Source organism: Lontra canadensis, unplaced genomic scaffold (assembly GCF_010015895.1).
Source record: "Lontra canadensis isolate GAN:19392208 unplaced genomic scaffold, GSC_riverotter_1.0 scaffold68, whole genome shotgun sequence".
Classification (NCBI taxonomy): domain Eukaryota; kingdom Metazoa; phylum Chordata; class Mammalia; order Carnivora; family Mustelidae; genus Lontra; species Lontra canadensis.
The window spans coordinates 6,008,011-6,296,368 of record NW_022631062.1 but is presented as its reverse complement, the minus strand read 5'-3'; the positions used below and the strand labels follow the sequence as shown (position 1 = coordinate 6,296,368).

At 47.8% G+C, this 288,358-nt stretch overlaps 1 protein-coding gene across 1 annotated transcript; it reads right to left on the bottom strand.

Moving 5' to 3' along the window:
* Positions 1–54,253: 54,253 nt before the first annotated feature.
* On the bottom strand, positions 54,254–224,399 carry ANOS1 (anosmin 1). The gene is made up of 14 exons (XM_032880226.1): positions 224,118–224,399; positions 190,547–190,594; positions 125,992–126,054; positions 107,174–107,396; positions 98,700–98,884; positions 96,532–96,661; positions 86,448–86,653; positions 83,777–83,921; positions 75,806–75,952; positions 60,283–60,377; positions 57,846–58,017; positions 56,732–56,952; positions 55,334–55,475; positions 54,254–54,356 (listed from the first exon to the last, which is right to left on the bottom strand). Exons 1-14 carry the CDS (start codon positions 224,322–224,324, stop codon positions 54,298–54,300), a joined length of 2,043 nt encoding a protein of 680 aa, XP_032736117.1. The 5' UTR covers positions 224,325–224,399; the 3' UTR covers positions 54,254–54,297.
* Between the last annotated feature and the right edge of the window lie 63,959 nt (positions 224,400–288,358).

Below are 288,358 nucleotides of genomic sequence, written 5' to 3'. Positions count from 1 at the left end.
TGACCTCTTGCCTGCACACCACTTGAACTCCATGTCTAAAAATTTCCAGCTTGTAGACAGGCACTGGTGTGGATGGTATCCTCTGTGAGTCAGGTCAAGGCCAGGGGGCAAGAGCTCTTGTCTTTCTCGATCTGGGGCACCTCAGTCAGCCACTGAGGCAAAGAGAGCAGGATTTGCCTGATTGGTGGGTGCGGTGGAAATCAGGGCCCACCCCCAAGCTGGGTGGGCTATCTAGTGGGCGGGGGTTGCTGTGCACTGTCGGGGAAAGAGGAGATAAGCGTCGTGATGACCACAGCGCTAAAGTTACTTAGCGCATAATGCATAATGTTTAATTTGGCATTTTTGAGAAGCCGGTTACGGAATTTGAGAAAATAACAGTTTATGCATTTGAAACTCTTGAATGAAGTCAGCACGCACCTTTCATCTCCCTAGAAATCTTCAGGAGATTACGATAGTCGATCTGGTTTGGCTTATTATTTGGATTAGAATTATAAGTATTATTTAATATAAAGTAAAAGTTCTTGTTTATATGTACAAACTAAAATTTCATTTTGTGGAATCCCATTGAACTCAACCATTAAATTATTAGATATGCCTCTCTAGAATAAAAAAAAATCTTATAATGGAGATGCAAGTAATTAGAATGCATCTTTAACACCTTCAAATACTAGTGTACAACCTTCAAATAATGTAAGAAGCTCACAAAGGTGCACTTATCCACTGTGTCTGGTCCTATTTTCTTTTAAGATTTTATTTTTACTTGAGAGAGAGAGAGAGCGCGCGCGCACAAGCAGGGGGAGCGGCAGGCAGAGGGAGAAACAGGCTTTCTGCTTAGCAAGGAGCCCGGTGCAGGACTCGATCCCAGGACCCTGGGATCATGACCTGAGCCAAAGGCAGACACTTAACCAACTAAGCCCCCCCCGCCCCCGCTGCCCCTATTTTTGCTTTATTTAAATGGACAAACAACTAATTTGCTCGAAACAGCTGATTTTTTTTTTCTAGCATTCTATGCACACACTCTTAAAAATAGCATTAAGGGAATGTGTGTCATAGGTTTGTATTGCCAATATTGGCAGTGAAGACTTTCACATCTTAATGGCAATTTTCTCTTCTGGAAGTCACGTTCAATAGGGTCAATCTGAGGCAAACATCAGACTCTTTTTGTCTCCATTAAGTAACGCAGAATCGGCTGGGGGACCGTTGACCTGTTTGTGTGTGAGAGGAAAGGGTGCGTGTAATCTGGTTGTTTGGTTCTTCTACTTTTTTATGTAGCTTTTATCTCATGGGGAGCACTGACATTGCAGGAGTAATGTGTGAAATTTATTTAAAGTCACAAATGAATTCCATACTGAACAGAAAGTCTTTGTCTTGGTTTTATTTGCCTTGCGTTGTCATGGTAAAATCTCCCCTATTATCAAAGGTAAAAGATAAATTTACAAATGGCAATTTGTAAATTATGAAACATTAAATCTTCAAAGACACGAGATGAAAAATCAAACTACGAACAGGAGAGGCTGGTTGATTGTGAAACCACATGACCAATCCTGGGCACACAGAAATCCTCTATTTCTCCCAGGGAAGAAAGCGAGATGAAAAACACCCGTACCATGTCCAGTACCAGTCACGATGCCTGCCTGTCTGCAAATGCATTCCTCGGAATGCAGAATGGAACGTGGTTTCATTCCAGGTTGACTTTGCAGTGTGCTTAAGAGCACGTGCTAAGGAGGGTGCTGGTTAGTAACCAGTTATAAGCGGCCTGGGCTGCGGGAACCGGTGCCACGGGCCGGGACCAGGGGCTCCCCAATGCCTGAGCCCAAGGCGGCCTCCCTGCTGATCCAGGCTGGGACCGAGCCTGGCTGTGGTGTCCTCTCTCAGAGCGCCTAGCCACCGCCAGTCTCTCTACAGCTTTAGAATTCCCACAAGACCATGCGACACCCAGCTGCGCCTCAACGGAATTCAACCAGCAATGCATGACATTAATGAAAGTGAACGCAAAGGATAATGAGCTGAATTCTGGAAAAGTTCACCTTTGTGAGCAGCTGATATGACGTGAGTGGTGACAAGCCAGTACCAACAGTACCGGAAAGGCAGAAAAGCACGTGGACTTTGGCGGAACCGTGCACTCTTGATTGAGTCACGTTGACGGAGCATCCATGGTGTGGCAGACAAGGATGGGTGCTGTGGGGTAGTAGAGGTGCAGAACACACGCTCCCCGGCAGGTGAGGGAAGCAGACACGAGGGTGTGCGGTCACTGACGTGCAGTTTTCTGCAGCCTTTTCTTAACGCCTTCGCAGGTGACGCATTAGAGTCCTCATCTCCTGGACGAAGGTTGGGTTCACGATAACACAGTAGCTCTCATTCCATTATCTTAAGAGAATGTGTGTGCCAGTGCTGCAATTACTTATGTGCAAACTGTCTTCGTTATCCTAAACTGGAAGGCGTGCCTCTGATCTTTCAGGAGAGGTTCTAACTCACAGCATCTACGCTTGGTGACAAAGGGACATCTCTGGCATGTAATTATGTAAAGATTGACAAGAAAAAGGAGCACAGACATCTTATTCTCAGAACCGTGTCCTTAATCTCACCATGTCTGAAAGCAACATCATCATTTCAAATAAAAAACAATCGTTTGCAGAACATAAATTTCACGTCGTTCTGATAATAACTGTTCAGAAGTATTTACTCATTGCTCTGTGTCTATGATTGTTCGTCTGTCCTGCTCTACGTTAGTCTGTCTTTGATCTACTCGTGTTATAGTCCACAAAAGTAAGCCTCCTTCAGAGACACTATTCAGAATGATTTCTCCTGCTTAGTGTAACGCTAATTCTAGGATGTTAACATGGAGGTCGCTGGAGGCCAGCGCTTCTCAAACTTTGATGGGCCCGAAAAGTACCTGGGATCTTGTCAGGATGCACGTACTGATTCAGCAGGACTGGGTGGGAGCCTGGGAACTTGCATTTCCCTCCGTCTCCCAGTGATGTTCACACACTGGTCCGTGGGCCACGCTTGGGGCAAGTAATCTAAACTGTGTCTGACCCATTTTGCTTACACCATCTCAGAACTGGTCCTGGTGACTTTCCCTGGAACGCTCAGTCACATGACCCTTTGCACCACGGATAAGACCACCGTCAGGAGATGCACGAGTCCCATTTCTTGCACAAATTTGTCGTGAAGGGGTTTCTTAATTGGATACAGCATGGGCAACTTGGGATGATTTGCCTTGCGTCGTCATGACCTTTGTGTCTGCCACGACAGAATCATCTATCGGAAATTAACGCTGTTCCTGGAAATGCATTGGGTTGTTTTGTTATTTGTTTTGTGTAATGATTGCTAAATGCTAATCAGGGAAGAAGACGGGCACAAATTATTCGCATCCAATTAAATGCGGACACAGTGATCATAGTGAATGACCTCCATGACAGACTTATTTTTCTTGACAATTATAGCGATAGCAATCGTGATACTACCTACGACTTATTGAACGCGTGCTGCGTGTGTTTGCTGCGTAATGACGTCAGATCCTACCCGCGACTTTAAAAGTGGGGTGTTATTTGATCCCTGCTTTTGCTGCAAGGAAGCTAATTTCTGAGACATCAGCTTGTTTCTTCTTTATGTCACTCATAGCGAGTTAAAAGCGGACACCGAGATTGAGGGACGTACAGGTTCTTTTTGTCTCTGTACGTGGCTACAGTTTAGCTCCGCACCCTGCGTCACACCGACCCCAAGGCCGGCTCTCCCTGAAGGTGAATGGGCCAGTGCATTTCTCTGTCTTTTGAACTCCTTTGTCTCAGAAGGGTCTTCACTTCCAGAAGGTCACCTGCTCTTTTCAGCTGAGTATTTCGGGGCCCCTCGGCCCCTCACACGTCTGGGGTTCCAAAGGTCCCCTGGATATGTGGATATGACTCAGATGAGTGCCTCTGTCCCTCTTTGTTATTGTCCACCCTTTGGAGGAACGGATTGCCTCTTGCAAGAGGTTCAGGCGGGGGAAGGACACGTAAACCTGTCTTGACGTTTCGCCTGCTTTTTGATACGAGGCAGCCATGCGCCCCGACCAGCAACCTGCCACAGTGGCTTCTCATCACGGGCCCCTTTCTCTCGGGACTCTGCCTTCCTGGGCTTGGGGAGATGCTGCTCTCACAAGACGACGTTGCTCGCACTCCAGGCGGTGAAAGCCATCCCCGTATGGTTTGCTCTTCTCCAAGGATCTGACTGTCAGTATTTAAATGACATATTTGGAATTTAAGAAAAAATGAGTGTTTCAAGCGCCACTTTCTTGGAAGAAGTGCTTTGCTCTCAGGACCCGTATTTCTGCTGTGAACTGAAAGCTCAGGTTTGCCTGAGGTTTGCCACTCAAAGGTGGGCCGCTCAAAGCCACAAATGTGACTCCGACCCTCCTGTCCTCCTGTGTGCTCAGTAACCTTCAGCCCTACGGCTCATTTCAGGGGTGAGGATCTGCAGAAGACAAAACACGACCGAGAAGAAGAAAATACACCAGATACCACTTCCAAAATTTTTTGAAAAGGTGCGTTCGTACGGTTGGAAATAAGAGTACCAATGTGAGCACGGTGCTTTTGGACCGTGATTATCCAGAAAATAATCACGCAGCCAAGACACATAATTTTCTTGTCCACATGCCGCTCGCTGTCAGGGTTGAAGCGGGAAGGCGCCCTTATTGGAAATACTTGGATTTCTGTAAGTCTGTGTGAGTCAGAGAGAAGGGATTTGTCTGAGACGAAATTGTCACGGAAGTTTTCCAGAAGTCCTCAATGAGTCTCTTGAAACACTTTGGAAGTGTGACTACAACAAATCAGAGTTTTTTTTGTTGGTTTGGGTGTCCATTTCCATCTTCTTTCATTATAATTTTCTTATCTGCATATCTACAAAGAATCACCCAAATCTAATGAATCTTTTCTTTCCCGTCTTTTTGAATTCCTGCTGAAGGAACATTTCAATTTTTAAAAAACGGAAGGGTTTTTCAGATGTTCTTATAATCCCAAGCTAGTTAAACTCATATAATTTACACTGATAGTGTAAACATTGACCTTTTTTCCACAAAGGCAATTGTCTTTTTTCTTTTTCTTTATCTTTCTCTCTTTTTTTCTTTTTTTTTTCTTTTTATGGCAAAGTTACAACTGATAGAAAACAGATATTTGGCTCAAATGAAAAAGAAAATGCCACACATACCTGAATGCACGTGGATGCGTTTGCCAAAGGTGTAACTGGAAGCGGCGGGGACAGGAGGCACAGTGTCTTCCCTGGCTGGTCCTGGGGGAACGTGGTATCGTGTGACGTGTAACACGGCCCGGACGCCCTCGTGAGCTATCGCACAGATGTCTGATGGAGGAAACAGACCCCAAGAACACCCACCGCTCATGAAATCTCCACACAAGCCGTTGCAACTCGCTCGAGATTTATGGCTCCTAGATCCCAAGACGGCCAGACAGCCCTTCCTCCTCCGGGGACTGGTGTAAGACGACACCAAGTCAGCCATCGTGTTTGCAGGTGCCAAGGGCTACTGGGCCTGCAGCGTTGAAAGCGCATGTGGGGGAAGGACGGAAAATCACATTCTGGTCCCCGTTGTTCAGCGTCCCCTCGGGAACCACATTTTCGGTTTTATGTAGTGATGTGTCTGTCCTCCTGGGTAATTGCCTGAGGAATAAAACAACCTCAGCTCTTCTGTTTCACCCAACGGTGTACAGTTAAGTGAAGAATTCAGTATGCGGGTTTGCATACTTGCATTATGCATGCAAGACATGACACACTTCATCTTAATCTGGAAAGAGCCAAGATGCAAATACCATCATGGGTCATATCTCCAGTTTCCAAGGAGCATAATACAGAATAGGCAGGGGTGTCACCACAGGTCTTTGTGGGAAACGAGAGTCCTGTTTAGTCCAGACTCAGGGCGCCTGGGTGGGTCTGTCGGTGAAGCCTCTGCCTTCGGCTCAGGTCATGATCCCAGGGTCCTGGGATCGAGCCCCGCATCGATCAGGGAGTCTGCTTCCCCCTCTGCATCTGCCCCTCCCCCCTGCTTAAAGTCTCTCTCTCTCTTGCTGTCTCTCAAATTAATAAAAACCTTAAAAAAAAAAAACCCGAAACAGAAACCCGATCCAGTGGGCATTTAGCATCTCTGAAGTTTGTTCTAATGTTCACCCTCAGTGGCTTACATTTCGGGGATAAGGACTTTAGTTGAAGAGCACACAGCACAAATGTGGTAGGGCCTCCATGAGCAAGTGAGTTTCCTAACTGAAAAAGAAATTATGTCATGATCTGCCACTTTTAAAATCTGGCCCTCGTTTACAGAAGGGAGCGTGGCTTTGAGGCGGTGATCAGGGAGTCGGACGGGCTGCGAAGATAAAGGGACCGTGTAGTGTCATCCTTTCCGCAAGACTGAGGCGTGGGCAGCCGTCCGTGTCCAAGGCTGGATGGAGCGGGTCATGATGGAAGTGACCTTCCCACAGGAACAGCCGCCGTGTCACCTGCATACGCAGGGTCCCCAGTGGGCTGAGAGTTTTCTAGGGGCAGGCTTGGAATGCCAGGTGCGTCCGGGAGACCCCCAGTAACGTGCCGGTGGGAGGAAGCACCATTTCCTCCTTCGTGGTCACCGAAACGGAGCTTGTAGCACATGTGAAATAGCTCGCCCCGCGGCGTCCCGGGGGCTGCTGTTTCCCTGAGAGCTGCCGTGGCGCAGAGCTCTTCCAGATGTGACTTCCCATCTCAGGGAGGCTCAGGTGTGCAGTCACACGCCGAGGAAGAACATGGCCTAGCGCTGTAGCTGAAACCCCCTGGGCCACACGCTTCCTGCTGGGTTCCCGTCGAAGGGTCCGGGCTTCGTGGTGCCAGGCCCTCTGCTTCTGTCCGGGGGAGAGGGAGAAGCCATCCCGGACAAAGCTTCAGATACCAGAGTGGTTTGTCGCTGAACACTTTGACATCTGCTCTTCTCAAGGAATGGGTGGAACTCCTCACCATATCTTTAAAGGTGTAATTAATGTACAATGTCAGAGGACTTTTAGGTGTTCAGTGTAGTGACTCCCCGTTCTGTGCATCCCTCAGGGCTCATCGTAAGCTCACGCCTTCATCCCCATCACCGGCTCCCCCCCACGCCCCCACCGCCCCTCTGGTAGACATCGGTGTGTTTTCTCGGGAAGACTGTGTTTTTTCATTTGTCTCCTTTCCTGTTTGTTTCATTTATTTCGCTTGTTAAATTCCCCATGGGAGTGAAATCATGTCCTATTCGCGTTTCTGTGACTGACTTCTTTCACTGAACACGGTCCCCTCTAGACCCATCCACGTCATCGTCATTGCAAATGGCAAGATTTCATCCTTTCTTCTGCCTGAGTAATATTCCTTTGTGTGTAACTACCACGTGCCTTCTTTATCCATTTGTCTGTGAGTGGACACGTACTTATGATATCCTTAAGGCCCATTCAGGAAAACAAATAATGGACTTAGTCACTATGTGTAATGTTCAGCTAATTCTCTCCCTCAGGTCCTCCCATACACCAGGGAACTAAGAGATCCATGTTCCACATAGATAATTGGCACCAAATATTTCTAGCCTAAATTCCTCAGTCTTAAGAAGCATCCCAGGCATTACGTGGGCTCTAGTAGCGTACTGTCCAACAGCATGAGATGTCCAAATATTAGTAGGCATGTTTCTGGTTAAACACGTTACGTTTCACCGCACTCCGTGTTACGAGGCATTCTGCTTAAAGAGACGATAAACGGATGTTCTTCTTCACGTTGACTGTAAGTGCTCATTCTTTCGTTTCTGCTTTCCTGGAACCTGGCTCGTGCGCCTCCAGTCCTAGGACAGGGCAAACCCGTCGGGAAGCAAGACCCACCGCGAAACTCCGTTCATCCCAGAATTGAGACGGAACGCGCGGGCATGCAAGTTACGCACAGATGGGTAATTATTTAGATTGTTTGAAAATGTTATTACTGAGTGCATTTCGCATATGATTTGATTTATTTTTAATTCTGATTTTCATCCCTATTGATCTTTTTGTCTCTTTTTATTTGGATGTATTTTCAAGCACACGGAAAATGTCTTAGTATAAAATTGACCGAAAGCTGTAACCCAGTTCAGGACAGGCTGTTTGCCACATTTTCTTTGCTCTGTTTTCCTTCCTTCCTTCCTTCCTTCCTTCCTTCCTTCCTCCCTCCCTTCCTCCCTCCCTCTTTCTTTCCTTCCTTCCTTCCTTCTTTCACTTTCTTCCTTCCTTCCTTCCTTCCTTTCCTTTCCTTCCTTTCTTCTTTCCTTATTTCCTTCCTTCTTCCCATCCATCTGTCTTTCTATCTCTCCCTCTCCCTCTCTCTCTCTCCCTCTTTCTTCCTTCCTCTCCATCTCTTTCCCTTTCTTCTTTCTCTCATCTTTCTTCCTCTCTCTGTTTCTCTCTCCCCCCTTTCTTCCTTCCTTCCTCTCTCTGTCTCTTTTTCTTCATTCTTTCTCTCTCTATCTGTCTGTCTGTCTATAAAAGTGGTTGAGAGTGGACATCTTTTTCTTGTTCCTGATCTTAGGGGGAAAACTCCTAGTTTTTGTCATTGAGTGTAATGTTAGGTGTGGGTTTTTCAAAGCTGACCTTTATTATGTAGAGTGTGTTCCCTCTATACCTGCTTTGTTGAGGCTTCTTATCATGAATGCATGTGCTACTTTGTCAGCACGTTTTTTGCATCTATTAAAATAATCGTTATGGTTTCTATCCTTTCTCTTGTCCGTATGATTTGTGATTGATTTGTGAATATTGAACCACCCTTGCAACCCAGAAATAAATCCTGCTTGATTGTGGCGAATGATTTTTTTTAAATGTCTTATTGGATTTGGTTTGCTCATTTTTTTTTTTTTTGAGGATTTTTCATCTATGTTCATCAGAGATATTGATCTGTAGTTCTTTTTTGTAGTGTTTTTCTCTGATTTTGGTATCAGGACAATGCTGGCCTCATAGATTGAATTTGGAAGCTTTCTTCCCTCTTCTATTTTTTGGAATAACTTGAGAAGAATAGATACTAACTCTTCCTGAAGTGTTTGGCAGAATTCACCTGTGAAGCTGTCTGGTCCTGGACTTTTGTTGAGAGTTTTTTAATCACTGGTTCAATTCATTGCTGGTAATAGGACTATTTAGACTTTTTGTTTCTTTGTTTCAGCTTTTGGAAGTTATATGTCTCTAGGAATTTATCCATTTCTTCTAGGCTGACCAATTTGTTGGCCTATAATTGTTCATAATATTCTCTAAAAATCCTTTGTGTTTCTGTGGTGTTGGTTGTCATTTCTTCTCATTCTGATTCCATTTCATTTCAGTTCTTTCTTTCTCCCTCCTTCTCCCTCTCTTCCTTTCTCTCTCTCTCCCTCGATGTACCGGACTAAAGACTTAACACTTTCATTGATTGTTTCAGACAACCAGCTCCCAGTTTCATGGATCTGTTCTAGTATGCTTTTACTTCCTGTTTCATTTATTCCTGCTCTAATCTTCAATATTTCCTTCCTTCTACTGGTTTGGGATTTTGTTCATTCTTTTTCTAGTTCCTGGAGGTATAAGGCTAGGTTATTTATCTCATATTTTTCTTTCTCCTTGAGAAAGGCCTATATTGTTGTAAATTTCCCTCTTAGAGCAGCTTTGGCTGCATCCCAAAGGTTTTAGACCATTGTGTTTCATTTTCATTTGTCTTTTGGATTTCATGGTCAGCCCATTCATTGTGTAGTAGCCTGTTATTTAACCTCTATGTATTGCTGTTCTTTCCAGATTTTTTCTGGTGGTTGATTTGTAGTTCCATAGTGTTACGGTCAGAAAAGATGCATGGTATGACTTGAGTCTTTTTTAATCTGTTGAAGTTTGTTTTGTGACATGATATGTTATTTATTTGGAGAATGCTCCATGTTCAGCCAATAGGAATCTTGTCTTCTGCTGTCTTAGGATGGAGTGTTCTGAATATACTTGTTCAATCCGTCTGGCCCAGTGTCATTCTGAGCCACTGTTCCTTGTTGGTTTTCTGTTTGGGTGACCTATCCGTTAATGTAGTGAGGTGATAAAGTCCTCTACTACTATTGTGTTACTATCAATGACTAACTTTTTGTTTGTTATTAGCTCCTTTTATGGAGTTGTACGCTCCCACATGGGTGTATAAGTATTTACAATTGTTAGATCTTGTTGGATTGTTCCCATTAATGCTTTTGTAGCATTCTTCTCTGTCTCTTGTTACGGTCTTTGTTTTAGATCCATTTTGTCCATTACAAGTTCTGCTACCCAGTTTTCATTTCACTTCCATTTGTATGATAAATGCTTTCCCATCCCCTCACTTGCAATCTGAGGGTGTCTTTAGGTCTGAAATGAGTCTCTCATAGGCAGCATATAGATGGGTCTTGCTTTTTTTTTATCCATTCTGTCACGATGTGTCATTGGATTGGGGCATTTAGTCCATTTACATTCAAAGTAATTTTTGGTAGGTGTGTACTTACTGCCTTTTATTACTTATTTTATGGTTTTTTTTTTTTTTTTTTTTTTTTTAGTTTTTCTCTAATCATTTCTTCTCTGGCTGTTTTTTCTCATGGTTTCCTGGCTTTCTTTAGTGATAAACTTGGCTCATCTCTCTCTCTCCCTCTCTCTCTCACTCTCTTTTGCATGTCTGTGAGTGGTTTTTGATTTGTGGTTACGAACAGGTTTGTATAGAATATCTAATGCACATAGCAGTCTGTATTAAACTGATAGTCGCTTACATTTAAAACCATTCTAAAAGCACTAAATTTTTACTCCTCTCCCCCCACATTTTAGGTATATGGAATCATACATTTTTATTTTGTGAATCCTTTGGCTGATTTTTATATATACTTAATTTTATTGCCTTTGTGCTTCCTGCTTTTCTTACTCGTGCTTATGGTCTTCTTTTTCCACTCAGAAAGTCCCCTTTAATATTTCTCGTAAGGCTGGTTTAGTGGTGATGAATTCCTTTAGTTTTTGTTTGTCTGGGAAAGTCTTTATCTCTCCTTCTATTTTGAATAATAGCCTTGCCAGATACAGTATTCTTGGCGTGGGGTTTTCTTTTAGCATTTTCGTTATATCATGCCAATTCCTTCTGGCCTGCAACGTTTTGCTGAAAGAAACAGCATCTAGCCTTATGGGGTTTCTCTCGTATGTGACTGTTTTCTTTTTCTTGGTGCTTCTAGCATTGTCTCTTTATCACTGCTTCTTGCGATTTTAGTCACTGTGGATCTTGCTGTCGATTTTATTGATTTTGTTGGGGACTCTCTGTGCCTCTTGAATCTGATTTCTTTTTCTTCCCCAGATGCAGGAAGTTCTCAGCCGTCATTTCTTTAAATACATTTTCTCTTCTTCCATTTACATACTAACATACTTCTCTCTCTTAAATACATTTTCCCCCTTTTCTCTCTTCTTCTTCTGGGATCGCTATAACAAATTTACTACAGTTGATGATGTCACTAACGTCCTTTAATCTGTTTTCATTTACTATTGTTACTTTTCTCTCCACTGCTCAGTTCGACGGCTTCTTATCACTCTGTCCTCCCGGTCGCTGAGCCATTTCTCTGCTTCCTCTACTGTTTATTCCATCCAGTGATTTTTTTTTTTAAATTTCAGTTGTTGGGTTCTCCATCTGGGATTGTTCCTTTTGAGATCTTCTGTCTCGTTGTTAAGGGTCCCCCTGAGGTCCTGCACCTACCACTCTGTGTCCTCATTTTGTGTGGCTCTGGTCTGGTGCCGTGCCTTGGGAAAGTCCGCTACGCCTCCTGCTCTTGAGGAGAAGATCCTGTAGGGCCCTGCAGGGCAGCGTCCCCTGGTGACGAGAACCTGGTGCTCACGGTGACGCCTGAGTGTGTTGCATGCGCCCTGCTACTGGGTTGAGCGTCACGCGCTTCCGTCCAGTCCTGTGCAGCGGCTCCCTTGGCTTGTTGTGTGCAGGGTTTGGTCGCCGTGTTGTTAGTGGGACAGCCTGGGGCTGCCTTGGGCTTGAGTGGGATTTTGTCTGTTCTTTTTCCAGCTCCTGGAGGTAGAGCAGGCATCGGCCAGAGGTGCCTCAGCACTCAGCTCTAGAGCACGCTCCCTGCTTGTCCCGAGGGGCTTTCACCTGCGGGCAGAGACGGCAGTCACAGCAAGTCCCTGCCTTCGGCCCACCGCCGCAGCCACCGTCAGACTGCTGTGTGTGGTCATCGTTCCCTCCCCGCAGGGCAAGAGGCACTTTGGAGCGGGGCTGGCCCATCTCAGGGCTGCGTGCACAAGGCCTTGCTTGTGGCATCCCTTTGGGTGGACTCCTCCCAAGGACGTGTTTGGGGGGTCCGTGCCCCACAGGGCCTGGCGGTTTGGGACTAGCCATTAGCGAGCCAGGGGGAGAGTGTTCACACCGCGTGGGTTCTAGCAGCTGCCCATGTATCTAGCAGGAAGTGGTGGCCACCAGCACTTATTTCTGGGAGATCTCTCCCAAAGATCCCTGTCCTTCCAGCTCTGAGATGAGTAGATGAACCTCCTTTCTGGGTACCCCAGGCCTTTTCTGCCCCCTTCTGCCCCTGCCCCCTTCTGTCCCTGTATGCGCCAGGCATTTTCTGCCCCTGTGCTGGATCTCGGGGGTGGGGGACTGTGTGTTATACTGTCTGTTTAAGGGCAGGGACTTTCAGTGTCCTCTTGCCCTCTGACTCTCCCAGAGCTGAGCCCACTGTTATTTTTTTAAAGATTTTATTTATCCATATGACAGAGAGTGAGAGAGAGCATGAGCTGGGGAGGGGCAGGAGAGGGAGAAGCAGGCTCCCTGGCGAGCAGAGAGCCCAGTGTGGGCCTCAATCCCAGGCCCCTGGCATCATGACCCAAGCCACAGGCAGGTGCTTAACCGACTGAGCCCCCCAGGTGCCCTGCACGCACTGGTTTTTAAAGTCCCATGCGTTACAGCCCACTGATGGTAAGAAGTGGCAATACTAAGCCCCTCCGGTTTTCGATGCCAGATGCTATAGGAACTTTAGTCAGATGCCTGGGATGCCCAGGTTGAGGTCTTCTCCTCTCCCTCCTCCCTGCTTGCAGTGTCCTCCTCTCCAGGACCGTCCTGCAGGCGTGCTTGGCTCCAGAGCCCGTCCCCACCCTTCCTACTGTCTTCAGTGTGGCTTCTTCTCTATGTTTAACTGCGGAGAGTCTCTTCTGCCAGTCTCCAGGTCATCTTCTGGGTTATTGGTGTCGATGTGGGTGTTTTTTCGGTGTGTCTGAGGGACAGGTTGACCGAGGGTCCTCCTACTCCACTGTCTTCTTCGGACGTTCTCAAGAGCACCTATTCTCTCTTAACAGCCGTTCTTTCACTAATTTCTCTAGTTGGCGTTTGCTCTGCATTATGAGCAGAGACCCTTCCTGAAATCATCTGCACTGTGCTTTCTTTTGACTTGAAGAACTGTAACAGTGCGTCTCCGTGTTCATACAGCAGTCCTGACGTCTCCGAAGGGAGTGCCCTTGCTCTCTTAGATCTGTCATTCTCGGCTAAACAGTCCCCTTTCCCACCTCTGTTTTCAAAGACGCAGTTCCCCTATTGATTTGCTCCACTCAGCCCGGTCTGTGCAGTCTGTATTACCAAAGGTACCAATTCCAATCAATTATTACGTCTACCTGGACCACTGTGGTTGAGAAAAGAAAGGAGATCGCGCTCAGGCCCTTTGAAGGAGGGAGGCCGTTGGTCGTTGCAGTCTGCCGGACCCCAGGGAAGACCATCGCATTTCTTTCCCATGCTATATCCTGAACCGTGACTATGCTTACGTGTGATAGTTAGATGTGGCCTAACCTCGGGCGCACACTTGACATTCTACACGAAATGAAATTACTCTCCTAATATGCCAATTTCTAAAAGCCGTTAAATTTTATCTCGTTGTTCGCGTAGAACAAATTGGTAGTCGATGAAAATGTCAGAGCTTTCTATTTCCCCGTAACAGGGTTTTGGGATCATGGCTTAGTATATAATGTATCTGTGGCTGGGAGGCTTGGAAAACCTCCCGACCGGGCAAACTGGGAATGAACATCATGAGGGGAGGCCAGGGAAATAAATGTCAGCCTTCTATGCAGCTTCAACAGCATGACCAGGCGGAATGGGTGAGAATTGACTTTGCTTTCGTTCGTGTGAGAATTATTTTGAGTGTGTTCAAACCTAGGAAAATATGTCAGGATTTTCAAGGGGAAAGCTGCGCTTACGTGTTTAATCTTTAGCTTATGCTCACCTAGCAGGAGACGGCAACAATTCTACCGTGCTAACATTTTTCATGAAGGTGTGCTGTCCTGAAACACCGGCTTCTTTTTCCTTCCACGGGCTTCTGTGGCCTGTCCCGTGAATGAAGGCAGTTTTGGGGGGAAACATAGCAAACTGTAGCATTGTAAACATTAAGCTCACGGGAACCATCTTTCAGGGGCGAATTCTCTGATTCAGGAAACGCTTGCTCGAGGTGTGGCAGGTGCTTGGAGGCCTTTGAAAATGCTTCAGAAAACATAGGAAGCTGGAGCCATAGCAGCCCCGTGGTCCGAGATGGTGACGGTTGGAAGAGAAAGCCGGCTACAAGGTAGAAAATCAAGGTGGACATTGCTGAGGGGGGGAAGCAGAACAGCCCCGGTTTCCGTAGATCAAACCAGTTGCTCATTTCAGCACCTTCCAAGTCATTCCGATCCCATAAAGCATCTTACTCAAGAGAACATCTTCGTCCTCGTCCCAAGAACCCTGTCTTCCTAAAGATGGGGAAATGAATCTTTTCACAGTTGGCCACGGATTTTTAACTAAAAATATTCACGATGATTTTAGAAAAATCGTAAGAATTCCAATATACTTTGTAGAATATAGAAAAGTCTCTAGAGATGGTTGGCCCAGGCTGCGTGCCTTCTGCCGTGATGTGACTTCTCCCCGAAATGATGAACGCTGGCCTGGTCTCGGTGGCCCTCCCGCGGCGTGGAGGGGGCCTGGGCCGTCCGAACTCTGCCTCGTGACTTCACGTGATTCCGACAGAGGTGAACGGGGGGTAACAGACACAGGAGCAGCAGCGCGCAAAGGAACAGCATCCCTCGGACGGCACGTGGGTCCGTTCGGACCCCGAGGGATGACGAGACCGGCTCAGCGTCCCAGTGACCTTCCGGTTCTGCTTCACACCACAGGCGGCGGCTGCCGCCTCCCTGTCCCATCCGGAGAGTCCGGGAAGAAGCGGACACTCAGCCCCGCTCTCGCAGGGGTGCTGCTCTCTAAACGAGCTGCTCACGAGCTGTACTGGATCCCCTCGGTGTTCAGGAAAAGCTCCGTGTTCACTTAGTGCAGGGCAGGGCAGCGGCCAGACCACGAGCAGAGACAAAGGTCCACTTCGCCACGGTGTACATGTCGTGGGTTTAGGTGTAGCTCCTTTTGGGAGGAGCTCCAGCAGCCCAGGGCAGCTGAGTACATGCGGCTCGGCACCTGCTACCCGAGCGTTAAGACAAAGCACTTCTCAATTCGACGTTTTTACGGGGTTTTCGTGCCTTATCCAAATCCCCATTTCCTGAAGGCGATTCTGAAGACACAGTTAAGGAAGGCTTTTATACTAGGCAGACCTGACATGTATTATCAGGGATGGGGCCCTGTGCAGTGAATTAAGGATGCTCATTCATTAGGACAGGTCTGCGTGTGTGGGTATTTATGTGGGCGTATTTCAAGTAAATTCTTCAACGGGCTTGTCGTTGACTTACAGATCTAACCTTGGTGTTGGATATCCTCCTCCTTCTGACTCGGGAAAACCCACCTGTGATTGATAAGGCTGGCCTCACCTTCAGAGTTAGCTCATGAAGTCTTGCTAACAAGGGAAAAAAGTCATAGTTTTATCCATTTTTTATTTCCTATCTACAGAGACAACCAACTAAGGATGTTGTTATTGTTTTGGGTTTTAAAAATTTTTTTTTTTATTAAGAGGAGGGGGAGGAGCAGAGAGAGAGGCAGGAGAGAGAATCTCGAGCAGACTCCATGCCCAGCACAGAGCTGAAGCAGGGCTCGGTCTCATGACCGAGGTCTCCCCTGAGGTTGGGGGAGCCAGGTGGTGGGTATTATGGAGGTCACATACTGCATGGAGCGCTGGGTGTGGTGCATAAACAAGGTCATAAACGAGGTCGCCCCGAGGTCTCATGACCCCGAGATCATGACCTGAGCTTAACTGACTGAGCCATGTAGGCGCCCCAGAATGTTTTTAATGTTAAACATTTATCTTATATTCTCATTATATATTGACTCTCCCTTGATTAAAACACATTTTTCTGTAATCAGTTCTGCCTTCCTTATTAAATTAAGAGCTCTTTGGTGATTGGGGACATGAAAAATATTTCTGTTGGATTAAGTCCCTTTAAACGTCAAATCCCCCACACACGTGATTTTAGCCTCATGAGAACGCTACATAATAGGTTTTATCATTTCCATTTGGTTAATGAGACACAGACTCAGAAAGACCACGTCACGTCACCAGCTCAAGATCGTACCACAAATGCATTGTTAATTTCTGGCTCAAAACCGATTTTGCCGAGAATCACAGAGGAGACGTCCCCACTGCTGTCACGGATCGTATATGTTCATCTTAATCTCCTCAGGAACTCGCCTGTGTTCCATCCGTGATTAAGGCCATTTCGACCAGTATTTAGGGAATATCTAGTTAGTTTGCAGCATATGGAAGGATAGGACACCATGCTTTGTATTTACTTGCTCCCGATGGATCTGGTGAAGGAGTTATTACGAAGTTTCTCTTTCAGAGATGGCATAGTGACGCATCAGTCACCAGTGCTGGGTAACAAATTGTCCCCAACTGTACTGGCAGACAGCGGCAGTGCGTGCCTCACCGTTTCTGTGGGTCGGGAATCCTGGCATGGCTTCTCTGGCTGGCGCTGTCTCATGAGGCCGCGGTCGCCTTGCCCATTGGGCCGAGCTGATCTTTCTCCGGGCTGTTGGCAGAAGGGAGGGACTCAGCTTCTCATGTGCCCTTGGATGGAAGATCTCAGTGCTTTGTCGGTGGTTGGCAGGAAGCCGTCCTTAGTCCCTGGGCGTGTGGGTGTCTCCGTAGGGCCGTCCCAAATTACATCACTGAAACAAGTGAGAACAGCCAGACAGAGAGGGTCCGTGAAAATAGAAGTCAGTCTCTTAGAATAACCATCTGCACAGTGTTAACACCCATCAGAGCTATTCCTTCGGAGAAAGGAGTCCCTTCTCACCCATGCTTAGCAGGAGGGGTGACATGGGCATGAAGGCGAGGACGCAGGGGTCCCCGGTGGTCATCTCAGAAGGCTGCTTGCAACAGTGAATGTGAGAAAGGAGGGCTTGGGACAGGACAATTACAATGGATCATACAGGAAAGACGGGAGTGAATTTTTCACACTGTAATTCCATCTGACACCCAGTTGGCAACAGGAAAGGTCGCCTCTCAGGCATAGTTACATAAATACCTTCAAATGATATACAAGCATGTTCCTTGCAAGGTCTTTTTTTTTGGATATTGACTATAAACCTGGGCATTATGCAAATTAAGTAGGCACTTTGTGTGCTGGCCTGTCACTGTTGAGAGGTCCACCGTGTGAGAGGGCTGGCATTACGTCCTGACCTGCCCCTCTGAGAGCTTTAAATAAATGTGAGAGAAACGTGTGTATATGTGTGTGTGTGTGTGTGTGTGTGTAGAATGTAATATGAAAAAATAAACCACCTAATTTTATATTTTAACACGGCACAATTCAGACTTTATGTTCAACTATGTGAAAAGTCCCTTTTCATGAGTGACAAAGAATATTAGACTAGAAAGTTTTAAAATATGTCCCCCTGCGGTTTTCCCTAAGATCAGCCTTGAAACCACACACTAATGGTGACAGAATCAAGGCTTATAAGACCCGTTTTAAAATAGTCTGACTTTGAGTCATGTTACAAAGACAAGAGCCTCATTATCTTTTACCGTTTATGCTTCTGAACCGCTCATGTACGTATTACTTTTCTATAGGTTATGAAATTTCATTTTAAATGGAAAACGTTAATCTTTTAGCTCCATGCTTTAAATGGTGTTAGTATGAATGTTGTGATTCTACCTTTTAAAGGGCACCCTTGTCAAGTTCAGTTTGAATCTTTTGAGCTTTTATTTCTGTGCTGTTGGGAAAGAATAGTTTGGGGGCATGGATTGTCCTGAAAGTCAGATAATGAGAAGCTAGCCTCTAACTTCAGTGCATCTGGGCATGTCTTTGAAGGTACCTCCCTGTGTGAGAGACGCATGACAGTTTAGACACAGGTGCCACACGGAGCCGGGAGGCTGGGCTCCAGCAAGGCGCCTGTTTTCACCTCCTGTCTGTCCCTCTGAACGAACCTCTTCCTACTTTTCCCTTTGTTTTTTCTCTGTACCATGGATACAAGGGTTTGTCATAACAACGCCCTTTGAGCTCCTTCTGTGTGTTGTTCGGTCCCGAATACTGACCCTAAGGAAGCCAGTGTAAATGCACTAGGCTGAAAGACAGAAGGAAACCTGGGCCCTTTTTTCTCTCTTTAATCCATAAAGACAAGGTGCCAACTAGTTATTTAAGTCTTGTGAGTCCCAAGAGGTGGTCCCTGCATCCTTTTCCACAGCTCCTCCGGATGGAGCGTGTGTGCCCGAGCATGCAACAGTCTTCGTTGGAACTATGCTGTGTGTCTGTATGTCCGACCAGACACTGGGGGAACAGGTGCAGCGTCTTTGTGCCCCCGCACAGAGTACAGGGCCTGGGACTGACCAGATGCTCAGACACCGTAACCCAGCCCACCACCGCCAACCGAGACTCATGCTTACGTGGCTGACGGTGGTGGCAATTCCAGACACCTAGATTTCCAGAGCAACTGGAGGACTGTTTGAGCTTGCAGGGACGTTCTTCTGTTTTTCTTTTCTTTGTTTTCAATGTTTGAATTCTAGTCCGTTAGCATACGGTGCAGTATTGGTTTCGGGGGTAGAATCCAGAGGTTCGCTTTTGTACAGTGTGCACTGCTCATCCCACGTGCCCTCCTTAATGCCCATCCCCCGTCTAGCTCGTCCCCCACCCACCTCCGTGCATCAGCCCTCAGGGTCTTCTCTCTGTTTCAGAGTCTTTAATGGTGTGTGCGAGGAAGAAATGTTCTGGCATTAACATTAATGTAGGGAGAGCACCAGCAACTTGACAAGGCTACCTACTCTTGACAAGCGTGTGAACTCGGTTTTCCCAGCTTTAAACACAGAAAGACCCTCCATTTACTTCAAACAATGAGAATACGTGGGCGAGTAAAGAGCCTGCAGAATGTCCATCTGGAGGCCACCGTGCCGTAGACCTATTCAGCTGGGCTGGGCCCTGGAGATCCCCTGGAAGGACTGGACCCAAACACAGCCAGAACTGTGGAGAAGAGAAGGAGTTAAATTCCATTCTGACCAGCCATGTCCTTGTTGCTCTCCCGGCTCTCCAGAGTTACTGGATTTCACTACTTCTGTTTCTGGTCATTCTGTTCCATTTTCCCGTGTCTCCAACACAGTGGCTTTCCCCTTTACCAAGATTTCCAAACGATGAGTCGGGAGTTTGTGTATAAGGAACTGCCTGAGCTCTCTCTCTCTCTCCACCTGCTGGTCAGGGCTGTGGCTGAAGACGTGTTCCTCACGTGGGGACTTGAATGTATGCTAACACCTGCAGTTTGGACCAAGTAATGGTTTTGTTTGAGCTCTTTCTTTAAGGCAAGGGTTACTTACGCAGCCAAGCCCTGGTAATGTCATCCGTTATGGAGCTAGGACCACAAAAACGCGAAGCAAAAAGAGAGAGAGAGAGAGAGAGAAGTACATCATCCAGAACCTGGCCATTGACAACAGCAAACACTTGAAAGCTCATGGATCTATAAATAAAGCATGTAACATTATCAGGCCAACTCAGCGTTTAAAGACAGATCGTTGATTTTGTCTCCCTAATGACAAACTGATTTGGAAACTGTTCCGTTGGATAAGCAAAATACTTTAAATGTTTTAAACACCCACAGGATCCTAAAGAGTAAGGCGAATTGATAATTTTGACTAATTCTCATGGAATCAAGTAAATCCAGTGAGTAGCTCTGTCATAGAGCAGAGCTGGACGTACAGGCACACTCATGACCTCTAAAGCCATTTTTGATTAAAAACTTTCTAGAAACCGTGTGTACCCACACTGGATGACCAAACTAGCCTGAAAGCGCTTTGATGATTTCATGTAGATATGCTCTTGTCATCCTTTCAAAGACCATTGGAGGAAGACCGGAGAGTATCATGTGGGTTTCGTCTCCGTCCGTATCTCCTTCCTTTCTAAGCATCTGATCTCCGAGAACACGTCATGCATCCATGGACGTAGGGTCTGTGTGAGGAGATCCTGCAGAGGAGATGGGGGGATAACGTCCCCATCCTCTCGTAAACCGTCTCTGGCTTATCACAGCAGGACCTACACCGTTACTTGACAACTGTAGCAAGGATGATAATTCAGGAACCCCTTAATTTGCCATCTGTTGGCGTGGGCTGGAGTTATGGACCACTGATGGCTGTCCGCCCACTGGAGCTTCATCTAGTTAGAAGTGACTGCAAGACTGTAATCCAGTAGCACACATCATATTGACAGGCTTTGTTTTAGTCGGGCTTTTTCTCAAACCGGCAACTGCACGTTGACCAGGACTAAGCATACCCAATACTATGGGATAAGCCAGACTTTTAATGCTGGCCTTTTTCCTCCAAACAGACGTTGCTCAAGTGCTAACTTGGGTTGTCCCAACTTGGGTTTCTGTTGTTGTTCACGGAGAAGATACTGAACTGAAATAAACTCAACTTCTAGCCAGGTCTCAGTCATCGTCCTCTTGAAGCAGGGGACACCTAAGACGTGCCACCTGTAGCTTGGAGAAGCCATGATCAGACAAAAAGTGACCCCATTTGCAGCTACATACATAACAGGGCCAAGCCGTTTTGCTCTTAGCATGCCAAGCTCCTTGTCCCATCACTTCAGTAAAGACAACAGGTTGCAATCTGAATTAGAAGAGAGATCTTAAATTCGGTAATATGTGTATTACCCACCAAAGAATGTTACCAGAACATGCCAAATCCTTCTGTCCTGGTCATATTAAGTATTGGAATTAGCTGCCCTTGCACGTGAGTATAGCAAAAAAGAAAACTTATTTCCCACCATGGGGTGTGTGTGGGTGTGGGTGTGTGTGTGTGTCCATCCCCATCACAGGAGCTGATGTTGAGAAAGAGATTGGAATGTGAGCAATTGATGTGGGATGTGTCTTGAGAAACATCAGGGGAAGTAGGGTGAGGGAAGCAGCCAAGAAAGGGTGTGATTTTCCAGCAAGCTTAGGGTGGGCAAGTGCAGCATAATTCCCCTGAGGGTGTCTGGGAGGCAGTGATGAACACGGGCTTTGGAGCTCTACCTCCCAGGAGAACAGGGCTGATGATGTTGGCCATCAGTGCCCAGTAGCCCTTGGGCGGGGCCCGTGTGGGAGGCATTAATCCCCTTGCCCTTCCGGCACACCGTGTACTCAGCTGAAGCAGACGCTGGTCGCCGGAGAGGCCCTGGCCAAGGACACACAGTTGCTGGGAGCTGAGACCCTGGAAAACAGACCAGAGCAGGGTGGCTGAAAATCATGAGGGCTTAGCGAATATGGGCAGGATATCTGTTTACCTCCCTGTTTATATCTGTATGTATGTCCGTGTGTCTGGATCTATGTCACGTACTTCAGGAGGTCTCCATACACTCTATCCCTGTCCATAGCCGTATCGGGATGTGCAGTTGTACTGACATCTGTGTGTTTATATCTCTAGATACACATCTGTGTGCGTATAGTTATCTACATACTGACTGTGACTTTGTGAAACGAAAATCCCTATCAATTCTAAACCATCCAGACTTTACAAAACACTTGGATAAATAGAGTTACATATCAACAATACTAAAGGGGCCCCCAAACCTTACATATCAACAATACTAAAGGGGCCCCCAAACCTAACACTTTGTAGGTTGATAGATTTCTGTGTGAACTGAACAATGATTTATAAAAAGTAATGTGTGAAACAATACCCAGACCAATGGGAAAATCACACCAGAGCTGTCAGCCATTTATCGAGTAACAAAGTTAATTCCGCATGTCAAAGCCTATGACAGACTTATTTACATCCACCTAAGCTTTCTTTGTTCTACAGTGTGGACTCTGGGAAACAAACAGAGGATTTTGGATGGGAGGGGGTGGGGGGGTGGGTGAGCCTGGTGGTGGGTAATAAGGAGGGCACGGATTGCATGGAGCACTGGGTGTGGTGCATAAACAATGACTCTTTGAACACTGAAAAAAAAATTAAACTAAAAAAAAAATTTTTAAATCTCCAGAAAAAACTAAAATAAAATGGAAAAGACTAAATATAAATGAATTACATCTTTAATATAAGAAAATAGATAAAATATAATTTAAAAAAGGAAAATAAGGGGACCCTGGTGACTCGGTTGGTTAAGCATCTGACTCTTGATTTTGGCTCAAGTCATGATCTCAGGTTCATGAGATCAAGCCCCACATCAGGCTCTGCTCTGAGCATGGAACCTGCTTATGATTCCGTCTCTCTCTCCCTCTCCCCCTGCTCCCCCAGTCCCTGCTTATGCACACACGCGTGCTTTCTCTCTCTCTGGGAGAGAAGATAAAAAGGGAAAGTAAGACTACTGGTTTCTTGGATAAGGAGAAAAATCAACTCTTCTTAGATCCATAAGAGAAGGGAAGACACAGGACAAAGCTGCCCCCATGACTGGAGATACGGACAAGCAAACCCAGGCAGTCCTGTCTAACCAGAGCAGAAAGGCAAAGAACCCGTGTCACAGTAGGAAAACCTGAGCTGTAACTGATGGAGATTCAGTGTAAACAACTCTGTGTAAACGAGTCCGAGAGCTAAAATTCACAGGGGACTGGGGGATCCTAAACTTCTGTGACTTTTGCCTCTAGGAGCATGACTAGGTTCTCATGGTAGATAGTGGAGGAAAATTCCCTCCTGATTCTAGAAGAAGGGGAGAGGGAGTTCAGCGTCATGAGTCAGCTAGATATAATTGACATCTATGAGCTACTTTATCCAAAAAACAGCAGAACACACATTCTTCTTAAGCTCACACAGAGTGTTCCCCAAGAGAGACAACATTCTGGGCCATAAAACACACCATTACAAATTTTTTTAAAAAGTACAAACCATACCATGTCCTCTCTCAGACCACAATAGAATTAAACTAGAAATCAATGTTAAAAAAATTCCTGGAAAATTTCAAAGCACATGGACATTAAACAGCACATGTCTAAATAACACGGTTGGTCAAAGAAATTACAGAATATTTTGAACTCAATAAAAATGAAAACACAACTTACCACACATGTGGGATGCAGTGCAGACAGCGCTTAGAGGAAAATGTATAGCAATGGGTGCATATATTAGGAAAGAAGAAAGATTGAAAATCAATCTTAGTTTCTAAGTTTCACATTAGGAAACTAGAAAAAGAAGAGCAGATTAAATCCAATATGAGCGGAAAAAAAAAAAAAACCTGGAAAAGAAATCAATGAAATTGAAAATGAAATCAGTGGAGAAAATCACTGCAACTAAAATCTGGTTCTTCAAAAATATAAATAAAAGAGTAAGCTTCTAGCCAGGCTAAGGAAAAAAGAGATGGAATACAAACTAATGATGTCAGAAGGGGACATCACTACAGATCCCATGAACATTGAAAGGCTAATGAAAGAACACTATGAACAATTCTGTGCTCACAGATGTGAGAACCTACATGAAATAGAACAATTCTTTGAAAGACACAATCTGCCAAAACTCACACAGGAAGAAAGAGGTGATCTGAATCAGCCTAAAACTGTTAAAGACATCGAATAAGTAAATTAGCAACCTTCCAAAACAGAAAACACCAGGCCCAGATGGGTTCATTGGTGAATTCTACCAAACATTTAATGAAGGAATTATACCTGCTTCCTACAATAACTTTCAGAGGATAGAAGTGGAAGAAATACTTCCTAACTCATTCTGAGGCCCACATGACCCTATTATCACAACCAGGCAAAGGGATTAAAAGTAAACTACAGACAAATGTCTCTCGTGAACATAGATGCAAAAATCCGTAAGGACATACTAGGAAATCAAATCCAAAAAAGCATGAAGAGAATTGTATACTGTGACCCGGTTGGACTCATCCCAGCACTGAGTCCAGTGCTGTTTCCGCATTCTGAAATCCAGCCCATCAGCAGGCTAACAAAGAAGAATCACATAATTGTACCCGCAGACACAGACACCAACAAGAAACTCCAACACTCTCTCCTAGTTAGAGTACAGTAGGAATAGGGTACGGCACGGTACCTCAGTACGGTAGAAATAGGGGGAAGCCTCCTCAACTTGAAGAATGTTTATTTTACAAAATAAAAGAATCAAGATCAAAATAGCATAAATGATAAATCTATCTAATCATTTCCGTGAAATTAACTGCATATAGTTACAACCATTTATAATGATGTATGTATCTAGACCATAACTGTATGTATGTTTATAGTGATACATATTTATAATGACTGATGGAAAATCAACTTATAAATGAATATATATCCTGTAGTTATTGTGATTGAGATAAGTAGATATGTATTTCTAGAAAGATAGATTAGGGAACATAAGAGGAAACAAAAGATGAGATTGTGGATAAAAATAACAATGTGATCACAGACAGTAAAGGGATTAAAAGAATTGTGAGAGCACATTTGCTGCGCTGCTGTTGAGAATTCTGAATGGAGTGGTTGATTTCCTGCAAAACATCCAACCCTGCTTTCCAAAGAGGCAGAAAATGGAATCTACAGATCATTAAGGAAGGTGTTGAAAAGCTAATTTAAGGAGATGCCAGGTTACAAAATAAAATACCTCTGGCTCAGATGTGATAATATACCTCGGGCTTTACAGCTGAGGTTTATTTGGGCTTTAAGGTACAAATCATTTCTATGAAAGAAAACCTTATCTAGGCTACAGAAAAAAAGCTGGAAAACTGCCCATTTTCATGATGTTAGCATAATTTTCGTGCTGAAACTTGCTAAGGTACAGAATAATTGGCAAAATATAGAATAATTGTATATGATTATCATACATAACTAGATGCAAAAATTCTAAATTGCTTTTTAGTCAATAGACTCTAACATGGTCAAGGTGGCTGATAGTTTTACTCCACGATGCACAATGATTGAAGATATTTTGTTCTGACCCATCGAAGGAAAAAACCACCTGTTTATATTCATGGTGGCTGGTGATGGAAGGGCATTTGGTGAATTCAGCAGCTACTCCTAAAAGAGTCTAAGAACTAGAACAAAATGACGTAATCATGAAATGGCCTGGTTACCAGCAATTATCAAGACAAAGAACCAATGAACTTTTTTTTAAAGATTTTATGTATTCATTTGAGAGAGCATGAGTTGGGGGGCAGGGGCAGAGGGAGAGGAAGAAGCAGGCTTCCTGCTGAACAGGGAGCCCCCTGCAGGACTGGATCCCAGGACCCTGGAAATCATGACCTGAGCCAAAGGTGGATGCTTAACCATCTGAGCCCCCCCGGTACCCCCCTCCCTCGATGAACTATCTGTATTAGAATCAAGGAAGATTCAGAGATACACACCATCCCCACTCATATTTAACATTGAGTTAGAAGTCGTCACTAATGCACAAAGACCAAAGAAATTAAATAATCATTGCACATGTATTGTTTTGAAGTTATAGAATGCTTAGTGTGGAGATGCTTATACTACATATCTAAAAAAATTAAACATAATGAAGAATTCACAAGATAAATTAGTAAGGTAAAAAGTACAAATCATATATAACAACTTTTTCCCTATTCTAACCATATCCAGTAGGAAATTAGAAAAAATATGTTTATTTCTTAAGAGCAGAAACTACAGAATGATGAAGAAAAACCCACTGTAATATGTATTGCATACCAATATTTATTTTTCTTTTTTAGTCACTATACATTTAGTGTTTATATAGTACAGTCTAGCGTTTCTATAGAACTACACTTCTATAGATTCTGTATTAACTTGTGAACATTTAGATGTAAAATATAAGTTCAGGAGCTTTGTTTCATGTTGGAGGAAAGAGCCATGTCCTTAATAAATACTCCTCAGTGAGAGGATGGGGGAAAATGATGCTTCGAAATCAGTGTCTGAACTCAATACAGTTCCAGAATCAGTGTCTGAACTCGATACAGTTCCAGAATCAATGTCTGAACTCGATACAGTTCCAGAATCAATGTCTGAACTCGATACAGTTCCAGAATCAATGTCTGAACTCGATACAGTTCCAGTATCAATGTCTGAACTCGATACAGTTCCAGAATCAATGTCGGAACTCGATACAGTTCCAGAATCAATGTCTGAACTCGATACAGTTCCAGAATCAATGTCTGAACTCGATACAGTTCCAGAATCAATGTCGGAACTCGATACAGTTCCAGAATCAATGTCTGAACTCGATACAGTTCCAGTATCAATGTCTGAACTCGATACAGTTCCAGAATCAATGTCTGAACTCGATACAGTTCCAGAATCAATGTCGGAACTCGATACAGTTCCAGATGGCATATTTTTTTCCCGTGCCTGGGCTCTCTCCCACATCCAGTCCCTGTGAATGTCGCCAGAAAACACCGGTGTTTGGTGCACGGGAGCTCTGCTCACCTCCCTGCCCAGACATCTTCCTATTTCCTTTCTTCCCAGGCACCGAGGGGACAGGGAGGAGGGTCACAGCAGACGAGGCAAGAGGGCTCATGGCCCTGAGAACACTCGGATTGTCTGCTTTCCCCCAGATGAGTTCCCCGTGGCACTCCGCCACGTAACTCGAAGGGGGCCACCCTGGAAAGCTCCAGAAAGCAGTAGTAAGATGCTCTCGGTCTGCTCGCCGCCGTGACTCACTCCTGGTTTGCGCTTTGCAGCCACAACGCTGGCACTTGGTGGCCCATCTTTCTGTTCCTCCCGCTGGTGGTGGAATAAAGCAGAACATGGCACCCGTAAGGGATGGGGACCCCGGCTGTGGTGTCCTCGGAGGTCTTTTGAACATGGTAGACCGTGACTTCCTCTTCGCTCCCTGTCTCTGTCCCGAGGAGGACTTGCACTTTGGGGCTTCGTGTTTGTCTCTGTTCATGTTTTGGGCGGTGCTGGTTTAAACACCGACACGGGTGTCCTGTTTATAGTTAGGGCTGTGTGAGTGGTTTTTTTAAGGAGAGGTCGACTGGGATACAAATGAATGAGTTGGTGCTGGGCACAAGATAGTGTGTTTCAGGAAAACCTGATCCACATTTCCCTCTGAAGCTCCGTGCTCTGTCCTCCACGTTCTCAACTGCAAAGTTTCTCTCACTTCTTTACGCTGTGCTACATCTCCATGGGGTCGTGCTAAGCCCTTTGTATTGGCAACTACCACCAATCACATCCTTGCTGTATTCTATGTTTTCAGGGCACAAAAGGGCTTTCGTTAAAAGACCGTTCTGGAATTTGTGTATCAGCCACACCAGATATTTCCAATGCATTCTTGTACATATATTAAAAAAAATGCACAAACATTGAATCACTTTGATACTCTAAACTTGAATTAATATGAAATAATTTTTAAACCACTATTTTAATTTATTTTATTTTTTTTCAAATTTTGGTTTCAGGACAGTTAACACACAGTATTATTTTCAGGCGTATGATGTAGGGCTTCTGCACTTCTGCACACTCTCCGGTGCTCATCGCGACAACTGTAGTGTTCACCCCGTCGTCCTGTCTCACCCGTCCCCCCTGCACCTGCCCTCTGGAAACCGTTGGTTTGTTCTCTGTAGTTAAGGGGCTGTTTCTGGGTTTGTCTCTTTTTTCCTTTCTTCATTTGGTCTTAAATTGCACATAGGAGTGAAATCAGTCTCTGAAGAACTTATTTCACTTAGTATTATGCCCTCTATGCAAATGACAAGGTTCCCTTCTGTTTTGTGGCTGAGGAATATTCCATTATATGTATAAAATATTCCATTTTATTTATGTATATCACATCATACCATATATATATATATATGATGTCATATGTGTATGTATATATCATAGGTGTGTATATATATGATGACATCATAGCTATTTGTGTACACACACACACACACACACACACGTGTGTTTATGTATATGGGATATCACATCTTTTTCTCCTCCCTTCAAATGACGGTTGAATATATTTGCTTGATCTGTAACGGTCCTGGCAAAAATTAGTTACTGACGCTGAGACAACTAATAAAATACAAATTTTAAAAATCCGTGACACCTTGAGGGCTGGCTGGCTGCTTTAGTTAAAAGACTGTGCTACTTTTGATCTCGGGGTTGTGAGTTTGAGCCCCGCGTCGTGTGTAGAGATTAGTTAAATAACCAAACTTTAAAAAAACTTTAATAGATGTTAGCCTTTACACAAACAAAAAAGAAATTCTTCACTATTGTCGGCAAAAACAAAATGAATGTAGGATGATTGGCAACGAGAAGGCTTTTTATATGTTTATATTTACACCGGACCATATTTTCAGTCACTGTACTATCTTCTCTCCAATTAAAAAAAAATTGAATGCTGATTTTTTTTTAAGATTTTATTTATTTATTTGAGAGAGAAAGAGAGTGAGAGAGAGCATGAGACGGGAGAAGGTCAGAGGGAGAAGCAGACCCCCTGCTGAGCAGGAGCCCAATGCGGGACTCGATCCTGGGACTCCAGGATCATGATCTGAGCTGAAAGCAGTTGCTTAACTGACTGAGCCACCCACGCACCCAGTATGCTGATTTCTGTAAGGTGAGGCGAAAGTCAAGGCCTGGAGGTGGCAGGACCAAACCCAGGGCCTCACACTTGCAAAGCCTATATTCTACCCCTCAGCCGTACCCTCTCCTGTACCCCTCCTCCCTTCGCTGTTCACCAGTCAGCGGGCACCGGGGCTGCTCCGTATCTTGGTTATGACAGATACTGCTGCAGTCAACATGGTGCGTGGAGCTTTCCAAATTAGTGGTTTTGTATTCTGTAGGTAAATACCCAGGAGTGCGATTGCTGGGTCATAGGGTAGCTCTATTTTCAACTTTTTGAGGAACCTCCATGCTATTTTCCAGAGTGGTTGCACCAGCTCGCATTCCCACCAACAGTGTAGGAGGGTTCCCCTTTCTCCGCATCCTAGTCAGCATCTGTTGTTTCCTGACTGGTTAATTTTAGCCATTCTGACTGGCATGAGGTGGGATCTCATTGTGGTTTTGGTTTGCATTTCCCTGGTGATGAGTGATGTGGAGCATCTTTCCATGATGCTCCACATGGAGCCATGTTGGCCATCTGGATGTCTTCTTTGGAGAAATGCCTGTTCATGTCTTCTGCCCATTTTTTAATTGGGTAATTTGGGTGTTTTGGGTGTTGTGGTGTATAACCTCTTTATACATTCTGAATCCTGACTTTTATTGGGTACGTCATTTGCAGGTGTCTTCCCCATTCGGTAGGCTGCCTTTTACTTTGGTTGATAGTTTCCTTTACTGCATAGGAACTTTGCATTTTGATCTGGTCCCAATAGTTTATTTTTGCTTTTGGTTCCCTTGCCTCAGAAGACGTCGCTAGAAAAACGTAGCTCCGGCTAATATCAGAGAAATTACTGTCTGTGCTCCCTTCCAGGATTTTTACAGTTTCAGACCTTGCATTTAGGTCTTTAACCCATTTTGAGTCCATCATTGCATGGGGTTGAAGGAAGTGGTCCACTTCCATGCTTTTGATGTTGCTGTTGTGTTTACGCAACACCATTTGTTAAGGGGACTAATTGTTTCCCACGGAATATCCTCGCCTCCATTGTTGTAGACTAAGTGACCACAGAATTAGGGGTTTATTTCCGGGCTCTCTATTCTACGTGTCTGTGTTTGTGCCCATACCATACCATTTTGATGACTGCAGGTTTAGAGTATCTTGGGCTTGTGGTACATTCCGTTTTGTTCTTGTTTCTCAGGATTGCTCTGTCTCTTCAGGGTCTTGGTGGTTCCATACAGATTTGAGGATTGTCTGTTCTACTTCTGTGAGAAATGCTGTCGGCATTAGGGATTGCATTCAAACTGTAGGTTTCTTCGGGTAGGATGGACATTGTGGCATCATTCATTCCTCTGATCCATGAGCGTGGGATGTCTTTCTGGGGGTTGGTGACATCTTCAAACTCCTCAGTGCTTTATGGTTCTCATACAGGTCGTTCATATCCTGGTTAAGTTTATTCCGGGGTATTTTATTGAAAAAACGGCTTCTAAAAACCAACCAGCACACAATGACTCCTTCCACCTGATGTACTCGCTAGGCCTGCCACAACCCCAGGAAGCCCAGCTGGGTGTCCCGTCCTTCCCGTAGCTCCAGAGGATTTCTCGGTGCTCGGTCCCGTGAAGGAGATTGGACGTGTAATGACAAACACATCATGGTTCTCTGCTGGATGTCTACCACAGCCTGAAGCACTTGCTGAAGAAAAATCTTCGATACAGTGTCGTAAAGGTATGCAGATGAATCGACAACAAAAGTGTCAGAAATGCCAGTTGTCTGTCAGGTTTCAGGTGACATGCACCGAAACGTGGATCAGTGCTGCCTCACGGTGCGTGGGTCATGGTGACTGGAGGCTGGGAGACTCTACTTGCGAGTCTACTCGCGTTCTGTCTGTGCTCGTGTCTCCAACAGCGAAGGAACAGATGTTAGAAATGTTAGAGATGCCATTGCTCCTCAATATAATATCTGTTTTCCCTGAAATTTCCCTTACATTTAATGCACAAGATTCATATATATATTTCTATGTTATTACATAAGAATCTTCTATATCTTATCATTTATAGTTATATAGTAATAAATTCCCCAATAATGCAAAATTTAACACCACATTTGTTGTTTAGATGTTACGCATCTAAAATCCTAGATCTGGTTTCAAGTAAATGATCTGGATTACTTCCCACCAAGAATGAGGTTTATAATTCTCTTACTTAACAAGAAATTAAATCACCACCCTTGCAGTCCCTGCTTACACTTTTCACAGACAGGACATGGCGAGAGAGATCTCTACGTGATTGATCATTGCTTCGTGGCGCTCTCTCAGAAGGAAACCACATGATGCGGGTCGTAGACGTGTAGAGTCTGAGAATGCTCGGCTGGTGCCAGCCCGTTGCAGACGACATCTCGCCGAGATTCCCGTCCGCTGGCTAAGCACCCGGATACCTCACAGGCTGCGTTGACTCAGAGCATCTATGCGTTAACGAGTGTTACGTTCACAGACATAAGAGACCGAAATTGTATGCTCGCCGAATCCAGGGCTGGAAAGACACTCAGGAGAGACCTCTCCGTCTCCCAGCCTGTAGCCAGCGTTTGCTTTCGCCAGGGTGTGTTTCTGTGTGATTGATCCGCGGCTGGGATTGACCAGGGATTTCCAAATCAAATTCCCCGAAGTCCTCAAGGGCAGTTGTCAGAACGTCAGAGGTCTTCCATCGACGGAGCACTTTGATGTTATCTAGATTTTTCAGTGTCGTAGGTCCCTATTTGGGGAAGGTGAAATAAGATTTGTCAGCCTGCAACAGTTTGCTTAAAATCGAGTTCTTGCGATCAGCCGGCTCCCTTCCAAGGCAGGACTCGTGGTCCCTCTCAGATGACACTTCTCCGGGCACGTCTCGGGGCTGCGTCTGTTCACACGCGCCTGCCCTCCCCACGCAAGCCGGTGCGAGCTGCGGAACTCGGCCACGGAAGCCCCCGAGAGCCGAGCGGTAGAAAGACCGTGGGTTGTGTACGCGGGATGGGCAAGGGTGCTGTTGTGCGTCCTTAGCTAACGTCTGCGGGAGGAGAGACCGACGTTAGCTTTCTCCTCACAGGAAAGCTAGCGAGGAGCAGTGGGGTTTGTAAGTGCTCTGAATTCACTTGGCGCGTAACTCCCGTCTTTCTGGTTTGTTGCAGAGCTTGTGTCTCTCTGTGGTTGCTTCAGAAGGGGAACAGGTGTATGGAACAGCACGGCTCTTGCAGGGGCGGGCGGGCTAGGGTGTATTTCTACTCCAGGCAAGTCACTCTGCCTGTAACGGGCGTGTCCAGAGGACTCGGGACCGTGTCCTTGGGTTTACAGTGAGAAGGAAGAGCGTCACAGTCCTTCAGCCAAACAAGGTATCAGGACTGTTTATGGCTCTTGTTTCTCGTATTAAACAACATGAAGTCATGACAACATGAATGACTCCGGCATCCAGAGAGCACTGGGACAAACGTGCTGCTAATACAGGAAGGACGTATTTTTCCAGAAACCAGTGCTTTCCTCCTCTTCCTTTTTATCTCATGTTCATCAAAACAACCTGCCGGAAAATTCAGTTTAAAAAAAGACTGTGTGTGTGAGCAGCAGGTATTGATAGAGCCATCTGCTAGGTTACTAACAAGGCAAGACTGGGAAGGCGGCCAGATATATTTGTATACAGATAGACAGGTGCAGGGGTACAGATCTATAGAGAGGCAGAGATCTATAGATACGTACGCATACATAGATGAAGAGGGAGATACCATATATTTCTAACAAGAACAACAGGAAGGCAGAAGGCAGAAATCAAACCTTGTCATTCACTCCAAACTCTCCTTAGCTTTCCTGTAGTCTGTCTCCTGAACTTGAACGGTACGTCAGAAATATCCTGGGTCCACCCTCAAATTACCACGGTCTTTGTTCTCAGTCTTTATCGCTTCCTCGGCTTTTCCCGGGCCACAGAGGAAATCAGAGTTCCCTCAAATCTTGCTTGACTCCTGAGGTACCGGAAGAGACCGTGGGAAGAGCCAAACAACAGGGCAGTGGTCTCTCTCATTCTTAGTTCTTTATGGGTCTCCTTAAGAGTCCTAAGCAATATTTCTCCTTAGTAGGCTCCCCTAACAGTTCAGGATAGAAGGAGGAGGAGAAGCAGAAAAGATGACCAAGGGAACAGCTTTCTGCACAGAACAGAGCTTTCTGCTGCTGTGTAGTATGTTCGAATATCAGAATGAGGAGACACCTCAGACCTCAGTGCCCACCAGCACCAACTCAGCACGAACGAGGTCCCATTCCCTGGGGTAGATGCCGATGCTGGCCGCCATCTTGGAGGTTGGAATCCCACTATGGCTTATATAACAATGCAGGCAATTCTCTTTATTATCTCCTCATAAATCCTTAATTCACTTCACACGTGTTCATTCATTAAATAAACATTTCTTAAATACTTGTTTCCTTGCATGAGTGGCTGGAGGATGGTGCAGTGAGGCAGGCCCGCCCTGGAGAACTCTGATGTCCATGTAGTGCAGTTGCTATGAATGGTGGAAAGGAAAATGCTCCTAAAATGTATTTCCTTTCTTGGTCCCCCAAGAAGTGCCCCTCCCATCCACAATTTCATTCCCTTCTGGAGGTAGTGACACTAGTCGGGCTGGACCCCAGTGGTTGCTGGCACATCTGATGATCTTCATTCAACATGGGGTGGGATTCACTAAATGACCCATTTGGGTGAAGAAAGTACAAGAACTTCGGTTGATATGTATGTCTACCTGAGTCATTAAGAGAGTGATTAGATGTATTGATTGGTGACAGTTGGCTGGGTGTTGGCTCCTCTCATGACAGATGGCACGTGTCCTGGGCTTGGAATGCAGGATGTCCTGAGGGCCGGGTGGAGTTTGCACAGCGTGGACCAGCCCAGAGCGGGCTGTTCCTTAACTGCCAGTTTCCAGCATCATGTGACGTATGCACCGTTGAGTTGATTTGCCCATTGTTTCATGGAGGTTGAAGTAATCTGGCCCACACAGATCGGCATGTAGGTTAAAAACTGTCCTGTAAAGAAATTGTGGACTGAAAATATTTATGCATAAGTCATGTCTGGGACAGCCAGATGAGAGCACAGCTGTCGCTTCTCCTGTTTGGCCCCAACAGAAACTTCTCATTAGGAGGCCATGGGAGGAGGTCCCCGCAGTGACCTTCTAATGAGATCAGACAAGCAGATCTGAAGTCATCAAGAGCATTACGGGAAGTGTGAATTTGCACGCACTGTTGTGAGCTTTGAACCTTCCCCACGTATGTGCCACGCAATGGAATCATCACCCATTGTAGTACTCAACCATCTTCATGAGGAAGACATGGGTTTTAGAGACAGTATTCCTTTTAATGAGAATAACCGTGATAAGATGCATCACTTATACATAAAAATACATGGAAACACTTTTATAATTTATATAATAGTAATTTAAAGTCATAAAATAGTAAGTTATGTTAACCTCGTCCTTCTTCTACTTCCGTGTTGGTTTTATAAAGAAGTCGTATATGAATACAGTCATGGATACCTATCATCTAGAGTCACACATCACAATAACCTGAGGAGGAAAGCTTCTAGAAATTTCTACCAGTAGGCGTAAGTTCAGAGCCCGTGCTGGGGGGCTCTGCGTGAGGCAAGCCCGCTCCCCTGGTGTTTCGGGTGATGTCGTCTCTGACAGTCCCTCTTTGTGGAGCCACTGCCGGACGGTTCAGAGGAGCCTGCCTTGTGCTTTTCCTAAAGTCTACAAAGCATTTCCTAACATCCTGCTCCGAGATGTTCTGAGTTCACCAAAAGAACTGCCCCTCACGAGGTCCTGTCTATTTCAGACACGAGGGAGGCCCCATTGCCGACAGGGAAGCGAGTCTGCACTTAGAGTGGTGTTTCCTTTTTATAAAAATGGGCCTGAGCTGTTGAAGAAGAGTCAGCCGCATCCATCCTGCCTCCTTGCACACCGGGAAGGGGCTGAATGAATACGTCTTTAGAGAGAGCAAGGCCTCCGTCTTGCCGATATTTAAGTATTACAACAACAACAACAACAAAAACCGTAGGGGGGGCACCTGGGTGATGTGGTCAGTTAAGCATCTGCCTTCGCCTCTGGTCATGTTCCCAGGGTCCTGGGATCAAGCCCCCTGTCAGGCCCCTTGCTCAATGGGGAACCTGCTTCTCCTCTCCCTCTGCCTCTCCCCCTGCTTGTGTTCTCTTTCTCTCTATCAAATAAATACATACAATCTAAAAAAAATAACAACATAGGAACTCCCTTTGTCTGCGAGCTCCTCTCCGCTTAGGCGACAAAAACCCCCTAAATGCTCAGTCCCGTCGCATCACTCACTCCCCCAACCCCCATAGCTGCCCCTGGACGGGACCTGCACCGCGATCCCCGTCCCTGGCCCTGGGAACGCATTGGTCTTTTTCTCCGTCGGAGTATAGCACACAGTGTTACGCTGGCTTCAGGTGAACAACTTCATGATGTGACAGGTTTATACGTTGGGCTGTGGTCGGCATCGTAGACCTGCCGTGTGTCCCGTTACGTCACCGTTACAGAATCGTTTCTGGACTCCTTACGGCCGGCTTCTTATGCTTGTGACTTATTATGTCATAGCGGGAGGCCTGTAACACCTTCTCCCTTCACTGAGTTTTCCCAGTCACCCCTCCCCCCACCCGTAACCACCTGTCCTCTGTCGTTACTGTTCTGATTCTGCTTTTTGTGGGTTTTTTAGCTTCCCTAATGAATGAAAGAGTATGGTATTTGTCTTTCACGGTCTAATTTGTGTCACTTACTGTAATGCCCGCTACGTCCCTTGGTGTTGTCTCAAATAGCACAATCTCATCCTTTCTTGTAGTCGTGTAGTACTCCATTGTGTGTCTACACACCACGTTTTCCTTACCATTCTTCTACGGCTGGCGTTTCGCTTGCTTCCCTGTCTTGGCTGTTGTGTAAATAATTCTGCAGTGAACACAGGGGGCACGTGGCTTTTCAAATTGCAGCTTTGGCTTTCCCTGGGTAAATATCTAGTAGTGGGATTACGGGATCACATGGCATTTCCATTTTTAGTTTTTTCGGGAACCTCCACCCTGTTTTCCACCCTGGCTGGAGCAGTCTGCATTCCCACCAACAGTGCGGGAGCATTCGTTTGTCTCCACATCTTGGCCCACACTCGTTTCTCGTGTTGTTCGTTTTAGCCATTTCAGCAAGTGTGAGAACGCGTGGTTTTTCATTTCCCTGGTGATGAGTGACGTTGAGCATCTATCTGTGTGTCTGATGGCCATCCGATGTCTCCTTTGGAAAATGTTGGGTCGTGTCTTCTGCCCATTTTTAATGGGATTATTTGTGCTTTGGTGTTAAATTCTCTATATATTTTGGACAGTAAGCCTTTATCAGACACATCAGTTGCAAAGATCTTGTCCCACTCGGAAGTTGTCTCTTAGTTTTCTGACAATGGTTTCCTTTGCTGTGCAGAAGCTTTTTATTTTGGTGTAGTTCCAAGAGTTTATTTTAGCTGTTGGTTTCCTCCCCTCAAGAGACGTTTATCTAGAAAAATGTAGCTCCGACTGATATCAGAGAAATTACTGCCTGTGCTCCCTTCTAGGATTTTTATGGTTTCAGATCGTACATTTAGGTCTTTAGTGTATTTGAGTTTATTTCTGGGTAAGGAAGTTCATTCTTCTGCCTGTCGCTGTTGCGTTTACCCAACACCATGTGTTGAAGAGACTTTTTCCTACCGGATATTCTTGCCTCCTTTGCTGCAGACTGATTGACTGTATACTCGTGGGCTTACTTGGGGGGATTCTGTTCTGCCCCACTGATCTAGCATCTGCTTTTGTGCCCGTAACATACTGTTTTGACGACCATGGCTTTGCAATCTATCCTGATAGCTTGAATCTGGGACGTGATACCTCCACTTTTGCTCTTCCTACTCAGGGCTGCTTTCGCTCTTTGGGGTCTTTTGTGGTTTCGTCAAGATTGTAGGATTATTTGTTGTAGGTCTGTGAAACACGTTGCCTGGCGCTTGGATAGCGACTGCTTGAGAGCTGTAGACTGCTTTGGGTCGTATGGACATTTAACAGTATTTGTTCTCCCGATCCATGAGCACGGACTAGCTTTCCATGTGGTTTTGTCATCGTCGATACCTTCCATTACTGTTTCATGATTTTCAAAATAGAGTCCTTTCCCCTGCTTCATTAACTTTATTCCTACGTATTTTAAAATTTTTGGTGTGATTGTACGTGGCATGTTTTCTTAATTTCTCTTTGTGGTACGTCTTTATTTTGTATCACGTGACCTGACTGAATCATTCATCGGTTCTAGTCATGTGTGGTGGAGTCTTTCAGGTTCTCTGTAGAGTGTCCTGTCATCTGCAGATAGTGGAGGTTTCGCTGCCTCCTCACCAATGCAGGGTAAGGGACTTACTTTTGCTTCTTTCTGCGGTCTCATTGCTGCGGCTGGCACCTTCCGTACTGTGTTGAATAAAAGGGCCTAGACATCCTTGTCTCGTTCTTGATTTTACGGGAAAAGGTGTTTGGTTTTCACCATTGAGGATGACATCAGCTGTGAGTTTATGACCTTACTATAGAGAGATATGTTTCCTCTCAACCTCCTTCGTTGAGGGTTTTTTTTATCGTAAATGGATGTTGTAGCCGAATGCTTTTCCTGCAAGTATGGGAAGGAGCGTATGATTTTTATCCTTTCTCTCATTGGTGTGATGTATCATGTTGATTGATTTGGAAATTCCGACCACCCTCGCCTCCCAGAAATAACTCCCACTTGGTGGTGGTGAATGGTTTTTTCCATGTCTTCTTGAATTCAGTTTGCTAATATTTTGTTGGGAAATTTTGCGTTTATGTTTATCAGAGATTATTGGCCTTTCTTATTTGAGATTATTGGCCTTTGATTCTCCTTTTTTGTAGTGTTTTTATCTGGTTTTAGCATCAGGGTAATGCTGGCCAGAGAGAATGAATTTGGAAACTTTCCTTCCTCTTATGTTCGTCTGAATAGTTTGAGAAGAATAGATACTGACTCTTCTTTAAATACATGGTAGATTCAGCTGGGAAGTCATCTGCTGCAGGACCTGCTTGTTGGGCGTTTTCGATGACTGATGCAGCCCCCTTGCTGGTCATTGTTCTCTTCACGTCTCCCGTTTCTTCTTGAATCACTGTGCGGAGTTCTTTCTTTCCAAGGATTGATCCATTTCTGTTCGGTTGTCCAGCCTGTTGGCAGAGTTGTAGTAGGCAGTGCTGACGTGGAGGGGAGCAACGGGATGTCACGGGAGGCCGTGGTGTGACTGTACCAACCTCTGAAATAAATTGCACATATTCTGGAATCTGCTTAAAATGTCCATCCCAGAAATGCCTGCATGTCTACCTACAGAATATGGACAAGGAGATATAGATACATATTCGTGTTTAAATATGTTTAAATAAATTCATAACTTACAAGGACATTTATGTTTGAATATAAAGTTAAATAGTAACAGACACCCAGACCCGAACTGCTGGGCGGGGATCTGCATATGACAGATCTACGTACAAGGACACGTACGCGATCAAGAACACAGTGACACGTCGGGAGGACATCAACCGTCAGACGCCATCCCGAGGAACACGGTCACACAATTTATGGTTTTCCGAGGGTGACATTTTCACTATAAGGAACGGCTGCATTTCTCTGCACGGATGTGGAAAGGGCAGTAAGACATCCGTAGGCGAGAAGGCAGGTTGGAGAACAATGCATGTGGTGTCATTGAGTTTTCGTGCACACAGAAGAGACTGCCTCAGGAGAAGCATCGCGGGAGCGTGCAGGGGCGCGGAAGCCGTCAGTCTGGAGCGGCTCGGAGCCGCCAAGGGAGGGAGGAAGCAATGGGAAGTCCGCATGTTGAGTTCCCGCCGGTCTCCTACATCTGCTCTGAGAATGGTCTCGCCTGAGGGCATCTTCGCCTACTGGAAGGCGGGTCGGTGGCCTCCCAGACTCGTCCGCATCCAAATCCCTGGAACCCATGAATGTCCCCTTCCCCGGCAAGGAGGACGAGGGTTGCCCATAGGAGTGAGGTTGCTCCACGGCTGACTTGAGAATAGGACATTATCCCGGGTCAGTTGGATGCACCTGGGACCCGCTAGTGGAACAGAAAGGCAGACGGGGAGACAGACTCTGTTCTCCATAACTCCCCGCGGAGCTTTCCATTCCCGTTCACAGGTGCTAAGTTGTTGTCAGCTGGAGAGATGTTTTGGCTTCAGGCCTCCCTTGAGGGAGCTGGCGCTGGCCCCAGTGGTAATGCAGAACGTGGGAATGCTCAGCGGGGAAGGTCCTGGCATGCTTTTGTGCGCACCGTGGAGGGGTGCTCACGCCTGCACTTGGGGGCCGCCCGTCCGTGCCTGTCCTGGCACGTGAGCAGACTCTGGCCCGGGCTTTGGCTCGGTAGCTCTTCTGGGAACCAGCGCGAAGGTGTCAGGGGACGGTGTGATACACGGTGCCGGCCGGGCATCACAGCCCGGTGGCATCTCCTGCCCAGCCCGGAACCAGAGTCACACCTGCCATATTGCACCAAGGAAGTGTTGTGAGGGAACTTGGCAATAAAGAAGGCGTGGAAATGCTTTGCTTCTCTGGTCCTGCGAATGACTGCCTTGGGGAGCAGCGTTCCAGTAAATACTCCCATCATGAGTCTTCAGTCATTGCATGCAATACATTTGGGAAAGAATCGTCGTTCTCTTCATGTGGACCAACAATGGTATGGGGTCTTCAGTCTGCTCATGAGTCGGTAAACCTCCTGGAAGTTTAGGAGGGTCATTGCTGAACGTTGACATTCCTCATTTGACTTTGTTCATCCAGTGACCCCTGATTTGCTACACAAATGAGTTTTTAAAAGTTGGAAAACATTCGCCCCCGTGAAGTCCTCCCAAACATGCACCTTCACTTTACCGTCTGATTCGACCTGGCAGATACTGAGTGTTCGGTGACATCCGGCCTGCAAAGGGGCTTCTTTTTCGTTTGCGTCTTAAGCCGTCTAGCTTAGACTTCCAAATTTACCATCTGACTGGCCTTTTGAGAGGAAGTAGTGACAAGGGGGGACCCTGCCAATTTGGCCAACCCCAGCCTGGCGAGCCATTGCACACAGAACAGACGACCACGTAATTCCAGTGCTTTTCTTCAAGTGTCGACCAAGTCCTGAAAAGTCAGCCTCCTGAAGTTTCCCAGATGTGCTCCGAAACTAAAAAGTACAAACAACGTCCTGCATAAAATAACAAAACAGTTTAGGTTTCTGTTGTGTCAGAACGGGGGAGGGAGGAGAGAAAATAGGGAAAGATTTTATACGAGACCTAAAGTGGCCCATATCGTGGTCATATACTTGCCGGCTGGCAGACCCTAGTCACGTTTTGGGCACAGCTGGGCTGCGGGCACATGGCAGAAGGGTTGCGTTGTACACGGAGAGTTTGGATAACCCTGTAAGGCAGTGGCAGTCCCTCCGGTTGTGATTAGCATCAGGTCAGGAACCATCAGAACGTTCTGCCATCACGTCCGATGGAATCCGTCAGGGGTAACTGCACAAAGGAAACAGTAGGGACAGACACATTTGTCGCGATGTCCATCTGCACATAAAGAGATGTACTTTGTATCACATACGCTCGAAACACATGTTTCGCTACATACCTAGCTAGATACCTAGATACCTAGATGTGCTTTGTATCACATACGCTCGAAACACATGTTTCGCTACATACCTAGCTAGATACCTAGATACCTAGCGTTCCGCACGCAAGCGTACACAGAGCCTCGTGTGCTCACAGGCTACAGTAGCCCCTTGCTGTAAAATCTCGGTTCCAGCAGGGTTAACACGCAGTGTCCCGTTAGTGTCCGGCGTGTCATGCAGTGATCGACCACTGTACCCGTTACTCGGTGCTCGTCTTGGTAAGTGTCTGTTTGTCCCCACGAGTCCCCCCACCGCCTTCCCTCTAGAAGCCCCCGCTTTGTGCTCTAGAGTCAAGAGTCTGGTTTTGGTGTGTTTGTTTCCTTGTTCATGTGTTCTGTTTTTCAGACCGCACCTGTGTGAAACCTGGTGATATTTGTCTTTCTCTGACGTACTCTTCCCAGCGTTGTACCCTCTAGATCCATCCATGTCTTTGCAAACGGCGTGATTTTGTTTGTTATTATGGTGAATAACGTTCCACTGTATACCAGCTCCCCATCTTTTTTCCCCGTGCGTCTTACCCGTGGACACGGGGTTTGTTCCCGTCAATGGCGGCTGTCAGGACTGCTCCACTAAACACGGAGGCGCATCTGCTTCGTAATTACCGTTTCTGTATTCTTTCGGTGCATGCCCATTAGTGTGATGGCTGCATCAGACGGTAGTTCCCTTTTTAGGTTTTTTGGGGGAGGAACCGCCATACTGATTTCTGCAGCAGCTGTGACCACTTGCACGCCCACCAGCAGTACACGAGCTCCCCTTTTCCTGCACGCTCGCCGACACCTGCTGTCCCCCATGTTGTTGGTTTCAGCCACTCTGACAAGTGTGAGGTCGCATCTCTTCATGGTTTGATTTGCATGTCCCTGATGCCAAGTGACATTGAGCCTCTTTTCCTGTGTCTGTCGGCCAGCTGGATGTTTTCTTTGAGGAAGGGTCTGTTCTTGTCTTCTGTGCATTTTTAATTGGAGAATTGGGGGGGTTCAATGTTCAGATATATGTTATTTATATATTTTGGATCCTAACCCTTTATCCAGTATGTCATTTGCGAGCATTTTCTCCCATCCCGTGGGTTGCCTTCTAGTTTTGTTGGTGGTTTCCTTTGCTCTGTAGAAGCTTTTTATTTTGATGACGTCCCAGTAGTTTATTTTTGCTTTCGTTTCCTTCGCCTCAGGAGACCTGCCTAGAAAAATGTCGCAACTGCCAATGGCACAGAGATGATGGCCTGTGCTCTGTTCTAGGATTTTTATGGTTCCAGGGCTGGCATATAGATCCTTAACCCACTCTGAGTGTATTTCATGTCTGGTGTAAGATCGTGGTCCAGGTTCATTGCTCTGCATGTGGCTGGCCAGTTTTCCCAGCACCACTGGTTGAAGAGACTTTTTCCCATTGCACGTTCTTGCCTCCTTTGTCGAAGGTGATGAGTATACACCTGTGGGTTCATTTCTGGGCTCTCGGTTCCGTTCTCCTTATCTGTGTGTGTTTCTGTGCTAGTATCACGTTGTTTCGGTGACTACAGCTTTGTAGTCTATCTTGAAATCTGGGATGGTGATACCTCCAGTTTTGTCCTTCCTTTCCAAGAGGGCTTTCGCTCTTCAGCATCTTTTGTTGGTTTCGTAAAAACCAGAGGATTGTTCTAACTCTGAAAAACGCTGTTGGTATTTTGATGGGGATTGCATTAAATCTGCAGATTGCTTTGGAGAGTGTGGCTATTTTTACAGTATTTGTTCTTACAATCCATGAACATGGAATATCTTTCCCTTTGTCTGTGCTCTCCTCAATTTCTTTCATCAGAATGGTACACACCGTTCTCTGTGGCTTCAGTTTATTTCTAGGTGTTTCATATTATTGGTGCACTCGTAAATGGGACTGTTCTCTTAATTTCTCTTTCTGCTATTTCTATTAATGCACAGACCTGAAAAGAATTTCTGTATATTGACCTTGTACCCTACGATCTTACTGAATTCTCTTATTAATTCTAGTAGCTTTTTGGAGGATTCTTTATGGTTCTCTCGATACAGCAGCATGTCATCTGCAAGGGGTTAACGTTTGACTTCTTCCTTGGTCACGTGGGGGGCTCCATGGTTAAGTGTCTGACTCTTGATTTTGGCTGAGGTCATCATCTCCGGATCATGAGGTCAAGCCCCAAGCTGGGCTGTGTGCTCAGTAGGGAGTCGGCTTGAGACTTTCTCCCTATCTACCCCTCCCACTGGGCTCTCCCTCTCTCTGTTTGTCTCTCTCTCTCAAATAAATAAATGAATATTTTTTTAAAAAAGTTTTACTTCTTCCTTACCAATCCAGATGCCTTTTATTTATTTTTCTTTTTTATAAATTTATTATTATGTTCGATTAGCCAACATACAGTACATCGTTACTTTTTGCTGTAGTGTTCAGCAGTTCATTAGCTGCATGTAACACGCAGTACACATCACCACAGGTGCCCTCCTTAACACATCTGGTGACCCCATCCCCCACCCTCCCTTCTGGAACCCTCATTCTGGTTCCCAAGAGTCCAGAGTCTCTCGTGGTTTGTCTCCCTCTCTGATTTCTTCCCATTCAGTTTTTCCTCCCTTCTCTTGTGGTCCTCTGCACTATTCCTTATGTTCCGCATATGAGTGAAACTATATGATAATTGTCTTTCTCTGCTTGACTTATTTCACTCAGCATAATCTCCTCCAGTCCCATCCACATCAGTGCAAATGGTGGGTGTTCATCCTTTTGATGGCTGAGTAATATTCCATTGTATATATGGACCACATCTTCTTTATCCATTCATCTGCTGAAGGGCATCTTGATTCCTTCCACAGTTGGGCTATTATTTTTCTTGTCTGATTGCTGTGGCTAGGACTTCTAAAGTGTGTTAGATAAAGGTGGTAAGAATGAACATTCTTTTATTATTCCTGATCTTAGGGGAGAAGCTCTCTGGTTTTTACCATTGAGTGTAATGTTAGCTGTGGGATTTTCATAGATGGCCTTTATTATGTTCAGGTACGTTCTCTCTAAACCTGCTTTGTTGAGGGTTTTTGTAGTGAGTGGAGGTTGTACTTTGTCAAATGCTTTTTATGCATCTATTGAGATGATCATATGGTTCTTATACTTTATTTTGTTGATGTGATGAAGCACATTGATTAATTTGTGAATATCAAACCACCCTAGCATCCCAAGAATAAATCCCATTTAGCCATGGTGAATACATTTTTCAATGTATTGTTGGATTTTGTTGCTAATATTTTGTTGAGGACTTTTGTATCCTATGTTTATGAGAGATACTGGCCTGTATGTGTGTTTTGGTTTTTTGTTTGTTTGTTTATTTTTTGTAGTTATCATTCTCTGGTTTTGGTATCAGGGTAATGCTGACCTCATAGAATGTATTTAGAAGCTCTCCTTTTTCTATTTTGGAATAGTTTGCAAAGAATAATTATTAACTCTTCTTTCTTATTAGTTTTTATTTTTTCTCATCACCCATTGAGCCATCCCCCCACCTACCTACCCTCCGGCAACCCTCTGTTTGTTCTCTGTTTTTAAGAGTTTCTAGTTATTAACTGTTCTTTAATTGTTTGGTAAAATTCCCCTGTGAAGCCACCTGGTCCTAGATTTCTGTTTCCTGGGAGGTTTTTGTTGTTTGCCTAATTCCAGTTGAGTTAACATACAGTCTTACATTACTTTCATATTGAGAGTTTTTTGATTACTGATTTGGGTTTAATTTCTGGTAGTAAGTGTGTTCAAATTTTCCATTTTTCTCTGAGTCAATTTTGGAAGTAGATATTTCTAGGAATGTATCCATTTCTTAGTAGGTTGTCCAATCTGTTGGTATGTCATATTTTATAATATTCTCTTGTAATCCTTTGTATTTCTGTAGTGCTGGTTTTGGTTTTTATTTCTCAATTCTGATTTTGCTTGAGTCCCATCTCTCTCTCTGTTGTTTGTTTTTCTTTTTTAATGTGTCTAGCGAAAGGTTTATCAATTTTGTGGATTTGTTCAAAGATCCAGTTCCTGGTTTTATTGGTCTATTCTATTGCTTGTTTAGTTTCCATTTTGTTTCTTTCTGCTGGAATCTTTATTGTTTTCTTCCTTCTGCTGGTTTTGGGTTTTCTTTGTTCTTCTTTATTTAGCTTCTGTGGTTGTGAGGTTAGGTTGTTTCTTTATGATTTTTCTTGCTTCTTGAAGTACACTTACATGGTTGTAAGCGTCCATCTTGGATCAGCCTTTGCTGCATCCCAAAGATTTTGGACCATTTTGTTCGTCTCCATGTATTTTTTTTTATTTCCTCTTTGATTTCTCGGTTGATCGACTCATCACTTAGTAACATGTTCCTTGGCCTCCATGTATCTGTGGCCTTCCCAGGTTTTTCCTTACGGTTGATTTCTGGTTTCATAGTATCGTGGTCAGAAACAATGTATGACATGACTTTAGCTATTTTTAATCTGGTGACACTGGTTTTGTGGCCTAATAATATACTCTGTTCTGGAGAACGTCCCGTGTGTAGTTCAGAAGAAGGTGCATTCTGCTGTTTCAGGATGGAATGTTCTGAGTATACCTGTTGGATCCATGCGATCCAGTGTCACTCAATGCTGCGGTTTCTTGTTGAGTTCCTGTGTAGGTGCTCTGTGCATTGATGTCTGTGGGTGTTAACGTCCCCTGCTATTACTGTGTTACTGTTGATTACTTCCTTTGTGTTTGTTATTAGCTGCTCTGTGCATTTACGCACTCCTTGTTGGGTGCATCAGTATTTGCAATTATCGGATCTTCTTGGAGAGGCCCCTTGATGATCAGGTAGTACCCTTCTTTGTCTCTGGTTACACTCTGTGTTTTCAGGTCATTGTGTCCAACACAAGTGTTGCTCCCCAGGCTTTCTTACCACTTCTCTTTGCACAATAAATGCTTTTCCATCCCTTCATGTTCAGTCTGCATGTGTCCTTAGGTCTGAAATGTGTGTCTTGTAAGCAGCATGAGATGGGTTTCGTGTTTTGGTTTTCATTTTTCGGGTTTTTAATCCATCCCACCATCCTGTATCGTTTGTCTGGAGCCCTTGTGTGTGCAAAGTATTCATGGATGGGTATGTATCTGCTGCCATTTTGTTGCTTGCTTTATGGTTTTTTATAGTTCTTCTGTATTCCCTTCTTGCTGTCTTCCGTCTCAGTTAGTTGGCTTTCTTTAGTGACATACTTGGATTCCTTTCTTTTTACTTTTTGCATATCTGTTACTGTTTTTTGATGTGTGGTTACCGTTAGGTTTCTAGCCAACGTCTTATGCATATACCAGACTACATTACGGAGGGGGTGGCTTACGTTTGTACCCATTCTTCAGTCCTGCCCCACCATGGTTTAAGTCGATGATGTCGTACTTTAAAATTTTATTATTACTTTTCATTTATTTATTTTAGAGAGAAAAAGACAGAGTGTGCCAACGCGGGGGGGAGAGGCTGAGGGAGAGGGAGAGAGAGAATCCCAAGCAGGCTCCACACCCAGCATAGAAGCCCAGTGCGGGGCTTAGTCTCATAAGACTAACCCATAAGTCATAACCCTGAGATCATGACCTGAGCCAAAATCAAGAGTCGGACGCTCAACGGACTGAGCCACCCAGTTGCCCCTGTGGTGTCGCACTTTGAGTCCTTTTGTATTGTGACTCCCTTGACTGATTTTTATAGATAAACTTGGTTTTATTGGTTTCGTGCTGCTCCTTCTCTTACTCTCGCTGATGGCCTTTCCTTCCCATTCCTAGATACGCCTTGAACATTTCTTACAGGGCTGGTTTAGTGCTGGGAAGGCTGCCCTCCAGCTCTTCTGTTCTTGGGGAAGCCTCCCAACCACCCGTGTCCCTCTGCCCTGTGCTCCGAGAGTAAACAAGTCTCTCTCCCATGTCCCCAGGTGGTTTCTTCAACTGCCACCTCTGTGGCGTACCACAGCAGTGTTGTGTGCTCTGGTGGTGCCTTCATGGGCACACACTGGCTTGCCTCTTGCCGTCAGGCTCTCCCAGAGCCCAGCCTGCTGAGTTTTAAAGTTCCAGGTTCAAATCCCCACTGACCATAAGAACGTGAGAAATCGAGCCCCTCTGGTTTTTGAAGCACAATGTTACGTGGGTTCGTTTAACACATGTGGGTCCACAGTGCTGGGGTGTGTGCTGTGGCCTCTGCTCCTCCCACTCCTCTGGGCCTCGGCGTCCCTCCCCTGCATAGACGGCCCTGCGGGTCAGTTTGGTTCCCAAATGCATCCCCTCCCTCCCTCCCCTTTTTGGTGTGGCCTCTTCTCTACATGTATTTGTGGGGAATGTTGGGGTCATTTTTCGGGTTATTGATACTGCTGTGGTGTCAGGGGGTAGAACCTGTGGGACAAGGTGATCCTAGGATCGTCCCGTCTGTCTGCCGTGTTCTACATCATACCTTTTGTCACATGAGGTTACAGAGGACGGGCTGGCCGGCAGCAGAGGCTCGTGGTTAAGCACAAGGATCCTGGCCTCACACTCATTTTCAGACTTTGTCCCCCACAAGCCACCTGATGCTGGGCTGACTTAAGCACTCGCGTCTGCGTCTGTGCAGTTTGAAGACGCTGCCATCCCCGTTCGCAGGGTTGTAGGAATGAATGAACTCATGCAAACAGCGCCCTTAGCCAGATGCGTCCCTGTGGGTTGGCCTTCAGGATGTGTCCGCTCCAGGCTCAACCCTGTGAGCTGCTTCCCCAGTAAACTACCGAGAGGGCCTTACAGTCGACCCAGCGGGATTCGCAGAGGGCCCACGCCACAGAGGCGTGATGGGTGGCTTCCATTATGCCTAATGATCCCGATTGCTTTTGATGAGCTGTCGTTTGAGACGAGGAAGGAGACATCTGGGACCAGAAGGTCAGTGAGACTCAGTTTGGGGGTGCACGCAGTCCGTGCTGGAAGCCACGGACAGATCGGCTCAAACTGGCTGTGTTTGGCTTCACGGAAATCTCGGCAGCCTGCCTGTCTGAAGCCGTTCCAGTGGGCCGTGGGAGACCGTCCTTTCCTCCGACAACACGCCAGAGTATCCAGACTCTCTCTGACTCCCCATGTGTTTCCCCAGCGTGTCCCTCCATAAAGTCCCGGCCACACCCCAGAGAGTACTGCTCGGGGCACGCGTGCCTGTGCTTTGTCCCTACATCCGTATGCACGCGTGCCTTTGCCCGCACGCCCCACGGCCACGTCTGCCCTTCGGGCCGGACACCGAGGAGGCTGAGCTCTGCGGCACTCAGAGTGTCCCTCTTCCATGGGACGTGTCACGTCCTCAGCTCCGGGAGCAGGAACTTTCTGCCATTGCTCATTCAGTCGTATCTCGGCGCCGTCTGTAAGGAAGGGGCCTCCGCACGCCAGGGACATACTCGAAATCGCTGGGGACGCTGGGAGACAGCCCTGATGTCCCACACACTGTGATCTGAAGGGCCCAAAGACACAGGTCTCCCTCAGCGCTGCCCGGGGGTCCTGTCATTGCCAGCGTCGTCCTGAGAGCCGCTGACCCCGGGTCTGGCTAATCAGCTGAGGCGACCACTCGAAACCCCCGTCTGCAGGTGTCACCTTAGTGGGAAACGACTCCCTTTCGCACCCTGGGCAGCGCGTGCCGGGATAGAGAGGAACGAAGTTCGCCTTCCTTTTCGTCCTCCCGCAGAATCTGCTTCCGCACGTAGATCCACACCCGGGTTGCTCAGTCCGAGAAGTGACTTTCCAAATCGATGGCGTTTAATTACACGTAACTGTGGTTTCATCGAACGAGACAGATTTGGGGGGACAGACTTGTCAGGGACGGAGCCTCTTCAGAGCACGAGTCACTGGCTAAATTCGAGACGGCGTTGGACACGTATTGACGTGGCCGTTTCTCTGACATTTTACTTGCAGTCAGAGGCAGATGGCATTCGGGCTCCGGGAAATGCGTGAAAACAGACACAGCGTCCTTAAAATTAATTTCTTGAACTAACGGCGTCTTTGAGATGTTCTACTTCACACATAGCGGCCCGGATGTGCGTTGTAGGGTCACCTGGAATCTTACACGCATGTCTGCGCGGGGACAGCCAGTGACATCCACGCCAGCCCGGGGGCCGGGACTGACACGGTCCTCAGGGCTGCGCGGCCAGACGGTCGGACCTGCTCCGAGAGCGGCGGCGTGTGTGGAGGTGCTGGGCCGTCATCACAGGACGCAGCTGTGTGACCACGTGTCTGCAGAGGAGACGGAAGAGAAAGGAGAGGAGACGGTATGGAAACCCTCCATGGGGTTCGGAGCCTCTGCTGTGGCATCCCACCCACAATGCCAGCCTGCGACCCCACGGCATGGCTCAGGGAGTGACGATGGTGGCAGGAGTGGAGTGGGAAGGGCTGAGACGGGGCGGTCGGAGGAGGGAGGGTGAGGAGGGAGGAGGCGTTGGAGGCCGCTTGGGGACCTAAAGCCTCAGACCAGGGAGCAGACAGGGCTGCGGCAGGGACAGCAGCGAGGGCAGGAGGAGTCTGGGGTGAGGTCTTGGCCCTGCAAACACTGGCCCTGGCAGCTGGCGTGGGCATTCGGGACACCACGCTTACGGCTGGCGTCCCCCATACTGTCTGCCGGGCTGAGGAGGTCCGAGAACCAAACCCTGACACGTCGTGGCCAGGGTCAAGGCCAGGGGAGCCCCGTCTCCAGCCCCTCGCTTCCTTGGCGTCGGAGGATGAGACGGACCAGCGGCCGCAGGGAAGGACTCGGACGTCCTGCTGGGGGTCGGGCAGCTGCACTCACGAGCCGTTCCGGACGACACGCGCCTGTGTTTGTGCTGGGAAGGGAGGTGCTGGTCCTCCGCACGTCCACGGACGCAGCAAACGCGGGGCTACCCTGAACCCCAAAGGCACAGGGTGTGGCCACGGAGCAGAGCCGCGCCACCCCCGTCCCCGCAGCTGCCGGCCACCCCCACCCCGTGGTCCCTGCACCGGGCACAGCGGAGTCCGGACGTGGGGTGGAAGCGCAGCCCTCCCGCTGGTGGCCTGGGGGTCTGGACTCGCCCGGCCGGTGCTCACCGTCTCAGGAACCCGGCACCGCCGTGGCGCGAACAGGCCCGCGTGCCGATGAGGGCAGGGTTGGTGCCGCCCGTGGCTCCGCCGCTCGCTCACGGCTTCCCATCCCGCTTCCGAAACGCGCCCTCGCCCTCCGCTCCCACGTCGCTCCTCTCACGGCCTCGTGTGCCCGCGGCTGCCACGGGGATGCGTGAGCACCTGCGTGACCCCGCGCGGGGCCTGCCGGAGCCCTCTGACCCCGGCTCGCGGCCGGCTCCCCGCGTCTCCCGGTCTCCGTTTACCGCCTTCTGTTCTCCGGTCGCTGCGTCTGCCGGTCCCGTGTCCGCCTCGGGGGACGAGCACCGCTGCAACTGGGGCTTTCCTTCTGCAGGCAGGTGCCCCCCAGGACGGGACCGGGCGCCCGGCGGAAACCGGAGACGTGGCTCTCGGAAATGCACGATCACGCGGGGGACTGTGCAGGAGACAGCGGGTCCCGCCTCCCCGGGGCCACCCCTGGGACTCCTCAGGTTTCTGGGGCGGCGTGCGGCTCATTCCTCACTGATCCCCAGCGGGAAAGCGAGAACTCCTGGGGGAGAGGGCTGGGGGGCTCCGTCTGCTCAGCACCTGATGTGGTTTCGGCTCAGGTCGTGGCCTCGGGGTCGTGAGATGGAGCCCCACGTCCGGCTCTGCAGGGAGCCGGCTTGATTCCGTCTCCCTCCAGCCCTCCCCCGACTCCGGCCCGAGCAGGCACGTTCTCTCAAATCAACCTTTTTAAAATGCACACGGAAGCCATCGGCAGTAGCAGCCCTCGGAGAATGAGACGGAAGGTCGCTCCAGCGGCGACTCTCAGGGCGCACGCACGCTCGCAAGGAGGTCGGGCTGCCCCTTCCACGCTCCGCCCCTCACCCTCCGTTCCTACCCACTTGTTGAGTCTCCCTGGGAACGCAGGGCAAACCTGGAAAATAAAAGTATTTTCTTTTCTTTTCTTTTTTTTCTTTCCATAAATGAATGAGTCCAGTCCACTGGGCAGGTTTAAGGATCCTTTATTACTGAATCAGTATGTACAGAAAACCCTCCCGTGAAAACAGCGAGTCACAGGGTAGCAGACTATGTACAATACTTTTCCGTTTTTACAAAATTTTTTACAAGATTACTTCTCTCTGAAGAGCATGACAGACACACACAAAAATCGAACTTTTTTTTTTTTATCACATCCATAAATAAATATCGACTTGACACGATCAGTAGAAGAGACGACGTCTGTCCAGCATGGGGATGAGACGGTCGCCGCTGCGTTATCCGCACGCGACGGCATCGTTAACGGGTCAGTTACAGACAGATCTCGGTTAATCACTCTGAGAATTGTGTAACGTGCTACAAGACTCAGGAGAGGTGAGAAACGGAGTCCGGCCGTGCACAACTGTAGGCAAGCGTCACCGTCTTTACGCAGCTATGATTTTAAGTGAACTAGAAGTACATGCAACACGTATGTAGGCTTTGTGTGCTGGGGACAGCGCGAGGGTTTGTGAAACGAGGCAGAGCTATTTGCAGTCGTGGGAATGAGTAATTAGTAAATCCATGGCCCAAGGCATAGGAAAGGGCATTAAATAAATAAGTCATTATCGTTAGAGATGCCGACCGACAGGAAGGATTAAGTATCTGTGCTCGGGTGACAGACAGACACGTCCGAACTCGGTCTGCCCATTAGGTTTTTCAGGGTCGTGATAAGAGACATAATTCAGGGCTTTGCAGTCAGGTTCCCAGCTTGGCTCCCGGGACGGACTCCTGGGCTCCTGGGTCCTGCAGACAAGGCAGGTTCTCCCGAGTTCAGTAAATTTCACCCCCTCTCTGGTGCACGGATTCTCAGCTGGGATGGGGGACTTCATCCCCCAGGGGCGAGTGGGCAGCGTGCGGAGAATTGTGGATTGTCGCAACATGGGAAGGTCCTCCTGGCATGTGGTGGGTGAGGCCAGGGCCACCGCTGGGTGCTCTACGGTGCTCACGGCGCCCTGGAAAGGACAGTGACCCCCCACCCCTCCCCACCACCTGCGCCGACGTGGACACAGCCTTTTCTGCACACTTACGGGTTCATCTAGGTTCCCAGCACATGGATGCATCTTTACACTTGAACTTTGCTTAATCGTCTTTTCAGAGAACGGCCTGTTGTCAGTTTCACCGTCTCTAATATGTCCTAGTGACACCACGAAGGACTCGAAAGGGCACACGCTCCCGTAAGAGGCACGTGCGGAGCCCCTGCTGGAAGGACAGGGAGCAGGTCCCTTCCCCCGAGAGACGGTGGGCTGCAGGCAGACGGGGAGGAACTGTGGTGAGTACGGCCTTAACCCCTGGGATCTCAGCACTTGGTATTCTCGATGGGCTCTACTGTTAAGACTACGTATTCTCCCCAAATGTATTTTTTCTCCTATGAGAGAGACGCGTTTCATTGTCATAAGACCTATTGGAGACGAGCCACCAACAGTGTTTAGAGAAAACAACGCATATCCTTTTTCATTAGGGCACTCAAATTTTTAAAATCAAAGAAAAAAAATGTAATGATATATGGCCAATTTGCATATTGTTGAAAGTCACTGGCATTCATAAACTCCTGTGTCCTTAATCATTTAATTAATAGTTTTCTTCCAATAATGTGAAAAATTAAAATTTTGTTATCGCAAACTCTGACGCTCACAGGAGTGGCTTTCAAGTTTGAAAGGAGGCTCTAAGCCCCAGAACCTTCTTCCAGACTGAAAATGTATTTTCTCATTGTCTGTTGCGCAGACAAAAGACACACAATTAAACTTTATAAAATGAAGCTTACAGAATAATTTAATAACATTTCACCTCTCTGTGTACACGCCTGCATTTTGAACGATACAATGGCACAAACATTTGAGGACACACATACTGGGTTTATTCGTGATAAGTTCAGGGTAAAGATGACCTTGTGGCCAACGTTCGATGTTTTTGTTGGTGAAAATTTGAGAATTTGACATTCAGAGGGGGCTCGTGGCACTGGCTGAGTCCTGGTTTCCGTGAAGGTACCTGTGCTGCTGGGTCCAGCTCGGGCGGTTGGAAACGAGGGGAGGTCCTGTTGGTTCCGTGGGGAAGCAGGCGACTTCGGGGCTCGCCGTGCGGCCCGTCCCGACTGCGTCAAGAGCCGCGCTCGAGTGCTGGGAAGCCTGGGCACCTGCGGGCGGGCCTTTGCCACGGGCGTCCCTGGTGCGGAGCTGCAGCACCCCGAGCGTCTTCACCGGAAGTCTTGGCTACACAGCAGGCAGGTTCTACTCTGTTTCCACGTGTCCATGCGTACAGACCGCGTTCCCCTAACGTTCGCATCCGTCTGATCATAAAAACACTCTGTCTCCCTTTTCTAGCACGTTTGCCTTCAGAACTCGTGGGCGGAGGCGTTCCGAGCCGTCCCTGCGGCCGCGCGCTTCCAGAAACCCACAGGTACCCGGTGCCAGGCGCACAGCGCAGGAGCGCGGCCCCAGAGCTCTCCCCGGCCGCCGCCGTGGCTGCGCGGACAGAGGAGGAAGCCCGTCCTGCCAGGTGCTGGGGCAGCTACAGCGCGCGCTCCTCCCGGAGACAGCACCGACGGCACACACGGGACCCTCCCGTTTAGGAGAACCAGGTCTGCCTGCACCGCTGGGAGCGGTCCAGAGATTCCCGCACTGAGTCACACTGAAGGTGTGTGTGTGTCTGTGCACGCACACGCACACGCACGCACACGCGCACACACACACGGCTGCGGACTCCACTCCGCGTCTGCGGACGTTCCCTCAAGAATAGCCTGCGTGAGACTCCGCATTTCCGGGCTTCAGGCTGCGCCCGTGCTCGGTGGCACCGCGGACGGGGCCGGGCTCTGACCCGGGTCCACGCTGGGAAGGCTGGTTTGGCGCCAGGCGGTCCCACGGGACGGATTCCGAAGAAGAAAGGCAAGGAAAGCGCTCTCGTCGATCCGCCCGGCCCTGTCCCGCGTTCCCGAGAATATTCTAGCGTTCAGTTGGCTTCCTGTGGCGAAGGAAACGCGAATCTCGGGAGAGCGTGCCCAACACGCCACGCTTGGGATTCTCCCCTTACGCGGGAGCTTTTGTACTCCGTGCGGTGCACGACGCGGTGAAACAAAGGACAGTGGCAGCTCTTCTGTGCACGGAGGGAGAAAGGAAAAAGAAATGAGAGCATGGATCGGGGAGGCCTGTCCTTTTCTAGGAGGAAGCATGAAAGCGCATGCCCAGGAAAGCATTCGGATTTCTCCACGGCCGACGGACAGCGGCAAACTCGCTGGACGCGGCCTGCTCCTGGGGCCCCTCGTAAGACACGGGCCGCACACGCGCCGCTCGTTGGCCCTGGTGCGAAGGGGGCTGGGGCTGCGGGGGTGGACGGTGGCAGACGGAACTTGACCGCTCTGCATTGGAGGGTGGGACTCAGTCTCACGGTAGGAATCGCCAGGTAAGCGCTGGGACTACGTCGGGCTTACAGACTGCGTCCCCTTACGGGAGTTTGCAAATCAAAGCAATCATTGAACTTTTAAAAACGTTTTATTGACGGACGTCACGCTCGGTACGAGTGTGCCCTGCGTGTGTGTTACACGGATGTGTGCTGAGCACGCGCGGCGCCGGGTCCGGGAGCTCTCGCCGTGCGGCCATCCCGTGGAGATCCGTGCCTGCGTTGGCCAATGCGCGGACGGGGATGTCCTGCGCGGGGGGCCTCATCATTTCCTCCATTCTGGGAAGTGGTGTCCACCCCCACCGGTGGCCGTGTGTCTCTCCTCTCCACCTGCGTCGAGATGGCCAGAGGGACCCAGGGCACAAGGTCACACGGGAAAGGGAGGTCATGCGGGGCGCCCGCGGCCCTCGTCGCCGCGCAGCTGCACCCGCCCGCTGGTTCTGCGACTCTCAGACGCTGTGGGAACCGTTTAGTGTCTTTCCGGAGAAGGCGGGTGGTGGTGGGGATGCCGAGCTTTCAGATGGGGTCCTGCAGTGGGGGGGAGAGGACACACGGATCAGTCATGGTGCGCTAAGGGAAACGGAGGCTGGTGGGGACAGCGTCAAACCCATAGAGACCTCCCACCCGCAGCCGCGTCTCTCCTACTCGGACTCGGACTCCCCTTCCTCCCCTTCCCCTCCTTCCTTCCGCCCCGAGGTCCTAAGATCCCAGGGGAATGGGACACGCCCACTTCCTGCGTCACAGTTAGGAAGCCAGCCCGGTCCTTCCTCTTTCCTCAGGACAGAAACACGTCACCACTTCTGTCCAAGACCCAGTGTCCGAGGAGGAGCATCAGGACAGCATGGCCCAACACCAACGACGACAGCAGGGCCGCCCCGCTCGCCCGTCGTGAACGCGGTCCGTGTCACGGGGGGCGCACACAGTGACGGAGGCACGCGCAGTCATAAAGGCAGAAGCAGGAGTGCGTCTCCGTTCTCTTCCCAACACACAGACCTTTAGGCCCCGCTTTTACGTGCAGCTGGGGACGATGAGGCACGTAAAAGTCGGCAAGAGCCTCACCGTCTCGAAGCAGTGGGTGACAATTTTCTCCTTAACCCAGAACTGACTCGGACTGATTAGGGTCGTACGGTGAAGCAAGTTCACGTGGGGTGTCAGAGCAGACCTGTGTACTACAGTCGTCCTTACCGGATTCATTTCCTAGACCGCCATATTTGAAAATCTTAATTTTTAAAATGATTCCCGAATCATAGATGTATTCACGGGGTAAAAGGGAAGAAGCGTGACGTGTGGAGAAGAGCAGGGCAGGGACGAGGAGGAAAGCGCGGCGGGCCGGGAGCGAGTGGAGAAGCAGCAGCCGCACACCCGAGCCAACGCCGTGCAACAGCGTCCGGCCCACAGACACTCATGGGAGGCAGAGTTCCAGGCCCAGAGAACCCGGAGCTCGGGGACCGGTGCCAACCCTAGTGTCTCCCACAGACCGTGGCCCGTGCGTGTCCCCCACTCACTGTGCGCGGAGGGCGGCGTGAGGTCGGGCGTCCAGAAGGTTTTGACGGTGGCCGGGCCTTCGCCTCCCGCGGTCAGCACCTGCACCTCCAGTCGGTACAGCGTGGACGGTCTCAGGTTGGGCACCGCGAGGACGTAATGGTCCTGGGAGGCACAGGAAAAGAGATGCTCATCAGTGACCTTTCCAGGACAGGCACGGGGACACGCGTCCTCTGAGCGGCTCCTCCCCGGCCGAGAGCAGGTGTGCGTGCAGAGAGCGGCAGGTGGGAGTGCATGCAGAGGGGCAGGGGTGACTGTGCAGAGAAGAGCACGTGGGAGCCCAGGGACAAGGGCAGGCGTGAGGGTGCGGAGAGGGGCAGAGGTGAGGCACGGACCGGGGCAGAGGTGAGCGCACGTGAGCACACGGACGGGTCAAGTGTGAGCACTGGGAGAGCAGCAGGGGTGAGCGGGCGGAGAGGAGTGGCAGGGGTGAGTGTCCAGAGAGGAGAGCGGCAGGGTGAGCACAGGCACGGGGGCGGGGGCAGCAGACACAACGGCCACCCGTGCCCCGTGGAGCGCTCTGCCGCGTCTCCCCCTCCACGCCCCGGGCTGGGCAGCCCCACGCTTGGCCGGGAAGGCTGTGGGGAGGGGCCGGTTCTCAGGCTCGCCCTTGGGCTTTCATTTTTTCCTCCTTAACGTAAGACTTTCCCATGGTTTAAAGTTTTCTTCTGCACGTCTTGTGATGTGAATTCCTGATAATCCAAATTTCAAGCCAACTGTTTCCCTCAACACCAGTGTCTGTCCATGCCCATGACTGAAAATGTTTATTTTTATGCCAACACATTCTTCTCAAAATTCAATAAAACCTAATACATTCATAGAATAACTACTTTCTAATTCCAAGGAATTTTTCCTTCCGGACTTCAGGTTTTTTCTTTCTTTTTTCCTTTCTTTTTGGAGCCAGAGTTGGATATCCTAAGGGCATTTTTAGAGGGAGTAAAAGCCCACACATGGGTTTTTTTCCCAAGCCAAGGAATTAAGTGGCCTGGAAGACACGCCAAGTCTTTATGGGCTCGAGCCAAATGGCAACAGGGAAAGGGAGAGAAACAACAAGCTTCCTTTAGCTGTTTTCCCCCCAGTTTAACACTTGAAACAGCACACGTCCACGCGGACCGCAGGGACACGGGTTCACAAACTGTTCAGTCACTTGCCTACGACACAGGCTGGGGGCTGTGGAGGACCAGGGCTCACACCGGACGGCAGACCCTGCTCACGGCAGCGCCCTGTCCCGACCCCCGCACCCTCCTCCAGCCAGCGGGAGAAGACGCGGCTGGTTGGCCCGCGGCCTGGCGGCAGGACTCTGCGGGCGGCCGGGAGCCGCGGGGACGGCGGCGCACACGGGGAGCAGAGCGGGCACCTACCGAAGGCAGGATCTGCGAGCGGGAGATGATGCTGTTGGGTAAGCTGTTCTGTCTGCTCTCGGTCGTGACCTCGGCCCAGGTCACTTGAAAGCCGGTCATGGGCTGGTAGAGGTTGGCCTTGGCCATCTTCCAGGAGAAGTGGGCCGTGATGTTGGCGTCCTGGATGACGAACGAGGCAGAGAGGTTTTCGGGCTTGGCGAGCACTTTGGCCGGCACGTGACCTGCAGCGAGGGGGAGAGGGGACCCGCGTGAGGCTGCTGGACGGAGGGGGACAACGGGGCCCGTCTGCACGCACTGTGGCCAAACCCAGGAGACGGGGGCCCAGGCAAGGCCGAGCTCGGCCTCCACGCGTGGCTTCTGGAAACCACCTTTTTGCCCTCCGGGGACGGTCCATGTGCCAGAGTCGCTCTTGTCCCTGCAACTGGGTGCTGGGTGCTTTGGGAAGTCTTTTCTGGGCCCTGCTTTGGGGGCGGAGGAGGGAATTCTGCAGTGTGGTATGGCCCGGCTGCCGCTCTGAGAGCGGAGGTGACCACAGCGACAAGGGTGGACAGTGAAGTGATGGGACGTCGCGCTCTGTCGCTCGGAGGAGCTCAGGAGGCCCCCAGGGAGCCGTGCAGCTGCCCGGAGGGGATGCGTGCACACTCGGGGTTTGGTGCGTGCTGTGCACAGGGCGTGAAGGCAGCTGGCGTGGCAAGGGGCTGGGAGAGATGGAATAGCACGGAGTCCGCCAAAGCCCGCGGGATACGAGAACCTTTCCCTCGTTTCCCAGCAGGCAGTGCCCCGAGCGCGGGACCTCGTCCTGGGCCTGGGACAACGAAACCATGACGTGTCTAGCCGTGCACATCAGCGCCCGAATGGGGCCGTCGGCCGGCCATCCGGAAGACGGCAGCTCTTGGCGGGTCCGCCGCGGAATCCGGTTAGCGACAGTATTCTAAGTGCCGCCAGCGTCCTGGACGCGTGTCTGAAGCTGGCGGGAGACGCGCCCGGCTCTCCAGGGCAGCTAATGGCGGGGAGGGGTGTATCTGGCTCTCCGCGCAGCTAACATGGGCCGGGGGAGGGGACAGAAGGAGGCGCACCGGCTCTCCCGGGCAGCTGAGGGGGGCGGGGGACGCACCTGGCTCTCCGGGGCAGCTAACCGGCTTGTGGCTCTTCCCCTTCAGGGCGGAGCACGGCGGTGTTGTAAAGAAAACCGTCTCTGCCTTCAGGTGGCCAGTGGGTCGCGTGGGCTGCACGGTGACCTTGTATTTGCAGGAGAACGACAGATCTTGCAGAATGATGTGATTGTCCTAACAGCAAGAGAAAGAGAAGATGCTGCAAGAAGTCTCGTTGGGGACACAACCAGCTCGGCAGGAGCGGAAACCATAGAGCAACAAGGACGATGCCCTCTGCACGCAGCGTGCGCGTGTGGCTTTTATGCACATCAGAGAGGAGACCCAGTCCCTGTTGGGACGAAGGACCACCGACCCCTCCATCCCCGGGCGTGGGAGACGCCCCTGGACTTGGGCACGACCGCGGCGCCTTCCAAGCAGGCGCGACCCAACCACAAGCACCAGTGTCGGTGGTTGGAACAGGACGGAAAGGGGAACTCGGGCTTCTCTGGGACTCGGGTCAGGACTCCTCTGTCTGCGCCTTCCTTCCCCGTTCCAGGCTGCTGTTCCGGCCTCGGGCCATCCCGCTGCGCCGGCCCAGACGCGCAGACGCGCAGACCGCGGGCCGAGCCGCACCGCGCGCTAAGGGCGAGCCTGGGTCTGGGGCTGTAGTGGGCGCAGCTGCGTCCCCGGAACGTGGGCCTGCGCTGCCTCTCCGGTCTGCGCCACCGGCGCGTACCCGAACTCGATGCCCTCGTGGGCAGACGGAGACCGGACCCCTGTCCGGGCCGCACCGACAGCCGCGGGGGCGAGGCCGGGGCACACACGGGGAGGGCGGTACAAGCTGAGGCTCCACCCACTCCGCCCCTCAGGGAGTCTGGAGTCCAGGAGCCCAGGGACGCGCGTGGAGGGGGATGCGCACGGTGGGGGAGGGGAGGGGCTGCGCACGGTGGGGGAGGGGAGGGGCTGCGCGCCTGATCGCAGGGGCAGCGCGCACCCCGGGATTCAGGGCACGGCGCACACGCAGAGTGAGCCGGGAACCTCACAGGCCTGCGGCGTCGCCGTGGGGGACGGAAATGCTTCCCTGCGGGAGTAGGACCGCACCCTCTCCTGGGAACACGCTGCAGTCCCCACCCGCTAAGGTCAGCGCTGGGCAGCTCTTTTGGGAACGCTTCCAAGGGGGGCGGGAGGCAGACGTCGGGAGCACGAGGTGGACTCCCGGACGCTCCATCCTAACTGCAAACCAGGCGCCTAAAAGCTGTTTACAGATGGAGGAGGCCAGCGGCAGCCTCTAGCAGGCGGCGGCGTGACGCCCACTTCTCCGGGACACGCGTCCAGGTCCAGCTCCGTCTTCCCTTCAGGGTTTGCGGAGGGGAGAAGCCACGCTTGGCTGCGCCCGGGGAACAAGGCGGATCCCCGACCACCGCAAGGCGCACCCGGGAACACTAGGGCAAGCCTCGCCGCTGCGCACAAGAACTGGAACAGACCCTGCTTGGGTCCTGCCTCCCTGCGGTCCGAGTAGGCTTCCCTTGGACGGATGCAATTCTTTGTTACCGAAGGCCCCAAAAATTGGAAGCAGCCGACCACGCGCGTGCTTTGGGACCAGTCGAATCCGGTAAACTGTATTTCTGCAGACCCGCTGACTTGTTTTATCTTACTTTATCTTAAAGTTATGTGATCCGATAGGATTCTAAAAATACCGTACTTGCTGCTTTAGAAAATACTCAGAAGAAAACTGTTCCCCTTGCCGATCCCGTATCAGCCTCTCGGACAGCTGCGGCCCTGCCTGTGGGTATGGTGAACCCCCGCTGCTGCGTCCCACGCGCAGCCGCCCTCCCCGCAGCACTCTCCGCTGTCTGCTCCAGGCTCCTCTTGAGTCCACGTGTCGACCCCGTGTTTGGACAAGCACGTGCAGTAACACTGATCAGGTGACTGTCCCCAAGGGGTCGACATTCTTTCCAAATTAAGTGGGGAAAGCGCCGGTGCTCTGTGCGGCACAGACAACAGCTCCGCGCACTGGACGACAGGGTGCTGGGCAGGGTCGCGGCAAAGCAAGGCGCCCCACGGTCGTCAGAAGGTGACGGGGACAGTATCACCCCAACATCGTGCTGCCAGGATCCAAAAAACGAGGCAAAGCTTTCGTCCAACGAAGGGCAGATGCACAGGAACTCGCAACCAGGTCCCCTCTGACCCCGGAGTCCCGAGGAAGCGCATCTTTAACCCTATGTTCTGTGACCTGCCCGGAGCCAACAGGGGCTCAAGTCCCCAGGGAGGTTGTGAGCAAGGACAGAATATTAGGGGACCGCTTTGTGGGCCCGTGTACGTCGTTACTAGTTAGCAGCTACCGGGTGACAACGAGCTCTTGGGGGGGGGGGGGGGGAGCACCCTTTGCCCATCTCTGCGCACAGCTGTTACACAGACCCCGTGGAGCGAGACACGTGCAAGCCGCGTGACACCTCTCACCTGGGTGATGCTGGAGGAGGCCTCGGCCGCGCTGCTCTGGTTCTGGGCACAGACCTCCGGGAGCCACTGCACGTGGTACCGACTGACGCTGGGATCTGCAAGGTCAGAGGAGCACAGGCTGCCGCCACGGTCCCCATCGGCCGCAGCTCCCAGACCGGGACGCAGCGGGAGGGGACGTGCGCATGTGCTGCAGGCGTCCGAAAGCGCACACAGGACAAGGGAGGGGGCCGGTCTGCAGAACCAGGACTGTCGCCGGGAGGAGAGTCCAGGAGAAACCCACGGAAAAGGCCAGAAAGTACAGGACTGGCCTGGCGGCATGGCCACGTGGTGTGGAGGGGGACCTCACTGCGGTTTGTGGGCTGAGCACACCCCCACGCGAGAGGGCGGCCCTCGGCCCAGGAGGCCTTGTTCCTGCAGCAGGGAGCCGTCCCCACAGATGTGGCTCTGACGCCTTCCAAGAAAGCCGAGGGCCTATGCAGCCCGGGCCACCTGCACGGCACCTCCTCGCGGCGGGAGCCCTGAGGAACACAATGCAGTCCCCGGTGCACGTGAGCGTTCCCGCAGCCCGCGGCCAGGGACAGCAGTTCCCCGTGGTCTCCTCGCGTGTGGTCCCCCGAACCCCGAGCCGCTCGGGGCGCCCGCGAGAGCACAGAGCCTGCGAGCCCGTCCTGCCCGGGCCGAGCGCGTGTTCTCTGCCCAGTGCTGGAGTCGGGGCCATTGCTCAGGGAAAGGACAAACCCACCACCAGCCCCTCGCCCAGTGTGGGGAGGGAGGTGTGGCCGGTGTCGGGTCAGTCGCCCGCCTGTGGGCCCGAGGGTGGGAAAGGGCGCCGCTCTGCCACCGACCAGCATCGCATCCTGGTATCCAAGTGCTGGATGGGGCTTTGTGGAGGGGAAAACGCTCGATGGCACTGGATGACCCCAGGGGAAGCCGGTTTGAGCACTTTGGAATGAGAAGAGACCCCGGGTCTGAGAGGCTGAGCAGGGCTCAAGCAGGCGCCCTGGGTGTTTGCTTAAAAGGGAAACTTTGGACCAGACGCTGTGAGAGGCACACGGCAGGCTGCGGGGCTCTTTTGAGGGCAAGAATGGGACATTCTACACAAGCGTGAGGTTGGCGAGTGCAGGCCTCTGCTTCCGTTGCAGTGCTGCTGGCCGGGGCACAGAACACAGCAACCACTCCACAACAGCTGCTCTTGGGACCTTAGGCACCGACAGCCGAGGGAAACCGGGAACAAGGCAGGTGCGTGCGGTCCACCTGAGGCTAGAAGGGTGTGTTTGTTCATGCGGATCAGTACAGAGGGGAGGGGACCGGTGCATAGCCAAGAGGGACCACTGTGCCTACAATGGCTGTAGCGTTACTTGGAGATCGAGCTCTCAAGGGAGACGCGGATCAGGCCTGCTGGTGGGCGCGGGCCAGTCTGTACATGTTCCTGGTAGTGCAGATGGTCCTGGGTGGTCTATAAAGCCGTGTCCAGTGCAGATGTCCATGGGCAGTGTAGATGGCCATGGGCAGTGTAAACAGTGGTGGAAAGTATAGATGGTGGAAGGCAGTGTAGATGGCTATGGGCAGTGTAGTTGGCTGTGGGCAGTGTAGATGGCCATGGGCAGGCCTGGCGCTGGCGTGGGTAGTATAGATGGCTATGGAGAATGTAGATGGCCAGGGGATGACCGTGGGCAGTGTAGATGGCCGTGGGCAGGGCTGGTGACGGCAAGGGCAGTATAGATGACCGTGGGTACTATAGATGGCCATAGGCAGGCCTGGTGCTGGTGGGGGTAGTGTAGATAGCCGTGGGCAGTGTAGATGGCCATGGGTAAGCCTGGTGATGGCAGTGTAGATGGCCATGGGCATGTAGATGGCCGTGGGCAGGCCTGGTGCTAGTGAGGGCAGTGTAGATGGATGTGGACAGCCAGGCCTGCTCATGACCATCTACACTGCCCATGGCTATCTACACTGCCCACTCTCATGTACACTGCCCACAGCCATCAAACTATCTATGGCCATCTAGACTGCTCACGCCAGTACCAGGCCTGCCCACAGCATCTACACTGCCCGTGGCCATCCATACTACCCACAGCCATCTACACTGACCTCAGTCATCTACAATGGCCACAGCCGTCTGCACTGCCCATGACCTTCCACACTACCCAGGCTAGCACCAGGCCTGCTCACTGTCATCTACACTGCCCATGATCATCAACACTGAAAACAAGAGCGCCAGGCTGGCCAAAAGCCATCTACACTGCCCACAGCCATCTAAATTGCCCACGCCATCACCAGGCCTGCTGATGGCCATCTGTACTACCCACGGACATCTATGCTGCCCAGGACAGGACCAAGCACCCACGACCATCCATTGCCCACAGCCATCTACATTGACCACAGCAACACCAGGCCTGCCCACGGCCATCTACACTGCCTAAAATCATCTACATTCCCCATGGCCATCTACACTACCCAAACCACTGCTCAGCCTTACCACGGCCGTCTACACTGTCCATGGCCATCTACATTACCCACGCCAGCTCCAGGCCTGCCCACGGCCGTCTATACTGCCCATGGTCATCTACACTAGCCACGAACATCTACACTGCCCATGGCCATGTACAGAGCCCACGCCAGCACCAGGCCTGCTCACAGCCATGTACTTGCTGTTTTTTTCAGTGTTGAATGCCATGGGCAGTGTACATGGCCGTGGGCAGGCCTGGTGGTAATGTGGGCAGTGTAGATGGTTGTGGTTAGTAGCCACTGCCTTTAGCCAGTGCCAGGCCTCCCCACAGTCATCTGCACTGCCCCCGGCCATTTACACTGCGTATGCCAGCACCAGGCTTGCTCACGGCAATCTACACTGCCCACAGCCATCTGCACTGCCCATGGCCATCTACACTACCCACCACAGCACCAGGCCTGCCCACGGCCATCTTCAGTGCACACGGCCATCTAGACCGCCCACGGCCATCTACACTACCCTCACCAGTGCCAGGTCTGCCCACGGCCATCTACAGTGCCTATGGCTGTCTACACTCTGAAAAGCAGAGGGCAGAATTCCATCAGGGCAGCTGAACAGCTGAACTTTGATCCTCACTGGGCGAGACTCTGGGGAGCTGGGCCGGGGGGGGGGGCGCAGATGTGGAGTTCCTCCCCCGCCAAGAGACTGCACAACAGCTGGCGTGCAGAGCAGCAGCTGAGAAGCAGCAGCGTGCAACACACGGGGGGCTCCCCGGCAAGGAGATTTGTTCCCTAAGCTCAGAATGTGTGGTGCCTGGCAGGGATGTGTGGGACATGTGTCCAAGAACAAACAAGGGGTGGGCACCACAGACTCTCTGTGCCAACAGTGCTCCTCTGCAGATGTGGCTCCCAGAGCCAGGCCTCGGCTGCAGGCCTCCCCTCCAGGAGGCCCTCAGGAGCCCTGCTCCTAGCACACGTCCTGCCCTCATGTGCTCCTGAGCCGCGCACCTCCTCCCGCACCGTTTGGGCCAGCCCACAGAGAGTGGGGCCACCCCCAAGGTAATGTCTTGGGGAGAGGGGAAGAGGGCCAACGTGCTGTCTGACGCAGCCCCTGTGGCAGCCTGGGGCTCCGCCCACCCACAGACGACTGGGAGTGCGTGCCCTAGGGGTGGGAGCTACTCCAGCTCTGCCCAACGCCAGGTGTCACCCACTCAGGGGCACCGTGGCCCCACACTGGCCCGTCAGCACCACAGGACCAGTCCCTGCCCATGATACGTAGGACAGAGGACAAGAGAAGAAAAAAGAACTACAAAAACAACTGTAAAACAAGTAAGTAAATGACAATAAGCACACACCTATCAAAAATTAGTTTGAACGTAAATGGACTAAATGCCCCAATCAAAAGACAGAGAGCGAGGGAATGGATAAAAAAGCAAGACCCAGCTCCATGCTGCCTAGAGAGACTCATGTCAGACCTAAAGACACCTGCAGACTGAGCATGACGGGATGGAAAAGCATTTATCAGGCAAATGGAAGTGATAGGAAAGCCTCGTGACAACACTGAAATCGGACAGACGAGACTTTAAAACAAAGACTGTAGCAGGAGACAGAGAAGGACACCACGTAATCATAATGGGAACAGGCCAACAAGATCTAACAATTGTAAATATTTATGCACCCGTGTGGGAGCGCACAACTCCATAAAAGCAGTTAGTAACAGACAAAAAGGAAGTAATCAATAATAACACCACAACAGTAGGAGACTTTAATGCCGCACCACATCAAGGGACAGATCACCGAAGCAGGAAATCAGCAAGGAAACACTGGCTTTGAATGAGACATCGGACCAGACGGATCTGATATAGTCAGAACTTTCTACCCTACAACAGCAGAATACTCATTCTTCTCAAGTGCACATGGGACCGTCTCCAGAGCAGATCACTTGTTATGCCACAATATTAGTCTCAACAAATTAAAAAAGGTTAAGTCCTACTATGCATCTTTCTGAACCACAACACTAGGAAACTAGAAATCAACCACAAGAAAAAGTCTGTAAAAAATACAAGTACATGTGCATCACATAACATGCTACTAAATAATGATTGGGTCACCCAAGAAATCGAAGAGAAAATAAAAAAATACATGGAGACGAATGAAAACAAAAACACAGGGCTCAAAATCTTTGGAATCCATTAAAAGCTGTTTTTAGAGGGAAGCTTATAGCAGCAGAGGCCTACCTCAAGAATCAAGAAAAATCTGACCAACCTTACACCTGAAGAAGCTAAAAGAAGAACAAACAAAACCTAAACTGTTTTACAACGAAGTACTAAAGATCAGAGCAGAAATAAGTGAACGAGAAACCAAAAATACAATACAACAGATCAATGAAACCAGAAGCTGGTTCTCTGAAAGTAACAACAAAACTGATAGACCTTTAGCCAGAGTCAGGAGAGAGACACAGAGAGAGGTGGGGTACTCAAACAAAGATATGAAACAGGAGTCATAGGAACCAAAACCACAGCTACACAGGATTATCAGAAAATATTATGGAAAATTAAGTGCCAACAAATTAGACGACCTAAAAGAAATGGATAAATTCCTCAAAACATATACCTCCCAAAACTGAATCAGGAAGGAAGTGAAAATATGAACAGACTGGTTATCAGTAATAATAACAACAAAACTCCCAACGAACACAAGTCCAGGACCAGACAGCTTCACAGGCAAATTCTACTAAACATTTAAAGAAGAGGAGTTAATACCTATTCTTCTGAAACTATTCCAAAAGATAGGAGGAAACCTTCCAAATTCATTGTATAATGCCAGCATTGCCCAGATACCAAAACCAGATAAAGACACTACAAAAAAAAAAAAAAAAAAGGAACTGCAGACCAATATCCCTGATGAAGACACATGCAAAAATCCTCAGCAAAATACCAACAAATCAAATCCAACAAGAATGATTACAAAGTCATTCTCCATCATCATGAAGGATTTACTCCTGGGATGCAAGGGTGGTTCAGTATTTGCAGATCAGTCATATTGTGTGATGTGATACATCAACAAGAGAAAGGGCAAAAACCATATGATCATTTCAAGAGATGTAAAAAAAAAGCAGCTGATAAAGTACAACATCCGTTTACAATAAAAACCTTCAACAAAGTAGGTTTAGAGAGAACATACCTGAACATAGTACAGGCCATCTATGAAAAACACACAGCTAACACTGTACTCGGTGGTGAAAAACTGAGAGCTTTTCTCCTAAGGTCAGAAATAAGACAAGGATGTCCACTCTCATCACCTTTACTCAACATGATAGTGGAAGTCAAAGACACAGCAATCAGACAAGAAAAAGAAATAAAATGCACCCACATTGGTAAGAAAGAAGTAAAACTTTCAGTATTTGCAGATGACAGGGTACTATATATAGATAAACCTAAATTTTCCCCCCAAAACTAATAGAACTGATCAATTCAGTAAAATCACAGGATATGAAACCAATATCCTAAAATCTGTTGCATTTCCATACACCAGTACCACCATAGCAGAGAAATTAAGAAAACAATCCCATTAACAATTGCACCAAAAATAATGAAATACCTAAGAATAAACTTAATCAAGGAAGTAAAAGACCTGTACCTGGAAAACTATAAAACACGGATGAGAGAAACTGAAGGGGTGCTGGGATGACTCAGTTGGTAGAGCATGTGACTCCTGATTTTACCGTCAAGCCCAATGTTGGCTGTGAAGCCTACTCAAAAGAAAGAGAGAAGGAGATAGAGAAAGAGAGAAAGAAAGAAAAGAAATATAGAGGACACAAACAGATGGAAGGATATTCCCATGTATCTAAATTAAATATGAAAATAATTAAATATTAAATATTCCTAGAATATTTAAAAATATTATTAAAATGCCCGTTGTACCCAGAGCAAATACACATTCAATTCAATCCCTATCAAAGTAGCATTTTTTCCAAAAATGCTCAAAAGAACATTTTTCACGGAGCTAAAACAATCCTAAAGTTTATATGGAACCACAGAAGACTCTGAGTGGCCAAAGCAATCTTTTTTTTTTTTTTTTAATTTTATTTTTTATAAACATATATTTTTTTTCCCCAAGGGTACAGGTCTGTGAATCGCCAGGTTTACACACTTCACAGCACTCACGATAGCACATACCCTCCCCAATGTCCATAACCCCAGCCTCCCTCTCCCAACCCCCCTCCCCCCAGCAACCCTCAGTGGCCAAAGCAATCTTGAGCAAAACTGGAGGTATCCCAATCTCAGATATCAAGTCACACCTGAAAGCTATAGTAATCAACACAGTATGGTTTTGCCATAAAAACAGACACAAAGATGAGTGGAACAGAAGGGGGAGAACCCAGAAACAAACCCACGATTATGGTCATTAATCTTTCACAAAGGAGGCAAGAATATGCAATGAGAAGATGTCTCTTCAACAAATGGTTCTGGGAGAACTGAACAGGGACACACACGAAAGAAACAGGACCACTTTATCTTACATCCTGCACCAGTGTAAGTTCAAAATGGATTAAAGACCTAAATGTAAGACCCGAAACCACAGAACTCCTCCAAGGAGCACAGGCAGTAATTTCTCTGACCTCAGCCCTAGCAGCATTTTTCCTGGATACGTCTTCTGAGGCAAGGTAAACAAAAGTAAAAATGAATTATTGGGACTTCATCAAAATTAAAGCTTCTGCACAGCGAAGGAAATAATCACCAGAACTAAAACACAGCCCACTGAATGGGAGAAGGTGTTTACAAATGACGTATCCAATAAAGGGTTAATATTCAAAATATACTAAAAACTTATCAACCTGAACACCTCAAACCCAAAGAGTCCACTTACAAAATGGGCAGAACCTAGGAACAGACATTTCTCCAAAGAAGACCTACAGAGGGCCGACAGACACATGGAAAGAGACTCAGCATCAGGGAAATACAAATCAGAACTAACTGTGAGCTCCCACCTCACACCTGTCAGAACGGCTGAAATAAAAACCAGACGAAACAAGTGTTGGCAAGGATTGGAGGAAAAGGAACTCTCCTGCACTGTTGGTGGGAATGCAAACTGGTGCAACCACTGCGGAAAACAGGACGGAGGCTCCTCAAATCATTAGAATTATCTCATGATCCAGTAATTTCAGTGCTGGGTCTTTACCCAAAGAATACCAAGGCACGAATTCAGAAAGCCATATGCGCCCCTACGTTTACAGCAGCTTTATTTACAACAGCCCAATTCTGGAAGCCGCCCAAGTGTCCATCCATCGATGAATAGATAAAGAAGATGTGGTGTATACACACAATGGAATATTATTCAGTCGCAGGAAAGAAGGAAATGCTGCCATTTGCAACACCACCCGTGGATCTAGAGAGTATAATGCTGAGTGAGTCATCCGAGAAAGACGAAAACCGTAGGATTTCACTCAGATGGGGGATTTAAGAATCAAGAGAAACAAGCAAAGGGACGAAGAGACAAAACCATGAAACAGACTCTTAACTCTAGAGAACTGATGGTTCCCATAGGAGGGGGTGGGGTGTGATAACATAGGGGAAGGGGACGGACACGACACTCATCATGGTGAGCACTGAGTAGTACATGGGAGTGTTGGAACCCTGCATTGTAGTCAGAGCCTAACGTGACACTGCCCATTCACGGCACTGGGATGAAAATAAAATACAAAAACGCTAATTCAGAAAGATACGTGCACCCTGAAAGAACGGTTAAATCACTCGGTTGTACACCTGGAAGTGTAGAGCATCGTATGTTAATTATACTGGATTCCTTTTCCAAATGCAGACCACAAAATGCCCACCCTCGTGTTAGTTGAGTTCTAACTCCTTTCTACAAATATCCGCGTATTTATACAAATATCCGTGCAACTCATTTATAGAAATGTCCTGTCCTTAGCTTCATCTTGGCAATTATGAAAACCCTGCAAGTCTGTATTTAGGAGATGACTTCAGGACCCCGTCTGTAACCAGAATATGAAAAACAGCATCATCAAGTCAAACGTTTCCTCAGGGGATACATGTGAAAATTCTCTGCTAAGTGCCTGTGTTGTGGTGGTTCCTGAACTGAAGTTCTTCCTTCCACAAATGAATTATAACGTACTTGAGAAGTATTTTTAAATATGGAAATCTACTTTCGGTGTGCCTCAACTATGATTTGAAAACTAGATGTATCTAATCTGTTTCTCAAATATAATTAACTCACAGTGTCTGGCGTAAATTCAAGACTGCCAGAAATTTTTTTTAAGGATTTATGTATTATAGAGAGGGGGAGAGTCAGAGAGAACGAGGGAGCATGAGCAAAAGGGGCAGAGGGGAGAGGAAGAGAGAATCCCAGGGAAGACTCCCCACTCACCGTGGGAGCTGAGCCTGACATGGGGCTCAATCCCTGGACCCTGAGATCATGACCCGAGCCCAAACCAGGAGTCAGAGGTCCAACTGACTGCACCACCAGGCGCTGCAAGGAAATCGGAGCTCTGAGAAAGGGAGGCCACCTTGGAGCGCCACAGGATAGCCGCCACAGCACTGGCAGCCCCGCACAAGCACTTGGGAACGCATCGGAAAATGCCACTTCCTTGGGGCAGGGATTTCCGTTCTTTGCAGCATCTCCAACACCGGACATAGCACCTGGTATGCAGTAGGTGCTCAATCAGTATCAGCTGAATGCCATCCTTTCACAAACTAATGCCTTGTTCTCTCTTCATTTGTAAAAGTGCTTTGATCAGACAGAGTTCCGATTTTGTACAATTTTGTAAAAGAAAAAATTCAAACACCTACTTGGCAGGAGGCATTTTGACTCAAAGTAGAAGCAGGAATGTTTTCTCTCTTTTTGAGCTGATTTTTCACATTTCTGGAGTGCAAACACTAAGTCTAAACCAAGGAGCCTGAAAGAATCAAGTGTGGATTTTGTTGCCACACAGTAAAACGGAACTGTTGTCTGTAGGATAATAAAATTACTAATTAATAAAAGTAGCCAAGTGAGCCATTCCTTTTAGGGCTACAGATTCATTCTTGCGGATTTGTCTTTCCTTCCAGAGCATTCGCTGTTACACCCCAGCTACACAGGCACTCTGTTGGGCTAACACATGATGTTTGAGTCGTTTCCCTTTGAAATAATATGCTGTGTCACCATAAATAATACAAAAAAAAAAAAAAAGGACGCTCTCCCTTTGGGAAATTTCAAGGGAACTGAACAGATTTGTGCTTGTGAGTTCCTAGCTTCAAATCCAAAACCAACATGCTGGCCACCCTTGCTTTTTTAGGAAATGTGACAGATATCTAGAAACCCATTTCTACTTACAGTTTTATCTTGACGAGTAAACAAGATTCTCATCTACTCTGATCTGTCACAAGCATTCAGGTTTTTTAAGGTTTTTAACCCAGTGTATCCACTGGTGGAAATTAGTTATGATTCAAGAATATTCAATTGAGGTACCATTCTCAGAATTTTTTTTCCTATTTTAATATTGTTTTTCATTTTTATTTTTATTATGATCAGTTAGCCAACTTATAGTACATCATTAGGTCTCGATGTAGTGAAGCATTTGAGATGGGTCTCACGAGTTGCATAGGGTGCCTACAGTGTATGATTTTACAGAGTCAAAAAGTCCAGAAAAGCCAGCCAAAGGATCCTTTTCCAGGACAGAGAAAGATCTCATATTCATGTTCTACCCAGAATTTGTAGAACAGTGGGACCGTGCGTTGACTTAAAAGGGGTCTCGTCTCCTACGTGTGCAGTAGTTATGAAGAGCACATGCTCCATCAATGTCTCTGGGAACTCGGGTTTGGGATTCTGTAGGTCCTATGGTGCCTGCCCAACGTGCTTCTGGAAGAAAACAGATGTGTGAGGAGTCTGGAACTCCTGCTGTGTCCCCCGCTGGGTTTTAGACGTTAATTTGGCTTTCAAATTAACATCAAGAGGGACATGGGATGGACATAATTTAAGGAAAAGGACTTTTAGAAAAAAGACAACTCTAGTGACGGCATGACTTGTTCTCGGTCCCTAAGTGGCCGTGTAACCTGGTGGAAAGCAACCTCCCCGTGTAGACGCCAACAGCAAAGTCACTGCCGCCCCATTGTTCCAGTTCAACCCACGTTCCGACCACGGAACCAAGTCTTGAGCTGTATGGGAGTATTAACTATTTCCTGCCACAGACAGAGGGCAGTGATGGTTAATCCCACTTCATCTGCCAAACGGAATGCTTAGAATTCATCGCATTTGGGTTGCAAATCAATCACAAGACCATTTGTGAAAGTATCATACCTTGTTGTCTGCAAAGGAGGAAAACAGAGCTGGTCCTAAAGCCCCAAGAAGTGCCTAGATCAGAGGCGCTCGACCTCCTTCCTGGCATCCTGTTTCCCCTCTGCCCGTGGGACAGCCTTCAGGGCTCCATCTACAGGAAACCCCGTAAGAACCCTGACATTTGTGGGGTGATTACTTTGTGCTGGATACTGTCCCCAAGCACGGGTATGTGTACTCTCATTTAATTCCCACAACAAACCTACGACACAGTCTATCATTTTCCCTTTAGATCATCATGTTAATACAATAAATAAGAAAAAGTCCTTGACCTTCTCATTACTTTCAAGAAGAATATTTGATAAAAATCAATATGAATCCATGAGAAAAACACTGCAGATAACAGCAATGGGGGATGGGACACCTGGGGGACGCAGTTGGTTCAGCGTCTGCCTTCAGCTCAGGTCATAATCCCAGGGTCCTGGGACTGAGCCCTGTGTTGGGCTCCATGTTCAGCTGGGAGTCTGCTTCTCCCTCTGCCCCTCCTCGACTCGTGCACACTCTCTCTCTGAAATAAATAAAATCTTAAAAAAAAAAAAAAGGAAAAAGCAGTAGGGGATTTTGTTCATCTGGTGAAGTGTGTCTACTGAAATCTTATGATCAGACATCACGCCTGGGGTTAAGGTGCTCAATGACCTTATTGTGCAAATCCGATCATGGCAGATACGTACATCCAGTCGTCACGCTGTGCACCTCAAATATGCACCATGTTCTAGGGCAATTCTACCTCCATAAAGCTGGAGAAGGTAAAAACAGCAGATACTTGCATATGGACATAAAATCCGTTAGGTCCACTTGCACACGCTTGTGTTCATGCACACATGCACACAGGTCCCATTACATCACCCACCGCCCCTGTGAGATGGGCACCGTTACTCCCTCTTTATAGACGAGAAACTGATGTGCTGAGTGGGGAGTCATTTGCCTGACACCACACAGTTGGTGAGTGGTTCACCTGGGCTTTTAAATAAAATATATCTCGGTTTAAAGGCCGTATTCTTAAACTCCATGTTATTGTGGCTCAAATAGTAGTTTACAAGCGTGCAGTGTTTTACATATAATAATTCCTAACAGATGTTTAGAAAAGTGACTTTCCTCAGCCATCAATACCATTAACTTGTTTCCATGTAATCAGAATTACTAGTAGATCTTCAACCAAATAACCAAGAGGAAGAAAAGAAAGCAGTGCTTCTGCTTCATCTCCGCTTTGAACAAACACAAATGAAGGAGTCAAAAATAAAAAACAAACGTCACGCCTGCAGGGATCACTCCTATGGCGTCCCGCACTGAACGTCACAGTCAGCGTTACAGCAAGGGAGAGAAGGAAAAGGTCCCAGGTCTGGGAAGGAAAATATCACATTCTCATTATGCACAGGCTACATGGTTGCTTTTATGGAAAAATGGGAAAGAATCATCAAAGGAAATGCAGTGAGCAAGGGAATATAACAAAAGAGAGTCCGATTTGGCATCAAGACATTGAAAGAGGATGTATTTATCTGTATGACAGCCACAGTTAGAAAATAAAACTGAGGAAAAGTGTGCATGTATGGAATGAGATCGCAATAAACACAAACACCTTAGAATAATCCTATTAGAACTATTATAGCCTCTGCATTACACATTATAAATCACTGTTGAGAGAAAACTTTAAAAACTGGAATAAAGTGATACGTCAAGTGTCGAGATTTTTAAGATGTGAATTCTCAGTCGTTACCATATGTTCACTGTAATTTGAACAGAGATCTCACAAGGTTTTTGTGGGCACTGACAGATTAATATAAACACGGATATAAAAGCACAAAGGACGCAACACAGTCAAGACAACTTGAAAATGAAGTAAAACTGAAGAACTATGATTAAAAATATTTACAGATTTATAGTAGTTAAGACAACGTGGCAATGCCAGAAAGTTGGGAGGGGAAAAATGCCAAATGACTCCACAGAACATTGAAAAGATAAGTTGCCCATATTTGTGATGTAGGGCTGGGGCGGCAGCCCAGAGATTTGGGGAGAGTCCTCGTTAAATAAAGGCTGCTCTGTCAGCTGCAGCTCAGGAGGGACAGAAGCGTAAAGGAGCAGTGAGCCCGACACATAAACTCAGTTCCAGGCGGAAAGACAGCCCCAGAGAGAAGGATGAAGCGGTCCAAGTTCCAGGACGTGAGGGGAGGATCTGTGTGACCCTGTGTAAGCAAAGATCCTTAACCAGGACAGCAAGAGCTGTCACCCAGAGAAACAAAATGATGAATGGGTCCCCTCTACAACGCAGAAGCACTGAGGAAGGAAGGAAGGAAGGAAGGAAGGAAGGAAGGAAGGAAAGAAGGAAGGAAGGAAGGAAGGATCGCTCACACAAGGAGAAAACGCTGAAACCAGGGAACCGGCAGGTGACACCTATATGCAACGTGTAAAGTCCTCCTGCAGGACGGACAGTGCGGCTGAACAGCTTAAAAACTCAATCAAACAGCATGGAGCCATCGAGACGCAGGTCCCAGAACTGCTCAACTCAAAAGATGGAAACTCTACGTGGCAGAGAGAGGGGGGGTGCACCGGGGACGATCGTGCCCTGAGAGTGGGAATGGAAGCTGCAACCACTGTGAGAAAGTGTCATGTCTTCCAAAGCTCTACATGCTCCAGTCACCCATGATCCCCCTTGTCCGGGAGAACATGTGCATCAAAGACCTGTGTTCCCAGCAGCCCTGTGCTGCAGAGCCCCCCACCGGGGCAAACTAAATCCTCAGCCCCGGCTAAAAAGACCCATCGGTGGAGCTCCACACAGGGCTAGGGCAGACTAGCCCTGCATGAAGTATGGCTTCCCCAACAGAATGAGGTCGTTTCCCGCTCCCTGGATCTCGTGCACTCGAGAGGCCCCATGTGCGCGGTATGGTTCCAAGTGATAAACATTTCAAATATCAGCAAGACAGATCTTCAAGTTTAGAGGTCACGGAGGCAGTGGTTGCTCTTGTACGGTTAAGAAGTATTCTCAATGCTGACATTTGTATTTCATTATACGTTCATGTTTTCATGCTCTTGTATGCTTAAGATGTACTCTCAATGCGTACATTTGTATTCCATTATATATTTATAGTTTCAATATTAATGTTTTACTACTGATACAGTTTTAACCTAAAATCAGTAAACATAATAGATCAAATTAATTTTGTAATTTAATAATGATCCTAAAACTTATGCTTATGAATAGGGATATATGAATGAATAACTTTTAATAAATAATATTGAATAAATGGAATTTAGTTTTAATTAATGTATGAGAGTCATAAGACATTAATATTAATTGTAATATTATTTTAGCTGCAGAATGGATGTCAGCACCTTAGAAAAAAATTCTGGAACAAAAAGAACCCCAGCACCAATATTTTTTTTTTTTTTTTTTTTTTTTTTTGGCTCATGTAGGTTCCGTGCCCAGCATGGGTTCCAATGTGGGGCTTGAATTCACAATCCTAAGACCAAGACCTGAGCTGAGATCAAGAGTCAGACGCTCAACCAACTTAGTCACCCAGGCGGCCCTCCAACACCAACGTTCTGTGTAACACCGTACTTCAGGAGAACTTGAAGAACTGTTAAAAGTGAACTCTGGAAACAATCTGTCTTTCCTTTGTTTCCAAGCATATGAGTGATAGACATGGAAATGTACATCAAATAATTCCAAAAATACTAGTTCGATAATGCACGCAAAAATCTTTAGAATAAAGAAAATGAATTTATCCTAAAGACAGCTATTCAAATAAATCCTCAAAACAGAATTAATTCCAAGGGTAAATCTGGCTTGCAGTATTAATTATAAAATGGAAACTCTGAAGACACCCAGGAGTTTTGCTGTAGTGGGATGATGGTGTATTAGGATATTGTGGTGTGTCCGTACACAGAAGTGAGTTAAACAGGGCAACAGAAATACAGGATAGTGCAGAATGCTCCTACATTATATGAAAATGTGTATGTTTTACATACATATATGGACCTGTGTGTGTGTGTGTGTGTGTGTGTATAAAACAACTGAAGGAAGAACAGAAGTGTAGGAAACTTTTGAAAAGACATCTGCCAAAATACTGTTTCTAGGAGACCATACTGAAATAAGTGACTTCTTTCTCTATTTCCCAAATTATTTGGGTTGTGTGTCTTTTTTTAAACGAAAAACTCATTTAGAACAAAACTTTATAGGGCGGAATAATGAGTATTTTGAGTGTTTTGGAGACAGGATTGGCCTTCTGGGAAAGCAGTGAAGACAGGCTAACATCCCTGAGATGACAAAATGCAACCGGCTGACCGACGATGCTGATTTCTAAACATGGTATGGGTTCCTGGGAGAGAAGCAGCAGTTCACTCAGACTTCAGAACAGCAGGAATTAAAAAAAAAAAAAAAAAAAAAAAAGGATCTAAATGTTCTGTTCGGGTTCTGTTTCCCTTTATGTCACCCCCATGGCAGGGCGCTTGGGTGGCTCAGTCAGTGAAGCATTTGCCTCTTAGTTTCAGCTCACGTCATGATCTCAAGGTCGTGAGGTCCATCCCCACACTGGGCTCTGTCCTCAGCATGGAATCTGCTTGAGATTCTCTCTCTCCCTCTGACCTCCCCAGCCTCATGTTCTCTCTGTAAAATAAGTAAATCTTAAAAAAGAAAAAAAAAAAAAACCAAAAAACTAGGCACACCATGGTTCGACCCTGACTCTTGCACTAGCCCCCTGGTGTCACTGGGCACTTAACACAGATAACCGGTTGTCAGAGAGCACTTGTGTACCTTCAGTCTTTTTCCAGTAGACCTTCACCTGCAGCTGGTTGTCTTGATAAAAGGGGGCTCCGATTTCCAGGAGCCGCGCAGGCCGTCGTCGTTGGAAAGGGGGCTGCACGTGCGTCGTGCTCTTTCCCGTTTTCCCAAGTTGCTCTTCTGCAACAGAGTAGAACACTGTGATTTCTGGGTCAAAAGTAATCTGTGATCAGTACACAGTCGCCGGGTGGGACAGCTGCTCTGACTTAAAAAACAGGTGTGAATGGTATTCCTCATTATATATATTTTTTGTAGTTGTAAAGAAAATAAGTGAAATACTATGAAAATACCTCATGGTCTCAATAGCCAAACTAGAGAAAGAGCCTAGATGTCCATCAGCAGATGAATGGATAAAGAAGATGTGGGGATATATACACAACGGAATACTATGCAGCCATCAAAAGAAAGGAAATCTTGCCATTTGCGACAACGTGGATGGAACTAGAGGGTATTAGGCTGAGCAAAATGAGTCAATCACAGAAAGAAATTATGCTATGATCTCACTGATATGAGGAATCTGAGAAACAAGACAGAGGATCATAGGGGAAGAGAGGAAAAAAATGAAACAAGACAAAGCCAGAGATGGACACAAGTCACAAGAGACTCTTAATCTCACAAAACAAACTGAGGGTTGCTGGGGGGAGCGGGGGAGCGGGGGAGGGAGAGGGTGGCTGGGTTGTGGACACTGGGGAGGGTATGTGCTATGGTGAGTGCTGTTAAGTGTGTAAGCCTGACGATGCACAGACCTGTACCCCTGAAACAAGTAATACATTCTATGTTAATTAAAAAAAAGAAAGAAAAAACCACGTGGCCTGAGAACAATACAGAGAGCTCTTCCTGGACATCCCAGCATTATACATCCATGCCCAGACAAGGCCCTACATGTTCAATCGACTCTGTACGTGAAATACTAAGGGTCAGCAAATGCAGTGCAAGGACACATCAGACGGGGAGTGGAGCTGAAGGGTGCATCCATCCGTCCATCCACTCACTCCTTGTTTCTTGTCAGTACTTAGTGACCCCTTCCCAAGTGTCTGGTAGTGAGCCAGAGACTGCAGATACAAAGCTCATGCTTCGGGAGTGGACACACGTGCGAGTGATCCCGCACACAGTAGAGAGTGCTCCCAAAGGCTCGCGCACAGGGCGGGAGCACAGGGAGGAGAGAAGGAGATGTTTGCATCTCACAAGCAAGTGGTGCCTATGCTTTGGAAAAGCAGTCAAAGGGTGTTTGTGGAAACGAGTTACAAGAAGAGGCTAGGACGGCTGCAGTAGAATGCTTCAGGAAAGACGAGACTGGGTCCCTACGCATATTCACCGCTATTTCTTAACATGACTTTCCCCCACTGTCAGTGTAATACTGTGTTTACCGCGTACATATTGCAAAGCCAGGACGATGTAAACGTGATTCCGAATGACCCCAAGCTCGGATGTCCCACAAGCAGTGGCACCCAGAGAAAGTCTCTAATCGAACAAGACACCAGGAAACATTCCTCCAAATGAAGTGATTCAAAGTGTGATTTCTACCACCCTAGGCCAGGCCACTTCTTCCCCATCACGGTTTCATGGCGTAACCGGCTCTGCTTTTACTGTTCTCTTCGTTTGCCTGTTTTCATGCAGCTGCAGCTTTCCCATTTGTGCCATTCTTAATCCCTACAGTCTGTCAGGCTCCCTCGTCACTAGGTTCCAGACCCCGTTCGCTCAGAATGCACTGGCTGGCTCTCCTTGTCCATGTTGGGTATGACACTCTGTCCTTCCGTTGTCCCCACCTGTCGGCTCTGCATGACTATTTCTGTTCTTACTGTCATCCTATGAAACAGAGCAGGGTCAACCAGCTGTTAGTTGGCCCTCAACTGAGGGCTGGACAGCGAACGTTTTGGCTTCGGGGCCTGCGTGGTCCCACCCCAGTCCTCAGCTCTCCTGATGGCTCAAAAGCAGTCACAGAAGATCTGCAAACAAGGGGTGTGGCCGTGGGCCACTACCGTCTTATTTACAAAACCAGGCGGTGGGCCGGATGTGGCCCGTGCGCCACCGTTCACAGACCCCCGAGATAGTGACATCAGCCTGCACATATTCAAAACGAAAACCCATGGGGTTCAAAAACACTAAAAAGAGTGTCCAGTTGTACGCAAGTGCAGCCGTGGCAACAGTGAGCTGTAACCCCAGCACCGTCTTCCGTCAGATTCCCGCTCTCCCATGCATCATGGGCCACTTCTGTTCACGGAGCCAAGCTATCAGCTACAGGATTTTATAATAAGGATGTCAGAACGTCCCACTGACCTCACATCTCTCCTTTACCCAATGCGTAGTTTGGGAAGCGGCATGGTTAGAAACTCCACCAAACTTTCTGCTTTCTGAGTCCCAGGAGCCCCGGGGAGGAGACCAGACTGAGAAGCACATAAGGTCCACCGATAAGAACCTTTCCCGACAGGCCCGTGAAGTGCGCGTGCTTGGGAAGATAGGAGCCCGGGGAACGTGCGGGGCACCTGCACTGACCACCCACCACTCCTCACACCAGCACACGCCAGGATCACCTACACAACGATTCAAAGGGAAGGGACACTTAGTTACTCAGCTTCTAACATACAATGTTGTGCTTTCAACAGTTGAAATAAATGTTTGGATTCCCAAGACCATTTGTGAGGCTCCAAATCCAACGTGTGTACTGAGGGTTTATCACACCACCGGCCAGTCTCAGGTACACGCGGGGTGTCCTACAATTCAGCTCAGTTCTGACACCAGGTACCCTAAGACGGCATCAGATCCCTACAGACATCATCTACATCGGGGGGTGTCCCCCTGACACCGTCTACACCATCTACCTTCAGACATCAGATCCCCTATGGACACCGTCCATGTGTAGGGTGGTGTCCCCCTCTGACACCGTGTACCCTAAGATGACATCAGATCCCCTACAGACACCATCCATGTCAGGAGGGGGTGTCCCCCTCTGATACCGCCTACATCATCTACCTGTGGATGGCACCGGCTCTTCCCGGGTAAGGGTTCAGTCCTGTAGGACTGTGCCCCGCTTCGGACACTCGTCACCATTCCAGGTTGTCACCTGTGACTCTGACTACCTGCTATCGAGTGGAGGTTCCAACCAACTCCGTAAGCTTGATTACTTTGCTAGAGTGGCTCACAGAACTCAGAAACATTTCCTCACTACGTTACCTCCCAGTTTATTATAAAAGGGTGTACGTCAGGATGAGCCCGGTGAGGAGATGGCCAGTCAGGTCCGGGAGAAGGAACACAGCTTCCGCGCCCGCTGAAGACCAAACTCATTCTGCTTATTACAAAGCACAGCCTCACCGGCTCCTTCGTGAGAGGCGCTGGGTCATCCCCCAGCGAGAACCAGCAGCACAGAGAGCTTGGAGCGCACACGGGCTGGGTCCAGACAGAGAACCCACAGGGCTCTCGGGCAAAACTCATCCCTTTCCTGATCACCACGGACGTCAAGAATCCTGCTGGTCAGAGCAAAAGTATCTGTTAACTAGTAACTAAGGACTTAACGATTTTCACAAATGAACTTATGGTTTGTGAAACCCCTTTAATAATCTGTGACTTTGGGAATTTGCCAAAGGATAAGCAAAAGTTTAGATACTGTGGCTAATCTCTACGTGAATTTTGCCTTTGTACTTTATTATGTCCTACAGACAGTTTTGCTTTCCATTACATACACATAAGGATGTAGTTTTCTGTATCTCAAGATGGAAATGTGGTTGCTTTACTGAAATGCACAGACGCGTAGGGTTGCCGAGCCCCACGCCACACGGAAAGGACAGAGATGTGGGGCTCCGTGCTGGGAGCGTGGCCCTGGCTCTGAGGGCCAGTCCTGCTCCGTCAGTATCAAATCCAAATGCACTAAAATCATTTCTACGTGTTGTGAAAAGATCGGAGGTCTGACGGATACTCTACCGGTCCCAAAGGTGAGACAACAGAACAACTTCGCTATTTTTTCAAACGTCAAAATTCTAATTTTACAGATCAAGTGCCTCAGCGTATTTCCTCTGAAAAACTAGAAGAAAACCCCAGCTGCCTCACGCAGCTAGAAAACCAAGGGTCCTCCTGCCTCCAAGAAGCAAGCTGCATTTCCAGCCAGGCGTCTTACATCCTTCCTCCTCCGAGGGGCCCTTTTATGATACGACGTGAGCAGTCAGCTTCTGCTTACGTGGAGGTTTTTGTCACTGAAACGCCTAGTGGCCTGTAGACCTGGGAAAATGTAACTCAAAAAGGAACGTACATGCTGGCATTTACTACCCTCTTTCCTGTACGATGTCATTTCCCTTGCTTATACCATAAAGTTGTAATTACTCTTTACTTCTCGTTGGTCTGCGATGAAATTTACAGTGTTCTTATACAAGGCATACACTAGGGGCGCCTGGGTGGCTCAGTCCACTAAGCGCCTGCCTTCAGCTCAGGTCACGATCTCAGGGTCTGGGATCGAGCCCCACATCGGGCTCTCTGCTCGGCAGAAAGCCTGCTTCTCCCTCTCTCTCTGCAGCTCCCTCTGCTTCTTCTCTCATTCTCTCTTTCTCTGTTAAATCAATAAATATTTTTCAAAAGGAAGAAAAGTCATATCCTAACCTTCACGAGACTGCATTTCAACACGAGCATGTGACATCCTGACAAACATCCAGCTACGTCCTGCACAGTCCTTGGCGAAGCCTGTCTCTTCCACAGAACACCCTGAGACCAAACGACATGCGTCGGGCCAGGTCATCTGAACGATGCGTTTCTTCCTTCTCCTCTGTCACCTTTCTGAAGCCACAGGAGAGGCATCAGCTAATCCTCAGAATAAAGTGGCCTCTGAGGGGTTCACTGTTGTAACCCCTCACTGACCGGGTGAAACATTATCGAATTTTACAAGGGGACTAGAAAGTGACATTAGCGCTCAGAATCAGCCTGTCCAATGAAGGCTGACTCTGGCTGCAGGTCACAGACGGATTCCTGCTTACGCAGTGACACGGCTCGCTGTGTGTGCACGTGGGGCACAGCCACGGACACAGCTCTGCTCCGTGACCAACGTGGTCGGTGGATGTTCTTTGCCGAGTCGGAAAGCGCTGGGCTTCGACCCACGGTGGAGTCTGCCACCTCGCGCTACAGAGGACGGGGAAGAGAGACATGATGTGTTCCTGCTTACGGGGAACCACGTGTCTTTCCGAGACCGAGGAAGCGGACTCTCTGTGCCATATGGCTGAAGGCGTGAGAGAGGCAGGTCTACGACCATCCTGGAGAGAGTGGGAGACAAAGCTAGTCAAAGAGCGTCTCACTGACCCCGGCCGGCTTGTGGGGGCTGCAGCAGGCGGAGTGCAGAAACCCAGATGTGCCTCTGCGGGACCCCAGAGCCCTCCACGCAGCTCCGTCCGGGCGCGACCCCGGTGAGGGACGCCCCGGAGAGCCCTCTACGAAGGGGACGCTGAGCTCAGAGTCTTTCCCTCCTTGTTCTCAGCTGTGGGAGCGCACACGAGTCATGGCAGTCTGCAGGCCCACGCCAGTTTCTCATGGGGAAGGACTGTTGTTTACCGGAACAACCAGGACACGAAAAGGCAAACTTACTTTACACGACGGATGAAGTCCCGGACGAACAAAAGGTCTGAAGGATTTGGGTCTGAGCAGGAAGCTGGGGAGGGACAACGGGGAAGCAGTAAAGGACGAACTCTGGGGAGAAGACGAAGAGGTGACAGAAGGCAGAAGGGGGACAGACCCGTTACATGGTGAGTATTTCTAAAGCACGAGTTGGCTGCCATCTACAAAACGGGTAGTTAAGAGAGAGTGGAGACAAATACAAATCAGGACAGTATTTTAATTCTAAGAAAGAGGTGGGAATGGCCTAAACATGGCAAAGAATTTCACAGATCCCACGTGCAATCTGACATTAGAGACAGAACAGCTTTTTAAAGAATGGAATTTCTGGAAAAAGGAAAGAGAATCCTGAAGAAGGTGTCTTGGGCTCTGGTGTGAACAGAAGGATGAAGCGTGAAGCCATCTGTAGCAGGAGAGCCTGGGAGACGTGCAGGTGTGCTGAGCACCTGTTAGTCTGAGCACCTGTTCACCGCAGGAGAGCCCGGGAGAGGAGCAGGTGTGCTGAGCACCTGTTAGTCTGAGCACCTGTTAACTGTAAGAGAGCCTAGGAGAAGTGCAGGTGCGTGCCATCTGAGCACCTGTTTACCGCAGGAGAGCCCGGGAGAGGAGCAGGTGTGCTGTCTGAGCACCTGTCTGTTCACCCTCCAAGTGCAAGTGCCAAGCTAACAGCTGAGTACGGGGCTCAGGCACTCAGGCTGTGGTCCGGCCAGCAGACAGGGGGAGTTAGCAGCACACAGTCCTGGATGTGACTCAGGGATAGCCCTGCCTCCCACTTCCCCTTCCTTCCTTCCTTCTCCCCCATGGGAGGAGTGTGACCTCTCTGCACGCTCGGTGCTCTTTCTGGTCTCGGAGCTCACACGCACTCCACACTCATACAGGCTCATGCCTGTGCCTCGGGGGCCCACGGCGCCCTCCCCGCTCTTCCCGGCTCTCCTTTCCCACCACCACCTTCGTGTCTTCTGCTTCCATGGTTCCCCACGGCTGCGTGTGCAACAGATGGAGGCTCCCGTGATCCTGTGGACATGGTTATCTTCCAAACTCAGCATGAGGCAAAGCTCGGAATGCATCTAGTGTTGCAGTAATGTGCGTGCACCTGGGTGTCCATGCATATGCATGTGTCTTTGTGTGTGCTTGTGTGTGTGTGCATGTGTGTGCATGTGTGTGGGGTGTGTGTGTGCGTGTGTGCATGTGGTGTGTGTGTGTGCGTGCACGAGCACATGTACACGAACGCATGACACACAAGCTAGACGTGCCCTCCTGGTCTGTGCACTGTACACACTCTGTAGCCCACCTGTGTTCCTACGTAAGAGTCCAGCACGTAGGCATCCCCATCACTAGACACAGTCATGCAATTCGTAGCCAAGCCCTTCAGGGAGAGGAACAGATGGATGACAGGACTGAAAAAAATCAGCCTAAGTTGCTAAACATATAGAAAAGTTTCTATGAGAAGTTTCAGGTAAAAGTTGTGTTATGCCCCGAGTCATACAGAAAAATCAAAGACTGTTTCAAACACATTTACTCTCCAAAGAGCTGGTTTCTCAGGCAGCTAGGACGCTCTGTTTCTAGAACTTTTTTGAAAGCCTCATATCAAACAGCTGCTCGTTCAATCTGATGTTTCCAGGCGGGGGAAGGTGATCACGGGCGATGACTGTGTCTAACTCCGCAGAGCTGGGCTCGCCTTTCCGAGATTCAGACAAGCTTCCCGCCCGCTCTCCTACCCTCCGCACCAGACCCAGGATGAAAGGCGGACAGCTCGGGGCTCTGCTCCCAGGGAATCGACATCACACGCTCCTCTCACGTGCCCGTTCCCGGAAACCCTGCCGCTGCGGCTCTAACCTGTCCCCGCTCGTGAACAAAGCCGGACACAAGAAAGTCACTTATTTTCTGGCTCCGATACGAGTGCCACGTGGGACTCTCCTTTTTCTTTGCACAGTGTGGGGCTGACATACTAGTTTAGGAAAAGCGGAAACTAGGAAACTGCACAGGGGAATGACATAGTCCCTGGGATGTGCAGCGGCCGCTCCAGAAGGGAGGGTGAGCGCCGGGGAGCAGCCGTGGAGCAGCCGTGGAAATGGGTCGTGCCACCTGTCACGTTTTTCGGAGACTTAAGTTTTCTTGTTAGATTTCCATTATGACACCAATATATCGCATATTCAGTACATAACCAGAGGAGAAGCTTCCGGGGTGACCCTGTCCGACACGGTCGTCCCAGCGGCCGCCTAGCTCGGCACTGTGGCTTTGCCGCCTGCAACATTTCCCGGCTCAGGAAACCTCTCTCTCCCTCTCTCCGCCCCTCTCCCCCCATCCGGGCGAGACCCAGCTTCCATGCCCGCCCCACGGCGACAAGCTCGCGGCACTTACTGTGGCCGGTGGCGTGCGTGGGCGTGAAGTGCAGGGAGGCCTTGGCCCCCTTCAGGCGCGTCTGGCCCCAGTACGCGATGGCCTGCAGCTCCACGCTGTAGCCGCAGTCCGGCTGCAGTCGGTCCAGGAGCACGGAATGCCGGGACTGCACGGGAGACAAGAGGCGCGAAGCCCGTTATGAGCCTGCCCTGCCCGGCCCCTCCGTCCCAGAGCCCGGCGGCCGCCGCCGGAGGCCTTGCTCCCTAAGCCTGCACCATCTCTCCCTCCTGAGCGTCTGAGAATGCGGTTTTACTCGGCATCCAGACACATTGCACAGAAGGGCCAGACCTCTTTTTCGGGAAATGGTTCCTTATCGGATTACTGGATCCTTTCCAATACCATAGGAGTGGATAATTCTGTCGCCTCCCACGCTAGACACCACCCCCCAGAGGAAAGACATGGGTTTGTCACACGCTGACCAAGCTCATGTTGGCAACATACCTGGAAAAATTACGAGCCGATATTCCCTGTTTCTTTAGTTTTTCTTTTAAATCTTCTCTGAGGGAATTTCAAAGCTAGTGAGAAAAATCATCCTAAGAAAATGCTTGAACACTTTTTAGTCATCATCGTTGTTAGTGTCAAGCCCTCATCCAAGTGTCTGTGTGTAAGGACACTTGTAATTATGATGTAAAGTGACATTTAGGAAGGACTAGAAGCGTCCCCTGAGGCAGGCCCCCGCAGGCCACACATCCCGGCGGAGAGGCCTCCCGTGTTCCGCGCGTAGGGCGCTTGCGGCCGGACGGTGCAGCCTGAGACCGTCAGACACAGAGTCACGTCGGTAACTCCCGTGTTTAAATCCCACAGTGGACTTTTAGCATCCCGACCATGACTTCGGGTCTTGTGAGATCTCTTTTCAGCGAGAGAACGGGCTTTCCGTGGGCTGGCCAGGCCCGTGCGCATATCGCCCACTGAAAATGACAGACGGCTTTGTGCCACTGTTCGGGTGTTTGAGGGGAGACTGGTCGGAACTCCGTGGGGCCCGGGCTCTGCCCCTGGTCCCGCCAACGAGAAAAGCCCTCTCGGGGCCTCGTGATGGACGGTCTCCCTCTGCAACCCACAGGGTATCTGCATAAACTACTGACTCTCACTTTCTTCTAAAGAGGGTTTCCTGTTGGATTGCTCAGCTCTCTCCCTGAACTCATCTCCAGAGTAAAAAAGAAAAATACACTTTTGAAAGAACACCTTGAAAAAAAATCCCCCTTTCTCCTTATTTACCAAGGATATTGCAATGGTATCTTAGGTGAAGGGAACCCACGAATCCCCAAAAGGAAAATGTCATAATTGCTTGTGTTCTTTTGGATTTTCCCAGTTTCCAATCCTAACGTTAACTGGATAGATTTTAACACTGAGAATTTAGGGTTCCACAAAACCGAGAGCTTGCCTTCATTGAATCCAAAAATGAAAGTCACCGATAAGACAGTGACCTACGGTTTTGGCTACTCTGGCCTATTAATGATTTCAAGTTTGCTGTTCACATTTTATTTATCTAATTGATATAAAATAGAAATAAATATTGCAAAGTTTCCTAGTAACCTGTGATGCTGTTTGCTGACTGATGGTGTCTGGGTGTGTACCCGTGTGCACACATGTGTGCACACCGTAACCCCTGCACAGGTCACATCTTGCTTCGAACCCCTGTGATCCCACAACGTGAGTTCCCTTAAGTTGTCCTATGAGATAAGCATGCATTGCCAATGACCACTTACTGCGAAGTCCTTGAAAATAAAGGACAGAACTGTCAGAAAGTTTCTTAAAAATAAACCCAAAATAGGTATCAGCTAAATATCGAGGATGCGAACTTTTGGACACATTTCTTTTTTTCTTTCTTTTTTTTTTTTTTTTATAATTTAAATGGCACAGAAACTGGAATCTTCACTGCTGGGGAAAAAAAAAGTCTTATCTTTTTAAAAAAATATTTTCAGATGTATTTTTTTATAGAAATCAGCTTTTTAAATTCAAGTTTATGTAAGTTTTCTAACTTACATAAGGGGGTAGTTGTTCATGTAAGTTTTCCAACAACAATAAAGGAAACCAAGGAACTCCTTTCCGTGCACTAAGAATTTCACACAATGCCAAATGTTCACTCCCATAGAAATCTCATTTCAGAAAATGGTTCAGTGGAGACTTTACTTCTTGGCATCTGGAAAATAAACCATTCCAAGTTCTTTTAATCAATGAGAGCAATATATTGTCAAACATGTGTTTTCTGAGTTGATTAGCTTACAGAAGAAAATCGGCCATGACAGGAAAGATGCAGACTTTTGCTCGTCGACTTATAAGGATCTCAAAGAAAACCTAAAGGTAAAGGACGTCTTGAGTTCTATCATTTCCTATGACTGGAGAGTCAATACCAAATGGCTTCTGTTTCTTGCCTCTATGGAGTTGCAGCTGCCATCTGGATAGGAGTCGCTCAATGAGCTAAATTCGGCTGTTTTCACCTAAAAAGCCAAAGGCCACACTTCTGGGCTGGCCCTCCATTCTCTGCACGTCTTCGGCCCAAACGAGAGGGACGGGAAGCTTTCCTTCACCCTTTCCTTCCCTGAGCTCAGTAGAGGCCACCCTCCAATCCGCGGCCCTGAGTTCAAGGACACCGCGCCGGAAGACGCCACTCTTCCTTCTCGTGCCCACTTACCCCCTCCGTGGTCTTCCTCCGCTTCTTTTTCGTGGGGACAAGGGATTTGCTGCTGACTGTCCAGCTCCAAAACACCTTGTAGTGGTGCACGGGGATGTCTGGTTCCTCGGGGAGGTCCCACACCACAGCCACGGTCATGGTGTTGTCACTGTTCATGGTGGAATTTGCAAGACGGAGGTTGGCCGGGGCGGGGGGTGCAGACGGGTCTGAAATGCAGGAGAAAGACAAAGCAACTCAAATACCGAGACGACAGCAAAACCCGTATCCTCGGATGGCTAAGGACTCCGAGGCCAACAGATGAGCACTGCCCTTTCCGCGGAGAAAAGCTGCGAACACATACAACCCCTCAGTAAGCCTCACATGAAGACACGGACACAAAACAGTAAGATGCGCTTCTTTGGGCCACATTTGCAATCCAGAAGGCTCCCTGTAGGCATTTGCATACAACTATAACCCAGCTGAATTTTCGTTGTACCAGAACTGATGCATCTAGATAGGACATGGTAACACTGAGGGCACCTGTGTGGCTCAGTCTGTCGAGCGTCTGACTAACGGTTGTGGCCCAGGTCACGGTCCCACGGTCACGAGATCCAGCCTGCGCCGGGCTCTGCGCTCGGCACGGAGTCTGTGTGAGGTTCTTTCTCCCTGTACCCCTCCCTCTGCCCCTCCCCATTTACACACACTCTCTCGACTAAATAAGATCATTTCCGAAACATGGTGAAATTCCATATAGGCTGGCTGACATTCCACAGGTCAGCAAAGAAGACCTGCCTGTGAAAACTTTGGGGAGACAAAGATAGAAACGCAGCTCGCACCAGTAACAGCTTTCATCTTAGTGGTCCTGGAGCTTTTGGTCCTTGATGCCACCAGAGCCCCAAAGGGAGATCAGCAAAAATAAAGCCTTTTTGCTACATCTACATGACAAATTGGATGACATACGGAGAACACCCATGTTTGTCACGTCAGCATTTCTGGCTTGTCACAGGAACCGAAGCCTTCTCGGCTGTCAAGAGACAGACGAGGCTCTGGAATGACGACTCTACAAATCCCCATTTTAAATACACAACACACACAAAGACGACAAAATATGCCAAAGCTAGACGGTCGTACCTCCCTTCTCCGCCACCAAGGGAGCACGCGTAGATGCTGCTCACCGCAAATCACATACAGATGGTCTCGTTTTAAAACGCCTTACCAGAGAGATGCCGTCAATAATTGGAATTATAATACCATCTGTGTCACAAGCGCAAGGAAGTTGTATCTAACTTGAAACGAAGATGACCGAGGGAAAAATACGCATGTTCTTACTGTCAGGGTCGTTCCTGCTCTGGGAATGATGAAAACATGGATTATTATTAAAAATGTCTTGCTTTTCTCTGCGATGGGTAAGGAAGGACTGGAGGTTTGGCTGACCGCTTCGTGTTCTAAAAAGAAGAACGTTTCACAGTTGCTCTCTCAGGGGAGTGCCTAATCCCGAGCACGTTTCATGACGCTCTCCACCGGGTGGTTGACACAGTCCAGGTCAGGAACCTCCTGGGAGCGCCCAAGACGCGCACAGGGACGAGCACATATGGGGAGTCCTGCATGTGTGTATTTCCTGTATATACATAAATATGTATTTACACGTTTTATGTAAGCTATTCTCGACGTAAAAGAGAAGTAGGTGATCTCTCGGCAGGCCAGTTGTGAAGTAGGTGATCTCTCGGCAGGCCAGTACTGGGAAAGCATCGCGCCCGGTGGCCGGAAAGCAGGCGGCGTGCACCTGACTCCTTTCTGCACGAGCTGAAAGACACGAGTTTCCCTCAGCCTGGACATGGGAGGCCAAGAAGAAGCCCCGCTCCTGTTATCCACCCCCACCGCCTTCTCCGCGATTCACGGCCGCTGCTCAACCCCGCTCCGCTGCACGTCCCTTCGGTCCCACGGGACGTGGGTGCTCCTCTCGGCCTCCCCTCTGCGTCCTTGTGCTCACAGCCCTTACGGCAACGGACTGATTATGGCCTTCTTTGCTGTCTGACTCCGCTCCCGATAACGAAAGGTCCATGAGGAGAAGACTTGTTTCATCCGTTTTGTTCACTTCTGTAGTCCCAGCATTGAGAAGAGGGCCCCACACACGTAGTCGGCGCTCGGGAAACAGTCGCCAAATGCGTAGATGAGTGGAAAAAAACGTTTCCTAACTGTCGGCATTGATTTGTAAGGCGAATAAGATTCCACCGCCAGGTTGGAATCCCGCCGCCCGGAGTGGGAGAATCCTACCAAGACCAAAAAGTAAACGGCAAAATCCGAGGGGAACCTCTTTCGGGCTTGAAATAAGAGACTCCAGGCCATCCCCCTTCCTCTGCATTGCACTAAGACTCCTTCTGTAACCCAGACACCCCCAAACTATCACAATTCAAGTTACGAAGCAAAAGACAATGGCAGATCCTGGTTACTGGCCTGACTGTCCTCCGTAAACCAAATATTCATTCGTCCGTTCATGTGCTGCGGACACCGGGAGGGCGGCAGCCTGCCCTATCTCTGTAATCTGGAGAGATTTCATTGTCAGTCGGAAAATTCCCATAGTCAAGCCATGCCCTGCCTTGTGGGATGGCTCCCTGCATCACAAAGGAAAATATAGTCCCTTTGCTGAATCACACAGAACCCTTTCTTTCAGTTTGCATGATGTCTTCATTGCATTCAAATTTTAACATGTCTACTTGGAAGTCTGCTTGTGAAAAAAAAAATATATATGTAAAGAGCTACATTTTAATAAATCCCTAAGGGATTCTACAATTTATTTATTTGGCACTTTTTTTTAAGAAACTGGGAAGGTCTTCAGGTTAGAGACGTAAAGTGACTTTCCCAAGGTCATTCAAGTCAAGAGTGGCAGCAGAGTGGGGAGACTGAAAAGGAGGGCGGGGAGAGGAAGCTGAGATTCTACAAAGAAGCCTACACATGCCACACATCCACCCATGTTCTATGTCTTCATCATGACCACGGGCCAGAGTGCCGACAGAAGGAAAATACACAAAGCCCTTTTGTGGGGAAAGTGTCCATTGTAATGGTCTAGCACAGGGACTGACAACGTCTTTTGGTCGGGGGCTGAGTAAAGGAAACTTCCAGATTTGCAGACCATACAGTCTCCGTGGCAACCACCTGACACTGCAGCGGTAGCTCAGAAGCAGCAGGGAAAAGACGTCTACAAATGAGCTGCGTGCCAAAAAAATGTTATCTGTAAAAGCAAGCAGCAAGCCAGATTTGGACGATGGGCCATACAGTGCCTATCCCTGAGCCGGTCTCCCAAAAGCAGGGACACCAGTGGCTCCTGAAACGTGACACAGGCACCGTCTCAGAATGTTATAAATGTGTGCTTGTACTTGGTGGCATAAATTTTGGAGTTTCGCTCCCATGTTTCCGACGGGGAAACTGAGCATGGAGCTGAATGTTGTAGAGCGTGGACCAATGCTGTCCAAGCCCTCCGGCTCAAGCTTGAATCAGAGCACTTCTCACCCATCTCAATACCCTTTCTGCCGCCCTGCACTCCCTGTGTGTGACCTCCCCAAGTTTCTGTGGACGCACGTCTCAGAACGCAGAAAGGACGCGCGCTTCCGAAGAAACTGGCCTGGGAAGGCTGTGCGAGCTTTTCCTACTGATCTACGATGGCCAGTGCGAGCTCTATCAATCACTTAGCGTGAACAGCCAGGGTTCGTGTTGGACAAAAATAGTTCCTTTTATTAACGATCACATGGGGCGCTTCTAGCCACGGAAGACGGAATATTTGGGTTTCCTCTGGGGAGGTTAAGGTTTCATTCTTTCCTGAACGTTTGGTGGCCAATGGAACCAGTATGCAAACAGCACGGAGATGACAAATGAATCACCACATACACATACATTTTTAAAGCAACGGTAGAACTACTTACACATTCGACAACCGAATTAGATGGCTGGTTCGAATACTTAGCGTTTCTTTTCCTGTCCGGACTCAGCAGTTGGGACCATTTTTCTTCCATCATTCAAAAAACAGGAATCACCCTTCAGCATCCAGACACACAGCTCATAAGAGTTTGAAAAGCTGCAGAAGCTACACTGTGGGTGGCAGGTTTCAAGGTACTCGACAGTTTGCAGACACGTGCACCCAGGAGTCGCACGCGGTGGAAAGGATGGTCACACAGCCGCGGGGAGCGGCATGCGGGGTCGAGGGTCCCCACGCCGCAGCAGGGAGCTATATGGCCCCAGAGGACGTCTGCTCTCGGTTTACCGACCCTGTGCACCGTACGCATGGGACACCAGCCCGTGTGGGACTCCTGAGCTCGGAAAACAGTGCTGTCTGTTGCTTTTCCTGGTGAATGGCTCCTGTGCCCGTGGGGAATGGAGACAAGAGATGGAGAAGGAAACTTGAACTGGGAGGGAAGTGAGTATCATCGCTAAAGACGGTGTATTAGCTCAATGACAATGCAACGTGGATTTTTAACATTCTTCCTTCTAGGTTCCCTTTAACGTTTGTGATTTCAGAAAGCTAAATGGATACTGACTGGTCACAAACATCCAAAGAAATGTTGGCGGCTTTTAGCAACATGCAAAAAAAAAAAAAACAACAACAACAAAGAAACCCAACATATTTTCCTTTGTACCACGTAGAAAATTAGAAGTCTTTTTTTCTGTCACTGTACACTGACATACAGAAGTCACGGCGAAAGGCAGACGCACTCTGTCCCCAATTCGGCCAACTTGTAAACAGTGTTTTGGCACAGGTACGAAGACTTAGCAATCTATAGTAGCAACACTGCTTACATAACATGAACGCATTCTTTCGCTGGTGAGTGACGACATGATTGAGGAAACCTGAAACACCGATTTGCTGAAAAAGAGAAGCAAATATGGCAGGGAAGCCTAAAAGTGCATTTTCTGTAGGTATGACTGTCCCTCTGGGTGGTTTGCTCCCATGCCTGGGGGCTGTGCTCATTAGAAGTCCTACAGACGTCACAGGAAGCCAGCGGCTGCTGGGACGGGGGTGTCAGGGGAAAGGTCACAGGCGAGGCTGGAGAGGCTGTGTGTCTGCAGGTAGCATGGCTGTGGGACACAGGAAGGGGACTGGAATGCACTCATGTGGGCATTCCTTTCATTCAAGGGTCATTTATTGATTTTAAACCACGACTGGAACTGTCCTAAATCCGCCTGTAACAGGAATGCTGTGGCTGTGGACTAAACCCACTGCCGACCCCCCAGGGTCCCAAATCTCCATCCCTGCCCTGCCCTGAAATAGGACACGCACAGTCAACTTCTGTCTGCCGGCCCCTTCCCTGCGCCTTCACCCGGCCCCGAGCAGGCTCGGTCCACCTGCAGGACCGCTGTGCCAGGAGACCACCTGCGTGTGCTCCCGCGTCCCCAAGGGAAGGAACTGTGGTCGCCCACGGTGGCAGCCAGGATGACAACACAGGTTTTCATCCTCTTCCTTCTGTCCCGTCTTCCTTCACCTCCTACCTACCCGGTTTCCCGGATTTCCTCCAAAATAAGCCACCTCCACCCAAAGCTTTCACTCGCACGCCGTCTGGAGAAGCCCCATTGCCGCAGGAAACGTGCGTGGGTCACATGCCTCCTACGCTTTGCTCAGTGCAAGAGCAGGAAAGAGTTTGGGGAGACCGTCCGATCGGGCGGCTCGGTAGCCAGCAGTGACCTGGGAAGGTAATTCTCCTTTGGGAAGCATTACCTCTTCTGGTTTCCAAAGAAAGAGACGAAAACCAGAAAGAGACATTAGGATACGGACTTACTCCTAATTTTACTTCTTAACGTTGACTTTCCTTCTTAAGTCCTGGGGGAACGGTAGTAGAAAATTTAAATAAGTAAATACAGGAATGATCCCAACCTCTATTTTGGGCTTTCTGCTACCAGCAGGCATGACTGATTATCTCCATTTTATAGTCATGCCTGTCTTCTGGGCACTGACGACAAAAATGGTATTCACCGGGAGGCGAACACGTGAAACTGAATTACCAATCTATGTACAACTCAGAATTTTCTGGGAAAGTCAGCATTCTAAGGGGCTAGGATGAAGTTACGGGAAAATACACGAGCTAGAAGGACATTAACTTCGTTAATAGTCCGCCCATCCTGGCAAACCACTGACTAATTCTGTATTTAAACAGAACCGTTAAGAAGAGAATGGCAAGAACTTTGGCTTTTCCACGAAAATCAGAATCATGGCCACGAATACCAGTCAGAAAGGACAAACGAAATGAAACCTATGTTATCACATTTTTTTCTCTATTTGATTTTCCTTTTATTTTGAGAAGCGTTTATTGTAGATGGAAAAAATCTCTTCCCCTTTCCCCTGACCCAGACTTAAATCACCACGGCCGGCCCTCCACCTAACTCAAACACCCGAACCCGTCGCACAGGCTATCATCTGAGAAGCAATCAGTCTTTCCCAAAGCCACTGTAAGCCACTAGAGGACTCACAATGGTACAGTTTCCGTTCTGGGGCACGGCAGCGATAAATGGGCTTTTATGAAATGAAAATGCACATTTTTTGAAGCAGGACGGCCTCTGGTACAAAGTTCTATTCCTGGCTCTACAAATACACCCCGTGTCCGTACTCCCGCACATGTCAGTGTGGGGCGCGTGCTAGACGGCCGCTTTCGTAGCCTTGCAAACCGGACGTGCCGGTGCAGAATTCATAAGAGGTTCTGCTACGGTCCGGCCAAGATGCGTCGTGGCATGGTGGGACAAGCATAATTCTGCTCGACGGTGGAAAACTTCCTGCACGACTTGTGTAAAGGGTAGGTAACCACTTGTGAGACGGCACCATGCCGTTCCGCATTTACACAAGCTCATCAACTTCCTGGGGGAAAACTGTCGAAGCGACTTTATTGGGACTTAACTTCCATTACGTAAAACTCTCTCACATTAAATGAACAGTGCAATGACTTCCAGAATTTTCTGAGCTGGGCAGCCCACGTCACCCCCTTCTACAATGGTCCCAGCCGCTCAGTAAGCGTCTTCGTGCGTGACCGGGGAAAGCTTAAGCTAGAAACCACGTCGTGTTTGTGGCTTCACCTCAAGAGCTGGTTCGCTCGTGCTTCTCGGCTGCAACCTTCTCCGCACGTCCCTCCACCGAGTGCCTCTGCTCCTGAGAAGAGAAGGCCGTTTGCAGGAGGGGCCCGAGACAGCAGTCACACTGACGTGGAGGTGGTCGCGCCCCTTCTGAAGTCACGGGGTCTTCCCCTGCCGCTCTTTCTTCTCCCCGGGATCTCCATCTTAATGCTGCTCCTCCAGGAGTTTGGGACAAGGGAGCCCTACAGCCAGTCTGCGTCCTCCGCATGTCCTGCGAGCCACTGGCGACATCTCAGGTGCTGTCCGCTGTACCCTCCCCCACGTGTGTCCCCCGCATGGCTCACTCCTGACTTCATCCAAATGGCCATCACCTTCGACCAGGAACGCTGCAGAGGCCTCCGCCGCATCCCTGATTCCATGTCCTCTCCCCTCTTCTCTCCTGTTCATACAACAGCTGGGGAGGCCCCACTAAACTCTCAGTCACATCATGTTCTTTGCTCAGCATCTCTCAGCGGTTCCTGGTACCTAACGCAGCATAAAAACCGTGCTCTTTACAAAGGCGATGAAGACCCAACAAACCCACTTCATCTCCAGCTCACCTGCCCTGTTCCACTGCTCAACTCTTCAACAAACATGGCAAGCTCATTCCTGCCTCAGGACCTTTGCACCAACTGCTTCCAGGAACCAAAATGCTCTTCTTTCAAACTGGCACGAGGCTTACTCTTCCCCCTCCTTTCCACAGCATCGTTTTCTCACCAAAACCTCTGTCCACCCTCCCTAAAACTAACAACAAAATACACCCTCCACAACATCTCCAATGTTCTATTCTTTCTTTTTATCATGAGTTGTCGCTACCTACCCTGCCATACAACAGTATTTTACTTATTAATCTTGCTGACTCTTTCCTCATACTCCCGATTGGCCCAAGTGTGTGTGTGTTCCAAAAAAGCAGACACTTTTCTCCTTTTGTTCATTCGTTATCCCCTGTGCCTAGACCAGTGCCTGACACCCATAAGCACTCAACAAATGTTCGTTTAATGCAAAGGGAATGACACACAAGTGATGAGAAGGGAAAGACTCAAAACTAACTTTGTTTCTACTTTAAAGTTCCCCCAGGAAGGCATGAAGGCTCCTGGTGGGTTCTAGGAGTGGACGGCGGTAGTTCACATGTCCACATGTAGCAGAAACGTACAGCGTGGGCTGTACACGTAAGAGGAATTGAATTTAATGGCATGATCATTCTATTTCACTAATGCTGTCAAACACTGTTTTCCCAATGAGCCCCATTTCTCCATATAATGAGATCTGAGTAAGGTCACAAAGGATGTGGTGCCATCTTGTCAACGGTCAAGGCTGCTTTAGACAAATCCTGGAGGAAATGTCCTCAGTCATTTAGCGGATCTCTTCCATTCCCACAATCCCGTGATGTCTCTTCACGGGCAAAAGCGTAGAGCTCTACTGTGAATTCTGCGCAGACATTTTTAGTTTGCAAAAACAGCAAGGACGAGAGTTTGGAAGGCTCGGTGTTGGGCGTGCTTGGAAAGGGAGGAAATCGAACAGAGTGTCCTGGTGAATGCTGGGCTTCCCCAGCACGGTGCTTTCTCATTCAACAAAAGCCCCTCTCAACTTGAGGGGTGCAGCTCTACTTCTGGACCATTCAGGTGTGCAGATATACCAGAGGCATCGGGGCAGCAAGGCTTTGTGACTTGCTCAGAATGGAGGCCTCTGAGGCAGCTGGCAGCCACATGACTGACCCTGGGAACGGTCAGTGGGGCTCTGCCCAGATCCCCTAAAGATTTTCCACATCTGTCTCCAAAGGCCAGCCATGGCCTCTGCCTGCTGTCCGTTTCTGCAGCCGTGACCCGAAAACACGGCACCAGGCGAGCGAGCAGAAGGGAACACAACCGACCACAACATGCCTGCATCGCATCTGAACCGTGACACCAAGGCGAAGAGTTCTCGGGCCTCTGACGGACCCTCACCTCTGAACCCACTGCTGTGATTTCTCTCCTTCGCCTCCCTAACTCGTCAGACCAATTGCACACACGGTCTCAAGACAAGGATTGAGGTCTCTAGTGGCCCTTTCAAATTTGCTCAGTGCACATGCCTCTGTGGATGGGAAAAAAACGCACCTTTCCTTTCCTAAAAGGTCTTTTTAAAAGTTAAAAGTGTACAACATGGGGTGCCTGGGTGGCTCAGTGGCTTAAGCCTCTGCCTTCGGCTCAGGTCATGATCTCAGGGTCCTGGGATGAAGCCCAACATCGGGCTCTCTGCTCAGCGGGGAGCCTGCTTCCCCCTCTCTCTCTGCCTGCCTCTCTGCCTGCTTGTGACCTGTGTGTGGGTCAAGTAAATAAAATCTTTTTAAAAAAGTATACAATGTAAGGTGTAATAATAGAATCCAAATATTAAATGGCTTCTGTTGCAAGCTTTCCAATTCTGAGGCCAGCGAGGTCATCGACAAAGGGTTGCAAAATGACATAGAGAGGCGACAAGAGAAAGGGCAAGTGAGAACAGAAAGTTCCGACCCTCCCGTAACGAAAGACACAGGGCTGAGGGGACACGTCTTACATCATTCACTAACATCACAAGCGTTTTCTCTGAAATCCAGCTCAACCACTTTCCACGGAGGAGGAGCACAGTGGGCGAGTCCGGGAAGGGGCTCACTAGCCCCACGCCGCGACCTGGGATCCTACAGCAGACGTAGTGCACAGAGAGGGCGCACAGCCCACAGCCGGAGAGAAAGCTCGCATGGAGGCATGATCCGTACCGAGTCCTGGGACGTCCTCCCAGCGCACACACGAAACTCACCTGTCAGGTCACAGCCTTCGTATTAGCTGGATTGCAGAGGCTTTCCAACAGCAACGAGATAAGAAAGGAACAATATTACTGCAATGGCACAGGGACCCCAGGTTTAAACTCTGGATGTGATGAAGCGTAAGAGATTAACTCACACTCAGGGCAACCACCGTGTCAAGAAGAGCCACCTGCCGACCAACAGTACGGACAGCACAGCTCTGCACCCCAGGGGTGAGCCTGGGGTCTACGGGGCGAGACTGACCTTTGGAGGAGCGGAAGTGTTTGCTGGGGGCCGTGAAGCCCCGGGTCCCGTGCACGTTGACAGCTGCCACTCGGAACTGGTACCACCGGCCGGGTCGTATGTCGGTCAGCTGGACCCGCTCATCGGTGGTCTGCAGAGAAACGTCGCAGAACACAGTCAGCCGTCTCACTCAGACGGGTCAGTCGGGCGGGCCTTAAAGGCACACCACCGTCTGAGCCAACGCAAGGTCGCCCTGAGCTCCCTGTGCCCTTGGGGTAAGTGCAGTCATCATGCTCCCTTATGAGAAGAGCTGGGCGGGGGGGGGGGGGGCAGGGAATTTCTAGGGCATTTCAGGTGTTTAACTGCACTGCTAGGAAGCTCACCCCAAAGACTTAAAGATCTCTGGAGCCCACGATATGATCGTGCCTGGGCTACTTACATCTGGTGACTTCACGCAGCTTTAAACCCACGAGGGGCTTTCGTCTCAGTTACACCTCTGAGCGGATACCTATGTGAGCTACTCATTGCATGATAGGCAAGAAGATGAAACCATCTTCTGTTACAGACAGAAAATGCCTCTTGAACGTGCTTGCTAACGACCGTCCTGGAAGTCAGGAGGAGGACCTACACGCGTCAAAGGACGCTGACCATTTGGGGACGTACGTTGCACCCCAAGCCTTTCCTCCCGGTTTGAGTAAATGGGTAAGAGTACAAGGACCTGGTCGTGGTCCTCTAAGGGAGGTGTGCGGAGACCTCTCCGTCCGAGACAATGTCAATAGGAAAAAACTGGACACTGGGGAAGGTGCCTCGTTGGCTGCCTTGGCCAAGGCTGACTCGGCCCGTGCTCGGGGGGGGGGGGGGGGGCACGGGCAAGTGAGACTGAACGGAAACGCTCCCAAATCCACCTCTGTAATAACCTCTTGAAAGGGGCCGTCACCTCTGCTCTCGTGTCTGAAAGCAGAGGCTGTGAACTCCTCTGTGGGGCTTTCTGCCTCATCTGGAGGAATGCAAGGGGATTGTCTCACCGGCTTCCACATTCGCTCTTACTGGCCTTGAATTTAAAAACCTGAAGTCAGCACCAGCCCCACAGCGTTTAGGAAAGAAGGTTGAGGGACGACAAAGGATGACGTGAGCCAGTGAAACTAATGAAAATAATTAAAGACCCTTCCTCTCTCCAGAGCAGCAGGGAGAAAGGAGCTGATCTCATTGTTAGTGACGGTCATAAATCTTGAAATAATTTGGAAAACTTACAAGTGAGATTGTACCATTAAGGAAGCACACCACGTAAATCAAAGAGACTTTTAGGCTGTATGCCAGACATCTTCAGGTTTTTTTAAGGCACACTTTTTTTTTTTTTAACAGAATACACATGAAATAGAATCACTAAATTTATTTGACCAGGTTTCTTTTTTTTTTTTTGCCACTAATTTGCTTTTTATACCTCGAATTGCTCATTTCCTTTGGAGTCTGTAAATTATTTTCATGTGTCTCCTCTCTGAGACACGACTATTAGTAAAGCACCAAAGTCCTCCTGCAACACCTGCGTCCTGAAATTTATTTTGTGTTTACTGAGAGGACCAACAGGAGTCTGGCAGCTTGAAGCCCGGCCCCCTGCCCGGTCAGGGTCTCTGCCCGCAGACACACGTGGAGACGGCACCGAGGCTGCATATCGTGGAGAATCTTCTCTTTCTCTAAAACCCTGTGGATTTCTTGCAGCTCGTAGTCCATTGGGCGAGAAGCGGCCGGTCATGCCCACCCAGCCCTGCGGGACCACCATCGCACTCTGTGCTACTCACGTCCCTGTGCGGAATGGAGGCCTCCGTGTAGGACAACCAGAATCGCTTAGGCGATCCGGTGTCACATGAACGTGCCCAGTGCCGGTGCATTTCTCTTCCTCGGGTGGATTTTACATTTATCTCAAGGAAATACACTTCTGGGAGGAAAGCAGTGGGGTCCCTCACAGAACTATCTCCCTGGCACACGTCTTTCAAGCAAAGGAAGCCACGAATCAAGTTCCAGCTGCACCGGTGTCTACCTCTGGAGTGCATCCTGCCTTCTGCAGACACGCGGGCCAGGACGTCCACACCCACGTCATTTGGGCAGGTGGCCTCTTCCAGCAGAGGCAACGCTGGCTGCCCGCCGAGGGTGTGTGCAGCGGGCAGTACATCAAGGATGGGGGGACCACTTACCTGGGCCACCGTCTCCCACTGCGTAGCGTCGTCTTCGCTAGGATGGATTCCGTAATTCCACCTCCTTTGCACCACGTAGATCACAGGCTCGATGGAAATGTTGAATTTTGAGGACCACTTAACCTCCAGCTGTCCAGACTGTAGTTCTGTAAATCGTAACTCTTTTCTGGGCTTCAGGGGCACCCCTGAAACAGAAGTACGGCAATTAAAACAATCAGCGTGGGATGCCAGGGCAGGTCACGCAGAGGAAGAAAACCTCTAGAAAAGGCCCATCTCATGTCAGGACCACGGATCCCCATTTCCCTCCAGAAAAGTGGCTCGTCCCTGCCAGGGCAAGGTCAGCAGCCCCCACAGTCTTTCAAGAGTATCAGCTCCTTTGCTTTTAGCTTTCCCTGTTTCTAAAGAGGCTCTAAATTGGGTCATGATTTGAAACAAGAATATTTTTTTCCCCAATCATCTCGAGAGCAATTCTTTTACGAGCATTCTTTGGAATCAACAATGTTACGCAGTTACGTGACTGGAGGTTAACTAGGAATTCACAGGAGGACACAGTCAGGAAGCTCTGAAGACCCTGTCCCCATTCGACACGCGCTCTGTCTACGAAGAGCATCTAACGTCATCGTAATGGGCCTCCCCGGTTTGCTCACCTCTCCTGCCTCAGAACGTTTGCCTTTTAAGGGAAAAACATCACAAGGCTACATGCTCTCCTGTGGTCAGACCTTACAAGAATGATTTCCAAAGCACGGATCTTTTCATTCCCCAAATGATTGAGGGACTCTCTCCTATAGACTTTAGAGTTTAAGATGGGAAAATGATAAATTTATACTGTTTGGTTTTGGCACGAGTGACCGCCTTGCTTCAAAAGTCCCTCACGGGTGTCTCATTTGAAAGTAGTTCATCGTCCTGATCTCCTTCTCCCCGCCACAGTGCCGGCAAGTGGCCTGGCAGCTGACGGCCCTAAGAACCGGAGTCCGAAATCACAGCCATTATGGAAAGGGAAGTTTAAAACCGAGTTCTACACGTGTATGGATGGAGAGCGGATGGATTAGGTAGAGGCCACAGTACCGTGAAGCCCGGGGCCATCGGAACCCGCAAGGCCAGCCGCCACTAATACCCGTTGCTTCTGACGATGTGCGGTATCTCTGCCCGATGCGCTGACTACTCACTGGCACACGGCGTTTGACAACGCTCTATTGCTTTCCCCATTCCTTCCAGGTAAGCAGAAAGGAGACTGAACAATGTGCAAAATCAAAATGTAGACACAATCGGATGTAGGTTAGTGACGTCACTGAGGATCAACTCTGATTTCTGTCTGGGTCTTCATCACGCCAAGTCTTGTCTGGGGGACATTCTCAAGCCCTTACACGTGTAGGTGGGGGGAGCTGCAGGATTTTCAAACGGCAGCAAATAAATCTGGCCAGAGGTCAGTGAGGTCTACACAATTCTTTCTAGAAGACGCACTCCCCGCCACGCTGCACTGTTTCAATTTGCTGATGGGTCGGGTCTCCACTTGGTCCTTTCCTAGAACGCTGGTGCTTCAAGGAACCCTCCCTGTGAGTCTGTGCTGAGGGGAAGGGTTAATGGTCTACATTTGGGACATCAAGTAACTGAGTCTGGGAAGATGAACTCGCCAGGAGCCATGACCTGATCTCAGCTTTCTCTCCGAGTTCCCTGCTGCCTTCTACATTTTTGAATTAGAAGAGCCACTTAGAAAAGTACAGAAGAGAGGCAGTTGTCACAGCTCTACACATCCCTGAAAGATTCCGATCCCAATGTCTTTGATGTTCCCGCTTGGCATGGAATGGGTCTCCCTTTCTGCCACGGCGTGAGGGTGCTTCTAAGTTCGAGTCATAAACTTTTCTTCACAGAGTACAACCTTACATGAGGACCCGTTTACTCTGACGCCTGGAGTAGTTCTGCTAAACAAGGGGGTCCTCGGGTCTGTCCACAGTCCTCATCGGTGCTGCGGGACCCACTGCTGAAAGGACTTCTCCACACAAGTCCAGACTGAAGTGGCCGTCCCACGGATGTCCCCTCCCCTGGTGAAATCTTCATGACTGCTCCATGCTTGTGGATAGCTAAGAGACCTTTTGACTTGCTCCTGAACCCACTGGACCCATCTCTTCACTGGACTGCAGACAGCGGTTCCGGGAAGCCTCCCATCCCATGTTCCCACAGGCCCATCTTTTCCTCTTGTTCCCTCTTCACGGTATTCTGTGATGATGATTTTCCTAAACTAGAGGACAGATGGTCTCCCCCACCGTCTCTGACTATGGATGTGCACCCTGTTTCCTGTGGGACAAACACTTGTCACGTCCCGCGTATCTCATCAGACCACCTTTGTGACCGGCCACCGGCGATCCTTCCACTCAGGTACATGTCACATATGTGTCGCACAATCTGCTTTTAAACCCCCTTTTCTGGAAACACAACACCAGGTACTTCTGGCTACTGCTAGCAATTTTCAGTCCGAAATGTCTTTCCTCCTACTTTCTGACTATGGACACGTGACCACGTCCAGGCTCAGACTGAAGGCCACTGCTCAGAGCTGCTTACCCCAAACCTCCCAAAGTGGAAATCAAAACTTGCATTCTCCTGCCCCCTCTTCGAACCTTAGCCTGTAACTGCTCAAATGTGCATCGAGCTGCCTTTTACAGCAGAAGTCCCTTGGACGGTATCAGTCCTGCCCAGGAAGCTCGGGGTCGCAGCCCTCAAGGAACAGGTCTCCTTCCTTCCCACGCCTCACAGTGGCCCAGGGGAGCACATGCTGCGAGAGCACGTGCTCAGGAAACGTCTGCTGAAGTACTACAGCCTAACCCACCGTCCCACTCCGCACTCGAGAATGTATCTGCGGAAATAAGAGGGTACGGAAACAGTGACCCAATCTCTGCACCAACGGCCAAGCCCTCCCTGCAGGCGGGCACTCGCCTTAGGGAAAGGAGAACACTTAGCGCAGGTACGCGCTTACTCTTACATTTTTTTTTCTCTTACATTTTTAAAAAGCAAATAGTAATAATACAATAAAACTCTATTAGTAAGTTTACAAGACGGAATCAATAGTTTTATCGCACTGTCAGAATGTTCCTAGTTTTTTTTTAGAGAAAGACCAATTCCTGACAATTCCGAATAGGATGGAAATCTCAACGTATGCTGATGAGTTTTCATCCAGATGTAGCTCTCTAAAGACTTAGATCGAGCAAAACAGGTACCAGGGCACCTGGGTGGCTCAGTGGGTTAAGCAGCTGCCTTCAGCTCAGGTTATGATCCCAGGGTCCTGGGATCGAGTCTCACATTGGGCTCCCTGCTCACTGGAGAGCGTGCTTCTCCCTCTCCCGCCTCTCTGCCTACTTATGTGCGCTCTTTCTCTGTCAAATAAATAAATAAAATCTTAAAAAAAAAAAAAAGAGGAAAAAAGATACCAAAGTTTGCTCCAAGGGAGGAAAAACCAATGTCAAAACGATTGCTTTGTATCACATCTGCCTTCCAGGAGGGCCCTAGACATGCTTTCTACCAAGGGCGTATCTGGAGAGAGCGTGGCCTCGGAGAACGCTTCGTGATTCACGGGGTTTCCCTGTGCACAATAAAGAGAAGATGGCTGGTCAGTTCTCTAAACTCATCAAGCACAGTCTCTGAGATTTCCAGTGCCCGCTTCTCCTTGGCTCTCCTGGGTAGAATCCCCTCGTGTAAATCCAGCCCCTGGAAATGCTGGTACCACTGAAGTACCCTGAACTCAGCAGCAGCAGAGCAAGCCCCGGAATCCCCTTGCTACCACGAAGGTTGAATCTTGCACATCTTCAACTACTGAGAGCCTTAATGAACACACAATGAACATCACAGAGATGTCAGTTCGCACTTCTTCCTTTAACAACCTCTTCAGTTATTATGTATAACGATCTTACGATTTGCATGTTATGTGCAACAATCTTACGATTTGCATGTTGAGAAATGGCCCATCTGCTTTGCATCAGGGTCAGCTGGCTGCCTTGATTGGAAGTAAGTCCAGCGCTCGGCTGTAATTGTGAGCAGATGGGGCTTGGCCCCCAAGCCCCCGGGACCCGCAGCCCCCACTGCCAGGCCTTCTGCACAGGGCTGGGAGCTCACCCAGCACCCCAGTTGTGTAACCAGATGTGCAAAACCCACAGCTCCTGGGTGCGTTCTTTCTCATGGAAATGACTAGACTTTTTGTTCTCGGAGTTATTTTTGAACAAAGGAGTCATCTGAAATCCACGCTTTTTTGTCAAAAATGGGATCCTATAATGTCCCGCAATACGTGGCAATATGAGTGCATTGTCTATACCATCACAAGGATTGTGGTGAAAGTTGGTGATTTAAAAATCTGGGAAAATACAGTGATAGAAAAGTCAGTGATCAGAATCAGCAGTTGCAAATCATGAGAACTGATTATTCCCATAAAAATGTTTGTCAGGGGGCGCTTGGGTGGCTCAGTGGGTTAAGCCTCTGCCTTTGGCTCAGGTCATGGTCTCAGGGTCCTGGGATTAAGCCCCACAACGGGCTCTCTGCTCCGCGGAGAGCCTGTTACCTCCTCTCTCTCTGCCTGCCTCTCTGCCTGCTTGTGATCTCTCTGTCAACCAGATAAATAAAATCTATTAAAAAAAATGTTTGTCAGAAGTCTAAATGCTATGCAAATGTAGCAAGACACAGCGTTCCAATGACTCAATAATTAAGCACCAGACAGTGTGTCTGCTAGAGGCCATCAGTACTCTGGAATTTCCGTTCCTATCCCATTAAGGTACTGGGTCACTGTATGCAAAATGCTTAAAAAAAAAAAAAAAAGATTTCCGAGTAGTGGGATGAGTCCATCACTAGAAACGTAAAGTTTCAATATTTCAAATATGAAGTTAGTCACACAAATATTAAGTCCACAACATGATCAGATTTTCCAGTTCATTTGGAGACAAACTTATAGGGGATTCATTTTGGTCTACGCACGGTACAGGGAGAAAGGGAGGTGACGGAGAGCCACAGATTAATCTCGGTCTTTACATGCAGAAAACAGGTTCAGCTTTTCTCCTGCCCTACCCTAAGCAAGTGCCTTGGCAGGGGTCAGGAGAAACAGAAGTCTGGTCCGTAAAATAATACATCATCTTCGGGAGGGAGGAGAGTTGACTGTAAATCGGCCCTCCAGAAGGCCAGGGGGAGGATCAAAGGGAACCCAAGGGTCCAGACAGGCATCGTTCTCTGTCCTACACCTGCGGAGAAGCAGCCTCTTAAACTTCCCGCAATGACGCTGAGTCCCACGTCACCGGGAGCCGGCAGCTCGGGTGGCCTTTACCCAGGCTGACGTTCACACGTCTTGCAGGAAGCTGCTAATGATTTTATGTGAAGTCCGAAGTGAAAACTCTGTGTTGCGTTCCTTTGTTTTAAACTCTGACACCGAGGACGGTTCACTTAGGGGCATCAGGTGCAGACAATTCTTCCAGCATAAACCAAATTAAATGCTCAAACAGGATGCGTTCCGTGGAACATCTTTTCAAAATAGGCATAGTTTTTAAAAGCTAAGTTTGGGACGTCTGGGTAGCCCAGTTGGTTGGGTGAGATTTCAGTTCAGGTCATGATTTCAGGGTCGTGAGATCCAGCCCTGCGTGGGACCCTGTGTTCAGTGTGGAGTCTGCTTAGAGCTCTCTTTCCCTCTGCCCCTCCCAGCCACCCTCCTCTCTCCCTACCCCCTTCTCTCTCTCAAATAAATAAATAAATAAATAAGCTCAAGTACATAGATCAGGTACGTCCGCCATCTTCCATACACAAACACGGGAGGCCCAACACGATGCTTGTGTTTCTGTATTTCAAAATTTTTAACTAACCCAATAGGCAATACAAGAAAAAATAGGATGGGGGTGGGTACATACCAATTTATTGCAAAAGTTGCGATCCTTATTTGTGCCCAAACGAGCGTTGCGTGCATGACCAGCTTGGTAAGGACATACCTGATCTACGTAACCACTGACACATTAGTGATTTTATCGGAATAAAATAGTCGACACGGATTCATCTTTTGCTTGACCTATACTATATCGATACCATGATTTAGGGTCAAATATGACCGTTGGATAGGCTCAAAATGAAAGCAGGAGGACAGCGGGCCCAGCTGGGAGCCAGGGTCACACATTCCTGCTCCCAACAACCAAATCACCCGAGCAACGGCTTGTAACTTCAGCCTCAGCCCTCGTGGCCTGGGAGCAGGACCCAGTCATCCCCACCGGGGAGGTGGCGCTCCTTCCTAAGGAAAAAGATGGCACAGGTCTCGCAGGAGCAGAGAGAGGAGGGCGAGCGGATCTCCGAGGGGTGGCTCGGGGCAGTGACAGGGGAGCATGCCGGCGAGGAGGACGGCGACGGCTGGTCCTCCACAGACAGCTCAGAGTGATATGTGTGCACAATGGCCGGCTGAGGAAGCGTGTCTGTCCCTGCGAGGCCAAGGGCTGGGTCCAGAAGGACCCTCTCCCTGAGACACACAAGCCATCAATGCCACAGCCCTCTCCTGAGAGTGAGCACACAGTGTGAGTTCCGGGCAGGACCGTGACGGGATGCTGTGGGGGGTTCGTGACCTACGACGTGGCCGTGAGCATCACGCAGGCTGTGGCGGGCCCCGCGCTGGCTCACACACGGCTACCCGGTGGTCCTGTGAGACGCACCCGCCCCGGACAGGGAAACCAGCCTTCCTTCAGGGACTGCCCCACAGGGCAAAGGGGGAGACATATATATATTTATTTTCAAAACACCAGTGCTATTGCGCAAAGGCTCACTACCCAAAAGGCATCGTCAGGTCAATGTCACGTCTGTTTGTTCTATTTCTAGTCAATTCTCCATGAACAGCCTGTCTCTGCAAAGAACCCAAGTTAAGAGCTACTTTATAGAAGAGGGACTTTAGGCCTTAAAAAAACAACAACAAAAACGTCCTATTTAGCTAAGCGTAGGTTTAAATTGCAAGTCTCTTAATAATTAATCGTTGATGCAGGCCCTTTGTAGAAGAGCTCCCTTATTCCTGGTGAACCAGACATACCTGAAATGCATACTGACGCTTCATCATTTTTAAATAAAAAGCATCTTTTAATTTATACTGCCTCTTTACAACACCGCACTTTAAAACACTACGGGTTTTACAAATGCCTTTTCAATAGTCCTTCTAAAAGCATCCTATTTTTATGGTAAATGCTAATACTTACATAGTAAATGATCTGTAATAACAGAAAGGGCTTCCTAATAATAGACTTTGGAAAACTTAAAAGGTGTTCGGTTTTGCAAAAGTGATTTTACATCGTTTATAATGAGAGGCGTGAACACGATGAAACTTCAAATCCATTAAAGAAACATCACCTGGCAAGAAGGGGAAAGCGGCAGTTACTTTGAATTTGAGATGTCATCCTTGCGCCAGGTGTCCCCAGCTCTTGTGCAGAAACCAGGAAAACTGGACGGACTACCCAGCTTTGAGACGAGAATAATTCCTAAGGGAGCGCCTAAGGGAAAGGGCAGGGACGGGCGCGTTCTGGGAGACGGGGGCTGTTGCGTGAGTGAGAGCAGATGTCGGAGGACAGCCAGCACGTGATTCAACGCGGGCCTCACTGCCCGTGCGGTTTCACGCGGTTTAAAATAACCGACCTGTATCTGGACATCATATATCTTTGCTGTGAGTCAGAGAGAGGAGGAGAGAGATCTTCTTTGTACTCGCCGTGAACGGCGCCCAGTGATGAATTCTATTTGACTCTCCGTACGAGATGTCAAAAAGCAGCAAAATGTTGTGTCCTGGGATATTCTGAGTGTACCCAAAACGGGCCATAGCACAACAGAAGCGGTTTGGCTTAAAAGAACGGGGTCGCCGTTACCGGCAGAGGCAACTGTCGCTGAGCACCGGGAGTTAAGGGCTCTAGTAACTGCCTAGGAACGTCAACTCTTACGTCCGCTCAATGGTTGGGTACACTGAGTCCCCACCTTGGAAAGAGAGCAATTCCTCTGTCTGGGCTCGCAAGACACTAACCACGGTATTGAAAGTCCACACAGTGACCCTGGTGGCCTTGCACGGAGCCAACAGGAAAACCACGACACCCGCGCCTTTGCATGCGTTTTCAAGGGTGCTTCCCCCCCGCAGCCTACTTTCCAGGGATTTCCGTCGATTTGCTCCCATGTCCCCAGGGCCACTTAAGTGACTTACTCTTTGTGGACAAAAGGACCAGTACTGGATTGAAGTTTGCTTCCTACACGGCCCGCTGAATAAGAATGACTGGTTCTGCCCTGGAAGGAGTTCCCCGGGGCTCGTCGGGCGGGTCCACTAACACTGGCAGATGGTCTGTGTGGCGCAAAGGGCATTTTCTGATCGCTTCTCTTCTCTTGCAATGGTGCCTTCTTGGACTGACCCTCATCCCCACGCACACACACCCCCATCTCCGACCCCTTTCCCCGCGCATGCAGCACTTGCCCCCGTGAGTTAATGACGTTCCCTTCATGTGGGCTCTGCCCCTTACCTTTGTACAGGGTCTTGGGCACCTGGCAGGTGTGTCCACACCCGTTCGAACAACATTTCTTCACCCCGGAGCACTCCCTGTCGGCTTCACAGCTCTCCACGCAGGCGGCGGCGAACCCGCTGGCCTTCTCAGGGGCCGGGCAGTCCCCTTGCTTCACCGACAGGACGTACTTGAGGAACTCACAGCTCGTCAAGCATTCGTAGTTCTTCTTGGGGAACAGAGGCTGAAGACAGAAGAGGAAAAATTCTCTTTTTTAAGAATTTTTTTTTTTTTTACTCAACCTTGACACCCAACGTGGGGCTCCGGACGTGCAGCCCCAAGATCAAGAGTCACGTGGTCCCCTGACGGAGCCAGCCGGGAGCCCCGAAAAGGAAAGTTCTCTTATTACAGACACAGAACGCCCGATTTCCAAGACCTCAGAAAGGAAGGTGACAATTCTTATTTGGTGAAAAGGTCCTTGGAATGTCTTACAAAGTGAACGATTTGTTTTCTTTCCCCCCAAAGAAGTAATATTTTAGGCTAATCTTGGAAAGGAATCCAGCCCGCGGGTGGTAACTTTGTACGCACCGGACAGATACGCAGGAACCCTGCACGTGGCCACTCCGAGCTCACACAGCTGATGCATTCGTAAAGCATCTCGGAACCATGGAGGGCCCCTCTGGGACTACGGCACGCACACGCGGATTGTCGTTCTCTACCGAGTCACTTCTTTTGTGTGGTCAACGGTACTCACGACGCCTTCGCTGTGCGTCTTCAGAAACGGGGCGGTTCTCACAGCAGTGACGCCAGCTGCTGTCTTGTCAAAAGCTGCTCTAAGCCTCCGTTCACTGAACCGGTTTTAGTAACACCGGCTTCTAGAGCTACCGTGCACACGGGACCTCGTATCGTGATGGAATTATCGGTCAGGGATGCCGTGGGAGAATGAGGGTCAGGGTTACGTGTGTGACACAGCCCGGTTCTGGAGAGCATCTGGCCAACGGCATTTCAGGGCAGCCCAGAATCAATCACACACTCATGACGATGAGGATTCCCGGATTTTTTGAGAAACTCGCATTACGGAAAAAGCACAAGGAGTGGCAAGAACCCGTTACCAAATGCATCTTTCTCCTTCGAAAATACGGTTCAGGACAGCATTCGGTTACCGCTCGAACATGAGAAGCAACCAGGGGGTAAGGGCTTCTTTCTGCCACTTCAGTGGGAGCTGCTGAGGGTCCCTAAAAGGAGCCTCACCACCAGGGACAGAGGAATGACCTCCCACGGTGGCCCTTCCTTTGCTGATGGATGGTGGCTGACAATCAGGCATCATGATCACCCTAACTTTCAGCCTACCCCTCCTCCTGCCCTGATAGCTCACTGGGACCCCAGTGAGGCCGGGTTCTGCTGGCCGTGACAGCTCAGACCCCCAAGCAGTGCAAACAGCAGCCTCGGCGCTCTGGGGAAGGCCTGTGCTTTCTCCACACAGGGAGCAGGCCATCCTCGAGGAGGGCACATCGTTTGTGGTCAGATGTCAAATCCGAGTCGGGGATGTAAGAAATCAAGATGGTAGCACAGGTGAGCGTAAACCAGGGGTAGAAGGTGAGCACCGCGGGGCTACGTGCCAGCCGGCTGCTCCCATTGACGACTCGCCGGGACTCGGGCCTGGGAGAGCCTGGTCACACCTGGGGAACACCTGTGTAACGCCCGGTAACACCTGCTGTCGCTGGACTGCGGCTCTCTGCCATCCGGTGACACCTGATAAGTAAGGCCTGCGGGCCGCAGCCCGCGACGCCTCACCGTTGGGAGTCTGACCCTCCAGCCAGATACGTAATCCGCAGGGAGGCCGGCAGGGGGACCATCAGCCAGAGAGGGTCTCACGCAGTGGGAGACTTATGTTAAGAAGGGGCTAAAAAGGAAAGGAAAAAACCTCCCTATCGCCCAACTCCCTGATTTAAGGGAGGAGACAAAGGAAGGTCTCTGACTCACTTCAAGGTAGAGGGTTAAGTACAGGCCGCTATTTTGCATGTTGATGGTGACCAGAAATCTCCTTGAAAAGCCCAAGCCTGGTAACTTCAGCTCGAGGACCTATGCCGGGAGCCCCGGCTAACCCCGTCACCAACGCAAACTGTTCCACTGTGCTTCTCCTGCCTCCTTCCCCCAAACAATGCTGCATCAAATCTGACTATGGGGGCGCCTGGGGGGCTCAGTCAGTAAGCGTCCAGCTCTTGGTTGCAGCTCAGGTCACGGTCTCAGGGTCCTGGGATGGAGCCCGGGGTCGGACTCTGAGCTCAGCGGGGAGTCTGCTTGAAGATCGTCTCCCTCTGGCTCTACCCCTCCCCCTGCTCCTGTGCTCTCTCTCTCTAAAGTACCTAAATCTTAAGAAATAAAAATTAAAAGTCTGTATAAGAGTTATGACGGTAAATGCTACACCATGTGCATTTTAACGGAATTAAATGAAAATCTACGTCAGAGCGAGAAACATGTGCGTCCCGTTCCAGACGCGGGTGCTCCCTGATAGACACGCGGTCTTTCTGAAAGTGTCAGAAATGTTTAATGTTCCTGAGGAGCCAACTCCGTGTGACCATTAAATACAAGGGAAGAGCGCACACTCTAACACAAGGCGGACAACTGGAAACGCTACCTAGAAAACGTGCAACCCCAAAGTCTAGACGGCAATCGCGGACATCAAATAAATTATTCACCCTCGGTCAAAGAGGGTCTCGATCGAAGAACTTCCCAGGTACAACTTACAAAGGAAGGTCACGGTTTCAGTACTGAAGTGTCACCCATCTGTAGCCAGTTAACTTTTTTAAAACTTCGGTAACACCAAAAGCATCCATTCTTAAGGCTTTTCTCTGTTCGTCGATTTCACAGCTCATATTTCTGGGAGCGGCTAGGTGTGCTCTCCTTTGTTTGCTTTTGAATCTCTACATGGAGGTCCAACCCAAACTTGGGAGTCAAAGCCGGGTGTGAAGGGAGCTGCAACCAGCATGACGGCTGTTTGCCAGTCCTCCTCTTCCACCAAAAGGTACACAGGACAGGACGCTGCAAGTACTTAGTTCCCAGAATTACTTGGCCCGCATGGGCTCAAATTCCCAAGTAGAAATAATTTTATTAAACGTGGCAAGTGTTGACCACTTGCTCACTCGAAAATCACCGTGACTGAGTCTGTGCCATGGGGTAATCAAATCAGCTCCCTTCCAGTGTCCCATGTGAACACAGGGTTGGACTCGACATTCAGATAACAAGGTACGGGACGGCCTGCCCCTGTTACTCTAACGATCTGTGTGCCAACCGCCACGCCCTTGCACCCTGAGCGGCGGAAGGCAGAGACCGTGTCTCCTCACCTTAATAATTTACTGACGTAACAATACATTATATGTTTATAAAAATAATTATAAAAAAATAATAATTTCTTGATGGAGCTAACGGGGCAGAATGAGAAATGGCTTCGAAAATGTGGACTCGTGTGTGTGTGTGGGTGGGTGTGTGTGTGTGTGTGCGCGCGTGTGATTGTTTTGAGAACCATGGAAACAAAGGTGGGAACAAAAAAAGTTCATCTTTGCACCGGAGTTTTCGAGACTGACCCGTGAGCCTGCAATAGCACAGACAGCGTTATGAATATTACATGAGACGGTGCACAAAGGGCCGAGGTCTGTTATGCAGGGCTGGCCCACAATGGGAGCTCCACAGCAGTGGGGTCATGGGTGTCTCCTTTCTTTTCCCATGCTACAAGTTTACTGTCGAACATTTCCAAATTCTGTGATTCTGACCAAAATGTTTTAAGATCCACAGACAGAAAGTTGGCCTGCTTCCTCTAAGTGACCATCCACACATTTCCAGCGCGCTGCTGCCGCGTCAGCACGGAAACCGGCACGCGAGAACGGTGCCCTGCGGGCACTGACAGGAAAGAAAATGTCAGAGTTTTGCAGATCCGCTTACAAGGACAGGGACTCGGTACAACAATCTTACAGCAGACTTCTGCCGAACCGTTCCACTGTTTATGTCTGTGGAAGGCAAATTTCGACGCTCGCTATCCGTTACCTTGGATCGGTATCTTGGATTAGGTTGAAAAACGATTAATGGTCTGACTATAAATTGGAGAATGTGTGGTTTCCGTATGCAGGTCTCTCACTATGCCTTTGAGCGTCGCTTACTGGGAATGTTCTAGTTGAACAGAATCAGGACCGAGATGAGTGCAAGTCAGGAAAAATGATGTGTGGATATTAATACTCTAGGTCTAAAGAAAATGTATAAATTGCTCTACAAACGGCCGGTCTAAGTCCTAGGAACAAAGGTCATTCGGTGTCAGTGAAGACACTTCTGACCCGTAAGCACCTTCTACCTCTTGTGATATTCCGAGTTAATTACTGGTGGACCTGGCAAGAGGGATGTGAAAAATATAGGAAAGGGGCGAGTTATCCAAATCATTAGGAGTACGATGGCCATCCGCTCCATGGTGAATGAGAGCAGGTGCAAAATGTTGTACTACTTCTTTATAAAAATATACCCAGCCGTTGAGGCAAAATGTTCATTGTAAAGTTAATGTACCTACAACGCCTCTATAAAACTACTCATAAGAATCACTGCCTTTCCAGGATCCTGCATTTTTCTAGAGTCAGTATCGCGTGGATGTCATCGCGCTCCCAAAGAAGGGTTGGATAAAGCAAAGTATGGGAGTAAATGAAAACACTCGGGGGTGTGTGGGATTAAGTGGAAAACTTCATAGTTTGTGGACTGTTACATATTAGTTAATTCTTATAAATCTCTCCTACACGCCATCTCTTCGATTAAAGACTAAACTGTGTTTCTTAGTGCTGTATGTAGGCAACATGCTAATCTCAACGTGCCTGGCAAATGAGAGACATAAAGTAAAATCCTACAACAAACAGTAGGTTAATAGTTCCCGGAAAAAGACACTTATCTTTGTTTTGTTTGTGTGGTATAAAATGCAAGGACCATACAACGAAATAACTCATGCCGTAACCATGGAACGAAGAACATAAAAACATGAAGTTCGTTAAGTCCTCTTCCTATGTTAGAAACCATATATATACGAGGCCTCAGGTATGGAAAGAACATTGCCCTCGGTATTTAATTCAACAGAACCATATCATGCATCAAAGGTAGCAGCCTTTGCAAAAAGCCAGGGCCTTGAGTGGGTTTTCCTGCTCCAGCCCAAAAGCAAACACAGCCTCGCTTAGAGAATCCCTCCTGCACGTCGTCTGCTCTCTCATCTCCCTGAGGCCCCCAACCCCCATAACCATCATAACTTCCGTCTTACAGATGATGAAACAGAAGCTTGGGGAGATTATAATTTATCCCAAATCATAAGACAAGGACGCGTGAGAGCCACGATGACAACCGATGGCTTTCTAAAGACCACACCATATCTCAGGGTAAACTAGGAAGACGGCCAAGCCAGCCGCCGTCCACTTGCATTCCTACGAGCAGCACCGGGAGCTTTTAACTCTTGAAATACCCAGGACTGGAGGGAACGCACTGCAGATAGGTTCTTATATACATAATATATGGAAATCATCTGTATGACTGATATACACACACACACATATATGCATATATTTTATGTCTATATTTCCCATACACACACACAAACACACACACACACATACACGTAAATGATCTATATGTCAATCAAAAGGACAGAAATCTTATCCAGGAATACGGATAAAAACAAGCAACACTGAAATATAGCTTGTGCTACTGAACTTCAAGGACGAAAATATAACTTTTCAGACATCCAGGTAGAAACAGCAGGTGGATTCCGATGGAGAAAATATGGTTTCCTCCAAATCGATTTCTCTCTACAAAATTTATATCTGGGGCCAATACAGCAATAGCTCTATAAGAATAACTAAAATTAAAAAAATATATATATATAGTTTATACACATAAAATCATATTATCTATAGTTTATATATATAATCATATCTGTTTACATATATAAAAAATCAGCTGTCATTCAAAAGTATATGTGACAGGAACATTCTCAAAGACCGAAAAAAACTCAGGGCCTCTAAGGCCCCCATGGGCCTTTCTTGCTCAACAATGCAGTGCCACATTCAGGCATTCTAAAGACAGGCAGGTGGCAAGAACACATGGGTTACTACAATACTCAGTACCCAAAGAAAATGATGCGTATACTCATGTGAGGAGAAGTCTGTGCAATTCAATTTGGACTTCATGTGTAACGGGGGGTAAAGTTTGTTGTGAGTGCTTTCAAAGAAAATGGTATCTATGGATGCTTTTTAAAACCAAAGTAAGATGTGATCAAATTTTTAAAAAAGATTTTAAGTCATCTCTACACCCAACATGGGGCTTGAACTCACAGCCTCAAGATCCAGAGTCACATGCTGCACTGACTAAGCCAGCCAGGTGCCCCAAGATATGATCAAATTTAGAAGCCAGGTATAAAGAAATTAGCATAAAAGACTCAATCATTTTATTGCCCACGTAAATATAAAACGAAAATTGAAAAAAGTAGGAATTGTGGTCAAGGAAAAGTATTTGATATAATAAAACTAAGAATTAGGAAATAATGTCAGAAAAATTGGTAGATAGGAGTGGTGTGGGGAACATCTAAGTAACTTACACTGAACTTAACTTGAGGGCATCAGTCAACAATCAGGCAAATATCAAATATTTAAAATAATGCTTTGATTTCATAATATTTTTCATGATCTCTTTCTCCCTGAAATTTGGGGGTTTCTGTTTCTTCTACTATACTTAAATAGTATTAAGCATGAAGCATCATTAAAAGACAACATGCACAGAAATGTCAGGTAGGGTGTCTGCTTAATGGTAACGTAACAAGGTCCCCAAGACCGCCCCCAGGTCTGGGACTCACAGGACTCAGCATAGAGTCATATTGTGGGCTCTGATTTGCTACAGCACAGTCAGGAACAGGGAAACATGCACGGAGGCAAGTCTGGAGCAAACCAGGGACGAGCTTCTGGGAGTCCTCTCACAGGGGCCATCACACAGGATGTGCTCGATGCCTCCTGCAGGACTTGTGACAACACATGAGAAATGCTGTCACCAGACAAGTTCAGGAGAGACTCTGGGTCCACAGTTTTTACTGAGGCTGGGCACAAAGGAACCTGCTGCATAGCACGTCTCCAAAATCCAGACTCCTAGGAGGAAACAGGTGCCCATCATAAACCACATCGCTGAGCTGATGGTTTAAGACCGGGGAGCACCTCTTGTCAGTTAGGGAATGATGCGAACCCTCCCCAGACCTAAGTTCCCATATGCTGGCCAAGGGCCAACGTTTTAATCAGGAATTTGTAAAGAGAGCAGTCTGAGGTTTCCTACGGTAACTTTTCTGCCCAGGTAAGCATGGCTCTTCTGGATGGCAGAATTTGGAGTCATGGTTTGGTTTTATTCTACTGTGTTTATATGAAGTTTTCAATGTGCATATATCATTCCTACAAAATAATAAGAACAGAGTGTTTAAAAAAACACCAAAACTGCCAGTTGCATCTTTCAAAGAAAGAATTTAAATACTAAGTATGCATGAAATAGGAAAAAAGCATTCTCCATTCAAATGTTTCTAATTTGTTCTTATAAATGCAATTATGATTTGCCTGGAAACTCAATTATACACACTAACTTATTAGATGGGATTACAATCAATTTGGATCTGGGGCAAATTATACACCTTAGCCATGAATAATATAAAATTGAAGAAAATCAGAAACATGCGTGTTAGGCAAGTCTCTTCCAATGAGGACGTGTCCCTTTTGACAGATGACAGATGACAGTCATCTTTACTTACACTGATCTCAACTTCCTCTTCGTTGACCTGCTTTTCTATTTGTTTGGAAGGCAAATGTGCCACCTCGTATGGAAATATCCATGGTCAGATCCTCCACTGGAAGCAACACTCTGAAATCTTGCTGGAAAATCTTTGGAAGATCCCTAGGCACATATGTGATTCCAGAAATTCAAAAACTCCTCGACAGCCAGGGACAGCGAGGGCCCTCCAGTTAAACCCTCATTTCCTTCTCTCCCCTTCTGCCTGTATTTTGTTACCTGGAATTGCCAGGCATGTCTATGAAACAATCACGCCGTGGAAGGATTTATAAACTAATTCACAAGCCAAACTGCCGTGCTAGGTGCTAGGCATGGAATGACGAGCAAGAGAACGTATGGAAAGCGTGCTCTGCTATGCTTACCGCTTATACGGTTAGCAGCAAGCAGGTAAGTCATCAAGGAGTTTAATTTGTAGTAAAATAAGGCAGACACAGCAAGTCATGAAAGTACAGGAGGTCAACAGGATTAGCCTAAGGGAATGAAAAGTCGCGGGGGTAAAATATGCAGTGTAGGGAAGACAGCCAGTGGCACTGTAATATTATTGTGTGCTGACAGACGGGGGCACAGCACAAAGTACACAGAACCTGAGTCACTACGGATACTCCCGAAACTAATGTCACACTGTGTCAACCATACTGCAATTAAAAAAAACGGTAAATAACCCTTTAAAAAGGATTAGACAAAGAGAAAGCTCTTAAAAAAGGTAAGTCGTGATCTCGGGGTCCTGGGATCGAGCCCCGCATCAGGCTCTCTGCTCCGCGGGGAGCCTGTTTCCCCCTCTCTCTCTGCCTGCCTCTCTGCCTACTTGTGATCTCTCTCTCTGTGCCAAATAAATAAATAAAAAATCTTAAAAAAAAAAAAAGGTAAGTCATCAATATTTAGAATGATGTGAATACAGAATATGATGTGCAGGACAGAGGAATATTCTAGAAGGAGGGAATAGCAAATACATCAGTCAAGCAAGAGCCGTAGGCTTTGGAGGCAAAACTAATTTTACGAGTCTCAGTATCTCCAAATACAAAAGGGGGATAAGTATGACTATTGTGTACTATTACCCTAAGCATTAAGTATGCAAAAAATTAGCAAGATTTCGCACATCAAAAAGTTAAAATCAGTGTTAGCCATTAACATGAGTATCAGAATTTTTAAACATAGTTCTACAAATCCTATAAAAAAAACAATGGGAAACAGTACAGGTTAATTAACGATTGCCTAAAATCCCCATATACATAATTACTCACAAAGAGGAATGAATTCTAGGGGCATGTAGCTGGCTCCGTTGGTAGAGCATGTGACCCCTGATCTCAGGGTCATGAGTTCAAGCTCCATGTTGGGCATGAAGCCTCCTTAAAATTAAAAAAAAGAAGAAAAAGAACAAATTCTGAACTTGTGAAATGTAGCTGTTTATTCTTTTATTATATTTTTAAGCGTCAAAAGCCTTCCATCTCAAGAGTTTTGCAAACACTGGCCAACTGTGCAAAACTATCACACCCATTCAAGGTACAAGTAGAATCATACTTTAGAAAAGATACACACTTGGGGCGCCTGGGTGGCTCAGTGGGTTAAGCCTCTGCCTTCAGCCCAGGTCATGATCTCAGGGTCCTGGGATCAAGCCCCGCATCAGGCTCTCTGCTCGGCAGGGAGCCTGCTTCTCCCTCTCTCTCTGCCTGCCTCTCTGCCTACTTGTGATCTCTGTCAAATAAATAAATAAAATCTTTAAAAAAAAAAAAAGAAAAGAAAAGATACACACTTGACCCTCTTACGCACTGAAAAGTTCTATGTCCCCAATTTCAATGCTGGTATGGCGGTTCCACACACCAGCTGCGTGTCCTACAATTCAACTCAGTTCTGAAACCACCTACCCACAAACAGCTTCAGATCCCACAAGGACGGGCTCAGTCCTACAAGACAACATCCTCTCCCTTCAGAGACCACTTGCACGTCCAAAAGGAAAAAGAGAAAAAAGAAATCTAAAGAAAGGAAACCAGAAATGATAGAGGTGATGGAGTTAGCAGAAATGGACATTTTAAAAGTCATTATAAATGTGCTCTGTCTGCCCAGAAATGTGGGAGAAAGACACAGAAAGACCTGCATGGAACTTCCAGAAGTAAACATGAAGAAATGAAAACTATGCCCGAGAGCATCTTAAGAATGTCAGGCACTCTCCATAGAAGGGAACTTGCAGATACAGTGGTGAAAATTAGCAAAATAAAGCAGGGTGGGTGGGGGGAGAGAAGAAAAAACATGATCAGAACACTCCGTGACCCAGGTCATAATACAAAGTCTATCATGTATAATTGGAGTCCCAGAAGGAGAGGATACAGAGAATGGGATAGAAACAAATACTGGCTCATATACAGGGCCTCCTGGCTGACTCAGTCAGTTAAGCAGCCAACTCTTGATTTCAGCTCAGGTCATGATCTCGGGGTCATGAGATTGACCCCGATGATGGGCTCTGTGCTGGGTATGGAGTCTGCTTGAGATGTACTCTCTCCCTCTCCCCAACTCTCACCCCCAACCCGCTCATGCACAGTCTTTCTGAAAGAAAGAAAGAAAGAAGGAATGAATATTGGCTGATATGTAAAAAGTTTTATTAAAACTATATGCCCAATTAGAATTAGAAGCATCTCCCGCAAGCCCAAGAATTAGAAAGACGACCCAGTCACGACTCCATCATTATATTGCTTAAAACCAGATACAGTAAGAAAATCTTCAAAGCAGACAGGGAAATACAACGACATTTTATACACAACAAGAAAATGAGAATGTCAAGAGATTTTTCTGAAAACATACAAGACAAGAAAATGAAGAGAGATTTTTAAACTACTAATTAAAAAAAAAAGTTAACCTAGAATTCTATACCTAGTCAAATACCTTTCGTGAAGGGATGGAGACAAACCCACAATTAAAGTTCTGCAATTTGAGTGATTAGGAACGTGGGGCCTTTTTCACTAAACACCATCCTCATCTGTTTATTTTCAGTGACTGCATCTTTTCTCTGTACGGAATATCACAGAAGAAAACACAAAAGACGTCACAGAATTCACAGGCAAGTGTAAGTGAGCGCTTGGCAGGGAACCCCAACACCACAGAGGGAGATCCATGTTCTTGCTGTGCAGGGCAGCCCCTGGGCCCACGGCCTCAGCGCTGTCCGTGGGAAATGTAGGCTCTGGGGGCCCACAGCACAGGCCCAGTGAGTCGGAATGTGCACGTCTAAATCACACCCAGGTGATCTGTGCGCACAGTGGGGTCTGGGCCATCCTGGATGCTGGACTAGGCTTATCACAGGGGAAGTGGGTGTCCCTGTGACTCATCCCTGCTTTCATACTCCAGAACTCTGGGCTTCTGACCCACGCTGACCCACTCTCCAACTTCACACGCCTCATAGGACTCGTTTCCCTGAGCAGATGAGTGGAGTCAAGTCTTCCCAAAGGAAAAATACTCAAAACCCATGTCCTCAGACAGTGAGCCCCTGGCCACGGGCCCTTCTCTCCCCTTCTCCCACACACGTGGTCTTGGTGAAGGAACCTAAACGTACACAAACAGTTGTGTGTATTGGGTCTGCATTTCTCCCCGTACTTTCTATCTGACAACCAAGAGTTGGAGACGTTGATGACTCCTCCTCCACGAAACCCTCTGATCTGCTTCCCGTCACCTCATCAGGACTAAACTCCTCGTCAGCCTCTACCTCACTGACCTATCACAGAATTCAAAAATGTTAACCTTGCCTTTCCCTTCAGAGTAAAAATGGCTAATATTCGCTCAATGTTTCCCATGTTCAGACACTGGTTAAGTGTTGTACAAACATCTTTCATGAGATTTTTATTTTACTTATTTTATTTATTTGCTTATTTTCATTTTACTTAAATTTGATGCTCTTATGATTTCCAGCCCATTCCCTTAACTCCTTCGACCGGCTCTGTCCCTCTTTTACATCCAGATAGGTCTTCAAATCATTTAGAATAATCTCCAATCTTCAGGGTTGGTTGTTTTTTTTTTTTTTTTATCAACTTGAAAACCTCATCAAGTGTCCTCTAGTTGAATCTCATATGATTCTATATTCCCCTGGCGTCATATAAAAATTTAATGAAAATGGAGTCTCCTTATTTCAAAAAATGAGGGGAAAAAGCCTACATTCCATGGAGAACATGTCCCGTCTAGCCAATAAATTACCGAACAACGTTAAGAAGTCACTCAGTAGGCTTGATTTTGTCCTTCTACAGGGCTATAAAATTTGATATAATGACGATAACTTCCTTTCTAAGATGCAGGTAAAAGAAATCTCACAATAACTGTAAAACTTCATAAGCATTCCTTGAAATGTTTCATTCCATGACTCCCACTCTCTGCTAAATTGAGAGGGAAACCAGGACAGAGTCTGCACTTTCCACCCCCACCAGCCAAAGATCACAATCCAGAAATACAAGGAACACTTTCATGTGTTACAAGAATGTAAAGGTAAAGGCTTATCATTTCTAAAAATAAAGGTTTCCTATGTATAATAATAAAAGCCACCATTTTTTGAAAATGAGCTCCATGCCTGTGCCCCGCGCCTGCACCGTCTTACGACCACTCCTGGCCACGCACGGGATTTCAGCACAGAATGTGGAGGTTTCAGAAGAAACTTTCCGCAAATTCCACCCTGACACCCCCAACACACCTGTGCTGAGTCTTGTGTCTACCATCCCCTCGGCAGACATGCACACCTGGGCATATGACACTGTTTTCTTGTTCAGCACTCAACTTCTTCCCATACATTTAACCCTTTGACTGCTGTCCCAGGCACCAGAAGGTGCAGCTTCCATTCCTGAAGGGAGGCATTTACTGCGTGCGCTGGGTTCTGGAGCACTGGAAGGATAAGAAGTTTTGAGTGTAAGAAAGTCCCCTTAGGAGCGTGATAAACCCCAACAGCTTTAGTTTCTGACGTGTGTTGTCAGGAGGACTGGAACATTCTATGGACCGGGGCATCCAAAGTCGTAAGGAGCCTTGTTGTTCCTTCAGTTACTTGAAGTGCCCTTAATTAACCAGGATTTTGCATAAGCAAACCTCCCTTGTTGTTCAAGGGTGTTCAAGCCCAGACGGCTGGCCAACAACATTATGTTAGACACAGGCTCAGATTCATTTCCTGCTGTGGGGAGTAGGACTTCCTCCTCCACTCTGTCCTGGGACACAGAGCAGACTTAGGAGGTGGCGCACCTGGATTGCAGATCTTTGGAAGAAGCCGTTAAACATGGGATCTTGGGCAGATAACACCATTTCCCCCTTGTATGTCAGTCCTATTGCCCCTTAAGTTTACCCAGTAAAACTCAGGCTTAACTTCTTAGAAGAATCGATGTGAAAATCCAATATAAGAAGCTTGGAAAACATTTTGAAAAGAAAAAAAAAAACAAACAAAAAAAAAAACACAAAAAAACCACACACAAAGAAATCGGGAATCCTATCTGTGGTCCAGTGCAAACCTTCCTCTTCCTGTCTGTACACCGACAACAACTGGATCTCTCAGAATCCAGGCTGGTCCGGGAACAGCTTTCCTCTAAGCCCTGGACACCGGTCTCGTCAGTGGATCCCTGACAGGGAGGGGGGTGGATCTCAGCTTCTCCGTGACTCTAGCGCACACTTCACATTGCCGACGTGCTCCCACTGTGGGGGGGTGGGGGCATCGTGAAATCAGAAACGTCATTCCTAAAGATGAGAGATGATGTGTCCTTCAGCAAGGCAGTGCCTCAAACTACCAGGTATCACATTCCCTTAAAACTCAGACAACAGCAATTTTAAGACAAAATTTGATTTTATACCATTAAGAAAGGAAAAGAGCAGTTTCCTTGATAACTTAGATGCCTGCAATTGTAAGAAGGGAACATTTAAACGTGAAGAAATGTGCATTTTTATGATCAGGAAGGGGGCACCTGGGTGGCTCAGTGGGTTAAAGCCTCTGCCTTCAGCTCAGGTCATGATCCCAGGGTCCTGGGATCGAGCCCCGCATCGGGCTCTCTGCTCAGTGGGGAGCCTGCGTCCTCCTCTCTCTCTGCCTGCCTCTCTGCCTACTTGTGATTTCTGTCTGTCAAATAAATAAATAAAATCCTTATGATCAGGAAGAAAAACGGTTGACGATGGTTTTTAAATCTTTTAAAAAATAGTGAGACAGAGATAACGTTTAATGACTAAACTGAAACAGTAAAGCATGACCCACCCTCCTCCAAAACCCGACATGGGGAAAATTCTCCCATGTGATCCGAAGAAGGCATCCTGCACGATTCCAGCTCTGACACAGTCAACTCTTTCATCGAAGGGATAACATCCTTAACCGTGGCAGCAGCTTGAACCGTAGAAAGGATCAGACGTGAAGTTAAGGAGACAGTGTGTGCGGCAGCCACAGACCCGCTCTAGGTGAGTGATCGTGACCACGCCTCCAAAGACCTCTCCTACGGAGGAAAAGTGATTTCGTGACTAAAATAGCAAGAACAATGGAGCTTTGTTTAGGAAAGGGTGCTGGGCGTACAGGTCAGGGAGCAACAACGTTCTGAAGGGTCCGGCAGGGTCATGGCAGGATTAGGACCGCTTCTTTGCGTGGGGCGGGAGGTCGAACACTCCACAGGCGCCGCGGGAAGCAGCCTCAGCCTCGTGCACCTCGGGACCCATCACAGGTCCTCAGCTCTGCTGCTGTACGGCCCCGAGGCGGCCTGCGACAGAAGCCCCGCGAGCCGGCGAGGCCGAGCTCCGAGACACCTTCACCCGTAAGAACGGGAGGCGAACCGTGCCTTCAAAGACAAATAAAGCTCAGAGTGTCTTGCAAATCAACACACTGGCTCCAAGTCAGCGGTTCAGCCGTTCCACCCGGAGAGGAATGAACTGTAGAGACCTTCTGGGTGTAAACGTTTACCAAGGGAAAGCGTGGCCGGTTTGTGAAAACAGGGATCTTGTAGGCACGCGGAGCAGTGAGCGACGGGGCAAGCGAGAGGCTTAGGGCTGCCTCAGGGAACCATCCGCCTCCCAACGCCAAAATGGGGATCGGTCCTACAGGACTCAGTCTCCGCCAACGTGGGACGCAGACCGGAACACAACACGGTAGGAAACAAGACACAGAGATGAAGGCGGCCGAGAGGAACTGACGGGGAACAGGAGCTCGAGTGGTGGGCCCAGCGCGCTGAGGCCTGTGAACCGGCCTCGACTTGTCCCGGCTCTCCGGGTCCAGCTCACCTCTCCGGCCGGAGCAGGAGTCACCATTGGTCCATGAGTCCCATTTCTATCAACTGCATTGGGTTCCGCAGCCCTCACGGCTGTTTCAGAAAAGAGCTATCACGGAAGGGCGCTGTCCCATTTGTCACTGCTAGCGAGAGAGGTTTCGGATGACCCTCAGTGGCACCGTCCTTCAGATGTCACACCATCCACCCAGCATTACGGATCTTAAGGGATCACGTGTTTATGAAGCCAACACCGTGGTCCATCTCGTTCCTCCAAATCCTACGACAGCTTATTTTAATTCACACGGATGGACGGTTTGCATAGAGCACAGAATGCAAGACAGGACCGGGAGGGCAAGTTACAGAACACATAACACCTGCACCCGATACACCGGTTTTGCTCTATTTCTGATGACTCTGGCTCTGGTCAATGCGTCAAGGGGCACGAACCACCGCTTTTTATTTGCTCTTTGTAGCAGACACAGCTCAGAGCGAGCGCCACTGAGTCACAACCGCCCCTGATGTCTTCACCTCCCTTGGCGTGTGTGTCTGTGTGTGTGTGTGTGTGTGTGTGTTGGAGGCTGTAGTGACTTGCTTCTAACCAGCAGAATATGGCAAAGGGGAAGAGGGGTCTCTCCGGAGACTGTTGTATTATGGAAAGCTTGGTCTCAGCAGACTGCGGGTCGAGAGGTCTCGCTGGCCTTGAAAAAGTAACTAGCCATGGTGACACTGGCCTGGCAGGGAGGGTATGTGGTGAGGAACGCAGGCAACCTTCAGATGCGAGAGTGGCCTCCAGCCAACAGCCACCGAGGGCATGGCACTTCACTCGCACAACCGTAAGGGATGCGTTCTGCCGATGACCGCCATGAGCCTGGAGGCCGACCCTGAGCAGAAGCAGCTGAGCCCGCAGACGAGAAAGCAAGCCCGGCAGACACCCTGATGACAGCATCGTGGGACCTTGACACAAAGAACACCTTTAAGTCGTGTCCAAACTCCCAATGCACAGAAACTGTGAGGTAGGACACATCTTATCCACGGAATGGGAGAAGATATTCGCAAATGACAGTACAAAGGGCTGACATCAGGATCTATAAAGAACTCCTCAAACTCAACATTCAAAAAACAGATAATCACATCAAAAACTGGACAGAAGAAACGAACAGACACTTCTCCAAGGAAGACATACAAATGGCTATCAGACACCTGAAAAAATGTTCATCATCACTAGCCATCATCGGGGAGATTCAAATCACAACCACAGTGAGTTCCCACCTTACACCAGTAAGAATGGCCAGCATTAACAAGACAGGAAACAACGTGTGTTGGAGAGGATGTGGAGAAAGGGGAACCCTCTTACACTGTTGGTGGGAATGCAAGCTGGTACAGCCACTGTGGAAAACAGCGTGAAAGTTCCTCAAAAAATTAAAAACAGAGCTTCCCTATAACCCCACAATTGCACTACTGGGTATTTACCCCAAAGATACAGACGTAGCGAAAAGAAGGGCCATCTGTACCCCAATGTTCATAGCAGCAATGGCCACGGTCGCCAAACGGTGGAAAGAACCAAGATGCCCTTCAACGGACGAATGGATAAGGAAGATGTGGTCCATGTACACTATGGAGTATTATGCAAAGTCAACTATCATATGGTCTCGCTTAATTGTGGAGCATAAGGAATAACACGGAGGACATGGGGAGGAAAGGAAAAGTGAATTGGAGGAAATTGGAGGAGGAGACGAAGCCTGAGAGACTGTGGACTCTGAGGAACAAACTGAGGGTTTTGGAAGGGATGGGGATGGGGGGATGGGAGGGCCTGGTGGTGGGTATTAAGGGGGGCACGGATTGCATGGAGCACTGGGTGTGGTGCATAGACAGTGAATGTTGGAACACTGCAACAGTAACTGATGATGTATTTTATGGTGACTAACACGATAAGAAACAAAGAAAGAAAGGGAGGGAGGGAGGGAGGGAGGGAGGGAGGAAGGAAGAAGGAAGGAAGGAACATGTGTTGTTTTAAGCCCCAAAGCTTGGGGTCATTTGTTAGGCAGCAAGAGATAACTAATATAAAGACACATGAAATTGAAGGCCGGGTCAGCGTATGTTTTCTGGAAGAGTCTGGACGGAATCCCTAAAGAAGCCAAACTGTTCTGGGGAGAATGGACGGATGATACATCAGCTCCCTTGAGGGAAGACAGAAACCATGACCGAGGCCCGTGTCCCAGCCCCACCACCCAGAAGGGCTGGATACAAAGGCACGGGAAGGTTCTTCCTCTATGGGAGTTCGCACCCAACCATGAGCCTAGCGGTGAGTGTCCTTGCAGAGCAATTGGGGTAAATAACTAGGACTTTGGCCAGTCCTCGGTATCACTCGAGGCAGCCCGTGTTCGCCACTACGAAATGCTCCAACGACTGCCGCGGCGGGAGCCCTCAGGTCCGACGCGTTCCCAGCAGCACGGACTCGCCGCGGAAGCGCTGCAAACCACCGCCCGCCGCCGCCCGCCACCGCATGCTGAGCAGAATGGGCAGAGCCCAGTACACGTGAGACTAGGCCAATCCCGCACTGAACCTGCGCATGCCGAGAAGCCCCCCCGCCCCCCACCCCCCGCACTCTGCTCCTCTGCAACCGCGCGGAACACTTGCTTTGAGAACCGAGGAACGCCATGACCCCCGCCCGCTGTCCGAGGGAGGTCGAGTCACAGCAGGCTGGGAGCAGGGAAGGGGTGCGGCCGGCGCTGCCGGTTGAGGCTGGGTCCGTCTGGCTAGGGTGGGGCCGGTGGACCAGAAGGGCTCTCCGCGCCCGGGCCTCCGCGCGTCCCCACAGCACTGTCGCCCACGCGCCATGCGCTTTGCTCTTCTCCCCGCGTGTAGGGACAGTGAGCGGTGTCCGGCCCGCGGGTACCTGCGTCCTACACACGGATGCCGCTCCGGTCACCCCGATCCGCATTCGGATGCTCGGACTGGACCCTGCGCGCCCTCCGGATTGAAACACAGGCCGCGGGGCCCCAGGAGCTCTTCGTGCAGGGGAGGGGCGGACTCCCGCGGGCTGTGTGCGGGGGCTGGGCCGGGCTCCCGCCAGCCTCCCGGTCCCTTCAGAGGCGTCCCCGCCCAGCACTCCGGCCGTGCCACAGGCCTTCCCGTCCGCTCTCCCCAGCCTGGACACAGCTGCCCTGCTGGCTGGAGGGGCTCTCCCACCGCTGCTGCCCCCCGGCCCAGAGGAGACGGCCCCGCTCTCCCTCCTCTGCGCGGCCGGCGGGTGGCGGCGGGCCAGCCCACATCCGCGCGGCTGCGTCCGAGCCGGACCCCCGACTTGCCCTGGAGGAGACGGTCCGCAGCGGCTCCCGCCCTCCCTGGGCGTGCAGGCGGCCGGTGTGCGGGGCAGTCACACCCTCTACTCTGGGCCTGCAAACGGCCCCCGATAGAGCCTCCCGCCCAGCCTATGGGGCCACGGGGGGACGGTGAGCGGCAAAGGCCGAGAACCCGAGCAGCACGAGCGCGTCAACAGCACGCTGACAGGGACTCGGACGACAGCCGGACGGAGAGAAGGGGGACAGCAGCAGTTTCCACCTCGAAGACGGTCCCCGTGTCTATGCTTATGTCCTAAAGTTGCTTCCAGTGACAGAAGCGCTGGGGGGCTCGGCTTTAAGGCCGCTCAACAGTGTTTCTCCTCTTTCCATGAGTGACGTGTCAAGACCCGCACGGCCACCCTCCCTGCACTCAACGGAGGTCCGGCCCGCGGGCGAAGGCGGCGGCCTTCGGTGCCAATGGCCCGGGCGGTGGGCTGTCGGGTGGCTGGGGGACCTCGGGCCGCGCGGGGGATCCCCTTACCTCACAGAAGCTCTGGCACTGCTGCTTCCGCGGGTCCCACGACTCCCTGCACGGCTCCAGGCACTGGGGGGAAAGCAGGACAGAAAGCGCGGGTGAGACACAGCCCAGGGACAAGCACCTGCTCCCCTGCCCCTGCCCCACCTGCTTCTGCTGCGGCTTTGGGCACGGTCGGTCGCTGCTCGGGCCATCCCCAGCACGGGGCGGGACGGGCGCCTGAGCGAGGGCGTCACGACACAACACAACATACGTCCGTGTCCACGCGACTGCAAGAGCCTGGAGGGGACGCGGGACACGGCGTTCACCCTCCGACACGCACCATCGGGCAGAACCGCCCTGTGAGAGTATCTGCCTTCGGCAAGGAATGTTTTCTAGGGGCGCCCGGCTGCTGGGCGGGTGGGGCACAGCCCTGGGCCTCGGGGCTGGGAGTGCCAGCGCCACGTGGGTGCCGAGAGGACTTCAAAATAAACTCTTAAAAAAATGTTTCCTAAATGTCGTCGTCACAGACAAATTTTGTTTTTTAAGAAATGTTAACATAGACGTGCTTTACAGTTGGCAACGTAGGAGTGTTGTCTACAAAGTCCGCAGGGAATTGGGTGAAGTTGCTTCCTATTAAGGGTCTATATATAACACGGCAGTTAACTTACCTTTAGCTCAGCGGGTCTCACCGCATTAATACACATCCAGTTTAATTCCTCTATTATAATACATTGAATGCATCGTAACGTAAAAATTTACCAAATAAATATTAGAATATATTAAATCTACCGAAATATACAGAATAAACTCTCTGGCATGAATTTCAGAACAGAGAATAAAGTCTGAATATGTGTTTAAAGTGTTATTACCGGATACAGTAACAAATCAAAGTCGCTAACTAGGCTCCATGATTCATTAGCGATCATAATAATAAATAATAATAATAATGGATAGTATATATAATAGTATGTTATCTATATTAAATGTATATGCATTATATATATAATAAAGAATATTGTTGAAAAAAGTATATATACACGTATATATACTTTTCTGCTATATATAGTAGGATCTATAGTACTAGTATGTGTACCTGTTTATATAATTTATTACTATGTATAGTACTTGAATAATGTATAAAATATAATGATTACATACCATATCTATACTATATACATACTGTATACGTTACATATACATTCCACGCCATGGAGCTCTGTATATACACATATATATGTACACCACAGCATTACATATTCTGCATATACTATATATACTACATAAAATACAGTAAGCTTATATAATATATAGTACCATATATACTATATACAATATATAGTAATAAATAAGAGATCACAGTCAGTCCTCATGGTTGAAATTAAAATGTTACATTAATATGAATAGAGAGTTGATTCTCAATTTTATGTTTTAATGAGTAAAAATGAATATTCCCATATAGTTAAATGTCAGTTCTCTAAACACTGGCTTACTGCTGGCTCCCATCAGGTCATTATTATTTGATCTACATGATTTTTATTTCATTCTTAATAAATTTTCCAATTAGGATCAACGTTCTCTGTTAAATTCCAGATAAGTATACCCTAGAATTCGGGATCTATAAATATGGTTTTTTTTTTTTCATTATTTTTTTACTCTACTTGGTAGCCAACTCCCCCTGTGTTTTAAAATATAGTTTAAAGTCTAAGGGGCTCTACTGTCCACGCCTCAGCTGCCTGTCACAGCAACGCTGCTCACGATGCGATCGATGACCGAGAGTAAGAACCTCACCCAGCAGGTGATCAGAAATGCAAGCTCACGGCCTGCTCCCAGACCTAGAGTCAGAATCTCTGGGATCGGGACCCAGGAGTCTCTGTTAGCAAGTTCTCCAAGAAACTCTGATGCTTACTCAACTTTGAAAAGAACCGTGTGATTGCAGTAAACATTTCCCAATATGTACGTGTATCAACATACAACTTAAGTGAAACAAGGTTGCGAATTGTATCTCAGTAAAGCTGGGGAAGCAGGAAGAAGTGCTACAGGATTTGATGGGGGTGCGGTGGGGGGGGAGTCCATAGGGCCACCTGGGTGGCTCAGCTCATTGAGTGACTGTTGATTTCAGGTCAGATCATGATCCCAGGTTGTGAGGTCAAGTCAGGCTCCACACTGAATATGGAGCCTGCTTAAGACCCTCTCTCCCTCTCCAAAACAAACAAAAAGAGTCAATATTGTTCCTTTGTTTTATTTCTCACTAAGTAAGATCCGATCTATTTCTTGTAAGAATATTTTACATTTTATATTCTTTAATGTTGCATATGAACAATTCATTTTTCAGTTATTTTAATTTTTTTAAAAATTGAGCTTTTCCATGATACTTTTCCAAGAGCTACACAAGCTTGTCCCAAGCTTCCTGGTGTCCACTTCTCCCAAGCATGTTAAAACAAATGCATAGTTTTTTGCAATATAACAATTGTAAAAGAACACCATTTTTTTAACAGCAATGAAGTCACTTTGAAAACTTAGCTCCCAGTGTCCCTGGATGGCTCAGTCAGTTAAGCATCTGCCTTTGGCTCAGGTCATGGTTTCGGGGTCCTGGTATGGAGCTCTGCAGGGGCTCCTTGCTCAGCGGGGAGACTGCTTCTCCCTCTCCCTATGCCCCTCCCACCTGTTCGTATATGCACATAGGCACGCGTGTGTGAGCACTCTGTATCTCAAATAAATAAAATCTTAAAAAAAAAAAAACTTGTCTCCCTTACATATTTTATGAGTTCCTTCAAGAGTTAGTTTTGTTTCCTGAAGGTTGAAAGGTATGTCTGATTCCTTATCCTCAGACTTCTGTGTTTGTTTTAAGACATTGGCTCTGAGCCAAAAAAGTCTAATGGTCACTTAATAAGTCTATCTAGACCAAATTCCTTCTCGAGACCATTTGAAGTGAATTACTGGCACTCCTCAGAATACTTGGAGATTTTGTTCGTTTGGAGACGCGTCCTATGATGCGGGAAGACCCCCTCCATAACACCTGGGGATTTTTCATGGACACAAGCTCAGCTACTGACACATTAAGTCCTTATCATTTTATTCAGGAAACATCCAACAAGCATTCATTCCATATGAAACCACTCAGTGCGATGTGGCTGACGGTGTCTCAGCATAGTTCACGTTGCTTTGGATCGTCGCTGAGAATGTAGATCGTGACACAGGCAAGCTGCACACGTGCGCAGCGGCCTTGTCACAACCCTAGACATCGGGGCATTAAAGAGCGTCGGTCCTGGGAGAGCTCCACAATTCCATGTGAGCCTACTCCTGCCAGGTTGGGGAACAAATACTTTATATAAAACAAACACCAGTTACAAAAAGAGGCATACTTGTGAGACGCTAATGGAAGCAATGCATGACACACTTGTCTTCTTGCTAACCTAGCACCGGTCTCTGCCAAGTGCGGCATCCGGAGATGCCGTTTACTCAAAGTTCTACTTCACTGGCACGCCTGCCGCCTTTCCAATAACCAGTCATCATCTGTGTCTAAAGACACAGCACAAAACGTTATTAATGACAGCCAACGTTTTCTTTTAATAATCCCTCTGTAAAAACTATCTGACAAGAAAAACCTGGATATGGACATACGAGTAAATCTTTGCAGGATCCGTTTGCCAAAGCTGTATTTCTTCATAGTGCTCTGAGCCAGGTGAAATGATTGCAGGAAAAGACAGGCGGGGGTGGGGGGTGGGGGGGCAGGTAAAAAAGCCCAACCATTTCTCTCATCCTTCAAGCAAAAAGAAAGAGCATCTTGTTTTTCCAGATTAAAAAAAGGGGGAGGGGCGGATTTCGTCAAAAGAGGGCAGACTCAAATCTCATTTCCATAAGAAAAATACTACATGGAGACAACTGTTTTGGAATTTACTACATATCACAACTGCAAGTGCCCTGATCAAATTAAAAAAAAAAAAAGAGAGAGAGAGAGAGAAAGAGAGAGGGAGAGAGAAACCCACCAAAAAGTAACTGAATTTACTATTTTGGAATGAGGCACGTGTGGGTGAGCAGGCCAACGACAGGCTGGATTCTCAGGAACACCCCATGGGCTGTGGCCACGCAGCCGGTGCAGGATAGAGGCACACCACGCCTGGGTGTGAACCCCATCTCTGCCACAACTGTGAGAAAATCACGTAATTACTCAGCCTCCATTTGCTAACTCAAATATGAGAAAACAATCGTTCATATTAACCCGTGAAAAGTTTTCTTTTTCAGAGAGTACCAGAACTTGTATGGATTTATAGAGCACTCTGAAAATTATTTATTCAGTGGAGCCCCATAATACCAGATCGACAGAGGTATGTAAAGTTGGCTACCATCATTCTCACATTTTAGAGGGAGGAAACGGCAGCATACAGAGGTTGACTGAACAAAGCAAGGGACTATGGTCGAGACTTCAGGAACTAGAAGTTGGACCCACGCTCCAGCACAGTCAAAAGAATGTTCTTCCCAATACAGAACGTTGCTCTGTTTATGCCACGTGCTGCAAAGGCTTAATGCGGTGGTGATACATGTGAAAGGCATTTGGAAACTGAAAAGTACTTTGCTAATCTGTGAGATTCCTGATTCGCTATGATCTCGGAAAGGATTCAGCTCCAAAATGCCCTAGGTAGGTGTTACCGATTCCAAGGTACTTATGAAATCATAATCAACAGGACTGACTATTTCATATCACAAAGGGATGCAACCCTTCAGAGCCGAACTACTGACAAAGAGTGAAATTGTGGATATCGCTTTGGTGAACCACCGTCTGGACAAATGAGCACAGGCGTCCATATCTTACACCGAACCACACGCTTCCATAAAAGGAAAACATGCTGCCTTATATTGCATTACCAGCAAAGGAAATTCCATTACCTAAAGACCAATTACAATAAATTCTGAAGCATAAAAGTTTCCTAAAAAATTCAAATTTTCACACACGTCCAATAATCAGGAAACAGAACCCATACTTATGTTACATTAAATAAAGAGAAGCCATTAAAGCAAAGCACCCAGCATTCTGCACATTCCAACCTGTTCAAATTAACAACTGACAAATCAACAAATAAAGATTAGTAGTTCTTACGTGCGACGTATTTATCTAGTCTCCAAGGTGGCGGGAACAGCAGTCATTCTGCCTTAAGGCAAGCTATAACGTGCACGGGAGAAAGCACGGGCGTAAGTGCAAGGTGGTGAAGCGTCACATACCCGAGAGAAGAAGAAGATACCACGCGAGCCTGCGGGAGTGATGCACGTCTCCAAACGGGACACCGGGAAAGGCCTGCACAGAACTGAGAACTCGTGAGTTAACTTAGGAGAAGGGGGACTGGACCAGATTGAGCCGATCCGGGGCCTGGATGAGGTATGTGGGGGGATATGGTGCAGGACAGCTGAGAGAGCAAACGCAGGGGGCCGCAGGCTACAAACACAGCCCTCGGGATTCAGGGACGAGCCACTGATGGTCCTAGAACAGCTTGAGTGTTGCTGCAATATAAGGATTTGTAAAAACTACATATATTTGGTGCTTTAGATAACCAAAATATATTTCTCAAATACATTTAATAATCTTCACATCCACTGCTCCTGACAATGTTTCAGAGCCGTGAAGGTGACATGGGTGTCTTGCTACCAAGAAACGTGACTTTGGGGCTCGCCCCTACCCTCACCAAAGGGCACGGGCTGGCGGACAGGAGGACTAATCATATGAACTTGCAATCCCACCCCCTGACTTCTGGGGAGGGGAGATGGGCTGGAGACTGAATCAGCTAATACTCAGTCAATCCTAGCGAGGTTGTACAGTTTTCATAAAAACGCAGCAGCACCAGAGCACCGGGCTGGCTCAGTTGGAAGTACCCGCGATTCCCGATCTTGGGATCTTCAAGTTCAAGCCCCATGTGGGGTGTAGAGATGACTTTATTAATATATGTACATTACTATATATATATATACTATACATACACACTTGTACAGATTATATTGTAATATATAAGTACACTATGTATACACACAGTACTTTATATTCAGACTTTATATACATTATATACAGTGTATATATAGTGTTCTGGTATATTAATAAAGCAATCTATGTTGTTATATACACTATACATATGTGAAGTATATAACTTAACACAGATTGCTTTATACATCTATGAAAGTATCCTGTAAAGAAAAACCTACAAGGGGACTGGTCTTCTTATCCTTTCCAGACATTTTTCACGCTTGGGCAACCAAAACACTTCCATGTGCCACAGAGCTGGGCCCCAAGCTCCAAGAGGACAGAAGCTCCTTTGTTGGAGATCCTGCCTTCCGTATCTCTTCACCTGCCTGCTGATTCGTGTTCTGTGTTGTATCTTTTAATACACTGATTAATGCTGAGTGTTTCCCTGAGTTCTGCGAGCTGCTCTAGAAAATTAAACGAATCCTAGGAGGGAGTCATGGGGACTTCCAGTCTGGTCTGTATGTGACATTGGCCCATGAAGTTGGGGTCCAGGGAACAGTCTTACAGGTCCTGTGGGATCTGATGCTATCTCCCCGTAGAAGGTGTCAGAATTGAACTGAATTCTCAAACACGCTGCTGGTGTCTGGGAATTGCTTGGTGGACTGGGGTTGGGTTGGGAACCCTCCCACATTGGAATTGGGTCCAGGAGCCCTAAAGGAGTTGGAAGTAGGAATCGGATGACAGAGGTGACGTACTGCAGCAAAAAATACCAGAAGTTTTAACAATGTCTTCCAAAGCTTCTGGCCACCATTTATAGTGTCAATATCCCATCTGGATGGCAGTGGACGCTGGATAAAAGGAAAGGGCACATGAGCCTAGGAAAGGCAACGTGGGGCTACAAGCTCACGGACACAGCTCCTGGTTTGCTATAAAGGACGGGAAGGAGGGGAAAATAAGAAAAAGAAAGCACACCAAAATTTCTAACCTCGATCTGACAGGAACTCATGGGGTCCCTAAGACGGAGGGTTGGGGAGAAACAAACATCGGGAAGACTGTGCAATGGAGACTCTAACATGACGAGTTCGAGGCGTCCGGTGGTCGTACATGAAGGCAGGCCCAAGAAGCTACTGGAAAGGCGGACATGGAGTATGTTGCAGAAACAAGGAGCCTTTATAACCTCTGCTCTTCCTCTCCAAGTCATTCATTCATTCGTTCCTTTTATACATATTTGCAGAATTCCATTACCACAGCGTCATGCTAGGTGACAGGTCTGCTAAATCCTTGAACTACACAAAAAGAATGCTTCCAAATTCTATACCATCTAGAAAAGTTAAAAAAAAAGTCATGTTTGTTGATAAGCAAAAGTCCAGGCTACACATGAAAAAGGACAGAAAATAGAAGGATTTGGAGAGTTGGGATATTCAAGAGCTAGAATGGCAACAGTGAGCAGATCTCATTGCTCCGCAAAAACAGTTTTGCTCCCCCTTTTTGTGTTTGTGCACAGGACGCTGGAACTCGGGGAGACACAAACGCTGGAACATGCTGTTGAAGAGAAGAAAGGGGTCGGGGGGAGGGTCTGACGGAAGATGGAGGAGAAGCAGGAAATCATCAACAGATCGAGGTCCCAGAGAATGTTGCACGGGCTACAGCATGGAAACGCAGAATTTTAGAGAGGCAAGGAATCTCTGATGCATCTATCCCAAGCCTACACCCTCTAGACTCAGGAGCTAAAACGTTTTCGTAGAGGCAACGGCTGGTTAGCAGGATTTCCACCCGTGGCTCCATCTATAATTGGACACAGGCCAATGAATTTCATTGTTCAACTTAGAGGAGGTAAGAATTTGGATGTGGAGATATAAAACAATGGTCAGGAGAAGCACCACTGTTCCAGTGAGAGTCTCCCCGTACAGTGAGAAGACGATCAGACGCGTGTGCCCTTCTAGGTGTAGTTCTGGTGGCTGAGTGTGAGAGGTGTTGAGTCGATGGGTACGACAGATGAGGGCACAGAAGGGGATGATTCCTGGACTCCCTAAGGACAAGAGACCGACCACGGATCCTTGGAGGTAGATCAACCCGGAGGACAATTCCTCATCTGCCACCTGCCGAGTGGTTTTTCCCCCTTCTAGCTGTATCTTAACCTCTCTGAACCATAGGTTTCTACCACATAAAAGAAAAGAGTAATATTTGCCAGAGGATCATTTTGAAATAAATTTTATAAAGACAACCTTTTAAAACACCTACACAAAAGTAGGTGCTCAGTGAATGTGGTTCCCTTCCCTTTCTAAAGGACCAATAAAAAGAATTTACTTTTGTTCTTTCCTATTTCCCTGATACCTACCTTTTTTCTTTGAACCAAAGAAGACAATAGAATTTCTTTTCATTCCAGTCTCTCAAGCATGTTCCAATAATTGTTTTAAAACTGCCTTTTTTTTCCCCCAACAGCTGTGTTTGGTTGGGGTGGCATTATTCTTGTGTGTGCCCAGAAGGTGGGATCAGAAGGAAAAAATCGAAGACTAGGGCACTGTACATTTCATAGAACACATGATAGGCTTTCACAAAAAAATTTTCTGTTGAATAATAAGAAAGCAAATAATGATTTCTATTTAATTTTTGTCTTTATGGTTGGCTGGATATAAAGGAAAAGCTTTGGGTCTCACCAAAAAAAAAAAAAAAATCCAACTTCACATTTCATGCAGGTAATATTAATGCCATCAACAGAAGTTTCCAAAGACCATTTCTGTTTTCCAAATTAATGGCTGCAATTTCTCTGCGAAACCACAGATCTGGTTTTTAGATGGAAGTGGAATTTTTTTCAATATATTTCCTAAATATATTGTGCGCCCTACTGCCGTTAGAAGTATTCATGGACTCCCTCCAGCTCTAAATTGGTATAGAAATTGTTACAATCCTGTGTGTCGAAAAGTGCACTGTCTCTTGCCAAAATAATGAAATCTTTTGGCAGCCGTCCTGTGGAAGTACAGTTGAACAATCATCAGAGCCGAAACCGCAGAGGGTCAGCCTGCCAACCCGGCACAACAACGTTATGCCTCAGACACTTCAAATCACAAATCAACTTTCTCTGAAACGATCAAAGGGTAATTCCTTTCCCACCATGATGTTTATCTACAAATCTGGGCCCCCTTTTATCACAACTGTTTCTCACAATCAAGGGAACTCTGACGTTAGGAGCTCTTTTAATTTCAGTGAAGGTGTTTAGAAAGAAAGAGAAAACAAGTGAAGTGGAAAAACAAGATTCATCAAGGTAGTTACTACCAGAAAACCACTCTCTCGTTGTCGTTCTTCCTCACCTGAACTATGTCCTTGCGCGTAGCATGACGTCGGGAATTCTGATTCACTGAAGACCACACACGCTTTCTTAGCATCCAGATTTTCCGCCTGATCTTCTGCCGTGGAATTTTAGCATACCACTGCAGTTCCAAATCATATTCTCACGGTTAGTTCTCAAATTAAAAAGCTATTAATTACAAAGGGAAAGTCACAAGTTAACGGTGGAGAAACCAGACAAAGAGTACTTGAACTACGTGATCAAATCCCATCTCCAGGAAGGGAGAAGCCACAACATCCCCAAGGCAGGATCCCCGCCCAAAAGGCAGAACCTGCCCTGAACCACAAGAAAAGAGCAGACAAATCCAGAATGAGGCTCCTTCCACGGAGCAACAAGCCTCTAGTCTCAAAAAATACCAATGTTGTGGAAGACCAAGAGAGAATGAGGAATGCTTCCAAACTCAAGGGGGACTAGAGATACGCAACAAACCAGAGGAAACAAGGCTACCAAGGACATTACTGGCGCAAGGGCGAGCCTTTAAACGCAGACTCTACCTGGAGTAAGGTGTTACATCAGTGTTCATTTCCCTGAATTTGGTAATTCCACAGTGGTCACGTAGGAGATGCACGCTAAAGCATGTAGGGATAAAAGAGACGCAAAGCCTGCAACTCATTCTTAAATGGCTGGAAACAAAATAACAATCATAAGGACATGCGTACATCCGAATTTTTTGCTATGCAGACATAAAGAGAATGTGATAAAGCAAATACGGCACACACAAAAGTTAACAATGGGTAAATCTAGATTGGGGTCAGCGACGAGAAACCGGGGGACCCAATCGGGCCCACACCGTGGTTTTGGTAAAGAAAAGTTATCAGAACACAGCCACGCCCGTTTATGTCCCTGTGTCCATCTCACAATAGTTGACTAGTTGTGACAGACCTTATGTCCAAGAAACCAAAAAATATTTACTCGTCTTTCCTAGAAAGTTTGCCGTACCCTGATTTAGATATATGGTATATGGAAGTCCTTTGTACTCGTCTCATAATTTTTCTGAATTTTTAATCATCAAGTTAAACATTAAAACTACATAAAGTAGGGGCTCCTGAGTGGCTCAGCTGGTTGACTGTCTGACTCTTGGTTTTGGCTCAGGTCATGATCTCATGAATCACAGAATCAAGCCCAGCAGTAGGGAGTCTGTTTTAAGATTCTCTCCCTCTGCCCCTCCCCCTGAGCTCCCCTTCTCTCTCTCTCTAAAATAAATAAATCTTTAAAAAAAGAAATGAAAAGAAAAAAAAATTTTAAAAATATGTAAAGTCCATTTAAAATGACCCAAAATCTCAAAATCAGAAATTTTCTGCATCTGGCATCATTAAAAAGCTACGAGGGACATAGATCTATGAGCGAAAGAGGATGGAAAATCCTAGAGCGGCTCTCAGCGAGCTTTTCGAAATAAGGAAGAGTGCAGATTCACAGACAAATGCTTCAGGTCTGAGACCCGTAGTGACTGGATGGTACGTCCTCCCACAGAACTGTCTGAGAACCTCCAGGCTCCGTAAAGTTAGACCCAGTAGGGACCATCAACAGGATGGTTTCACCACAGCCTCGGGAACCCTGCAGTAAGGGGGACAGGGTGGCAGACTCACCCCGGAGAACTCACTCAGGTGGCTGTGCGATGAACCCCGTCAGCCTCACTTTGTCTTGGTTTTTAACGCCAAAACACAGGAAGCAAGTTCACGCCTCGAAAGCGGCCCTCCCGCCTCTGTACTAAATAAACCCTTCTTACAACATCAAAGCAAAAGATTCCTCACGATGAAAAGAGGAAATGAGTCAAACCTACTCCTTTCGCAGTTGTGGGCCACTCTGTGACACGTCCTGAATAATTATTAGCTTTTACCAGTATTTGCACTTCCTGCCGAGATTCACATATAAATTCCAGAATCAGTAGATGTCAGGTTTATTACAAGTCCAACGAGGGAAAACTGATGCTGGTGCTTGGCCAAGGCAGGGAAGCAAGGAAGGGTGGGTGCCCTTTCCTCAAGCGAAGAAGGTGACGTCCAAACGTGAACCGTTTCCTGGAGACGCTTAAGAACCGACCCTCGGTAGGAAACATATTCATCGAAGAAGCAGATGTACCTGCCAAGTCAGCCTCTCCGCTGGGAAAAGTAAAGCATTTGTATGTAATCAGAGTGCTCAAAAATTCTACAACAGCTAGAAAATATTATCTCTGTGTGTCATTCCAAACCCAGAGAGTATAAACACACACACAGGCAACATTTTTAAAATTATACCTTGATCATCAGCATCTGTGTCCTTTGGCAGACCATCTAATCAACCTCTCATCTTTCTCCAATACTGACCCCCAGTAATCAGTGACTCAAGAAACCGATCCCGGCCGTGAGTCGGATCTTGGAGGCTGAATTACGGAGAACCCTCTTGTGTACCCAGAATCTCAAGCTTTCGCTAGATCGGATTCCACATGGCCTGGAATCACCAGTCACGGCATCCCGCAGGCTTAAACAGCCAGACCCCATCTCCTGAGTGAAAGCCAGAATGGAGTCTGCACAGCATGCTTTTGACACCACAGAGCCCTCAGGTTAAAGAACTCCTCTGTGACATGCTTCAAGTTGAATGGAGATTAGGATTTCCATCACTTCATGCTACATTTAAAAGCTTATGCAAGTCTGGCGTTGATGCTTATCTTCGTATGTATGTTTTCTACACACTTTCCCAGCAACACTCAATTCCTAAGAAATCCTGTCATTGGTAGTGCTGGAGAACCATGTCAATCGTATTCCCAAGCTGGGTGGCCTGGTGTCCTTCTTCCCTGGGCCACTGGCCTCATAAAATGTTGCGCATGTCATGGGAGAAATTGGATTTTTCTATTTGCTCCTTTGTTAAATCTCAGGGAGCTACTTTTCAATAGTTCCCATGGGCTGCGGGTTAATTAGATGGTTTCTACCAGCAGTGTGTAAGAATGGCTTAGGTAGATACACGCTTGTCAGCGTATGATTTCCGAGAAATTAAATCTGTTTGTCTGAGAGGTGAGCGACTGTCGTAGGTTCTAAGAGACAATCTAAAAACGAGGCAAGTCCTCCGCTGGGAGGATTAGCACGAGTGTCAACACTAATCCTTTTCAGATAGAAGCAGTCCATAACATTGACGGCTTAATATCTTATCTGTGTGGTTTGGCTGTCTGACATGTCGAGCTCAAGGAAGCCATGGTGCGCTCTTGAAAGGACCAGGGGACCGAAACTCAGAAGGACTTTCATGCTTCCTGTCTCCCTTGCCAGATCAAATCACCCCAGCTTTGTCAACATGAAAGCGCCTCCAAGACATTAGCGTATCCCTGAGCAAACCCATTCAACTTGGCGTTATGCGGTAGGTCTGCTCGATATTAATGAGCGAGTCACAATGTTCATAACTTTGCAGAAGCTAAAAAGGAAACACTGTCACAGAGGGTTTATTTATATCAGTTATGGGTGGGAAGCCCTATTTACACAGAACCTATGTGACCTTTCACCCAAACTCAGAACGTGCACAGTCTCTTTGGGATCTTTACTTTTGCTCTTCCCTCACCCCCAAAAGGCCGATACTGAGTTTCCTGTGTCCAATGAGATGCCATTAGAGTAAGAGGACAATTAAAGCTACTCGCAAACCCAAACTAGCAGCAAGTGCAAACTCAGTAAGGACGGGTCACAGTGGAGGTCTGTTTCACGCTTCGTAGTTTTCCAGGAAATTTTGCACCGGGTCTCTAATGGCCTTCTCTACACTGTGTGCGATGCTCATATAGGTGTCTCATGCTACTTTCCTGCAAAACTCCCCTGACCTGAAACACAGAGTTGGGAATCCAACCACAGAGGTCTCATTTCGTGGTTTTGTGCTTAATTCTGCAAATTTGACAGTTTCTTTTTTTTTTTTTAAGATTTTATTTATTTGGCAGAGAGAGAGAGATCACAAGTAGGCAGAGAGAGAGAGAGAGAGAGGAGGAAGCAGGCTCCCTGCAGAGCAGAGAGCCCGATGAGGGACTCGATCCCAGGACCCTGAGATCATGACCTGAGCCGAAGGCAGAGGCTTAACCCACTGAGCCACCCAGGCGCCCCAAATTTGACAGCTTAATTAACTCTATGCATACTCTTTTGACTCCTTTACCTACTCATTCATCTGCTGAACCAAAAAGTCTAGGAAAAGAAGGCAGCTGGAATCGTGTGCTATCCAACACGCTGCAGCGGTGGAAATGATCTGTGTGCACACTGCCTGAAACGGCAGCCATCCGCCGCGTAAAGCTACCGAGTGCTTGAAATGTGGCCAGTGTGACCAAACACATCATCTTAATTCACATCAACATGTCGCTAGCAGCCACCATATTGGGGAAGACAAACTGAGCGTTAGAAAAGTACAAAGGTGTGCATTCAGCATCCACTCCTCTTTTTTCTACGGGGAGAGGAAGTAAAAACTGCATTTCCCAGATGCCCTTGCCACTGAGAATCTGAATCAATTAGGCTGTGCTAATTAGCTCACTCATGCAGCACTAGGAGGCAGAAATGAAGCAGAAGGTATTTTCTTGCCTCTGCTCTATTCACGGTTTCTACTGTCATCGTCACCTTTCTTCCTCAGCTTGTCGCATGTCTACAGAGGCTTCCTGGGGGGAGGATCCTTAACTCGGAGGTCGACGTTCTGGAGAAAGCTCCATGCAAGCAGGACGGTCTGCTCTGTCCAGGTCGCCGTGCTCTCTGGACCCTGGGCACACAGCCCGTCCTTCCCTCCTCACTTCCAATCACCTACGAAGCGCCTCATCGCTCGTGTCAGTTCCTTCCTGCGGGCAAACCTAGCGCGGTTTGTCTTCTGCATTGCCACCGCCCAACACCAGAGACGAAGAGGCCAGCCCTGCGCTGACGTTTACCACCGACGCCATAAGAAAGGCCGGGAACATGGATACGGCTCCTCTGACTGTGTGCTGGGTCAGCAGTGCTCGTCCGTAACCCCAGCACCCCCTCACTTTGGAGCAAACAAAAGAAAGTAATGTCTTTGCTCCGTGCCTTCCCTCCCTCCTTCTCCCACATACACACATAGGTGCCCGGCGCTCTGAGACGCACGGGGCAGACGTGTACCCATCGAAGCTGCGACCTGAAGTCTGACAGAGGGGCAGCGTCCAACACGGTCGGTCCGCGCCACCGAAGAAGAGCGGAGAGACACACAGCTGGAGCCGGGCAGAGCTCCCCGGGGGGACCCATGCAAGGCAGAAAATAGGACCACACAAGGAAAGAAGGAGCAGCAGCAGGAGGCGGACAGAAGACTGTGCTGCTGTCAGGTCTGGCGTCCGGAGGTGCGGAAATAGAGCTGTAACCTTCAGCGACACACACCTGCCCGACAGGTGTCTGCCGTGCTGAGATGACAGACGTCCGTGATTTAGGACACACGGGCTACTCGCAGTAAACTTCAACTCGTGGGCACGTGGAAGCTGGGATCTTTGCGATCCTCACGGTCTTGGCTGGATGTACTTCTAGAAGCACCGCAGGCATGATGTCGAAATGCAGAAGGGAAGAAAGAAAACGACTGTTTCTGAAGAAATTTATGTTCCCTTTATCAGAGACCAGGGATCTAGCTTCCGTTTCTGCAAACACCCGGGACCCTTTGTAGAGGCAATCCTTTAATCACCTCGTAAACACCGCCCAGAGGGGTCTGCTTGAGGAAATGCTGAGGTTCCCTGAGGAAGATTCCACGCCTGGAAAGTGACGAGGAGCTGTAGTGTAACACTCACGTGTGGCTCACGGCACAGCTGACGTGGCTCCGGGCCGCCTGCTTCCAGGTGGGGGGACGGGAGCTGAAACACGGTCTCACTCACACGAAAAACGATTCAGGAAATCCAGGCGGCCCCCACAAAGCCCCTAAATCTGAACCAGGAGCTCCACGTCACTCGGGCCCGCCGCGTGGACCAGTCTAACTGGCCGATGGCGCGCGGGACGGACAGTAGACGGTATTTCTTTCACACGTTTCGTTGCTCGCTTCCCCGTTTGCTTTGTTCAGCCCACGTTTCAGTTCACGAGACTGACCTGAGACCCGCTGAAGCCGCATAACCACGGAGCAGCCAGACTCAACCAGGACGCCGCTCCGTGGTCACGACGGGGCTGCACCGCTGACTGCCGACCATCCGTGCTTTGTTCCTGAGGCCTCTGTCACGTGCTGCCCCGTGCTGGGCTTCTATCTCTATCTCTATGGCTTCTATCCGTATCTTCTATCTCTATCTCTAGATCTCTTCTATCCCTATCTTTATCTCTATCTCTAGATCTCTTCTATCCCTATCTTCTATCTCTATCTCTAGATCTCTTCTATCCCTATCTTCTATCTCTAAATCTCTTCTATCTCTATCTCTTCTATCTCTTAACATACTATCCAGTGTCTATGCGGATTCAAAACATCGGGACTCGTACCAGTGTATTAACGTTCAACAGGAAATGTGATGGACTCGTGCAAAGACCCTATCACAAGGACAAAGCATGGGAGCAGCTTCCTCTGTAGGAAACAGTGCTACGAAACATCTTTAGAGAGCCAAGACTTGTCCAACAAGGCCAGTCAGTCCTTCCTACGAAGCGGAGAGCTCTTCTCTCTCTCACGCGTTTACTCTGCACAGGAAGGTGCAGGAGCAGCAGTGGGAGCGCCCAGAGGGCTCCGTCTCCGGCGCGTTCTGCGGCCCGTCCCCACCCAGAAGACCAGGAACGGGGGATGACATAGTGCTCTTGTGTCCCGGGTCGGCTACTCCTCAGGGGTCTTACAGACCACCTAACAAGCAAAGAAGGGGGGAGAGGCCGCCTTTGTGCCAGGGTTACTCTGTTTCCTCGCCCGCTCCCCCGTCCCTCCCAGCCCCGCCAGCACCACCGCTGCGCATGGCTAAGCAGGCAGAGGCATGGGGCTTTTCACTCCGAATTTCACGGCGTGATAAAACGCAGGGGCTGTTTCCCTCGGGACCTAAAAACCCTCCTTTGTGAGCGCAGGGGAGGGTCAGGTTAAGTCCTGCATCTGGGCAGCTGGCGGGGTCCTCTAACGGGAGGGGGGAGAGGAAGGGAAGCCCGTTTCAGAAAGCGTTGTTGTGAGGCACGTCCCCCTCTGCCACTTGACAGAAATCAGGCGAAAGGGAGTCCACTGGCCACCGCACAGGAGCCCTGACAAATCAATTTCATGAAGCTGCAGAGACAGAGCTTTCTCTTTCTTGCAGGCTGAGTTCACTTGTTGCTTTACAGAGAGGAGGGAAAAAAAGCACAACCTTTGGCTTAGATGTTTTCGTCAAAAAGAATCTGAAAAAAAAAAAACGGTATTGGAAATACTAAAGATAGGTTTCTTGGATCTTTTCCCCCCACTTGCAATAAAATCAGAGAATTTTGGAATTAATGCCTCCTGATACGGGAAACCTGTCACACCCTTAGCAGACGTGGCTATTCAAGCTTAATAAAGGGCTCATTCTAAGACGGTCTCCACGAGGAAAAGCTTTACAGCACGTGATTAAGGTTGATCATTTCTGTAAGCTACCGTGACGATTTCTGCTCTAGAAGGCAATCGACAGACATGGCCCCTAAAAATCTTAGGTCATTGGGTATGACCCACATCAGCAGTTGGAAAACAGAGAGGGTCTTCTAACGTAACTGTAATTGACACAACAACACTTTTCCTCATTGTAGCAGGATTATATTTCCTTCTCCGATGCGGTTCTAAGATGAGATATTTACTTCAGAAGCTCAGCCCATTTGCAGAAGAAGCATTTTAATGTCATGAAAAGAAGTAGGATCCTCACACAGATGGGAAGCCCATGGAGTAAGGAATTTTTCAAGGGACGAAGCCATGAGAAATAAGATTATGGATCTGAAGTCACTGCAAACATAATCGGATAGAGGCAGACACAGATATGCACACACACACACACACACCCCAAATAAAAAAAAGCAATACGTTGCCAACTAAATAGTTCATCTTTGGTAAGTGAGGGAATAATCAGATGTGTGGAATGAAGAAAAAAGAGGCTGTCAGCAAAGTGTTCAATGAAATAAAAGCCACCTTTACCCTAATCTTCTCCTTAAGCTTGTTTCTTGTGATCCTGTTGTTTTCTCTTCCACAAGACAGATGCAATAATTCCAACCATCTTTTTAAAATAAATGCTAGACATGCGTATGCAAGGGTTGATACTTCCATTTATGGATTCCCAACGTGCCTCTGTGATCCACAGAACGTCTTTACACTGGGGAGGCGGGGGAAGGTGTGTTTACAACTTGTATCCATGGACCTTTAGCTAATGAGCCAACATGTGGAAATGATGGATCCACCCAAGATACCGGCCGCTACCATGTTAAGCTTCAATCCAAACTCGTTGTTTGTTGCACAAACGAACCGCGCCCTTCTATTCCCAGTTACATTGTCACTGTGTTCTGCGTCTGTGTAACACTTAGGTCGACCAGAACAGTAGCATGTAGAGTACCTTTTGGCCTTAATGTTATATTAGATGGGTTTCCCATGTGTTCCTTTTTTTTTTTTTTTTTAAGATTTTATTTATTTCTTTGACAGACAGAGATTGCAAGCAGGCAGAGAGGCAGGCGGGGGTGAGGAGGGGGATGCAGGCTCCCCGCCGAGCAGAGAGCCCGATACGGGGCTCGATCCCAGGACCCTGAGACTATGAGCTGAGCTGAAGGCAGAGGCTTAACCCACTGAGCCACCCAGACACCCTTCACACGTACTTTGGAAATGAAATGCTTTCACCAGAAAACATACGCTCCTCCACGTGCAAGTCGAGGTTGCTCCAGAAGTGCAACAGGACAGAACCGTGACAGGGAGCGGCGGGTAACCTCGTGTCAGTGGAGGGAAGCCAACGTGTCTGGCCGTCCAGGGGCAGGAGGAATGTCCATGCTCCTGGAATCTGAAAGGTGAACCAAACAAGCTCTGTGCAGACGCTGACTCAGATCTGGACTGTGGGCTTTCCTAAAGAAAGAGTTCCCGTGTGGACCCTCAGATTGCATGAGCGGGCCACGCGGAGTGTCCAGTTAGGTCTGCGTTAGCGACCTTCCCTGACCAATACACGGCTAGATTTGTGGGACTGCACTTCCTGCTTTTACTGTCCCTTCCTTTTTTTTATATTTCTTCACTCGCCTTCTGAACGTGTTATCCTTAAGCTCTTTTGTTCCATTCATTTTATAGTCCGTCTCATCCTTCACTTGGAAGTGAAGACACAAAGTCAAGCTCTGCCTAAAACCAGAAAGTCGGGTCTACCTGTTCTGCGTACGTTTTTTCTTCTTATACAAGAAGACGGGGGCTGAGGGGCTGTACAGAGACACAGAGACGGTCTCTGATTCGGGAAAAGAGGTAGTTTTAAAACTCTCTATGATTTACTGTTTCCAAAGAGACCAGAGTATCTCTGGCTGTGGTTAGGCACTTAGCATTAGGAGAATCTTTTCCTGTGGGAGAAAAGCAAAATGACCATGTCTATCACAGATTCTGTATTTTTTTTTTAAAATGTCTATACTGCCTAATGCCATTCTGATCAAAATCCCACCGGTATTTTTCAAAGAGCTGGAGCAAATAATCCTAAAATTTGTATGGAATCAGAAGAGACTCCGAATTGCTAAGGAAATGCTGAAAAAGAAAAACAAAACTAGGGGCTTCACGTTACCTGATTTCAAGCTTCACTACAAAGGTGTGATCACCAAGACAGCATGGCACTGGCATAAAAACAGACACATAGACCAGTGGAACAGAGTGCAGAGCCCAGATATGGACCCTCAACTCTATGGTCAAATAATCTTTGACAAAGCAGGAAAAAATATACAGTGGAGAAAAGACAGTCTCTTCAATAAATGGTGCTGGAAAAATTGGACAGGATGTGTAGAAGAATGAAAGTCGACCATTCTCTTACACCGTACAGAATAAACTCGAAATGGATAAAAGATTCTGTATTATTTAAACTTAATAATAAAGCAGAAAGGAAACGCTGGTGAGTTCAGGATCCACACTAAGAAGCACGGAACACTCAAGGAAGCCATCTCCAGACCCGTGCACGTGAGTTTTGTAGGCCTCCTGAGTTGGGAAGCTGCAGCTGGGGTCTCCAGTACTTTCCTTCTTAGAGAGACGTCCCACTGCTCAGCACGCACACAAATGTGAGCCCCAAGTGGCGCTGCCAGCCCTACAGAGAAAGCCGTTCCAGCACAAGAGGCCATCTAAGCGGACCGCTGGTAAGAAAGGCGCTGTGCCCCTCGCAGAAACAGCCGGGGGTTCTCAGCCACGACACTAGTGACGTCTGGGGCGGGATCAATCTCTGTTCAGGGACACTGTCCTGTGTGTTGTACATGTTGGCGGCACACTCAGCCTCTCCCTCACGAACGCCGGTGGCCCCACCATCCCCTCCCCCGAGAATGGGCATGTCCCCAAACATGGCCAAACGTCCCCAGTTAGGAACCAGGAAGCAGGACAAGACCCTGAACATGATAAATAAGCGGGAAACCGTCACCAGCAGGGAAGAGACTCAGGGCCGCTGTGCCGAGGCCGAATCAGAGCCCTTGTGCCCACGATGTGGGTTTCCCCGTAATGGAATCCAGACAAACACGGGGCCATGAGGCTAAAACGAGAGGCCAGGACAGAAGTCATTCATTACAATGGTTCAAAGGATGAGAGAAAAGAGGAAGTAAAACAAATAACAATTATAAGACTTGAAAATACTTTAGGGTTTCCAAAGTATGTCCACAAATCAACATGGCTTTGAACGATACTTCTGTGGGAGTTTCAGAATATTCCTGCAAAAACAACCCAAATCTGTCAGCTCTTTACCCAACAGGATGTCTCTAGCTAGAAGCTATTTTAGAGGTACTTTCTCTCTCAGATGTAAACAGTCGGCAAATAGAAATACTGTGTTCAACCTCCTTGAGGAAAAATTAAGACTTCCAAGGAGATGAATGACAGAGGAAAGAATGAATTATCTCACGACTGAAATTCTCTCATTAAACTCTTTTTTTTTAAAGATTTATTTATTTGACAGACAGAGATCACAAGCAGGCAGAGAGGCAGGCAAAGAGAGAGGAGGAAGCAGGCTCCCCGTGAGCAGAGAGCCCGATGTGGGCCTCGATCCTAGGACCCTAAGATCATGACCTGAGCCAAAGGCAGAGGCTCAACCCACTGAGCCTCCCAGGTGCCCTCATTAAACTCTTTTGAGCCGAATGAGCACCTTCAACGCATACATTTTGACTTTATCACATTTCGAACACTGGGACCCGCTTTTCTCAGCTCAGCCGTCTCACTGGGAGCAACAAATACCAAAACTTCCCATAAAGCATGTGACACCCAGAGAAGCTCATCAGGTTGTAATAATGTTCCAGACTGAGAGATGGGACAATTAAAATTCTTCTCAGATTAATCTTCACAGTGAAACATAATTTGTATGCCCCTAATGTACACCAGATAGTACATAAACATAGAATAATTATATAAAAAGATTATTTTATAACAAACAAAATGAATTTAATCAGATTACCTGCTAAAAAGAAACGACCCAATAAACATTCAGAATAAGTAATTTGGCCATAATTCTGGAATCTAAAATAAGCGAAATAACTCAAAATAGGCCAATTTTTAACAATTCTGCTACACCAAGCCAAGCGCAAGAATGAAAATTCATGAATACATAACTACATTCTTTATACTTTGACCAAAGATGGTCCCTTCATAAAACTAAAGAACCAGACAAATTTGTTACTCTACTTATATTAAATAACCATATTATTTTTAAAATATTCCAATGACACTCTGCAAAGTCCAGATACGTTAGTAAATAGTTTTGACATCTATAAGCTCGTTTCCTTTTTAATGTCTTGGGTGTCTCTTCTTTCTCCGGAGGCGACGGTGGAGGACGTGCGCATAGGACCTGCCGAGGGGCCCCACGCGGAGAGGGCCGTCGGGGCGCTGAGTCAGGGACACGGACCGTTGCGGTCGCATCTCCAGCGCGGAGAGGTGACGGAGAGGTGGCAGCCCCTCGGCGGCGCGGGCATGTGCTGCGACGGCTCCGGTGCAGGAAGGTTTCAGGACGCGAGCGCCCGCAAGGCGAGCGCCCCCCCTGCCCTGGGCTCCCTGCGCTCGGCGGGGGGGGGGACCAAAAGCCTGTCAGCGCCCGGAGCGTCCACGAACGGGCACATCCCTCGCTCCACGACACGTCGTGAAGTACAAAACCAAACGGTGCCCGCATCTCTCAGGGGAAGAGGCAGATACAGGCGGGTCGCTGGGACCAGCACAGAGAAGACAAAGCTGAGCACCGGGCAGCCCGGAGCAAGCGCCCGGAGGGCCTGCAGGAGGCCGTGTCCCGCGGGGCACTCTGCGGCTGGGCGGCCTGCGTGGTGACCTGGGGACAGCATGTGTGGATCGCGATGAAAGCTGGACCGCAGGACGGAAGACACAGCCCAGCACGTGGCCCTGCACTCGGCAGAGCCCCACGCACGCCCCCTCCAGTCCCGGGGTCTTCCTGGCCCCACGAGAGCGCATCTGCCAGACCCCCGCCGCCGCCTCCAGCCCGTCTGTGCCACAGCCCTACCGCCACCCCGCCCTCGGCCGCACCAAGCCCAGACTCTGTCTTTGTCCACGTGACGCCCTTGGGGACAGCCTGCACGCAAGGGAGACCCTCGAGGAGGGGGCACGGCAGTCCCACTCCATCCCCCTCGGGCTGCAGGAGCCCAAGTCCGCAAGCTAGAATCCGTCCTGACCAGGAACGGCCCCGCCGAGGTCTGCCAGCACGACGGCGCCCCAGCAGCCGCCCCTGCCCCGGCGGCCGCACACTCCCCGGGCAGCTCCGCTGGGCCACAGCCGGCCCCCCCGCAGGCAGGCGGAGCTCCCCGGGGAGCCGGTCGGGCAGGGAGGTGCAGGCCCCCCACGCCCCAGGAGCCCCTCCGAGGCCCTGAAGGATGTCCTCCCCACGGGCTCAGGGACAGAACCGGCAGCTTCACGTTTTCCGTCGTTCTCCTTACCGAGCGACGTTTCTGCTCGACGCGCCTCAGCCGCACGCTGGCAGTGGGCTTCGTTTCCGGCAAGGGGTCGGCCGAGTGTTGGGTTCGGCCGCTGCCCGGGCAGGCTCAGCCCCTTGTGCAGGCCGCGCCGATCCCCAGAGGCTGCGGGTGCGCCGGCTCGCCCCCGGGCGCTCTCCAGGTGCTGCAGGGACCCTGCGACCTTGTGGCCTCGCGAGTGCTCCAGGCTGTGTCTGCGGATGGGCTTCCGGGGCCCCTTAGGAGCACGGCCCTACAGGCCTCTCGGGTCACCAGGGAAAGGCAAGAGTGAATCCGACAGTGTCAAACCGCTTGCATTCGAGGGAAAAGCCTGGTCAGAATTTCGAGCCACAGGACGTGCAAACAGATCCAGCGCAGGGATGACCGAGGAGAGAGCAGAACCCGCGGGTGGGGGACACACGGCCGTGCGCCGGGGAAGCTGTCCTTTGCGTAACCAGGCTGGAGCAGGCGCAGACTGCGAGTTGCAGGAGAGGTGTAGACGGCGGAGGGACCCCATTTGCAGTCCCGGAGGGAGAGCTGCGCGAAACCCGTCTCAAAAGGAGTCGAAGCTCAACAGAACCAGTTTATCAATGAAAGACATTTCAAAGCCTTAAAGAGAAATCACTAATGCCCATTGCTAATTAATCATTCTACAGATTCTCATGCAAATGCTCTTTGGGTGGCTTTGATCCGCACTGACACCTGAAAGAAAGCGCACAGTGTCTGCGACGGGACAGAGACTGGGAAGGAACGGGGCGCGGGAGGACACGGGGCCCTGCGCCCGAGACCCTGGGAACGGCAGGGCCGCGTGCGTGGGGCGGCCCAGCAGCAGAGAGCAGGGCCGCGTCCCCGCCTGCCCGGGGACTCAGACAGGGCACCTCGCTGGCCCCACACCTCGCAGGCCACGAAACGCATGCCCTCCTCAAAAGCAGATGGCCTTCCCATGCCCTCTTTCTTAAAACCAATGCAAATAGACTCCCAGCACTCGCTAATACCCCATGCATGAAAAGGAGAGCAGAATATGTTAAGGCCCCAAAGAACTGGGTAGAAAACGTTCAATAGAAGTAGCCAGAGACTGGCAAAGGAAGGGACCTATCACCTCGTTGATGAGGGAAAGAAAAGATTGAGGAAAATTAAAGAGAAGCCCCCTTTCAGAGCAATATTCTCATGCAACGGGCAGCCAAGGGGATCAACCTCCATGTTTTCACGTGATTTAGAACGGAAGTGCCTCTGCTTTGCGGAATTCTCCAGCAAGTGCACTAAAAACGTTTAAGAGGATATTAAATCAAGAAACAATTCCCCGAATTGCGACTTCTCCACCGGCTTCCACAAAGTCACACAACAGAATACAAGTGGGAAACCATGCACACACAACAAGGCCGACCGCTGGCTTTCGTACCTGCGTGGAGCAAACGTCAGTCGAACTCGTGGCTTGGCTGGAACCCCACTTTGTCCCTGCAGTTTCCATCACCAGGACTGACCACAGGGATCAGAGGTCCCGTCTCAGGGTGAAACTACCCCCGGGGCACGCCGTTTGCATGGCAGCTCGAGAGAACGGGAGGTCATGAGCCCTGGCCTCGCGTACAGTCAGTCTTTGACTTCTGTGTTTAGGAATGACGGAAGATGACACACATGTACATAAAAACATAGGGAAATAATGTGAACTGGAAGTCAATGAGAAGAAATGAGGCAAACCCATGACACGTCTGATATCAAACGGTACTGTCCAGAGGCCTCAGCCCTCACTGGAAGGAGACCAAGAGTCCTGGTCTGCACGATCTAGCCCGCAGAAGAGCTTGCTCCGTCCACACAACTCAAGGATACATCAGTGAAAGGCAAGGACGTCGTCTGGGGAAACAAAGCTTCCTAACACAAATACCAAAGACAATTCTCTTCTCAAGCTCAGAAAAACCACGTTCTAATAATGGAGCGGACTCGAGTGACTTCGCGGTTAAGGGATTCGCAGGATTCCCAGGGCCCCTTCGGGAGGCACGTTGCACGCAAGGGTAACATCTCACCAAAGCACACTCAACACCCTCAATTCTGAAGGACCCGCAGTCTCGGAGGGCGTAACCCATCCTTTGCCCGGCTGGATTTGCCAGCCTTCGTCCCATTGAGAACACTCGGGGTACGTGACGCTAGTATGTTTCTGTCAGGCTTATCTTTCTCACGTATTCCTCTGGGCGTTGTACCTGTTGTTACGTTTGGTGATTCTGAGGTGGAAGAGAGAAGAAACAGCTCGGCTGATGGCTAGCCCCGAGTGGGTGTCCACGAACCCACAGTCACGCTGCCAGGATGCCGCCCTGCGGGATGGAGAGGAAGTGCCCGCGGAAATCCTTACTGTCTACCCCAGGGAGGGAAGTGGCAAGTCTTGTTGCCTCCACCGTCAAAAGACCTCCCAACATACCTCCATCGTCTCCCGCACTCCCTCCAGATCACAGCTACGTGTTGCCAATACACGAGATGCTGAGCAGCTGCCTTTTGCAAAAAGAAACCTCTTTTTCCTAAGTCCACCTCCCCCCTTACCTGCCTTCTATGTTCTCGTTGCTCTCCTTGCCGGCCAGCACATTTAGATGTGCCTCTAGAGGGGCACCTGGATGGCTCAGTAGGTTGGGTATCAGCCTACGGCTCAGCTCATGATCCTGCTACCGAGCCTGCTTCTCCCTTTCCCTCTGCTGCTCCCCCTGCTCCTGCTTCCTCTCACTCTCTATCAAATAAATAAATAAAATCTCAAAAAAAGAAAGAAAGAAAGAAAGAAAGAAAGAAAGAAAGAAAGAAAGAAAGATTGATTGCTTGTGTTTTTGGGCATTGCCCGCACTGGAGCGTAGTTCCACGAGGACCTGAAATGGGTCTCCTTTTTCATTTTGGTATCCCTGGAGTCCATAACAGGCTTTGGCACCCAAGAGGCAGTCAAGAAATGTTCAATGCCCTCGTGAAGAGTGAGCTGGAGAACTGGGTAGAAAATGTACACAGAGCTGTAGATAGGAGACCAACGTCCTTGTTTTCCAGCTGTACAAGCATGGTCACAAGCACGGTGCCAGGTGCCAAGGATTCAGAGGTGACCAAAATAGACACGGCTATAGCCCTCAGGGCATTTTCCAGCTAATCCTCTGGCACTGACCCTGAATGGGATGAAAGTCGTGGCTTTACAGGTCAGCTTCTGCTCAGACCTTGTCTCTGACCTCACTTCATCTCCCAGCCACACAGCCTCAGCCAGAGCTCATTGCTCTGCTGCCCACACCAAGCCCCTCGTCCTTGGAGCTGCACGCTGTGTCTTGTCTTCCCTTGGTCGCTGACTTCCCTCCGTCGCTGACTACAGCCTACCGCTGCGGTACATCTCCATTCACAGACCGTATTTATATCAAAGGGCAGTCAATGACATTAAACACAACCCCCTTCCCTCCTCAAAATAAGTCTGGGCTCGATGACTAGGAAATATTAGTTCCATAAAAAAGCAAATAAACTGTAGTCCTGCTGAAGGTCTACTTTTATTCCATTTATATGAAGAGATATTTATCTCTGCAACAAAAAGTTATTTCTGATCTTTTGCTAAGAACATGCCATGATGAGGACTAAAAAAAAAAAAAAAAAAAGTTCTTTTTCATCCGACAAGATTTTACATTCTCTGATGCTTGCCTGTATCTCCACTGAATGCACCCAGAGTAGGAGTTGGAGGAGATTTTTAGGAATTCAGCGTTGCACACACGTCCAGTGGAAAACTGCATATTCACGGCCTCAGTATGTTCACAAGCCCTAAGAGGACGCCAGGAGATACCGATCTCCTCCACATTGTTTTGTGGGTAAAGAGGCACGCACCGGAACACCGTGGAAAACAGGCACCCTTAACCCACAACTGTATTCCAGTCTTTGTGAGGACACAAACCATGTTTTGACTCCATATGTATACACAGCCTCGAAGAGGAGGACAGTGGCTCTTCAACGGTCAGCCCTCTCTCTGTATTTGTCAAAACCGCTGGACTTCAAAGGCCTGGAGAGTGATATGTGCCAGAGTGGACAGAACAGACAAGAGATATGGTGTACAGCAAGTTAAAAGCATTTTTTTAAAGATTTATTTGTTTGAGAGAATAAGCTGGAGGGACCGAGGGAGAGACAGTGTCAAGGAGACTCTGTACCAAGCGTGGAACCCGACTCGTGGCTTGATCCCACAACTCCGAGATCATGACCGGAGCCAAAACCAAGAGCCAGCTCCGTCATCCACGGCCCTGCCACCAGGCACCCACACATGAAAAGCATCTCAAAAAACCTGTGCCAGGTTACAGCACTAAATGGGCCACCTTGGGGAGAAACTGTAAGGAACGAGATAGAACTCTTGTTTCCTTGGGCTGCCAAGACAAAGAGCCACAGACCAGACCACTAGAACAACAGACACGTGCTCTGTCTCAGCTCTGGAGGCTGGAAGGACAAGGGCAGGGGCTGGGCAGGGTTGGTTCTTCCTGAGGTCCAGGGGGAAGGATCTGTCACAGGCCTCCGTCCCCGGTGGGTGGAGACACGGTCTTCTCGCTGTGCCCTCATAGGTCGTCCCTCTGAGCGTGCCTGTGCCTCCATCTCCTCTCCGTACGAGGACGGCATTCATGCAAACGCTTAGGAAGCACAAAACCAGCTCAATGGCAACGGGGATCTCGGGAAGACTGCAGCCATCCCTTGGGATCAGAGCCATCCGAACAGCCCAATTCTACCTTACGTACCCCTTGAGTGACCCGGAGTCCAAACGGTCACTTTCTGAGCTGCTGATGGTTATGGCTTCAGATTGTAAACCATACGGAGGGCACGGTTCAGGCCAGGCAGTAGAATTTTAGGATTTCTACTACTGGCTTGACTTTACTAAAGGATTGGCTCTGACTGAAAACACTTCAACAGCACGAAGTTGAGCACAAATCAAAAGGACCGCACTGAGGCTTCCCCAAAGCTTGATATGAAAGTAACCTTTCAGGGGTGGCCTGTTGTCTCTGTCGGGAGAGCGTGCAATGCTGGATCTCGGGGTTGTAAGTTCGAGCTCCACAATGGATGGAGAGGTTAATTAAAAATAAAATCTTAGGGATGCCTGGGGGGCTCCGTCGGTGAAGCATCTGCCTTTGGCTCAGGACAGGATCCTGGGGTCCTGGGATCGAGTCCCGTGTCTGCTCCCTGCTCCACGGGGAGGCTGCTTCTCCCTCTGTCTGCTGCTCCCCCTGCTTGTGCGCCCTCTCTCTCTCTCACTTTCTGACAAATAAAATCTTTTAAAAGTTTTTTAAATAAAAAATGAAATCTTCAAGTAACCTTTATGTCTCTTCCACAAACCTTTCCCCTCCGTCTTAGTCTTCAGTTTCAGGAACCCAGCAGCACCTGAAAACACGGCAAAGGAGGCTGAGGGCATCGGCTCCTGTATTTCCCTATAGAACACTGCAGCCCCTTACTCCAGGAAGGCCTGCGTTTTTTGGAAGACTGTGCCTGGGGCAGCCTCCCTTGCCGGGCAAAGTGATAAACCGATTATTCCTCATTATCCCGCACTCTGTCTTTGCATTCTACTTTGGCTCCGATGCACAGACGTCGGTTTTCGACATTGTGACCGTCAGTTGAAAAGCTGGCAGGAACCGGGAGTGGCCGCTGCCCCGACGGTAAGAGCCGTCGTCCCCACGGCCCCCACGTGGCCGGCGTGCCCGACCTCAGCGGACTGCTCAGTCTTGGACACGACGGGCCACCACCGCATCAGCAGTGCTGCCTCGGAGAGCAGCACAGACAGGCGCATCCGGGTCCAGGCCACCCCCTGCAGCAGAGAGGCAAGGACCGTCACATTCCGTGGGGCCGCACATCAGGAAAGGGGCAGACCCTCTTGGAGAAGCTCCGTGACCGTTCAAAGCAGTCATCGGAAATGGAGCAGACGGGAGGCAACGTAAAAGCCGTGCTGAGCAAAGAAAAATCAATGAAGCCAACACAAAAAACAAGCCTTAAGCGACCCTTGGTTTTTGGTGAATCACAGCAACCTTGCGTGCCTGTGGCTTTTGATTATGTTCAAAGCAGATGCACCTGTGCTTCTGGGGTGGCCAGAGGCCCCCAGGGCCCAAGACTCCACTCCTGGCTCTGCTAATGAAGCCGGGATCACGGGATTTTTTTTGTCTGCAAATGGCCAGTTGATATTTTCAGCTGGTGGCTTCGTGAGTGTGCGGTCTCTGCAGCCAACACGGGGCCCAGGTGTGGAAGGCACCACCTGTAATTTAGTGCTTTGCTGGCACCATCTTGACGTTGTCAATTTTTTAAAAGGCCTTTATTCCCGCTTTGCACCAGGCCCTACTATAATCCTTGAGTGAGGGATTCTCCTTTCTATGTTAAAAAATAAATCCAGGGGGTACCTGGGTGGCTCAGTCGGTTAAGTGTCTGCTTTTGGCTCAGGTCATGATATCAGGGTCCTGGGATGAGCCCCACATCGGGCTCCCTGCTCAGCAGGAAGCCTGCTTCTCCCTCTCTCTCTACGTCTCCAACAGCCCCTTCCCCTCCTGCCCGCCTGGCTTGTGTTCTGTCTCTCTCTCTCTCTCTCTCTCTCTCTCAAATAAATAAAATCTTTCAAAAAAAATAAATAAATCCAATATCCTAATTGCTGATGCAAAGCACGGTGAGTTTTTTTTTTTAAATACTTGGAATGTGCAAACATATTTGTACCCACATTAGTGATGGGTTATTTCACTTGGACTTTTCACCATACAACTGGCAATCGGTACGTATGTCTGTAAGGCATTTAAATCTATCAATATCCGCATGACTTTATGGCCATAAGCTAGCACGATGACTTGGAATTCCAGTTTCATACGGGAGATACGGGGATGTGAGATCACCAAATACAGAACCACGTCCCTCGGGAAACAATCACACGGAGCCCTGGTTTGGGGAAGGAGAAGACCCACGAGCTTACCAGGGACTTCCGTACCCACGATGGGATTTGTGGAGCAGTTTCCCAGCAAACATTCTCCAGTGATTTTTTTTTAAAGTAGTTATTAGTCATTTCTCAGGCAACAATACAGAAACTGTAGCCACTGAGAATACATATGCGTGCAAACGTGCACGTACACAGACGCCCATCTCCCTTTTCGATAGGGCTTCATTCATAAACAGAGTCACCCTACCCCAACCACCTTCATTTACAGCCTCAGTTAAAGCGTAAGCTGAACGTCAAGCCTGCTGCCCCCAGAGGCATCTCCTGGCGTGTCCGGAGAAGCTCTTCCAAACGGTAAATCCTCCGCAGGTCAGAGCACCCCAAGGAAAGCAGGCGCTGGCCTTCATGTCTGATGCTCTCGCAGGCTTGTTCCATCCTGTTCTTCTCCAGCACTGTCTATCTCTGCACAGAACCCAGCGTCTGTCACTCAGGGGACACATTCTCCAAGACTACGTGGGCAAGTATTTTTAGGCACGTTGTCTCACATCGCACTCTCTGGTAACTGCCACAGCAGGCGACAACAGGAACCGAGGAAGGGCATGTTCGCGGGGCTTCTTGGAGAGATGCCCGCTTGCAGATATGGACAAAGCGATAAGAAGAGGGGCCTGCGACATCTTTCTAGGCCAGAAATCTCATAAGGGCCCGAAACGTCCCAGCACACGTCAGAAGGATGTAGAGTGGGGCTGAAGATGCTGCCTTTGGCCGCGGCCGTGACAAACTGAGGTCAGTACAAATAATGCACTGATGACCGACCATGCAGTGGCATGAACCAACTCTCTCTCCTGGACCAAACTCTAGACAGGCTCCGCCGCGCTCTCTCTTGACAAGGTCCCATCCCCAGGCCTGTCCCCAAAAGCCCGTCTTAGCAAGAATCCTGCCGGGTCAGTTTAGTAGAACCTGCACTGGCCATCTGGTCACCTTTAATAACTGGTCCAGTTCTCCCAGCCCCCTACCCACCCACCACCCCGACCCCGACCCCAGGAGATGTCCGATCACCTTAGTAGCCTTCAGCAAGAATCCTGTCACGTGGAGGTAGCCAGGGTCCCCCTCCAGGGCTGAGGTTTGCTCTCGGTCATTTTCCTTCCATGGACCCCCGTCCTGCTCCTTGGCTGTAAACCCCCACTCACCCCGCCGGGGTTCCGAGGGGAGCGCCGTTCTACGCTGAGCTCGCTTTCCCCCAATGCAACAGTGGCCGATGGAAATTAGTTTTTCCCGCGCTCTGTTCAGGCTCCGGGGTTCTTTGCAAAATAAGTCAGACTTATCTTGAGCCCACCCTGATACTACAAACATGAACATGAGACAATAAAGCTCTTTCTTAAACCAGGGTGCACCCAAGGAGGGACAGGCGGGCTCGCAGAGCCGGCCCCACCCAGAGCTGCGCCTGCACAGAAGCAGGTACATCCCAAGCACCACTGGCAAGTTCTCCTCCTAACAAAGAGTTTCCTATTCCTGGGAAAAGACTGGAAGGAGATGCCATCAAACGTCAACACTGGAATAGTGCAACGAGGGGCGGCAGTTTTTCTGTTTCCTTTCTGTACGTATCTTTTTAATGATAATTTTAAGACATCTGTACCCAATGTACAGACATTCTGTACGTATCTTTTTAATGATAATTTTAAGACATCTAGGGGGCTGGAACTCAGAACCCCGAGATCAAGGGTCGCAAGCTCCACCGACAGAGCCCGCTGGGGCTCCCCCCACATACTTCTAAAGGGGTGTGTATTGTCTGGAGCAGGGAAGCAGCATTTTTTCTACTATGCACGCACTAGGACAACTACTGAACTTTAAAACACTGAATTACGCCTTCTTGAACCTACCCAAAAAGGATGTGGATATTTGAGGTCCTGAAGGTCTGGGGAGCCAATTCATGTAAATGTTTAAAAAACATTATCCTCGGAGTTACCAGTATTAGAAAATGAAGTGGTCGCTTAATTTGACCCTCAAAATATTAAAGGCAAAATTTACTGTGCTCATTCTGGCAAAGCTGATGACTTTTGATGATAATCCTTAACACTGAAAACACTGACATTCCTTTTATCCAACACACACAAACACGTTCCACAAAAAAGTGACAAAGACAGAGAGAGAAACAGAGAGACAGAAATGAAGGAAGGAAGGATATAAGGGAGAGAGGTTGGGTACGCAGGCAGGCAGGCACCAAGGAAAAAAGATCCCAAAAGTCAAACTCGATGTATACTCTGAGATGTACTTAACAAGTATTTGTTCATATTTAACAAATTTTATTTTTTAAAAATATTTCAAGTCCTCTCCACAGCCAGCATGCGGCTGGAAATCACAGCCTCAAGTCAAGAGTGCTACGCTCCACCAGCCGGGCCAGCCAGGCGCCCTTACATTTAACCAATCTTCAAGATTAAAATGCAGATATAGGGACACAAAGGAAATCAGGAAAGGTTGAGAAGGTTATTTTTCAGTGAGCTTCAAACCACTATTAGGTGATGTTTGCCTGCATCAAACATGCTTTGATTAAAAAAAAAAACAACAAAAAAAAAACTAAATAAAGCTGCTACTGTGACCCAAGGGGAAATTGTCTCCCTGTGTCTGTCTCTCTCTCTCTCTCTCTCATACACACACACACGCACACACACACACACAATGGAGTTCAAAAAATTTTCAAGTTTTAACTTTTAGCATCTTATTGCCTCATTCCAGTTGGTCACAGTGGAATTTAGGAAGGCTGAATTTCTATATCCCAAATGCAAAAGATAGAATCTATGACCGGTTAAGACCCTTAAAAGGAAACACTCAATATTCTCCAATGTCCAAGAAGCAAAAGAGGAAAAACCGGTTTTGTGCACAATTAAATGGCAGTATGTACCAAGGACAGGGAGATTTACATCACCTGTGAAAAGTTTGTATCTCCTCCCAGTATCCGGACTTCTTGATAGCTGGAAAATTCGACTCTCACCCCACTCAGTTCACCTTATATGCCCTGGGATGAGGTCCAGGGATGCCCGACAGCTGACAGCATTGGCCTCATGCGAGCCAACCACCCTCGCTCTCCCCACCCCAAACAGTCATGCCGAGTGCCAACAGCAGGAGCCATCTGGGACAAAACCCATCCTGCTCGAGGCCAACTGGACTCATGAGAAGAACAGAGAGCCCAGCCATCACCGATGGCCTTGGGCTGAACACTGCAGAAATAGTGCAAAAATTATAAACTGCGTCCACAGCCTGTCACCCAGCCCTACCCCGTCCTATGGCTCAGTATTGCTGAAACTTACCCTTAAAATTCTAGCACACAGCGAACAAAATTCAAGTCTACAGTGGGGAGAAAAATGAGTTTACATTTACTTTACAGGAGAGTCAAGCCTTCCCACATCGCACTAATGAAACACCTCTCTAATGTCACGCAGGTCTTAGAACATCAGTCACCCTTCGCCTTAGAGAAAAACCCAGGACAGCTTCTCATCCAATCACTTCACTTTTCAAACAGAAAAAGAGAGTTCTGGAGAACGGATGGGACCACAGGACGGGGCTTACCCAGCAAGCAGGAGACAGAGGTCACCACCCCCGTCCACGTCCGTGCACCATGAGGTCAGGCTGACACAACATCATTAGGGAAATGCTGGTTTTCTTGGTGGGGGGTGGGGGGAGCAAGTTAAGGGAATTAGTTGCGAAAGATCAGAAAGGACCAGCCAGTTATTAAAGGCAGTCCCCGGAGTGTGGTCTGGGCCGGGGGGGGGCAAGACTGGGGTAAGAAGGAAGAGGACGACAGAGGACAGGAGGACAGGAGGACAGGGGTGGGTGGAAGGACAGAGCATGCACTGTGGAGACGGGGGTCCTGGGTTCAGAATCCGTCTCTCCTAGATTCCCTGTATATGGAACGAGGGAAAGAAGAGTAACTTCCGCATTGGACTGTAATGGGGTCTGAGAGGGTTAATCCCTGCAAAGTGCCCACAGCCGCCAGGCGTACCGTCAGGGCTACGGGGTTACGGCAACCATAACGATGAAAGCCTCCACGTCCCTAGCAGCTGAACGGGTATTATCCGCCAAAGTGCAGGGCGTCAGCTTCTAGAACAATACCAACCCACGGAAGGTGAATCAACTTTGTGGGAACTTTCCACTGGCTAGATTCAAAAATTGTCATCCGAGAGCTCTGGGTTGAGGCAGGAGCAGCACAGCACCAAAACGGTGTAGCTGGGGTTAGGGGGGTGGGCGGTGTCTGGGGGGCGGGCGGTGTCCGGGTGGCGCAGTCGGTTCAGCTTCTGAGTCCTGATCTCAACTCAGGTCTTGATCTCAGCGTCCTCGGTTCAGGCCCTGCGTTGGGCTCCCTGCTGGGCATGGAGACTACTTGAATAATAATAATAATAATGAAGACCCAGCTGGGGGGAAGGGTAAGAAGGGGACATGGGGAAGGGCGGTCCAAGGGTACATACGTCCAGGTGTAAGACAAGTAAGTTCTGAGGGTTCCGCAGGATACGTACAGCTAATGCTACGGTCCTAGGCACCCGAAGGGGCTAAGGGAACAGGTCTACAGTGTCCTCACCACACACACCAATGGGAACCGTGTGTCAACTGCTGTGGGAAACATCTCCCCACATACCGTCTATGTACCACATTCTCCCACTGGACACTTCAGCGGACACAGTGTTCACGTCGATGACATCTCCACGAAGCTGGCCGGCAAAACATCCAGGCTTGGGACTCATAAGAAGTAAGTCCCATGTCACTGTGTTTCTCATTCTTCTCCTTGCTCCTCTGTGGCCTTTCCCTGTCTCCGGACAGCTTTCTCCCTGGGGGTCAGCGGAGGAGGACCCGCCTCTCAGTAACCGGAGACGTGTGAATCCGTGTGTGGGAAGTTAAGAGGGGGCGCTCGGCAGTGCCCGCGTCCCCCAAAGGTCTCACAGCGAGTTCTTTCATTGTGGCGACACAGACCACTAGCCGCAAAAAGCAAAATGACGGTGAAAATCCAGAGCGTTTTCTGGCGACAATACAAAGATCAGTGGTTGTGAGGAGTTTGCAGGGAGGGAGGGACGAGTAGGCGGAGGATGGGGTTTTAGGGCAGAGAACGGGGTGTGTGATCCTGTCACGGTGCACACACGACACTGTACGTTTGCTCAAATCCATGGAAGCCCCAAGCGCCCAGCCCAAGACGAACGACGGACTTTAGCAAGCAATAACGTACTGATACCGGGTCATCCTTTGTAACGTATGGGCTGCCCTAAAGCAAGACGTGAATGACAGGGACACTGCCGGGAGTGCACTGCATTTTCTGCTCCATTTCTCTGTCAACCTAAAAGTACTGGAAAAACACACCAAAAAGTCTATTAATTTAAGAAATCCAAGATCTCTGAAGAGTGCGATACACACGGCCGTGAATTAAGGATGATCCCTCCAGAAAGAAACCTATCGAAAGTACAAATACTAGGTCGAAATGGATGTCCCCTCAACGTGGGAGGGCAGACGCAGCTGCTGTGGGACATGACATGGGGAACACAACCCAGAATTCTATACAGAATGGTTTTCAGGCACACACACGAAACTGTCTTTTGTAATGATTTTACCAGCAAAACTGGTAAAAATGCCAGTCTGGGTATATTACTAAATATCTCTCATAAAAAATGCATGAGACATAAAGGTAGCTTATCAAATAGATAATGAGTGAAAGAAGTGAAGAGATTACAAAAAAAAAAAAAAGAAAGAAAAGAAAAGAAATTGTCCTTTCCAGATCCAAAAAAGGCAGGAGAGGAAGGGAGTCTAGGGCCACACGGCAGGCAGCAGAGCCTCCACTGCCCCGGCCTCTGCTTCTGGTGGTCGGTGGCACCGCTCTGTCTGCCATTATGCCAACCTTCCAGGCCACGCCAATGCCATCGACACGCCAGTGCTTGTTAAATTACCCCGGAGGGAAGCAATGACAGGAACTCCGGACAGACACTGGCATCACCCAAGCGTTAGATGGCCATAAACATCACGCAAAGAGGGACTACTCAAATTTCTATCTCCTGCTCTGACTGTGCTTGTGAAAGAGAGACCCCAGTTACCCCCTGATGATCTCACACTGAAATTTATCATGCCCAAGGGGAAATTTTGGCGTGGCTCTCCTCCCCACCAAGAAAATCCGAGCCCCTCCTCTCCTCTCCACCTCAGTAACTGACCCATGCTTCTCCCAACCTCCCAAGAAACCCAGGCACTGGAATATGGAGGTTTGCCTCCCCTCACACCCCATGTCCAAGCCCGGCAGATTCTGCTTGGTTTTAAACCAAAATCCATCTACTTCACCCTGCCTTCCCCAAAGTCTCACAATTCTGCCTGAATCTGAACACATGCTTCTTGTGAATGGGTCCCCAATTTCCATTTTCAGCCCCATTGATCTTCCCCAAATGTAAGCTGTACCATATCACATGCCCACACTTGTGACACCTCAGCGTCTTCTCCTTCCTACAGAGTATGGAATCCTTGCTCCTGTGACACCCTGCAGAGGTCAGACCCTGCCTACTTTGCCAGGTCTCAGCCACCAAGGAACAGCTTCTTAAAATTCTCTACAGATATCTAATTTTTTCCTGCCCCAGGGCCTTTGCACATGGTATTAGCCCTACTCTTCCAAATTTCAGAGAAATTTCATCCTCAGAAAACATTCTCTCAACTTTCCTATTATAGTACCCTATGTTTTTTTCAAGATATTTGATGCAATGGCTATTCCTTCTTAAAATTGTGGCCTTGCGTTCTTCTGTGTCTGTAATACCAATTCTGCTTCATGAACACAGTCTATGCCTATATGCTACTAGCACAGAAAGGGTATGGTACAGGGACACCTGGGTGGCTCAGCAGAGTAAGCATCTATCGTCAGCTCAGGTCATGATCTCACGGTCCTGGGATCGAGTCCTGCATCAGGGTCCCTGCACAGTGGGAGTCTGCTTCTCTCTCTCCTTCTGTCCCTCCCTCTGCCTGTGCTCTAATAAACAAACAGAATCTTTTTTCAACAAGGGTATGGTACATAAGAGGAAAATGAGTATTTTAAATAAATGAATAAATGAATTATTTGAAAGTAAACATGAGAAATAGGATATTGGAATTCATTCATTTACTAAGTTATTTACCATCTCCCCATTCATTTCATCACAGGAAGGGGAAAGTCCTTCTCATACTATCTGTCATTCATTACATGACATCGCGGTGCCTGTTACATCGCGGGAAACCTCACTTCCAGAAGAGAGAGGGGAACCACGAGGTTCTTGCGACCACTGCCACTTTTCATATCATGGGGTATTTATAAAGGTCAGATGACTTACTTTTAGGAAAGATGTTTTCGTGTCCATGAAGGAAAACTGCTTTATTTAAATATTCAACATTCAAATATGTTTTTCCAGAAAAGTGGGTCAAGGCATGGGAAACATCAGATAAAAGGATATTTGTAGAAAGGTGCAAATTACATTTCCTTTCTGGTTGTTGCTGAGGGACACGGTGCTAAATTAATCTTCTGAATAGTAATTTCCTGCTGATTTCAACCGAGAGAGAGAGAGAGAGAGAGAGAGAGAGAAGAAGCTTCAGTTTTGAGGAGAAATGTAAACTCAACCAAATGTCCAGACCCATCGCAAGTCATAACGCGGTTTATGCCTTAAGAAATATTCATCCACGCTTATTAAAAACCAACCTATTGTCAAAGAAAGAGCAACATTAATTTATATTTTGTATCGTGATGCGACATAGTTTGTGTATGAATACTGTGTGTGTACAGAACACCGTTCACCAAAAAAATTCAATGATCGAAGTCAATTTCCTTAAATTGCGTTCAAAAATCACTACCCCAGAGAAATCACAGACGTAGACTGCCCCCCTCCCCCACACAGTTCTGTTGACTTCCATGGCTCCCTCGACATTAGAGAGAATGAAAACTTGAGCCCACCCCGTCATGCCAATGAGAGTTTACAAACCTACTTTTATAGGAGGGAAATGTCAGTGCTCGATGGCCACCGCCTGGAGAGCTTTCCCTGGAAGAAATCCCGCTGCTCCTGCCCTGCTCAGTGCATATAAATCCCTGCTCTGTCAGCCCCGTTGCCCGTGACCCGTCTATTTAGGCTTGGCTGGAAGCAGTGGGACATCGAGCCACGCCACAGTGTTCACTTGTCAAGTGACCGGAGGTCAGTGTGCTAATCTGTGTCGGGGGCAGGGGTGCCTCCGCTCGCAGCGTGAGTCATTCGTAGCTAACGAGCTTCGCTACACGTGAGAGAGCCAGGAGCATGGGGCCGGGTGCTTGTCTTCCGTCCCTGGCCGGGGAACTGAGCCGGAGACGCCCTCCGCATGTCAGCGGCCCTGGAAGGCATCTGCAGACCTGTTAGTGCATCAGCCGGGGTCTTGGCCCCGCACCCCAGTGACGTCGTGCCGGTTCTCGGAAAGGTCATGGGTCTGAGGGGACACGGCCTCACCGAGCAGGGGAGAAGCGCGGGAGGGCGTCTGCTGCATCGTTCTAGGGCCGGTAAGGTCTAGTAGCGTAGGGCCCCGAGCGGGAGACAAGAAGCGAGACGGCTGTGTGGGCAGCGCACGGGACACCCGCACGACGGGTTGTACTGGGCACTCGTGCACCGCGGGCAGACGACGGCACAGAACACAGCTCGCGACCGTTTTCTGCGTTGTCGTCAGGTGTTACGTTAGGTGTCTTTTAACTTGAAAACAGGAAGGGTTTTCTTTTTTCAGATCCAGCCCATGTTTTACAAGTGTTGCCGACCCACCATCAATTCACCTTTTTGACGTTGACTCGGAAAACGCTACTCACAGCGTTGTGCCTGGCGAGCTCCCGCTCGGCTACGGTGTTTGTCAAACTGCCGGGAGACGCCAAATCTGGCTCGTTGCTCTCTTTATGGACGTCATCAGGAGCGACGTCTGTTGTTTTCACAGAATGACGAGGGCTTTCACAGGGCGCGACGATGCTTCAAGACCGTTCACAACAGCCAACTTTGGCAGCTCTACCCGCTTCTGTCCGCCGTTGTTACAGACTCCACGCAAAAGGGGAGTCTCTGTCAGAGCTGGAGAGTCTCTCCAAACGCTGTCAAAAACAGTACCCTTGGGGGCTCAGTCGTTGAGCCTCTGCCTTCGGCTCAGGTCATGGTCCCAGGGTCCTGGGATCGAGCCCTGCACGGGGCTCCCTCCTCAACAGGGAGCCTGCTTCTCCCTCTCCCCCTGCTTGCGTTCCCTCTCTCACTCTGTCTCCCACTGTCAAGTACGTAAATAAATAAAATCTTAAAAAAAAAAAAATACCCTGATTCTTTCAAGAGCTCAGGATGACCTGGTGACAGGTCAGCCCCAGGACCCAGGGTGACAGAGGCAACAATGACACTCTAAAGGACACAAACAACTCCTCCCAGCAAACTGTCCTCGCGCCTCTACCGTGAGCTTTAAGAAATCGGGAGTGAGTTCCATTCGGCATTAAAATGGAAAGCTGGGGTGCCTGGGTGGCTCAGTGGGTTAAAGCCTCTGCCTTCGGCTGCGGTCATGATCCCAGGGTCCTGGGATCGAGCCCCACCTCAGGCTCTCTGCTCGGCGGGGAGCCTGCTTCCCTTCCTCTCTCTCCGCCTGCCTCTCTGCCTACCTGTGACCTCCGTCTGACTTGTAACCTCTGTCTGTGAAATAAATAAATAAAATCTTAAAAAAAAAAAAAAAACAAATGGAAAGCTCAGCAAACTCGTACTTTGCAGGGCTCGCCGGCAGGTGCGTTTCCCGGAATGGCTGCGGAACCAACGCTTGATTCCCGTCCCAGGCTGAGAGCACTCAACGGTCAGTGAGACGGAAGGACCAGACGTGCAGATGTGAGCTGAAGCCACCGGCAGGGGCGACGACAGAGCGGAGGGGGTTACGATGAGCTTGACACCTTCCAGGCAGGCCAGCCCCGAGCAGAGCAACTTCCCACCCACGGCACGATCTGCCCACCCCTCTCTGCCCAGCGTGTCAGCCGGTCCATGTGCTTGCTTTGTCCTCAAGCCCCAAACCCCAGCAGGAAACTTCACAAGCTTCCAAGAACAGCCCCATAAACCAAATGGAAGGACCTTTTGGCTCCTCTCCTCACTTTCTAATGAGAAACTCATGGTCAGGATCGATTTTCTTTCTAACACGGGAAGAATCCATCAGGCCCCTTCCCTTCCCTGGGATGGAAAAGCGAGACCCAGAATCAACACACAAATCTGTTCAGAAAACACAACCTCAAAGTCTCAACCAATTTCTGCTTCAAAAGAAAATTATTCTTGTTAATTTTTTTTGTTGTGTAGAAATAGGAAAAAAAATGCCACTGGGTCTGTTTTATTATGTTCGCGTTTCTGTGATCCAGCAAAATCAGACTTATAAAATCGACAAGTTTCTCCAGTAAAAGCAAAAATCCTGCCTTAAACTCACAAATGTTCCTCGCCAAGAGGTGGCGGGGCCTCATGTACTTCTTAAGGTCCTCGAGACGCAGACTGAACGGGGCGCGCGGCCGTCTAAGCCTGAGGGTCACAGTAAAATGCACAGGCCTCATCCACGGGAAAGTCATCATTCCCACATGGAAACCCCCGGCCACCCCTGAAACACTGACCAGATCTTCTCTGGCAAAGTACAGTCTCTGCACACTTCACGTCCCTGCCAGGCCCCCTCCGGCCTGTCAGCTCTGCGACACGGGACAGCACGTCGTCCTTCCCTCAGCCTGCTCTCGACTGTGGGGTCACTCCTCCCCAGACAGATCTGAAATGCCTCCGTGGGCCCCCCGAGAAAGCGCAGAAACGGAGGCTAGCACGCGGGGACCGCCATACCTCCTAGTCAAGAAAGGAACTGTTCAAGCCCCAAAGCTGTGAATTTGGCACCCCCGGACTCACACAAATTTCCTTTCCAAAGAGAAGCTCCCGAGTATTTTGTTGCATAATGGATTCCACATTTTCACAGGCAGCGTTTTTAGGCTAAAACATGTGGTGATACATAAATACATAAGCTGATCGTACATTGCCTGCAGGTCTCCAAGCAGAGACGTGGCCTCGCCCAGAAAGGCACGGTCCCCACCTCGGCAGAAATCGTTCCCTCAAATACCACAAGCCTGACCCTCGGTCTCTACAATCAAACCTTTCTAGCTCCACAGTCCCGTTCAGAAACAGTTAAGAGGACTCTGTCCTTGGGTATCCTAACACATAGTCCTTGGTGTTGCAACCAAAATGCTGTTTGACTGTTTTGTTTTGTTTTGTTTTTTAATTTAACTCCAACGTCAATGCAGCTAAAGTTGAGTACTGAGTTCCCCGTATGCGGCTCAGCAGAATACACTTGGATTTCCGCTCCAAAATCATTCCTTCGGTTGAGACACCTAACAGCAAGTGCTCAACGACACGCACAACTTGTCTTTTGCAAGTGCAAGGTCCCAGGGGCACATGCGACATGGTACCTTGTATGCACAAATCAGTTCGGAGAAATGGCCTTTGCACATATGAGAAATAGTATGAGCAGATCCTCTTTCTCAAATGCTGCACCACTTGTCCATAAATCCCAATGAAGCAGGGCAGGGAGCGGGGACAGGCCTTCTCTTCTTTAAGGAGATCTTCCAGGAAGAAGGCGTTCAGGGAAACATGAGCTGTCCCCTCGGGTGGACCCTTAACTGTCTCAGACTTGCACAACGAGCGACAAGGAATCCCATTTCCTCCCTCTCTTGCTTTCCCATCGACAGCGGCATGGAGCGCGGAGACGGAATGACCATTCTGGGTGCTGACAGTCAGTCTGTTCTACTGTTGTCCACGGACCCCCGCAGTCCTTAACAACCGTGCCAGTGAAGGCAGTGAGGACGGAGTGGAAAGAGCTCGCGCTCCCAAGCCAAGAGCCCAGCTGCGCTCGGCCAGCAGGGGCACGGGGAAGTCGGCTTGCCTGTGGAAGCCACTCGTTCCCTGCCACCGTGAGCAGGCCGAGTGCACCAGTGGCCCTCTGGTTCTCCGGCGTCCGTCAGATGGGGAGCTCCCGCGTCGCAGGGCTGTGCAGACACTCTGTGAGGAGCCCTACACCCACGGAGCACCCGTCGTAACCTCGCCAGCACAGCGACCCCAGCGAGAACGGGGTCTGAAACCAAGTGCAGCAGACGGTCCGTGGAGGCCTCTAGAGTCTGCAGACGCTCGTTCAAAGAACCGACCCGAGGAGAAACGGTCTTCCCCACCGGCGCCTCCCATCCCACAGGGAGCCACCAAACACCAAACACGTCCCCAGACATTCCCGACACATCACGTCCCTGGACGTGCCTCAATGTCACCTGGGAGCGGCCAAATTATTTCTGGTGGAAAACCACTGGGCTATGTGACCGAGGAGCTCAATTTCTAATTGCATCCGATGTACATTAATGTAACCAGCCGGTGTGGTGAGTGAACAGTAGGCCGGGCTGCATGGCCTTACAGCTTCTGAGATGATTGTAAAAATCCAGACTGACTGTTGACAAATCTGTTGGGAAGTCTGGGTTGTTTTTTCCCACAAGGGCGGAGGACGGGCGGGATGATTAAACTTTTGATTTATTCACACGTTATTATGTATCTGCTGCCTCGAGCTCAGAGCAGCGGGGGCGATCCTAACTCGGCCGTGGGTACGAAAGGTACAAAACTAATAATGAAAGGAAACAACAACAACAAAAAAGGAAATCACCGCAGGGGTCTTCTCTCCATACCTGCCACCCAGGGAGGGAATAATGAGACAGACAGCTCTGTCCCCGCAGCAGGTCCGGAAGCAAAGGCAAAAGTAACAGCCATAACCACCCCAAGCTGTTTGTGCGCCCGCAGGCCTCACGCCACAGAGCACACACAGCCCGCGGGAGCAGGACTGGTGGCTCTGGGCAGCTGCGGGGACCTGACCTCACACGCTGTCCTGCGGACCTGCGGTGGTCGCCCCTCATGTCTGTGGCTGGGCTCGGCCAAGCCCAGGCCCTTGATGGTGAGGCTCCAAGGCTTTATCAGTACTCTGGAAAGTTCAGAAACTAGGCCCTCCTCTGAGGAGTGAAAACAACAGTCTCCGAATGAGATCACCGTGTAGGTTAGGGAATCCTGTCCATGACTAGAGAGTTCCAAAATGAGTCCACGTGCAAAGGCAATACTGCCCAAGAGAAACGGCCCTTCTGAAATCCCAACGGCGGCAGAGCCCCAAGCGCCCAGAGACGCGCATGGCTGACTTTGCAGATGTACCTTTCAGGAAATGGACAGATATCGCGGGACACAAACAGTACTCGGGATGATGAAATACACTAAAACTGTCTATTTCCCCTCCAACTTCTTGGACGGGGAATCTATGAACAGACTCTGGGGCCAGGAACAGTCATTTAAAATACAAAGAAAGATCGTGGGCTCCCAAGACAGCGTCCTGCCATTTTGCTCACAACTGGCCAATTTCAGGAATCGTGGACAAGACTCGTTCCACCCGAACTCAGCTTTCTAAACCGTAAAATGAGGGAAATCAGAATGACCTTCCTGGCTTATTGCAAAAATTGAAAGGACATCTTTCCGAGTGTACCAACCTGTCCAGGCTTCCCAACACACCTTCTCTAAGCCTCTACCCTGCTTTATGGAGGGGCCGATCTTGGAATAAGGCTGCCCCTCCCACCCTTCAAGAAGCTCCCGCCCAAGAGGTTGTGAGCACAATCAGTCTTCTCAAGGAGACGCCCATCCATCTAAGGAGACAGACACATAAACACCAAAGCAGATGCCAATGCTCATCGGAAACACAGCACTTACCGCGGGAGCAACTGGGACTCCATGGGTCATATAATCTGGAGAGTAAAGGCCCCTCTGAGTGAACAGGGACCAAAAGACCAAAACAAACAACTCTCTTGAATTGTGAAACAAAAACTGTCAGGCATCTGTTAGGTTCAAGGGCTTTTCCAATGGACAAAGAGTTCAAAAAACACTGATTCACGGAGTCCTTATTCGGCTCAAGAGTCCTAGGGATGACATGACAACAGTGCCCGCCAGCCTTTAGTTCAACAACTGAGAGTACAAAATAATAATTAACTGGATAAAAACTTGGCTTGAAAAGATGACCCAGTGCTGGGGCTCCTGGGAGGCTCAGCTGGTGAAGCGTCTGCCTTCGGCTCAGGTCATGATCTAAGGTCCTGGGACAGAGCCCCATGTGGGGCTCCCTTCTTAGTGGGGAGCCTGCTTCTCCCTTGCTCTCTGCCCCTCCCCCCCCCGCTTGTGCACACTCTCGCTCGCTCTCTGCAATAAATAAAATATTAAAAAAAAAATAAAGAAGTGGGGAGCACCTGGGTGGCTCAGTCAGTTGAGCATCTGCCTTCGGCTCAGGTCATGATCCCAGGGTCTCAGGATCAAGCCCCATGTCAGGCTCCCTGCTCTGCTCAGCAGAGAACCTAATAGCCTGTTTCTCCCCATCCTTCTGCTGCTTCCCCAGCTTAAGCTCCCCCACTCTCTGTCAGATAAATAAAATCTTAAAAAAGAAAAGAAAAGAAAAGCTCTATGCACAATATGGAGCCCAAACTCATGACCCTGAGATCAAGAGTCGCATGCTCTACCGGCTGAGCCAGCCAGGCGCCCCTCAAACAGTAACTGTTTAATCTTCCGTCTATCTTCTCATGGTAAAAAGAACAGACGAACAGCATGGTTATGCGGCTGTGCTAGGCAGGAGGCATGCCCACATCTGCACGGGCACACTTCACACCTGTGCAAACCTCTGCGTCGAGAGACAGGAGCCGCAGGGCAACGCCCCACTAACAGAAGACGAGCAGCCCTAGAAACGGACCAGTGTCCCGCGTCTCTGCTTCAACAGAGCTGCAGAAGCCGTGCTAAGGCAAGAACATGAGCCAAGGGCTGGCACTTCCCTCCCTGTGGATAGCTGTGGATCTCATGCTTAAACCCACTCCCTTCTCCTGCCCTGCGCTCACATCCTGTGGCGTAAAGTGTTCCATTTGCCTTGTAGTCACGTCAAAGCAGCTTTTCTGGTCGATGAGCAGACGGCTAACAATGAGACACTCTTTCCCGCCACATAAAAGGAACTCGTCTCTTAGGCACAGTATCTCCTTTTTAAAATAATGGCAATAAAAGTTCCTGGAACTCAGCTTGTCTGAACGGATTTTAGTTTGTGGTGAAATAAAATTAACTAATGGCTTGGAGCACACAATAGTTTCCATCAGGATGAAAAAAAAATAAAAAATAAAAAGGAGAGTAACACACAGTAAAATGGAAAGTTCACTCAACCACATGTAGTAACGGTTGCCACTAATTAGGAAAAGGATTCTAGATGTGCTGCTACCCCCACGGGCTGCTGCATTCCTCATTTAGTAGGTTATACACTCGCTAGGCAAAACGTAGGCTATGGACCAGCAATATCGGCATGACCCAGGACCTAGGAAATGCAAAACCTCGAGCTGCACCCAGACCTGCTGAATACTGATCTAAAGTTGGACAAGATCTCCAGGTGATACCCTTGTAAGTTTGAAAAAAACTGGTCTAGATGAGTGGCCCCAAAGTTGGGGTTTGACGCAAATGTGCATTGTAACATGTCGCATGACATGGCTACAGTAATGTGTAGCCTCTCGTGGTAAGAAGTCATTAAATGTCAAATAAGTAAATGAGGACAGATCCTAGATTATTCCTCTAAAATGCAAATCTCACAGGTTTGTATCTTTATAAGATTCCTTGACTGGAAAAGGAAGTGGGGTGAGGAGAGAAGATACAGCCCAAGTCAGAGCATTGCCTGGCGGCACCCCTGGGATAATGCCAAGGCAATAAGCAGAATAACGTGTAAAATAATTTAAAATTTTAACCGACAGAAAAAGAATTTCCAGCAGAACAGTATGCAAATGTGTGTATTAAATAAAACATGGGCCTGAAATTTCACACATTAAAAAATTTACACTATGTCATCCAGGTGAGTAGCACTAAAAGCACTAAAAGTTTCACCGCCATGAAAGTACAAGAGGGCACCGTTTTCCCTGATAGCTAGATATCCGAGGGCTTAGGTGTGATGCTAAAAAATCACTTCTCCTACCTGTACATTTTCATTGTAGATTTTGAAAACATAAATGAGTTGAAGTATTTCCTAGTACTGCCATTCTGTGCAGATCTGAGAAACGCCCAATGAATAAAACTAGTATTTCATCATTCTAAGTGATTTTCCTAGCAAGGCAGACTGCATACTGATCCCAAATGTCCCTTCTAGAAGAGGGTGGTCCATAGATGCTTCTCTGTCCCATTGATGTCACTCTGGGCACTGTGACTTGCTTGGCCAGTGGGCTGTGAAGTGAGATGTGGCAAGTGTCGCTTGGAGCAAGAGTTCTAAGAGCCATCCAAAGGGTCTTCCTTTTTTTTTTTTTAAAAACCCATGCCTCGAAACTAGCATCCATGTCACGTTAAGCCCAGCCTCAAAACGAGCATAAATGCCAACTGTGAGCCAGGAGGCCAAGCTAAAAAACAGAAGAGGGTAGAGGAAAAGTCTTCCCTGCCTGCACAGGTCGACTCCCCCATCAATTCTCTACGGGGCAATGAAAACCAGTATCAATACTAACTAGTGCGATATGAAGAGGTATATTTATCTATTAAGCGTGCCAGAGAATACAGCAAAAATCTATTGTTTGAGAGATCACCCAGCCTCTCAAAATCCTGACCTCCCTCTTTATTCTCTTGACAGCCAAACTACCAAAAGGAGGGGCTGCCATCACTTCAACCTCATTTTTCTCTTTCCACATTTTCTTCAACTAACATGAAGTTAGGTTCCTGTCCTCCAGGCTCCCCCACACCCCTTCCTTCAAAGTTACTGTGGACACCGGGGTCCATCTCACTGTCCTCACATCTCATTAGGCACGGGGCTTTCAAGCGGCTACCCTCTACAGCGTGTCTTGCACAACAGCCGAAGAAAGTTAATATTTGCCCTTCCCTTCTCAGAAAGACGCCTTGAAAAGCAAACGGTATTAATTTATGCAAAGACGTCTGCAAACGATAAATCTTAAGCAAATGGAAGATATTAACTTCATAAGTGAAGATCAAGTCAAAGTTGCTATCAACGCATTTCAGAGGGCATCTAGAAGCAATAAAAATGTCAAATTAGCACTCGTGTAAGCTGAGGACATGAGGGACTCATCCTGATCACAGGATCCTCCTTGAGAGCACAGAACCTCAGAATTCTGATTCTGACTAGTAAATTTTCATCCAACCCACACTCTATCCCCTCACCCTAGTGAAGTCTCCACAAGCATCGGGTCAGGCACTTGATGGCCCGTAATTAACACCTAACAAACGTCAAGTAGGCTAAGAAACAGAAGGCACAATCAAGGGGGGTGCCGGTGATGAGGTCCCCCATGCAAACCCACAGAAACAAAACCCTACAAGATGACAACGCGTGTGAATGTAAGCACAGCGTCTTGTTAGCCCACAGGACCTACTGATGGATTGGTCCTTGGACTGAAGAAGCATGAAGGTCGGGGAAGGCTGCACGGAAGAAAGACCCTACATCTGACCTGCAGAGGAAAAGACTCACAGCAGGCACATACGAAATGGACACACCCAGCTTCCAGCTCTGCCTGAAGGACGGCGAAGGTCACCGCTCCATCTTAACCGCAAGTAGAAAGCTGAACAGAGTGAAACGTGAGTCTTTTCAGATCTGTCACACAAGGCGGAACACAGGAGGAGGCACCGATCCCAAGACCAGAGAGAACGGCAAGTGAATGCACAGAGTCATACTGTACCAAGGGTAGGAAGTGTCACAGGAACCAGGGCCAGTGGAGGAAAGCCTGCACTGGGACTGCCCAATTGCCTGGAGGCTCCGTGTGGCCAGTCTGGGAGTGAAAAACGTCAGGGGGACCCAGTGATTAGGGAACCCCACAATACCGTGAGCTGTACCTCCAGGAGCTCAGCAAGATGACCACAGCAAACACTGGAGAAAAACCCTCCTGAGACTCCGGCAGGCAGAGAGGTAAAGGAGCGGCTTTGAAACAGGCCAGAGCAGCCTGTTCTTAGGGGCGGCACCTGCGTTCTGGAAACCCAGGTAAGCAGAGCCTCCCCTGCCGGACCGTTACCACGGCCTCACTGAGCTAGGATGGGGAAACACCCAGGGGCAGCTGGCTTCAGCCTTTCTTTCTGTCCCACCTTGCGGAGGAGAACTCTTTTCAAGTTCACAGCCCAGAGCCAGGGCTCACCAAAACACCGAGACCTCATCGTGAGCTCCAGAACACTGAAGCCCCCTCACACAGCTCACCACCACGTACTAAAATCCAATGTCCAGCAGTTCCTTTTACCTGGCAGATCAGATCCGGCTACCAAGAAAAAATTACAAGGCATACCGAAAGGCAAAAACAGAATCCGAATAGGAAAAGCAAGCATGAGAACCAGACACAGCAGGGATGGGGGAATTATTACACCGACTAGATTCACCTACTAATGGCTCTGCTGGAAAAAGTAGACAACATGGAAGAACCAAAAGATGGGTAATATCAGGAGAGAGACAAATATTCCAAGATAGAATAAAAAAAGAAATCCTGCTAGCAATACAACAACAACAACAACAAAAACAAGCAACACACCAACAAAGAAAACCCTAGTAAGAGAGAGAAATGCTCTTTCTTACTAGGTATCAGACCCCAAACTATAGATCCTGGAACTTAGTGATCAAGGGGCAGGACAAAAATCTGTACCTTACCATATCACCTTCAAACTACAGAAAATGGCAGATTAAAAAAAATATCCTGAAAATACCAAGAGGGGGGAAAAAACTACCTAAAGATTGACGAAGGTAAGAATTACATCCAACTTCTCAGAAACTGTGCCAGCAAGAACAGTGGACAGAAATATTTAAACTATGGAGGTTAAACAAAACAAAACAAAAACCACCAACTAGAATTCTGTACCTGTAACATTATCTTTCAAAAGAGGAGAAATAAAGGCTTTCTCAGACAGACAGAAATGGAGGGAACTTGTTGCTAAAAGACCTGCGTGGCAAGAAATGTTAGAAAGTTCTTTAGAGAGAAGAAAAATCATGTAAGTCAGGAACTCAGATCTACGTAAAGAAGGGAAGAACATCAGGGGTGGGTGGGTGGCTCAGTGGGTTAAGCGTCTGCCTTCAGCTCAGGTCATGATCCTGGAGTTTGGGATCGAGTCCCGCATCGGACTCCCTACTCAGCGAGGTGTCTGCTTCTCCCTCTTCTCTGTCCCTCCCCTGCGCTACTGTTCTCTCTGTCTCTAATAAATAAGTAAAATCTTAAAGAAGGGAAAAACATCAAAGAAGGAACATGCTTAGATAAAATAAAGATTTTTACTTTTCTGGCTCTCCATCGATAAGCGAGTTCAAACTAGTGTATTTCTGGGACAAAGCATGCTTGAGTTACAGCAGCAGGGATGGCAAAACAGTCCGAGAGATGAATGTGAAAAGCTTTACGGAAGGATGGACATGAAGGTAAAGGAGAAGAAGGCTTTTAGCTTGCACGATTGAGTGAATATTCACGTTTTTAATTAATACTGGGCAACCAGGGAGAGAGAGAAGTCTGCGGATGGCACAGAGACAACTCGGTCCAAGTCACCAAGCTCGCGAGTCCCACTGTCAGGCCTGGAACCCACAGACCGGCCCCTGGACCTTGCCGCTCCCTGCCTCTCCCACCAGCAGCAGAGGAAGCATGTTGCAATGAAGACACCATAACTCCAAGACTTTCTATGGGACCATCCACCGGAAATGAGCAGCACAGAACTCTGTCCACAGCCGTGGACAGAAATACCACTATGGTTTGTGTCTGCACAGATGAAGGAATGGCAGGGAGAACACCACAGGGACAGAAGAGACACGCAGCTGGCTGAACACGGACTTCCCACTGTGCCTTCCCAATACCAGAGAGCAGACGCCGTGGTCCCATTGCTGTTAGAGTCTGCGGAGTCCGAAAGAGAGGCTTCTCCTCGGTTCTCCAAGTGTGTTAATACCGGATTTCTGCGATTATAAATGCATCACCGACATGACCCTGCAAGCCAGGGAGAACGCAGGGAAGCTGGTGACGTTGGACTCCCGATCCGGACGTGGCCTTTCCAGAGAATGACAGTGAATGGGACTGCGTCGGGGCCTCCCAGCAGAGCGGCCCACACACGCGTGGACACGGGACTCTCCCAGCGCAGGGATGATTTTCTCCTGCCAGAGACAGCGCCCGGGTGGGGCAGAAAATGGTGAAACAGCAGCCCAGAAGGCCTTCCCCGCGCACGCAGTTTTGCAGGCCGTCTGAGTTCACGCCTCCTTACATGTTCTCCATTACCACTTGGAAAACAAAAGTTCCAAGGGGTCTCGCTGCCTTTTTGTCTGAAAATGACAGAGAAACGAAACAGGGAAACAGACACAGAGTGCTCAGGACAAAAGTGGGGATGGGATCAGGAGGGAGCAGAGCAGCATCCCGGAGCTTTAAAACGCAGCGAGGAAGGGCATTTGCCTCCCCTGCATCCGGGGTCTTGGAACGCAGGTCTGTGTTTAAAGAGACGGAGCAACGGGGCTTTCTGGCGATCAGAACACTTTCCGATGCTAGTTTGTGCAGCACTTCTCGAGCTGGCCACGATTTACAGTTGATTGCGTGCATCGTTGAGTTGCTTTCTCAAAAGATCCTAGGAAGGGATTATTTCTGTGCCCAAAGAGCCCCAGAGAATAGGGAGGGCCGCTCTCGGCCGTTATGTGAATTCCCCGGACTCGGTACACTGTGCTCATTGAAGCAGATAAAGCAAAGTTAAAGAAGCATTTAGTTCTTCAGAATACCGGCCTTAATAAGTATCTTTTTGTGGAAGGATTTAGGAGGAGGGGAGGGCTATCCTCAGTGCAGGCATTATGTCCCCGTACAAAAAGGGAAAATGTGCATACAGTTGGATGTAAAAAGCCAAACCTCACAGGCCCCCTCCCCGCCCCAAGGAAAACTTGCTGAACACACACTCCCAAACGCGAAGGCATGAATCTTCCCGGCTTAATGGTCCCGGAGCCATTGTGCACTTTCTCTTGGGAAACGCAGCTCATTGATCTGCAACCGCCCCAGTTCAACCTCTCAGCTGTGAGAACCGGGAGCTGCACGGGCATCAAAGCCCTACCTTCCTTCATCAGCAAGCAGGGCCCAAGACGGGCCGTGTCCCCGGGCGGCGCTGGGCGGCCCCCCCCTGCACTCCCGACAATGCTGCCATCAAGGCACATGAGAAAAGTCTGCGGAAGGCTGAAGCGGGCCGCGTCCGAGGGCTGCTGAGCGCTTAACGTGATCTCTGCTTGCCCGGTGCGAGGCCCGTCCCGGCCCCAGCAGCGTTCAGAGGTTCCTCCTGCCCACAGGCTTCCTTCTCTGCAACGTGACACAGAGTTAGTCACTTGCAATGACTGGAAATGCATACTGTTTGACGAGGCAAGGCCATGGGATCCCATTTTTGTAACCATGAGCTCACGCCTCCTCGTCACGTCTGCTTATCCCCAGCCTGTCTCCCGACAGGAAGAGCTGCGTGGACAGACGCGCACGGAGCTCTTGCTCTCACGAAGACCACGTCGTGATTCCCACGGTCGCTTGAGTGGAGTTTCCACGGCAGGTACGAGAAGGCGAAAGCCCCGTTTATCTACATGCATTTCTCTATGCTTAAAATTGTCAGTGTGGACTCCCAGAGCCTACGGCAGATGGAGGAGGACCTTCACGGGAATCAACACAAACCATTAGTACTACGACAACCAACGGAAAGGAGTGAGCGAGCGAGAAAGAAAGACATCTTTACAAAGTGCGCACTTTAAGTCATTTTCTGCCTCCACACAAACGGAAAATGAACTCACCCACATGGGCAGCTCTGCTCTGAATGGGGCCCGTTGAGAGGAGGCCTTTCTTTATTGTGTACTTTTAAAGACTATTCTTTGACCTCTGCTATTTGTGACTTAAGATCTGTGAAGACAGGGCCACAGCCCTTTGGTTCCAAAGGGAGCACACGAACAAAAGGCTTCCACCTTTGGTCCACTTACGTCATTTCCCATCAGAACACGTTCCTACGGCTCTCCCTCTGCGTTCGTCATTTCAAACGGCTTTTTCTTGCTTCTATCGGCCAGTTACAGCCATTACCTAATCGACAAGTGGCAACCGTTCTCCTTTCCAAGTATGATGCCATAATCGTCACTGCCCTGTAGCAAGTCTGCTGCTAGGAATACAGATGTCTTGTCCCCTCATCCCGGCTAACCATGACATTGTGGATGAAACGGTCCAGGCTCATCGGGCTTGTCGGGCCTGTTGCAGCTGTAATATGGCAACTTTCTAGTTATTTCTTGGCTCGTGGGTTTATGAATTTATCGACAGCCCTTTTCACTCTTAAAGATGTTCAGAAACAATGCACCAAGATCCGTAGGATATAGCCAAAAAACAAAGATAATGAACAAATAGATGGAGTCAGGATAAGGCTAGTTTCCAAAATACGTGAGATTCATTTCAGCACCTGTGTTAGGAATAGGGCATTTTACTGATCTTTTAGCTTTCTGACAGCCAACGCAAGGGGAAAACACTACTGGCTAAGGTACACAGCATCCACGGGAGGGGGGAAAACAAAACCCTACCAACCTCTAGGGGAAGCATAATTAGTACTGATAATGCCAGCAGAATGATGCCTTCAAAACCTTCCTTCTAAGGACGGCATGGGATGATAGTCCCATGTCCCCAGGCTTCTCAGGACATTCCCAAAGGCTGGGACTGTGGGACAGTCTGTAGAATATGCCACCTACCACCCTATAGCCACATGCACTGAATAAAAACCACTGGTTAAAGGACAGTCTTGAGATGGGGACGGTAGAAAGTCTCAGGTCTGTAACGGAGGCCAAGACTGCAGAAAATCTGGAAACGATGGATGCACCAGGCAGGTCTGCGGACGGTTTCTCCCTGCTGACTTCTGGCGGCACGAGGTTACGGAGCGTGTGACAGCCTGCTCCTTGGCGAGTCCCAGGAGCCCAGTGGCTTTGTGCACGTGTGGCCGTCATTTCAGAGCCAGCAGAACTTTTGTCTGCCTGTTATGAACTGTGGAAATCTAAGAGCCTAACAAAGATGTTGGAGTAAACGGGCAATGCACTCTCAGTGTAGGCATGCACCCAAGGTAAAGGGAACATGCGACAAAGATCTTCCTTTAAAAAAAAAAAATAAATAAATTATTTTTTCTTTCAACCCAGAAGAAAATAGAAGGTAGACCTCAGTAGTACATCCTATAGAGTACAGCCACAATAATTTAATTTTAGGCTGAAAAGGGATTTAAAACAAATGTCCAGGTTAGCCAGCATGTGCACACGCGTGTGCACACACACCTCAAATCACCCAAATAAAAACACACTTTGAGCAATAAATCTTACAAGGACGCTCTCCGACCTAAACTAGTTGCAAAATAAATAAAGCCAAGTAGTTGCATGTCATTGTTTAAAGGGCGATGGAAATTCTTCTGAATCAAATAGGTCAAAGACAAGAACTTTTGAGAAAGGAAAATTAGTTTGCGGAAATCACCCCGTATTTTTTCAGGCGAGATAGACTGCAAGAGTGTGTCCTTGTTCACTCAGCTAATAAAAACAGAGTTGGAATTAAAACCTAGATTTCAAAAATAAAAAATTAAATTAAATTACACCTAGATCTCAGGCGCCTGGCTGGCTCCGTCGGTAAAACACGTGACTCTCAGGGTCGTGAGTTTGAGCCTCACGCTGGGTGTAGTGATTACTAACCAATAAATAAAAGAAATAAAACCCAGAGTTATTTCCTGTAGTGAGGAAATCCTGTTTCCAAGGCAGATGAGGCACGACACGAATGAGATTTCTAAGAGGAGGTCCTGTGCATGAATAGGTAAGACAACGAGACCAGATCCTCACATCGAGGACGGCTGACCGGAGGGGGTCCAGATTAGGCAAAGGGCTAAGCAAAGGCGGGTCCCATCCCATGAGCGCTCTTGCCCCGCCCCTCCAGTGTCCGAGGCTACTTTGACAAGGACCCTTCTTGGGGGAAGTAGGGCGACAAAGGACAATCACACGTGTGATGCCCCCAAATCTGCCCACCGGGCCACGGAAAGGCCACGCCTCTCCTCTCTAAAGCCACCCGTCCCCAGCGCCGGTGCGTCCTGGCAGCGGCCAGATCAGACCGCGGCGTCTTCAAGCCATCGGGGCTCAGCCCCGTGGCAAGCGCCTCCGGGTGGACCCGTCACAGGTCCGGCACAGCTGCCACGCCGCAGTCACCGTGCGATGCCTCCTGGCGGAGACGCTGTTCCCGTGGTCCACCACATGCCCTTCCAAAGCCGGCTCTCGGGAGCTCTTCTTCAACTGGGAGCCAAACCCCAGACTTTGCTGGCGTCGTCCTTCATGGGGCGGGAGGAGAAACTAACGGTCCGAGGAGCAAGGGTGCGAAAAAGACTCCCAAGGAGGTGGGCTTTTCCCTCCTGCGGGTCTTTGCTTTGGAGTGTCCGGCAGGTGGAAGCATCATTCACACCCGTGAAAAGCGGACCCGGAAAATCGGAAACACATCAGGCCGTTCCCGTGTCACGTGCTGGATTTAAATCTCAATGAGACCCTGCTCCCTTGCTCACCGGGTGACAGTGGGTTCAGCAGGAGGTGCGTGTTCTGTCAGGCTAGTTTCCAGGTCCAAAAAGCATGGAATGTTCCAGCTCCCGCAGGCTAATGATCCCCCCAAAGCACGCTAATATGTTTGATAAAAGTTCCCAGCATGAGCGCAGGGAACACTTACCATAAGAATGACACGTGTGGAGAAGCAAATGGAGGCTCCAGCCCGGGCCCCTTCCGTGCCGGACGTGGCAATTAGAACGGGGGACGCGCACTCCGGGGGGCTGGGGCCCTCGGACAGGCTCGGATCTCCTCACTGCTTCGGCCGTTAACGCCTCGACCCACCTGCGCGACGGCTGCAGGGACGCTGCCGGAGGCCGCCAGCCTTTCTCACGCAGCTCAGCTTCCTCACGGCTTCCGAGATGAAGTGTTGCCGCTGGACGCTTTGTGAGCCCACGCCTAAGTTATTTCGGCTTTTGTCTGCTTCAGATTCTGTCCTTTCTCTCTTTTCTCCCCAGCTCGGCCTGTACGTCACAGAGGATATCCTTGTGCGCGTTCCCGCACGACACCGGAGTCCTTGAGAAGGATGTTGTGCGAGGAGCCCTCACCCAGGCTTGCTGGTCTCTGGACTCAGACTGGGAAGTCCAAGGACCCCGCCGTCCCTTAAACCCTTCTCATATACATCCCACTGAAAGTTTAATCGCACCACTAGTGAAAGGAACGGAAGAGCCTCTCTTCTCAGAGCATGAGATCCCATTTATTTTCCCCAGAAATGAGGTCATGGTTTTCACTTATGGAAACAGCACGGGGACCACAATAAAGGGAATGAATCGTTCCACTTGGGACGGTTTCTAGAGGAAGGTCTCTCTCCTAGGGGTCCAAACCTGTAATTCTTTGACAATCACTGTCCGTGGTGGCTTCACCGGTGAAATAGTGGGTACTTCCCAAGAGACAGCCATAGGTTACGTAAGAGATATTCAAAATACATCCCCTTTGTCCTGAAGCTAATTGTATAAAGTCAGGGAAAACGACAGAATATCAGTAAGTATTACCATAGGATATAAATGTTCTAAACTTTGTAAAACATCTGAAATTTTTCATCCACTGCTCGTTAGGGTTGCAAAGAAGTAAAGGACGTTCTTGGCTATTTGGACACGGTGCATTTCCATGTGGGCCCAGGTTTTTCATTTTCCTCCTTAAGATAGGTTTTCCTTGGGCTCTATGGACTCAGCAAACATCTAACACAAAACAAAAACCTTCCAGGGCTGCATTCTGCGGTGTTTCAGAGGTTTGACCCTTCTCCAATAAATTTCACAGATGTCAAATGAAGCCGTCCAGATGTTCAGATGTTCGTACAAGCAAAACCAATATTCCTCACCTCTAAATTTGGCTCTGAATAAACCTGGAACATGACTAAGAATCTGGAGTTGGAGCCCTTAGAAGAACGGAACTCCCACTGAGATCAAAGCAGCATGCCAAGGCACGGAGACGGGCCCTAAATTACCCCTTTTCAACACACAGCCTCAGCACCACATGGGAAACAAGTCAAAGGAGTGAGTTACAACACCCATAAGGAGAAGGAGAAGCAACCCGCTTCCCACAGATGGGCAGCTTGTCATCGAGAGCAAGGTGCCCAGGTACAAGGTCACAGAGCATAAATATGAAAGCGAATTATAGATCTTTTATAAAGTGAATGCATGACTCTCGTGCAAACATAACATGACCGTGTGTCCACGATTAGATTCCACCATGAGACACGGTAAGGACCAAGAATAGGTTACATTTGGTTGAAAGGAGAAATCCAAAAAAATATAAATATATATTCCCATACAGCAAGACATTCCCATACAGCAAGAGGGGCTGGACCAGATTTACAGATAGATGCCTAATGGCCTATTCACGGGGCCAGCATCAATGGCATTCCTCTGGCCAAGGCCCATTTGCATTTCCATGGACAAGACTCATCTGCATTATGACCAGCTTTCTACCGTTTGCAGACTAAGAAAACAGCTGAAAGACAATGCACAACGGAGATAACCTGGAAAGGTCTGACAGAGGACATCCATTCCGACGTCCTTTCTGTTTTGCTCCATCTGAACTGCTTCACCATTTTTGCCGGCTCTAATAATCCCATTTCAACACTGAGTTTTCAAAAGCTGTGATTTCTTCGACGTTGTCTTACTATTGTTTATCATGCATTCATTCAAAATTCCTCACACACCAACCAACAATAATCCATAAGTGATGGGAGAAACTGGCCATTTTTGTTTGAGTTTGAATACATCCAGATATGCCTTTGTGTGGGGAGAAGAAAGCATTTTATTGTTTTGTGTAAGTTTGGCTTTGCGTACGTGAATGCAGCGGCAGAAAACAGGCCAGCTATCGCAAATGCCCAAATGCAGCCCAGCACCTGTTTTCTGTACAGCTGGTGAGCTAAGAATTGTTTTTGCATTTGTAAATGCTAACTTGAGGGGGAAAAATGAAATTTCATGACATGTGAAAATGACATGAAATTCAAGTTTCAGTGCCCATAAATAAAGTTTTATTGGAACACGGCCAGACGCATCCGTTGATGTCTTATCGGTCACTGATCTCGTGCTACAACGGCAGAGTGGATGGTTGCCAGAGTCTTACGATCTGTGAAAGATGAAAGGATTTACCATCTGGCCTTTAGTGCTGACCCCCGGCATAAGGTATGAGACAGTAACTACAAGGTGTGTGTGTCGAGAATGAGCCTCCCTACGCCAACAAGCCCTCCTGCTCCATTCCGACACCATCCACCCGCAGACGGTACCGGATCCCATAGTGGAGGGCTCCGTCCTGGAAGGCTGTGTTCCTGCCACCCGCTCAGCCCATCCTCTGTGCTTCTGATCACCGGCTGTAACTCGAGATTCCCACCACCCCCTCCTTGAGTTGAAGGAATTTCCTAGACTGGCTCATGGAACTCAGAGACACACGGTACTTCCTAGATCACTGGGTAGTTATAAGGGATGTAAGTCAGGAACAGCCAGACAGAGGAGATGCACAGGACATGGGGCTTCCATGTCCTCTCTCTGTCCGCACCCCAGCACCCCGATGTGTCCACCAACCTGGAAGGCTTCCTAAACCTCCTTTTGAGTTTCTACAGGGGCTTCATTAGGCCCTAGGCACGATGGGTGAAATCTCTGGCCATGGAAGACTGAACTCCCAGTCTTCTCCCCTCCCTGGAGGTCCCGGGTGGAACGGGGAGTCCCAACACTCTAACCTCGTGGCTGGCGGCACTGAGAACCACGCTCCGTTCTCGGATGCTTTCCAAATGTCACCTCATTCATGGAACAAAGGACAACTTACTGTTCTCTCCACTTAGGGAATTTCAAGGGTTTTAGGAGCTCTGTGCCAGAAATGGGGACGAAGACCAAATATGCATGAATTACAAATCACAGTATCATAGTACAGTGCTTAAAAAAATGTCTCACTGAGGGACGCCTGTGGGGGTCAGTCGGTGACGTGTCTGCCTTCGGCTCAGGGCATGATCCCAGGGTCCTGGGATGGAGCCTCACATGGGGCTCCCTGTTCAGCGGAAAGCCTGCCTCTCCCTTTGCTTCTCCCCAGGCTTGTGCTCTCTAGCTCTGTCTCTGTTGAATAAATAAGATCTTTCAAAAAAAAAAACAAAACAAAACCAGAAGGTCACATTTTTGAAAAAAGAAGCTATTAAGAAAAAAAGATATTCTCAGGATACCCAGGTGTCTCAGTCGGTGAAGCCTCTGCCTTCGGCTCAGGTCATGATCTCAGGATCCTGGGATCGAGCCCCGCACTGGGCTCTCCGCTGAGCAGGGAGCCTGCCTCTCCCTCTCCTGATGTACCACTCCCACTCGTGCTGGCGTTCTTGCTCTCTCAAATAAATAAATAAAATCTTTAAAATGAAAGAAAAAGAGATATTCTCGACATCACAGAATGGTTCATAAAAACGATCTGGACTTCTCCACTGAGATAAAACGCCAGGGTATTGTACTCCCATTTCCAGTCTCCCAGCAAATGCTCCAAAATTATCCCTAAACTGGCTTCAGAGGAATTACACCGAACGGAATGGAGGTTCTGAGAATAAGGCCCTCCACTGGGGTGGCAGTTGCCTTTGTCAAGATATATCTCTGCCTTGAGATCAGATTCCCAAGGGCACTATGAAAGAATTCCTAAAGTCCTCCTAGCTTCGGAATTTTTCTGTCTTTCTTGTAAGAGGAAACCCAGTGTGCATCCCTCACCTTCCCCCCTCCCACCCCCGCCACCCAGCTAACTCCTAACAGTCCTAACACCTAGAAGTCAAGTCCTAACACTCCAACACCCCAACACTTCTGTCCTTTGTCACCTAATATTTGCACCCAGATGAGTCCTGAGTCATGGGCTATGAAACACTCCCGAAAAGAGGGCAGAAACCCACTCACTTGCATAACAACTAAGTAATGGATGAGTTTAGAGGAAACTCTGAGTGGTAGAAAGGAGGGAGAGCTGGCATTGGGGAAGAATGAAACAGAATCAGCAAAGAGCAAAGGACAGACGGATCCTAAAAAGACACAAATACGCCAGCTGGTGAGATAAGGAGAAGGTGCCCTACGGGCCAGTCCACTCCATCCTGGGAACTCTTAAGGGATCCTGGGCCAATTTTTTAAAAAGAGTGTAGATTGTTAAAAAGGGGATTTGCTCAGGAAGACAGACAGGTACAAAGTAAGAGCAAAGACCAAACAGGCTATTGTATTACTTAATCACATGGGCCCAGGACACAGGAGGACACGGTCAATGAGCATTTGTTGAAACTGAAATAATCAAACTCTCTTCGCTCAAGTAAATGAAATATATTTCAAGAAAATGTTAAAATAAAAACATAAATGAGAGGCCTGAATGGCCATCCATTGTGGTGTATGGGGAAAAAAAAAAAATCAGGAAATTGTATTTGGTATAGAAAAATGTGTTATTTAAGAGACAGATTAATTAAAAGAAGTTCTTAAAAAATTACATGCCCAAAACTGAACTTTTTATTTGGATATTTTATTAGGTTTTTATAGCACTGCAATAATGTTCCATCCCCAAAAGTATTTAGGATTGCTTGGATGAAAACATTAAGATAAAAATTGGTGACAAAAAAAAATTGATTACAAAGACTATTTAGATAGAATACAAAAATGCCTCTTTTATGCCAAAGGCATATGTTTACAGTCTTAATTAGAAACAGATGGTCTTGTTTTTTTTTTTAGATTTTATTTAAATTCAAGTTAGCTAACATATAGTATATTATTAGTCGCTGGGGTAGAATTTAGTGATTCGTCAGCTGCATGTAACACTCAGTGCTCATCACATCACGGGCCCCCTTAATGCCCATCCCCCACTTACCCCATCCCCCCACGCCTTTCCCTACAGCAACCCTCTGTTTGTTCCCTAATATGAAGAGTCTCTTCTGGTTTGCCTCCCAGATGATCGTACGATTTAGTTATTACTGAAAGTGAAGTTCTAAAAGTCATTCTAAAAGATAACTAATTTGGGGTCAATTTGGTTATATTTAGAAAGTCCAGCCCAAATCATCCTAGACTGACCCTGAGCTCAGATGGCAATTCTGCAGCTTCTTTTGCAGTGCAAGACAGCAAACCACGTTCCCCTGGGCTCTGAGTTCATCTCAAAGAGAGCAGTGACCCTCGTGGAGGAATTTCTAAGGCACCCGTTTCTGCAAGCACTTGCTGTGATCCCTGAATGAAGCGGAACCTGGAGAGGGGGTCACCTTGAGACAGACAGCACCTTGCTACCCCCGCACTGGACAATGGAGATGGAAAAGCAAGGAGCAGACATGATTCCTTCCCTAGAGTTGGGGCACAGTGTTTCCCGGAAGTTGTACATTTCACAGCAGCCCTAAAATGGTTCCGGAAGAACCCAGAGCACCAGCAGAATCAAGGGCTACACTGAGCAGACCTTTGAGAATATTCTCGTGGTTCTAGGATACTTCAAATGCGTAGGGTGCCTAATGGGAAAACCACAAGCTTCGGATTCTGTCAGAACTCGTTCAAATTCCATCTCTGCTACGTCCTGGTACTCAGTAGCCAAGTGACATCGCACAAAGGTCATGAAACCCTCCCCAAGCGTCTGTGAAACAGAGATGGTCACGCCAATTAGAAAGTCAAGATTAGGTTCATCTTCACACAACAACAAAAACAAAGTTTAAAAAAAAAAAAAAAGCTACTTTACCTAACATAGAAAGTTATCTGTCTTCCCTGTGCACATAATTTGAGAGGTCCAAGACTCAAAATGGGGGCTCCATGCAATGAAAGACCCAGACACCTTCTATCTTTCTTACTGGTTATCCTCACACTTGCCTCTGTCGTTAAGGCGAAGTCTTCGAGCAAGACAGCTGCTGGAGCCCCTGACGTTTGTCTGCATCCTCGACAGCAGAGGACAGAAAAGGGGAAGAAAGACCCAACAAGGATGTTTTCTAGCTAAATCAGTCCCTTTTTACAGAGACATCTCAAAAATCCTTCACAATTATCCCAACTGCATTCCGTGGGCTAGAAATAAGATAGATGGCCATATTGAACAGCAAAGAAGATCTGGGAAATGTAGATGCCGGATTCTAGATGGTGAGGAGGCAGGTTTTAGTTTGAACAGAAACTGGGTGAGAAGGCAGAGCCACCCACCAGACATTAGAGAGTATACGGGGAGAATGAGAATCCCTACACGTACCAAGCCCCTGAAGGCACTCCACGCATACCACATGCCCAGTAAATGACACGCTTATTTTTCTATCACATCAGAAAGTAAAACTGGGGAGACTAGAGCTGGGTTCTTCATTTCTTTTATATCCGCCAAAATGCACGGACCAGGGTTCTCCACCTCGGCACTATGGACACGTAGACCAGGTGACTCTTGCTGTGCAGGGCTGTCCTGGGCACTGCTGGTTGCCGTCAGCATCCCCGACCGCCACCCACCTGCTGCTTGTGGCTTCCACCACCACCTGAGACAACCAAAACCGTCCCCAGCCGTTGCTACTTGGGCTCTCGGGAGAAAATCACCCCAGGTTGAGAGCCACCGTGTAAACCTACACAGGACAATCAGTCACTACTCCACATGACCTACAAGGTAAATGGTGCTGAAGACCCTTGAGTTGGCAGTGCTGACTTCGTTATGGAAAGCGGAGTAGAGGACAAAGGTGTAGATTCTCTGAATAACAAATAATCTTGCTAAGTTACATGGATACAAAATGGACTGTATTGTTACTTTCTTGTAAAGCTAAAGCACTAAAGATGTACTTTGGGGAGGAAGAATGTAATACACAAGTCTTACTCGTTCATGCCCTCATCAGAAATATCTGTTGAGCAGCTGGTAGGTGCCCCCCAGCATCGTACGCTAGGACAGTGGGGAACCCCACGGTCAACAAAGAAGACAGAGTCGGCTTCTGCCAAGAGTTTACTTTCTGGTCAAGGAGACAGAGTGTGAGAGAGAAAACAAGACCTCTAAAACGGCATGTCAGGGTGTAAATGAAGCGTGTAATGAAGGGGAGGGGTTGGTTGGGGAAAGCGAGGCTGAGAAGGTGCACATGTGCTGGGATGGGGATGAGGGCAGGGGGGACCGACACCCAGTTCTGGGTGGACAGAAGAGCAGCCTCCAAGGGCTAAAAGGAGGAGGAGATCAAGTAAGAGAGAGAAAGAGGGGGAGACACGGGGCCAGCGTTTGGGTCTGAGCAAGATGGAGAGAGAGCAACAGATGTAAGGTGGACAGCACGATTCAGCTTTTACGTCTAGATGGTCTTTCCAGGAGCCCTGCGCGGACCGCATGGTTTGGGGCAAAAGCCGCGGCTGGGAGACTCCACACGATGCTCGTGGCCGGCGCGGGCAGACGATGGCCCGCTGGACAAGGGGCGGGGCAGGCGCTGGAGGGCGGGAGGAAGGGATCCTGTTCGTCGATGGCAGGCACCAATGATGAGCGTGCGTGGCTTCTACAAAACATTCCACGATCCCTATCTTTCAAAACATATTCAGAAAGTTACATCATTATTACTCCCAGGTTTTATCTGTTACTCGGCTGTCCCGGTATTTATTCTCAACGGGTTTTCAAGTTGTTGATCTCTGGGCAGCACGACGGAGAAGGCAGCGTTCCGAACTCTGGCACCCCTCCACCCCTCTGCTGAGTGACTCCAGGACTGTTATCGAATCGGCATGTGCCCGAGCGTCCCCACCTGTAAAACGGAGTCCCTACCGCTCACGCTTCCCCTCATTACCCTAAAGACAAAGAGCAAAAAGACTCTATGGGTTCCACAGATCCGAAAAGAAACGCAAACGGTAATTAGCTGCGAACGTAGCCGGTGGTGGTAATATCCAGAGGCGATAACTTGGATTGGCGCCTAAGATTCATTCCCAAAGATTCAGACTGAAGCCAACCCTTAAACTGATGTCCGCTTTGCACTGTATTCCAAAGTTTCTCGTGGGGTCAGCTGTAACTTATTAATGCGTTCCTTGCTTTTAGGCAAAGGGAATTGATTTCTTTTCTTGGGAAATGCAGTCTCTCGTGTCCGCCTTGCTCATTCACGAGAAGATACGGTTTAACAACGCATCGTTCCAATGGGCGGGGTGTGTGTGTGTGTGTGTGTGTGTGTGTGTCTTTAATTGGGATACTTAAAAACACAGTTCACAAGAAACTTTTCCATTTGAATTTCTTTTAAAGGGGTAAAAAAAGAATTTCTTAATGGAGTAAGGAGAAAGGGCGTTGCTTAAATGAGAGATAATACTGGTAATTCATGAAACACTCAGCTAATATAAAACGGGGCAGGAACGCTACTCGGGGACTCTCATCAGCCTCGTGTCCTTTTCTCTCGGTATGTGTACATACACCTTCCTGCGATGATGACATAAACGAGTTACCCAACACGCCAGTGGAAGAACAGTGTCATAGAGCCTAGGAAACCTGTCGCCAGAGCAAATGTTGACGTTATTACATAAAAAAGTAAACCGTAAACCAGGCATTTCATTTCTGCCCAAGACTGAGCAAGTCACAGCTAAGCGAAGCTTACTTCCATCACACTATTCCATATTTCACCTACGAATTCTATTTTTAATAAGATCTGTGTGTATTAGACGTCGTCCTGTGTGCACGGACGTTGGGATGGATCTCTGCAATGAAGTTCTTGGTGTGGGATAGCAGCCTACAGTCACTGACTGGGAGAGACCGGGTTTGGAAGACCCTAGAAAATAATAATGTTCTTCATAAACAAGTTATCTGTGTTGCCCAAATAACATTTTAGTGATAAAATAAAGGACTGTTTGAGTTTTAAGTCTAATAGGAATGTGGATGAAATAAAGCTCATCAAACACTATCAGGATCCCAAAGTTGCCAACATCTTCAGCCAGCGGCAAACTGTATTCGTACGGTACATACTACAAACATACACCAATGCACATGCGTATTTTTTTCAGAATTGCCGTGTTTGGGGACTGAAGTAAAACGTATGCTATTCACTGCACGAATCGATAAAATGAAAACTTTCGAGTGTGTGTGCCCGGAGAGGGTGACTCAGAAACGGAAAAGAGGCCTTTTAAAGAGTCAGATTATTTAACCAGCAATTCTAGAAGTTCTGCACCCAATTCCAACTTGTGTGTGGTGTGGGTGGGCGGGTGCAGCTTCTACAAACACCCACCAGCCCTCCAGCATCGGCTGAGTGTCCTACACGTTAACTCACTTCTGCCACTATGTACCTGGTGACAGTGTCTGTCTCGGGGTTTAAGGGCTCGGTCGCACAGGCTGCTTCCCTCCCCTCTGCCATGACCCACCCCCCACGCCCACCTCAGTGCCCATCACAAATCCCAGATGTCACCTGCGCTTCTGTCTGACCTGCGGCAGATGGCAGGGTCCCACTGACCCCCTCGTTGGCTTCCATTCATCTGCTAGGGCAGCTCAGCAGAACACACAACCAAAAACTTGACTGAGTCGCTCACTTTCGATGGGTTTATTATGAGAGGATATTAGCTCAGGAGAAGACAGGTGGGAGAGATGCACAGGGCCAGGCACGGGGAAATGGCGGGGAGCTTCCAAGGACACCACCTGTCCCCAGGTCTGCATTTGCACACGTGTCACACGTGGGAGCTCTCTGAACCCTCTCCCTTTTTGTTCCGCGTTAAAAGGAGGCTTCATTATCTAGGCATGATTGATTAAATCATTGGCTGTTGGTGATTGACTCAACCTCCCGCTCTCTCCCGTCCCTGGAAATCAGGGACTCGGCCTGAAAGTCCCAACCCTCTGTTCAGGGTTGGTTTGCGTAGCAACAGCCCCCTTCCTTAGCCGTGTTCCAAAAGTCACCTCATTCACATACACCCCTTGGCGGTGGAGAGGGGCTTGTTAGGAATAACAAGACACTTGTTTACCTCTGGGGCTCCGGAGGGATTTTAGAAACCGAGGACAAGAGACCAAGCAGCCCAGAAGACGGTCCCAGTGTTCTTATTGCTCAGCAAGTCCCAAGGGTTTGGGGAGCTGTGAGCCAAGAACGGTGGAGGAAGATCAAATACACGAGAAGATATTCTGGTCATGTGTATGACCAACCATACGTGTCCCACAAATCACAGTATCGCAAATTCCTGCTAACAACACTACATACAAAATAGCTTAAGTGTATGTAGAATGCAGCAAATCTTCTGGTGCAACCAGAAGACGTTTCCTCCTTAAAATGTTTTTGGATTAAAAAAAAATTACAGGGAGAGAAATAAGGTAGCGTGTAGAAAAACTGGTATGTGTGTCTTGATTGCAGCGATGGCTAATGGAACCTACAAGTCATGGACTGGCATGTGACGATACACGTATATTGCACGTATATTGACAATATACACGTATATTGATGTCAACGTTCCGCTTTTGACGTTGTCCTACAAATATGTGAAGTGGAACTTTCGGTGGAAACTGCTTAAGGAATATGTGTAATTTCTCTGCAGTCTTTGCAACCTTGTGTGACTCTAGAATTATCTCAAAACGACAGGTTTTTAGAAATATTGACGCAGTTGTAGGGAACATACCTTAGAACATTGCTTGTGATTCCGGCACCAAACCAGGGAACCATTGTTCTGCAAAAAGAGAAAGAAATGTTGTCTCATTAAATAATTTTCTAACTACACTGTGAATATCGTTTTTCCATATCATCCTGAACAGAAGAGCAATTTCACCATCCTGATGTTCTCTCTTCCCAAAACAGAAAATGTGTTTCTAACGTAAGTTCCAGTTTCATCCTTGACCTCATGATAGAAACACAGACGTATAAAATAAGAAAGATTTCAAGTTGTCTGAGAGGAAGAGGGTCCGAGCCACCTCTCCTGGCGTGCTGAGCCGTGAAATGCAGACCCGTGGGGAAATGAACACTACGCATCTCTCCGGTAGTAAGCAGATTGGGTAAATTTACAAGTCAGGGGTTTTCATCTCAAGCCACAGAGTTTGAGCCTGGGAGCCTGCTGTTACTGACAAGTCACCGGGTGGATGTGTGAGCGTGGACAACGGACTTGCTATCCTTGTACCTGAAGTTTATCCGTCTGTAAAAGGGAACACTATCTCATGCATGATGTTGCCGGCATAAGGAAATAATACACCTACACCACGTAGCATGGCTTGATAACTCAGTCAGTGTGGAAGAAATATGACAGCTACGGTTTACTGCATCTACCATCCACATTTCTGCTGGGAAACCTCTCATCTCCCCATGACTAACGTCTTGGGCGTGATTTCTCCTTTGGCTGGGATACGTTATGTCAGAATGTGTGAGGCTGCAGTGGTTGGTAGAGGTAGTAACAGCAATCAACCCATAATTTAGATACTGTGGCCCCTGTTTCCTTGAAGGTCAGGATTGGGCAGGATATACCCTGGCCTGTTCCTCTGTCTGAATCTCTAAACTTTGCATTTTGAGAACATCATCTTCTACCCAGAGAACAGTAGTGTTACATTTGTTCCCCATTCACAGAAAAGAAAACTGAACCAATATATCTTTTTAAAAATAGTTTTACAGCAAGTTCATGGAGATATAATTCCTACACGCAACGTGTACGTCTTCCGAAGCGTACACACCAACGGTTTGTAGTAAGAAGTCCATTCTGAAGACCGAGAAGTGCACTCACAAGGCTGTGCAACCGTCGCCACCATCTAATTGTCAAACACTGTCACCAACCCCAGAATGAAACTTGGACCCATCAGCAGTCACGCTCCCAAACTCCCTCCTCCCTCAAGGCCCTGGCAACCACCGACCTACTCTCCTTCTCTGCAGAGTTGACCGATTCTGGAAATTTCATGCAAATGGAACTGTAGAACAGGTGGCCTTTTGTGTCTACATTCTGCCACACAGCACCATGGTTCTCAGCTGGCTAAACGGTAGAGTATTTTGCTCTGCCAATACTGCTGCAAAAACCAACACTTCCTACCGTTTTGTCCGACCGCGTTGTATGGAGAGATCCTATTTTTCTCTTCGTGCTCCCAAGAATCTACCTAAACATACCCCACTTCCAATAACATGCCGTCCTAATACAGGATTCCCACTGAAACAACCTCAACTGCATAGAGTCAGAAAGTTTCCTCCGCTGGACTGAGACGGCCGGGCTAAAAGGCCACGGCCCCATGTCAAAGCTTTAACCGTGAGATCTACCATGAGGCCGTAACTCTCCTTTGCAGCCCCGCAGCCCCAGAATCGTAAGGCAGACCCACGACGTCAGCTAATCTGGTATCGACCTACCCGACCCCCTGCCGACCTCTGCAGGCCCTCAGTGTGCCCACATCTCTCGCTGTTTCTCAAGGTTCACTGGCCGGACTGGCTGGACTGGAGCTGGGCAAGGACAGGAACAGTCGGGGAGGAGGGAAAGTGTGATTCTTGACACGTCTTTATCAGAAAAATACTTAGACTGGGTAGAGGCCAAGGCAAGACAAATGGTGGCCGTGCTTTAATTCCCCGGAAGGAAGGGTTCGTAGAAACGGCGCGAGAAAGCACCGCGCGTAGATGGACACGCATCAGGGGAGCCCCTGACACGGTGACACACTCAGAGTTCACAGGAGGATCAGGCAGGCTGCAGCGTGGTCGCCCAGGCACAGGGCGACCACGGCAAAAGGCAGAGGTCAGACGCCAAGAGGCGCATCACAGAAAAGCGGAGAGCGGCCCCCAAGGCACCTTCGGTGAGCCTCCTACGAGAAGCCCGCCTCACCGTCCTGCCGGGGACGGCCCTTCCTCCCCGTGCTGCACGGGGCGGCTCCCGCGGGGACTTCCCAGGACCACACCCATCGGCGCACCCCAGACCCCAGTCCGAGTGCCCCATGCTCAGCGCCCGGTGATGGACAGCGGTGAGGTCCCTTCCCAAGGGACTCCAGACTGAAATGAGTGAACCTGGATGTTGGAGACGGGGTCAAGGCTAGTGTCTGAACCAACATAGCGTCTTTATCGGGGTCGCGGTCTAAGGACCGTGGTCAGAAGGTCCTGCTCCTTGTACAGGGAACCTACACATGGCCCAGCTTCTGCCCTGTTCCCTCCCCATCCTCCCTGCCCTGGACAGATGGACAGGCCTCTGGAGGACGTCGTGGTGCCCTAACGGCCTCTGTCCTTGCCGCGCTGCTCTGAAGACATGCACCCCCCACCCCCGGTCTCTGGGCCTGGGACAGACGTCTTTTACTTAAGTCGGCTCCACGACAGGAGCGCCTTTCCCCTCTGTCCTGGAATGCCTCCCAGGACAGCAGCCCAGCTCCTGGCTCTCACAGAGGTGGCTTCTGTCGCCGGCCGCGGGAGGCACCCAGGGGCTGCTGAGTGGACACGGCAGTTGCTGCTGGCCCCGAGCAAGGACCGATAAAGTATCACTAAAGGGGGTGGGGGTACGTCTTTGCCGGGATTATTATCCGTCGGGACTGTGGTGGCACTACTGCCCACATCTTCATGGCGGGCCTGTGCTTGGCGCTCCCACACTTAGCCCGCTCGCACACCCCACGCCGTGACACCAACTTCGTCGATCCATTTCACAGCTGAGAAACGGGGACTCTCAGAAGCCAAGTGAAAGAGCCAGAGTCATGAAGCAAATGGCTAAGCACAGCACAGACGCCACCGTGAGTAACGGTTCCAGGAAACAAGGGGTGAGCCCGCTGGTGGGTTTTGCAGGAATCTGCAGAGTCAGAATCTTGGGAGGGGGTAAGGTTGCTTATGTGGTCCTAAGTGTCATGGGTTCAGGAAGCAGCAGATCAGACTGATGGGCTGGAACAGAGACCAGGAGAGGAGGGCGCATGCACAGACAGAAAGCAGACGAGAGTCGATGTGGACTGAGGGCTAGAAATAAAATGTGTTATGTACTAAATCTCAGAGGATAAAACAAAAAAATAGAAGCTAGGAAGAGTCACGTATCTGGCACACCTTGATTTAGCTCCCTCTTGCTTCCTTTGACTGTGGGTAAAATGGACAAAGCTCAACAGGAAAACACCAAGAATGGAGCACAGAGGGCCATCAGCGCCCCAGCAAAGGCCCCCTCTACTGCCCCGCCATGCGCAAACCCAGCGCTCTGAAACCCATTAAACCAACAGCTGTAGCCTCGTGGTCAAGCTGCATGGATTTGGAGGGGAATTAACGTCAGGGCTTTTCCTCGACCAAAACATTTTCATTTTAAGCAAAATTTCCCAGTAATCATAAAATGAGACGCTGTCATAATAGAGAAATATTGGGGGCCACAGCAAGCAAGCCAGGAAGATTATTACGGTGGTAATCGGGTTTTCCGTTGTTGTTGTTCTTACCGACGACAGCACGTCCCAGAACACTCGGGAGGATTAAACGCATAATCCTCGGAAAGTATTTAGCAAAATGTCTGCAACGGAGTTAGAGGTCCAAAAAAAGTCCATTACGACTGACATTACTTTGCCGTTATGACTGTTTTCAGGAGTGGGGGGGGGGGGACGCTGTACTCAAAACCCCCCGGTCCCTATGTATAATAGAGTCCAATCTTTTTACTGAGGCTCAGGAAAGCGAGCCCACCACGTTTTTCTCCTGGATGGTAACAATCTTGCCACGTTTGCCAATATGAGCGGGCAACGGTATTATTTTCCGTTTCATTTCCTTCAGGCACGCGTATTTCCTTTAGCGTGAACTGTCTGCATTTTGCCATCTCCATTCTGGATTCTTTAACCTTATCGACTCTAGCCGCTATGGGTGCCAACTAGATTTCACAAAGTCATTTGTGTGTAACAGGTGTTGTAAACATTTTCTGGTCATTTGCCTTTTGGATTTATTCGTGTTTTCTCTCTGTGCAGAAATTTCTATACAGATACACACACACATACACACACACACACAGACGTCCATAGATATGTCCGTCTGCATTTCCTTTTTGGATTTTAGCTTTCCTGTTTTTCTTAAAACAATCGCCCCACGGCAAGGTTTTGCAGCTGTTCTTTGCTTTTGCCTTCTATCAATCAGCATCCGCCATTCTATTTACCTCCACAAAGAACTTCTGAGAACCCTGCCTAATGGCATCAGGGATACTGGTAAACCCCCCGATTAACGCCAGGTGCACACACACCGAACCGTCCAGCTCCACTGCTCACCTGTCATGCTCTGGGAGCAGAAGAGCCATGGAAAAATACAAGAATTCAGTACATTTCAACATCCCGCCCCCGGGGGAAGTTCTTAGTCAGATTACAATAGCCTTCGCCCATGAAGCCACTGGAGAACACAAACAAAATACAGTATTTGCAATCAAGCCTCCTTCTGGCTTCAAGCCAGCAAAGACAAAGAGTCACAGGACGATTGCCAGTGGAATCATTATTGTACCTCCAGGTAGGATCAGACACGGGGGCTGGGGTACAGATTACATCCTGTATTTTACTGGTTTAACTAGATCAAACATGAGTGCTAGTCAGTCCACCTTTCAAAGAGTTTAGGTAAGTTCAACCAGCTGCACCCGGACATTATTTCAATAACATGTTCAAAGTCTCTCCATTTCCAGCTTCTTGATTTCCTTCTTCCTTAAAGAAAAATAATTCTCCAAAAGCTTCGAGTAAAGGAAACACTTCATTTACTCCAAGACAACCCACAAGGAAAGGATAAAGATCAATGAGAACTAGCTATCTACATAGATGCATTTGCAAAAAGAGAAGAGAGAACAGATCGCACATTTTCTTTAACATAAGCAGGTGTAGGTGTGTAACCAGGGCTAACTGGCAGTTCTGCAAACACAACACTAAACTATGGTCCAACTGCAGGACAGAACATTTGAAACCGAAACTATCCCAGAAAACCCACATAGACCAAATGTTTACCATTCAACCCTGTGAAGCAACAAATCATCAGCTTTGACTGTCAGTTGCCAATTCTGATCTCATATTCAATATAAGTTTTGGGGGCACCTGCGTGGCTCAGTCAGTAAAGCCTCTGCCTTCTGCTCAAGTCATGATCTCAGCGTCCTGGGATCGAGCCCCACATCGGTATCTCTGCTCAGCGGGGAGCCTGCTTCCTCCTTACTCTCTGCCTCTCTGCCTACTTGTGATCTCTGTCAAATAAATTAAAAAAAAAATTAGAAAAAAATAAAATCTCTTTAGAAATAAAAAGTAAATAAAATGTAAGGTTTTTTTAAACGAAGGCATGGATGGGCACTTGCGTGGCTTGGTCGAAGACCCTATGACTCTTGATCTCAGGGTGCTGAGTTCAAGCCCCATTACTTAAATAAACAAAACTTAAATAAAAAATCAAAAAAGGAAAGTATGGATTAAAATTTAGGAATTCATTTTCATCCAGATTATTTTCCTATTACGTTGGAACCATGCAATAATATACTTAATTTCATTTATTATTAACAGGATGTGCTTGTCTACTGTCGATATACTTGGAATTTTCCCCTGTATTCCACAGCAGCTAAAAGATAGTGGAGGAGAAGGTCATTATGAGGAGGCATTTCTGTCGCTCGGATTTTTTTTTTTTTTTTTTTTAATGAATGTTTGCAAGTGATCATTTCGACTATAGATTTCGTTCAAAATATTTCTCGGGACGCTTCTATGTACATCACTAAGTGAGAGAAACTCATCTGGAAAGGCTCCGTGCTGTAGGATTCCAAATATGCAAGCTTCCCAAAAAGGCAAAACTAAGGAGATGGGGGAAAGATCGTTGGCAGGCAGGGCAGAGGAGGGCGGGGCATAAACGGTGGGACAGAAGGGATTGTTAAGGCAGTGAAAACACTCTGATAGCATAACGGTGGCTCCATGTCCTTATCCATTTCTCATGTACAGCACCAGGAGGGAACCCTAACGTGAACTGTGGCCTCGGGGGATAACAGTGTGTCACGGAAGGTTCACAGACACAGCCCACGGACCACGAGTGAAGGACGTTCATCCCGGGGGGGGGGAGTGTGCATGTGTGGGGACAGGGAGTCTCTAGAATAATGTACCTTCTACTCGGTTTTGATGGGAACCTGAAACTACTCTAAAAAACAAAATCCACATCAAAGTCTCGAGAGGGGAAAGAAAGCAAGCTTTGTGTGTGTATTTGTTGATCGTAAGTAGGACTTCTTTCAAAAGTTACAGGTCGCCCTCCTTAAATAAATGGCCGTCCACCCCGCACTCTCTGTCAGAAAATCCTCTCTGATTCCACCAAGGTCACACTGAACTGAATTTTCAAGCAACATCAGCTATCCACGTGTCCGTCCCCACGGACGCCCAGCCCTTTCCCTGTGCCCAGTGCCGGAATGCACGCCCAGCCACAGTGTCTTTGCTTCACGTCTTTGCTCCCAGCAGCTCGTTGGGAACAAGAACCTTTGCAAGCCCTGTCCTTCCAACCAGGACATGTGCCCCCAACAGGCCAGGCCCCATGCATCCTTCGGGTCACAGAAAATGCTACTACTTTGGGGAAGGCTTCCATGAGCCCTGCACCCTATACCAGATCCCCGGTGACATCCCAGATTCCCGGTGACACACACTCTAGCAAGCTCCTTGCACTTCTCTTCCAAAACGCTCTACCATGGTGGACGCATGTAAATGTGTTATTTTTAAGGATCAGGTGCCTGAAAACATGGTAAAGGCAGAGTCTGTCTGTATTTCTTGCTTACCATGGGCTCCCTGACCACCTTAAGAAATATTATTAATTAAATAATGAATGAAAGGGAATAGGAAGTCATACAAGAAATTTACACTTTAATCACTAGGTCATAAGGACCTGAAAAGAATGAAATTAAGTAGACTGAGGTGTGCAAACCGTTCACTTTCTCTGAGAGGAGCTTTGAGCAAGGAGGTTCATTATTTTGTTTCCTATAGAGCTCAAGAGATTCCGCATTGCAATATCAAAAATGGAACAAAAAAACTTGCATTCAGAATCAAATACAAATTTTAGAAATGATCATGCTAATTATCTCTTTACAGATGCACATAATTAAAGTTATCTAAAGAAAATTTATAGCACAGCAAGTGCCAGACTATGCCATATGGGAAAACATTACATTTTATTAACATGCTACTATGAATTTTGACAAGGAATATTCTAATGAGTTCTATATGGGGGAGAGCATTAGATCAGGACAGAATTTTTACTCCTCAGGGTTCCTGTGAGGAGGGCGGGACCCAACACAGGATCAGAAGCAGTAGCTTCTCTTAGGACGTCTCCAGCAACGGTCTCCCGCGTCAGTCTCCTCCAGGAGGGCCTGCTGGTCTCAGAATCACTCTTGCCAGCTAGGACTTCAGATACGAATTCCCTAAGCCGTATTTGGTATTCCAATGTGTATTTTCAGGAGACAACTCTGGAAAGGTGAGCCGTTCCCACAGAATCATTTAAAACCCTGAAAATTTCCTGACAGAATCCCTGATTTGTGCTGAAATAATTCCAGCCTGAAGCCGGGTTAGCGGGAGCACGGACGGTCTTAACTAGAATTGAGAAAATGAGTCATTGTACGAGGGGAAGCGCAAGAAGAACACCACCTACTAGAACCCGGGCAGTTACGGAAATGCTGATAGAAAACCTGAACAGCAAAGAAACGTCCCTGTCAGTGTCCGTCTCCTTCATGGCTTCCCATTCCTCACTCTGAAATGTGTACTTCACGCGCCGGTTGTGTGCAAGTTCTTCCAATCGCAGGAACCACTCGCCCGTGGCCATCTCGACGTGTCTACACAGTAAACACACGCTTGGGGACTCAAGCGGCCAGTCCCGCAGGGCAGAGGCTTTGGGTTCCTTGCGTGGGAAGGACACCCGCTTCCCCGGTGGGGGTACTGTAGTCGGACACACCTACTTCTGTTCCCAAGCCTTTCTCAGAAGCTTTCCTGACCTCCATGATTTGTTCGTGTCTAAGTGATGTTGACAAAGACAAGACTGGGAAGAAGGGAAAAGGAGCCGTGGGAGAAGCGGACAGAACAGGGCAGAGGGAAAGGGTCCACACCGTCTGGGGTAAATGGCACGTTGGGCCTGTGGGCATAAGCGTGAGATTTAAAGACTCATACAAATGGAAGAGCAGATTGGAATATAAAAGCAGGTTTTGTTTGTGACTTCGCGAGGCACAGGGAAACGCGCGCTGTTTCGGAGCTCTGCGGCCCCGGCTTACAGGGAGCTGGCCCAGTCGGCCCTCCGGCCGGGTCTGCGCCTCGGCTGCTACGGTGGGCGAGGGAGCTTCAGCTCAGCCTCCATGGCAACCCTCAGGACTGTCCAATCTGGGGCAGGGGGTCCCCACTAACGTGGGAGCATCCCAGCTACACCCACTGCAATCCACAGTAATTAGACACGAAGCACAGAAGAAAAGACTGGCGGATGCCAGGGGCGAGGAGTTCCGGAAACGAGAGTTAATGCCCACGGTCCACTTCTGGGACACAGAGTCTGTCCTTTCAGCAACCGTGGGCAAAACTGTGAGACACTGTGCTTCACTAAGACACACAACCCGGCCGTCATCCTTCCCCGACCGCGGGAACCGCGACACCATGACTGCTGACCCGTCACCGTGGTCAACATTTCACGCACGAGGACTCGGTCACGGCTGTGCGTGCCCTCACCGGTGAAACGAAGGTGTGTACGTTGTTGCTTCCACACAGGGCGGGTTTCCCTGCCATTTAAAATGTGATCAGTGGGATACCTGGGTGGCTCAGTCGGTTGAGCAACTGCCTTTGGCTCGGGTCATGATCCTGGAGTCCCAGGATCGAGTCCCGCATCGGGCTCCCTGCTCCGTGGGGAGTCTGCTTCTCCTGCTGACCTCTTTCCTCTCATGCGCGCTCTCTCTCATTCTCTGTCTCTCGAATAAATAAAATCAATCTTTAAAAAAATAAAATAAAAATAAAACTAAATAACAATAAAAATAAATAAAATGTGATCAGTGCAGGGGCCCCTGGGTGACTCGGTCATCAGCAGCCCACCTTTGGCTCGGGTCAGGATCCCAGAGTCCTGGGATTTAGCCCTGCATTGGGCTCCCTGCTCAGCGGAGAGTCTGCGTCTCCCTCTCCCTCTGCCCTCGCCCCTTTCCTCTCTCTTTCTGTCTCTAACAAATAAATAAAACCTTCAAAAAAATTTTTTAAATAAAAAAAAAGTGATTGATATAATTAGACAATGGTTTGGCATTGAAAGGGGAAACTGTGGTGTATGCAGACATGCAAATGAAGAAACGAAAAAGTGTGGCCAGTACTGCCACAAGCCCGAAGTTTCGTATTTAGCCAATACCATACAGGATGTAAGCAAGCAATAGGACACAGCAGATGACACTGTGTCATGTGATGATTGATGTATGAACAAAAGGAGTCACAAAATGCAAATGAAACACAAAAGAAATCATCAAAACTCCTGGACCAAATAAAAGGTATTGCAGAACAAGATATTAGTAGGACTAAATGATGTTTCTTAAAAAAAAAAAAAAAAAAAGATTTTATTTATTTATTTGACAGAGAGAGACAGCACAAGCAGGGGGAGGCTAAGAGGGAGAAGCAGGCTCTCCGCTGAGCAGGAAGCCCAAGGCTGGACTTCATCCCAGGATCCTGAGATCCTGACCTGAGCCAAAGGCAGATGCTTCACGGACAGAGCCCCCCAGGTGACCCCAAATGATGCTTCCTATATGAAAGACCATCAGTGAGCTTGTGTCCTGATTTTACGGTAATTTTTTTTCATTTCTTAGGGTTGCATAAAAATGGATGTTGCACCCGTGGTTTCTTAGGTTCATTAAAATCTCTTCTACAAATTCACGATGGCTCTCGACAAACCTTATCTTCCCCATAAGGACACATTGTAAGAGTTCCTCTTTCAGGGGCAGCCCCTCTGTTCCCTAACCTGCATTCAAGAAACGACCAGCGACTTCTTCAACTGACCCGTGTGTCAGAAAAAGTGAGCCTGTGGTTAAAGGGAATGAAGGATTATTATCAGTGCTACATGGAGGTCTGTCCAGACCACAAAAAGATAAACTCAGTGTGACTTTCGATGGCCTCGAACGTCGCACGTGCATACAGAACTTCTACAGACGTGAATCGGGATGGAAGGAGCTTCTTGTGCTCTTTGTTCTTCTCAGTGAAATTAGGACGTAAGTAATTTTCCAAAAGAAGTGAGATGATGGAGGGGAGGTTGGACGACAGCGTCAACATCCGGGTTAGTTGCTGAAGGAATGTGGGAGCTGATGCGAGTAGAACTACACTGCCAGGATGGGTGGATGGTACAGATGTTTACCTCAGGTCATGAGCTATGCAAATTCATAGGAACACCATTCCACATGATTGTGTCATTTTTTAAAAATATTTCATTTATTTATTTGAGAGAGAGCAGGACAGAGGACAGCAGATCAAGCTTGTCTCCCCACCAAGTGTAGCGCCTGATCCTAACACCCGGGGATCATGACTGAGCCAAGGTCTGACACCCAACTGACTGGGCCACCCATGCGCTCCAGACTGTGTGAGTTTCTCCAGCAGGACCCACCCCTGAAATGACACACCCCGAAATGACACACCCACGTAGACAGCTTTAGGGCTTGATGGAGTCAGAGTCAGAAATCTGCAGTCGGAGATTAGCCAAAGGGCAAAAAAAAAATAAAGCTATTGATCAAAAAAGCCAAAATTAAAATGATACATCATGGGCTGCAGACAGGACGCCACAGGAAATTAAAAGAGGAAGGGCCTGTGTCACAGTGCTTCCCACACTGGGGGTTCAAAGAACCACGTGCGGAATCTGTTACACACTGAGGCTCTCTGGATTGAGATGGGACCCAGGAATCTGTGGACTGACAGATGTCCTACATGTTGCTTACACTGTGACACTTGTGGTAAGCTCTAGGACAATAGACTGTGAACTCTGAGGGATTACGGAGTGAAGGTCTAGTGAGGAACGATATGGAGCGGTTGTAGAAAGCAAATTAAAGCATGAAAATGGTTAAGTGTTTATGGTCAGAGTGGAAAAGCATGGTTTAAAAAGTGTGAGGGAGAAGAGTTCCGGTGCATGATAGGTCCCTGGTGTGCCAACAGTTGGAGCCGCTTCCACCCCACAGGGAGAATTCTGTGGCGCACCAGAGTAATGGTCGGGGGGCGACGGGGTGGCTCAGTGGGTTAAGCCTCTGCCTTCAGCTCAGGTCATGATCTCAGGGTCCTGGGATCGAGCCCCACATCGGGCTCTCTGCTTGGCAGGGAGCCTGCTTCCCCCTCCCTCTCTGCCTGCCTCGCTGCCTGCTTGTGAGGGCTCTGTCAAATAAATAAATAAAATCTTAAAAAAAAAGAGTAATGACTGGTAGTGAATCCTGTCACATGCCACCCAGATGTCCCCATGCGTCCACGGCTGAAATGGACATACCTACTGAGCTCAGACAGGTCACGGCCAAACTCTACCTCTCCCCACCTGGTAACCGTACTCAATGGAAGAGAGGATCGTGAACCACGCCACACCCCAGGGAGAAGTCCACATGGAGGGACGACGGTCTGGTAGATGCTGTGGGACAAAGGACCAAGCTCCCTGTCCCAGGCAGGGTTATTTCGCAGGCGCAGCTCCAGATGGTGCTGTGGTACCACACCAGCCCAACTCCTGCCCGACGCTGCGTCCTTCACTCCCCCTCGGGGGCTGATCCTGGGAACATCGCCCAGCCAGGTTCTGAGCTCACATCTCAAAAGCTCAGAATGTGCTCCACAAATAACAACTGTGCCTCCCCATCACCACATCCAGGAGGAAAGAGTTTTCTCCAACTGAGAGGCTTTTGGAAAAATCCAAGTTACAATAAAGCCAAGGGGACAGGAAGCATTCTCTCTTGAAAAAGGTGAGGGTGTTGAAGGAATGAACCAAGTGGTGGCAGGCAGAGGGGTGCCCTTCCAGTGCCAAAGATGGAAGTGGAACCACAGGAAACAGCAGGTGAGCTGGGGAACATTCTCGCCCAAGGACAGATCTCACTAAGTCCAGACAGGTCTTCCTCGGTGGGCCAAGCTAGCTTAGGACGCATTACAAATTCAATTCATGAAACTAAGAGAACTGTATTCTCTTGAACGTGTTCACCAAAGAAAAACCTAGTGTTGACGCAGAAGGTTGCAACTCATTGTCCGCGGCTATTTTTCATCTGAGCATTTAAAAGCAACTTTGTTGTGAGGCTGTGTACCCAACCACTGAGAGAACAAGAGAAATCCTTAAAAAAAGCGTCAGCACCATTCCAAAGTTCCTGTGAACAATTAAAGTCATTATCAAAGCAGAAAAAAAAATGCAAGAACAATGCGGAAAAACAATGTAAACACACAACAATTCTTAATTACACCCTTTGCTCAAGCTCCCTGGAATGGCTAGGATGGGACGCAAATTTACAACTCGCTGAAAGTATACTTTAATGACTAGCAATGTTTAGGAGGCTTCTTTGGTCCTTTCTTTCCCTAATTCTTGTTGCTGCTGCTGTACTTCTATCGTACGATGTCTTAAACATGAACAAAACAGAAAAATTCGTCAAGAGAAATTCAAGCAAAATAGGAAAGCATGCACCCAGCCACTTAAACAATGACGTCATCAGCTCTCTTAGTTACATCAGGGTTCAGCCCTGTCCCACCTGGTAGTGTGCAAATGGTGCCCTTATTCATAGCAACTGAAAGCCAAGTTATTGTTCTATCAAAATGTTGTGAGGGCATTTAGAATTCTGTCTCTGCCGCAGGTAATCAGCTAAGCCGGGTTGGACTCCAGACCTCTCTGGGACTTTCTACATCATGACTAACATTGCCTCTGTGCAAGGCGTTCCCATCAGTGGGCATTTTGGCCAACTCCTTTCTGGGAGAGTCCACAAGTCTATCCAAACATGGCCAAGCTGTTCTCTAAACGTAACCAGGACAAGAAAAGGGACTCAAAATGTGTTTCTCAATACCCACTCAAAATGTTTGTAAACTGCAGAATTCTGACTCAGATGATACCATATAATTACAATTCAGTGAAGACCTTGGAGGTTCATGTAATCCATCTTCTTGCTGAAAACAAGACAAATCGAACTCGTTAATGACATGTAATTGTCTTATAACACAAGCCACTTTCCAAGGGAAAGGGTTTCAGCATCTCGGTAACATGCTACCCTGTTCTCATCTCATTGAGTTTTCCGTCCCTGAATTCCTGTTGAAATGCATTCGGGGCAACAGGGGTGAGGAGTTATTGAAGGTCAGACTTCCTGCCTGCTGATATCCTCTTCTGTGCTTAACAAAACGCTCTCATCACTCTCTCCAAAACACGCACAACGCCTTAGCAAAAGGTCCAGACCAGATGAGGACACAACATGCGGTCCATCCTGTCAGTATGAAGAAGGAAGATCACACAGACATTATTCATTTCCATAACTCAGGGGGTACGACACAGAAGATGATGCGAACAACCCACACCTTGGATGTGAATGTGACATGGGGACCTTTCTGAGCAATGCTCACTAAGGAGAAGGGCAAGTGCAGAGTGCGTTGGAAGGGAGGAGCTAAGCATCCCACAATGGCGCTAACCCTCAAAACCACCCCGCCTAGGCTCTCTGGACACATGAGGTTACTCACTGTGGTGGATTTGAATCACATGTGAAAGCCATCAGCAATACTGGCAACACAAGACTCCGGAGAACATTCTAGATCATTATGAAAATTGTGAGAGTTTCAATGGAGACTCGAGCCCAATGTTCTCCTTGTGTAGATGAAGACACTATAGCCTCCAAAGGCTAAAAATGGGCAACCCATGGCTGATTCAATCAGAAAGAATATCCTGACAGAAAGCATGCCTCAACTTGGAGTCACCAGAAAAGGTCCCTTATCACAAAAATGCAAGCTTTCGAAAAAAATCCATTTCTTCTTTTCTAAAAAGACAAGAAGAGTATTTTTGTAAGGCAGACACAGATATTTATGAAGACCATCTGTGATCATTTCAAGTCAAAGCGGTAGTCAAGCTGGCAAGAGGCAGAATCCATCAATATGAATGATTTGCACATAAAAGGTAACCGTTAATAATGTAGAAGGTCTCCGAGAGGTCTAGGGTCCTGGGTGGCTCATGCAATTCACTATGGAGAAGTCAGAATTCCAAGAGCCCTTAAGAAGTTCTGATATAATAAGAAAAAAAATGGTTTTCCATTGCTTATGAATAAGATCAATCTTATGAATTTCTACATTGAATTCATAACCCACAACCCATAACCCCCTTTTGGGGAACATGAATCCAATAACATCGAAGACTGTTTCTTTTGGGTTCCTGCACCCAGTTCCAATGGAGGATGGGCTGTGGGATTCCCTACACCCCACCAAGCAGCAACCAGACCTCAGGAGGGTGTGGGAGAATTTAACTCAATTCAGATTCCACAGGCAAAGGGCTCAGGCCTCCAGGACTGCCCCACAGTGCACCCAGCCCACCAATCGTTCTGTGCAGATTCCTACCTGTGCTTCTGACCACCAGGCCAAAGACCCAAGGTTCCAACAACCCCCTCCTTGGGTTTGACTGATTTTCTAGAGCAGCTCACAGAACTCAGAGAAACATTTTACTAGGCGACTGAATTTGAATAAAAGCTTGTACTGTCAGAATAACCAGATAGAAGAGATACTTTGGGCAAGGTATGGGGAAAGAGGATGGAGCTTTCAGGCCCTCTCCAGGCTCCTCACCGCTATGTGCTCACCAGCCCTGGAGCTCTCTAGACCCTCCTCTGCTGGGTTTTTCTGGCGGCTTCATTACACAGGCATGACTGATTAAATCATTGGCCACAGGTGACTGAGTCAACCTGCAGCACCTCTCCCCTTCTGGACGGAGCGGGACGGTTGGAAGTCCCAACCCTCTGTTCACAGGCTGGTGCCACTAGCGACCTGCCCCCATCCTTAGGTTACTTCAGGACTTTCCAAAAAAGTCCCCTCATTAACATAACAGAAGACACCTCCATCACTGCATCAACATCACAGGAAATTTCAAGGGGTTCGACCCAGGAACCAGTACGTGAAAACCAAATACATGAGAAATCTATTTTGGTCACCTCAATTACCAGATACATATTCCTTATAAACCACAATGTCACAGCATTCTTCATATTATTTAAAATTCAAAAGGAAACATAGTGACAAAGTTTCCTCGGGCTGCTACAAGGAAGGACCACAGCTAGGTGGCTGAGACAACAGAAAGTGACTGTCATAATTCTAAAGGCTGGAGGTCCCCTTACAAGGTGTCAAGAAGGCCATGCTCCTGCTGAGGGCTCCAGGGAAAGATTCATTCCACATCTTTCTCTTAACTTCCCATGTTTCTTTGGCTCATGGCACCCAGTCTAACCTTCACGTGGCCTTCTGCTTATGTCCTCATGCCTACGAGCATCTGTGTCCAAATTTCCCCTTTTCGTAAGGACCCAGTCATATTACTTCAAGGGCTCAGCCTGCTCAGGTCTGACCTCATCTTAACTAACTGCATATCCACCAACCTTTTCCTCATAAGGTCATTTTTGGAGGTACTGAAGGTTAGGCCATTGACTCACCTATCTGGGCAACAGGGGACACAAGCCATCCCATAACAGCGATGAAACTAAAGCCCTGGGCCAAACGCTATGTGGTTTGAACCACACCCCAACAGCACCCTGTTGGGAATTCCTGCCTTAATATCTTCACAGATGTTCCCCGTTGGCTTGAAAAATCACTGCCAGTGTTTGTTCCTTAACTTTGGACGGCCGGCCACGGCCAGGCATACAGCAGAGCACAGTGTCTCACTCTGACCCATCTGTCTCTCCATCTTGCGGACAACGACTCGTCCCTTGTCTGTCTTTACAGAGAGTACTTAATTCTTAGGGCATATGTTTGCATCGTAAGGCGGCACTTGTCCACCGTGACGTAGACCGTTTCAGATCCAACAGGCCAGCCTTGGGTGAAAACGGACCGCTTAAGGAAGTGTAGAACAGCCAAACATTCACGATGAGAGGGTTCTCGCGCAACGTAATAAGTCTATTCTCAGCCTGTTCTTTCTACACTACGTCCATGTCCTCAACCTGATATGCTTTATTTTTGTTCCATAACTGGACCTTGACTACTTATGAACTGTCCTCTCTAAGGTTCCCCTTGAGGAGTCTTCATTCTAGACCTCCATCCCTGAACACACATGGTCAGAGGAGGCACCCATGGGCTCCTTCTCCCAACGACCTGGAACCACAACCTAGGTTTCAAAAGAGAAAGCAACGATTCCAATCCTCTCCTTTGACAAATGAATGCGATGAAAGTGACTCCGTCCTCAGTTACGTTTCTGCCATGGGAGCCACTGCGGACTCCTGTTTCGTAAGCCAGACATTAAGAATGACCCCGAATGAGCAACGGCTGGTTGGAAGAAGAATGCGGGTCCAAGAATCAGAGAACGGAGGACCGAGTGCAAGCACGGGGCACATCTTACCGAGCAAAGAGAGGCACCAGAGAGAAAGCTAGCACGTAGAGAAGCTGACATCAATGGTTCTCAGAGTGGGGCCCCGAGACCAGAATCATGGGCCGGAAGCTTGGCAGGCAGGCAAGTGCCAGGGTCTCACTGCAGACCTGCAGCATCAAAAGTGCTGGGGCGGGTCCAGGAGCTGCGTCGTGATAGGCCTGCTGGGCGACTGTGACCTTAGCTCTAGCTGCAGAACCTCAGGGAAGGAAGAACAATTCCCCTCACTTTGCTATCCCTGACTCCATGAAAAATCCCTCCAAATGTTTCTTTCTCCTCTCTCTCCACGTGTGCCAAGTAGACGGAGTCCCCTGCCCAGTGTGCGGATAGCTCATCGCATTCCAGTTACTGAAACCGTCTTCTGCATCCGGCAATAAACCAAACTCCGGATGAGTGTGCACACACGCATGTGGTCAAGCCTGTGTCTGCACGGGTTGCTCAAGGCGAGGACGCCCAGCACAGACCGGGCCAGTGTAGCCTCCACTCTGGCTCAGCCTCACCTCTGCCTATGAGCCTCTTTGTAAGAAACAACTCTGGAAAGATGTTACGTATTGCTCAGGATAACAGTGAGGACAAAAAGAAAAAGGAGTTTAAAGGCACTCTCCGATCTCCCTATTTTTTCACAATAGAGGCTGGACAGATGTGAGGCTTGACAGGTGGGATCTGTTGTTCCTAATAAGCAGTTCCTACAAGGCACATTAACGCTTGGCTTCTGGCAAGTTGACCAGCAGAGGATTAATTTCAAGTTATTGAGCTAATGACTTAGAAGCATTAACAGCAGCCAGAGAGAAGCTGTTTCCAGAGAGCAGGAGCTGAATTCTCCTGCTGTTACAGCAAGAACCATTTGAAAATTTCTACTTGCACAAACATTCAATGCTTCGTAAAGGAGAATGATTTTTTCCATTTGCATTTGTACAGAATATTTTAATAACAGGTTTCATAATACATTGAGTCCTAAAAGTACTTATTCTAATATGAAAGCAAAATCTACACCTTGTTATACACTTACAGGCCAGAAGAGTCAGGATTTAGTTGACTTCTATTTGTAGCGGGGAAAACCTAAACAGAAAAGAAAAAATACTAGAACTACATGTTTTTCCCATTCTAATGGACTTGAAGTCAGATTTTTGTTACATTGTTTGCTTGTGATATATGCTTTTTCGTGGTGCTAAGTTATGTGTTATTCATTAGAGAGTGCAGAATAATTAATCAAACTTAAATCAAGCACCTTGTAGTCAATTATACCCTGACTTATAGGAGAGTATAACCCATTCATCAAGATTCTGGGTTATTTTAATATGAACTTCAAAAGACAGCATGCTTTAATGAGAGACCACTTGAGAAAACATGATGAATTAAATGTGATACAAGACGAACAGAAATAACCCCAAGAAAAGACTGCACTTTCCCAAAAAATCAATTCCAGGAAAAATGTGTGTTACCTGCAGAATTATAAGCACCCAGCATCTGGGAAGTCAGGTATGTTTTCATAATAGACTAGATGACCTAGAATTCAATGCCCTTTTCTCCTTACACAATACTTATCCAGGATTTCAAATTTCAAGTAAAAATCCTACTGAATCTATTCTTAGGCCTCATAAGAGAATAGAAAATCACTAAGTGACGAATGCATGTAAGACATCTCAATTCCATTCAACTAAGCATTGTCAAAGACATTTCAGAGGGTAAGTTTCTGAAACTGAAAACGGAAAATATTTTACTTTTTTCTAAAATAAATTTTAATTTTTAGAACAGTTTTAAGTTTGTACCAAAAGGACAAGAAAGGTGGTGCGATTTCCCATGTCCTCTGCCCCTACACCTGCACGGCCGCCCCGGTCATCAACACCCCCCACCAGAGGGTACACTTGTTACCACTGGTGAGTGTCCGCTGACACAGCCTGTTCAGCAAGGGTCCGTAGTTTACACTCAGGTTCTGGGTGTTGGGTGTTCTGTGGGTCTGAGCAGATGTATGAAGACAGGGATCCACCATCACGACAGCACATAAGTAGTGGGGTCCCTGCCCTGAAAATCCTTACTCCTCACCCGACTCATTCATCCTTCTCCCATCCCAAACCGACAGACACTTATCTCCCATGTTCTGCTTTTTCAAGAATGTCATATATTTGGAATCATTGTATTGAGGGTTTTCAGATCGGCTTCTCTCCCTTACTAACAGGCATTTCAGTTTCTTCACGTCTTTCTGTGGCTTGATAACTCATTCTGTGTGAGCACTGAGGAGTATCTGATTATCTGGGTGGACCCCAGTTTGTTTATCCATTCATCTACTAAAGGCATCTTGGTTGCTTCCTAATTTTGGTAATTATGAAGAAAGCTGTATAAACATCCATGCCAAATTTCTTAGAAACATGAATCCTCAATTCATTTGGGTAAATACCAAAGAGCACAATTAGCGTATTGTATGAGAACAGTAGGTCTCGTGTCATGTTAAAAAATAAAATTTGACAGAGTAAATTTAAGATCTAATTGGGTTTATCAAGCAGTTCGTGAATGCAGGCAGCATGCCACCTGGTAAGAAGAGAGACACTGATGGACGGCACGAAATGGGAGGTTTTCAAAGGAAAAGGGTAGAACAGGAAGTTCTTATGGAAGGAGAGGTAGGATGACACTTGCTTCTGGCGGGGAAAGGAATAGGAGGGATTTGTACCGTGTAGATTCCATCGCTAGAGCAGATCAGGAAATTTCAGGTCCAACTGCTAAAAGCCCCCATTCCTGGGGCAGGTTGAAACTGTACGTGAGTCTTGGTCTGCTGTCCAGGAGGGCAAATGACTCCCATTTGGGGCTTGCTGTCTCTGATGGTCTCCTCCTTTTAATACACACGGCCGGCCGAGCTGTCTTCCAAAGCCGCTGCACCATTTTGCATCATCCCGGCCGTGAACAGGAGTTCCTGTTGCTCCACGTCCCCAGCAGCCTGGCTGGTGTCCGACGCATTCCAGATCCGGGCCATGCTCGCAGGCATGGAGCAGTAGCTCATCGTTCTTTTCCGGTGTGTTTCCCAAGGACCTCTGGCACGGAGCGCAGCTTTTCATTTGCTTGTTTGCCCCCTGGATGCTTCCTCTGGTGAGGGGTCTGTTGAGGTCTCCGGTCTCGGGTTGTTTAAATTTGGCTCTCGGACCAGACCGTGAAGCATCAAGGTTCAAGGGGACACACTACTCACTGTCAAATCCCCAGATCTTTGGCACCAGGCACGCATTCCGTGCCCCGCTCATCTTTTAAGATTTTATTTATTTGACAGAGACAGAGATCACAAGGAGGCAGAGAGGCAGGCAGAGAGAGAGGAGGAAGCAGGCTCCCCACTGAGCAGAGAGCCTGATGTGGGGCTCGATCCCAGACCCTGAGATCATGACCTGAGCCGAAGGCTGAGGCTTAACCCACAGAGCCACGCAGGTGCCCCAGGTGCCCCGCTCATCTTAACAGCCACAGTCAAAACTGCTGGGAAGCCACCTCCCTGAGAGGTCCTGCTCGCACTCAGTTCCATCATAGGGGGACCCGGTGAAACAGCTTGACCCACTCACTGCCCCCGTGTTCGAGGTCAGGAAATTGAGCAAACGGCAGTGAAATGGTCTCAGAGAAGGTTCAAAGACAGAACTTCTTCAAAAGGAAAAGCAGTTTACTTGCAAAGAAGATCCAAGAGAAGCAGACTTTAGGACCAGCTCACAAAATTAAAAAAAAAAAAAATTATAAAATTTTAAATTAGCAGGTATTTGAAGGAAAAAAAAAAAACACCTGTCTTTTCTTCAAGGATTACATCCACAAGTTCTAGGACATAGCCTCAGAATCAGCACGATTACTTTTTTCTTTTTAATTTAAATTTTAGGTAGTTAATGTACACAGCAATGTTGGTTTCTGGGGCAAAATTCAGTGTGGAATCAGCATTATTAGAGAGAGATGCAGTTGTTTCCTTTCAGAAGAATGTCTGCCGTAGAATGGAAGGACGGCATTTTTTTCTTCGAATCGCATTTCATAAAAACAAGTGCCTTTTCTTCTCTAAACTCTGTAGTGGAGGCATAAGTGAGCACCTTTCCAACTCCCACGTTGTAGGCGAACATGGTGAACGCAATTAGCTTGTCCGTTTCTGACTCCGAGTTTCCTTCTCCACCCAGGACACATGAATATGTAACAAAAGACTCACGTATACGTGTGTAGATATGTATGTGTCTCCAGATTTCGACACACCTACCTAAATACAGACACGGATGGAGAGACACATACGGATGCAGAGAAATGTGAAGTCGAGAGAGAGAGCTACCGTGGGTCAGGAGGGGTGATTTTGCCCCACGGCACGTCCTGATTTCAGTGTTTGGACAGACAGCTGCATAGCTAGATACAGATTTTGTTTGTTGGGACTGGGGTGGGAGCGGTACTACTGGCATCCAGTGCGTAAAGACCAGAGAGGCAACTGAACAACCTAAAAGGCACAGGACAGCCCCACAACACAGAACCATCTGGCCCAAAATATCAGTACTGCCAGGACTGAGAAAGCCTGAGCTACGCACGGATGCGTAGTACACCAACAGACATGTATATGCAAAGAAAAACATTTTAAGTAATCTCTACACCCAACGTGCGGCTAGACCGTACAACCCCGAGATCAAGAGTCACACACTCTACCGACTGAGCCAGGCAGGAGCCCCACGTGCATACAAACCAAACTTTCAGCCCTAATTTCATATGGCTGCTCAACAAAGGAGTCTCATTTCTTTTTCTGAAATTGTAGAATACATAATGGGACTAAACTATGCAAACCTGGCCCTCCTAAAAATAGGTTCCAAATATTACACAAGTGCACGGCTCTTGAATAATAGATCGAAATACAAATGGATATCTTTTGTAAGGTAGTCTCACCTCCCACTATGTTTTCCTACGGTCAGCGCAACATTTAACAAGTGAATCCATTCCGTCCAGAATTTGTTTAATTTCTCTGCAGCTGTGAGGACATGATCTCATAATCCCGGATACAAAAATGTGCACACAACAACAACACAGGAAAGAAGCTCCCCACTTTCTTTGAGATTCTGGCCCAATGGGAAAATAACTTCCCAGATGTAGGCCATTTCTGGAATGATCAGCACATGGCTTTGGCTGTGCTGCTTTCCAACTGGTACAGACAAGTGTCAAAATAAAAAGAGAGGGGGAGGTGGCGGGGAACAGAAAAGGAAAATGCATTTCTAGTCAAAGATGTGCTGTACAGTTTCACCAAACCTCTGCTGAGGGCCCCCCATGGCCCAGGAAATAAGAAAGGAACTGCAGGGTACATGGGTTAAGACCGTAAGGGCGCGGTTCTTGTTCCAGAGGGCTGCGACAGCCCGAAACACAGAAGCCAAAATGGGAGAGAAAAATGCCCGCCTTCAAACAACGACCGCTTCTAAAGGTGGATAAGATCTCTGCTTCTTTCTCTGCAAGTCTTGCCACTGAAGAAATGTAAAAGAATCACGGTGACCATACACAGCACAGCAACCCCCCTTCCCAGTTTTGTCTCGTTCTCTCAGAAAGGAATCAGGATTGCCTGGGCGAGGCAAGCAGTTAGGCATCCCTCAGCTGGTTTCTACTCCGGTCGCGGGATTGAGCCCTGGGTCGGGATCCACGCTAATTGCAAAATGGGCTCGAGAGTCTCCCTCTCTCCCTCTAACCCTCCCCCACCAACACTGTGCTCCCTCTCGCTCTCTCTCAAATAGATCAATCTTTTTAAAAAAGTAATCGTTAACTTCTGTATAAACTTAACATTCTCATAATTAACAGGCTATATCTCCAGGCAGCGAGCACCCAGTTTGTGCTGTGATGCAATCCCTAACTTTCCCTTTTCCTGACTCGCCCCCAGAGCAGGCCTGTTGGGCAACGCTGGTTTTCAGCCCCAGGGCCTGGACACCACTGGAGCTCCGTGTAGCTGGCGTGGTCTTCTGCTCCCTTCATAAAAGGCTGTTCCCCTACGGGGCGCAAAACACTACTCACTAGGGGAAATGGCCATCCAGCAAGGGCTCGCCATGGAGGAAAGAGGATGGAAATCTGAGTTATCGCAAAAGAAACTGTTGCATGGAGGTTTGTTGGGAAACATTTCTACATTTCCAAATGCGGGGGGTATTATTATTATTATTCCCTCGTGATTATCAAGGGGCTCGGTATCGGCATCCTACAAAGCCGTCCATCGGCTGGAATGCCAGCTAATGGTCCTGAAATGCCAAGCTTCTCCGCATATCTGGTTTCTTACACCAGCACGCGGGGAACCTGCCCTGGGCACAGGCAACAGATCAGCATAAGGTGTGTGCCCTCTTTTAAATCTCTCCTGGCATTGTACGTTTGCACGCCTCTTTCTCAATTTTCTCTGCAGCCTACAAAGGGTTTCAGTATACATTTCAAGAGTGCCCTGCCTAGCAGTAGGGTAGGCATTGAAAGACAGGAGCGGAGACGTTTACTTAAGTCTAAAAAAGGGCTGTTTCTCAGTTATGTGTTACTAGAAAATTAAACAAGAGTCGAGGCACATACACGGCATGAACAAGGACGCTGATCCGGCAGGAACGCAGGGAGTAGGTAAAACCACCTTGAACCTGAAAGGTTGAATTTTGTTTGCATTAAGAGTTTCTCAACTGTTTTAGACTTTCTTTCAGAGGAGCCGTCAGTAAGTAACCTCCCAGCTAAGAACGTAAGCCATCTGGTTTGTTTCTAGATAAGCACGTCACTGGCATTGCCGGGAGTGAGGAGCACCAAAAATAATTTTATGTCTTTCAAACATATGAATTAATGCATTATAATATTGTAGTTGATTTAAAAAAAGGTGAAAAAATAAGGGGAAAAAGCCCCTGAAATTTGTAAGTAAGTGAATTCCCAATATTCCTCTGGCCCCACGTGCCGGTATGATTAATGACATTTTTGGAAAGTGATGCATTGCTTTGCAAAGTTAATGTCTTTTCTTTCATTAGAGGGACTCTTGGATTTTTATTTCTGGACTCATACACTCATCACTTCTTTGGACACAGAAGACATTAACTATGAAATTTTAAAAGCCATCCATGATGATTAGATGCTCAATTAGGGGAAATGAGGATTTTTGTTGGCTGGAGGTCAGTCACCTGAGATCCTGGGCAAACCACGTAGGAAAACGCACTTCTCCAAGATAAAGATTCGAGTCACTATACATGATACAATCTACATGGTGACAACCTATCCACCTTACCTTTCAAAGAAAGAAGGCAATATGAGAAACAAAATTATGTACTTTTGAGGTCATTGTAACAATGCTTTCTCAAGTTGGCGGGTATTAAGTTGCAGAGTAAAAAGCATTTTCGGTGACAAATGTTACAATTTCAAACAAAAAAGGTAAATACCATGTGAATTTAAAGGTTCCCTCTCTGGACAGGCTACGGTTTCTCCAGCTCCCCTCAGGATAGATTTGAGGCCTCAGGGTATGAAAGAATGCCAATTTGTCACCCTGTTCTTCTCACGGGCAGCCGTCCTCACTGTGCAATCTGGTGTCTTACTGAGAGGCTGGAAAGAACCGTAAAGCATAAACACACTCCCAGACCCAAAACGAAAGCAAAGAGACCCAGCTTGGAGGGCACCGTGAGTTCCTGGAAGTACCAGTCACGTACACACCAGCCACAGTCGCCACTTGCAAATACCGCAAACGTGTCCCGCCGCCATTCGGAAGCAGGAAACAAGAGAAGGCACAAGTCCCCAGACCGCTGTGCCTCCCGGACAGCAACCTCAGACCCCGCGGCACCAAGGAACCCAGCGAGTTCCAAAACATTTACGCAAGGATCATAGTGGTGCTCTGCCGTGTCGCTAGACGAGTCAGAGGGACAGACACAAAATCCACTCTTGGGACAAAAACAACACTTCGTCTAGGAGATGATGACCACACACTAAACCGTCATGTATGACGATTTTAAGTGATACACGATTATAATTGTTTCTTTCTTTAGTTCAGAACTCTCTGCAACTCTTTGCTTCAACGTCCGTCTCTCTCACGAGCAGAAAATGATGCTTTGGAGGGCAGGAGACACATCTCGCTTGTGCTGGGTTCCGTAGAACCCAAGATCCTTGAAAGGGGATGGTCTCTGACACATTCTTATTGGCTGGAAGAAAAATGTGGATGGTTAAATGCACAAGGGATGGGTGTTGATGGACTGGTATTTTTAAAGGCTTTTTCCACCACATCATTACTCTTTCAGTTATCCACAATTGTGCCTCCAGGAGCCAACGAGAAATGGAGGGATATTTCCCCCCAAAACTGCATGATTCTCAGTTACATCACAGTTGGTATTTCCACTCTGTCTTCTCTCACGGTTAATAACCTGAGAAGCAGGGTCGTTCAGTGTAAACATTTGGGAAGATGACGACGGGTGCTTGGGTTGTGGCTGTGAAGCCTTGGTTACCTCACTTCCAGACCTGCGGTTTTCTTGTCTGTGAAAGAGAAACAGCGCTCGTGACCTCACAGAGCTGCTACGGAGGCCAAACAGATATTTCACGGGACACTGTTCTGTCAACACCAAGATGCTGTACAACGCAATGTGGAGTCCATTCTAACCTGCGGCTCCATGATTCGGGAGAGTTTCTTACTCTGGGGCCACCCCCACGAGGTAGGGCTGGGGTCCTGCCGTAGGCGTGACGGGGAGGCGATGGAATGGGCAGCCCCCGTGCACCTTCTTCTGCTCGTCTGAGGCTCCTTCTCAGGGGTCCGGGCGGGAGCTCCAGGAAGATCCGATGAAGACCGCTGCACCTGCCAGGAGCGTAGCCGAGACCGGCAGGGAACCTGGGAGAAGATCCGTGCACACACCTCCAAGTGTCATGGCCAGGGCACGTTCCTACCCTGACCTGCACAACAAGGGATGTGAGCTCTGTTCCAGCTCCCGGGGACAAGTTCCCCAACGCTGGCTGCTCGCTGAGGAACTGCCCCTCTATCCCGTCCAGGGGAAGCACTCAGAGTCCCCAACACACAGACCAAACCGTGGCAAGACTCTGCGAGCACTCATGCTGCTGGCTGCTCTGGGCGGGAGGAAGCCAGCGTTTGCGGGTCAGCCCAAGAGTCACCCCCCCAGGACGCTTTCCCCACAGGGCTACGCTCCTTCCCCAGAGATCTCGTACGAATAACCCCCCCTTGAAGTCACGTGCGGACAGAAGCTGTTTCCCAGTCTCAGCCCCTACTGGACTCTACAATCCCCGTGAGCAAGAACCATACTTATACTCGATCTTCAAAAGCGCAGGAACTCACCTATATTCGCGGAAACGAGCAAAACAGCCCCAAGCAGTGCTTGACCTTTTTTACTGAAATCAGTGGGAGACACAAACTAAATCCAAGTAGCAGAAAATGTACTGACTCTAAGGGCTTCTTCATCTAAAAAGTTTTTTTTTAATTTGTATAAAATCTTGGGATTTTTCCAGGGATAGAAGGAAAACACCTGAGGGTTCTGAAAGCTGGTTCTCCTTCTCTGCTTCCCGCTACTATCTGTGTGCTTGAACGAGTCATTTCTAAAAGCACCAAGTCGTCCAATCGAAAACACAACGATGTTGACTTAGGTCAGGTTAACTCTTACGGCAGGTGTCAGAGACTGGGTTTCAGAGAAGCACAGGCTGAAAGGGGGCTTCCTGCGTATGTGCTATCTTGGGAGAAGCCCTCAGTGTAAACAGAGAAGGAAGCGGGAGGAGGAGTGAAACAGGTAAGTGATGTTAGCTGGAGACCTGCAGAGGCCTGGTCCCATAACAGGGGAGCACAAATAGCCCAAGAATTATTCCCGCAGGAGGCTGGCCTCCTGTGGCCTCCAGCTGGGAGCCAATGGCAAGATGGCGCCCATGGGAGAAAGGTTAGTCTCTAAGGGGGAGCCGCTGTAAGCCATTAGCCACTGATACAGAAGCTGGGGTTAAGGAGGGGAGGGACAGGTCACCAACAGCATCTACTAAGAAGGAATAGGTCTATGACCTATTTTCAGAATTTCAGAGAATTCAAGGGAAATTGCACATTTTCTAAGCTGACGGTCCCCAGGTAACTAAAAGGTCAGGAAGACGTCTTTATTGCTCCGCTTGGTCAGGCAGGCGACCTCCTGCTGATGGGAAGCTTGAAAGAGTTGGGGGTATCTTTGATTAATGAAAAGAGGAGAAACTAGGTCATCCTTAATAAATGCCATATGTTGACAGACTACACACTTCCACACTACGGGGTCCAGAGCCCATGAACAGACGTGTGCGAGGCAGCGGAAGCTGGAACTCGAAAGGCCTGTGAGTTCGGACATGTCTTCCCAAGGGTAACGTATGCGGTCATTTGTACAAGGGCACGGCGATGGGGGCATCTGCGATTTCCTGGTCCTGTGTTTCATATATAAAATGCATTCTGATCCTATCAATGTGCTGCACGGATTGTGGTCCAAGCCCTCACCCTCAAAATTGTGTGAAATTCTGTAAAGCACTACCAAGTTATGCAAAGGAACCTCTCACGTCTGAATCAACACAAGCAGAGCCCACTAACCCCTTCATCAGCTTGTGCAACTCCAGTTTTATTTCTTAAAGGAATTTTTTTTTTTTAAATTTTTGAGTCCTCTCTATACCCAATGTGGGGCTCGAACTCACAACCTCAAGACCAAGAGTCACAAGCTCCCTCCACTGAGCCAGCCAGGCATCGCCTGTCCCTACAGTCTTATACCCACTGGCAGAAATAAACGAGGGTAGGTTACACACTGCAATCATTTCCAAGGAATAATAACCTTAGAGCCTTAATCATTGCACGACAGTAACTTTTAACTCCAGGTTAGGCCTTCAAACACACACACATGCATGTAGGGTATCATACGTAACTACATACGGGTGTATGTGAGTATATACAATATAAACATATAGAAGTATACATATATATTTCTTCTTCAACGATATGCTGCACAAGGAAATGAACAAGTCAGTAAGTGCCTTTTTTTTTTTTAAGGGATTTATTTATTTGACAGAGACAGAGAGAGAGGGGGAACACAGGCAGGGGGAGTGGGAGAGGGAGAAGCAGGCTTCCCACAGAGCAGGGAGCCCAATGCGGGACTCGATCCCAGGACCCTGGGATCATGACCTGAGCTGAAGGCAGATGCTTAATGACAGAGCCACCCAGGTGCCCCTTTAATGTGTTTTTAAAATGTTTGTAATAGTCACAATAAGATAAACTTTTAAACCACACTCAAGGAGAACCACTACATTAAGATAAGGCGGTCCTCATCGCACGCAGGAAACAGCATCATGACTTTAGTGGGCGGGGTCCAGGGTCCAGGGCTTCTGGGGAGCAAACCCATCCCTGGGGCAGGTATCTGCCAGTGAGGAGTCTGGCCTTGGGGCTGCCTACTTGCTTCGTAGAAAAATTTGCCCTGAATAGCCTAATGCTTAGTTTTGGTTAAATTCAGAAATTCTTAGAAAGACAGCCAGCGATCCAGGGAACCCAGACCAGGAGCTATAAATGCCAAAGCCGGACAACGGCCCTTCTTTCGGGAACTCTCCAAACCCTCGGCCACTGTGGCGAGTAACTAGTCTCCCTGCAGGGTAAAGAGACACACCAGGGCTGGGTAAACTCACCACGGAAGTGGCCTTCCAGAAGTCTCTGGGCCTGGGCTGATGTGTGGCTGCTAAGGGGTTTTGATGCGATCGTTGTTTATTTGCTTTTTCTTGGAGGAGATGCTGGTCCTCCTAGAAGAAGGAGCTAATCACCAGCTTAGCTCTCCCCTTGCCAAAGCAAACAGCTTCCAATTACTGTAGGGGAAGCGTCTGATCTCTCTCATTGGCCACCTAAGCGTGTCTATCCGTGGTATTTTATAGGCTGAATAATGTCCCGTTAAACAAGAATGTCTTAGCACTAATAAAATTCTAGACCCACAGAGCCCAGGCTGCAGCAACCTGCTACTTATCTTCCAACGAGAAGATTGACTTTTTCCCCCCGAGCAGTGCCGAATTCTGGGAAAAAGCAGACCCGTTCCCCGCTCGTCTGCTGTACACGAGCTATGACTGTGTTGTACACGACCTCCTATTCTCCTGAGCCTCCTTGGAGAAAACACAGGCACAGAAAGAACAGGTTCCGGGTCTCCTAATGCTTAGTGCCATGACTCTGTCTGGAAGGCTCGAGATTGGCATGCATGGTTGCCACAGTGAGCAGAACCAGGGCAGACGAGAGTGGTCTCTGCTAAGGCGTATCCCACCTAGCGTACGAGAGCGAGTCACTCTGAAGGTAAGTGACATTTGTTGAGAAAGAGAGAGCTCATTTCAGACGATGTTCCGTCCTTTCCCTCTTCTTTAAAATCCCCGTGAGGCTGAAAACACAAGGGGTAGAGGTTATTCCCAAGTGAACGCTGGTGGGCATCATAAGCGTGGACATGGTGGAAAACCCTATGAGGGACTCCTCCACTTAAGCAACTGGGCTTAAGCCCTCCCGAGGGTTCTGCACCCTTGAGGTACAAAAAATCCACACCAGGACCGCTTCGGGGACATAGGACCGATGCATGGGGTCCATGCTTCGGGGGACCAATGACCAGGCTTGATGCTCTGTGGCCAGCACACGGAGAATCTTGAAGACTGTATCCTGGGTGGCTGTGTCACATGGGCAGTCTGATGGAAAACCAGAACTTGTTTTGGAGGCTTGGAGCCTTGGACCACATGGGATCCTGCCTGCCCCTGCTCCTGCCCCTCCTCAGGAAAGGTTCTTGGCTCCCCACTCCCTTGTCCCTGGCACCCTGGTCTCCACCCAGCTTCTCCCTCCCCACTCCTTGCCCTAAAAGGACTATCATACCCCGGGCACTGCCGGGACCTGGACCAGGGTCCAAGGACGGTCTGACGCATGCATGAGGCCAGGACGCAGCGGAGGCGGTCCTCATCGCACGCAGGAAACAGCATCATGACGTTAGTGGGCGGGGTCCAGGGTCCAGGGCTTCCGGGGAGCAAACCCATCCCTGGGGCAGGTATCTGCCAGTGAGGAGTCTGGCCTTGGGGCTGCCTACTTGCTTCGTGTGAACAGGAATGGGCGAGATCCCTGGTTCGACCTCCTGAACACGACACTCCAAACAAGGCACGAGGCTTGGGTCTAGAAGCTTGCAGAAGAGGGTGCCAAGCACGTGTTCTTTCTGGGCAAGCACCCAAGCACCTGTGCCTCCAGGCCAGGAAACAGAAATTGTGAAATGCCGTGGAGCCGGCATGCAAGTGAAATGCTCCCATGTTGGCACGTAGCACTGGCACGGAAGAATATAAAGAGGAAGAGTAAATCCACACTCGTCACTGAATTGTTACACTTTTCTTTACTGAGAACATCACTGAACAGCAAATCTGAAACCCAGGACACACTGCAAGTGCCACCAAAGAAGGAAGAGCATTTTATATTTTAGGTTGTTTAACAACACTCCTTTCTCTTGCTATCTGAAATACTGGACATACGTTTTCACTTTGCACGCAGTCCCGAGAATGAGGCAGTCTTTCTTGAAGGAAATTAACCGCTAACCAACACAATCCTAGAGAGAACAAAATAAAAACCTGACAGGCACCCTCGTTCGGAGCCCAGCGGCACCATCTCTTAGCTCTGTGAGCAACCTGCCTTCTCAGCACCTGTGTTTGCTTATGAGCTGGGAAACAAACAGTACCTTCCTTACACAGCCTCGTAGGGCTCCTAGAACAGAGGCCGGTACTGACTAATCTCCTGGTTAGAGTTAGCTCCCTCGCCACCATCACTCCAGTAACCCCAACGCCGCCTACGACCTCCACCTTGCCGGGCAGGGTCTTGTCCTCCATGGGACACACAAGAGGCTGGACGTTCAGGAAGGCGATAGGCCCAAGTGACCCATCCACACGGCGGCAAGACCGGCCTCGTTCCAAAGCTCACACGCCCCGCTCCAGACCCCACAGCCCCGATCTCCTGTTTGTACACAGATAGAAGGATGTCCTTCGAAACCTCCTCGGTGAGTGGGATTTTAGCGACGCTGTGCGTGGGGCAGGTGCTAACCTGAAGGGGCAGTGTGGCCAGAGCCCCGCACACGGGGCTGGGAGCAGACACCCTGGGAGGTGCTGACTTGCACTGCTTCTTTCCACGAATGGAGCCAGCATTTGGCCGGGACGTGAAGCAGTTCACCATCCGTGATGAAATCCGGAACTCTCCCAGGTCAGGAGCTGGGCCAGAGAATTCAGGAATCCCCCATCACCGTTCCCATCCCCATGCATCAGTAGTGAGTCGCTTGGGCGCCCGGGCCTGGCTTCGGGCCGCAGCGCGGACAGGTGAAGCCCACACGGACAGCAGAAGCAAAGGCCCCAGGTGAGCAGCAGCGCTGCTCAGAGCCGGCAAACGAGTGCAGCTGGAGCACAGACCGTGAGACTGCAGCGTCCCTCTGCAAGCCTGTGGGCCACTCCAGAGCACTGCCCGCCGCAGCTCTGAGCCTCTGTCCACACCGTGATGACACAGGTTAGGGTCTCCACGGCCAAGCCCTGACAGCTGTTACATCTAAGCGTCCCCACGCTAGGCTGGCCTCAAGGATGGAGACCGGCCTTCCATCCTTTAAAAGAGCCCTAGTGCTGTGGGACAGACATTGAAAATGGCCACCTGCTCCGGAAAGGGCCTGCTGCTGGGCCTTCTTTGCACAAGGGGGTGGGGTGACCTGCGAGAAGGGGCTCGCCGCAAGCTTCGTCTCACCCGCCTTTCCTGTCTCTTAATAAACACCACGTGCCCTGTAAGGGGTTGGTGGCAGCTGACCCCTCCATCATCTCCCAATTATTTAACAAGGGGGAGGGACAGGGAAGCTGGAGGGTTTCTAAGGAGAGTGTTTCGCTGCCTTTTCACATCTTAGGAAAACATAATCCCTGCAATTTAGGTAAATCCGATGGGCATTAGCAGGTTAGGGTTAACCCTCCACGAGTGGCTTGGCAGTCCATGGCCACAACAGCAGTTCCTAAGTCCTAGCAGTAATTTACAGCTTCTTCCTCTCCAGCTAATTAAAATGTAATCAGGATTGTCTAGGCGATGTGCATTCTGTCAGCGGTTCTTCTTCCGAAGAGAAATCATGCCAGGAGACCACAAGAAAAGCCTTTCATGGGAATTGGCTTGATCTAAACTGCTTCTTTAGCCGCTTAAACTGTAAAACAAATAAGTTACAGCGACGGACAGTTCAATTAGAAAGAGAAAGAAAGAAAGAAAAGGAAAGAAAGAAGGAGAAAAAGCAAGCAGAGATACTCTTTCTCTCCAGGAACGGGTCGCTCTGTTTTGCTTTCTGTTGATGAAACAATAGTGCTGCACCTTCCCGGGAGAGGGCCTGGCAGGGCAGGGCAGGGCGGATTTGAAACCCGGTGGCCAGGGACGAACCCTCTCCAGGATGTCGGCGTCATTTCAGCACAGGACGCGAGCGCTCGGGTCTCCCTTTGCCCAAAGCAGCAGGGGCGCGGAGCGCGCCAGCTTCTCTGAAACCCACCACAGGTCGCTTCCCCGAGAGCGCGCACCCCCGCACACGCAGACTTCGCGAGCGGCTGCGGGCTCCGAAGATCCCAGCCGTGAGCGCCTGGGCCCCCGGGCGCCAGCTTTCATTAGCTCGCAGGCCAGGATGAACACCCCGAAGCCTGCGCACATTCGCCCCAAACTCCGCCGTCATCACAAGCGCCTGCTCTCCCAGCGGAATACCCAGGGCCCCTCTGGAAGCCGCCTTTACCCTGCCCCGTTTACTTCCTAAGACCGAAAACCTGCGGCAGGGCCCCGAGTCTCCTCCTGGCCTCCGCACTGTTCCCTGCGGCGAGAAGGACCCCGGGTCTTGGAACAGGTGAGCCGCTAAGGACAGGAGCGAGAAGGCCAAGCGGAGACCGAGAGCCCTCGAGAGCACTAAGGCGTGGGCGCGAATGAGCTCGGACAGCGCGCACTCGCGTCGGCGGGGAAGGCAAGGGGACGCGCCCCCGCGGAACCCGCCAGCGGCGCGAACGCGCCCCCAGCATCCCGGGTTCCCACGCAAGACCTGTGGGGACCCTCGGCGCTATCGCTCCCCCCAAGGGACCTGGCAACGCACGGGCGCCAAGCGTGCCACCCCCTGAGCCTCCAACATCCACGCTCCCTCACACACACGCTCTTCCACACTCAAGCTGGAAGGACCTGCGAGGGCCGGGGGCAGACACTGACCCGGGGACTCGCGTCGGAGCATCCCAACGTGGCCCTCCAAGTCGCGCGTCCCCCGGCTTACTCCGCACACTACGCACGGACTCAGAAGCTCCCAGGCTCCGAACTGGGGCGCGCAGAGCCGCCGCGGCCACCACCCTCCCCGACACACACACTCTGGAACACACGACTCGCCGCCTCCGCGGCTCCACGGGTGGGCTGCGAGCCCCGCTCCCGCCGAACGTGAACGCGGCGCTCAGTGGAGACGGAGGCGTCCACCCGCGGGCACCTGCGGGGCCGGGCGGGTCGCGCGGGTCCCCGGGCGCAGCTGGGCGCGCTTCCCGGCCTCGCTCCCGGGGCTGGCGGCGCCGCGGGCCCGGGAGCGCGGGGGAGTTCGCGGGACCCGCCACCGGCCCCGAGTGCCGCGCGCCGAAGTCCTGGGAAACTAAGAAATGCACACACCCACCCGCGGAATCCGCCAGAGGCTCTCCTCTGGGCTTTCCACCGGGGAACAGGGGAGTCGGGGACAGATGTGCACGCTTCTCTCTCCTTTCGGGAGCAAGGAGGCGGCCGCAAAGGGGGGTCCGACCGCCTCGATGGTGCGATCCACGCCGCACGGGAGCGGGATCTGCCGGCCGAGCCCGGCGAGAAGTTTGGGCGCCGAGGCCGGGAGGCAGGCGCCGCGCGCGCCCCCGGCCACGGCCCGCAGCGCAGGGCGGCCGCGGGCGGGCGGAGGCTCCCCTACCTGGAAGTGCTGGAAGAAGGCGGAGATGCGCGTGATCTGCAGGCTGAGGCACCTGGACGAGCAGCGCGCCCGCTGGACGCTCACGGCCGACAGGGACTCGTCCAGCCGCCGAGCCGCCGCGGCGCCGGGGCCGCCGGCCAGGCAGTCCCCGCAGGCCAGCAGCCAGAGGCAGAGGGTCAGGGCCGCGCCGGGCGCCCCGGGCTCCATGGCTGCGGGTCGGGGACGCGGGCGCCGGGCGCTGGCCGAGGCTCCCAGCTCCGCGCGGGGGCCGCACTGCCGGGAACCTCGCGGCCGCCGCAACTCCGCTGGAAAGTTCAATCATTCAACTCCAGCCCCGCGCCCTCCCCGCCAACCTCCTCCCGGCTCGGCCTCGAGGGGTGGGGTGAGGGTGACAGGCCGCCGCGCCATTGGCTGCGAGGAAACTGAGTGACAGCGCGGCCGGGCGGAGGGCCGTGGGCTGGGCTACCCGGCCGCGAGCCCCGGCGCTCCGAGGCAGGGCGGCGCCGCCCGGGTCTTCCCGGTGCGCCCCGCTCTGGGTGGTCGGTCTCCCGCGCCGGGCTCCCCAGTAGTCCGCGTCCGGCCCCCACTTCCACCATCCAGGGAAACGGCGGGTGTGAGTGAGCCCGGCCTGGGGTGGAGGTGCCCCCTCGGAAGGGAGGGCCTCGGCACCCCCAAGGACGTCCAACCTGCCTAATGAAGGACGCAGCGCCTCAAAGTTGCAGGCTGCCTCCCCGGTTTCTGCCCCAGGTCAGAGCTTCGCTCACACTCTCGCGTATTTGAATTTCCTTTCATTTCCAAGTCCTGGAAAGAGCTAAGGCACGACTGGTATGGACATGAGCAGTGAGAACGCAGGCAGGGACACCGGACTGACATTTTTCTCCCTCCTCTCCCTCCCGCATTCCTTCCTTCATTCCTCCTCCCTTCTCTCCCTGTTATGACCTGGAAATCCATCTGGGTACACAGCAAGCCCCGTTTGTGACACAGACGCACGCTACTTGCTTCCTCGGTGTACCATTTTCTGGGCAGCACTACTCTCTCCCAAGGTGGCCCCAAAACAAATCTTTCCCCAAATCTTCCCCTCCTATGTGCCCCCCCCCCCCAACGACTCTCGGTTCAGCCCCACCATGTCTTGCAGTCTTCCCCCATACTCTTTCCCCTCTAGGGACCTGCTCTGGGTTCCCACAGGGGGCCGTGCCCCGGAAAGAGCTGGGGCAGCATTTATAGTGCACCACCTGTAAGCACGTTTGTGCTTCCCTGAGTTCCACTGGGACGTGACAGCAGGGAGACGGCAGCCCTAGAGAGAGCTGGGATCATGAAGAACGTGCTCGGGACACGGGGATACGTAGGTAACGCAGGTGCGTCGAAAAGACCCGTGCACACGTGTGCTCGGGCGCAGACCACCTGGCGGACAGAAACGCCTGTGCCGAGACCTCCCCACATTCTCCTACAGAATGGCCTTCTGGGGTCCAAACCCAACACGACCATTAGCACACGCCTGTGCACAGCTGGAGCCGAGATGCACTCGACCTGCCCGAGATTCTTCTCAGGGGGAGTTCCTCCTCCCACAGAGCTAAGGCTCTTTCCAGCCTCTCCCCACCCCCATTCTCCTGCGCATTTTGCACTCTGGATGCTGAGCTCTTCCTGCTAAAGGAGAACGACAAGGAGCTACAGCCATCCTGCTGTACCCAGGATTCTTTCTCAAGCACATCATCTGTGTATGTGTCTTCCCACAGCGAAGTCCGTGAGGCCACACGGAATTCACGGCTTAGTGTGTTTCTCCGTGAATTTTTAAAAACCAGAGTGGTCTCACTCAAAAGGTTCTGTAGAGAGAACTGGCTTCCTGGGCGTGCCCCCTGCACGGGCGTACAGAGCCCCATCCCAGAAAGATCACACTTGGCTCAACGTTCTTCTGGCACCATCTTGATTTTAACTCTGAACGAGGTTTGAGTTCCGGGGGCAGCCCCACGCGCAGGTTCTAGCAACCCCATACTGGCCCTGAGCGGGAGACGGAAAAACTTTAGGCGTGAGCTCAGTCGTTGAACAGATGATCAGAACTGTTCGCGGAAATCTTTTTCAAGCCTGTTAAACACAGGGCACCTGGGTGGTTCAGTCGTTAAGCTTATCTGCGTTTGACTCAGGTGGTGATCCCGGGGTCCTGGGATTGAGCCCCACATCGGGCTCCCAGCTCAGCAGGAAGCTTGCTTCTCCCTCTCCCTCTGCCCCTCCCACTCCCCCTGCTTGTGTTCCCTCTCTCGCTGTTTCTCTCTCTCACATAAATAAATAAAGCTTTTAAAAGTCTGTTAAACACTTAATAATGACTAGAGCAAAGGAGCTAACCAGGGTGACTCCAGGCTGGTAGGTGTAGACGAAACGTTATCACTCACACTGGGAATTACCGGAAGGGTTTCCAAAAGCTACGGCAGAGGCTTCCATTGCATTTAACTTTTGAAGGTAAGCAGATACCTGGCCTTGGTGGAAACGAGGATATTATGCATGCCTACATTTTCCTACGGTATCTTTGATTTATAACTTTGCGTGTCATATCATGAAATTTATATTCTAGAAAGTGAAATCATAGGGACGAGCATGCTGAGCTTTTAAAAACAGCTCTTAAATGTTCAAAGGGATCACTGTGCTTTTTTTATGGGTTCTATAGCATATTCATTTCCATGAATAAATGCATTTTATAACAAACCACAAACGTGAACATCTAGTCTGTTGAACAGAGAGCTTCAGATTAAACATATAGGGCCACCTTATGCATATGTTAAAATTATATGGCTTTCTTGTTTCAGAATTATCACAGACATCTTCCGTGACTACGCTGGCCTTTTTTATGTTATTTATTTTAATTTTAGTTTGAAATAACTTGTAAATGGAAAACGTTTTGGTAAAGTCAGAATAACAGTTGAAATCTGAGTTTTTTATTCTGCTTATATGTGCCGAATTTATTCTGCAGTGCACCCTAGAAGTTGTCTCCCAGAAGCTAACTTTCGACAGGACTGGCCACGTTCGTGAAGATCTCTGAGATCATGCAGATCCACCACATGGGAGAACTGTAGTGTCCAGAAGGAATGATGGGGAAAGGGATGGGTGACAATTGTCCAGGTACCTTTTGCGAGAAAGAGCTTGGCAAGCCTTTTTGCTCACAGTCAACTTGGACCCCACAGTCTGAATTTGTCTGAAGAAGAAATGAACCTTATATTGAGTTCACTTTGACTTTAAATGAATGAAACACCCACCCAGCAAGGACAGTGGGAAAGGGTCTTAACTGACTCTTACTTTTATCTGTGTGAACAAAGACCCAACTGTGTGGCCCATCTTGGTCAGGTTCTAGAAGAAACACACAAAACAAGGTCCTCATCCAAGAAGTTGGCTATAGTCTTCCCTACAATTTATTTAGGATATGAGTTTCTTCTTTCTTTACTTTCCTTCCCTTCCGTACCACCCTCCTATTCTCTCCCCCACCCCGCCTGCCCGCTTTTTATCACAGAGTAAGAACCCCCTGTGAAGATGTGCTCCAAAACTCCACGTTCACGGGTTCTGGCTCAGCGGACGTGGATAGGGCACGGGAATCCCAACTTTTAAACAATACCTGGTGCTCCTCAGCCACTGAACCCGGGGCAAGTTTGACAGACAACTGGTTCAGAAAACAGCCCACTAAAAATGGGTTTCAGTAGCATTTATGGCTTTTTAGTTGTTTAAAGTACTTTTTAGGTGTACATGTTGATCTAGATTGGGCATACCAAACTATTTCTCCATGATCACATCGCTCTCCTTTCCCCAGTACCTTCCAGTCCAACGACATAGTGCTACACTCATTCTTCCAAATGAGCAGCTTGTCTTTTCAAAAGCTTCCCAGCTGCAGTTGATAAGAATAAACTAGGAAGGAAACGAGCATAGTCTTTCTCTGATACACCCCCCTCCCCCGCCTTAGAAAAGCAAATTGAGAACTCCCCCTAAAATTGGGGAAGACCAATACTTAAATGTGATGGCATTTATGAGGTCCCCAGTCATTGGTTATAGGGGACGATGACGTGAGGGGAGGCGACCAAGAGCTCTTAAGAAGAAAAAGTAGAGAAATGGGGAGTGTGGGATGCAGTTAACAACTGAATGGCTACGTATCAGATTTCCATCTTTTGTAAGAGGATTTCGGGCAAGAATGGGGTGAACCTTTCTGGTACCGCTTACTGAGCTGGCCCCTGACAGCCAGTTTTATCCTTCTACAAATGAAAGTGATAACTTTATGCAACAGGGCCATTGAACACGCTGTGCTTTGTAGAAAAGGACACTCACATTCATTTGCAATCATCTGCCTTTTTTTTTTTTTTAAATCATTGTGCACTGTAGATATCCTGTCGGGGGATATGTTAAGCATATGACACGTTTTCCTCTGCAACGAGATTATAGAAATTCAGCTGCTCCATTTACAGCCTTAAAGGTATGGATGTTATTAATTGACTGGCTATTTACGAAGATTTTATTAGGAATCATCGGAAAACTGCTACTACTTTTGTACGCTGAAGAACAGTCTAATGAAATTTAAATTTTTTCTGGACAGAAGGCACAAAGGATGGTGAAATAACATGATTTCAAGCTATTGCTTGTTTTCGTGCCCTTTCGCCTCTCCTCCCCCAAGGCTACAATCAATCTTTCAGTTAGTATTAAGTTTGTCACCTGTTATGCATGCCTACTATAGATTAAGTCATCAGTAAAGTTTTAATCGGTCATTGCAATAATTACTAAAATGAGAAGAGCTACTAAAAAATAAAACGTATCAATATACATGGTTCATGTTCTAATAGAGTGTGATATTCAACTGTGAACGCTTCTTCCCTCCCGGCACCTACTGCCAGAAATTTTTAGCTGTGGCACCTTTCATGGCCCCTGTTGATTTTAGTGTCTTACTGAGCGTAGCGGCTGATGCCAGGAACATTGGGTTTTGGAAACCCAAAACATAGAGCCATCAAATAAGGACTACTTAATGGTCAAATGCAGGAAACTATTTAAAATAGAAAAAGTAACTCGGTGTATTTCCAGTCCCTGACATGACCGCAATATCATAACTGCTTTGCCCCCAGCATATTTTTGAGAATCATAAGCACATTAAAATAAACTGAAATTATATAGTTTTTACTGACCCTTAAATAATATAACTTTTAAAAACCTCATTGCCCCCTTCCGACTGGCCTAGTTCTCGTGTGAAATAAATAAGGAATCTTTCAGTGAAATTCATATTTAAAATGTTGTGCAAATCACACTTTTAAAGGCTTTCTTAAAAGGAAGTTCTAGTAAACAATCATGCTTTTATTCTCTTCGTTCCTCAACGTGAAAAGAAACCTACTGGAATTCTGTTCTGTTTAAAGACTGAAGTGGGTTGTGTCTTCTCTGATGTTTGGAGCCCACGGAAAAAGTAGCTTGAGCCACTGTCAAGAGGGCAGATTTGCAGAGCCGGGAGAAGGCACCAAGGCAGCGTTTCACAGGAAACAGTGCCACCTGCTGGCCGCGTCCGTAAAATGCGGCCACGGCGTCCTTCCTCTGTGATGACCTGATGGTAGGACGAAACTGTCAGCTCCAAGGCGTGAAGCTGACGAGGACGGTCATGCTGCGTTCTCAGTAAAGACTACCGAGACTCACGCTGGGGTGCATTTAGGCCCTGAAAGGCTTTCCTGTGTTAATACGGTCCCACTGAACTAAATTACGGAAATGAGCACAGCCGTCTCCACATGAATTTTTTCTTAGCTCATAAACACTTAAAAAAAAAAGTTTTTTATTTATTTACTTGAGAGAGAGCACGAGTTGGGAGGGGGGGGAGGTCACAGGGAGAGGGAGAAGCCGACCCCCGGGATCGGGGATCGTAACCCGAGCTGGAGGCACAGGCGTGGCTGACGGAGCCTCCCCACCCCAGGGCGCCCCTAATCCCTTCCCAGCCTATTGGCCACAGCAGCCAACGACAAGGGCCAAATGTGTGTGTTTTGTTCGAAGAACCTTCCGTTCAGAAACCTCTGCAGCTTACACATCGCTGGCTTCGTAAGGGTCCCCGAAACGTGACACTGTCCCGATGAAATCCACCGCCAGCGCAGACGAATGCACAGAAAGGAGAGGCGTGTGATCTGTTGTGCTGGGGGGCGGGGGGGGGGGGGGGGGGAGCCTTTCCCGCGGCGAACGGGCCACTTTATACAAGGTGAACCTGGAGTCCAGACATTAAGATAAACCCATTTGAGGACGAGAAGGAAGCACCGGGGTACTCCGACCATATGAACAGAGTCACGAATGCACCCAAGTCACGAACGCATATTCCTCTTCTGAATCCACGGGGGCGTGGGAGGGAGAACAGGGTCCTGCAGTTTTACCGAAACGTAAGAAAGACAAAAAGAAAGTGTGGGTTCATTTGCGGGATTTGCAGCAGTGGCAAAGTGGCTCCCACTGAAGAATATTCTCCCGTCTCCTTGAATCTGGGGCATTTCAGCGCGTGGGAAATCAAAGGTCATTCCCTTCCCTCTTCTTCTCTCTCCGGGGGCTTCTGTACTTTGGAATGCCCCCCCCCCCGCACACACGCTCACACTCCCTTGCACACACAGTGTCGGCTTTGGGCTCCCGAGAAGGAATGCCAGGGGCTCACGGATCCGTGCTTCCCCGGGACCCAGACGGACAACAGGCGGTCAGAGACGGTGACCGGAACCGTCCTGTGCTTACGTGGGGTTCCACGTGCGAATATTCTTCCTGTGGTCCTTCTGGATATCGCACCACGCAGAGAAAGGACTCAGCGACATTATAACAACGTCTGTGCTCAACAAAGAACTTAAGCGAAGGAACGGACTTGTATTCAAACCCTTTCTGTGTCTTCTGCAAATAGTTAGAAGCCGCCACTCCGGATGACGGCAGTCGACCAGCATTCAGCTGGGAGAGATTTGTTTTCAACATGTTGAGATCCAGAATTTGCGGACTGTGCTGGGAGAGATGTGCAGTTGCGAGCAATCTCACAGGTGCCCTGCACCTGCACCCCTGACACACGCGAGGCCCGGGAGGCACGCCGAGAGGCACAACGGGAGAGCGGGTTCAGTCCTCACACGAGCGGGGCGTCCCTACATGAATGACGGCTTCCTGGCCACAGGCACCAGGGGAGAAATGAAAGAAGTAAGTCCTTTCTGTTTTCAAAGAACCACGTGCACGCTTGTATCATTAATTTAACGTCGAAGACCTTTTGCCCCTGACAGAGGCGTTATCCTCCCTCCACCCAAAAAATCAAGTGAAATTACCATGATGTCTGCAAAATTTTTTCAGTTATGGCTTTGTCACGATTGCCTCCTCACATAGGGAGGAATTTTGAGGAATGATATTGTTTGAAGACTAGAAAGGGTGAACGGTATCAGTTTGGAATCAACCCACGACTAAACCTGAGTTGCGGAAACAAGGGATGTGTCTCCCCCGGCCTTATTTATTTGAGAGAGAGAGAGAAAGAGAATGAGCAGGAGGGGTCGAGGGAGAGAACTTCAGGCAGCCTCCACGCTAAACACCGAACCCGACGCAGAGCACGGCCGGGGCTCAATCTCGGCACCCAGAGATCGCGACCTGAGCCGAAACCAAGAGTCCGACGCTTCGGGGACTGAGCCCCCCAGGTGCCCAAAGGAACGCGTCTCCTATGCAGACTCCTTCACTTGTTTACATCTCTAGACCTGCCTCTTGTAAAACAGAGGTCTCAGTAGGAACCACCTCCCCAGATATTGTATTTCAAAAGGACTAGGTTCAGTCCTTCAACAGGGAGCACGAGTACTCCAACTAGGCAAGGTAGGTAGAGCATTTACAGGATTAACCCGCGAATTTATAAGTTTTGTTTTGGCTTTTAACTACTCTTGTATTTTTTTTAAAATTTTTTAAAAGATTTTATTTATTTGAGAGAGAGAGACAGAGAATGAGCATGAGCAGGGGTAGGGACAGAAGGAGAAACAGGCCCCCCTGTTGAGCAGAGGGCCTGATGCGGGGATCGATCCCAGGACCCTGAGATCATGACCTGAGCCGAAGGCAGATGCTTAACCAACTGAGCCACCCAGACACCCCTCTTTTATTTAGTATAAACTTTATACCAGGGTTTCTCTACCTCGGCTCTACTGACATTTTGGGCTGGTGATTTGCAGTGGGGAGCTACCCTGTGCCGGGGGAGCTTAGCTGGCTTCCACCCCCTGGAAGTCAGCAGCAGCATCGCACCCACCCCAACAATCTGTTCTATTTTCAGGTAGAACCAAGTGTCCCCTGAGTCCGGTGCAGGAGGGCAGCAAAACTGCTCACAGTGGAGAACCACCCATTTGACTTAAGTTAGAAGTCTGACCCCATTAAAGGAAAGGTAAGATAAGAATGATGTTTAAGTGACTTCTGAAGCAGACGTTCGTTTCTGAACATGAGAACCGACTCCACTTTCCAAAATGATTTATCAAAACAGCTTATGAGACAGGAATGGTATTGGTGAGATACAAATGATGACAGAAGAAAACGCCCAGGGCGACTGTCATCTGCCTCCCCAGAGTACTCAAGATAAGCGTTTCCACCTAGAATATTACCCAGAGAGAACTCACACAGCAGGTGGGAAGGCCAGAGTCATTTTTGACACCTGGTCAAACACTCGACCTGATTTTAAACATCTTTTTTAAGACTCAGTGTTTGCGACACGAAATTACCTTGTGGGGAGTTGAAGTATACGTTTTTTTCTTATTAAACTCTTTCTTAGTCAGCTTTCAGGTGAATATACAAAAAACAGAATTAAGTGGGACATGATAAAAAAAAACGCAAATTTTAAAGGGACACTCGATGACTCTCAAAGAACGCAGTTATGGAGCCAATACAGTTGTGATACAGAATATTTCTGTCCCCGTCGACAGTTTTCTTGGGCCTGCGCCAACCTCTGCCCTCACCCCAGCCTCCATCAACCGGTGATATGATTTTTGTCCTTCCATTTTTGTCTCTTCCAGAATGTTCTATAAATGGGATCCTATGGGACGAAGCTTTGAGTCTGCCTTTTTTGCCTTTAGCATAATGCTTTCCAGTTCTATGTATTTTGTGCAGGAATAATTTGTTCCTTTATTTACGTGAGGTTTTTGTTTTCATTTTTGCTTTTTCTAGAAAGAGCTTTAGAGTGAGAGAGAGCACGAGCAGAGCAGAGGGAGGGGCAGAGAGAGAGGGAGAAGCAGACTCCCAGTTAAGCAGGGAGTCCGATGCGGGGCTCGATCCCAGGACTCCGGGATCATGACCTGAGCTGAGGGCAGACGCTTCACTGAACAGAGCCACCCATGCATCCCGAAGTTTTTGAAAATCTGATACGGAAGTTCACTACAGCATAAGAATATCTGAAATTATGGGAACTTGCATCTCATGGAAATCCTTCACACCTCGCTCAGCTCTGCTTCCCAGCACGCAGTCTGGCTGACCGAATGCCGCTAGCCGGGTTACAGCTGCCTACAAGGGGCAGCCAAGGGCAGGGGGGCAGCACCAGCATTTGCCCCCAGACTCAAGACAGCTGGAACTGGGCCTGACATTCAGTCCCAGGTGAAGCAATGTGAAGCTAAAAGCTCTAGAAGGCAATACTGATTTGTCCCACCCTCCCCCAGGAAAACCTCAATCAGGCCCAGGGAAGTGAGGAAGGAAGGGCTCTCACCGTCGTCTCACAAGAGAGAACAAACCAGGAGTCAGATCAAAGATGAACCCAGGACTAGAGAAAGACTTCTTAAATAAAACGCGGAATGCATTCGCTAACCACCAGAACAAAACATTGACTGATTCACTTACATTAAAATTAAGACATGTTGTCCACTGGAAACATCTTAAAGAAAGAAGAGAGACTCCTTCCAGAGTAGGAGAAACTATTTTCATGGCACACACCCCAGACAAGATGTTGGAATGAAGACTAGAGCATGAATTCCTACAAATCAGCAGGAGAAGAGGACACAAACAGATCAAGAGAAAAATAAGGAAAAGCTGTGGCTAAGCTTGGACAGATGAGGAGACACAGATTTCCAGAAGATGTATGAAGAAAGGTTAAGCATCACTGGTGATCAGAAAAAGAATACGTAAAATAAGGGCAGAGTGGATGTTCTTTTCTACCCTTTTTCTTGGCTACCGTGGGAAGTCTGACTATGCTACAACTTGGAGAGGAGGAGGCCCCAGAGTAGCCTTTATACATTGCTGGCAGGGGCAGAAACCGATGCCCTGACTCTGGAAAAGGGCCAGGCATCGTGTCTACATGACTGTCCAATCCCACGGCCAGGGATTCCTCAATCCCACTTCCACGCAACCTAAGGGACGCTACTGCACGTGCATCGTACGCACGGTAGACAGACGTGTTCATAGCAGGACAGCTCATGTTAGCAAGACCTTGGAACCAGCAGACATCCATCAGGGGGAGGAGAGATGCACAAACTCCGATGTGGTCTCATAGGACGTAGTATCCAGTTGTCAGCATAAATCAGCTACCGAGGTGTATGTGGTTAAAGATCCACTATTGTAATAGAACAGGAAGTGAATACTGTTACAAGAGAATGCATATGGCGGGATATCCTTGCTTGGAAGTGAAAGGATGACTAGACTAAAAACTGTATTTATCAGTGAGCATATATGTGCAATAAATGTATTTTTAAAAGAAAAGCAAATAGTTGACCTAGACGGCAGGGTCATGGTAGACAAAGCAGGAGGACTGGCAGATGATAAAAGACGTAGCTTTTGTTGCCCGGAATGGGATCTGCTGCTGTCCATTACACTATTAAGAATAACGAATTCAATAGCTCGTTGAACATGTAAAATGGGCCATATTTTGAACAATGGAGAAAACGTGATGAACCAGGAATTCTAATTTATCCAACTCTGTGTTCCTGAAATTTAATTAAAAAATATAATGAAGTAAAAACAAGTGCCAGACACAACGTGTTCCACTGAGCAATATTTCAGGATCCAAGGCTTCTATAACAATATGAAATGAATTATTTGTTGAAAGAATGAGTCAAAAAGCAATCTGTTTTTTCTGGGTGTGAAGTCAGAGAAGAATAGGGTTTAGTCACTGAATGTTATGCTTGGGAAGCGTAAGGAACAGAAGGGAGTGTTTCAATGCTGATGGTGAGGAAGAAGGGTTTCGAATCCCTAGGAAAACAACAGGTCGCCGTCAGAAAGACTAAAAGGTAAAATGCAGAAGGGAGGGGGTGCCGGCCTGCTGGGAAAACAGGAGAACGACGTGGTTTAGAGAACCAGCGTGAGAATGCCCGGTCAGTCACATGGTCTTCCATGGGCCAGTGGCTGCCTCCTGCGAGGGGACATTTTGCTTGTCAGCTCTTCATGCTCCGGGTAAGTAAAGATTTGACAATTGTCATATACAGATGATATTCAAAGCCACGGACTGATTGAGATCGCCTCAGGAGCAAGCATGAACATAGATGAAATCACTATTTTTAAAATCATCTATGTGACTCAGATGCAACCACAGTTGAGAATTAAGAAGAATACTTGTCCTTGAATTCAAACTATGTGTTTAAGAGAAATAATGGGGATTCGTTGAAAATGGTGAGAAACACACAATTTTGGAACATCAGCACCACTGAAGTTTTGGACAGATCTTCCTTACGTGTTGTAGAAGCTGTCTTGTGCACTGTAGATGTGGTGGCAGAACCCAAAAATGTCTCTGGACATTGCTCAGTGTTCCCTCAGGGGACAAAAATGCTCCCCTTGAAAACCAGTGATGTAACCAGTTCTCACGTTCCAAGATCTAAGGTTCTAAGAACAACCAAAGGAACAAACATGTTCTTCAGTGAACGCAGCAGTGTATCCACAATCCCAGACAAAGGAGCAAGAGAGAGGCAGGGTCTTTCCATGAGGTTCTAGATGAGTCTGTAATTCACAACTGGCCTATGGGAAAGTCTTCCATTTCTTCGGGTTTGCACTTGGGGATCTGCACCCTACCCCGCTTCCTTTTCAATGGCCTCAAAGAGACTTCTTGTCGAGATATACAACCTCCCTCGCCCCTCTCTGTCTCTCAGGAAGGTTGTGAAGAACTCGCAGGCTAGCCCCTCCCTCCCAGCATCGCGTTCTCAGCCCCCTTCCGACAAACGAATGTACTGACATCTTCACCTCTGTCAGCTGCTGGAAGCCCAGCCAGAAGGGAGGAATGGAGATAGTGTCGCTCTCCGGCCACCTGCCTTCTCTCCTGCCGCGCAGAAGGAAAGGAAAACTCGGTAGGTTTCTGTGTTTCTCGCTCGCTTCCCTCCCCTGGCCCACGGCTGTGTGCTTTACCGCCTTGGCAACAAGCTCGATAACACCCAACCATTCAGGGACTATCTGAGCCCCTTCCCAAGTTTCAGGCAATGCTCTAGATACTGTGACGCAACAGTGGACACGATGAGGTCCCCACCATCCGGGAGGTTACTTCTTAACAGGCATGAATGTCCACATTGTTCTGGTTAATGAGATGTGGCCCTACAGTGTGCACTTTCCTATTGCTTAACCTCCGCTTTTGAGTAAATATTCAACTGAGAAGCTTTTCTCGTTCCAAAGAGTGTTAAGAACAAGCTCTTCAGATGTTGAAGTGGCGTACCTGCGTGCAGGCGGGCACCGTTACTGGTCTGCTGGGGTCATTTTGTGACCAGCCGTGGCCCTGGGCTTCGTCTTGAGAGGCGGACGAGCGTTACTGATGTCATGCTCAGCTACGGTCAAAAGCAATGACTGTTTTGAGCAGCGAGTGAGGGCACTCAGCAGCCCTGGTGGTGAGCTCAGGTCCAGTGCCATCCATCTCCCGGGGGCACTGAGGCCTGTCGGCACTGGGGCGATGGTGCGGCTCCACAGCGCTGGGGCTCCCAGCCCAGGGAGCCTTGCTTGGGGTCGGCCACGTTGACGAGCCACGGGACTCCATCCGAGCTCAGCGCTGGTAGGTGTCTACATGGCAACCCTCCAAGGATGAGTCCAAAAAAACAGCATTCGTCATGGTGAATCTTGGCCAAAGCTGTGAGAACGGCCTGGAGTTCTGCCCACTTGGGGATCTGCCTGGCTGGGACTCAGACTGCACATCTACAGCAGCGCCGGGAACACCACTGGGTTTCCTCTCGGCCAGTCACTTGTGAACCGGGCCCTGGCATTCAGGAGGACCTCTGGGAACCAAGGGCACGGCTGAGCCAGAGGCTTTCCAACAGGCAGGAGAGTGGGAGATAAAATTTCCCACAAAGGGGGAGCTACGACTGTGGGAAGCAGAGGCACCCCAGAGCCATGCCAGCAGCCTTCCTGAACCCCCTTTCATTCAGACAGCTGAGACTTGGTGGGTGCTGCCCACCCTGGTGCTCACTGAGTCACAGCTGACCCAGCTGGAATGGGAATATCGGGCAGGAAGGTCAAACACCCTCTAGAGCCCTGCGTTTGGCTTAGACAAGAGCCCAGCAGCACGGGACACCGGCTCCTGGCTGGAGTTTACCTTCTTTCGCCAGAAGCTCCGACGGGCAAATCATCAGACGGGGAGATCGTCATTCTAAGGGGGTATTAGCGTCATGGGGTCCCCCAACACCCACAGTTCTCTGCGTGTGGCTCTTTACGGTGAGAAGACTTGCCCCCGGCACTGAGGGATCTAGGAAGTAGAAGCACAAATAGATCAGCGCCTGCTGTGTGTTCCGCGACAGAAACAAGGAAAGCAGTACCTGGGCTGACCCCAAAGGCCCCACGGACAAAAGGTCCCTCCACATGCCACGAGACACCTCACCCTGAGGACGTCAGCGGGATGTGGGCGCTCGCGCACCCCGGGGAGCAGGGAGGATGGTCACTCGGGAGCCAGCATTCAACCGAGCCATCACAGTGTGACTGTCCCCTGCGAAGAGCTCCCCAGCCCAGCTGGACAGATGCCCCCGGTCTTCAGTTCTGCTTGGGGACAGGGAGACCTTGGTCCCAATCCTCACGATCTTGCTGCTCCAGCGGCAAGGCTGAGGGGCGGAGGGAATCCCGGAGACAGCAGATCGGCCGCAGGAGGCGAAGCACATTTCCTTTTGTTTCCAAGTGCCTGGTACATGTTCACCGATTTGATTCAGCACCTGCTGTAGTTTTCCTCGTCTCTTTCCTCGTCAGTCGAATTATACACTCTTGGAAGTCAAGAAACTTTTGTTCAAAGTCGGCCTAAAGTTCCATAGAGATTAAAGTCCAAAGCCTGAACGGCAGTCCAGGAGATGTGCGGAGTCTGAGGGAGTTGGCAGTTTCCACCGTGACTGGAGCCAACCAACGCTTGGTACCAAGGATCCAGAACGTTCACCAGAAGGGACCGAGGGCCGCGGTCATGTTCAGGGTGGGAGCACAGTCTCCTGCCTGCTGTCTGTCTGCTGTATTCTCTGGGCCAGCGTAATCCCCTATCCTCTGGCTCCTTCCACAAAGACAGGAGAAAACTTAAAAAAGGAGCCCACGTCTGTCAAGAGATGCTGAAATCCTGTTTAAGATGAAGGATGGAATGCGTAGCTCTGTGAGATAAAGCAAAAGCTACAAAACCAAATTAAGAGACACGCTCTCCTCGAAATGCTTACAGTGGGGCTTTCTAACTTGACCAGTGTCCTCACTAACATTTTCGAACTTGACATTCAAATGCTCCTTGCCTCTACTCTGTGGTCAGGTAGGACGACAGCGGCCACTTGGTCACAACTCGGATGGATTTTCTGTCCCTCGGTGGAGCGTGTCGCCATTATTGACTTCCAATCTTACTAGAGTTCCAGAAGTGTCGCGACCAGCGCGACAAATTGATCAGGAAACGTGAGGGTAAGAGGATGGTGAAAAGAACTTAAGAGACAAAGAGAGGGGGACAGGAGGAGCGCTGAGGAGGATGTCCAACAGTGCTAAGTTTATTCAAAGCATTAAGGCCATCTATATAGTGATAGGAGAAGCAATACACCTGTGTCTAGTTAAACAACCACGAGTTCCCATAATAAGTTTCACATTTAACTATAAGCAGACCTCGTGACTCCAGACGGCTGATGCTGGTACAAGTGTTCTGTATTGATCCAGCAAAACTGAAAGTAATTTATGAGCAGTACCAGGGCAGCAAGGACCAGCAACGAACTTTTGACCCCAACCGAAGTGTTCTCATTTGTTTAGCAAGCGTGTGGGAAGTCCCGTAGGCGAGCACACAACACATAGCACAGACCCTTTCTCAGTGCTACTCAACTTTTCTCATCCTAAACCTTCTGTTAGGTTGTTTGGGCTTTAAAGGAGGCACAAGTCAGGGCCTGGTTTGGTCCTCGTCTCAAGCCTTATTGCGGCTTCCCACACAGAAGATATCTTAGAAGCACTTCTAGAACCATCATCCCAGACTTTTCAATGACATTGACTGACCGGATTGACTTTTATTTTTTTGTACCAAATGCCTAGCTTAGCAAACGGGAAATTTCCGTGAAACATAAATGGTTGGTGCAAAATAAAGTAGTGAAACTATGAAGATGATGGTCAGCTGGGTTTGTGGGACATGTATGCCCATCAACAGGGCCCACTAGAAAAGCGTAAAATAAAATGCATGCTGCTTTTTAGGAGGTTATTATAATGTATACGGTAATAGCTGCAAAATGCGAAACCTGTCTGTTTATCTACGTACGAAGTGCTACAAGATGGCTCCAAATGTTCTGAGCTTGGTAAATGATACCTGTTTCACTGTATTAAAAATCTCTGTCATGGGAAACCTGGGTGTCTCAACTGTCTGAGCGACCAACTCTTGGTTTTGACTCAGGTCATTACCTCGGTCGTGAGAACCAGCCCCACATCAGGCTCCCCACTCAGTGTGGAGTCTGCTGGTGCCTCTCCCGCCCCTAGGCCCCTCCCTGGCATTTTCTCTCTCTCTAAAATAAATACATAGAATTAAAAAAAAAAAACCCTCTGTCCTTAGAGAGCTATTCACTTTTTCTGTCATCCGCATAAATTGGTATGACTTTTTTTTTTTTTTTTTGAGAGGACGCAAGGGGTGGCTGGCATAGAGGATGGGGAGGAGCAGAGGAAGAGGAAGAGAGAAAAATCCCAGGCAGGCTCCATGTCCAGGGTGGGACTCAATCCCAGGACCCTGAGTTGATGACTCAGGCTGAAATTCAGTTGGACAGCCAACAAACTGAGCCACCCAGGTGCCCCAAATTGGCTTGACTTTTTTTTTAAAGATTTTATTTATTTATTCATGAAAGACAGAGACAGAGAGGGACACAGAGAGAGAGAGGAAGACAGAGGGAGAGGGAGAAGCAGGCTCCCCGCTGAGCAGGGAGTGTGATGTAGGGCTCGACCCCAGGACCCTGCAGACTTTATGCTGAACAAGGAGTCAGATCCCATGACCCTGACATCACAAAGTGAGCTGAAACCAAGAGTTAGAGGCTCAGCTGACAGCACGGCCCAGGCACCCCCAGTATGACATTTGATGAACAATTTAGAAGATGTGGTTTTGGGGTGGGGGATGGGTGAGCCCGGTGGTGGATATTAAGGAGGACACGTATTGCATGGAGCACTGGGTGTTATATACAAACAATGAATCATGGAACACTGCATCAAAAACTAATGATGTACTGTATGGTGACTAACATAACATAATTAAAAAAAAGAAAGATGCACTTTTCCTCCTTTGTATGTTGTACTCCCTAAAAATAATCAAGTAATTAATCATCTTCTCTGAATATATACTAATATTTTATTTGTTTTATTTGCATAATGTTCAAATACAGCTAAATTAAAAAGCCACTAAAACTTTGTGAAAATATATAGCAATGAAGTATTAACTGAAAGTTCCACAAATCTTAGCATTTTCCATGGGGTTCAGCACCCTCTCATTTGACTTCATTTTTGTTAAGAAGGAATACCTAAGTTGTTATATTCCTTAGTACTTTAGGATTATCATTTGATATTAATTAGACTGCAAAAGAAATTCTTCTATTCTTCTCTGAGTCTTACAGATGAAGGAATGAAGGCTCAGAGAAATTCAGCAATTTGCCCAGGGCACACATGCTAAGTGTGGAATTGTCGTCCAAACCCAGGTCCAGCTACTCCAAAGCCCATGCATTTTGCGTCCGACCATCCTTCAGGACACCAAAAACAAACAAAAGGATTTAGTGGAAGGATGAAATAAATGGAAAGGCAGGAAAATTCACCATGGCATTCTTTGTAAGGGTGTGAAGTTAAAGGCTAGCATTCAGATCTTACACAGACGTGAGAGATTTTTAAGTAAAAAGTAAACACTAAGAAAAATATTAACCTAGTGAACTAAAGGATCACATTAGTCAGAAGATTGAGTGACTACAGGTCAGAAGTCAAGAGGAAAGGTTGATGACCAGCTTCACGTGTCTAGAAACATGGACCCCAGCCAGGCAGATGGCCGGCGCATATGGCCACAAGCTCGTCTGTGGAGCAGAGGTCAGGAGACTTCACAGGCGGTCCCAGAGTCTAAACCAGGGGTCAGCAAATTATACCCCGAGGGCCAAATATCCTGCCTGTTCCCTGTTTGTATAAATAAAGTTTTATCAAAACCCAGCCACTGCCATACATCTGCATATTATCTACGCTGCCTTCACCCTACGTGACTCTTTGAGTAGTTGGAACAGAGACCTTACGACGGCCAAGCTTAACATATTCACTCCTTGGGCCTTTCGCCAAGCCCTGGAATGAAACAAGACCAGCTGTAAGCCAAATGGCCTCCTCCTTCCTCTTCTTCTTTTTTGGTTCTGCCTGTTCGTTTCACGTTTTTTTAAAGGTTTTCATTTTAATTTCAGTATAGTTAACATTACAGTGTTATATTACATTCAGGTATACAATATAGTGATTCAACCATTCCACACATCGCTCAGTGCTCAACCCAAGTGCACTCTTCAATCCCCATCACCTATTTAACCCAACCCCACCCACCCACCTCCCTTCTAGGAACCACCACTTTGTTCTCTATAGTTAAGAGTCAGCCTTTTGGTTTATATCTCTCTCTTTCCACTGCTCATTTGTCTTCTTTCTTAAATTCCATGTATGAGTGAAATCATATGGTATTTGTCTTTGTCTGACTGACTTATTCTGCTCAGCATCATACTCTCTAGCTCCACCTCATTGCAAATGGCAAGATTTCCTTCTTTTTATGGCTGCATAGTATTCCACTGTATACCTATACCACATCTTCTTTATCCATTCATCAACTGATGGACACTTGAGTTGCTTCCATAACAGGGAGCATGTATCCTTTGTGTTTTTTGTTTGTTTGTCTGTTTGTTTTTAAAGATTTTATTTATTTGAGAGAGAGAGAGAACACGCAGAGCAAGAGGGAGAAATAGACTCTGCACTGAGCAAGGAGCCTGACACAAGGCTCAATCCCAGGACCCTGAGATAACAACCTGAGCTGAAGTTGGCCACTTAACTGACTGAGCCACCCAGATGTCCCACATATATCCCTTTGAAGTAGAGTTTTTATTTTTTGGATAAACACCTGCAAGTGATGGGTGATAGGATAGTTCTATTTTTTAACATTCTGAGGAACCTCCATACTGTCTTCCACAGCAGCTGCACCAGTTTGCATTCCCACCCAGAAAAGGGAGCACAAGTGTTCCCTTTTCTCCACATGCTCAACAACACTTGTTTCTTGTGTTGTTGATTTTAGCCATCCTGACTGGTATGAGGTGGTATCTCATTGTGGTTTTGATTTGCATTTCCCTGATGAAGAATAATGTTGGGCATCTTTTCATGAGTTTGTTGGCCATCTATAGGTCTTCTTTGGAGAAACATCTGTTTGTGTTCTATCTATTTTTAAATGGATTATTTGTGGGGGGTTTTGGTATTGAGTTGTATAAGTTCTTTATATATGTTGGATACTAATCCTTTGTCAGATATGTCATTTGCAAATATCTTCTTCCATTTAAAAGGTTGCCTTTCACATACTACAGATAGAAAACTCTAAAGATTCCATCAAAAAACTACCAGAACTGACAAATGGGTTCCGTAAATACAAAATCAATGTACAGAAATCTGTGGCATTCCTATACACTAATAACAAAGCAGCAGAAAGTGAAATTAAGAAAACAATCCCATTTCGAACTGCAACAGAAACAATAAAACAGGAATAAACTTAATCAAAGAAGTGAAAGAATTATAGTTTGAAAACTCTAAGATATGGATGAAAGAAAGTCAAGATGATGCAAGAAAAAAAACAAAAGGAAAGACATTCCATGCTCATGGACTGGAAGAACAAACATTCTGAAAATGTCCACACTACCGAAATCAATCTACAGATTTAATGCAACCTAGCACAATACCAAAAGCATTTTTCACAGAACTAGAACAAACAATCCTAAAATTTGTATGGCACCACAAAAGACCCCAAACAGCCACATCAATCTTGAAAAAGATAAACAAAGCTGGAGGTATCACAAGTCTAGACTTCAAGTTCTATTACAAAGCTGTGATCATCAAGATAGTACAGTACTGGCACAAAAACAGACACATCGATCAATGTAACAGAACAGAAAACTCAGAAATAAACCCACAACTCTATGATCAACTAATCTTCAGCAAAGGAGGAATGAATATACAATGGGAAAAAGACAGTGTCTTCAATAAATGGTGTTGGGACAACTGGTCAAGTACATGCAGAAGAATGAAAGTAGACCACTTCCTTACACCACACACAAAAATAAACTCAGAATGGATGAAAGACTTCAATGTGAGACCTGAAACCATAAAAACCCTAGGAGACAGCACAGGCAGTAATTCCCCTGACATTAGCCATAGCGACATTTTTCTAGATACATCTCCTGAGGCAAAATAAACTATTGGGAATATTTCAAAATAAAAAGCTTCTGCACCGTGAAGGAAACAATCAACAAAACTAAAAGGGCAAATAGCGTTCTTAGTGTCTCCAAACCACTCGGTCTGCCTCTTGTGGGCATATCATTGCCCTAATTTTTCCAATGATATCATTTTGCATCAATCTCCAGCACCACTGTTTACTAGTTCAGTAGCTGTCTAGAGGACCCTTCTCCCTCACACTTGACCTTCACACTGTTGGCCAATGTCAGCAGAGTGAGCCCTTATAGTGCAAAGGAGACGATGACACTCCCCGCCCCTCCACTCCCACCCTTCCATGGCTTCCTATCCCCGTAGATTAAATTCCGTCTCTCTTCCGAGGCCCGCACAGCTGTTCCCGATCTGCCTTCTCCCTCTGCGATCTTGCCTTCTCCTCGTTTTGTCCACTCCAGCCCCAAAGCACATCTTGCTGAGTTCAAGTCTGTTCCTCCCCTAGTGGATCAGCAAATGCTCTTGCCCATGTGAAAGACATTTTTATATGCTTTTTCCCTCCGTCCTCCATTTCTCTACTTAAATGTCACCATGTCGTTCTTTGCCCCCAGGGAAAATAATTCCGGAAATTGCAGAAGCGACACTCTTAGTCTTTGTGAGTATTGCATTTTGAATGTCATGCAACAAGCAACAGCAAATTTCCTCAAAATTCTCAATACATAAAACATAGTATATGAGTACATTTTCACTTCCCTATCCTCAGCATAACCCAAAGAAAGTTACAAAATGGATTTACACGTTGAGAAAAATGTTCTTACCAGGTTTTTCTGATTTCTCCATCTCTAGCACTGTACATACTCTCAACTCCCCTCATTCACTAGACCCGACCTCATTTTCTTCCTAACACTCACCTCTGCCTGACATTGTATAACTTTGTGCATTTGTTTTATTGACTTGTTTGCTCTGGATCTCTTCAATTAGAATGTAAGCTCCGTGAGAGCAGGGTTTTATGTATGTAATTTGCCTCTGTTGACGCAGCACAATTCAACAAGTAGTGAATACTTATTAACCATTCAGTAAGTAGTAACAGGAAATTAGATGAATCTTCACATTTACAGATGAAATACGATAGTATAATTCCTATACCCTGCTGTTAGGCTGATGGCGCTGACATCTTTTGGACCAATCTGAGGTTAAGATTCTACCTGACAACTGCCCATACTTCTCTCCAGGGCATGTTACCTGGTGCCCCTTCCCTTTCTGACCTTACCCAATCCTGCTTTCCCCTTTCAGACTTAAAAAAAGAAAAGGATCTGCGAACCCAGCCTACTCAGCCTTAGCATCTCTGTTCTTGCAGTTTCCAGTGCCTAAAACACGCCGGTAGCAGCATGTTACGGAACCCGCATATCGCTGGTCCCGTCTTGGCTCAGGTGAAACCTTTCTCCGCTAAGCCGACCTTGCCCCGCATGTCTGAAGCCGGGAACTGCTGCCACCATGATACTCATGACACCCCTCCTCTCCCGTACCTTTTTCCTCCCATGGGACCCACCACTCTTTTCGAAATGAAAACACTGCAGCATCCAATTATCATGATGGAGAATATAATAATCAGGTAAATTTTAACTATAAATGATATACACTTATACAACATTCAATGTATACAACATTTATACAACAACAATGTATACAACATTATACATTTATACAACATTCCTGTTGATTATGTCTCCCTAAAACATGAGCTCTACAGGGGCAGAAATCTTTGTGCATTTGCTCCACTGCTCGTACCTGCCCATCTTGGTCTCTTCTGGCGGCCGTGATGGACATGCCGTCGGGTCGGTGGCTTACACAAGCATTCATTTCTCACAGTTCTGGAAGCTGGAAGGCCGAGATCAAGGCACCAAAAGATCTGGTGTCTGGCCAGGGCCACTTTCCGGTTCATCGATGGCTGTCTTCTCTCTGCGTCCTCACATGGCAGAAGGGGTGAGGGAACTCTTTGGGATCTCTTTTGTAAGGCACTAACCCCGTGCCTGAGGAATCCACACTCATGACCTGGTCACCTCCCGAAGACCCCAACTCGAAATACTCTCATGTCGGGAGTCAGGTTTCAGTGTACGGATTCTGGGTGGACACACACATTCAGTCTATGGCACCAACTTCCCTCACGACCCCTGGGGCCAACCCCGCAAGCTGGTGCCAGGTTCTCCTACCACAGGCTTTCAGCTGGGTTTGGCCAATGGGAGGGATCCACAAGGGCGTCCAGGATCCAGAGCCTCTAGATATGCCGATGGGACTGCAGCTTCCACTGTGTTTCCAACACCGTGCATCTGGAGGTCACTGCCTCATCCCTCATTCCTTCCACTGGGAGTGACACTGGCCCGTAGAGGTCATTCTCTGCTTTGCTTGACCATCCTGTATTAACTGTAGTACTTCCATCACCTTCTACCCACTTCCTGAATTAAATTCCCACTGGTTCAAACACCTAGAGTAGTTTCTGTTTCCCTAGTACACCTGGAAATACACAATTCTATTTCTTTTGCTTCTGAGCAGATGAGTTGGATGTCAGGTCAGAGAAAGAGAAGCAGTTCGGTGGGCAGTGACACACTCATGACAAACCACATAATGAAACCAAGTAACTTAGCAGCTCAATAGGTTTCGCCGAAACACTCTCGTTTTATAGGTTTTCTTCATTAGCATACGGGAGACGCACTATAAATCACTCACTGTAGACAACAGCTGTAATCGCACGTACAGTAGATCGGCAGTCACATATGGCAAAGTAATTTATCATGAGATTTTAATTATGTAAAGAGACACATTAAATTTATCTCTGTGTCCTCATCAGCCAGGCTCAATGCCTGGAACGTAAAGGCCACCTGATAAATGCTCATTTAATGATGAAATGCGTGAACTGAAAATACTAAAAATCAGGCACACTGGGCTTCCCACGTTACAAGATAAGGCAGCACAAGAATTCTGGCAACTCCTGAGTCTGTGGATGAAGAAAAACCCCCTGGTTGGTCACAAAGAAAGGCTGTAGCCGCACAGCCACGTGGGGGTCCCGGGACGACGGCGCTTCTGGTGGGATCTCAGGGCACCTGGCCGCCCAAACCTCCACAAACCGCCTCACTCACTATTGCCTTCTTCTCAGTCTCGGCGTCTTGCAAGAGGAAACACCGATGGATGGATGTTTGCAAGGGAGAGAGAAGTACTCAGAACTCAGGTCTCGGTGGGGAAGGTCATTACCCGGAGGTGCTGGTGTTCAATGGACAGATACGAAAATGATAAGGAAGACAGAACAGGAGAGGGAGGGGGCAGAAGACAAAAACTATTGTATCCTGTCGTCCAGGCTGTTACCATGGCCTGGCTTGAATGGCTAGCCGAGACCGATAACCAAAATGCCATGATTTCTAGCCCCAGCTTTCATAAGCGAAGAGCTCCCTGAAAACCTGATACCCCCTTGGCCAATGCCGGCTTCAGAAGCTCCTTGTAGAATGACCGCGGCAAATGCTTCTGGTAGACTAGAGGACCCTCACTGTGAGGCATGGGTTATGGAAGCACAGATCCCCTCCTCTGACACTCTGGTGTCCTGGCCCTTTGCACGTCTGTCTCCCCATGGGCCACACAGGCCAAGTTTGACCACACCCTGACCTGTGGCTGGCTGAAATATCTTATGGTTCCTTCTGGAGCTAGGGGAGATCACGCTGGTGGAGAGCTGCTGTCAGGCATCTCCCAGCCCCACTCTGCGGTCATCTCTCCTCCAACTGCCTGCACGCAGTCACCCAGTGCGTGGTGTCTGTCCCCTGACTGGTTGGTTCTGTGTTGTCCTTCATGACAAAAGTCGTGGACAGCGGCTGTCATGATGACCTTCCTTTGGCTGCCCGTCCCTGTCTGGATCCGTGTGGGCCCCTGTCTCCTGACTGGCTAGTCCATGGAAGAGTGGCAACCATATCGGCAGAAGCCACCATGCTGTGCCTCGTGAGCGTGTGACCTTACAGCGTCGCTTCCTCTGCTTACCAGATCTGCTTCTGTGAATGGGCTCCAGCGCCCCACGCCGGGCTATCGAGGCCCTGCGGCTCAGGGCACCATGGTCTGTCACGATTGTAAAGCAGCAATGCGGCCACAAGTACCTTCTGCTATCTCACAGTGGTTTACGCACGTCCCTGCCGTGTCTGCGGGTCGGGGTTCTCGCATGTGCAGCCCCAGGACTGGGGCAAGGCGTCTGTGAGGCAGTTACTGGCTGAAACAGTTGATGCTATTACAGTCTCCCATTGCTCCCAGTTTCTGGAGGTTACTGTGACCGTCCTCTAAAACATAAAATGCACAAATAGTTCCTGAAAGAAAAAAGGGAGCTCCTGAAGTTTTTTTTGCACGCCACTAATACGCTGTATTTCATCATAGAGTGCATTTTTCTTAAGATTTTACTTTTTAAGTAATCTCTAAACTCAACGTGGGGCTCAAAGCCACAACCCCGAGATCAAGAGTCACGTGCTCCGCGGAGTGAGCCGGCCAGGCGCCCCCCGCCCCTGGAGGGCAGATCTTAGTCATCTACAGAATAGGAACCTCTCCTCTACTCGGGATACTTGGAGAGCCCTCTAAACAGACTGAGGGCAGGAACAGCGTTAAGGAAACATATTTGATTCTAACTGCAGAGTATTTTACTGTGGCCACAAGCCTTTTTCTTAGGATAGTTTTAAAATGAACAAAAGTGCCAGTTTTTTCAGTGAACTGGCACTCGCATCTGTTTTTAATCACGGCTCTTGTTCGTTTTGAATTCTGTAAGAAATCAAATTCATTCTTAATTATAACATTACTATACTTTGCAAAGGATAATCCAGATGTGATACATTTAGAATAAAAAGCACATTTCTTCATCACTGCCTAAATATGCTTCTCTCATAAAACTTATCTGATTCTCAACGTCTCAGTGACTGATGGCAGCCAAGCTTTTTATGCTCTGCCAAACGAAAGAACGGGCACACAGGTGTCAGAGAGGCTGGGCTCTCTTGACAGAGCAAGGGGGACCCCACCCGGGTCTTCGTCAGGATTGTGCCCAAGGACATTTTCTCGAATCATGCTAGGTCAAGGAGTTTGGGTGCAAACTCTGAGTTTCCTGCTGCCTCTTTTCAGAATTAAAAGTCGTAAGTAAAACATGATGATCCGTATCGTGACTCAAGGATTTCCTTCAAGTCCCCGACTCAGCAGTGTGTGTGTTACATGGTGAAAATTTATGGATTATTTCGACAGACGGTGCCACGATATCAACATGAGATTTAAAGGCCTTCGAAGTTACCTCAGTCCTGAAGGTGAGTTCTACAGAAACTCCAGGAATACGGAGCCGCCTTTTGCCCGTGGGAAGGGCCCGCTTATATTTGCGTGAGGGGACATAGAAGCAGAGACCCCTCCCCGCCGCCTCAGTTTCCAACGGGCCTTCAATGGCAACCCAAATCCACAGACATGGAGAGCAGAACTGTGGTTACCAGAGGCCGACAGGAAGAAATGGGGAGTGAGTGCTCATGGGTGTAGGGTTTCCTTTTGGGGTACCAAGTGGCATTACAAGGGGTGATGTTTATATGCCTCTGTGAGTACACCAAAACTCCGTAAGCTGTACACCTCCTCGTGGTGAATTTCATGGTGTATAACTTCTCTCTCAATTTTTTTTTTTTTAAAGTAATCTCTACACCCAACATGGGGCTTGAACTCACGACCCCGAGAGCTAGAGTTGCATGCTCTTTGAACTGCGCCAGCCGGGGGCCCCAAGTTCTCTCTCAATTAAAACAAATAAACAAAAGGCAGCAGAACCCAAGTGTCTTCTGTATGCACACGCAGCACGCATTCTACGTGGGCCATAGTTACCCTAAGAAGGTGTTGGTTTTGTAGCTGAAATTCCCATTTAACTGGGTTCCCCACGGTTTCGTTTCAACAGACTTTGTTTTCTAGAATTGTTTTAGGGTAACAGCAACATTGAGTGGAAAGCACGTCGAGTCCCCATACACTTATACCCCCTCCCCAACACATGTCCAGGCTTTCTATCAGCATGTCCCAATGGACTGGTACTTCTGTCACCATGGGTGTGTTCTATGGTCCCAGCAATATCATAGCAAAGTACCCACCATTACAGTATCATGTGGAGGGGCTTCGTTGCTCTACAAATCCCAAGTGCTTTGAGGACTCAGCCCTCTCCTCCCTATAACCTGACCCCCGGCAAGCACTGCCTGGAGGGGCCACAGGTCAGCCATTTACCCAGTGGAAGACAGTGTGGTTGCTTCCAAGCTCGGCCAATGACAAATGCAGCTGCTTAAACATCTGCACACCGGTGTTTGTGTGAACACAACTTATCGGTTCACTTAGGTCAGTACCAAGGAGCACAACGGCTGGGTCATACGGTAAGACTTTGTTCAGTTTTGCTAACTCTGGCTACCCTCTTCTCAGTGAACTTGCCCTTCTTTGGAAGAGACAGAGAACAAGGATGTAGGTACTTCGATGAGAGAAGGCAGTTAAGGGCATCACACTTGATATGCTCATTCACCAACTCATTCATTGGTACTTGGTGAACAAAACTGTGTGCTAGACCCTCGGAAGGCAAACAGACACACGAAATGCAAGAAGCACGTGCTGTCCAACACAGCAAAGCCGTGGGACTCGGGCGTCAGGAAGGTTTCCAACATGCAAGGCTGAGAGCAAAGAAAAGAGGGAGTGATTTCCCCCATGGAAGCTGCAAGGGAGGCTCTGAGAGTGTACCCCAGGGAAAGAAGGCCTTCCTCTTGAGGTATGTAGATAACCCCTGCGGGGGTATTGAGGAGAGACCCACACAAGAAAGAATGATCCTAGGGGGAGGCACAAAGGTACAAATTAGCAATGGAATACACTTATTCGGTCAATATTCGATATCCTGCCATTATGCTGGACATGAGGACACAGCTTTCACCAAACACGCAGCCTGGGCAAGCGGTCCTCAGAACAATTCACACAGGTTTGAGCAACTCAGAAAGGCAAGCCTTTCTCATGGCTGGGAAAACAGGTGCCTTCAAAGACCGAGGGTTCTTTTTTCTCTCAGGTATCCCTCCCCTTCTATCACTGGGCAATTCCCAAGATGAAGAGTTACATCCATGTGTGCATAAACAGTGCTTACCATCTATTAGAACTTCAAGACTTGGTTTGGGGACTTGCCCCCCTAACTACTGAAGTTTCCTAAGTTGAGTTATCACTGTCCTAGGTGGAATCTTCGTATCTTGTGCCCAATGCACTATGTAGACGCTTCTTTATGGGCATTTTAAGATTTACAGGTGCACTGGATAAAATAGCTGGACATTTTCAAGATGTTTTTCATTGGATAATTTATTCCATATGTACCCAACAGCCAGGCACTTGGCAAGTGACCAACAGATATGATTTAGAAAGCCTGACGAGTTCGTGCAGGAAATAAGTAGCTGACAGAGAAAGAAAAATGGCAACTTCGTGCTTTAATGGCAACGTAAACCATCTAGAAGAGACATTCATCAGTTCAATAAGAATCGATTTTCTGCACTCTCAACCCATATAACAAATCTCTTTCTAAAAGGCTGGAGCATTTGCTCTGGTAATTTATTTGTTTATGTATAACTAGCCCGTCTCAAGACTCTCTGGGAGACATCTTTCTCTGGCCCATGTTTTGTCTTGATCCTGGGTGGAAGAAAATCCCTGAGTCACCTGTTGAATTGGGCACACTTGGAGGCCAGAGAAGGAGATTTCACCTGCCGTGCACTTGTGGACGTGGACGCGAGTGTGTGAGGAGCGAGACTGGCCGTGAGGCGAGCTTCACGCCTCACACAGACGTCAACAACTGTCCGCTCTGTCTGATTTCTGTTCCACTCCACATTATGAAAGGATCTAACTTAAAAGAGACATCCCTTGTTCACTAGTGAACATCTAAAAACAAAGGGCTTCTGGTTAATTCGTAGGAAACAGGGAGTCCGAATAAACTTCAAGGCAATGTTTTAATCAGGTAAACTCTAGTGTTTGCCTCAAAATGGGGAATGGAGAGTTCATGTTTATTCAACACGTATTCCTTTAACTGTCAATGCTTTGTTTAGTACATGTTTCATGAGCACCTCCTGGGTGCCTGGGACTATGCCAGGTTCCGGAATAAAACCATGAATATGAACAAAACTTCTCCTGTCAGGGTAACCGTTAGGTAAACAGCCATCATCAGTGGTGTAAGAGGGATGGAACCACGAGAGAGAGAAGAACAAGTGTGTTTGAGAACCCAAAGACGATGTGTTCTAGAAAAGGTGAAGCCCAGATCTGTGACTTGGGTCTTAAATGAAAGAACAGAGGTTTGCTATACAGAGATGAAACCAAGTGTAGTCCAGACAGAAGACAGACCAGTCGTCATGATTCAATATCAACCATGTCTATCTTTTTTTTTTAATAAAGATTTTATTTATTTATTTCAGAGGGAGAAAAAGGGAGAGACAGCAAGTGACAGAGCAAGAGCAGGGAGAGGGAGAAGCAGGCTCCCTGCTGAGCAGGAAGCCCAATTTGGGGCTCGACCCCAAGACCCTGAGATCATGACCTGAGCCAAAGGCAGATGCTTAAGTGACTGAGAAGTAACTGAGCCCCTCAACCATGACCACCACTACCAATGACTTGCTCTTTATTCCCAGGCAAAAGTCTGTTTTCACATCTGTAGAGATACTAATAATATTTAATTAATAGAAGGATCCACAGAGACAGCAGACCTTAAATGCTCAGACCATGGCCAGTAAAGGCTGATCCTGTGGAACATTCCAACGAGCTGGGTACCCACGCCTTCCTCTGCGGTAACTGGTGGACAAATGGCGTCCCTCTGCCCCGTCCTCTCCCCAGAATAGCACAACTAACTCTGTAAGCAACCTGGGATGGGAACTGAAAGTTCTGGTCCTGTTATTTACGTGAAGCAACCCAAAGCCATGTGCAGTGGCTCTCCAGAAGGCACATGTACCTCATCGTTGATGTTTCTCTTCTAGAATTTCTTACCATTTTAGAAACATTTTTTACCTTGTGTTTTACTGGAAAGGGGTTCTTGGGAGAAGGAACTATGATCAAATCCCATCGCTAGTAGGTTGATTTATGCTTTGATTTGGGTTTCTTTTGAAGTATTCCCAAATTCCCAAGTAATTCATGTTTTCTGGGCTTTTTAGCCATTGATTTACAACCTTATGGGATTGTAATGAATAAATGGGGAGCATACAGTTGCTAGGTTTTTACAAGTCTTATTCTGGCACCCACGCATGGCTTTGTTCTTGGGGTCAAGTGAAACCGTGGGATCTTTGAGCAGTAGAACCAAAGTAAGGGGAGGTCCCTGATCATCTGCTTCGGGGAACCAGGATGCACCCACTGACCAGACGGAGGGCCCCCTCGGCCCACTAGCAGACGCCTCCATCATTAAGAGTTCCTTTGTATGCCCCATTCAACCTCCTATTCCCTGAGTCTGACCGATGGTAGATATTTAGTAATTTTCCTTAAGCATATGAGCAAGTATTTCTTCTTACTTTCATGTAACGACCATGTCTAAATTTGTAACACATTTACAAAAGCAGAAACCCCAAATAAAAGGACCTTTCGAAACCTCTCATCATTTTTGGGCATTTAATTTACTCTACCAGTACTCTGTTTATACATTCAAGGTATGCCAACTGCCCTCTTGCTATTGGTGAAGGAGTTTGTTGGAATTCTACTTGATCAAACAGCACAGCACCAAAGATAAAGTAGATCTTAAGCATGAATTGTAAATAAGGTAAAAAAAAATTTTTTTAAAAGCACAAACATGGAAAAGTACGAAAGTATGATTCTATTTCCTCAGGTAGCATCAACACCAAGGAAGTAGCCTCATGGTCTAAGAACACCGTCAAACTTGGAAAAGCAGTAACTGGAAATGCAGTTTTAACGATGGCATTGCTTGAAGTATTTCCTCTTTCTGAGCAATTGTTTTTGGCTTTAGCACAAGCTACCAAAGCTAACAAGAGTGAAAAATGCAACAGCATTTCAACTGAGTGTGAGGAGAAAGACACGAGATTTTCGCATCCATCATCGTGCACATTTTTTACTTTTATTGGTGGAGTGATAGGAGAAAGTGAGAATTTCCAAATGCCCTCAATATGTCTTTGCCTCCTGCCATTCGTGCATCTGTGAGAAAATCTGTGGTATTTCAACGCAGACTGAAGACTCACATGAAGAAACCTATTTACTTTATCGGGCTCACGAACTGTACACTGCCATGCCTTATTGGCTGTGACTGCGGACTCTGACGACGGAAACACTAACTGCTGAATCAAACTATTCTTCAGATAATCACATGGCTGTTGAATTAAGCGGGGTTGACATTGGCTTCCAGTTCTCAATTCTCTTTAAAATTTTCATCAAGCCCTCTGTTGTAAAGTTCTTTCAAGTGCTTCACAGAGAAACTTCCAACAGGTTTTACTTTATTTTCAAATGGAAATTCAATTTGATTCTTGCCCCGTTTTCTGAGCTATAATTGACACACCCTAAAATCCCCCCCTTGGAAAGCACAGAGTTCAGTGATGTTACCATGTTCACAAGACTGTGCGAGCATCACTACGACGTCATTCCAGAATACCATCATCATGCCAAAGAGGAACCTGGTACCCATCAGGAGCACTCTTCATCCCTCCCCCGCTCCCAGCGCTTGCCAACCACAAGTCTACCTTCTGTCTCTACAGAGTTGCCAATTCTGGATACGTAATGTAAGTAGAGTCACAAAACATGCAACTTCATGTGTGGCTTTTTGTACTTAGCAAAATGTCTTCAAAGCTCATTGATACTTAAGCACAAAACGAGATTTCATTCTTTTTTATGGGTGAATAATATTTCCTCATATGAACAGGCCACATTCCGTCCCCCTGTTCATCAGCTGGTAGACATTTGGGTTATATCCACTTTTTGGCTAGGAGGAGTAGGACGCCTCAAATAGTCACAGTCAAGTTTCTTTGTGAACAAATATTTTCAGTTCTCTTGGGCATGTTTCTAGGAGGGGAAATGCTGAGTCACATGTTAAGTCTGTGTCTAACATTTTAAGGACCGGCCAAAGGGTTTCCCAAAGCAGCTGCTCTGTCTTACATTCCTACTGGCTACGTTTGAGGGCACTAAATTCTTCACATCATTTCCAACACTTGTCACTCTGCTAGGCTTTGGGAAATGTATCACTGAGGATAAGTGATGAGTATTTCATGAAGACAGGAGTTACTGTAACACAAAGAAGCTAATATTTGAATGTCACATTATAAGTGGAAAAACCCTGAAGATGGTTGCAATTCAGGAAGTGCAAATCTCTTTCATCAGAAGAAATATATAAAATTTAGATTTGCTAGCAATAATTGGTAATTACAGAACTATGTTTCAATTCATCTTTTTAAAAGAATGACCAGAAGAAAATGAAACAGCCTTCAGAAGGAAATCCTAATGGCATCATCTATGAAATGGAGGGATAGTAAAACCTGTATAAAAGCATACCTGTCTCAAACATGTAACACAGGACCCTCATATCCAGAAACATCAGTGTTCCAAACATCAATGTTCAAAACACTGGCCTTTTTGCTGACTCACTCATGTTTGTGCGGCTGCACGGTATTTTGGGTTGGTCTACCAAGGTATAAGCCACGTCCACAGTATCACAGGCAGAAGGAGTAAGGGGCAGTAAACAGGCAGGAAAGAGTACGGTACTCTCAGGGAACAGAAGTGGCTCCTATGAATGAAACATTAGATACCACGATGGGGACAGACCTAGAGGTACCTATGGGCACTGGCCTGACATGAGAGACATGAAGGTCACGCAGGAAGAAGTAACATCGGGGACCTCAGAGTGCTCTCCTCCAGATCTCCTGCTTGCCAAGTTGGCCCTTGGTTGGCATCTGGGAACTTGGGAGTTCAGGAATATTGTCCCCATTCTCTCGTAAGAATGGCTCACTGGGCTACATTGTTGGTATGAACAATGTGGTTTATGGTGAACAACTGCTCTCCTTCTGAGAGTCTGGATTTTTGGTACATGCTGGGCAGGGGGTGTCTATGTCATCAACCCCCTAGTTAAAACCCTGGATCCCGATTCCTTAATGAGTTTCCCTGGTAGACAGTAGCTCCCACATGTCACCACAAATAATGGGCACTGTCTCCCTATCTCTGTCTGTCTGTCTCTCTGTCGAGCTCTTTCTCTCTCTCTCACACACACACACCCTGTAAACAATAAACACTCAAAACCCCAATCCCTTTCATTTCTGAAAGACCGAGAAAGCTGCATGTTTAGAAGTGATGGGCAATCACTACTCAATTCTGAATTAATCAGAGGCTTAAAATACAGCTTAAGTAAACGGAAAAAAAAATCCAATCGAGTTGATGATGAGAAAGAACTTTTTTTTAAACTATAGTATGGTCCAAAACCCTTGATCAATCAAAATACTAATTCCATACAGCACAGAGAGTATTTTCTTTTTGTCTGAACTTCATTTCATGTACAAAGAAGCTTTCCAAAAACACCGATGATAGAGAAAATTGCAACTCTGGCAGCCAGCATGCTACAATTAAGAAATGTTTTTAACCTCGTCTCCTGACCTTAGCATAAGCTTCTTAGCTTGATGCTGGAAACCCAGTACTGACTGTGTTATTAGGTAATGATGTCTTGTGGGAACAAAAATCACAATCTTATTATTTCACTGACATTAACAAATAATGTTCTGTTGTTTACTCCATCACTCTTCCAAACTGGGTAATAATTTTTAGGCAACAGTCCTGGATCACTGTTCCTTTGGAGTTGATTTAATTAAATAGGGAAATTAATGTTATGCTGTCTTCTTGCCTAAGGGACAAGATGACCTTCTGCAAATCTATAAATGTCAACTTCTAGCAAGAACAAAGGTGTCCCTGGATAACTGTGAATTATTTCCAGCGTAAGCGTTCAGAACGGCAGTGACAGTCCTTCTCATTTTAGGAAGAGGAAAAAAACAACCGTAAAAACAAATCCTCTCCTCACCCTACCCCCATTTTTTCCATATTACTATCTGGTAGAATTTTTTAAAAATGAGTCTTAAACATTTTCCTGTTTCTGTAGATAGGTCATGGTCCCACAAATGCTTTCTATATGCAGAGAGAATATATTTTAAATTATATTTTTGAAAACATGCCTGATAAACTAGGCCCTAAGACATCTGAAAACCTAGATCTTTTTCTTTTTTAATATTTTATTTGTTTGAGAGAGAGAGATGGTGAGAGACAGCAGGAGCAGGGGGCAGGGAGAGGGAGAAGCCGGCTTCCCACTGAGCAGGGAGCCCGATGCGGGACTCCATCCCAGGACCCTGGGACCATGACCGGAGCCAAAGGCAGGACCCTGGGACCATGACCTGAAACAAAGGCAGATGCTTAACCGCTGAGCCACCCAGGCTCCCCAAAACTTCACAATTCTTGATAAAAACTGAAAGTCTAGGCCAATTCACCATGTGCTTATGCACCTGAGGCTTCCAAGACCTCTCACCAGCCTAGAGCATATAAACCAGGAGGCAATGATACAATGTGAAATACTCACTTTGGCTTAACATACGAAAACAAAATTGATAATAAAAATCTAAAACGGAAATGATCCAAAGAAGGCCTTTTCAGAAGTCAACCGGATGGGCAGAGAAGCAAAAGTCTAGTCTGGAAACCTTGCACAAGGTCTATGGTGCTTGTGAATTCCCCACCACCGGACACGGCGATAGGAGTGGGCGTGGACATCTTGTACTCTTGATTGAGAACAAGAAATATAAGTCAGAACCTAAATGAACCCTCCTGATGTGTTTGAAATGTTTCACAAGCGTGGAGGAGGAAAGGACTCCAGGGCCCTTGGATGGCAAATGGGATTGTCCTGTGAGGTCTTCAAGAGAGCTGTTCGGGGCACAGATAGGGTTCTTCCATGTGCCTGGGGGTTCAGTTAGATGGGCTTGAGAAGAACACGGGGGAGTGAGACTGTGGATGCTGTCAGCTCTTTGCAATCTTTGCAAAAAGCATGGCTCTGAATTCATGTGCATCTCCAGAACCAGAAACTCCAGGGAAAGAGAGCAGATGAGGACTGCCAGGGCTTGGCAGGGGAAGAGAGGGACTACTAGTGGTTACAAGGTTTCCTTTCAAGTGTTGACAATGTTCTGGAACAGGACAGTGTGAGTGTCCCCATACACTCATGCCACCAAAGCATGCACTTTAACATGGTGAAATGCCATTTTCAGATGGTTCAAATGGCGAGTTTTATGTTCTGTGTGTTTTCCCACATAACAACAATAGGGCTATGAAAGGAAAGGATAAGGAGAGACAGCAGGTGTAAGGTGATGCAAAGACATTTTTCTTCCTGGGAAGGGGATAACTGTACAAGTTTTACAGGTTTTAGCGAGGTGAAGCCAAGGAGCTCGTAGAGAAGGCAGCCGAAGCTGGAGGACAAGGGGCGCGAAACTGCTCAGAATGGATGCTGAGGACAGGGCTGTGCACTTGGGCAAAGGAAGGATGCTGACAGGTGAGAAGGAAGACGGAAAAGGCGGGGATAGCTAGCTGGCTCATGGAGCAGGCACTTTAACTCAGTTCTGACTTGACCGGTCTTTTCCCTCTAGCATACAGAGGAAACGTATCACCCAACCATGCAGGGAAGCAAAAACAGGAAAGGAGGCTTAGATGAGCAGTAAAAAATGTGGCATCACCACCCTGGGTCATGTTGGAGGAAGCTGCAGGGGGAAATGAAAGATGAGGGGGAAATGAAATGCAGGGGGAAATGAAGCCGTCTCTTATCGGTACGTGGGCCAGATAACACTGGAATTCATGGCAGCCCCCAACGGCACAGCCCTGAGGCCGGCTGGTTGGTTGATTAGGTTTTTCTCCAGCAGGAAAAAAAGGCAATTGTTGTCTGATGTTAAATCAGAAAAAGCAGATAATTGTGCTGATCCAGGGTTAGGCTGGGCAAAATGGGCAGAACAGGAAAACAACACAGGATCTTGAAGTTGTGACAAGAGAACTACTAAGGAAATGCTTGAGAGCCCTTGTTTGCCCTTTGGTCTGATTTTGGAAACCTGAACTGGTTATTTTTTTTTTTAAGATTTTATTTATTTATTTCACAGACAGAAATCACAAGAAACGGGCACAGAGGAGCAGAGGAGGTTGGACAGCAAGTGACCCAGTGAGCCTTTACGTGGTTTAATCGGTGGCAAACTTCCCTCAGTTACCAAAAGGATGTTTTCTAAATATTTATGACACAAGCCATTGGGATGTTGAGGGCTGATGCCTCAGAGGGAGATACATTTACAGACTTTGAAAACTTATTTATTTGGGAGAGCAGGAGAGCACGAGTAGGAGGGGCAGAGGAGAGGGAGCCCCAATCAGACTCTGCTGAGTGCAGAGCCTGATGCAGGGTTTGATCTCATGACCCTGAGATCATGGCCTGAGCTGAAACCAAGAGTGGGACGCTAAACCGCCTGAGCCACCCAGGCGCCGCACCTCGAAGGAATAGAATGAGGCCCCAGTTACCACAACTTCCCCAACTTTGAGGACGAGGCAAGATCAATACAAGTGAAACAAGTGGACCCAGAGTAGATCAGAGATCAGGAGTGTCATACCTCCAGCTCACCGCAGGTTCAACGTGGCATCCCTCTCCCCACATTGGGTTCTGGCAAGGCCTGGAGGTGAGAGAGAGGCACATAAGAAAGGACTACTGTGTGTCCTTGGTGATCTGAACAAAAACTCCTCCTCAGTCTTGGTACCACAGTTCAATGGATGCGTCATTTTTATGAACTCATGCCTACAAGTGTGAACATCTTTACTAACAAAATATACAGTGATGTCATCTATGGCACTTGCTAAAGCACTTCTACTATTTTCTTCTCCCTTCAAGAGTGGTCTCTCTTGCCTTTCCCAGCAGATGCTCCTTTTTTTTTTTTTTAAGATTTTATTTATATATTTGAGAGACAGAGAGAGAATGAGAGGGGAGGGGCTAGAGGGAGAAGCAGACTCCCTGCCAAGCAGGGAGCCCGATGCGGGACTCAATCTGGGAACTCCAGGATCATGACCTGAGCCGAAGACAATGGCTTAACCAACAGAGCCACCCAGACGCCCCGTTCTTTTTGAGGAAGATATTCCTCACGATATCTCATGTGCTGAGCTTTGTATGAGGCTAGAATCACACTGATTTGGGAACCCCATTACTGATCCTCCCTCTTAATCTGTCTGACGTATGCCAGTGCATTATGCCTCGTGATACTTCTGTCCAGAACCAAGTGGTGTGTCCAGTTAACTAGCAGAGGCTGACCCCATTCGTGTTCAGGACATCAAAAGAATTCTCAAAAGGACTATCTGTCACTTTTTTATGGTTTAAGAGACATCAAATACCATGCTCCTGGTTTTAATGGACTTCAGTAAACAGAGACAGGACTTTCATCTCTGAATGTCCTCCGTGCCTGACACAGCCCTCGGTAAAAAAATGAATGAAAAAAAAAATCAACAGTCTTATCTATTTGATCTACCTGAAGGCGTTGGTAAAAATCAATCTTGATCATAAGGATGAAGCTGATAAGCGTTTCTAAAATGCTTGACAAGACAATTACAAAGAGAAGCGATGCATTAGTACCCCTGAATTCCTGCCTTCTGTGTCTTCTCTGGCTCAAATGCCCAACAGCTTGAATGTGTCCATTTTGTGCCATCAGCAGAATTACCTCTCTAACTTCACCTTTATACGAAAACAAAAGGGAAATCTTCTCTTCGTTTATACTTTTTTGGCTCAAAGTCTATATATAATTTTGTGGCTGGATTTAATTTTACCTTTGCACATGGAGACGTACAGACACTTGTAATGCAGGGATAATTTATTAGCATAACCCAACCATTGACATTTCATCTACGTGAAGGATGAATGTGGCCTCCTCTTGGTCAATTTTCTCGCAGCTGCGGGACATACACATGAGGCTCTGTAGACGGGGTCAAGGGGACATCTGCATGGAGACACGTGTTGTGTGCAACACACCGGAGCCTGAGATCTACTTTCATGATCTTCAGTGTCAACCACGGAAAACGAAACAAATATGAACAGCCTCACCATTGGCTGCCTGGGGAAATCCCTGAAAGCTATGTTCTACTTTTTTTATGGACTATGTCAGGAGCTGCGATTTTGGGGGCAAAATGAGAAAGAACTCTTTTCTGTGTATATGCTCCAGAACTCCTGTAACTTCTCCTCTATCAGAAACAGGCGAAATTACCCAGTCCTACTTAGCAGAAGTTCCCACCGTACCTGGGACTACTCAGTAAGGCGTCAGTCAGGTAAAGGAAACGCATCTAGAGTAAAAACCGAACAATGAAAGGGGTCTCTTCGGGAATCCAAATATAACTTTTGTAGGCAGATCAATAAAAAGTCCTGGGAAACTTCCACATTAAAATGTGTGTTTTCTGATACTGCAGTAAAATCAATCAGGTACAGAACAAATAGACTAGTTTTGAGTCTAACACTAACGAGCTCTGCCACTCTGGGCAGGATAACGAAGTCCCTGGACTTTCAGTTACATGGAGGGGCCTAGGCTGACTAATGTAATCGTAAAGGTCCCATGAATTCATGATATCATGGACTATATCCTTCTGGTCTTTATTAGAAAACTACATATTATTTTGCAGGATCCCTTCACTTGACTGGAGGATGTCTCCTGCCTCGACCATATCTCACTTTTTTAAGCTGCTGTAATGAATTCTCTCTAGTCCTACATTGTATTTGAATGACTGACACTTAATTCACCCAGATTTTTAAGACAGTTTTGCTCAGCTCTCAGGAGACTAAGCTACTATGTATCATTTATAAAATATTTACAGCATCAGTAGAGAGCTCTGAATAACAAATGGCTTCTATTTAAATCACGAGAGACTCTAACATTTTCAAACTTGGCTTTTCAATGTATTCTCAATCTCACTTGATTTATGATCTAAATTTGAAACAGTTCTAATCAAATATGTAATTTAATAATCTTATTGATGGAATTTTTATCTATATTTTTGGGTTTTGCATTTTGTTTCATAACGATAATTGGGAAGGATTCGCAACAAAATCAATTTTCTACGTTGAAGTTGGAAGCCTCAGGGTCCTATTTGTTTTTTTTTTTTTTTTTAATCTTATTTTATTTTTCTGCAAAAAGCCACGGTTAGTCTAAATTGCATTATTAAATTGTCTATAATGACATTTAAAAGCTGAAGGAGTTTAATTCCACAATAACGGTTTCATTTTTAAATTCGAGACATCTTCAGTTTATGCAACTTGCCTGACATTGCACAGCTGTTTTTCTTTATAGTCTAATGGGGGAATTTCACTCATCAAAGATGCTATGACAAGTGAATGTCCCCGTCTACATTGCATTTGGTGACGTGGCCCACTTGCAAGCCAACAAAATGTCAAGAAATACCATTAAAATCCTTTTAGCTGCAAAGACACTAAATTATCATTCTTTTCAAGTTCTTACTCTGTGAGGGGTTATTACAAGAAAAGTTTACATGCAAAGAAGTCCACTAATTTATGTAACATGCTTACTATATATCGTTAAGTAAAGAAACTCAGGCTCATCTTCGGATCTTAATGCATCACTAATCACAACCACGTGGGTATGCTGCGATGGTGCAGACTGCGATAACCTAGCGGGCAGTTAGCAGGTGTATTTTAGGGATTTCGCTAAGGAATGATGGGTTTGCATAGAACAGAAACATCCAGTCCTCTGCTCGTCTCCGTGTCATGTGGGATACTCATGTAACTTCTACTAAATGCTGCCCAATATAAAAACTAGACAAATTCTAGGGATTGGTGTTGTTGCTTGTTAAATGCCCAGCTCCCTTTCAAAGTACACAATAGATCTATATATTTTTAAAGATTTTATTTATTTATTTGAGAGAGGGAGAGTGCATGAGGGGAGACGGGGAGAGAGAGGGAGAAGCAGACTCACCGCTGAGCAAGGAGATTGATGCGGGACTCGATCCCAGAACCCTGGGACCATGACCTGAGCCGAAGGCAAACAGTTAACTGACTAAGCCACCCAGAGGCCCCTAGATCTATTTTATACAAATATATGATCTATAGTTGTTTCCGAGCAATGATGACTAAACGGTATGAAACTGGAAGACCGCTGCCATTTCTTCTTCAAAAAACCTCCTTGCTGGTACTTCTCACTGAAGTAGGCCATAGGAATCCCAGAGGAGACCTGAGTCTTCCTTCTTGTTGGCTTCACGTTGGCTTGCTGATGGTCATGGGATACACCCAGCTCACAGTTATTTCAGGATTTACTATAGAATGATGGTCTTTTCAAGTAAGGCTATTTGAAGAGGTAATGAAATCTCTATGTACTTTTATTTCTCCTCCATGCTTGCTTAAAATTCAATTCTGCTTACAAATATATGTAATAAATATATATATATATATAAATATATTTATCTATACATAAATATAAACATATATATATTCTGGTTTGGGAAGATTTCTTGGGAAATACAAGGAGTGTTAATGCATTATATGTCTTTTACATCCATACCTGTTGGAGCTGTGTCTCAATGTTTTCAGGCACAAAGTAAGACCAGTCTTTGGGAAAGGATAGTAAAAGCCCATGCACAACCTCAACAGTGTTGGGAAGATTTCTTAAAGGTCAAGCGCCTTTGACAACATGAACAAGGGATCTGTTATTCACATTACAAGACAAAAATGTTTTACAAAGATACGTAAGAAATGACTGTGATCAGAAAGTTCTCTTCGGTTATTCATTTTCCTAAGATTTGCGAAACATTTTTCTGTGCAACATATCAGTTACTTTGAACTCAGCCATGTAGTCAGATGTTTTAGTATAAAATATACTGTGTTTGTAGGGAACCCGGGTGGTGCAATCGGTTGAGCGTCCCACTCTTGGTTTCTGCTCGGGTCACAATCTCAGTGTCTTGAGATCGAGCCCCTGTTAGGCTCCCAGCTCAGCACGGAGTCTGCTTAAGATTGGGCCTCTCCCTCTCCCTGTCCCTCTGCCTCTCCTACCTATGCTCCCTCTCTTTTAAATAAATAAATAAATCTTTATTTTAAAAATAGTGTGTTCTTATGTGGAGATTACTGGAATGATTTCCTACCCTTTTCTTTATTTCCCTTTGTTACTTTTTCGTTTGTTTCTGAGAGATGTGTTTGCCTAATAAAGGCTCCCTTTTCCATAGACCTAGTCTTCTCTTCTTAGGAAATTACTGAAAATTATTTTTTTTTTAATTCTACAAAATCTAGACAACCAACATTCTTGCTTTTAAATGTAAGCTCACTTACGATTTTCTCCCCAACAGCATCACAGCTTTTCAGGAGCCGGGGAACCAAAGCCAACGAAGGCCGTGCAAGTAACAATTGGTGCACCTGTCCCACGGGGGCGGGGGGCGGGGCTGATTCACAGGCACCACCTGAAAGCCCTTTCTGGCTGTTCATTCCAGGGGAAAGCAGAAAGCTCACCCCACCTCATGCAGATGTAGGTCTCTGATTTGTGAACGGCAGAGTATTTGAATCAGATATCAAATCTTTCCGTCAGGAATTCCTAGCTCCAGTATCTGTGGTTCCTTTAATGCAACCGATATCGACACACTCTTCTCTCCCTTGAATGTCCTAGACAATCTCAAATTTAAGAAGGGGTATTTTATTCTGTACTCTTAAAATAGAAAACTTCAATCTCTGTCGGCAGATGGCCTTGCCAGTACTTATTTGAAAATACAGTTAAGGTCTATTTTTGAAACTTCCTCCGTCACATGAATGCAGAAATCATCTTGATGAGATGAGTATTAATTTTAGTAATTGCCAAAAACTACCTAACGCAGGGTCTTTGTATCAAGACATACCGTGATACTTTTGAAAAGATATTTTGAGGACTGAAAAGGAAAGTTCCAGCATAATTATGAAGAGATATTAAAAAAGTAGAGCATGAACTCGTATAAGCCTACATAACTATTGGTATACGGTAAAATAAGTACGATTACTATGATGACGCTTCTCATTAAGGACTCAGAAGCATGATTTAAGCATTATCGTCGGAGGAAGATACAGATGAAGATAAGGAAAACATAGAAGACAAGTCCCGAATGAAGCCTGCGTGCAGCCGAGTGTACAGAAGCAAAGCCACAATGAATAGAGGACACACTTTGCCGATCCTGGGAATTCCTCACACAGTAACCCAACGTGGACGGTCATTCTGGGAGGGGCCAACCAGAGCTTGCTGCCTGGACTGCCCTTGGCCCCGGCAGGAAGAATCCAGTTTCCAAATCCCGGACATGCTAGTACCACCGAAGTTTCTCGCCCGTGTTTCACAGAGAGTAGAGGAAGCACAGATCTCTTTCAACAGTGGGCAACAACTCACAATTCTAAGTATCTGGTGCTTGGTTTGACATTAAAAGGGGTTTTTTTGGACCTTATTGACAGCATTGGGAAATAGCTTTCTGAAGCATGGAACTTCATGTGAAACCACACAACTGCTAATGGGGGATATCACAGCAAACAGAGCTGTAGGTGCTGCTGTGGGCCCTTCCCTACCCCCTTTGCTCCCAAGGTCTGGCTAACTGGCAGTCAGCAGGCAAGGACAGGAGAAAACTATAGGATTTTTTTTAAAGCTGTGGTTTTCAGGATGAAAATGTATCACGCAACCTAATTATTTCCTTACTTTGTGTATATTACCGTCCAGAACCCAAACTTCAGAGCTGTCAAAGCAAAGCTCAGAGATGGGGAAGGTTGACAGGGAAAATGCCAAACAAAACAAAAACAGCCCATTTTTCAAGGACAGGGTCTTTCAGTTCCATTAAAGTTCCTTGCTCTCCAAATAAGGAGGGGCAATGACCCTAGAGCCAGTGTAGAAAATATGTCAACACAACCTAATAATGTCTACAGGTTCAGTCATTTTCCTAGTCCGTTCATCCCAGCCACTCTGTTTGGACTTGTATTAATTGGGATTTACGATAAACATATTGGATGCCGTGCGGTAAAACGGACCAGCTCTCTAGAGCCTACCACGTTTCATGGGCAGCAAGTAACAAATGACTTCTTAAAAAATCAGTGTGAACCAGTTCCCTGAGGTCACAGACACTTGCTATCAACCACCCTTGGCTTAAAACCCTTGCCTTTTTAAAGACTAGTATACTTTGGGTGTCTCTGGAATGACGTCTGAGAGATAAAATCAGAATCACCAACAGGATAGGCCCAGGCTATGCGGCATTTCATTGCCTAAAACAGTGACTTCATTAACTCTCCTGGGTACAGAGAACGAAGATATTTTTCAGAACTGTTTAAATAAATGTCATTCTGTTTATCAAAACAGAGAAATCTGGCAGGCATTTCAAACCATATGGGGCTTTTGAAAATATATGAGAAACATCTGATTATGTGTTTAGCTGAATATTATTAAAACTGCATGCAAGCCCTTGGGAGAGCATTTGGCCTAAGTTCCCCAAAATCACTCTCTAGAGCATCCTATGTGATATTTTATTATGTCATAGAATTATTTCAATAGAAACAAAACAGAGCCTCAGTGAAACCCACACAGCCCTCCATTATTGAGCTGATTCCATGAATAACAAGTTACAAATACCCATAGTCCTTTATTTTGACTCTGAGGATAATATAGAAAACCAAAACCTGAAGACCTGCTCTGAACCATCGCCAGATCCTCCAGGACCTTCTGTGACAACCTCACTCCACTGAAACATCAAAGGCTGCTTTCAAGGAATGTAATGTAAACACTGGGGGCCAACCAAGGCTTCCTTCCTCTGTACTTCCACGTTTAATTAGATGTTTACCCAATAAATAGTCCTAGAGGTCAATGTCAAGTAGGGCTGCTAAGAAGAGCCCCCGGCAAAATATTCCAAGGTGGGATTTATAGCATATAGGATTTTTAGGAGGGAGGCATCATCGAGGCTGCCATTAAGGAGCGAAAAAGAAAAGGTGCATATTAAAAAACCTTTCACTAACATTGAGTTGAAACCCAAAGCCTTGGAGAGCGCCCTGATAAGAAACTGCGTCGAACAGATTTCGGAAGGGGATGAGAAAACTCAGGCAGCTGTGAACTCGAGTTGTGGCAGCGGAAATATGTCTGCAAATCATGGTGGCTGGGACCCAGCAGGGCGCACAAGCAGGGGAGTGGGAGAAGGAGCACCAGGCTCCCCACGGAGCAGGGAGTCTGACGTGGGACTCGATCCCAGGACCCGGGGATCCCCAGGGCACGCTAGGAAAAAAGGTATATACTATACACTTACTTATTCCTACTTTTTATCTTGGGGGATATTCAAGCGTATTTTTTTAGAAATATCATTATTGAACTGTAATGAACATTACGCTATCAATTTAAATCACAAATGGGGTTGCCAGATAAAACACAAGACACTTTACTAAACTTGAATTGTATGTTCATAAAACATACTTTTACCGAAAAGTTGTCTGGTGTTTATCTGAAATTCAACTCCCAGCAGGCATACCCGTGTTTTCATGTGCTGCACCTGGCAAGGTTAGCCCTAAGCACAAATTGTACTTGTCCTTAAAAAGACCAAGCATCAGAAGACAAGGAAAGAATATTTCTTTCCATTCAGGAATCATATAAATAACAAAGTACAAATAGGATACAAGTCAATAGTGCTATTGGCTGTGAACTCGAGGAAGATGTGGGCGGAAAATACCCTTGATCAAAGCACATCTTTGATCAGCTGCAAAACGAAAGACTCGCGTGCATATGTCAGACACATGTGAATGGATAGGGCTGGAGCAAAGCATGGGAAATCGAGTCAGAAACAGCCTCCAAAGCCGGAATGGTAGCATCTGAAATGTCCTATGGAGAATTAATGCAGGCTGGCACAGACTAGCCCGGCCAGCAAGCAGCGCCACGTACAAGTATAAGGCAGTGACCAGCAAGTATGTTTTGGGGGAGAGGCTGACAGTCGATCTCTTCTGCCCGGGGGTCACGGAGTCTCCGTCATGCCTACCGGAGGCTGCCTTTGTAGGTCTGCAGCAGCCACGCACAGATAGAAAGGAACGGGCGCAAGTGCGTCCTGATAAAACGGTAAAACCAGGAGACGAGCTGGATTGGACCCTTCAGCTCTAGTCTGCTGACCCCTGACCTAGGGCACGAGAAGCGTTCGCACCTCATACGGTTGATGCGATTTTTACTCAGAGGAGCTACAAGCAATTGCAAGAAATATGACGTGCGGCCAGTGCACCCTAACAGAATATGCCAGAAACAGAGAAGCCTTGGTTTGTGATACTCTAAAAACCCAAACCGTCCATGAGACGTGCAGGGAAGAGACTTCGTTGGTCATGACGTGAGTAATGACACCAGCCAGCTTGTTAAAGGGGCGCATGGGTGGCTCAGTTGGTTAAGCGACTGCTTTCAGCTCAGGTCATGATCCTGGAGTCCCGGGATCGAGTCCCGCATCGGGCTCCCAGCTCCACGGGGAGTCTGCTTCTCCCTCTGACCTTCTCCTTGCTCATATTCTGTCTCTCTCAAATAAATAAATAAAGTATTTTTTAAAAAAATAAATAAATAAATCAGATCTCCGTTTCGACCGCTGGAAAGACGGAGAGGTTGGCTTATCTGCGATGCATTTAAGCACACACACCTGTCTCTTATGTTGAGAGCTCACAAGGACGGCCCTTGAAATCAAGGCCTTCATCCACCGTGGTGAACAGAGTGGGGACAAGCCAGCAGCCAGGAAGATTTCAACAAATTTTAGAAACTGGAAGTGAACGAAAATGATAATTGACGAGGAAGCGAAACATTACAGTCTGGGCTCTGGTCATGCTTGGTCCCCATTTAGGGCAGAGGTAAGACTGGAAATGGCCCTTCCAGAAAGTCTGGTAGCAAAGCAAAAGGAGAATTTGTAAACGTTGGGTGAAAAAGTTATTTTTCCCATGTATCACAATGCAAATAATTCTTTTCAGAGAGTCTCAAACACACAGTCCAATGGTGTCCTGACTTGGAAAGAACAGCTTCAAGCACCTGAATCAATACACATTAGTAATCCCAATTTTATTAAATGCAATTGACAGGTGTCTGGGTCTACCAAATTTTCACATTACGTTGAATTAATACTGCAGAATAAAAAAAAAATTCTATGGAATTTCTTTGGGATTGTTATCTAATAACTATGGAAACCTACTTCACTGAAACAAGGGATACTGGATTTACTTAAATTACAGTCAACTCCACCATATTTCATCTTATAAAAAATTAATGCTAATATCATCTTAAAATTTCTACTTTTCATTAATAAGACATAAAACATACAGGTTGCTGGAATGATTAATTTTTACTTTAGTTTCTTTTCTCTCTCATTAAACTAAGAGGAAAATAAGACCATGATGTCTAATGGAATTAATGGAGTTATGTCTGAATTTTTATAGATTGTTCTTAATTAATTATTCCCAAAAGCCTAACACCAGCACATCTATTTACCAAAAGAATATTATGTCATTTATCATATCCCTTGCCTAATCAGAACTAGCAACTTTATACAAGACATCACATTGCATTACTGGAAATTAAATAATGAATAACGGGATATAGGTTTATTCTTGTTTATATAACCTATAACAAAAATGGACAAATTCATTATATTAGCTCTTTACTGCTTTCAGTAACTAGTCTTACAAATGTCTATGATAATTTATTCCTTAGTAGGTCTTATGATGTTCTTTGAAACACATATTAACTCATTTATTTGAACTGAACTAATTCGTTGGACTGTTTTGACAGAAAGGAAGTTGGATATGGTTGATTACTTTGAAAAGAAGGCTGATTTGCTAATTACGTTATGTGGTGGAAATTTCCATTTGCTCAGGAAGCCTTATACATGATCCAAGGTTTTGACAAGAACATATGTAAGGCACATTTTTATTAAAAAAAAAAAAAAAGAAGAAGAAGCATTTGGAAAGATTTATTATAATTCAACAATACAGACTGTTCTCAATTCTGTATTTATTGAGGTGAAAAGAGCAACTCTAAGAAAAAACACAGGTAAAATTAATGACTATTTTACAAGTCCTGTTATTACTACTTTTGGTTTAATGATGAGAATCTGAGAAAATGGATGATTATAGTCACGGGTAATGAATCCTTTTGAAAACCAGTGTTTCCAACTGTTTGTTTTCACAAAATCGAAGGATGACATAATTGAACAGTCAGCAGGGGTCCTTGGCAGGGGGCATCCTCCCCAGGGGAGATCTGGCAATCTTTGGTGGCAGTTTGGGATGTCACAACTGGGAATGTACTACTGACATCTAGTGGAAGACGCCAGAGGTGCCGCTAAAAAAATCCCCAAAGCAGAGAGCAGCTCCCTCTCCCCTTGAATAAATTCGCAGGCCCTAAGGGTCGAGAGGATGGAAGCTGAGAACCCTCATATGTGGATATACCAATAAATTTAAGTCAGGAAAAACAGAAACTCCACTTATTAAAAGATTCATTTAAATAAATTTTATTTAACAATTACTGATACTTGCAGTTTAGTTATGTGTTAATTAAACCATGTCCCTTTATGTTGCTTGGATGAGTTGTGCAACAATAATAAATGGAATCGTCACACAAGCTAGAGGAGATTTTTAAAACTCTTGGAATCTTATGGTCACATGCTTTTAAAGTAATATTTAAAATAATTTTCAGTTTTGTTTCGGATCATTGTCTTAGTCGGTTTGGGCTGCTGTAACCAACTATCAGAGACCAGAGAGCTTGTAAACCATGGGACTGTATTTCTCACAGTTCTGGAGGTTGCGAGCCCCAGCTCAGGAGCCAGCATGGGCGGCTGAGGGACCACTTCCTGGCTCCTCGCCGTGTCCTCACACAGTAGAGGGATGAGGCAGCTAGCTGGGCCACTTTTATTTATGTATTTATTTATTTACTTACTTACTTAAAAGATTTTATTTACTTGAGAGAGAGAGAGCACAGACAGAGAGGGAGAGGGAGAACCAGACTCCCCGCCAAGCAGAGAGCCTGACGTGGGGCTCGATCCCAGCACCCTGAGATCATGACCTGAGCTGAAGGCAGCTGCTTCACCGACTGAGCCCCCCAAGTGCCCTCTGGGCTTCTTTTATAAGGGCACTGATCCCAATGATGAGGGCTTCACCCTCGTGACCTAATCACTTCCCGAAACCCCATCTCTGAATGGCATCACATTGGGGGTTAACATCTCAACATATGAATTCTGGCGGGGGGGGGGGGCGGGGATGTACGGACTATAGCAGAAAGGAAACTAAGTTATCAATAAGAGATTTTCAAGCATCGAATATTACTATAAGGTAAAATTCTCTGAAGAAAGTGAATAAAAACTAAAATTCAAGGAAGGAAACAAATGATGTAAATTTTCCATATTAGGAGTGTCTGTGTGGCTCAATTAAGCGTCTGCCTTCAGCTCAGGTCATGATCCCAGTCAGGGTCCTGGGATGGAGTCCCACGCTGGGCTCCCTGCTCAGCAGGGAGTGTGCTTCTCCCTCTCCCTCTGCCTCTCCCTCTGCTTGTGCTCCCTCTCTCAAATAAATAAATAAAACCTTTTTTTTAAAATTACCCATAAAGGAGAGCTTTTTCAGGGTTTTTAGTTCATTACAGTAGGTATCAAATTTTTGTGGCAATTAGATTATATCAGACATGTTTAAAAGAGTGATGCATCACAGTTTTGTGCTCAGATGCTTACTTCTACAACGTGCTGGAAGTTTTATCCCTTCCATCTAGTTAAGAGATGATGTAAAATTTTATGCATAACAAAGTGAGCTACAAATTGTACATGCTGGTTAAGATTCTCTCAGGAATATTCCAGCAAAAATGTCTGCAGACCACCCGTGGACAGGGCTGGTCGAATTTCCTGACACTGTATGGGGCTCCAGACAGACGGGCAGAGATAAAATCCCTTCCCGTTCCAGGTCCTCATGCCTTGTCTGCTCTCCCAGCCCCCAACGACTTTTCAAATCCAAACCTACTAGTCATTCACAGCACTGAAAGGTTTTAAATAAGAATCCCCATGTTCCTGGAGTAACTAAATAATATTTTGATGCAATGAGATCGAGGTGAAAAACTCCTGCACCACCAGACTTAAAGAGTGATTCTTCTGCATGAAGAGAAATGATCATGCAAAGACTTCTTGGATTTTTTAATTTAAATACGCATTAAATGAATTTAAGACATATTTATAATCCCCTTCCTCTGAAGAGCGGAGGAAGGCATTTACCTGAGATTAAGAGATTTCCCTGCTTAGTGAAACCCAAGGGCTGGACATATGAAGATTTATTTCGATTTTTCCTGAGGGCAGTTGAACAACTTTTAAGGAAGGCAACACAAGATGGCACTATCTCCATCCTTTAATTCCCAGATATCCCCAAACAGAAGGAAAAAGGGTGTTTCTGTAGTGACCAACGGGGCGGGGCGTAGGGAAGTTGAAAATCACTATGGACAACAGGTACAGTGTTTAAATCAGGAAATTCTGTTTCTACTTTAAATATGTAACTCATCTTCCCCACTTTAAAAGTAGTGCACAATTCTTAATTTCTTCCTTATTTATTAACACAGCATCGTATAGGTAGATTGCCTACGCTTAAATGGACAGAGTCAAAAGGAAAAAATGAAGAAAAAAATTAAATGTGAAATCTGCAAACCAGCATATAGTAGCAGCATATTATGGCTTCTTTCTCCCTTTAAAAAACAAACTGTGTAATTTTACCTGAGCCCTATAAACTGACTCAGAGGACTAAAACAAAGATGCCTATTTGCAGTCATTTATATATTTCACGAGAACTACACATGCATTTAAGAGCGGACCGTATATTCTATAACTAATTGTGCAGAACAAAAAATTGTATACACTCTGGGGATGTCCGAGTTCATCTGGAAAGGTATCTGTGAAGCCAGCCAGACCTCATGCGCTGCTCTTACCAAGTTGTGTGAATTTCGTGGACATTAAAAAAAAAAAATCTCTCAGTGCCTCACTTAGTCTGTTCCTCTCTAAAAACAGACATAATTTCACCTACCTAGTTCTCAAGAATGAAAGAGCCAGTGAAAGTCCCTCACAGAGCATGTATCACAGAGAGGGGCTCATTAAAACAGTAACAACAGCCAAAAAATAAAATAAAGTAAAACAAAACAAAACCGTAACAACAACCAATGATCACTCAGCTGTTAGTGCTGATTAATTAGGATCTTTTTTCAAATGGGTATGTGGTGTATGAATCCTTCCACATATTGGCTGGCCGTAAGGAAATTAAGGATTTTCTAGCTTTGGAGCCTTTCTTTCTATACTTTGCTGCCCCTTCAAATGGAATATCAGCAAATCATACCTTTTTGGGGGGACAATTTTATATCCATGATATCTCTCTTCAAAACTAGATTTTATATATTATCGTTAACTATTCAATAAAAGAGAATATTTTAGCACACAGACATCTGTGCTTTACTATCTCAATTAGTTAACATAAAGAACTTGGAAATTTTACTCTATATGCTCATTTTAAGGTGCAAAAATGGAGGGGTTGAGGAGGGAGTTTTGAGACTCAGGTCACAGAGCAAGTCAAGGGTGAATCTGGGATTTCAGCGAACATCTGCCTTTTCGCAATTCCCACAGGCACTCGCTAGTCCTGCATGCTGCCTTTGGGTACATTTTCTCCTTCTTCCAGGAAACATGAAGTCCAGCTGAGCAGAGACGTTTGGAGAAGGCTGCTGAGGGTGGAAGGCTCCCCCTGTGCAAGTCATGCTTGCTCCGAAACTGAGGAGCTCGCCTGGCCTGGCCAGGCAGTCAGCTGGCCAGAGGAAGGGTACCAGAGCCCTCTGCCATCCCCCTCCTCTTCCTGGGTCTCCATCCTACTCTGGCTCCACATCTGCTCCTCTCACCGTGCTCTGAGCATGCTCTCATTTGCTTGGATAGAGCTGGTACTGGATGCCTTCCATTCTGAGTTCCCTGCTTATTTGTAGTTCTGGCCTAGAGCCTCCACACATTGATTTCTTCTAGTCCTGATGATGGTGATGGGTTAGGGTTAGGATTAGTGATGATGATGATGGTGATGGTGATGATGATGGTGGTGATGATGACAGTGATGGTGATGATGATGACAGTGATGGTGATGATAATGATGATGATGCTGATGACAGTGATGATGATGGTGACGAAGATGATGATGATGGTGGTGATGGTGATGATGATGATAATGATGTTGATGACAGTGATGATAATGATGATGATGGTGATGGTGATGATGGTGATGGTGGTGGTGGTGGTGGTGGTGGTGATGATGATGATGATGGTGATGGTGGTTGTGGTGATGATGATGATGATGATGGTCATGGTGGTGGTGGTGATGGTGATGGTGGTGGTGGTGATGATGATGATGGTGATTGTGATGATGGTGATGATGGTGATGATGGTGATGATGATCATGATGGTGATGATGATGACAGTGATGGTGATTGTGATGATGGTGATGACGGTGGTGGTGGTGGTGATGATGATGATGATGATGATGGTGGTGGTGGTGAATGATAGGTCAGTGTTTCCTCTGTGCAAGCTTCTCCCCAGTTGCTGGCGCTTGTCTGGGAATTGTCCAGATTGCCTGGTGATGGTGCTGTGAATACTTAACACCCCAAACTGGCCTTCAGAAGGCAAAACCAGCTTCTGGAGCTCCTTCAACACATAATATCTTCTCTTAAATGCAAAGCTCCCAGAAGCAAAAGCCCAGCTGTTCTCACCTACATGCTATGATGAATCAAGGCTCATATTTTATCCCATTCACTGCACGTTCAAGGAGTCTCTGGTCCACAAACTACAGCAAAGCTGGCTGCTTCCCATAAGGGATCTGGAATCCCAGCACTTCCTGTCCTGGGGCACCACGGGCAGCTTCAGATAAAAGGCTTACGTCACTACTCTTCCTGCCACCTTGTTCTGACTTGACGGTTTGTGGTTTCCTGCACCTGAAGTAGATGTGGTGTCCGGGTCAGTGTGGAGGCTTTGGGATGGACACATATGTGTCTCTCAAGTGCATCTGAACGCGCACGGCCACCACCCAAGCTGGAGTGACCGAATTCCGAGAACACTGGTCTGCAACCATCGGTGGCCTTGAGAGTCCCACCTGAGCCCTTCCACAAGCCTGCCTCGGTGTAGAGGGCCCTCGGGTGAGGTACGTCTGTGAACACAGGGCAGGACAGGCCTCCCGTGTGGGCCCCCATGGGGAGCAGGCCATGGGTTCTCAGCCAGAATTCCTCCGCCTTGCCTCTGCCATTTTCAGGCCTCACTGCTTTGCTTCCTTTTGCTCTTCTCACATTCTCTTTATTGAGGGAAGTCAACTTAAAGGATTTTTCTAAAGCAATACAGTGTCAACTTCTATCCAATGAGAAAGTGAAGAGACTTGGGGCTCACTGTCCTCTCCTGCCACCGTTGTATGTTACCTCTTTAACATGACAGAGGTGCCCTTGCCCTGAGCCCTTTCATTCAGGATGCATAATCGAAACACTCGTCCAACAGTAGGCTCTGGGACAGGGCTCTCTGCTCCCTTTCCAAATTCGCCCTGTGCCATTTACCTGCCATTTGAACTCAAAAGATCCCACTGTTTCTCAGAAATCCCCTCTTGCTGCCTTCTTCATGGTTAGCTCCGCAGAATTAACTTGCTGTTGGTAGCGCTCCTTCAGACCAGATGCTGTATCAGCATACCAGCTCCGTATTTCCAGTGAGCGCTCACACCAAGTCTCAGATAAAAATAACAGTCTCTGAAAATAAATTCTTTCTCGGGGCGCTTGGGTGGCTCAATCCGTTAAGTGTCTGCCTTCGGCTCAGGTCATGACTCCAGAGTCCTGCGATCGAGCCCCAGGTCAAGGGATTCCTGCTCAATGGGAGCCTGCTTCTCCCTCTCCTCCCTGCATGTGCTCTCTCGCTGTCTCTGTCACTATTTCTCTCTCTCTAATAAATAAGTAAAATCTAAAAAAAAAATTAATGAATAAATAAATTCGTTCTTCAGCTTGCTGTCATCTAGAAGGTAAAGATGCCTTTTGCGTGATGTGTTCAGTGGGTTTGAATACATCTGACTCAGCTAGGAAGAAATCACCCCAGTGTTAGGCTTCTCTGCCGAAAGTTTTCACCATAACACAAACTTGGAGTGGCCGTCACCGTCCCTGCAAAGTCCCCAGATTCCTTCCCATTTTGACTCCTTGATTCCCCAGACAATGAGAAAATAGAGAAAATACACCCTTCAAATTCCAAAACATTATTAAAAGTGGAAGTCATTTAATTATTATTTTTTATTATCATAGAAACTGTCAAACAGCCCAAAATAGACAGACTAGGATGATAAACACCTAGGTATTCACTGCTCAGTCTACCATCAACATTTTCCTAGACCCCACTCAGGTATTTTTCCTTTGGTGAAACATTTTTAAAAACTCTCAGACATCAAGTGACCCACTGTCCCTATTTGCTCTTGACAGTCCCGATGTCAATGCTGAAAACCCCGTGTCTCAGAAATCCACTCAGTCCCAGGCAAAAAGGAACAGTCAGTCAAGACTTCATCATTCGCCTGGAACTTCTTCACGGTATATCTCTAACAAATAAGGGCTTTACAAAACTTGACAACAATACAAATATTATACCAAGCTAAATGAATGGCTATTCCTTGGTATCCTATACTAGTCATGTTCATTTTTCCTTGACTTTCTGCAAAAAGATGACCTTTTTTGCTGCTAATGTGTTTGAATCAGGATTCCTGAGACTGGTCCTGCATTTCTCTCCATCTGTGGGAGCTCCCCCAGCCTCTCCCCTTCCTGTGTCATTGATTTCTTTAAGAATTCGGAGTTATTTTTCCTACAAAGTGTCCCACCACATTCTCGGTGGTGAAGCTTGACACTTCAGTCATTTTTAACATGCTCCTTCCTGGCATGTATTTGTATAAAAGTGATGATTAGCTCCAGAAACTCGACGAGATTCACAGCTGCATCCCAGCAGGAGGCACATGGAATATTGCTAAGATTGACCTGCCCTTCTGGAGGGGACACTGACGAAACGTAGGAAGTGCCCCCTGATCTCTCACCTGAAGGTTTCAGCAATGCTCATTGTCATGATGTATGATATCGTGAGGGGTGGCAAAGCAAGACATTCTACTTCTACTATTCTTTCTTCATTTATTCATGTGATTCTCCACAAAGAATAACTTTCCATCGTTGGCTACCTTGTTATTATGAAATACGATCCAGACAGGAAAGGCAGGATAAATGTGTGACACTTTTCTCTCCTTTATTTATTTTGCAAACCAATAGCGGGTGCCCTAAAGATGACCAACAAAGCTTTTTGAGGGGAAGTGGAGAGGGGGAGAAGTAGCGTTTTGAACTCTCTGGTAGCTGTTCTCTGATGCATTTTCATAATTCACTTAGTCGTGTGCACATGCAAATGAATAGGATACTCTACCGTAATTTCCTCAACAGGTGCGCACATGCAAACTTGCAAAGACCTATAAATATATGGCACAGTACCCTCCTTCTGTGCTCTCCATGGGGGGAACCTTTACCTATTTCAGCGGCAGTCATGGTGATGGCCATGGTAAGCACAAGGCAAAATTATCAAATCTGTAAAAAGGATACTTTTCTCTTTGCATTATTAATTTTTTCAACATTTTATTACTTGTTTAAAGACAGAGCATAAGTTGGGGGAGGGGACATGGAGGGAGAGGGAGAAGCAGGCTTCCTGGCGAGCAGGGAGCCCCATACGGGTTCCATCCCAGCACACTGGAATCATGACCTGAGCTGAAGGTGGACAGTTACCGGACTGAGTCACCCAGGTGCCCCTTGTCTTTGCACTGTTATTTCTGTTCTTCCTGACCCTTGAACACTAACTTCTCAGGATGGCTCGTTTTAGGTTCATGGTATCTAGCCTTGCGATCACCTAGCCACACTGTGCTTCCAACTTTCCTTCCCTCTGCATCCCACCTCTCTTCTTAAATGTTCCTTCTCACTATTACCTGAAACCCAGCCCAGAAGAGAAGAGCAGTCCCATTAAATTCATGTCCCCCAAGATTCGTGCTCCTAACCCTGTAACGCCAACGTGTTCCTTCTCTTCCTAACCCTTTATTCAACTCCCAGAATCTAGATCTTAAAAGAAGTCAATCCTGGGGCACCTGGGTGGCTCAGTCAGTTAAGTGTCTGCCTTTGGCTCAGGTCATGATTCCAGTGTCCGGGGATGGAGCCCCCGCCCCGTCCTTGGGCTCCCTGCTCAGCGGGGAGTCTGCTTCTCCTTCTCCCTCTGCCCCTCCCCCTGCTCATGCTCTTGTGAGCTCTCTCTCTCTCAAATAAATAAATACATAACCTTAACAGACCAAAAACAAAAACTCAATCCTTAGATCCAAGGGAACAAAGGTTTGATTGCATTTTTCCAAAGTTCTTGGTTCATTCAACCTTAAAAAAGAAGGCAATCTTGCCTTTTGGGACATGGATGGACCTTGAGGGCATTATGCTAAGTGAGAGAAGCCAGACAGAGGAAGACCTATCATTTATAGGTGGATTCTCAAAAGACAAAGAAAGAGAAAGTTGAAGTCACAGGAACAGAGAGTAGAAAGGTGGTTTCCAGGAGCGGAGGGATGGAAAGAGGAAGAGGTGGGTGCGAGTGTACGAACTTTCAGGCATGAAATGAGTAAGGTCTGGGAAGCTGATGCGGAGCTTGGTGACTACAGCTGTGTGACTGAAGTCGGCTAAGAGAGTAAAGTAACTCCGCTAACAACAACAACAAAAAAAAGACGGGAGGGGAGGGAGGAACGGAAGGAGGAGGGAAAATGTGAGATAGTTGATGTGTTACGCAACTGCGGAGGAGGTAATGCTTTCACAATGCATGTATACATGCACCAAACCATGGCACTGTAGACTTCAAATATCTTACAATTTTATTTGTCAATTATAGCTCTGTAAAGCTGAAAAAAAGGTGTTGAGTTTTTCTCCTTTGGTATTGTATTCTCATCTTCCGAAACTCCTAGAACACTTTCCCCACTTTGCTGGAACAATTCAATCTTCCCTTCCCTTCAGATCCTGTCCCATTTGCCCTCCTTTGTCATGACCGTCATCTGCCTTGGGAACTTGTATAATTATTATCATAGAACGCCTCATGGAAATGGGACTATTGTGGTCCTGAACTCTTTTTTATTTTCTATGATATTGTTCAACCCTCTTACGGGCTTAAAGTAAGATCTCCCTACGAAACTGTACACTCTCTGAGGCACGGACGGACTGTTATACTTTCATATCTAATGAGCTTAGGCACAGCACGAATAGTGGCATCATTAGTAAAATGCTAGTAAATGTTTTAGACAAGAATGGGGGCATAAGAGACAATTCTACCTAAGCTGAGAAACATTTATGCTAAGTTCAGCATGATATTTCTTCTGAACTGTTCTAATATTTTTAAAACTTCCTGTTTTCCTCTCTACTACTGGAAAGTGATGTATTCCTGTGTAAAAAATCTGGCTGGTGTATCTGAGGACACACATAATTCTCACTGTGACCTACGCGAGCAGAGCTGCCAAAGAATTATTATTAGCCCACCAGCACAGTCCACGTGGAGAAATGGTGATTCACAGGTTCCATACATGGCTAATAGGAGACACAAACTTGTATACCCTTCTTTAAAAAAAAAAAAAAAAAGATTAAGGATTTTATTTATTTATTTGTTGGTTGGTTTATTTATTTAAGAGAAAGAGAGAGATCATAAGCACAGGAGGAGAAGCAGGCAGAGGCAGAGGGAGAAGCAGGCTCCCGGCTGAGCCTTAACGACCCAGCCACCCGGGCACCCCTGCTCAATTCTATTTACAAAATGTTTTCTTGATTCAGTTTCTTCATCATGCAAGTAATTCCCACACTCTACTACAGACACTGGTCCTGTCTTGTCTGAATTATATCCATAGCCCCTAGTAGGCTCCCTAAATCGGCGTTCTCCCCAAATGTGATATAATGGAATCTTACAGAATGAAAACGATGAAGCCCAAAGAAAATCAAAATTCTGGTTATATGTTGCAATTCTATTCAATGCAGAGCTAGTCCCCTTTGCAAATCTTAGGGTCGGGCTATGACGGACATACCATGGTTCCCTGAGCGAGCCATCCACACTCAGGTATCCATGCAGTCGCTCGGCATAGAAAGCTGCCTCCTTTCTCCCTTCTGTCATTGATGAACTTCTACTCACCCTTAAACTCATTCCTAATTTGGCATCATGTACTCTCTGGACTCCCCATTGCCGAATTATTGCCCTCCTCCCGTTTCTGTTGTCTGCCATTTACAAACCATAACCCTTCATAGCACAGATATGATATTAACCACATGAGGCTGGTGACTCAGCCCACACCACACACACCTTGGGGGTTCCTAGAGAATAGCATTCATTTACGTGTTTCTGCATCAGATACATACCAAGAACGTGTTATTCACTCAACCAACGCTCCCATAATAATCTTCCGGTGCCCGGATGCAAGGTCCTAGGGACACAGTGTCGAACACGAGACGCATCTTGCTTTTAAAGAACTTGCAGTCCCGTGATTTAGTGGTCACTAAGTGTGTACCGAATCATTTAACATTTATTTGTATCTTGTTTGTCCAGTGGCTTCTAGACTAGCTTTAATGGTTGCAGATCGCCTATCTCAACTCAGCCTTTACCGGAATCACAAACCTGGTTAAACTACTTGGGCACCTTTTATACCAAGGATCAGCGGACGGAGGAGGAGTGGTCACTTGTGTTGGTACGGTACGTAAAAAAGGAGACGTGACAAGTGGCACCCATTCCCACTCTTCATTTTATGTACCTCTGGTCAGAGGTAGAAAATTCTCACCCTTGACCCATCTTCACCTGGGCGGATGTGGATGACAACAGACCTATGAAGATGGCTCCTCGTGGGCGGTGATGGGACTGCAGATGGGTTCCGGCCTTGTGAAGTGTTACTCATTTTGGTCTTCATCTGCGTACGACTCAACTAAGCCTCTACTAGCGCTACATGAACGGTTCACTGGTGTGTGCTGCTGAGACGAGGTTCTGGGCTCCAGGAGTCCCTCGGAAGCGGGCCTGGTCCACCTGGCTTCTACTTCCTAATTCCCGTCATGCCTTCACGTGACGGTATTCCAGAGGAAGAGCGTAAAGGAGACATTCGTCCACACGGGCTCCCATGCCGTCACTAAGCTCTGAATTCTGACGTTGTCAAAGAAAGGGACCTTTGGAAAGCTCTTTCCTTCATGAAAGAAAGGGTCATATTTTCACTGCTCTGCAAACCCTATTTGACAATACTCTAATGGTTCATTTTTTCGGTCCTTCTTTCTGAATGAACCAGTACGACTTTCGTTTCAGGTGATGTAATTCTTCCCAAACCAGGTCGATTCCAGCGCTAGTGCTAATAATAAGAGACATCCTTGCCTCACTTATTACTTGGCCCTCCAAACAATGTTTCATTACGGGAGAACAGTCCCAGACAGCATCAAGTGCCCATGGGAACTAATTCTCTCCTCTCCCCCAGAACGCCTCCCCTTACAGTACAGCTGCCTGCATGACCGTTTCCCGGCATGCAGCATTTCTAGAAACCAATCCGTATTCTGAAAGCATAAGGAGTACAGACTAGATCATATTTGGAAGGCCTGCAAAATATATACATATTGTCCATCAAAACTCACTTCCGTCATTCAAAGTTTCCCATTTGGGGATTATGTACGTCCTTATACTCACATCTCATTTCCACAGAGAGTAACCGAGCACACACTATGCGAAGGCCAAGAAATATTTAGTATGCTTTTTGTCCTTAAAAGGAAAGGCTATTGTTTGGCAAAGAATAAATAAACTTGGGTCTCTAGAGGCCTGAATTCAATGCACATTCAATTGCTTTGTTAAATACTAAACCCAGCAAATTAAGTTTCCAATTTGAGGCGACCCCCTGAGACGTGACTAGGAAGAAGGACAGAGGTTAGGGGAGAAGAAAGAATCTCACGTTTAAAATTATTATCGAGATTTGATGTAATAACTAGTCACATTCAATTATAATAATATAAAGTTTTAAATTAGACAAGGGTACAAGAGTGTGAAACAGTCTTGGAATATTAGAAGGACCTTTTCCTATTCAAACTGATAGATGAGGAAATGTTGATGGCTTGCCTACTTGACACAAAAGAACAGTTGTGATAAGAGTATGTTGATAAAAAGATGAAAAAGACAGTAATAACGATGAGAGAAAAAAGAACCCACACTGAGAGCATTTCTGACAACAAGCAGACATCAACCCTATGTTAGTGTCTTTTGATAGATTCTCTTTGCTCCCTGGGGCAAGTCAGCACAGCCAAATCATACCATTGTCAATCTACAATGAAAATACCAGTCAGAGATGAGAGCGAAGCAGGAAATGCAAAACGGCATCATTAATATGCAAAACAAACTGTCTAAAAATGAAATCTTGAAGCAGAGAGATTTGCTTTAATGAGGCTACTCTCCTGTGTCACGAGATGATTGCCTTTGGCTTTGATTCTAACAGGAGGATTCTGTCTCAGGTAGAAAGAGGTGAATTGTTGCACCTTTCAATATTGGAAATGGATTATGAACTTGCAAGAAGGGAGGGTTTAAAAAAAAATCTTCTGTTTCTCTGTGAGATGCCACACGGTTTGTTAGAGGAGGAACGGCGGAGTGTACCAGGGTGATGCCTGCCCTCTCGCTGTGTGAAATGAGGATAATGAGGACTTTTGGCCGTGTGCTTGCTCTAGAATGAGGAACACTGCTTATTTATAGCTTAGTACCAAAGACTAGGTGGCTGTGTTATTGTCCACAGTTATTTGTAATTTTAGAATTTGGCAAAGAATAGTTTTTCCACTAATGTATTTTTATATACCGAAGAATCTGCTAGATCTCTAACTCAAAGACAATTCCTTGTACCATGTATACCTGTAATGCCGCACGTGTACACACACACACACACACTCACTCACATACATACGTGACAGAGCAGTGTTTCTCTACTGGAAAATAACAATGCTTTAAGGTGAGAAAAGATGCTATTTTCTCTCCTGGAAATGTGAGTGCTTTATGACATAGTCATTCAGTTATTTGTCAAAATGTCTATGGTGACAGGGAGGGGAGCAATAAGACCCTAATTTCAGCATTCTGAACCAAGGGTTTTAAAGTGAACCTTTACTTCTAAGAAATCAGTAACTTCCAGAAATCACATTAAAAAGAGCTGTTGCTCTCCACAGAGACAGGAAGTGGATTAGAGGTTATTAGGGGCTGGGGAATGGGAAGCGATTGCTTAACGGTACACAGTTTCTATGTGGGGTGATGTGAAGGTTTTAGAAACAGTGGTGACAGGTGAACAACAGGGTAAATATAATTAAGTGCATGAACTATGCACTTCAAAATGGTGAAAATGGTACACGGTTGACCTTGAATGATGTAGGGGTTCGGGGCACCAATCTTCTGCACAGTCCAAAATCTGGGTACAGCTTTTGACCCCCCAGAAACTTAACTACCAATAGTGTACTGTTGACCAGAAGCTTTACCAATAGCATAGAGTTGATTAAGATATACCTTGTGGATATATGTATTATGTATGTAGTATATACTGTATCCTTATCAAAAAAGGAAGCTAAATAAAATGTTATTAAGAAAACTATAAGGAAGAGAAAATGCAGTTACAGCACTATCCGATATTTATTGAAAAAAAATCTGCACGTAAATGGACTTGTGTAGTTCAAACCCATGTTGTTCAAGAATCAGCTGCATTTTATTTGATACATATTTTACCACAATTAAAATAATTAAGCAGAATGTTGGGGCTCCTGGGTGGCTCAGTTAGTAAAGCATCAGGCCCAGTTTTGGCTCAGGTCACGATCTCAGGGTTGGGGGATGGAGCCCTGCGTCGGGCTCTGTGCTGTGCACAGAACAGGATCTACTTAGAACCCTCTCTCTCCCTCTGCTCCTCCCTGCCCTTGTCTGTCCCTCTAAAAAGAGGAAAAAAGAATGTTAGCATAACCCATTGTAACGAAAGAGGACTCTTATCCACCTGGGAATAATGACTATTGAACAGTTGATGCCTTCGCTTTAGATGTCTCCCTTCATTTGACTAGTTTGTACATCAATATTTGACTGCCAAAACTGGACAAAGGAAAAACCACAGGTTAGAGCATGTCTCCTGTAGATGACACTGTAAAGGAAATTCCCTTTCTCCTGGTGTCCCCGTGTCTCAGGGTCTCCCTTCAGAGTATCATTCCTGCAAACCTTTCTGTAGTGCAGGCACGTCATTTTTTGTGGACTCTGGTTTAAAATGGATATGCTCTCTCTGGAGCTGGCGGTAAAGCCTCTGGCACTAGAATATGGCATTCTTCCCCTTTAGCTGGATCACCCAGGGCAAGTGTTTCCTTAGGAACTGCACACGGAGAAAATGGAACAAACTTCTCCAACATTCAGGGATGTTCTGAGTTGGAACTTGTGTGTTTAAGTCACCTGGCATGTGATATGTAAAGATTCAGTACTTTCCAGAGAAAATTTTGAGACTTCAGAAAGGATGGTGGCTCAATAAGGCTAAGAAAGCCCTGTGAGTTGATTCTAAAATCACAGTCTTAAGTGTTGCCCATAATGGAGAACAGAGAGGCTTCAGAAACAACCAATGGTGGCTGAAGTTTCTCTCTGCTGAGCTCAGTTAAAAAAAAAAAAGACTAGAGCTGATTTTTGCATGTAGAGAAACAGAATACACATGACAGATCTTCATTTCTCCCCTACTACGTTTTATATATTAAGGAGAACTTTTCATGCAGCAAGATGCAAATCTTATTTTTCTAGAGTTTCATGACTTGGAAAGTTTCTTCCTGCCCCTCCCAGCTACTGCTCAACCCTGCCCTCCCCATCTAGGAGCTGACCCGTGCTGACATCTATCCACCTACTCCTGAACGCCATGTAAATGGAATCATACACTATGTGACTTTGGTGTCTGGTACTTAAGCTTCACATAATGACCTAGAGAGTCACCTAGGTTGTTAAGCTTCTCTGCAGTTTGTTCTCATGGCTGAGTGTTGTTCCTCTGTAAGAATATTCCAAAAGGTGTTCATAAATTCTCTATTGATGGACATTGGGTCGTTTCCAATTTAAGGCTATTACTAATGAAGCTATGATGAGCATCTTTCATATATCTTTTTGTAGAGATGAGCACTCCTTTGTTTTGGCTATATACCCACTGGAATTTCTGGGTCCCATGGAATTAATTTTATTAGAAAATAGCAGTTGTCCAAAGTGACTGTATCATTGGACATTCCCCACAGCAATGAATGAGGGTAGACTTAAGCTACCATATACTCAAGTAAATCTACTTTTAATATTACGATAATAAGGTATGGAAACATCATGGAACTGGTTCAAGAATTCCTTCTTTCCTTCCTTAAGAATATCCCAAGTTCTTATAAAGAATCACACACAGTTTTAGGTGCAAAGGTTAAGTGGAGAAAGAGAACAGAACAGGATCCTTGATGTCATAGGGCTTCCGTTCAAGGGAATTGAGGAAAAGGCCAATAAAGAAGGAGAAAACTAATAATACAATTTCAGAGTTGCTAAGTGTTATAAAAATAAGGCAGGCTTTCGGAAAAAAATAACTGCTGGGGGTGCAGAATGCAGACTATTTAGAGTGTAACACGGCCGCTCTCTCTAGGATATATTGAACTGTTCTGTCCTTATCACTCCTGGGTTACGCAGATTTCTTACAAGCAGCTCGAAGGACTATCAAAAGATTTCCAGCACTCTGAACCTGCCATTTTCTTACTCTTTCGGATGGAAAGCCGAGACGGCTGATGGGCTTTTTTGGGATTATACTGCCAACCCAGTGTGATAGGGTTGGGCCACAGGCCTCCTGCAATGAAATGGTTCAGATCCTGTTTTTATAGGCTTTCCCTGTGGCACTGGGGAGCAATTCCAGAAAGAAGGTGGGATCCTATTTTTAGAAGAGACCTGGGCAGATAAAGTTAATACACCAAGAGTAAAATTGGTAATTTGCAGGAAGATAAAATTAAGAAGTGGTTAAGAAAAAATACAGATATATTGTCAAGTGTTTGCAACAAAAACAGATGACTACTAAGGGAGGTGAATTGAGAATGAGTCAGATGGGGCTGGGCGGTAGGTAGGTCACTGTCCAGAATGAGCATACCCAGCCAGAGAAGCAATTGCTGGTGGCCATGATCCAACAGAACCCAGAGAGCTCCATGTATGGCTCCCTAACCCCCCAAGCCACTCTCCCTCACACGTGCTCCATTATCCACGCTATAATATGAAGGAAGAACTTTGTCTCTCTCTCCCGCTATACCTATCATGGGACCAAGAATGCAGCCGATGCCTGATAATTCTTGTCGCATTCAAAATAAACAAGGACACTGGGTCTTACAGATTTTGTTAAGGCGTTGTATTAAGAATGTGAAGGTCTTGCAGCCATGGGCCAGTAATGGACATTGCAGGTTACGGACGTTTTCTCCACTCTTCTCTTGTTCTGCCGACTTAAACTTCAGAAAGAAGTGTCCATTTCTAAACTAGACTTATTCCTCATCCTTTCTCACCTTTGTGGTCAAGGAAAATCTGTTATTCTTTTGTCTGGCACAATAGGTTGCAAAACATTCTGCAAATTGATGGGAATTCACTTAGTTTAAAAATTCCTAGTCTCCACCAACAATCATCACAAGAAATAAAACCTCAAGATGGGGCTAATGTAGGTATAAGATTTGTAAGAATATGACTTTGGACACTTCTTTTCCACTTGTAAAGGGCATAAACGTCTCCTGCTGCATGTGAATTTTTGAGTATTTATTTAGGATAGAGTTTGGAGCAATTTGCCAAAGAGATGGTTTTAATTCTCTATGCGTTTAGTGAATGTCCCAACAAGCAATATTTTATAGCTTCTTTGGAAAATGAACATAGAATTAGTACAATTAATCCCACTGACAATGATTATAGCTAACTCTGTGCAAACCATTACTGGTAACTTTACAGGTAATAATTCAATTAATTTGATCCATTATGTATAATGGTTTTACCCTGTGAGCCTGGAATAGAAAATGATCCTTTGATTTAAAATACAGCTCCATTATTCATGAAACAGTACTGGAAAGGGGTGATCAATTCACTTAATTGATTTGACATTCTGTTTTGAGTAGTTGTGTTAAATGTTCTTTGATGGGAGGATATGAGAATTAAGTGATTATTTTCTGGACAGATTTTGCCTCTAGTTCTTCTGAGGCCTGTTCTCATTTTTGTCATCATAATAGATTCAGGATCATTTATTTTTGGTAAGAAAATGTCACACAGGAATGATGACGTATAAGCAGCTGGCTTAGATCATATTCTTTGTTGGTTTTGCTTTCCTTGGAATCCGGTTCTCTAGGCATTCCTTGCCTCGTCTTCCTCAATAAAGAGTGCTTTATTGAAAAGCAGCACACCAGGTGCTTAATGAGAGGAAAGACACAGGAGAGTTTGGGTTAGGGATCTTGAGACGGATACAATTTTTAATACCTAAAGACGGAGACAGGAGGGAAGATTTGGAGAATGGCAGCAAGTCTCCCCCAGCTGGGTGTGGAGGGTGTGCATGCGAACGGTAAACGAACGTCCCAGACTCCCCAGTGTGTGTATGCCCCTCTGGGTGGGGCTCTGGTTTCTCCCTTCCTACATCACAATGATATTCTTTTTTTTTATATCCCCCGAAAGCAAGCATGGTTTCTATTGATCTTATATCCCTAGCTCATAGCACAGGACACAATAGGCCCACTATAGATATTTTTAGACTGAATGAAGGAAAGTGAAAATCACCCGGGAGAGGATCATAGAAGTTCCTCTGAAGACCTGGGACTTGAGTCTGGATGCAGAGCCCTCCCCACAAACCCTCCCGCTTTTCTCCTTGCTGCTTTCTCCCACCTTCTACAAGGAACTTCATTCCCCTCAAGCCTACCAGCCACAGGACCGCCCCTCTCACCCTGAGCTGGTGACCTAACACTGCTTATGGAAACAACAGAAGCTCTAGTTGGAATTGCTTTATCTTCTTGCCTCAAATCTACCTACCGCTGGACACGTTGCTTTCACTCTCTTTTTATAAACATGATTCCTGCCATGAAGCCTAGTCCTGAACAGCTGCCTCTTCAGCACCCCAGCTCTGATCATTAGCCTCTCTATTGCTCTCCTGGATCACCCACACCCCTGTCCACCAGCGTCTTGTCATCAGCCTTTAAATATGGTGGTGTCTCCCTTGGCAGGAGTCCATCCAAAGCAGCGCCACAAGCCTGGCACTGTGCAAGCAGCCATGACAGGTGCCAGGATCACTCCAAGGTGACTCCTGCTCCAAGAGAGGGAAGGATAACTGCACGTGCCCATCTGACAGAGGCCCCAGCAGTGGGCTGTGGCACGGAGCTGTTCCAACTGCAAGCCCTGCCCACTAATGAAAGCTTCTCAAGAGAAAACACAGAGAAAGTGCCGTGCAGTTTGGTGCTACTGCATCTCTACCAAATGCCTTGTCTGACTCAACTCAAGCCCAAGGCACCCCCCACCCCCAGACTGGTCCCCTAACAACACAAGAA

Bases quoted from the DNA above. Each gene is read 5' to 3' on its own strand.
- ANOS1 (XM_032880226.1), bottom strand. From the start codon at position 224,324: ATGGAGCCCGGGGCGCCCGGCGCGGCCCTGACCCTCTGCCTCTGGCTG. The intron at 86,654-96,531 runs GTCAGTCTCGCC...CCTGCATTTCAG, and splicing joins ACACTTCCGCTCCTCCAAAG to ACCCGTCTGCACCCCCCGCC. The intron at 58,018-60,282 runs GTGAGAGGTGTC...TCTTGCTGTTAG, and splicing joins CCTCCTCCAGCATCACCCAG to GACAATCACATCATTCTGCA.